Source organism: Ischnura elegans, chromosome 11, assembly GCF_921293095.1.
Source record: "Ischnura elegans chromosome 11, ioIscEleg1.1, whole genome shotgun sequence".
Classification (NCBI taxonomy): domain Eukaryota; kingdom Metazoa; phylum Arthropoda; class Insecta; order Odonata; family Coenagrionidae; genus Ischnura; species Ischnura elegans.
Genome location: NC_060256.1, coordinates 93331720 through 93620077, shown reverse-complemented (window position 1 = coordinate 93620077; position 288358 = coordinate 93331720).

Here is a 288358-nt window from a genome sequence, read left to right as displayed (position 1 = left end):
AAACACAGAAGAGTGTTGGCGACTGAAATCACCACTAGCGGCACTAGCGTCGGCGACGTAATTTTACACGATGGCCGACACATTGGTGATCAAGTATGTCACTAGATTTGATCGCAAAGAGCTTTATATGGAAATTTTGATCCAGTATCTGTTATTCTTTTCCTTGTTATCTATCGAGTGCGTAAGTATCGTATTTTCACTTCACAGTATAATGGATTTTCCGTATATTTTGCACTTTTTCATTCCATATAAATTGTTTTTTGAACCACACTCCATTACATTGGTGCAAATTCCTCTATTCCGTTGGTTCGTTATTTATTTAATATTTGAAATCTATCGTAATGTTGTAAGGGAAAGGAAAGTATACGATGAAAGAATAAGGAACGAAGGCGATTAAATTTTATACTCGAGTCTTATTAAGTTATTAAAGTTAATACCCGAGACGTTCTTATGGAAATTACTTCAGGTGAAGTTTGAATACGTGAGAGGCTGAGCCGCGAGAAAAGAAAATTCAGTTACGTTGCAGTTAAGAGTTACATAAATAATAAAGTTTTAGAGAATCACGGAAATGCGAGGTAAGCGAAAGATCTATTGAAGAGGGATGAATGTCAGGCTAGAAGCCAACAGGCGTCAGGGATTACTTTGGCACAACGCAGCCTGTAATCGGCATATGAATCACTCGTGAATCGTTCTCCGCCCCTTCACCATCGCGCTGCTTACATTTTTCGCCGGTAGCGGGCGTCTTCCGGGCTGGAGTCGCGAGTAGAACGAGGGTAACTTAATGGATATTTCAAATTCCTCCCCCACTTTCAACCGGGTATGGTAAGCGATTACATCAATTTTCATTCACCTTGCCACTCTCCCTCTACGTGTGAGGTCTTCTATCTCGGCGGGAAAGAAATTAAAGATATTAGTTATTTTACTGTAGTATATAACATCTACATCTACATAATACCCTGCGAGCCACCTCTAGGGTGTTTGGCAGGGGGTGATCAATCACCAGCATGCAGCATGCAATTGGACTCCCACATGCACACCACACGGTCCAAAAAACGTTATGCATACTAACAAATTATACTACCATATGCTGTTAGAAATAATAATAAAATTAAGAAACATGCTTTAAGTTTTACATATGTTAGTAGGCTACACTACAAGTCATGCAATCTATTTATCAGTTCTATCGCTGCCGTCATAACCTCTTATTTATCGTGAAAAAAAGACATTCTGAACCTGTCTGTTCTACAATCTATCTCTCTTATTTTATTTATATGATCTGATCTTCCATAGTGTGTTGGCTTCCGTAAGATATGGTTAACTTCGTTATACAAGACACCCCTCTGAACTTATCTAAAAGGTTTAGTCTATTTTTCAATCTACGGTCCGACATAGATTCCCATCCGAGTTTATCTAAGAGGTCAGTTACACTAACAAGGCTATCGTAATGACCTTTCACATACCTGGCAGCTCTTCTTTGCACGCGTTCTAATTATGTTATTAAGCCTTTTTCATGAGGGTCCCAAACACTGGCAGCGTATTCTAAAAGGGGTCTAACGAGGGAAAAGTAGCTAATTTCTTCAGATTTGCAGATTATCGACAAAGTACCATTTCGCTAAAATAGTAGATGATTTTTTACATAGATACATATTATTCTATTATTTTTCTCAGGGATATGAAGAAGAGAGTGTGTTCTCACCAAAATACTGGATTACCATTAAATAATAGAGCGGCTTTGCTTCGCTTTCGAATGTAGCATCAAAAAGTTTTATTACATGTTTAATAAATTTCAAAATGATCTTGCAATTGATGAAAAAGTTAACTGCCTTTTAGTGCCTTAAACAAAAAAGTCATAGTACAATCATTGTTCTTTGAAGGAAGAAATTTACGGAATATTTGTTACCTAGTTCCATTGAGAGTCTTGTAAAGAAAATTTTTAACCTTGCCTGACTAGGGTAGAGAGTTTACGGTGGGCCCCAGGGGGAGCCAAAAGGACTCCCTGCTACACTCCTAGGATTTCAAACGAAACAAAATTAAGAACAGGTATAAAACCAGCAAAACTTAGAGGAAAGAGATTTTGAACTTTCTCTTCCACTTTTTATTGGGTTGCGTAAGCGATTACGTTAATTTGCATACATCTTGCCTCCTTCCTTCCCCCCCCCCCATTCCCTCCCTTTTCAAGTTTAAGGCCTGGGAGCGTCTGTCTCGCGTGGGGAAGAAATTCTGAGGGACGCTGTTAAATCCCCGCGGATCGGTATACAGAAACGCTCTGGGCCCCACCCCCCCTATGCCACATCTAAATATAGACCTCCCTTTGCTCTCACTTGAACCCTTTCCGATATCCCGCTCAGTTACGGGAGGAAAGGAACATTGATAATAAGCTTACAAATGGCTGCTTGAAAAAGTTTTCGGTAATGACGTCACCGGGGGGTATTCGGGGTGGGCGCGGGTGAAGTTGAGTGCGTGGGACTGGGGTTGTGTCAAGAGAAGCTGAGGGTGGCTGAGAAGGGGGAGATTTTTTTAAGGGCAAGGGGTAAGGGTGCAATAAAAATGAGGGCGGGACCTTTTGGCTGAATTTTTGCCCGCGCCCAGGGATTGAGCCCTTAAAGAGACGGGAAGAAGCGGTTTGGGCTGAGGGGCAGGAATTTTCACGGACAGGGAAAGAAGATATCTACCGTATCTAAAGGCCGTTTTACACGGGGCACTGAATTGCGCAGGTTAGAGCTGCATTAATTTCTAAAATGGCGAGGAATTGCGCGGATGCACGGACGAAATTAGAACAGGGGCTATTTTGCCGTCTCGCATCCACGCATTCTCGCATGTGTTCTAGAAATTCACCGTTTCACACGACACACTTTTGATTGCACCTTCGCACGTGCGTCAGAATGCGCAATTCCGCGTACCGTGTAAAACGGCCTTAAGGAGTAAGGACTCCGTGACCGGCAGAGAATTTTTTGCATGTACAATAGGTTTTTTTTCTTTTACCAAACTAATGAATAACATCAGTGTAACCATGACAAAATAGTTTTGTAAAAAGGCAATTTAAATGGGGGTGAATCGGTCTAAAAAGTGGAAAATGGTTGATAAATACAAAATGTCTGTATGGTGTTTGGAGGGAGTGACCGATAGCTTAAGTTGTCATTTGCGCCACGACGGAAAGCTAGAGAAGGCTATCCGGTGTGGGCATTAATCCTTTTACTGCCAGCCCATTTCAAGTGGGATGTGCGAAGACTGCCAAAGCTATTTTCCGGAATTTGCAACATTTCAGGTTTTAAAATTTTTCCGCTATTTAATTTAATAATATGCATCTAGATTTTTTCCCAATACTTAAGATATATTTATAATAACAATACATAGATTATGAGGATTTACAGAACCCTCTCTGACCCAAAGCTGATTCTGGGAGATGTCAAATTTGAAGATTTTTCAATTTGAAAACTTGAACATTTAAACTCAATGAAAATTATCCTGGCAGTTTAACATTTCGTCATTAACATTTACACTACAAAATAGTAGATGGTTAAGATATCTCCTAAATAGAGCTAAAGGTTTAAACGTTTTTGATGTTGCTTGGAAGCAACATTGGGTTATAAAGGGTTAAATAACAGACGTTAAAAAGTCCACAATTACGAAAAAATGTCAAATAAGTCGGCCCCTGGCAGTTTTCGCTCAACCAGCGAGGGCCGATATATCGGCCCGGTGGCAGTAAAAGGATAAACCTGCTCTTAGCGAAAGGCGCCAAGGGGACAACGGCTTAGCGTCCCATCAGACGGACGGATTGTTTTACATGAAGTGCCCTCCACGAGGTCTCAAGCAGGAATCGAGCAACCGCTGAAAATCACTCTAGTCATCAAACCAACGCGATCCCCTCGAAATAGGTGTGAGCGATTTAATAGGGTGAGATTGTGCAATAGGGTGTTTTCTTATTATTTTTTAATTTCCTAAATCGAAAGATTATTACTCCCGGAGTACGGATTTCACGCTTTTAGATTTTTAAATGACGATATTTATTTTTCGCGATCAAATAAAAAGGGAAAATTTTCAAGCGCGCGAAAACGCAACGGCTAAGTATGAATGCTGGTTAAAGCCCGTATGACGTCATTCTGGTTCCCGCTGCCGCCGTGTGAGGTGACCTTGGGGCGATGTTATGTGCTTCGATGCGATGCAGGCTACTAGCAGGTAGCAGAGTACGCTGCTAGCAGGTAGCGCTTGGCTTAAATAGGGATTATTAGTAGCTTATCAAAAGAAGGAAACTTTCCGACCATAGGCAGTTTTAATAAGTGATTATTAAGAGATGTTTCCCTGTGCTCTGTGCCCCGTGCATGCATTGGTAATCTCAGACGATGTAAAACGCCTGACTACTCGTATAGAAACTAGGTCCCTGTGACGTCACGTGGAGTGACATCGCATGGGCACCAATCTGGCCTTTTTCAAATGCGGTTAAAATTGACCATTGCCATTCGTCTAAACTGGGATTTCTAAAACCAAATAATTAGTATATTATGAATACACTAATGGTGGTTAACGAATCGCAATCAATGCCTTTCGTTTTCTTGGATGAAGGAAACTACCCTATTATGAAGTCGCAATCAATTACGGATGTCAAAACACAGCATAAACCACTCCCGGCAAAGCCTAATATTTTTTCATCTCGAATTTCATCCATGAGTGTATATAATTTGCTGCATTCAGTGCTTTGAAATACGCCCGTCCTAAAATTGCGACAAAATATGCTTTATTTATGCGACTCAGTGGCTCAGTAAGCACGGCCTCAAAGGTCAAAGTGTGGACTTGAGAGGTCAGCAAATTTTTTCGGAAAAACCCAGCCTTAGATTTGCCTCGCAATGAGATGGGTTGGCGGTGTCATTTTTATAGCATACATGAACGGAAGTGGTAGATCTATACTCTGTTCATTTTATCTCTGCGGGTGAGCTGGTGTGGCCAAAGCAAGTGGAGACGAGGGAAGGGAAAGTTTCTCGACACGTGATTTTGCCTTTGACAATCAGCAAACAGTAGGTGTGGCCTCAATGAGTCGCTCTCAGACCTCCGCCGAGTGAACATCGTGAATCTGCTCGTGGATCAGTGTTGCCAAACCTCACGTGTTCTCCTTGTTTGTGACCAAGTATGCCTTCCACCAAATGGTGCCTCATTCAGCGCGGTAGCTGACAATGTCATGGGTTTCTGTGAAAGGATAAATCCCTTATGCCTTCCAAATGAGTAGGCATATTGTCTCGGCGGGTATGAATTGTCGGCAACGTTATGTTCGCTCCTCTTTCTCTCGGTACTATCCCTCCCCCATCAGCGAAGCCATCCGAGAGTGTCCGGGCTCTCACGAAAGCTCACCCACAGGCATAAAGTGAATAGACTGTAGGTACGATTCCAGGCTAAGTTAAATATTTTTTCAGGGCGAATTTCATCTTAGATGTATATTCACAAAAGAAAAGACGACTTCATTGACTTCCACTGATTCGTTTTCTTGGTACGATATGTTTCGATCCATAGAGGTCATTTTCAAGTACCCTTTTTAATTAGGTAGGTACTTGAAAATGACCTCTATGGATCGAAACATATCTTACCAATAAAATGAATCAGTGGAAGTCAACGAAGTCTTTTTTTTCATTTGTGAATATCAACTTCCACATAGTTGAGCCTGATACCGTTGAACCTATTAGATGTATATAATCTTAGATATGATTATGGGTGCGGTCCAATGAATGCTACTCACGCTGCCAGACTCTACGGACGGAAGCGCTCGGAGCACAGGTTCATAGGCGCTACGTCCGCTACGAGTATTTCTTTTCGGACGGGTCAGGAGCGAAGTCAAAATGGACGGGAAATGAACGAGGGTGGGCAAACTGGGATTATGCAATCGAAGAGATGGTTTTAATTGCGAATAGAGGCGATTATGGTCATTGAATATTAATAAATATGTTCGAATATCATTAAAATGAATTTTATTTTCCAATATCGAGGTTCCATAAAGTAAAGCAAGAAACTTTGGACCGTGTTTCTCACACCTACCCTCGCCTACCCCTTCTAATTGAAACTCATTAACCTAGAAAAGGAAAAAGTAGGAACTCTACCGTTTTCTCACTCGAAACATATTTACTTATTATGGATAACGACTATTAAAAAACATTAATCCATTCCACGTATATCCAATTTTTCTTCAGATTTTAATTTATGGCATGAGTTGATGTGTCGATATATGTTCTCACAATCCTTTCTTATACTACATGCCCCTTTTAATAATTTTTTTGTTGCCTTTTGAATGTAAAGACTGCTTCCAGAGACTTTTTAGTTCATTTTGGGGGAGATAGGAGGATTTCTATACGGAGAGATAGTGCTTCCTATATATTTATTAAAATCACAATTAATTTTACATCTATTTACCATATGCACTTACTCCGTTACTTCGTAGTCACCTTTTTAGAAAAAAGGCGTCCAGATTCAGCGTCCAACAATTGCAACGTGTGTAATCTCTCCATTGCCTCCCCTTCGAATTTCCGCCAAAAAATTACTCGCTCCTCCGCAGACCCTAGTTTTCACGGGGCCGTCTGGAGCGAGACGGGAAACGGGTGTATGACGTTCGCCGTGACGTCACAGCTTAACCTGTAGCGCTCCGTAGCGAAAAACGGACCGCTTGGGAGCTCGTCGGTGGCACTCCGAAGCATTGGTAGCGTTCAATGGACCGCACCCTATGGTCTGATATCGAATGCAATTTCCAGCCTAATTTCTCTTGATAATAAGTAAATAGAGCTGTATTACCGAATTGACTGCACGCTCACCTGCACAATATTTAGGAGAACCAGATGAGAGTGTAAAGGGAGTAATAAATCGAGGCCAACATTAGAGTACCTCATATAGCTGAATTCTGTAAGCGTCTGAAATAACGATTATAACACTAGGTTTATATTTAAATACCTATCATTATAACATGTAAACATGGTAGCAATAAAGTTATTGATTAAATCTGTTTGCTTCTCCGAAAGCCTACATGTGGAAGTGGAAGACATGATGCATTTTTTAAGTAACGTCCACATTAAATTAGATGAATAAATCTTACCTGTGAGAATCATATGCTGGTGGAATTCTTGAAATCTATGATAAATAATCCCATTTAGAAGTAAGATAAGGATTTTAGTGACGTTATTGCTTGTCTCCGCACTCTGTCGTGGAGCACTCCTTTTGTTGCCTTAATTGAAACCAGCAGTTGAAATAGAATAAGAATTTCGTCTCGGGAAGAGAATTCACAGAATCATGGTGCTGTCCTCTCGCGGGAGAAAGTGGATCTTTTTAAAGAGTCGTTTCGGAGCCCTTCGGCCGGCGGCGGAAATTGCAAATGATGACGAAAAGGAGTTCGAATGGAAATATAGGAATGGGGTGGTTTCCTATTATTTTTTTATTGCCTAAATCGATAGATTATTACCCCTGGAGTACGTATTTCACGCTTTCAGATTTTTAAATTACGATATCTATTTTTTTCGGTTAAACGAAAAATGAAAATATTCAAGCGCACGAAAACGCGACGGCTAAGAATGAAAGCTGGGAAAACCCCGTGTGACGTCATTCTGGTTCCTGCTGTCGCCGTGTGAGGTGACCTTGGGGCGATAAAATGTGCGCCATTGCGATGCAGGCTGCTAGCAGGTAGCAGAGTACTATGCTAGCAGGTTCAAATAAGGATCATTAATACCTTATCAAACGAATGAAACTTTCCGATCATAGGCAGTTTTAATAGGTGATTATTAAGGCATGTTTCCCTGAGCTCTGTGCCTCATGCATGCATTGGTAATCTCAGACGATGTAAAACTCCTATCTCCTCGTAAAATTGACCATTGCCATTCGTCTAAACAGGGATTTCTAAAACCAAATAATTTGTATATTATGAATACACTAATGGTGGGTAACGAATCGCAATCAATGCCTTTCGTTTTCTTTGATGAAGGAAACTACGTTATTGAATTGATTTTGATGTGACCATCAGCATGCATATGATTTGCATCTTCTCCGACATAATTTTCCAATTCTGCTGAAGCATAAATTTGGAAAGAGCTAGTGCAAAATAAGGGGCATCGAAAATTGACAGCTGTGAAATAATCAATAAAATATATATCTTTTAGGTTCATCATCACATTTCTAATTCCACTATCGGAACCGTAAGTCCTCATCCATTGAGGCAAGCATACAAATAAATATATGTTTTCCCTGATAAAATAGTGAAGAGAGAGATTGTCTAACCTTTTGAAAATTACGATTTAGATTGGTGGTGTATTCTTTTCAAGGATATTTCAAAGATTATTAATTTTCAGTCTTCATTATTTAATATACTTCTCTGTCGCGTGAGTACCACCATTCTTCATGAACTACTCTATGAAGGTGATAAAGAAAATTTTGTTCACCAACATACGGAATATTTTTTTCGGTATAACTTATTAACTTCCACATGAATGTAGATTTCATCGGTAAGTTTTTAATCAGAGCATATGTAATATTTCAACGGCCCAAGTTTTAAAGACTTCAAAGCTATTTGGACATAATTTCACCATCGCATGAGTTGCGGTAAATGGCTGATCAAGAGACGTGATCACAAATGGTAATGAAGAATCTGTCTCGCTAAAACTTGGCTCCAATCTTTTCTCCCCACCTCTGATTTCGTTTCTCGGAACTGAATCATTTCGTTTGCCCTTCGCAAATCTTCTAAAAATCTTCCTCAAAACCCTTGTTTTCTGAGATTCCACTGCTTGATCCAAGTTTAAATAGAAGTTTACCCAAAGGTGTCAAGAATACGATTATATTATTCATGAATCGGCAATGGACTATTGAATGAACTCCCTGTCTTTCCCATTTTCCACGGTTCGACACAGAAAAAGAAAATCATTTGAATTCCTTATGATAATGCGATTTCCAAAATTTTCGCAACTGCGATAAGTCATTGAAAAGACGAGAATTTTGCAGTGGTAACAGAACTGAAAACTTTTAGGAAAGAGTGAATAGAAATCAAGATAATTCAAAAGGAAAGACTTGACAGAAGAATGGTATAAAGTTTGGGGTATAATTTATTCTCCCAGAAAGAAAGAGTAAGCATAGGCTGTGATGGAATGTTAGAGGGTAATAAGAATATGAATGAGAATCAATGAGAAGATCAAGTCATGAATGCAGGGCAGTGATGTGAAGATAGATGGTGGAAATCATGTGATCGGACTTCACATTCTGATGACCAGAAATTATACATTCGAAGCCTTCGACAGTACAATTTTGCAACGAGATATCCATAGTACTAAATACATTCCATGGTCCGGTAGCTTAGGAAGAGGCGTGTATTTTGATATCATTTTCAAGAGATTATATACATGTATTTTTGAATTTTCAAGATTCATCACCAAGAGTAGTGGCGCAGCGAGGGGGGGGGGTTTGGAGGATAAACCCCCCGCCCCCAGAGATTAGACAATTTTTTAAGTTTAATCTATTTTATTTGTTTGAATTAATATTACTTATGTAATAGTGCAATATCCCTCAGAAGGCCGCAAAACTCGCCATTTTAAACCGTTTAATTCATTTCTGGCGGAGGGCCCTCGCACCTTCCGCTTACCCTGGCAGGTATGCCATACCCCCAGACACGCCAGTATTAGTTGCACCTGAAACCCCCCCAGCCCCTGACCGAGAACATCATCACTGGTCAACAATCTAAGACTGGTTTAACGCACTCTTATGTGTCAGCTTATCTATTCATGCTTTCGTATATATGTTCTTTCCCATATTCCATGTATGTGTTTTCTTCCAGTTCTACCTTTTCCGTTCTTGCTATCTACTTGTCCCTCAACGATTATATTCATCGGGTCATTTTGACTCACGATATGGATGTTTAATTTGTTCCGCATTATTATTAAGGTTTTCTCTTTTTTCCTATTCTTTTCAGAACGTCCACTTTACTTACTCTACCGATCAATTAGATCCTCATCATTCCTCTTTTTCTAATTCACAACGTTTCGAAAGCTTTCACCCTTGAATTTCTCCGCTTCTACCACTGTCCATGCCACACCTCCGCAGAGAAGAACACTTCAAATGTAAGTTCAGATAAATTGTTTTCTTACGTCTATGTTTAAAATTACAATTGAATATAAATCTTTCTTTTGGTGGAACTGGGTTACGCTGCTGATGAGATAAACCAATATATTTACGCTCAAACTTTTCCTCCTATTTCTTAAACCTATTTCCTCCGTCCTACGGCGCGATTAGAAATGTTCTTGGGAAAACTCGGGGCTTTTTTTTAATACTAGGAAATGAAGTTTGTGATATAATTTTTTGTGTATTTCTCTGAAATTTAAATCAATTTGGAAGCGCTGATGATGAGAACCACTTGGTGATTATCCTCTCCCAGAAATCCTTTCACAGTTGAGCTCGTGTGCCCTTAATCGACTTAGGGTTGCATGCCACGTGATGCACTATAGAGGAGATATGGCCCAACGTTTGAGGATCCGCTCCTATTCACTTACCCATGGGAAATGATGTAACTCGGCTTTGTGGACTTTTTATTGCCTTCGCCGATTACACAGGCCAACAATGAAAAAACGTTTTTACTGAAAATACCTTATTCTTATGTTTTTAAAGTTGCTGAATCCAAATATGATGGTTTTAAAGATGTATCACCCACCATTTATTCACAATTTACAGTTAACTTTATGAAATCAAGCGATATTTTTAGAATTTAACAGCTTTTTTATAGTTATAATAAAATTGAAAAGTAGGTTTAATGAACGAAGATAATGGGGATTACTGTTTGTACTTCACCGAGAAGTTCAGCAAGCGATTCATCGCAGAAAAAGCTACACAAAAGCTTCATGGGAAAAAGGGAAAGAAAATGTTCCAGACCAATTCCAGTTGACAAGTGAACCCTGTATTATCACGCTGTAGTAAATACAAAAATTTTTATCACGATGTAGTGAACAGTAAATACAAGCAATATTATGATGTAACACAGTGTTTCATTGATTTCCCTGTTTACCGTATAAGGGTATTAGACTAAATATTAAATACATATTGCTTGGAAACTATGGGTGATACAAAAAACTAAGGCCAGGTTTGGATTCGGCAAATCAAAATATATAAAGAGCAACTATTAAAATAAATAGTTTTCAAACCAATTTTTTTTGTTGGCCTGTGTTATTCGCTGCTTGAAATTTCCCACCTTAGTTTTAGCTTATTCGGTCACGTGTAATATGGCTTCGTCTTAGATCTCTCTTTCCCTTTGCAACTTTAATGTCTATGACTGCTTTCGATATCTATAAATCCTGTGACATTTAAACGGTAAAAGTGAATGGATATTAGGCCGGCCCTTATTTTTCAGAATTGCGAAAAGTTATGTTTTCCTAGTCTCAAAATGATTCAAATGAGGTTTATATTCACGTGTTAAAATTTGGTTACTTTAAAATAACGGCAACCCGTGCCCCAAGAGCCCTAAGTACTAAGGACCCTCAATTGAGGTTTTTGGGGCTGAAAAAGTGCTTTTCTTATGTAAAACGTGAAAGTAAAGCCCTTTAGGGCCGATATTCTGTTTGTTTTGACCTATCTCTAAGCGTTTAGGAGATATCGTCCGTAGTAATGCAATCCATCAATTGAGGGTCCATAGTACTTAGGGCCCTTGGGGCACGGGTTGCCGTTATTTTAAAGTAATCAAATTTTAACACGTGAATATAAACCTCATTGAGACTAGGAAAGCATAACTTTTCGCAATTCTGAAAAATAAGGGCCGGTCTAATGGATATCCTTTATTTTTTAAACTAAATTACGTTCCAGCATGTTTCACACGCAACACTAACGATTCAGTTTGCCTAGCTCTTCTTTTTGTCAGCCAATATTTCAATCTTTAATCGAATATTTTATGCATTTTGCGGACGTCAGGGAAGCAATTCCGCCTAATGAGGACTCACATTTGTCACTTTAACACTTAATTGCTCTTAAATATTTATCTCCTTAATTTTAGCGTAATTTAACTAGACAAAAACCATAAATATCTTTACCATTTAATGTCTAATGATTGCGTGTTTCCCTTACGTACCTACTTAAGTGCGATTTGTTTCCTTTTCCAAAATAAACCTTTTTATGTAGCATTCTTCGAGTTAGTGTATTTCAATCCCTACTCATCAGGCTTTTTCATTCTGTAGATATTATGTAATCCATCGGCTGGTGAAACCCATTCCGTTGGAATACTAATTAAATTTATCAGGAATCAACAGGAAACTGCATCAGCTTCAAAGATACTTCAATTTAAAATCTTTGGATAAAACATGAATATGATGCTTCTGAGTGGTGAAAGGCTACACAGGGAAACTCGAGGAGTTTCCATGTGTAGCTTAAATATACAAATATATTATTTTACTAGTTTTTGCTCGATGGGAGGGATCTGCCCCCCCCCCCCCCCCCCCCCAGATCTCCCCGAGAAAGGCCTAAAGGCCTGCGGCCTGTTATTGAATATTTTTATTATGCTCTAGGAAAAACCTAGGAGAGTAAAAAATATAAAATACAGGAAATTTTCTACTCTCGATAATAGGCATTATGACAAAAATATGGCATTACTGAGATTATTGCTAGGCTAGCAAGTAGTAGATATTTATTCAATAAATGTAAAATATTCAATACTAAAAACACAAAAATATAAGTTTTAACTTAGACAGTAATGAACACACACATACATATACACTTTTATTTAGAGAGTTTTGACATCACAACTTTAAGATGATAACTCTAATGAGTTGAGGAGACTGAATTAAGATCCAGACATCAAATGGGAGTACAGCCTACTTTTAAACGACTGGAGTGATTGTGACGTCTTTATATTTGGCGGAAGAGAGTCCCAGAATCTGGACGCATTTGGATGAAAAGATTTGAAATGTGTATTGGTGCGGGCTTGAGGAATTTGAAGGTCAGAAACACGGCGGGTGGAAATTCCAGTAACTTTTTTAGGGGGATGAATAATTCGTAGAGGTATGCAGGAGTCTGTTTTTGGAATAAGGAGAATAGAAAAGATCCCATGACATAATCCCTTCGGCTGAGAAGAGGTATCCAATTCAGATCAGTGTAGAATTTGGACAAATGTTCATCTCTACGTAAATCAAACATAATTCTAACACAGGAGTTAACTAACCGTTGCAGACACATTTAAAATACACTAGGTAAGTCATTATAGACTAGTATACAGTAATCAATAATGGGGAAGATAACACATGTGACAAGCATAATTCTCGTGGAAATAGGGAGATTTTTCTTTTTTATATGATCTTAGGTTTTCCCGGCGTATCAGTTGCAGAAAAGTTTCTCGGGTTTTCCACCGGTTGATGTCGTCCATGTCTCCCGACGTTTCGATCCGCGACTTGCTGATCATCCTCAGGGGATCTTCCGAATGATCTTTTTTTTTCTTTTTTAGTTTCAATAAATAAGTAGCTTTATTTAAGATTATTTTTTATATTTTATTATTTAATTTTTATATTTTATTCTATTATTGCTCTTTATAATAGAAATTAAGAGCAATTATATACTTCAAGCACATGCTGATCCCATGATAGATTGCAGGTGAGCGTGAGTCCAAGATATCTTACAGTCTCGGTAACCGGCACAGTAGTGGAAGCGACACTTAAATTTCGGAGGCTGTCGTTAGCAATTGTGTTTAGAAGTCTTTTATTACCAAAAATTATAGCTTGGGTTTTGTTAGGGTTTAACTGAAGGCAGTTCAATTCAGCCCAGCTGCATATTGAGCGAATCTCTGAGTTAATCATGTAGATTTTGTGCGGAAGCTCTTCCACGGTAGAATGAACATATATTTGTAAGTCGTCTGCGTAGAGCATATATTTACAATGAGTGATGCTCTTATAGTCAGATCGATAGTATACAGAGTGAACAAGAGAGGACGAGGTTATGGCCACTAGGGAAGGTCTTAAGCTTTTTGTCTGCCATTTGTTACTTATGGTTCGTTTCCTTTTCAGCTGGCTATATTAGATATATCAAATTTCACGTAAAACGAGCGCATGGTACGTAGGCTAGAATATGAGAATAAATTTTTAGAGAAGAGAAAAATTTTTCTGAGGGACTAAAAAAGTAAAATAAAATTGTTCGAGACTGACAGAGACTAAATTAATCAATTCAAATACATGAAACGTTGAGGCATGTTCCACTCAATTCAAACTTAATATTATGACATAACGACTTTACGTAATACTATGAAACCAATCTCAACCAAATTATTGATATATCAATAAGGTATAACTGCAGTTTCCCTTCGTATAAGCTTAAGAGAGGATGAAACACAAAATAGAATTACATATAAACTGAATATCAATATCTAGTGCAAATGCGCAAAGTGGAGATCCTTAGCATGAATTGGGGCTAGTATGACGAATTTTATCGAAAGATTATTTATGATGACCGCGATTGATACTACTTCAGGAATACCTCTCTTTAAAATTTTATTGAGTCGGCATAGACAAACATCTCAAAACAGCTTTAATATCCAATATAATGCGCAATAAAGTCTTCTAAAATCCATCACAATCGATGGAAATAAAATCTTTTTTACCTATTACCTATATTTATGGAAGAAATTATTTATTATTTGTTTAGAAATCTTTCGACTCCAATCGAGTATCGGCAACAAGAAACAAGACAGGAACTACAGTCAAAAAGAAATACCTATAATTGCACTTATCACCCATATTCTATTATTTACTACCTTTGATGCACCAGCTCACGGATAACGTTGCACATTAAAAAGAACATTAACGGAAAAAAGAACGTAAAAAAATAAAACGTTATCGCTATCACAACCAACGAAAATAAAATCATTTTTACCTACTTACCTATCTTTTAAGGAAGGTTTGTTTTGAAAAATTTTTCGACTGCAATCGTGTATTGGCAACAAGACAGGAACTACAGTCAACAGCACGAATCATCTTTTAAAAATGGCATTATGTGCACCCGTTAACTATTGAATTGATGACAACCACTCTTTAGATTTTGATAGCACCAAAATTTCATACAAAGAATGTAATTTATCAAAAGCAATGAGTAATTTCCTACCAAATATTTCTCCTCTTTCATTTTGAATAAACGTCTTTGATGCAAACAAATTTTTGTTCATATGGAAGAAGCCATTAACAAATTGACTTTTCAAAAATTACTTTTTAAATTTCGTACCTTATCTTCATCATATTTTCATTTAATTCGTGTATCTATCTTTTCGTTTTAAATCCTGTACCTTCTTTTCCAATTTTGCTCCTTTTGTTTGCATAAAAAAATATGTTGCTATGATGTTTTGTTTGTATCTGATCGCATCGCCGCCATTGGATTTTGGTGGCCATTTTTTGAGCTAATCTCCATACTCAATTTTAAGTGAGTAGACGGATATATAATGGGAAATTTAGTGTTTTCATATATTTTTTAAGTGGTCGTAACTGGGCTTTATAGTATATAGATAAAGAGAGCACTACCCAGTCAGAAAAAGTTGCTGCTTACAACACGATTTATTATTTCGTAACTTGGCTATAACATACTAAAGTGTTACAGAATATTATTACGTACACTTCTAAAAATTACCTTTTCGTATGTTAAGACTGGTCAGTAGTTCATTTTTTGTGGTCTTAATTAATTATCTTCAAGAACGTCATTAAAAAGCAATGCAAGCAAATACATACATTCGTTTATTTCATATGTACCATACGTTTATATTCATGAATGTAGATTTTTGTGTTATTTCTCCTCAAATAAGTTCTATGATTCCATATATGGCCATAAAAAAGGCATTCAAACATTTTCCTTTTTTCGTACGCCATCTTGAGTTCTGTATAGCCTCAAGTCAAACTTATTATCATCCTATACTGACGTTATGGGATTAAATGTTAGTGGTGTTTTTTATATTTTAGCCGACGCAGCTCAATTTCTCTACCTAAAAAATATAATGATTTCGTTCCAGTTGACTAACAAGATTTTGAAATGCGGAATGTGGTAATTGATTATTTGCATCCATGATGTTAGCTATAATCTTATCCTACTTGCCTCGCGAAGAATAAAAGTGTTCTTGGAAAATCGGGGCTTTTTGTAATCCTAGGAAACGGAGTTCGTGTTTTCAATTTGTTGCGTATTTCTCAGAAATTTCAATCTGCTGCGAAACAAAGGGGGGCAGCGTCATTTTATGATTATTCAGAATACCTTCCAATGTTCAGCCTGTGTGCCCATTTTTAAATCATCAAATATTGTATCTTAAACATTTCTGTTTCAATTCAATCCATTTGTTTTCTATTACTATGCAATTTTCTCATTAGCTAATGCTTTTGTTTTTGATTTCTCTCATGTTCTCCTTAAAATGAATAGATACATTTAGCATCGGGGAAACTAAAACGTTTTTAACGACCTCCTTGGTCAGTCATGCTAACGTTCACTGTAGCAAATGTAAAATTATATAATTTGAATATATATTCAATTTTTTCCGGCAACATATAAATTTTATATTTTATTACTCCACTATTAGAAAGCAGAATACATTTTAATAAAATTTAGGTAGACTAGATTACGATAAAGACTCTTAAATATGGGTAAAAAATATTCAAAACATTAGAGCAGATTTATTCGGTACCTTCATACAAGGTTACGTTTAATATGATCTGCATGGTTAACTTATTTTATTCATTAACTAGAAATTGTCTTCGCATTTGCCTTAAGTATTTCAAAAACATTTATGTATTTTATTTGCATTTAATTAGATCAGGTTTTTCTTTGTACTCAAACTAAAGTAAATGGGTAATTTTTAGCCTCAGTGAATTACATTTGGTGCGATAAATTTTTCTGTGGTATAGGGCAAAGAGAGAAAATTAAACCTTTTAGGGCAGCTAAGTAAGTTTTATTGAAATTATCTTTGAATGGTTCCTCGCTGAAATTTTAATTGTGGTACTCGGAAATGATTACGGATTCAAAAACATAAACTTGCACTCGTGGGCAATAGTATATAAGCCACCACGCACTTGGCTCGACATGACGTAACAAATAAAAAAATGTCCGTGACGAAAGAAACCAGTTCTTCTACTTTTTCATCCGATATAATTCCCACTACACGGTTGACAGGTTACAGGTAGGACGAACGTAATAGTTCGGGAACCTAAGCATAAATGGTCAGCGTTCACGCAAATGGGACTAACAACCCCTGGGAAGTTCACATTGTCAATGACCGCGGTGGTTCATTCCTTGACTTCTTGGAACAGCGCACTTCAGGGCCTTATATGCGCCTTCGAAATGGCTCCAGGGGTATCCCACCATATTTCATATCAAAAGCTACACTTCACTTCAAATACCCATTTCTTTTTAACTATCACCAGTTTTTTTTGCGGCGTAAAATCAATTAATGATCATATATCTGGTGAATGGATATATTATGGTAATACTTCACACTCATACTCATAACACTCGCTTTATAAAGACGTGTCCTGGTGGAACTGGTAAAGATTTTCAGTGAACAACATTAATGATACAATATTATATGTTTCATCGCATTTTTTTCAGAAATTTTACATTGTTACATTTTAAAATAATATATTTTGGTTGAAAGCCTCATATTTTCTGTTTACGAACAAAGAGCTATGGCAGTTTGATTTTAGGATATGTTTTGGAAATGAAAACGCTACGTTAACTTAGGATAATCGCTGTTATAAGGGTTTTAGAAAGAATATCGGTGTATTTATAAAAAAGGAAACCTAAAAATATGATGCCATTCAGAAAGCCACTGTTACAAACCATTTTTGAAGTGACATTGGGAGCCTAAGCTGAAATGGTAAGCGTTGGCTCGAAGTGGACTGTGGGACCCCTGGGAAGTTCTCTGTACCAATGACCGCGGTGGTCCATTCAATGACTGCTTGGGACCACGCAGTTCAGGGCCTTGTGCGTGTCTCTTCGAAACGGCCCCTGGGGCCCCGACGTTTATGCTCAGCACGACCGGCCGACCGACCCTCGTGTACGTCGGTGAAAGTCCGCTGACTCCCGCGATAACTTATCTTCGTCCCCTTCGCTTTTCCTCGTCTCATTTGGTCGGACGCGGCGCGTTAATGCCCTCCGGGATGTCGGCCGTTATTGCCGCGAATTCGGGCGAATGTGTACCCGTCGAAAGGCCTCCTTTCACTTGATTCTGAAGTCAGGGGCGAAATGGTCAATGTAGGTATGTACGCAGTTTTAAGGAGGTGCATCGGCGCCAAGAAGTTTTGTAAGCCATAATTATTCAGATATTATTTAGCTTTAACGTTTGACGCAGCAGATTTACTCTGCGCTTCTTATATTCTTACGTTTAGGCTCAATTTTACGATCATAAATAAAATATGTGCTCTAGTAAGATTAAGAATAGAAAGAATTTATCCGAATGAAATACACAATGTGAACTGAATAAAATACGAATGATTCGTCAAAAACAACTACGGGTGTACAGAAAGCGTTTCACGATTGTTAAGCGATTTAGGCTGGGAGCCCCAAGAGAGTTGGAGGCTAAGCGTTAGGCTTAGATTACCTACTTGAGCAATCGAGGATGATATCTTTAAGAACGACCCGGAATACATCATCTTAGAGCCCCACTATATTTTCCATGTCCAACAGATGCGATAAATTAAGAACGATATTTTGCCGAACGTACAGAATTCGTTTTTCCCTCGAACCATAAAGAACTTTAATAAATACTAGTCGTAATTTTGTTTAAGCATTTATATGTAAACGGCTGGAGTTTCAATACCACCTGCCACACACCTCTCTAGGCGGCTTGCTGCGTAGTATATAGATGTAGTATAACTTTTCGGATGTACTTCTTCGCGGAAAAAAAATTTCAAATTTTATGAGCTCGTCGTTTCTTTTCTCCTCTTGGGAACGTCTGGAACTAGGAGTCATCATTATTATTACGTAAATTATTGTTCGGACGTCACAAGAGAAACGAATCGTTTACCGTTTAAAAACCATTTTGCGCATCATTAAACCTGAAAATTATTTAAACCAGTTCATCTAATCGCTGCGAAAACTTAGAAACGAAAGCTAAAATATTTCTTAAGAGGACGCATATATCTTGTCCGTCGGTATTATGTGATGACGGATAGCTTCCTAAAATAATGCTAACATCTTGAAATATTTATCATATATAGTATTGGCCCTTGTCCACATTATCAGGTTTCCCAAATTTGCAAACTTTTCCATAGAATAATTACTTAGTTGGATTTTACTTTACCTGAGATACATGAAAATTTTTGAAAAAGATCGGCTCCATTATCTCTGATACTTTCGAGATGTTATGCCTCGTTCAGATTACGATTGTTCCAGCTATCGTTGGAACAATCGTGCATTCACACGACGAATTTTAAAACCTGTGCTGCCCTCTAGTGCTGACATCTAAAGTGAACGAGAAATAGACGGTTAACAAAGCTGTTGAGGTATGCAGGGTCAAGATATTACAGTGTTCAAAGTGTATTTACCGTATAATTTTTCTTCCGACCATATTCTTCCTTCCTTGCACAAATCCATGAAAGAAATTAGAGCTTCACGAACTTTTCGTCTTTCTCTTGTCGCTTCCGTTTCCGGTCTCCTAGTGCATAGCCATCGTAAAGTGGCAACGTTCGGAACTACGTGAAGTATTGCCAGGACATGCATCCACACGGCTAGTTCGGCCAACTATCGTTAGGACGATCGATCGGACAATCGTAATGTGAACGAGGCATTGGGGCTCGTGGTGGAAAAATCGATTTCATTTAAAATCTAAAAGATAGAGATCGAGCCATATTCATCGAGTTTCGATTTTAAATCTATTTTTCATCTTCGATCTTGAACCTTTCGTTTGATTTCAGTGGATCTACTATCGACCTATGATAACATTATCCGTTCTATGTGAAATACAACTCTCTGAGACCGGTACATTGGAAAGGCGCGCCTTCGATCGTTAACAAAACATCTCCATCAGATGATCCTTCCCAAAAATTTTTAGGATGCATGCATTAGTAAATTTTAATCGCTATAAATTCAAGCACGTATTGTGAGCAGAGTTTTGGGCTTTTTTTCTCTACTGCTTAAATGTGTATTTGAAGTTTGCGTGTAGCGTTCAATGGGAATTCTTTCGCTGCTGATTAATTATAAATTACCCATCCATGCTGATTGTTGGCGGAATGCAATTCTTACAGCTGTCAAGACAATACAAAGATAAAAATAAATTTTTACGAACCTACCTAATATCTTGGAAAGAGCAAGGGAAATGTGAGTTGCGTAGCAGAATTGATTTACACTGATACATTTTAAAGCTCTTTTCATGTATCAATATCTTTGAACCTTTCAAAAATATATCATTTAGATGAAGATTGAAATTTTTTTTCCCATCTATTGATTATTTCATGTAAACTACATGGTGATCAATCATGTTACTGAAAGCGTTTTTGTAAGTATGATGGTTTAAGAAGATGATACTGATTCGGAATAAATGTAGAGCACCACTTATGTCAGAATACGTTGAGACATTAGTATAATCGTATAGGGAGGAGGTTGGATGAATGGAATCCCATTGCCAAGACAAGTAAACTGTTTGACAGAAATATTAGCACTCCTGCGAAACATAAACATGCACTTTTACGTGAATTTTCAGTACGCATTGAAGCAATTAATAACAATTTTCCCATTTCGATTGACAATGAAAGTTGGAGTAGTTTGGTGTAACCGTATGTAGTTAACATGAAGTGGAAAATTATTCGTAGTGTTTCGGCAATACCTCGATGCATGTTCGGGGAAATACAACAAATGTCGCAGAGAGAATGAAATCTTAACCTGCATTTATTGATCACTTAACCTGATTTATTGGTCCTGATCAACGTAGCTGTTGAAATTCAGCAAATTACATTTATTGAATGTTATTTGTATGCATATAAGTGTTTCTTGACATGAGCATCAGAATAAAAATTGAGCTACTGCCGAGTCAGAATATATTAATGAAACAGCTGTTGACAGGAAGAGAAGGAAGTTTGCTGAATGCAATTGCATGTAATGTGTAAATAAACATTCGGACTGAAATATAGGTGCCTGCGTTGCACAAAATATTGAACCTGGCCTTTAAAAATAAAAATTTACAAAAGAATCACTGAATAGATTCCTTCTTTCCGATTAGATCAACATTTTCCTATATTCGATTCACAGTGAATTATGACGTATTCAATGTAGCTAAGAGGTTTACACTAAGAGGATAGTCATTTTTTACTTCAGCATAAAATCTCGATACCTGTTCAAGGAAAAAAGGACGATAAGGCCAAAATAAATGAGCAATTATGTTTACAAGATTTTTCCATGTCATTGTTATTTGAAATCATAAAAATATTTTTTCGTACATGCACGCAATTGAAGTAAATTCGTCCTTTGTAAAAAAATAAAAATTGCTCAAAGTATTTTACTGTAAAAATGCTGCATAAAAATGTTGAAAGAGCAAACATTATTTTGTATGTGTAACTGAGAGTTTTTTTTGACTTGGGAATTCTGCGGAGGAAAAAAAACGTTATGTCATAACCGCCTATCATTGATTCCATGCTAATTCTAGGTCAAGGGAATAAGTGAAAGATGTTTATAAACATGCTTCCTGAGATGGAGATGGCTCGGAACACAACTATTTCTCCTGCCATATCTGAATACGTCGAAATCTTAATGAAATTACGGTCGCAAGAGGGAATGGGAGGAAGCTGGTTGAATGCAATTCCGCCGAGAAGGCACATAATCGGTTTGGCCGGAGAGATTACCGCCGGGGTAATAGTATTCCCATGTCCAAAACCCACGAGGGTGTCCGTCCCATATCTGAGCGATAAATCGCCAAGACCGCCGTCAGTCAGTCGGAACAAAGAGACGCGCGCTGGGCCGTGTGTGCCCCGCGGCGGGGGGATTTTTTCGAGACAGCGCAACTCATCTCCCTCTTGACTGACAGCTCCATTATTTCGACCACCATTTCAATCGGTCTGAAAGGCCGCACGGATGAATCTCTCAATTCCATCGTCCCTCCCATACCTCCCTGCTGGTTGCGAAACACGACCAAGATGGGGCTAAGACCCATCCCCTGATACACCCCTCTTATAATCGCCAGTCCTATTACCTCCGTTAATAAAAAATGTAGCCTACAGAACTGCACAAGGGCGAGCTTCCATTCCTCCCGTAGAAAATGGATTTATACCACCACTTATCTTGCTTTCCAAACTTTTTTTTTAATTCTGTGATACTCATTGATACTCGGAGATAAATGCAGAGGTAATATGTCATTTAGTTGAAGATTAAAAAATGTTTTTTCCCATCTATTGATTATTTCATCTAAACTACATGGTAATCAATCACATTACTGAGAGAAATCTATGCATTCAGAATGAATAATATTGAGTAATTATAAATTTAGTAGATAAAATCGTCATTATATTATAATCGCTGGTCCTATTACCCACGTCAATAAAACCTGCAGCCTAGAGAACTACACTATCTTGGGCTTCAATTCTTGCATTGTGATGTATTTAAAGGAGGCGACCGACGGCTGAGGTCATTAGCGATATGAGGGAAGGGTATGGAAGGATGGTTGGAGAGAAACCCGGTGTCGGCATTAGCCTGCTATTAATGAAAAGCGGCAAGGGGACCGCGGCTAGATGTCCCATCCGACGGACGGAGTGTTGCGCTGTAAATATCCTCCACAAAACATTTAAACAGGGATTTATGAAAATCCTATACCAACTCCGGGATTTGAACCCGAGCCCATAGGGTGAGATTCCAATGCTCTACCACCAAAATAATCCGATCCCCTTCAATTCTTCACGTAGAATTTTGATTTATTCCGCTACTCCGCTCTAATTTCAATGTTTTTTCAAAAATCTCCGTGATACTTATCAGTACTCGGCGATACATGCAGATTGCTACTTTTGTTCTCAATACTTACAAAAGATTGCTTGCAATCAGAATGAATTGTATTGAATATGTATAAATTTTATAGATATCATAATCACGAAGATAAAAATCGGACTCATGGTGATTTAATAATCATATATTTCATGAAAAGATTCAATTTTAAGCATATTTATATTGATAGCGAGCTTCGTTGTTTGTGTTAGCAGAATAATTGAAGTAAAGAAACTTCCTTGTGTATAGGTAGTGGTTGATGTTAGCATAAAGGCGACTTACGAAGTAAAGTAGCGATACTTAGCAATAACTATCTGGAAGTAACGATAACTTCGAACCTATCGCACGGAACACACATGAGAAATATTATCGGCAGAGACCTTAAGAACTAAGATCCGTGAAGCGAACCGTGGGAAGATTATCGGATGTATTACTGAACTTTTGACGGTAACAATATCTTACGAACGACAACATACTACGGTAGATCAGATCATGTAAATAAAATAAAAGAGATAGACTGTAGAACAGACAGATTAAGAATGTCTTTTTTTCCACGATCAATATGAGATTATAACGGCAGCGTTTGAACTCTCAAATAGATTAGAAGACTTTGTAGTGTAACCTACTGGCTTATGTATACTTAAATGCATTTTTCTGAATTCTATTATCATTTATAACAGCATGTGGTAGTATAATTTTTAAGCATGCGTAATGTTTTTTGGACCGCGTGTGTGCATGTGGGAATCCAATTGCATGCTGGTGATAATGTATTAGTAAAAGAGAGGTGCTCTTTCGCATTCGTCCCACTACACCTTCAATATGCAGTGAGCGTACGGGATCCGATGCAGAAGGACTTACTGCGTGATTTTAATAAAGTAAGAAGGAAATCTGATAGATTCGTCAAAAACTTCTGCGGAAAGCGTTAGTCAGATGTTATTCATGGGCTGCCTACCTAAACAACACCCCCGCACTCCACCAGATAGGAAGACCGCCACGTGGAAAATTTTGCCAACCCCAAAAAACCCTCTAATTCCCGCGTTTCCTCCCTTCCTAAACCCCACCATCTCATTATCCGGTCTTTCCAGGAATCATCTTCCCCTCTTCTACTCTCCTCCATGCTATAACGTTCCCTCTCTTCTCATGGTTTCCCCATCTCCTTCTCCTCTCTGTGTTTACTTTGCCCCACTACAGTGAAAATAGGGTAGTTTCCTTCAACAGAGAAAACAAAATGCATTGATAGCGATTCGTTACCCACCATTTGTGTATTCATAATACACAAATTATTTGATTTTAGAAATCCCAGTTTAGACGAATGGCAATGGTTAATTTTAACCGCTTTTGAAAAAGGCCAGATTGGCGCCCATGCGATGCCACTCCACGTGACGTCACAGGGACCTAGTTTCTATACGAGTAGATAGGAGTTTTACATCGACCAATGCATGCATGAGGCACAGATCTCAGGGAAACATCTCTTAATAATCACTTATTGAAATTTCCTGTAGACGGAAAGTTTCCTTCGTTTGATATGGTATTAATAATCCTTATTTAAGCCAAGCGCTACCTGCTAGCAGGGTACTCTGCAACCTGCTAGCAGCCTGCGTCGTATCAGCGCTCAAGTCTCGCCCCAAGGTCACCTCACACGCCGACAGCTGGACCCAGAAATAACGTCATACGGACTTTTTCCATCAATCATACTACAGAAACGATAAATGAATAGAGATGTTTTTCCAAGGGGATAGGTATAGGAATTCGTTTTTTCCCCAAGCAATAAAAGACTTAAATTAACACTAGGATTATTTTCGCTGGAGCGTTTTCTAGTTATTTGTAAACGACTTAGCCCTTGCACTCACTCTACACTCCTATTACGGAAGCTTACAGGATAGTATGTAGAAGTAACAAATGAGATTCAGCCACAACCTTTAACTACTCATGCTACAGAAAGATTGAATTCGCATTATGCGAGCGAAGGGCAATATTTTGAATTTAGACCTAAATTACTATTATAAGACACGGTCTCAGGCGTTACTTTGTGGAAATGCTTCATCATAGAATAAAATAAAATACAATAAAATTGCTTTGTTTTATTCCACACTTTATTTTAAATAGCACGACCCGGGTTTCAGCATCTAATGCTATCATCGGATGATAGGATTACCTGATGATAGCATTAGATGCTGAAAATGGGTCGTGCTATTTAAAATAAAGTGTGGAATAAAACAAGGTATTTTTTTTATTTTATTCCATGCTAAATTACTACCTTTGCTTCATTTTACTGATTTTGACAGAATCTTTTGAGAGGCTGACTGTTTTATATCTAAAGTATCTGTAAGGTTTATTTTTCTATAAAAATTCCAAACCTTATTCCAGTGAAAGTCTTCGTTAAACTACTTCCTGGAAATGAACAGGCAAGACAATCATGTGCAAAAAAAGCTTACAGAGAATTAGCTAAATGAAAGTCTTGCCAAAATAACTTCAATGGAGGGGATGCTGCATTTTATTTTGATTTAGTCATGGGCTAAGGGTCAATTTTATCTGGATAGATTTTGCACCAAAAACATGTTTTAAGAGAAAATTCAGCAAATATGTTTAAAATAATTGGTGGGCATTTCCATGAAAATGTCAACTATTTCTCTCAAAGTAAAATTTAAACTGGCAATACTTTATCTTGATAAATCAACATCTGAATGGCTGAATTTTATGAGATTAGTATTTGAAACATTATTCAGAGCCTTATTAAAAGTTTTCAGATTATACTTCGATTCACAGAGTTTTGCAGATGTTTGAAATCATTAAAGTTAGGAGGTTGACGTGGTGGTAATTCCGTCACATGTTAATTGTATGCATACTTAGAAGGTATTTCTTTAGTTAATTTTTTTCTGCATATGAATATCATATAGAATAAAATAAAATAAAATTGCTTTGTTTCATTCCACACTTTGTTTTAAATAGCACGACCCTGTGAAACCTGTGAAAAGATTAGCTGATAGGAGAACTGAGTGGAGAGCTGCGTCAAACCAATCCTTGGATTTTTGACCAGTGATGACGATGATCTACATCTACATCTACATAATACCCTGCGAGCCACCTCTTTGGTGTTTGGCAGGGGTCGATCAATCACCATCATGCAGCATGTAATTGTACTCCCACATGCACACCACACGGTCCAAAAAACGCCACGTACACTAACAAATTATACTACCATTTGCTGTTAGAAACAATAATTGAATTAAGAAACATGCTTTAAGTTTTGCATAGGTTAGTAGGCTACACTACATGTCATTCAATCTATTTCTGAGTTGAATCGCTGCCGTTATAATCTCTTATTGATCGTGGGAAAAATGACATTCGGAATCTGTCTGTTCTACAATCTATCTCTCTTATTTTATTTATATGATCTGATCTTCCGTAGTATGTTGGCGTCCGTAGGATATGGTTAACTTCGTCAGAAAAGACACTGCTCTTGAATTTATCTAAAAGGTTAAGCCTATTTTTCAATCTACGGTCCGACAGAGATTCCCATCCGAGTTTATCTAAGAGGTAAGTTACACTAACAAGACTATTGTAACGACCTTTCAATACCTGGCAGCTCTTCTTTGCACGCGTTCTAACTCTGTTATGAAACCTTTTTCATGAGGGTCCCAAACACTGGCAGCGTATTCCAAATGTGGTCTAACGAGGCAAAAGTAGCTAATTTCTCTCACTTTGTCGTCGCACTTTAATAATATTCTTTTAACAAAACCCATTTTACGATTAGTTTGACCGGTTATATGATGATGATGAATATAACCTCCATATATGTTTTTTGATCATACACCATTATCAGTTTTGCATTTTTTGTATTTTACAATTTTATCGAAATATCCCATCTCATAATTTCCTCTAAAGGTAATTCCGTCACAAATGGAATTGCCCTGGTTTATACATGAATAACGATAATACGCGTTAAAGAATTGTAGGTAATCCACGCTGTTCACAAGAATACGGTCAGCACTTTCTAAGTAGGAACGTTCGCAATATCCCCGGGATATGCTTGTTATTTTACGTTTCCTTTGAGCAGGGTAGGAAATTGAGTCATTTTCCTGGAGAGAGGAAATGAGTCATTGGTCGCAGCGTGAGGAAGTGATGAGGAAAACTGAAGAGACAGACGTCGATGGATGAGAAAATAAGCGACGACGCTCTTTTTTCCGAGAGAGAATGTGGGTCAATTCTCATGTCCGACGAGAGAAGGCCCAGTTCCCAGCACGTGCAACGTTCAAGCTCCACGACACGGCACTGTCCGACCCAAATCATTAACTGTTTCACATCTCATCAGCCTCCTTAAATACTTTTCCATTGAAATTGAATTACGGCAAAACTCGCCTATAACGAATTTCAGGAGTATTTTATTATAAACAGGATTTATTTATATTCATAATAAATGATTTTGCCCCATGCATCACAGAATGGAGTCCTGTGTTTGAAGTTCAGGGATCAAGCATTCAATTTTTTTTCTCGATTAAATGCCGGTTTATGATCCCAGACCCATAACCAGGGAAACCAACACTATAGTCACTACATTAACCTGATCTCCAACCTACTTTTCTACTGTAGGTATGGGTTGAAAATGAATTTTCATATGGTAATTTGAGTTAAAATTGAGTTTACTTAGCGTTTTTTTATCGTAAGAGCCTGTTTGTTTCTGCATTGCCCGATTGAGCGATAATGCGGATCCTAGCTTCACCTGCCAATGGTACGAATTATCCAATCATGAAACCTGTTAGGCGTAGTATGTGTTTCTAACAAGTTTGTTTTCAAGGCTACCTTTAATAGGATTCCCCTGATTCATAAGGAAGATAAGAGTTAATACATGCCAACTAACGTCTCTGTGGGACGAAATAACGGAGTTACATCGTACAAAAGCAGGCTCTGTTCGTATTGGCAGGATGATATACCATTGGATTCCCGCAAGGCATATGCCCGGGCCTTGAATATTTATGCGTTAAAAACTTCATGGCAACAAACATAGCTTGATCACTTGAGTTCATGAATCTCCGATATGTCTCTACAACATATGGAATATGCTAATGGTACCAAGTATAGGCAACAACCATTTCTGAAACCTCTTAGGCTGATACCTAGTAGGTGACCCGTATTTAATAATATTGATAGCTTTTCCATTTTGTCGGGAAATATCAAATTGGAAATTATTCAATATAGTGAAGCGTTTTGTGTTGTCGTTGTATTTACCGTTCATCCTTCAAAATGAATTTTTTTCGGAATATCAGCAAGACGAAGACCATTTTAGTCATCAATTGCATATACTTTATAGCTAGTTTTTTATAGGCCTATGCTAATTTATTCCACAATTTCTTGCGTACAGCATTTCTAACATAAATCCTGTTCTGAAGTTATATATTATCCTTTCTTTGCTAAGTGTAAGGAGCAGTTTTCCTGGTTTGGTTCGAAATATCAAGGTTTCGGGAACACAGCTGGTCACAACGGGCATTGTTGCATTGCATGGGGTTGAGGGTCTGTCCCTAATCCGGTACCAATTCGGCTACCAAGGCCGCATCTCAAAAGGTTCCCTCGATTCGCCGGAAAGATAAAGCGTAATGAAGCGCCGACAAAGGTCTCCATGGAACGGTACAACAGAGGAGCATCATATTGGAGATGGTAGTTAGGGAGACTGGCTACAGGGGGTGTCCATGGGCTTGAGGAAGGGAGGTGGGGGTTATTCGGGGAAGGAATCCGATTCGGGTTTTGCGAGATGGATGGATAGGAAATGATTAAAGGCATTTCGTCCGAAGCGTAGAGCAGGAAAGATAGACGCTGACGGAGGTAGTCGGGTTAATGGGATCAAAGGCCGATTCATAGAAAAATTAGTAAATTATTTTTATCTTCAAGGAACACTTAGCGTGTGACTCTAGAATTTACACGTCAAAGGCGGCGTTCGTAGAAAAAATTATCATGGGCTCTGGTTTAATCAAAGGGAACATTATAGCGGGGTTCTAGTCTATTCGGATCTTACGGACACACAGTGTCGTTCCCGTTTTTTCCAGTGCCATTCATCCGTGTTTTTATATTTCCAAACATGAGTCACAAAAAACGAAATTTTGGGATGAAAAATAACATGTAACTATAGTGGAATTGCCAAAATAGCCCCGAAAAAAAGACACCGATGCGGTTAAGAAACAGGTCGACTCAACTTTGAGTGTTCGGCCGTTTGCCGTTTAAAGGGTGGTTTCCTATTATTTTTTTATTACCTAAATCGAAAGATTATTACTCCTGGAGTTCCCTGCAGTGATGCATAATTATCATCAGGTATTTGATATTATAGTTGTAGCTTTGAAACGAATATATCAGGGGAAAGAATTTCTGTGAAGCTTTTGAAATTGATAATTCATAGAAATAAATTACGCGTGATCGACGCACTTGTTATTCTTCTGCAGAATACGGTAGTTTCCTTCATCAGAGAAAACGAAAGGCATTGACTGCGATTCGTTACCCACCATTAGTGTATTCACAATATACAAATTATTTGGTTCTAGAAATCCCAGTTTAGACGAATGGCAATGGTTAATTTTAACCTCATTCGAAAAAGGCCAGATTGGCGCTCATTCGATGCCACTCCACGTGACGTCACAGGGACCTAGATTCTATACGAGTAGATAGGAGTTTTACAACGTCTGAGACTACCAATGCATGCATGAGGCACAGAGCTCAGGGAAACATGTCATAATAATCACCCATTGAAACAGCCTAAGGTCGGAAAGTTTTATTTTCTTGATAGGGTGTTAATAATCCTTATTTAAGCCAAGCGCTACCTGCTAGCAGCCTGCATCTTATCAGCGCTCAAAGCCTCGCTACAAGGTCACCTCACACGGCAACAGCGGGAACCACAATGACGTCACACGTTGTTTTCCCAGAATTCATACTTAGCCGTCGCGTTTTCGCGTGCTTGAAATTTTTCACTTTTCATTAAATTGCGAAAAATAGTTATCGTCATTAAAAAATCTAAAAGCGTGACATACGAACTCCAGGAGTAATAATCTTTCGATTTAGGTAATAAAAAAATAATAGGAAACCACCCTTTTAACGGCAAACTGCCGAACACTCGAAGTTGAGTCGACCTGTTTCTTAACAGCATCGGTGTCTTTTTTTCTGCTACCTATTTACTATTACCTAATCTTTCGATTTAGGTAATAAAATGATAATAGGAAACCACCCTATTCCGTTCCCCGTGTAGAGCGGCCTTAACAATGGAGTTGTTCCTTAGAACGCAACTATAGTAAAACACCATGATGTTGCAAAAGGACGGAATTGTGCCATGAAGTCCCGCGAATATACTCATTGGGAATAGGCGAAGGTTATGGCGTGTTTGTCTCCACGGTTCTTCAAGTCTTGGGAGCAAATTGCCGCTCGCAGGAGATGAGTCTCCGGTTTCGCGACGGCATGAACCAGCTCCTCGGCCGCAAGTTACGTCAATGCATAAGTGGAGAGAGAATCGTGTTACGCGCACTTTCAGCTCATAGGGCGAATTTGACGAAGTCGCTTATCCTATTTAATCTTCCGTTTTCTTCAAACGAGAAATACCTCGCCGTAATTTTCAGAGAATACCCTAGCTCATCTAGCACAAAGGATGCATCAGAATTTGAAGCAAGCCCCGAATGTGTATCTCTAATCTTTTATTCTCTTCGTGAATGTCATCCCAGCCGCGGTCTCCACGCTTGATCTCGAGCATTCTAAGATACTAGTTCGGATATATCGTGAATATTTTCATTGTGAGACTCGGGTGTTATCCAAGTAATATCTATCACAATTTCATGGCGCTCGGATTTCGAATCACGGAAACTTCCTTACGATACCCGATCTACATACAAAATAAGTATTTGAGTTGGTATCATTGAATTAAGCAATGGATATTATGCGTATAACATCTATCAAACGTAGAGGTTCTCAAACGTTAACAATGCAGTCGCATTATTTCGTGTAGTCGACTTCTATTCATGGGATTAATGAATTGTTCTTTGTTTAGCCCTTCCATTCAGTTTGTTTGATACATGATAATACAAAAAAATACCATTTTATCACTCCATTTTCGGTATCACATTTTCTCACCAACAATGTATTGCTCCATGCAAGCTTACGCAAACCATGCAAAAAATACAAAATTATTTAGTGGATAAATACCCAAACAGCTGCATAAAAATAGTTAGATGCCGGAAAGTAAAATAAGCGCCAACGAACCCAAACTAGGAGGGGGAAAATATACATGCATTTGGTCGACATAGCGAGTGCTGCGATTAATTACATTGATGGGATTAATCACATCGTCCCTGATACCCCGAGGAAAGAACAGCATCCAAAATCTCTATTTTCTGCAGACGTGGATATTCTTCATGAATCGCAAGGCATGGGGGATTAGAAGATAAATTACTTGGATCCCAGACGATAGTCATTCCAGCTTAAAATGCGCCGTACTTTCAAACGATTTGTGTGAATTTTCCCATTTAAGTGCATAAGAGTCGGTGATCGCTTCAGGTCCCGGAGGGACCAAAGCCTAGCTTCAACTACTCTCATGTGCAGCGCATAGCAGCCATAATTCCGTGGCTTTGAGCTCAGTGCATTGTAGTCAACGTCAATATATTTACACGGCTTTAGAAACTTACGCTTTCAGGTCCTAAACCGTCAGCTGCGCAGAGCCTCAAGTAGAGGTGTGACGTAAGAGGGATTTCTGTGGAACTGTTCCACCGGGACCTTTTACGACACGTGAACAGTATCAGGAGACTGTTCCGTAGGTAACATCTGTCCCGGAACAGTTTTCGGGACACCAGACTCGTTTAGGAATCTAAACTGACCCGATTTCAGGCAGTTTACCCTGCTCATCTTCCCATGAATCTCTCATTCGTGCATCACTTGTCATAATCTTGCAGTTAAGACTAAAAAATAGTGTAATACCTAACATTATTATGTACTTGGTGGATATTAAAAATTACAAACACTTTCAGAACTTTGTTTTTTTTATTTACGATTGGCAATAATACAATACTTAGTTATCTTAACACATGCAAGTTAATAACGTAGGTCTCAACTAGGGACAGCTGTCGGAGTCGGAATCACTGGAGTTGTTAGATTCGTGCTATTATTATTATAATTATTATTTTAGCATTCAACCGATTAAGGTAGGTTTCCATGGAGTACTAAAGAAGTGATCTGGGAGCCTGCCTTTCCTGCCAGCGCTGCCTTCTTCAATTTACTGTAAGGCCTACTCCCTTTCAATCTACCTAAAAATGCTATTCTTTTCCTTCCCCTCCCTCGTTCCCCCAACATTCTACCCTCTAACACTATTTTCAATATCCCCTCCCCGCTAAGTACTCGCCAAATCGAAATCTTCTGTCTCCTCCGTATCTCATCTAAAAGTTGCCTCTCCTCACCCACCACATCGTGCACTTCGTCTTTTCTCCTCCTCTCCGTCCATCTCACCCTCTCCATTCTTCTCCATACCCATATCACGAATGCCTCCAGTATTTTCTCGTTTTCTTTCCTCAGTGTCCACGTTTCCGCACCGTAGAGAGCTACACTCCAGATCAAAGTCTTCACTAACCTTTTCTTTAAACCCTTACATAACCATCCTCTCAGAAGCTCCTTCCTGTTCATGGACGACTCCTTTGATAGTGCACTTCGCTTTCCGATGCCCTTGCTGTTCCCCTGTGTCCGTTTTTCTCTAATGTGCTTCCCAAATAATTGAATTGCTCTACATGCCCAAGTTTTTCCCCATATCTTACGACATAGCGATATCTTACGTTGACTGTTCAAAAATTAACACAACACCGTGGTCGGAACTGTCCATTGGGAACGGTTCCCTGTCCTCCAACTTGGGAGCTGAGGCAGAAGATCAACGGTCACATTCGATCGGTGTCACATTGGCTTGACAGAGGTCATTTTTTGGCCATGGCCTGCAGGACGAAGAAATGCCAAACAAGGGAACCCTCGCGCAAGAGTGTGGGAAGTAATGAGGAAGAGATTTTTTTATCTCGGGGGAGGAAATATTGTGCACACAGTCCACGATTTCTGGAACGGCGATAAACTTTTAACGCCCCTGGCGACCTGTGTTTACCCGGGGAGAATATTGTGCTTTAGAGCTAACATAGCAACAACGAATTTATTACTTTGGATAACGATCACAGTGTGTCTTTGCTGTATGCACAACAATCAAAGTGTTGCTCAAGCACATTGAAATAAACTCTGAAGTTTTAACCTCAAATTGAGAATAAAAAATAAAATTTAGAAACTTAATTTTAACCCTACCAGTATCTGAAACATTTACTCTACTAATCTTTCAATAGGGTAGTTTCCTACATCAAAGAAAACGAAATGCATTAGTGGCGATTCCTTACCCACCATTAGTGTATTGATAATATACAAATTATTTGGTTTTATAAATCCCAGTTTAGACGAATGGCAATGGTCAATTTTAACCGCATTTGAAAAAGGCCAGATTGGCGCCCATGCGATTCCACTCCACGTGACGTCACAGGGACCTAGTTTCTATACTAGTAGATAGGAGTTTTACATCGTCTGAGATTACCAATGCATGCATGAGGCACAGAGCTCAGGGAAACATATCACAATAATCACACAAAATAACTAATTTCGGAAAGTTTCCTTCATTTCATAGAGGAATAATAATCCTTATTTAAGCCAAGCGCTACCTGCTAGCAGGGTACTCTGCTACTTACTAGCAGCCTGCGTCGTATCAGCGCTCAAGCCTCGCCCCAAGGTCAACTCACACGCCTACAGCTGGAACCAGAAATACGTCACACGGACTTTTCCCATCATTCCTACCTAGCCATCGCGTTTTCGTGCGCTTGAAATTTTTCACTTTTCATTTAATCGCGAAAAATAGATATCGTCATTCGAAAATCTAAGAGCGTGAAATGCGCACTCCAGGAGTAATAATCTTTCGATTTAGGCAATAAAAAAATAATAGGAAACCACCCTATTGGTGTTCATAATATGGATGATTTTTTCAGTCAGTGTAGCGCCCAGTTCTTGGTAGGTACTTAAAACATCTCTTGATAGAATGGAATCATGAGGCTACTTCTAGCCATAGTAGGCTACCTTCCTTTGACAGAAATCGTAAATTACATTTTTGTTTAAGGATTAATTATGGATGCTTAAACTGACTCTAAAAAGAGATCCAATCAACCCCTGAAGCTTATTATGTAAAATATTTCAGTATTCAGTATTTATTTCTTGAATTTTAATTCCTTTATTCACGTCAATGTACCCAGTGATTCAGGGAGTAATTTTATCTAAAATGGTACTTAAATGTACTACTCTGCAACAACAACATTCTCTTTCACCGAGAAACTCATCTTAAGGGAATCAATTTAGGTTTTAAAATAACTTTTGAACCTGCATGCGTAACTTTATCTAATTTCTTTTTAAGTTTCCTTTTCTAAATCCGCTTAATAAAATACTTTTCTCAATAATAAATGTGATGTTTGAAGATAAAAATTTATATTTTCATTGTTTTCCAGTTTCTCTGGTGTTATTATGAACACATTCATTCACATGCTAAGAAATACTTGGAATATCATGTTCACAGTCCACGGTTTTTGTAGCGGCGATAAAATTTCTCGCCCATACAAACGGTGTTTGCCCTGGGAGAATTTTGTGCCTTGGGCCGGCAAAAAAAATTTTTTTTTCATCCTTTCACCCATTCCAAGACTCCACAAGGTACATTTCCTTACCATGGGGATACAATTAATGTTTCCTCTTGGCCGTTGAAATTCGAGTGTATGCAGGAATATTTATATTGATTCAAGCTGGGATTTGGGATTTGTACGAGCGAAATAATATTGTTTTTTTTTCTCGTGCAAAAAAAATTTGGACGGGATGAACTTTATGGGATCGTCCACTTCTTTATCTATCCATGTTTGTACATTGTGATAAAGAAATCCCAATGTTTAACTAAAAATTTAAATCTCGGCCTGATGGAGTTGGAGAACCTGACCCGGTGGAAATCCCGTGTAACCTTCCACAAGATGAAAGTAGTTAAGTTGTAGCACATTCTTACGAGTTTATTGCTCATGTGTTGACTGTTATTCTAGGGTGAACATATGTGGCTCAAATAATCAGAGGTAATCGCGAAGATATTTAAGTTATATCGTTAGGTGAAGCGATCTGAGGTAGGTATGTATCTCTATGCAGCTTTTTCTCCAGTTAGGTATGAAAGAGAGGAAGTGTATTCGTCCGGTATGTTCCGGTTTTCCTATAAAATATACCTTATTTCCGATGTTGCTGTCGTCCGTCCATCTTTTTATGCAAGAACGTTTCCATTTTGAAATAACTTCTGCCAAATTATGTTGCGAAAATAGAGGTGAGAAATTCCAATCATAGCAGGGTTTTCAAAATCATTTTGATAATGAAGCATGGGATTTTTTTACAAAAAGTATCGTGTTAGAATTTTTGTGAGGTCAGGCACCTTAAAATATTGAATCATCGTTGTTGTGACGTCTGCAAACGTGTGCTTAGACTTGATCTAACTTGCTCACTGATTGCTTGGTTGAAGCTTGGTTCAGCTATGCATGCTCTAACACTCGCTCCGCCTAGTCATAGTAGCGACGGAGTAGCCATAAATATCATGAAATATTTTTTGGCGAAAATAGGGTCACGAGATAAAATATGTAGGAACCTAGAGTTTAGACTGCTGAAAATATTGTAAGGTATTGCACTAAGAATAAGAAAATCTGGCTTTAGAACGACATTCAACTGCGATAGATTGGGAATCATATCTAATATCATGGTTATTAAGTACGGTGAATTAAATAATTAAACTTTTTTGCACCGTCCACTAGGCTATTACCAACATTAGCTACGCGCTAAATACATGTTGCCTTTAAATGCCTATTAAAAATCATCAGTCATTCAGTCAGATGGTTTATATAATTCAGCCGGTGATGATGCTATGCAATTGAAACGCGTAGTCAAATATCACAGTATAAAAAGAGACCTATTCGAAAAAGTTTTATTTGATTCATTTGCCATGATGCTCCACCGCACCCCACTCAATGGCGTTGAACTTATTTAGACGCGGCGATATAAGACTTGCGATTCGCAAAAAATTTCTTGGGCAATATATTTTTATGCATCCTTCCAAATAATGATGAGCGTGCACTGTCTTGGTTTCCGCATAGGCTTCTTCTTACTTCTTTACAGTATCAGATGGCTTCTCAATTAGTAGGTAGGTAACACAAACCGATTATTCCGGAAGCCAACCATAAATATGATGTAATTCGATAAATATGGTGCACGTGATGACAAGGGGAGAGACTAGGCCTTCAGTCTCCGGGATATAATTCGATGCATCACCAAAATCTCCCCCTTCCCTTCCCTTGAAATCCGCACCTGAAACTACTGTCGCCTCCAATTTGCCGCGTGCCAAATGAGTGACTCACATGGGATGGAATACGCTATAACTTGGATATTGCTCTTTTAGTCTTCGAGTATCATATCATTGGTAACGCATAGCATGGTTCTCTCGTAAAACTCCACGGTATATTACACAAGTGCTAATACTTGTCAAATGTCATTAATTACCTGTTTGAGGGTATTTCGGAGAAGAATGTTCATTGACGGATCTATTCTGCTACTTCCTAGAATGCTTCATGTTAATCTGCACTATATCCTGCAAGCCTACCTCAGGTTATTGGTGAGGATAAGGATTGACCAATTACCAGCATCCAGTATGCTATTGCCTTCCCTTATTTTCAAATAGCTGTTTACCGTTGTAGTTCCGTGATATATTTATGTACACTGAGTTGGAACGTTATCTCTGGTTTAATATGATTCTCATAAATTACATGGTAATTAACAAGCTTGTAATCTTAGGAAATTTTTTTAATCATAAAACCAATATTTTAATGCCTGAAGTTCATTTCAGACGTCTTCTGGTGAAATTAGGGTTATTTTTTACTGCCTTGAAATGTAAGTTTTGGCTGTATGAAATGAAAGATGGTGAAATAACTGCTGTTTGCAGTTAAATATCAAATTTTGTTTATCTAGTTCCCAGAAAACCTGAAACCCTGGTCCAAGGCCTGACAGAATCGTTTGAAATGTAATACTTAGAGCATTCATTAGAAGTTCTAATTTAGAACTTCTAAGCGCCTGTTTGGACAGCCTGGCTTGATTGTAACTGAGTGACGGTCGTTGTAAATTCTTTTTTTTTTATTCTCCGAATATAGCTCATATTGGCCATTTTACATCGGGGCATTCAACAAATTTAACAACTAAACTTACACGGACAATCATGCCCTGGACAGGGGAAATCTACCCAGACGGGACTCGAACCCGCGACCTCTTGCTTGGCAGGCGAGGACGTTACCCCGCCGCCACCGAGGCCGGCATTTTTTCGGACCAATTTTTCGACCAAATCGAATGCATAAATTCAACAAGCAAGCTGAAAATCTACGAGATCTCTCATTTTCTAAGCAATAATTGGATCTCTCACTCCCAATTCAGGAGAGCGTGTACGAGGTGAACAGTCCCACAATCAGTCGTCAGATCTCTCATCCCCTTCAGGTGGAAATTTTTAATATCGTAGAATGGAGAATAAATTCTTCCTCCTCCCCCCCATCATACACCCCACCGAAGCACTGTTGAGTCGTCGTCTGTCACTTCCGATTTCCCGCTTGAGAGCTGAGCGGAGTGACTAAGCGGCGAGGACGCGCAATAACTGGGACAATGCGCGCCAGCGAATGAATATCTTCCCATCTCCCCAGCCACCCCTCCAGTTGAGAGTGTTTCCCCATTTTTATAATCCCTGAACCCCCTAACAGCACTCGGGTTCCGGGGATGTCCTGGTGAAAGGACCCTGTACCCTGGCTGGTGGAAGACGGAGGGTGGCCGGTGGCTCTGTGGGGACAATTTCAGCAGAGGGGGAGGGTGCACCCTCACCTTGAGCCCCGTCGTTCATGAGAGAACACACAGAAATTGAACGATTCATTGGGATGGACTGGATTTAGTTCATGATGAAATGTTTGCGTATATGATCGAAATCAAGGTGAGTTATAACAATGGCGATTTTTTTGCATCTACGTCAGTGGCTTGACGCATGTAAAAAAAATTCCCAAATCACGTGATTCTCCATCCCTTTTTCTCTGATGAATATGAGTCCGGAATTATCGCTGAATAGATGATTGAGACTAATTTTTTTGTTCAATATTTGATCGAAAGTTTTTATCATTTTAATGTAAATACCTACTTAAAAGAAGGAAACCTGTTGAAATCTGTTTTTTATCATATGATTTTATTACTTATTCATTTTTTTTCATGTTCGTCTATTTTAACTTCAGTTATTATTTGTTTCATGTCAATACATCGGTTTTTCCAATCGTTTAGTATGAACCCCATTATAGGAAATTCAGTAGATTGAGCCAAATTCACGAATCCTAAAAGATGTTTAGAGTGATAGTGATTCGTTTAATAGTTTACTATTTTTTCACAGATTATAAAAGTATAATAAGGCATTCCCCAGCAACGAAACTTTCAATTGATTATTTTCAGGTTAAATCATCTATACTGATCAGAAATATGTCCGAATATATATACGAGGTCTTGTAATAACCGCTGATAATATGGTTTCTTTTACCTCGAATGAGCTCACTCACATGGCCATTTATACCCCAAATGATATGTAGCCTCGCCAACCGTCTGCCTCCAACTCTTTATTACTTCTGCATCCGCCTCGCTGACTCCCATTTTCCCCATATCAATCAGCACCTCATCCTTCCATCTTTTTCTCGGTCTTCCTGGAGGTCGTCTTCCATCAGGGTTTTCTGCCCAGACATGCTTTACTATGGCCTTTTGCTCTCTTCGCATTACGCGTCCTGCCCATTGCAATTTACGGCTCTTAGCTTCAGCCACTACGTCTGGCGAGTCGAAAAAGTCCCTTATTTCCCTGTTGTATTTTCTTCTTCAGCTTCCACTCTCTCTTTTTGGTCCAGAAATTTTCCTTAACTTTTTATTTTCAAAGACAATTAATTTATTTTCCGGTCTTTTGTTGATAACCCATAACTCAGCTCCATATAGAAGGATAGGTCTTACTGTAGTTTTATGAATTCTAAGTTTGGCTCTGATGGATCAAATATTTGGTGTCAGCAGTTTGTTCTGGGCATACATACCGCTATTGGCTGATTTTATTGTTTTGTATCTCATATGATTCAATATTGTTTGAGCTGATAATGGCACCAAAGTATTTAAATTCATTTACTCTTTCAAAATTGTGATCCTCAATGGTAATGTTACTGGAGTTATCAGGGTTTCGACTAAAGGCATAAATTTCGTCTCATCGTCATTGATTTTCAGTGAGTGTTAACTATTAATTTTTCGTTACACTAGCATTCGGTCACTCTGAAGCTATCGAAAGCGCTCCATTTCTACTTACACTGAAGACAATGATTCTATCCTCGCAGTTAAAAACGAACAATTTGTGTTGGGAATCATATGACTTAATGTCTCCTCTAATGAAAATATTTCACAATAATAATTTCCACTCATGTTTCAGTGAAATTCAAGCGTTTATTCGGGCACTACATCAGAATTATGAGATGATGAATGATGAAGTGAAGTGGATTAGTTGTTGATAGCAACAGTGCTTGGATCGAATGAAATATGAGCCATTCGCTATAGGTTAATCGCAAGTAAATGATATAATTGTTGGCGTTGAAAGAAAAATAAACGTAAATATGTTGCCGCGATGGGGTATGATAGCGAATTCATATTCCCTGAAGGCCTTGCCATGGAAAAAGAGGTCATTTTTACTACAAAATCTATGAGGAATACACTGCAGTTATATATTTGGACATATTTATGATTAGTGTGGATGATTTGACATGAAAACAATTAATGGAAAATGTCTGGGGAATGTGTTTTTTCTGTATGTATAAACTCTGAAGAAACAGTTCATTATTCAACGAATCACTGTGCACTCTTAATATCTGTTAGGATTCGTGAATTTGGTTCATTCTACTGCATCTCAATTTCCCATAATTGGGTTCGTAGTGAACGACTGGAAGAACCGATGTATTGACATGAAACAAATAAAATGTACCGGTTCGTGTACTGAACCAAAATCTTCACCAGCTACCCTCAACCAAAAACAGGTCCCTCAAACCACAATCCAACCTATTGGTGGATATACTCCTCATAGAGGGACCACATATCCATCAGGAATATTGAATCGCTAGCCATTGAAAAAGATATCAATTTTATTTTTACTCTCTATTGTGGACATATAGACCTACTACAGTTATCCATTTCAAAATATTCGAGGCCCTTGGAGACATTATATCCTGGATATATACATGATTTCTTTCATCATACAGATCCAAATTATTTTGCGAAATATCCGTTTTGACACCGGGAAAAACATCGTTCAAAAAATCTCAATGTACTGCATGGATTAATGAATTTGGTTCTATATACTGTGTCATGATGTCCTTACTTACCTCAAAGAACCGAATCACCGCTATGAACCAAAAAACTTGAACCGGATCATCCAAATCAACCGAATATCACACTCGCAATCTTCAACCCCAAAACAGGTCCACCAAACCCTGGGACCCTTTTTTATAATACCCTTCTTTTACCCCCAAGACCCTTAAAGCGCACGTCCTAATTCACTAGGGGAGATAGAAGTAGGCAGGAACATCCCCGAAAAAAGGTAGCAATAGGAAGGGGTGGGGTTTTCACCAGGGGTACAGGGGGGGTGAGCGATGAGAGGAAAACCAAGTAGGCCCACAACAGCGCTTTGGGCTTTGAGCTCGCTATATACATTTTTTTCCCTCCGTTCCCTGTGGTATCCATGGAGACGTCACCATGGTTTTCGACCGGGACGCGTGCCCCTTACAAAGGTTTTTATCTTCCCAAGGCAGCTCCCCAGGTCCCGGATGGAAAGATATTCGGTGAAAAGACTGGTCCTCGGGAGTTATGCGTAGAAATGATAGGGGTGGGTTATTGGCGGAAAAATATGTTGCGCGGGTATCGGGGGAGACAATATCCCCTTGTCATTCTGAGCAAGTTGCCTGCGGACCGTATAGGGGGTAATCGGAGATGTCTCCGAACGATTGGATCCCTTACCTCTGATCGAACACAACGCCAATCAACAGCACTCAATTAGATCCGCTGAATCATCCTTTTCATTTTGTATCCTTTTTTGATCAAGTCCTTTTTCCGGTGCGGTGGTCAGGAGTTATTGCGCGTCGCCTGGTCGTGTTTAATCGGCTGAGGCGGGCTAGACCACGTCTTCCGGGATTGCACCGCGTTATTCAAGGGGATAACCGCTAGGATTCTGCCAACCACGCAGAGGCTAGGATTGGTCAAGCGTGTATGAAAAGATTTTCGAAGCAACGACAAAGTAAAAGAGAGGTGCTATTTCGCACTCGTCCATACCTTGAATATTCACCGAGATCATAATTTTTCTTTAGCATGATCACTATCGGAAACCCAAGGTGAGAAAAACTACAATTTGTACTACATGGGAGATTTATAGCTTCAGCCGAATGTTACTTGATTCGACCCTTAGAAGTATTGATTTTACAAAATATTCATTGTTGCGCATTTTTATTTTTTATGAAAACAACCGACAAACGTAGGTTTACATGGAGAATATTGTGGATAGCCCCTGCTCGACCTCCTTCCTAGCACGTTGTTCCCTATTTCACCCCCTTCCCTTCTATCTAAAAACTCTATTTTATTCGCGCCCCTCCCTTCCCTACCCAACGTTCCACCCTCTCATACTGTTTTCAGCGTCTCCTCCCCGCTTAGTACCTACTCGCTCCATCCATACCTCCTGTCTCCTCTGTATCTCATAACGAAGCCTTCTCTCCATGCCCAGCACTTCGTCATTCCTTCTCCTCTCCATTTAATTTCACCTCCTCCACTCTTCGCCACACCCACATCTCGAACTCCTCCAGCCTTCTCTTGTCCTCTTTCCTAAGCGTCAATGTTTCCGCACCGTAATGCGCTACACTCCGGATAAGACTCTTAACTAGCCTTTTCTTCAAGTTCTTACGTAACGATCCTCTCAAAGTTCCCTAGTGCTCATAAAAACCTCCAATTTCTAACGAATTTCTCCACCTGCGTAAGTTTTTTTCACGTGCTTTTACCTACACCTACACAATAACCAACGAGCCACATCTAGGATGTTTGGCAGGGGGTGATCAATCACCAGCATACACAAGGAATTCCACATGCACACCACACGGTCAAGAAAATGTTACGCATACTAAAAGATTATACTACCACATTCATGCAAAGGCAAAATTCCCAACTAATCATTAAGATAATCCACCTAAAAAGCTTTACTTTTGAGTCTAGTATTCCTAGATCGCGATGCTTCACAAAACTGCATAACTTTGGTCCTCTTGTGATTAATAATCATGCCATACTCCTCGAAAAAACTTATCTGACGCACCCACCAGAGCCTGCAGCCCTCTCGCTGACTGCCTTATCAACGTCTGATCATCAGTGAACCTAATTTATTCAAACATAATTCCTCACCTTAAACTGTTACTTCCAACTTATCCCACGCCTTTCTTGCCATCTCCTCAGTGTACACGTTAAAAATCAGTAGCAATAGTGAACATAGCATTTTTAGCTGTGTAAAAACTAATTATAATAAGTGCCCGACAGTCGATACGAAGGGATGTGTCTTCATAAAATAACCTCCCAACCAGCTGATTTCAACGAAACAATGGTTCGGTATGCCTTTATTGATTTATGAGTTTTTCGTTCGGATGAAAACTAAGTTTCCATTATATTTCGGCATCGTTCGTTAGAAACATTAAGTGATATTCATCAATTGTTTATTTAAGCGATCGTTGACGGACGCGTCAATTGTTTATATTTTATTGTTCACCTAATTATTTTTTAATATCCTCATTATGCTGCCATTTCTGTGGAGTTATTTGGTTTGTACGAGGGCCTACACCTTACGTAACTCACATACACACCTACGTTTTAGCCAGAATCACTAGTTAAAAAATAAAAATTGGCGCTCAATACTTTCCTGTGTTGGAGGTGTTTTCTTGGCGAACAAGCGAATGCAGAGGATCTGACGAAGACATATTCTCTATCAAAGCGATCGACTTCATGCATAACTGCTTCGGTGAAATTGTCATATTATAGATCAGAGATGATTCTCACAATTGGAAATACGTCATGTCTTTTGAATTATTCCATTTAAATAGAATATGATCCGGGAAGTATGCAGGTCAGGATAAAGTCATAGCAGAGAAATCATGGGTGTAGTTATTGGAAGGCGAAAATAGAATCGACCATAGAAAGATATCATTGGAAGTAGTTTATTTTGAAGAAAGAGAGCTCAGTTGTAAAACATACATATATACACATTTTTATAAGGTCGATACACACACATATAGTCATATTCACACAATTTTAATTTCTATTTCTATCTGCAAATACATAGCTGAAACTGTTTAAATTATTTAAATTATTAATGGAGTGGATTAAATATTGAAAATTAATTAGATTTTTACGAACAGTTTTAATTTTAGTTAAGCAATATCATGCTTCATTATTTACTCATTCCAGTGAAGACCATGCACTTCTTTCATTGCATAGCTTTTTTGAAAACTGTATAAGCAGAAATATCCTGCGCCATTGTTGGGGTAATTAGTTCCGTGCTTTTTGAGCTATAATCTCTGATTTTCTTTGTTTCTTTTATAAGGACTTCATTCAAAAACTTGAGTGCGGTCTAGAAGTAGTTTAGTGATACCTAATAGCATTCGAAATTGAAATCAGTTTTAAGTTACTGAAGTCCTTTGCTTGGTTTCAAACAAAGGAACCCGAATTCAACGAAGATCAAAGGAAATGTCATGGTAATAACGTAATAATTCACTTTTTCCTCATGCAGTGATTGATGGGAACGTATTGAAACTGGCCTTAGTTTCAACTATTTACTGTCCTTTTGAAGAAAGAAAATTCCTTAAAAGTGGTTTTATATTTGAGCCGCATTTAAAACCATGTGAAAGGATCACACCTTAAACAATCTGCGAATGTTATTGATCTGAAGTTGTATCCGTTCTGCTGTTTATGCCTATAGCATTAACACTCTTCAACCTTCAGATTTCTGCAATTGATCTCATCCTGTTTTCTTCAAAATTTCTTTAAAGATGTTATCCAACCGCCACAAATATTCCGCAATTAGGGCAAGAGTGTACTCTTTGAATAATTACCATCAAAATAAATATTTATCGATTTAAATGTTTATTCTATAATACTATCGCACAGCATAATATTTTCAGTCAAAAAAGGATTGATTTGTCTTCTTATGAATTTTATATCTCTAAATTTCTGAGGCATAATTTTTTTGGATCCATCCCAGCTGATCTTGGTATTACTACTGTAACTCGCGGTTTATTTAACATAAAACTTGCAATAGGTCCTAGTACGATACCAATGGCACTCATAATTTGCGATGAATCCTGACAAGCATTGTTTCATAAGAGTGTACTGTGGAGTCCAAGATCTTGGGAGTAGGTAAGGAAGGTGATGTTGTAGGCTTTGATTTATATTTTATCCCCTGCAATGTTGATAAGGATGGTCATATGTTGTGGGGGAGCTGGTGGGCAATGATGTGTGCAAAAAATACTTGTCTGAAATAATCGCACGATCTCAGTGCAACAAGCATGAGATGAATCCGAGCGATTATTTAGACATAACCACTCAGCGAGGCGTTTGTTTTTTAAGGCAAAGAATCATACGGATTCATCCCATTTTACCTTGGTCTTACGTTAGTAGCTAACGATTTATTTAATACAAAAGTTGCATTGCTTATGACACTTAGAATTTGCGATAATCCTTCCAAATATTATTTCACAGAAATTGACTGTGGAGGCCAAGATCATGGAAGTAGGTAAGTAAGGTGATGCTGTGGGCTTAGATTTATCTTTTATTCCCTGCGCTGACGGTGAAGGCGGTCATATGTTGCGGGGACGTTTGTAGGCAATGATGGATGCAAGGACATAGCCACTCGGCGAGGCGTGAGGTTCGGGCGCAAGGAGGGTGTACCAAAATCCCTCCTCTAACCGTCTGGCGGGCATCTACCAAGGGGAGGTCGGCGTGGGAATCTTAGGGTCGGGAGGCCGAAGGTGATGTTTGCGGCCGCTTAAGCGGGGCCGGCCCCTACTTGCCCACAATCCCTTGCACATGTGCGGAGAATCCCCACGGCTCCCTGGCCGCCTTGTCCGCGGCTACGCGCGGGCGGGGACCCGCAGAGCGGAGGATATTTCTCCCGGGCGAACCGACCGACCAACTCGGGGTTTGGGAGTGTATGTGTGGACGGCCATAATCTCCAGACTCGTAAAAGGAGCGGTTTGAAGGAGGGAATGTCTCACGTAAACGATTATGAATACAGCTTAAATGCATTTGTTCGACGAACCCTTAACCGGTGACGTGCGGTCTGAGAGACCTCTGTGTTTTTAAAATAACGAATATTTTCAAATTGGCTGTTTTTTTAATATCTAAAATCATTGTAAGCTTCAAATATTTTTATAAAAATGATTAACACTCTTAAAATTAAACGTTTTCACTATTTTATTCTGTAAATTTAAAAATTAATTCGATTAGCGGTCTGAGAGACCACACGTCACACCTGCAGAATTCGTCAAGAAAAGGAATATAAACGATATAAATGCAATTGTTTCCTATTAGTTAGCCATCTCTATTTGACATTTAAGGCGTTAATTTGAAAAAATCGCGAGGTATTGACGCTTAAAAACGATATATATGTTTAAAGTGTGTTTGATTTCAATTTTTGGATCCTGTTTTAAATTACTTTTATTAGCGAAAATTTGATTCGTATTGGTGACGCATGAAATATAAAGTTAGGAATAGTTTAGAACACAACGAAACATAAACACCTAAGCAATAAAAATGGCGCAACAACTTTTCATTAATATTTGATTTATTGCGGTCTCACAGACCGCGCGCCACTGGTAGTGTAACAAATATTTCACGTCAATGGTTGAGAGTTAAATTTTTTAAGAAAGAGTAAACGATTTTTAGTATTATTATGCTCTGTCGAAAGATAGGTACCTGCTGGGAAAATTCCTCCAGAAAGCTATGCTACTAGTTATCTTAAAAATAAATATATTGCGCAGTTGACAGTCAATTTTGGCTACTATATTCGGTGGTTAATGGTCCAAGAGCAAGGTCATGGCACCAGATTGTTGAAAAACCGTGGCCCAAAATGTTAAGTTAGTGAAACTTAATAAATCGAGGTCTCAGGTTGTTTAGTGTCCCTTGATATCCATGATATTTACTTTTAGTGGAAAATGGAAGTCAAAGAGATAGCCAAATATTTTCGGAGATGGAGAAAATGATTTTAAAAATAATTGTATGTATTTCCAAGTAGTTTTCAAAGGATTGGAAACTATGACTGAGAATGGATTACTAAAAAGTCCTTACCTTTGAAATAAATTACTTCGATAAGAAAACCAAATATATTTTGCCATCATAATCCGCAGTGTCCGGCGATATCTTGTGGAAATGTTTTATATCCATGAGAATGAACTAAAATGGTAAACTTCCACACAAATTTATTTACTTAAGTACCGACCCGGTATCGACATTGATAATAACACTACGTGTCGAAACCGGGTCGGTACTTCAGTAAATAAAATTGTGTGGAAGATTACCATTTTAGTTTATTCTTATTGACATTTAGCCATATTGGTAGGAACAAGTTGAAAATCGTTAAAAAAATAATATTTCCAAATAAGATGCAATCGATTATTCCATCGTCTGAAATCGTTTTGCTTTATGCAACGCTATGTCTGACAGCTGTTCGCTTTGATATTTTGGCGACACCTGCACGTTTAACCTTGCAGTGAACTGATAATAGGCCATGCACATTTACATTCTATTCTTGGGTGAAATTCATATTCATAAAAAAAACCTTGAGTCAATTGCAAACATTAACCTGTTATTACTAATGAAGAGAGGCTAAATAATTTCGCTTTGACGGAATGCGTTATCAAAAAGCGCTGAATACTTCGTGCAATATTATCATCATTTTTTACTACGGTTGAAGGAAAGGCTGTACCGCACAGACAAGTTTTTTTTCAAATTAGCTTTCATAACAACACGGAACCAATTATTACACTATGAAAAGTTTCTGTTGCGCCAGAGCATAGCATTTTGATGAGGTTAACCACTAGCATTTCTTCAATTTTTTTGTGAATTTAGAGTCATAATTTTTTAATTTGTATTTACCGCAGTAAATTTACTTATACAGGGTGCGTCTACGGCTACGATTGTTTGGCACTACTGCGTTCATCATCATCATTAGTCAACAATCCTAAGATTTGTTTGACGCAGCTCTCCATTTCTCTCTCCTATCCGCTAATCTCTTCATAGCTACATATTTATTCTCTTTTACATCCTTTATAACCTGTCCTATATAACTCATTCGGGGCCGTCCCTTGCCCTTTTTCCCTTCCACTAGTCCTTCAACGATTGTCTTCATCAGACCATCGTGCCTCAAAATGTGGCCATCTAAGTTGTCCCTTCTTCTGCCCTTTTTAGGAGGTTTCTCTTTTCTCCCACTCTTCTTAGCACTTCCTGGTTACTCACACGGTCAATCCATTTTATCCTCATCATTCTTCGGTAGCACCACATTTCGAATGCTTCCACTCTTGACTTCTCTTCTGCTGTCAACGTCCAAGCCTCGCTTCCATAGAGAAACATACTTCATATGTAGCATGTGATGAATTGTTTCCTTACTTCTCTGCTGGGATTTTCAGCTGTAAGAAGATTCTTCTCTTTGTAGAAAGCCCTCTTCGCCTGCGCTATTCTACTGTGTATTTCTTTCTTGCTCCGTCCATCGCTGGTAATTCGGCTTCCCAGGTAAGAAAACTCGTTCACCTCTTCAAGTTTATGCTTTCCTAGGTTGATGTTTGTTTAAGCCTCCTCTCTTTTGCTGCAAACTAATATCTTAGTCTTCTTTTTGTTGATTTTCAGCTGATGTCTGGCCATTGTCCTTTCCATGTTTGTCAACGTCTTCTTCAAATCCTTCTCTGTCTCGGCTATGACTGCTATGTCGTCAGCAAATCGCAGCATGCTAATTTTTTCTCCGTGGATATTGACACCCGAAGCTTTCTCCTTGATTTCATTGATGGCTTTCTCTATGTAAACATTAAAAATTAAGGGGGAAAGCACACAACCTTGTCTCACCCCTTTTCTTATTCTTGCTTCTGCACCGTTTGGTCCACATTTGATCAAAGCTACTTGGTTTTTATACAAACTATGAATAATTCTACGATCATTATAGAGTACGCCGATTTCTGTCAGAATTCTAAGCATTGAATTCCATTCCACGTTATCAAATGCCTTTTCTAAATCGACGAATGCTATGAAAGTCGGTTTTTTTTCTCCAATCTCTTCTCTATGAGCATCCTAAGTGCCAAAATTGCTTCCCTTGTGCCCCTGCTTTTTCTGAATCCGAATTGGTCCTCATCCAGGAATTCTTCTGCTCTTCGTTCTATTCTCCTGTAAATGATTCTTGTCAGATTCTTCGACACATGTGTCGTCAGGCTTATGGTCCTAAATTCTTCGCACTTCTCAGCTCTCTTCTTTTTGGGTATGGGAATGATGATGTTCTTCTCGAAGTCACTAGGTAAATCTCCTGTTGAGTAAATATCGAAGATAGTTTTATACAGTTCAGTTAAGACCTTTTCTCCTGCATTTTTTATTAGCTCTGCTGGAATGTCATCTATTCCTGGAGCCTTATTCTTTCGCAGGTCTCTTATTGCAGCGTCAAATTCCGATCTTAAGATGCTTGCTCCAATATCATCCTTTTCGACTTCACTTTCCTCTTCGATAACTTTGAGCTAAGTTTGCTTCCGTTGTATAATTCCTCCAGGTATTCCTTTCATCTTTCGGCTTTGTCTTCGTTTTCAATTAGAATGTTTCCATTCTTGTCCCTTATGGTATTACAATTTGTTTCCTTCCTTGAAATGGTTCCTCACTATTCTATAGGCCGTTTCCACTTTCCCTTGTACGAGGTTATTTTGTACGTCCTCACATTTGTTCCTCATCCACGCTTCTCTGGCTTTCCTCGCTTTGCGGCAAATCTCGTTCTTTATTCTCTTGTAGCAAGCCTGTCCTTCCATAGTATTCGTATTTTTATACTTTCTCCGTTCTTCAATGAGGCGTTACTAAATTAATTAAGTACAAGAAAACGCTGCGCGCTTTTAATCGATGCAAATAACACTTTTAGCCGTATGCGTTCTTTGTGGTAAAATCTATATTGTAATCAGGTAATGTTAATGAACTTTAATTATTTCTGCCAAATGGTCTTGATTTTTATTGCCCTATTAAGATTACATTCTGTGTTAATGCTCTCTGCGGCTGGAAATGTTCCTAAGGCTGATAATTGTACTTCTCATTGGCCCATGTTAGAGGCAGGAGACTCCTAATTGATTTTTCTTCCCAGGATTTTCGTTCTTCTTCACCCGAGTTAGTTTGAAATTTTTTTCTAAGCGGTGGATATCTGATAGCCGTGTTCCCTTCAAAAGGGTTGGACCGCGAAAGTCTACACAAGGATTCAAGTACCGTCGCAATAATAAATTACTTCCATGTCTTCTAGTTGTCTATTTATATGAGTATTTTCAACTCTCTTTCTCTCAAAAGTGTAACAGCGACAAATAACAACGGATCAGGCAAGGCCCTCTTGTGGAAGAAAGTAGTAGCTGGAAGGGGTAACTCACTCGACTGGAGTGGTCATCTACTTATCTACTAAAGGGCCTACGCGAGGGATATTCTACCCCAGAATGGTTGGATAACTAGGCGACAATTTAACTTTAATTCATTAATAGTATTGGTATCCTACGATTGGTATACTGCAGCCCACCATTTCTCCCTATCCCATCCGATATTTTTATAAATAATATCTACATTCAAAGACGAACATTTTTGCAACTGAATTTGTGTTGTATCAACGTATGCGACGATTGTTTGACAAATTATAGAAAGTATTAGATGCTTACGAACATTTTTCCCTAGAAGCCTTACCTTAATGAGAGTTCGTCCTGCGGATTATGGATATTTATTCGTGGACGCCAACGACTCCTAAGATGAACGCTGTTGTGGAACATTAAATCGGGCAATGAACAAGATATTCTCTGTGCTGCAAATGTCACTCACGGGAAACATCGCAGCGTAATCTCGAATGGGCCCACAATTCTGTCGACGCCAAACGACCATGTTTCCACGTGACTCGTGCATTTTCTTGCGAGGTGAATTGTGACACCGCACAGTGGGCTGAAATCGAAAAAAGCTGGACAGTACCTCAAAAATTGTTTTTTTTTAAATACGCAATTGGTACCTATGCAAAGTTTTCGTTAATACAACAGTACATGTTTTGAAATAAACAGTTTTTCATAGGTTACTTTTTCAAACAAGCTACTTAACCTCAAAGTTGAACAAATTTCGCAAAAATGGCCCGCATAGATTGTTTTTCGAAATTCAGCATTTTGAAAATAATGCCACACCTTTTGTCGTAATTTAACACTAGAACTACCGATGGAGTCATTTTGACTCCTCGCCATTTTTATTTCTCTGCCCTGACTAAAATTTTCCGAATTCCGGCCTGAAATTCCGTGACTTTTATTCATTTTTGACACAAAAAAAGGATTTGCGATTAAAATAATTCTAGAAAATAAAATAGTGCACGTTTTCCAAAATTTACCTTTGACTACCAAAGGGAGTCAGTTTGACTATCTAATGTATTTTGCTTATCTTTTCACCAAATAGTAATATTTATTCAAGGGTTTATCTCTTCTTATGTTAATAATAATTAATTTAAATCAATCAATGGCTTGAATATACAATTAATTTCCTTTTGGCCCATATTTGCGAGACTTTGAAAGCATTTCTTATTTTACGGGTCTGTGTTTGGATCTACAAACTATGTGAATGCCCTGATATTATTTTACCTTGCGATAAGGTGGTGAATATGCAATTCATAGCATTTTCAAATTCATGTGTTTAGAATCCGTCGTGTGTACCCCTCCTCCCTTACCCTTTACTTCTCGCCGCCCACCTTTGCCGCCGCCCGCTAATACTGTGTATTGCGCTGCAGCACTTTTATTTCAACCTTGACTGCGTGGAAGTTGATTTTCAAATATGAAAAAGTACCCTTGATATAATGATTCCCCAGAAAAATTGACATACTGATTAACCAGGAAAATAAATCAGTAGAATGAAATAAAGTTACTGTCCTAGCACGTTCTGACAGCGCTGGCTGCCGGGTGCCGCACAGGAAAACCATGCGCTGTCCTTCGCATTAGTGAATCCAGTGAACTCTCGAGTGGACTGCAAAACTCCTATGAAGCAAGGATTTCATTTTTCCTGACTGGCAGTATGGCTAGAAGAAGTAGGCGAAAGCGTGAAGAAGTCCTACCTATGTTGCATTCTACAACGGAAGGTGAATCGGAACGCGAAACAAAAGATCATTTCGGCTGTGACGAAGTCGAGGATTTTATTCCTCAAAACGTTTCTAGCGAGTCTGAAGATTCAGAAAAAACGCGTGCAAAATATAAGCAGTAATTTACATTTACTTCCCCTTTCATAGGTAGTTACAAAAAAGGTATTATCTACGATTATTTATCGATTCGTTTATATTGACTCACATAAAGCGGTGTACCATTGTGGAACCACGCAGGCAAAATTACGAAGATTTTACTCTTTCCAATGTGGAGATAGTTGCATGCATAGCCATATTTTATGCCCGTGGAATAGCAGGTACAAATTATCGCTCTATTGAGAGTATTTGGTGAAATGGCTGGGGAATACCATTTTCTACAACGAACGACTAGGTTTGTTAACATTTTGCAATGTCTAAGATTTGATGAGAAATCTAATCGATTCCAGCGGCTCAAAACTGTCAAGTTTGCCCTCTTTTCAATAGTGTGGGATAGTTTCATAGAGAATTACATTGCTTGTTACAAACCTGGTCTGTACATTATAGTTGATGAACAAATTTTTCCCAGTATAATCAGGTATATTTCACTCTGTACATTCCTTCTAATCCGAACAAATACGGCCATGAATATTGGCTACCTGTTGACAAGGATAGCAAATATCTTGCAAACGCCTTCCCTTATGTTGGAAAAGGTAATTCACTTCATGCAGATTGCCGTTTAGCAGTACTGAAGCTATTGCAGCCCTATCTGAAAAAGGTCGAAATGTTACTGTATATAATTACTTGACCTCAGTCAAACTTGCTGAACAGCAAAAAATCCAGGGTACTAGCATTGTGGAAAAGGTAAATAAAAGAGAATAGAAGAACCAAAATTGATGAAATCACAAATATACCGCAAGAACGTCTACTCAGTGATAGCCTATCTACTCGTTGGAAAATACTACCGACTTAGCAGGTATTCATGGATAGTGTGCAATGAGACTACCTAAAACATTTCGCGCAAGACGTTTTAGAAAAAGCTTGCTACAGAGTTGGCTGATCCTCATGTTAGATGTAGATAAAAGCGTTGCGTGTCCAATGCCGCAGATTCTGCAAAAAAAGTATTTCCAGGCAAAACCAAAGTGCAAAAATAATCGATCAGTTGGGAATTGTATGACCTGCCAAAAGTCTTTGTGTGGGCAATGAAAATGAACGACAATGCTTGAACTCTAAAGCACCTTAGACAAATGCTTGGCGTATCAACTGCAATTCTTTTTGCTTTATTTAATTATCTTCCCAACTTCCATGAAACCTAAGTAATATTTTTGATCATTCAAACTGTATTATAAAATGTGCTGAAAAGTCTACCTTTGCTGTTTTATCCAATTCCTCTATTATAATTCTATTAAAACAACATAATATGTAAGAAAAAAGAATTTCAAAGCAACACTGTCGAATTTCGCATTTTTTTAAATATATTTTTTGTTAAAATGACGTCTGAAATATTGCAATAATCAACTAAAATGATAAACTAATGCAATGTATCAATAAAAACAGACATAAACTGCAAAAATAAACAATTATAAGGTAGGAGTCAAAATGACTCCATTCGGTAGTTCTAGGAGGAGTGTCAAGTCCGGTATTCCTAGTGTTAATATCAACAAAACTTTGAAGAATTGTTAAGCGGTTTGATATTGCTAACTCTCATCACCTGCACGACTCAGTTGTAGTATTTATGGCCGATATGATATAATATTATGGATCGTGTTTTTCGTCCTATTTTCTATACATGTAGTATGCATACTGTATATATGTAGTACGTATACTGTATATATGTAGTATGTATAATACCACATACACAAAGCCTGTCGAGTGTGATACGAAAAGATAAATTTCGACGCCGACCCCAAAGATGAATGCTCTTGTTGCAAGATTGAAACCTTAAATCGAGCAATGAACAAGATATTCTCCAGGCTGCGAATGTCACGCGCGGGATGTGTCGCAGAGGAGCCTCGAATGGGCCCCCAATTCCGTCGTCACCAAACGACCATGTTTCCACGTGACTCGTGCATTTTCTTGCAAGGCGCCGGGGGTGGTTGGGGCCAACCAAACCGCCCGAAATCCTCTCGCATTGTAACCGCGGCCCAACACGACCGCACAGCCCCTGGCCTCGGATCCACCGCCCCTGGGATTTCCCCATTCAGGGTCTCCCTCGGGTGCTCTGGCCCCGGTCCTATTTTAGCCGCGGAGGAAGTAGCGACAGACATTGGTGTAGGTGGGTGTTGCTCTCCGAATGTCATAGGATTCTGGAGCGTGGGATATTCGCTGTGATGAGATGTGGGGAATGCTGTCAGCTATGCAAACCTATACCCTCACCTCCATTTCCACCTAAGTCAGCAGTGACATCTTCTTATATTCAAGGAAAAAAATTAACAACATCAACCGCGATCGATATAAAAAATGGTGTTGTAAAACTTCCCTACAGTGAATAAATTCCTCCATTTCTATTCATGTCGACGGTAATATCTTCTGATACTTAAGGGAAGAAATTGACAGCATCAGCAGTCAGATGTATAAAAAAATGGTGTGATAAACTTCCCCGTAATTCTGCTATTAATTAGTAAAAACATTAACACTTTTGATGAATATTTCTCGGGTTCTCAGCCCGGTTAATTCTTTTATATAAGCCGACGTTTCGAGAGACGACTTGTCTCCCATCTTCAAGGTCGTTATCCTCTGCCACGCACAACGTTACTGGGGCCGCATAATTAAGGAAGCAATAGAGATCCGCCTCAATCCCAAAAATTTCAATCGGGACACCGGCTTTCATCTTAGCAATACATGGAGACCTTTAATCAGCTGTATAAAAAACATAAGGGTTGAACGTGAAGAATTTCAAAAGACCTACAGCCAATCGGACGACACCTGAGCCGTATTGTTGTCCTCGGTAAACGGTCGATCCGGTTCAGTGTGAAATTGGACTTCCATAAAATAACACAGCCTTGAGGATGGGATTCAAGTCGTCTATCGAAACGTCGGCTTATATAAAAGCATTAACCTAGTTGAGAACCCGAGAAATATTCATCAGTAGTATTCAGCAGGAGATATTAAAATCGCTTAATACTTTTGATGAATGCATTTTTTCGTGCCAATCTCTCAGGCATTTATAATACTTACTCCTAGTTTTTTTTTTCAGAGAAAATGCTCTTCTCTCACTCACTAAATTATTTAAGCCAAATTTCGGTTTGGATAGACGAGGATTTATCTTTCCCCTAACTATGTCACAGCCGTATGAATTTCACACTTATGCGAAAAGGTCCTTTCCCTTGATTACCTCGCACTTTGAGGAAAATATTTTAAATGCAAATACACCAAAGGATGAAGTTCGCCATGAAAATATATTTGACTTAGCCGGGATTCGACCCCGGATCTCCCGATTGCCGGTCAGGCATATTAACCAGTTGCAGCACCAAGCTATTTTTTCAAAGCGAACTTAGAGATGGGTTGTTTGCTGGTGTAACTGGTTAACACGCCTGACCGGCGAATCGGGAGATCCGGGGTCGAATCCCGGCTAAGTCAAATATTTTTTCATGGCGAAATTCACCCTTAGGTGTATTGAACTTTTCACCCGTGCGCGTGACTGCGTACAAAGTCACTTGTTCTTGCAGTGTTTATTGCATTTAAATTTTTTTTATAATTATTGTTGGAAACGCTAAAATGATACAACTTCCGCTGGAAAAATGTTCCTTATAAAGGAATATGGATCTTACTGTAAATTGAAGGGAGAAGTCCATGAAGGAAGAGGTGACTTCCAGAAAGCTTCTCAAATGCTCCATAGAGGCCTACTTTAATCGTTGAATGCTTTAATGAAACCAATACTTTACTTGTTATAGTCACTATATGTCATCATTAATATATTCAATCGTAAATGAGGAGAGAAACTCTTACATTTCACCCATACCTGAAGATTACGCCGCTGCATCGACATTAGTTGTACCTGAAAATAAATTGGTGGAATATAATATAAATAAATCTAAAATATTATTTGCTCACAGGGTTGAGCCTGAGGTAGCAGAGAAAATCTTCAATATTTTTAATAAAATATGCGGTTATAAATTGTTTTGACTTGCTCTGTTCCGATAAAGGCTCCCTACCCTCGTGACCTTAGTTTTCTCCTACACGCCGATGCAAATAAAGTCACAAATTTCGGGCGGGCAGACGCAGAGAGATGCGTCACTCTCCCAACCCTTTCAATTTCATTTCCACGTCGTCTCTCCATTACGCTGTGCGAATGAGACTGATACAGAGAGAGAGAGGGAATGAAAGAAAGAGAAGATAGCACTGTGGGAAGAAGGGAATCCCATTTCACTCAGTCAACCACTTACGCCTGGCATTCCATTACCGCTCGCGTCCTCAAACCTTGACTCCCGCACTCCAATCATTTCTTGGAGCATCTCCTCCTGCTCCGACTCTTACTTTATTTAGACCGCACCCTTTAAAAAATACCCCAATGTCACCCCCACCCCTGCTTCGTTTCGCCGTCCTATTCTCCAAACCTGGGCCTCAGACTGTCCTCACAGCTAGTCACATCCATCTCGTAGACGGCTGAGCAAATTTTGACAACTGTACTCGAGGTTTCAATAAAGTACATAAATACCCTAATAATTTTTCGATTCGATACTAGTCGATTTTTCTTGGCGAAAGTTTGTGGAATTCGCCTAAATTTGAGAAATAGTGAAAGCGTAAATTTCAACAAATGGCTCAAATATACAATAGTGATTTTCCACGTAGTATGCTCTACTATTGGCACTCTGACCATATATATGCGTAGAGATTAAATGACCTATGCCTACTCTATCGATTTATGCCTACTTTATCGACTATTAATTCTGACTTAACTTTTATTTTTATTTGCTTCATCCCATTCCAAAAATCCTTTTGTCTTCACTAATTTCAATCTTTGATATTACTTGTATGGCGTTGGGTACGATATGGTGGAAGTTCTTAATATTATTAAAATAAGACATTGCAATATTTCCACTGAGTTTTATTATTACACAACGCGTTTCAACGTTACGAAACTTGATAATGTCGTTTGTAACGACATTATCAAGTATTCAACGACGAAACGCGCTGTGTAATAATTAAACTCAGTGGAAATATTGCAATGTCTTATTTTAATAATAATTTGATATTGCATTCTTCCTTCTCTAGCCAGCGTGAGTCATTTTTCGTTTCTTTTGCATTCAATCTGTCCGCAAGTTTTTGTTTTGCCCTAATATCGCGAATTGAATCTTTACTTCTCTCCCGAGAAATTAGGCTTCTTTTGTTACCGAGCGGAAAATCAGTGGTAATCTATGAGGTAGAGGACTTTGCTGGTGATCCACGGGGATGAATGTTCAATGTCTGGGCGAAGAGTTCGTATTCCCCGATATCAAAATGTGCATAAGTGCGTGGTGACCTTGGCAAAGGAATTTTTACCAAGTAAGTAAAATTCAGGCGCCTGTTGCTTAGTCCAGAGTGAATACTACCTTTTTTATCCAATCCAATCTCTGAGTTGAATCACCGAATGAGACATTTTTCCCCTTATTCTCACCAAATAAGTCTTTTCCATGACTACACTTCTCATGTGGGTCTGAAAATGGGTGAAAAAATTATACCATTTTTCACGAATATATTTTTTTAAATTATTTTGAATACTTACAAAATATAAAAACATTCCTTAAGGCAATGATACGATCCTGATAGTAGTTAGCACTACTACGTGAAGGAAAAAATTAGGTTAGCATTGTAGAATTTTAGGTTTGACCGGCGCATAGTTTGATGAAAAAGTTTTCATAGCATTGCTTACCTGCTTGATTTTACCTGATAACACCGCTGCAAAGTTATACTTTTTTCGCTCTCAAATCATTTTATGGCGAAATTAACGAACTGCGCTTTTCAACGAAAACCTTTTCATCGGATCGACAAATAAGAATGATTTCCGTTAGGAAAAAATCTTCGTACATAACAATGAAAATCTTGGAACCTGGGGTGTGTAATGATCTCCTAAATGCCTCAATCGCACGGAATGCCGAAAGTTAGTGGTTCGATTCATGGTCAAGGGAATGCTTAATTATGACAAATAATGGGGTGAAAAGCCTAGGGGTACAAGTAATTTTCTTCTAAACAGAGTTAGGTACAGGTATTACTTGCAGAAAACAAACTACATCAACTTTATACTTAGTAGTTCATTTGATTTTCCACTCTGTGTCAGCACATAACGGAGACTCACTAGTGTCCCTTATCTAACAAGTTTTTGCCTATATCTTACATTGACTCATGAACCTAACTATGTTTAAAAATAAAATCACTTGCACCCCTTGACTTCACACCCCCTCAATTGTCTTAAATTCCACCACCGCTTACGAGGCAGGTGAGAAATACAAGGTGTTTCAAAAAATATTATTTATTATATAGATGAGGAGGAGCAGGTGAGGTAAATTGCGAGGGAGAAACGATATTCGAATTTCAATATCGCATTTCAACGTAAATCCCCCAGTCCTGAGCTAATGCCTCGTTCACATCACGATTGTTACAGCGATTGTCGGAACTATCGTGCATTCACACGACGATGGTTAAAACCTGTGCGGCCCTCTAGCGGTGACATCTAAAGTGAACGAGAAGTTGACTGTTAGCAAAGCTGTTGAGGTATGCAGGGTCAAGATATGACTGTGTTACACGTGTATTTACCGAATAATTTTTCTTCCGCCCATATTCTTCCTTCCTAGGACAAAGCCTTGAAAAAAGCACCTAACCATCGTAAAGTGGCAACGTTCGGAACTACGTGAACTATTGTCAGGAAATGCATTCACACGGCTAGTTCGGCCAACTATTGTTATAACGATTGCTCGGACAATCGTATTGTGAACGTGGCATTAGCTGAGGACTGGGGGATTTACGTTGAAATGCGATGTTGAAATTCGAATATCGTTTCTCCCTCGCAATTTATCTCACCTGCCCCTCCTCTTCCCGTAAGTCCCTCTTTGGGTGCGAACATAATATTTGCTACTAAACATACACTACATATACAAGCTGGTTTTTGAAAAAGTGTCTTCGACGCGAAGATTGGGAAGTCGTCGGACACTAATGTTCCTCTGTTTTAAATTTTTCGAAACCTATGGAGAATAAATCACTAAGTCCAAATAATAGCCCGTTTTGACAATAAAAAGTGATAAATACACCATTAAATGTTATATTGATGAATATTAAAGTGTATCTAAAGAATTTTATGGTTTAACGATGAGTGAGAATGCTCAACAAATGCTGAGCGTATGCAACCCGCGTGCCGCCAAAAAAATGTCTGCCTAGGGTGGGGCGCGCTCACTCTTGGTCATATCTCGAGAACCACTGGTCACAATTGGAAAATATTTTAGGAGCAGCATGCCAAATGTCCAGTGTATCGTTAGTTACCATAGAAAATCAGTTGAAAAATACCAGCGCCTTTTTTATTGCCATCCATATCCGAAAAATAGCCGAAAATACCAAAATTTCTCAACTTTGAGTGCGTTGCGGCACGTTATCCCGTTATCCAATTGCAATAATATTTTACAGGATATGTTTTTACACCGATTGGCATAAAATGAGGGGGCGTCCCTAAAGAAAATCGAAAAATAAGGACCACCCTAGGATATATACATATACATATCCTCTTATTCCTCTCTCCCTTTGTCTCAATTTCCTCTCCTCTGCACGTCCCACTGTGTTTCAGTCTTCGTTTATTCATCCCACGCGCCCCCCTAACAACTTCAACCTTATATTCCCTCTTCAAAGCCCACACTCTCTCCCTCTCCCCGTCTCCACAAACCAAAACCGCCGAGTCTCCCCATTATTTTTCCATTTCACAAAATCCTTCTCGAAGCAAAAGAGCTCCCCCTTGTTTGCCCCCCAAGCCTCGTTTCCATGGTTACTCGCCCCGCGATAAGAGGTGTTTAGGTACATTTCCGAAGCGACGCATATCGCATGATATCTTTGAACCTAATCAGCTATATGAACGCTTCGCAAGGTCCAAAACATCTGCGCAGTGCGCAGTATCTATTTCTCATTACTTAATACAATAAATATTTAATTTGTTGTGTGTGATATCCATTTAAAACATGCCTAGTCAGTGAAAACCTTGAATTCCTGTGCTATATAAGTGCCAACTAGGGCCTGCAGGTATCAACTCTAGTACATGGATAGATATTCGTTTACTATAGTACATATACCTTCAATATAATCTATTGGTAGGAGGACTATGTCCGGAGTTCGAGTTTCAAACGGATACCAGAATTTTTATTAGTATTTTAGTACGTTCCACATGGTTCCACAATCTCATCAGGCTGAACATTTGTTCAGGAAAATGAGTTCTATAATCGAAATGTATTTTCCCGTTTTTCCGAGGACTGCTAATCAGACTTGTATTAAATTCCCTTTTTGCCCATATGGCTTCCTAATGTCACTAAGTAGTCCAATAATTTCTCTTACTAATCAACACATTATGAGTAATTCATGAGAAAATAATTATACGACGCAATATTTAACTTGCACAATGTGCAAATAAAATAATAAATGAAAACCTACCTGATTTCTTGATGGTGAATGGGAAAATCGAAAAATGTCCAAAGAAACGCCCATATAATTGCTTAATTAATAAAACTATACCAAAATTCCTTTATTCCAGGAATGAAATATGAAAATTCAATAAAATGAAAAGATAATTCAATGCAATACCTTTTCAAGATACCTAAATACTCAAAATGCGTCCAGTACAACTGGGTCCTCTTTTAACAAAGGAAACGTATTAAGCGACGCACATGCTTTATGCTTTTGCGTTATACGTTTCCTTTGTTAAAAGAGGACCCAGTTGTACTGGACGCATTCTGAGTATTTAGGTATCTTGAAAAGGTATTGCATTGAAATATCTTTTCATTTTATTGAATTTTCATATTTCATTCCTGGAATAAAGGAATTTTGGTATAGTTTTATTAATTAAGCAATTATATGGGCGTTTCTTTGGACATTTTTCGATTTTCCCATTCACCATCAAGAAATCAGGTAGGTTTTCATTTATTATTTTAAATAATAAGAATTTTACCATTGAGAAATCACGGAGGTGTTAAGGTCATATTTGTGGGGCAGTTAAACAAGGGTATATTCATTGTCAGTCTACATTCTGAAAATTCGCGCAATATAAGCTTGGTTTCAAGTAACTGCAGCATCAATAAAATATAATATCTATTAAAAAATGAAGCTTTCCTTGAATAATGTGCAATGTCATTTAATTTATCGATTTGAGTCTCTGATTGACTATTCATTTTTTCTGCATAAATATATTTTATTATCATTGAAAAATATAATTTGTTTAATTTTTAATTTATATGCATTTTCACATTAAAGTTACGTATTCATGAAGATAGAAAAGTTATTGTTTATTTATTTATTTTTATCCTACCTTCATTACTAATATTATATGAAGCTTCTAAGGAATATTTAATGTAAGGCCCGATGTACCCGGCAGCCCCAGCCATCGTATTCCTACTACAGATGAGGCTAAGCTTATTTTCCTCACTCTACCGGCACACATTTTGTTTTGTTTCCTGTTGTATTGCGTTTTTAATACTAATGCAAACCTCTTTAAGCTTGAAAAAATTAATTCGGTTATAAATAATAAGAATTTTACCATTGAGAAATCACGGAGGTGTTAAGGTCATATTTGTGGGGCAGTTAAACAAGGGTATATTCATTGTCAGTCTACATTCTGAAAATTCGCGCAATATAAGCTTGGTTTCAAGTAACTGCAGCATCAATAAAATATAATATCTATTAAAAAATGAAGATGAGGTATCTTAAAGATTCGGATTAGCTACGTTTATGGGGAAATACAGTTTGGGAAGAAAGATCTGGTGCTTCTCGGCGAATATACTGAATAAGGTTTTCCCGGGCTTACAGACGGGCGAGATTGTCGATTTACTTCAACGTTTTGAGGTCCCTCACGTTCCTCGTCATCATGGAATGATGCTGGTGAGTTTGAGGGTGCGGAGAAAAAGTGGGAATAGCAGCACAGTATTGAATACGTGGTCGAAGCTTTCTTTTAATATTCTTCGCGGTGGGGTGTGAGCCTTCTCGTATCTTAACGCGATCTATAACAAAATGAAAATGGAAATTTAAATGCTTCCCTCGCCTCATCAGAGAAGCTATTGAGATAGCAAAAACGCCGGCGAATATTAACAGGGATAAAGGCTACCACCTCGTCTTCAGAGTGAATGGATTAATCTTCCACGTGAACAGATGGCCAGCATCTTGGCCATCCTTTTCGACTGCTCAGCGTACAGTGGGCTCTTCAGTCGTTGAGTCTTCGAATAGCAATTTCGTGAAAAATCATTCACGGGCTCCGACTTTGGGCCATCACGCCCTTGCGGAGCAGGCTTGAGCGGTGCTCACGTGAGTCGAAGTCACCGCCGCTGCGACGGCGGTGGCGGCTGGTCCTCTTGTCGTCCAGTACCCGCGCGCGGGCGTCGAAATCGATCCCACGGCATGACGTGAAAGTCAGCAATATGCCGGATTTCCCCGTGGGATGAGTATTGTGTCTTCTCGTAGAAATCCTGCGCACGGGACTGGAAGACATCTTCCAGCGGCGGCAACTTCGAGATACAATGATAAATGAAGAGCAAACTTAGTGCATGTCCACAGTAATTTTATTTGGTACGACGCGTTTCAGCGACCTTACTTCGCTATCATCAGGTACAAAACTTCGAGATAGGCGGAAGCATTACGCATGGAAAATGATTCTCCAACCACCAACCAATGGGAGACCAGCAGTGAGACATGGGTAACCACCGACCAATGAGAGAGCAGCAGCGGGATGAAGAGGCCTATATAAGGCGGAAATTTTTCCGAGTTGCTTCACCTTCGACCTGAAGACGCTGACAGCAATGTCAGCGAAACTATTGTCGCCAAAACCCAACCGACGCGGTGAAAACCCGAAGAGAATGCAGTGATCATCTGATCAACGGCGCGAAAATCTTCGAACCTACGACTGTAGAAACCCTCAGAACATTCCGCTCCGTAGGTGGCGTGGTGCTTCGCATCTCGCCGTCCCGAGGGAGGCGTTTCCCGTGAGCGTCTCCGCTAATGCGATTTCTTTTTCGCGGCGCGGCTTCGCTATTGTGGCTGCTACTCGATTAGAGGCGGTTTCCAGAGCGGAGGCTAGGAGCAGAGACGACGCTAATCCCATTGCCCTCGCCTTGACAGTCACCCGCGTTCACCTTGCCGCGTCTCTACGGCAACCGAGACGTCTTTACGGGATGGGTTTCCTTTACTATTACATCTCGGTTGCAGCCAGAGGGTAGCCACTGCATTAAGCAGACGGTGTCGAGAAGTCATCTCATACACGATGCTTGAAGTGATAAAGTCAGTCAGCTGAATTACTGTTATCTGAATGGAGTCATTTCTATCTTAAAAGTGATGATAGCTTAGCATATTATTGATCTATTCGTATGAATATTTACTTCTGCTTTTACTTGACGACCTACAAAGTTTAGGTATAAAATAATCAAAGTGAGTGACACATAATATCTTGTTATCTTTTCACTAAAAGATTTAAGAAAATGATGATATCCTAATGAAGGTGAAATTCCTTTTGCCATTCGATGTGTTTGACTTTTCTTGTATTGTTTTGTGAGCATCTGATGCCCGAATAAAACCACCCCAAGAGCGTATTTGAGGGGAAGAATATTTTGTCAACAAGGCAGCTCAGTTACGAAGGATATGTCATGAAGATTAATCACAAAAATCAAAGTTATGCGGTTTTGTAAAGCATTGCCGTCTATGATTGTAAAACTTGAGGTAAAATTTGGTGGACAAAAACTTGAGCAGGGAGAGATAGCAATTTTTTTATGCAGCGCATTAGAGGAAAACGGATGCAATGGTAAAAACATCAGGAAGAGAACTACGGCAGCAAAGGAGGCTTTCATAGATAAGAAAAAGCTGGTGAGAGAATCGTTACGTAAGTCAGGTGAATAGGATAGTGAAAACTCTTTCCCCAATAGGTGGCACTCGAAATGTGGGTGTGAAGATGAATGAAGAAGGCGAAGTGGGCAGAGAGGGAGAGCGACGACGAAGTGCTGGACAGTGCTAGTTGAAGAAGGCATAGGTGAGGTACGAGAAGAAACAGAACGAGTTGATGGAGTGTGTTCTGAGCTGCGATGGATGTTAAAAACAGTGATAGAGGGAAATCTATTGGATAAACGAGCTTGAGGAAGGCAAGGAATAGGATATTTAGATGGAATGAAAGGGAGTTTGCCTTATTGTGAATCGAAGAGAAAAGTCCATGGAAGCAGCCAGAATACTTCGTAAATGCTTCATGAAAACCTTCCTTAGTCGATAGAATAACTGAATAAGTAAACAAATAAATACAACAGATTTAACAAGCGGTTGTTTCATTATAAATCTATGTCATTAATAATTGATGTTCCAGTTGTACAATTATGCGCTTCTATGTGATAGTTTTTATTGACATTTTATCTCTAGCATGTTTCCTGGTTATCTGTATTCCGTCTTACATATTCAGCCTTAGAGAAACCCTAATTTCATAAAATTATAATATCCATTCGAAATCTTTTGATCAATTTAAATGTTACACATACCTACTCTCTGCTGATATATTCAAAAATTCATGTTACTGAAGCCATTACGTTAATTACCACTGACCTAATTCACAGAAATATCTTGAAACATGAAATCCCCTCATTTGCATTTTTACTCAATCTCTACTTAGGATAGTTGAATAATTAAGAACGTTAGTTACTGCCTACTGGTCTATTTTCTAGTAATTGCCTCAATACTAAATCATGTTTAAAATTTAAAGATGCCATGTGAATGAGAAGAAGCGATGTAGCCAATTATTTCCTTCATCCGATTAAAAAAATTAATATTCTGCCCATGAATTAATGTTATTAGTGTTTACAAATGATTGACTGACTTCACCACTTAGAGTGAAATATGTAATTCTCAAAATCAACTACCTACCTATATATGACTTAAGATAAATAAGTGACAATTGTCTCCGCCTCGTTGAAAGCGATAGAGTAATTAATATCTACTGTCCTCCAGTTAATCATATGGGATATCACTAAATTATATCATTAACAATTATAAATTTCTTTTAACATCAAGACTTTTCAATCGTTCTTTTCTTTAAGAATCCTAACCATTTGGGGTTATCTTTAAAAGCGCCTGAAATTTATAAGTGATTCGTAAATAAATTAGTATAAATAAATATTTGATCAAAAGCCCTAGGGCCAGCTATCAATAAAACCTTATATCCTTCTGCGATATTTTGTTTTTTTTATGGTAGCTCTGTCCATGTTAAATACATTCGCCAAAATTTCGCCTGTTAATTTTCGTTCCTGCGATAGAACAAGAAGTTGATAAGAGTGTTATTATGATTAATTGAAGCTTTCGTGGACCTTTGATTATAAACAAACTTTGTTTCTCACTAAGGTATGCTTACAAATATAGATGTTGATTTCAGTAATTTAAATAAAACTCTAAGTTATTTTCAAATTCGACTTAAAATGGCGTCAAATATATCAGTGAAATTTATTACCGGCTGGTTGAAAGCTAAGTTTATGAATACTTTTATGATCATTATTCAAAAAGTATTTTCAGAGCTATTCCGTCGCAACTAAACCATCTTAATAATTAAAGCTTTTTTCATAGAAAAGGGAAAAGTGTATCCGGATATCAATTCAGGCTACGCCTTACGAGTGGCGACGAAACAGGAGTGCCTACGAATGCAAGCTAAGACGCAAATGGATTAAATATCTTCCGCACCATGCTTGGCCTCCTCTCGACGCCGTCTTCTCCCGAATATCCTCTTCTCACCTTATCTCGCCAACCCTATCAGTTGCCTCAGCCTTGAACCCCTTTTGCAGTATCTCTTTCTCTCTTATGATTCGCTATTCCGCTCCTTTTCAACCCCCTTTCATCCCTTTGCATAAGCCGCGGAAAAGGGGTCGAGATAAAATATCACCCGCCTACACCCCCGCTAATGGTTGCGAGGGGAGAGCCCTCTGTTGATAAGCTGCGAAGCAACTATCTCGCAGAAGGCAACGACGGTTTCTTGAACGAGTCGAATAATCTTATTGGGGTACACATTGCTCTCTACATAGGTACCCCCTTCCCTCCGCTCCACGAGCCCTTAATTAATTCTTTGAGGTTTGTTTACCCGACGTGATAGCGTGTGGGAGGGGTTTTGGTTAGCGTGGTGGCTATAATGTTGGCTTCTCACCCTGTGGGCTTGGGTTTGAGTTCCGCAGATGGCGGAGGTATTTCAAAGATTGATCCCCTCTGGAGTGCTTCGTGTAGGGAACTTGGAGTTCAGCGCTCAGTCCGTTGAATGGGACGTCAAGCCGCTGTCCTCTTGGCGCCTTTCGTAAAGAGCAGGGTAATTCTGACGCCGGGTTTCTCTCCAGCATTCCCTCTTTATCTTTTTCTCATGGTGCCAAGGACCTAAGCTCCTGTTCGCCCCCCCTTAATAACATACCATTTCAAATACATGAAAATATTTAAATTTACATAATATCCGCTAATTTGCTACGAAGAACTGTCGTGGGCCACTGTGGTTGGGGTTAATTATAACTCACTCACAAATTTGAATCAAAATCTGACGCCTTTCTTCTAAATAATCTTTCATCGAATCGATTCAGAACGATCTAAAATCCCGGCGTCTCGCGAGCCCTTAATTAATTCTTTGAGATATGTTCACACGGCGCCGTAGCATGTGAGAGGGATTTTTGTTTGCGTGGTGGCTAGCGTTGGGTTCCTACCCTGTGGGCCTCGCTTCAAATTCCGTCGATGGTAGAATTATTTCATAGATTACTAATCGAGAGCTTGGTGTAGGGCACTTCTTGTCATTTAAGCGCAGGCAACGTAAAAGAAATCGAAAGCGACATTGCCAATCTAAATACTAAATCCACGCCAGTGCCCTCAGAAGCCCACAGATCGCTTGGATTCATTCTATGTCCACGATAGATACGGGCTAAAAATATCAGTTCAATTAATGCTTCAATGCCTGTCTCCGTTTCCTTAAGTTCCTCGGAATAATTACTACTAATTTCATGTATTTTCAACTAATGAATCCACCATTTTGGGAGCGATGAAGTCCCAAAAAGTTACTCGGTGACTTTACAATCAATGCCTTACCTCTCGATGCTTGAATCTATGCCTCGATTAGCTCTTCAGATAGAGCCCCATTCCAGTAATCAAATCGCTTTGCAAAATATTGTCTCAAAACTAAAAAGGAAATCAGTTGACAATTCAAAGTAACTCTTTATGCCTATATCGGCCTTCATATCCAAAACAGAAAACAGATGGCGTGATATGAGCATCACCCGAAGTATATTTATTTTCAGAGCTCAAACATAAACTCTTCGTTACATATGCCACGGTTTAAGTGATTCATATGTACATACAAAATTTCAATATGGGAACGCCACAAAAAGACAAATGGGTAGAGCCATAGCCACCTAGAGAAAAGGCCCCGTCACAAGCGACGGCTGAGGCTCTGACGTCACCACGAGAAGTGCTGTGTTGTTCCGGCTGCCGTTGGAGACCACTTTGTTTACGAGTGTATTTACGTTACGTTTTACCACATTTTAGGGACTTTTGTGGTGTTAGTTGGTGAAAATTTAAGTTTCTGAGGGTAGTGAAGTTTCCTTTATTATTGAATTTCATTCGCTGGACTTCATAAACGTGTATTTGTGAGGCCTTTTTGTTAAAAAGTTCCTTTCACGTGTGCAGTGCCGGCATGCGAAGAAAACTCCACAGGAGTGGACCCGAGGTTCAAGTTTTTAACTTTCCAAAAGATCCTGAGCTGAAGAAGAAGTGTATATGGGGGATAAAAAGAGACAATGTCACCTCGACGGAAAACATTAAGGTATGTACTCTTTCTAGCTGTAATTATTTGGATGTAATTTCTAGCTAGATGTGTCTTGGGGATGTTGACAGTACTAAAAGTGGTGATTTAAATACAGAAGTGGCATTTCAATTGGAAATTCTTGTAGTTTAGCTAAATTTTTTGTATTATTTCGTTCAGTAAACGTGAGGTTGAAGGAGTTTCTTGGGAATTATAATATAGCTGCCAAGTTTATAGCATCGAATATTCTTTATTATCTTGCCCTCTGCTGTGTTATGCGTCTAAAAACTCAGCAAAACAGTGCTTATTTAACTACACTTTTGTTACTCATAGTTGAAAAGCAACTTGAATTATCTACGCGATAATTTATGTGCTTAGGTATTTTCCATGAAACTACCAGTCTTTTATTTTTGGCGTAGTAACTTATATTAGGGGGTAAAGCACATAAATTTCTAGGGTTCTTGGGTTCAAATTAATTTCAGCTTATATATAATTCCGTAAGACCAACGGTATTTACTTGATAAATTGCATGGATAGCATCTAATCATGAGAAATGCATAAGTCGCGTCAGAAACGTATGTTTCTATACTATGCTATACTATGTTATTGGTGTGTCTGAACAACCGTGAATGAAAATTTGCGTTTTTCTCTTACAATTGGTGCGATGAACCGTAATTTATCTATGCCCGGCTTTCATCATCTGAAATTATCTTATGGTCTAGTTTTAAATTTTAAAAAATCTTTAAGGTACATAATGATCTCCTATATTTACTGGCCAAGTCATTAGATATCTCTCATGCAGAAATGCCTAAAATTGGAAATGAAATAACTACTTAGTAATTTTCATGACTTTTTCTTATTTATTAATTTTAGTCGTGTGATCTTCACTTCTCAGAGAGTGACATCAGAAAAGAACCTGTGGCCTTGCGGGAGAGGATGGGGAAGATAACTCGTGGTGAATTAGAAGTGTCATAGGAGGAGGGAGCCATTACTTTATTTGAAACTGTCATCTAGAAGACAGAATGTCATAGTGGTTGAAGTGACATAAAGGACTATGGTGGATTTGTTTTTTATAAGTGGTTCATGTGACAATGGACATTCATCTGAAAAACTATTGAAGATAGTTATTGTGGCTTCTGCCAGTGCTCTTTTAAATGATATTTGTTCAAAAGAAAATACCAGTATTTGTTTCACCAAATTAGTTCATCGTAATAAGAGAAAATTGTAGGTATTATTTTGATTGACGAATGGAAATACAAAATATTTGTATTTTACTTCTGTGTTTTTTTCTTTCCTGCCGCCAAAATTCCTTGTGGTGATTACTTCATGCATGTTAAGTAAGATCTGAGGTGTGATTTAAGAGATGTCGTGTTCTTTATACAAAGGTGAATGCTGGTGATGTGGCAGGACTTCCAAATTTTTCATTAGATTGATACATCTACTGAAGTGGGATTGAAACTTTTGCTCATCCCAAATAATATTTAAAATACTTAAGCTCCTGGGACGGGTACGTTTTATTAGCCGAGGCTGGACTATACGTAAATTTTGGCTTGCATTTAGATGCATTCGAGAGTAATAATGGCAGATGTGTCAACGATACCAAATTTCACAAGTAACTATTATTGAAAATCTTATTTCGTCAGGCTCTACGGTAAGGTTTTCATAGCCCATGGGCATATCTAATTTAATGTCAAAATAAAGAAGAATTCACTCTTAAATAATAGATCCATTTGGGACTTTGTGTGAACACCTTTTACTCTGCCAGAAAGAAATTATTTATCCAAGGGAAGTATATGGAATGCAACCAGGTTTAATCAAATACTTGCCATCACCACTTTATGCTATCGAATTTCGAGACGCTTTTATGTTGAATAATAAATGCTCTTTGGATGCAAAGAGCCTTCTCTACATAGTTATTTCAGATTTTAATATTGTTATGTAGTACTTCTAGTTCACAACGACAATTTATGAATTAGTTATAAATAGTTTTTTCTTGAGAACGGCGAAGTTATATGTTACGTGCCATAAGACGTAATATTAACGAATAACTTTGAGATTGAAAAATATTTTTGTTGATGCGTGTCAGTATTTTCTCGGAACCCGCTGACTATTTTCTTATTGACTGAGTAAATTAGGTATCAATTATCTTTTCACTTCGGCGGCTAAACCACCGTCGCAGACAGCACCACAACTACTTCTGTTCTGCCATGCTCTGGCGGTAGCACTTCAATGAGTGACGTCACACGCCTGTGAACGGGCCTTATCTCTAGGTGGCTGTGGTAGAGCCCAAAAAGTGCGATTTTGTATCGCCATACCATTGTTACTGCGGTGGGGTGTTTGAACACCCCAACAGGAAAGTTTAATTTATTGGCACACAGATCAGAAAAACGGATTAAAGAGAGATTAAACCATAAAATATCAATATAATTAGAAAGGTTCTCAAGATATGAGGTTTCCCAGTGCCACCATAGATAAAATATGAGCAAAAATATAATCTTGGGTTGTTCAGACACCCCTCCGGACTAACGCGGGGTTAAGGAATTTATTATACATTTGAGGCACGCAGTACAATCGTTTCGACCTACAAACTTAACGCATTTATACGAATTTTACTGAATAAATATTTTGTTAGACAATTCTTCTATGTAGAAATCTTCGATGTAGAAATCACTTAATCAATAAGGCTATCACCTGGTGGTAACATTAGAATTGAAATAAATGACTTAAAAGCCTACCTATGAGTAAAGTAAAGGAACATAAAATACGCCCATAGGATACAAAATATTCACTAATAAGTTTACCCCTATTAACAAATGATAAATGAACCAAGTAACCCAATTTCAAAGGCTCCATTATGAACCATGACGATATCAACCAAGAATCGAGGCATAGCTGTTTCTAAATATATAAATATTTGCGGGTATGATCTTACAAATTTCTTTTGGTAGATAATTCCACACCTTTATACTTTTCCTTGCACATTTCTTCCTATCCCTTCAAAATGTCCGTTTTTTTCTTCTTGAACTTTAATTCGACTTTGATATCGTTTCTGCGGGTAAGAGTCCAGCTTTCGGCCTCTTTCCTTTCATGCCCGCCCTTTTATAAACGGTTTTATTGACAAAATTCGCTAATTCTTAAATTAACCTTTATGCCTTAAATTCTTTAACCTTTTATGTTAAAATTTACATATTTATGAATTATATCTAAATATAGTTGCTTTATGCTGAATATTGTTTTATTTCCATTTTCTTTTATACATCGTTGCAAACCTGCATGTATCTGATGTATGGCAAGTAAGAATATTTCAATGACTTTGTTGATATACGTTTTTAAAAAAGTTGCCACTACTCACTTCTAATTATTTTATCTTTCATTTTTTACCTCGGACAAGACTCGAACAAATTTTGTTCGGTTATTCTTTCTCCGCTGATTAATGTAATATGCCGTTCGGTTGCTTTGGAAATTTCAACTCCAAACTTCTTACACACCCTTATTCTCTGCTGCGCATAGACGGCTGGTGACGGGACCAGGCTTTACGGTTGGCTGAGCACGATCAAGAAGGAAGGAGCCTGCGAGCAAGTGCCTTTCCGATGTTTGCCTCCGGTCCGCGAGGCCATTAATTCAGCCGCGGGGCCTGACTCTGACGCGTTTAACGGTCGTCGCGGGAGATGTCGCGGCAGTCGTACAATATCTTCGCCCGTCTTCGTCTTCCCCAGCCGATCTTGGTCGCGAAGTTCACCCGCCTAATCAACTCTCTTCCCGGAAGGTGGCGCGTCGATATACCCACGGTAAGAAGGCATGTTTGCAATGACGATTTCCATTAAATCCTAGAATTACGTGTGATGTTATACATGTTTTAAGGATTAAAAGAAAACTGAGATGGCACTTTTCCACAGGTTTATTTAAGGTTCAACGCGTTTCAACCGTTCTACAACTACACAATACCCTGCAAGCCGCCTAAAAGGCGTGTGGCAGTGGATGTTAGGACACCAGACGCTTATAGCTAAAAAAAAAAAAGAAAGCGCTTATACGAAGTTGGGACAAGCGTTTATTAAAGTCCTTTATGGTTCGGGGGAAAAACGAATTCCCATATCTATCCGTTCGGCAAAACATCTCTTTTAATTTATCGCTTCTATCGCACCTGGAAATATAGTGTGGTTCCAATATTATGTTCTCTGTGTCGCTTCTAAAGATATCCATTCTCAATTGTTCAAGCAATCTAAGCCTAGCGCGCAGCCTTCGAGTCTCCAGCGGCTCCCAGCCTAATTTGCTTAACATCAGGGTAACACTGTCTGTGCGCCCGTAGCAGTTTTTGACGAAATGCGCAACCTTCCTTTGTATTTTATTGTTCGACCGTTAGGTCATTATCAAGTACAACTGTTCTTTATAATGACCTAACGGTTGAAACGCGTCGTACTTTAAACAAACCTGTGGAAAAGTGCCATCTCTATTTTCTTTCAATACTTACAGGATGTCATTCCACAACATTTCGCCTGCTTCTGTTAATTTCATGTTTTAAGGATATGAAATAGGTTGGAATTTTTATATCTCGTTATTAGTTGGATGATACACTCTCAGGCTTTTTACCGGGTTAGAGCTGGCTATTCAGCAGCTAAATTTGATTTCCTTCTTGGAGAATTAGTGTCGCGACTAATTCTTGGTCGTACTAATGCATATGAAGCTCCAAAGTCGAACTTTGCTCCTTATATCTCAGTTAGACATGAAACACTTGTTAACACTCAATTTCCCTGAGGATCACTATAGACTCTGCTATTGAAGCGTTTGAATGAAGTCAACCATAACCCGATTCAATGTTCGAGTCTTTCTTCCAACTCACCATCCGAGAAAAATCTTAAGTCATCAATCATGCCTTTGGTAATTATTATCACAGCTTGTATTTTCTACAGCAAGATCATTTTTTGTTTTTGAGTGATTTTTTAAAGTTCCGCTAAACATTTGATGATATAAGATTTAACAACATAAAATTTTAACTTTGATTATATTATTTGAAAAACCTTTTACAGCTATTGCCACTACCATCATTTGCCAGCAGGATTTACATCGTAATTTGGAAAGGTGTGGTTTATACCTGCCTTATTTTGAAATGATTCTAACTGCCAAGATACATAACAATTTATTTACTTGCTAGCTATTTTATTTCCACGATTAGCTTGCAGTGGTTTAAATCACATTCGGAACAATACGTTGTGGTAAACTGTAAAATTTCAGGAATTATAGAAATTACGAACATTTTGAAATTTCTTTTTTAGCTGCCGCCATTTCCATCATTTTTTATGTAGATTTCCATCGTATTCGTTGCTATATTCTATTCTAAACTCAATATTAGCTAAAAGTTTAGTTCAATCATTCTTATTCTTATTAGGATTTTCATGAGCAATAAAGAATGGCAGGGAAGGGACGTGAGGGTAGGATTAGCAGCGGATAAAATAGTTACATAACTCATTTTCTTCCAGTTTAAACCTTCAATCAAGTTAACAGCCGATGTGTTGCTATAGAAGTTCCACAAAAATAGGTATCGTTCCAGCATACGTAGATTCATATCCAAGAATATTCAAGTTTATCAGGACCTGACGCGTGGTTTGTTTAGGTCAGATATAATCCAAAGAGCCCCACATGGCTTTACATAGAGCATGTGATAATTGCCGCGCAGAAATTTCATATCAAGTAAATTAAAATCTAACATTATGACAAACGAATATTCTGATACTCGAATATTATGACAATCGGACATTAATATCGTTAGGCAGTAAATAAAAGTAGCTAAAAATAATTTCACACAAAGCAAGAATTTTTTTAATGATTTTTTATGACATTTTGATATCTGAAATTCATAACCCATAACCCATGCAACCAATCAATATATGATGCAAGATCGAGGTAGCGTTGTGAGAAGAGCTCTTGGCTAGTTATCTTGTTCTAATCCCAAGTGATGGAAGCTTTCGGACGCCTCTACAAATGAACCATAGAAATGGAAGGTGGCCCATGGTGAGGTGCCGGCCCTGAGTGTGTACAATGCGTCTGTTTCCTAGTCTGGCCTGAGCTCCATTCTCGCCAGTGTAAATCAGCATTGGGGCTGAAAATCTTTTTTTAGCTAGACACTGTACCCCCTGCAAAAGGTTGGAATCAAAAGGTGAGGGTAGAGCTCTCACCCAAGAATTTTACAAAGACTTTTTTTTGTGGAAGTTACAAAGTGTCTGTTATTGATAATATGGGGCCACGCACCAGCTTCAACTTTCCATTCTTAAAAAGACGTTTTAATGTCACCAATTGTCCGAAATCTGCGTTAATTTTCAAGTGAGTCTTAGACGGCTGAATGGCGAAATTCATACGCCAGTGCCATTGTCTGGAGTGCGTTCTCTCCTCAACTATTTTACGAACCTTAGGGTTGAAGTTCTCTTTTAGGCAAATCTATATATATAAAAGAAAGTCGAAAATCGTGTTAGTTAGAACACTTATAACTCGAGAACGGCTGCACCGATTTCAATGAGATTTGGTTCTTTGGATTCGTCTCAGGCGGGGTTAACATATAGGCTATTAAAAAAAGGATAATTTCACAAAAAAAAATCATCTCTTTCCTATGGATATGCTTTTAGGAGTTATAGTAACGCAACAATTGATAAGTCGGACAAACCTACAAATTAAATAATTTGTTTTGTTTTTACCACTTAAATAACTGAATTTAGTAACAATATAAAATTTTAATTACTAAATACATTCAAAATATTAATTAAATTGAAATTACATTTTTTAAATTTAATTCGAGCTGATTGTAAGCCCAGCCGTGGCCCAGCTCGAGTTGACACTTCACTACCGTGTTTGTAAACAAATCTCCAAGCAATTGTTGACAAACGGTAATGTCCGTGTTCCTGTCGAGGAATCGAGTAGTTTCAACTCATTTCCTTGGAATGATTGCAAATTAGTTTCAGTGAGCTCATCAACAAAGAGTTCCAGAATATGATTGATCACCAAAAGAATCAAAGATGGTTGATTTAGCGAGCAAGAACGAAGATGTGGATGACTAAAACGAGGTAAATTCAAATAGTTCGTACTCTGCATGGATTCGAATCTTTTAAATGTGTAACAAACGAAGACGAAATCACCAACTATCTATCTGAATATTTTAAGTCCTTGGACGTACCTGGCTTACCAAGGCAAAATTTACAGAAAAATGTAGTTTCTGTGCTCATGATCTTTCTAAGCCTAAACCAACCATAACTATCCAATGGAACGTGTTTGATCATTAAAAAAATTGGTGATGAATGTGATTCACGCAACTTTACTCAAAGGAAAATTCAAAGGTTAGGAAGTCCTCATTCCGTAGATTCCATGATCTCAACTCATATGCCCTTTTGAGCTTAAACGTATTAAATTTACAATTCGTGTTGCATTCGTGATAACGATTAAAAAATCGCATGGTCATTCTTTCAGTTTTTGTGTTGTTTGTGCTCATGTGCTAATGAAAACCCATGATTTTCTCATGGTCAATTTAGCGTGCTATGTTCATGAGTCGATAAACCATCCTCTGTATTTCTTCCTTCGCTTCAAGTGCGTAGCTAGGATAGGGGGTTTTGGGCGCAGCTAATACCACGGGTCTGTAGGGTATAGAAAACTCGCTAAGGTAAGCGGGAAGTGTGGGGGCACTTCCCCCAGACATTTTTTAAGATAAATGGTTCAAAATAGTGGGTTTTGTGGCTGTGTGAATAGTTAAATATGTTTTGTTTGTTAGTCATCCGTCCCCCTAATATTAATTACAAAATCTTTCATAAAAAATTCTCTAAGCTCTTAAGGGGGGGGGGGTTTATCCCCCAAAACCTCCCCTCGCTACGTCACTGCTTTGCTTCGCTATATTTATTTAGCTTCATCCGCTTCATCTTGCGCCTGATAACAAAACAAAAACTGTTGTTTCTCAGAAGGTGCTTGACGCAAGACATTAAACCCGAATGTGTAGGGCTAACCGTGGTGCGTTTACGCATGCAGTACGTTTACGCAGTGCATTCTTTCGAAACAGAGATACTAAAACTGGCGCGCCTTAAGTCATTTAATGCGAATGCTGCTTCATAGGGGCTTTTCTTGCACGATTTTGAGCATCAGTCAAGCGTCGGTCTGGGGTCGTGTCAACCTGCCCCCTGAATGGGCCAAGTGTATGCAACAGACTTGGACCTAAAAACATTTTTTTACAGCTAATAACGCAAATAGCCAACAACTGAATGCGTATAATTTTTATTTCATGAACTGCTTTATTAAACCACAATGCCCAAAATTTCTTAAGCTAAAACGTAAGAAAATTTGTTGAAAAAAATCCGGGTAAACGTGCTCCGATTCACCCTATGTAGATTCAATAAAGAAAATGTCATTCTGACAAGCAATTTTGGTACTCATTTACTTAGTTTTATTGAATTTGTATCCTTTTTTTATTATAATAAATTAAACATGATTAAAAACGATACAGCCGCTCTTGATTTATAAATGGTGTAAGTGAACTGTAAGTTCATTGATTGTTAGGCGGTACGAAGTTCGCCGGGTCAGCTAGTAATATATAAATACAACAACGTTAGACATATGTATACACAAACATTTGGAAGTAACTCTCGCGAGAATAGGGTGGTTTCCTATTATTTTTTGATTGCCTAAATTGAAAGGTTATTACTCCTGGAGTACGCATTTCACGCTCTTACACTTTCGAATGAAGATATCTATTTTTCGCGATTAAACAAGAAGTGAAAATTTTCAAGCGCGCGAAAACGCGACGGCTATGTAGGAATGATGGGAAAAGTCCGTGTGACGTATTTCTGGTTCTCGCTGCCGCCCTGTGAGGTGACCTTGAGGCGATGCTTGAGCGCTGATACGAAGCAGGCTGCTAGCACGTAGCAGGGTACCCTACTAGCAAGCAGCGCTTGGCTTAAATAAGGATTATTAATACCTTATCAAACGAAGGAAACTTTCCGAACATAGACAATGTTAATGGGTGATTATTAGGAGATGTTTCCCTGAGCTCTGTGCCTCATGCATGCATTAGTAATCTCAGACAATGATAAACTCCTATCTACTCGTATAGAAACTAGGTCCCTGTGACGTCACGTGGAGTGGAACCGCAAGGGCGCCTTTTTCAAATGAGGTTAAAATTGACCGCTGCCATTCGTCTAAACTGGGATTTCTAAAACCAAATAATTTGTAAATTATGAATACACAAATGGTGGGTAACGAATCGCAATCAATGCCTTTCGTTTTCTTTGATAAAGGAAGCTACCCTATTTTCAATAAAATTTCTTCTCAACCTTGGGCGGGGGCACAAAAACACTTAATTAGGCAGTAAAAAAATTAAAATAAGGAGCTTTCGAGGGAAAGTTTGCTCTTATTTTCCATGGGACGCAGCCCATCATTCTGGAGGGAGAAGAGGCATGGGAATAAGTGGCGGAAAAGCAAATATTTGAAGTAGGGGAACGTAGGAAGAGTGTGTGGAAAGATGGAGGGAGGGGAGGAATTGGCGGGGATCATTGGTGTCTCACTGGGCTGGACTCGAAATTCTTTTCCACTGAATTTCCCACGAACCCATGGCCCATTCCACGTGGGTTTTCAATGGGCAATCACGTGACTGCCCATTTGCGGTTGATCCCTGGTGCAGATAACGCACGAAAAGCCCAAATTCACGCCTGACGCAGGCGAGTATTTGGAATTTTTGGACGATTCGCTAAATTTCGTCGAAGTTGGTGACCCAATGGCCAAAGATCTGATTGAATTTGGCTGCTATGACCCACCGATATCGGTTTAAAAATGAAGAATAAGGAGGTTGGTTTGAGTCTCGAAAGACAGCAAAACGGGCACTTCACATGTTGATCAATTTCTGAAAAGACTTATTTCAGCAATCATAGATGGCCTTAAAATTCCCCAGAGCATTCATCGCCGATTCTCCATGGAGTGTCTAGGGGGTGCTGCGAGTGAGATTGAGAAATACGTAACATGAGCGCAATGACTTCGTTCGTCAATTGGGAGGAAAGAAAACCCTTCACTCAGTCACACATAATTTTAAACCAGCACTCAAGCATTCAGTCCCTGTTATACTAATAACCTAAAATGTTTAATTAATTATGAAATATCGTACCAATATTTATCACTTCTTACTAGTGGAGTATGATCATCACATACAAAAAAGGTTTAAGCTATGTTATAGAAATTTATTTATTCTGTTTTAGTCATGCGCCTTGCACCTTCCTCTTTATCTTAGAACGCTCAAAACTTGTGTTTCGCCCGGAGAACTTCATTTATGCAATTCACTGTGATAGTACAAAACCATGCATTCCTTTCTTCTTCATTACCATAATACATGTAACATTTGTACGTAAGAATATGGATGAATAATAATAGTTGATCGGATTTCCTACATCATTTCGAACCATTCTCAAGGACAAGAAAATAATTTAAATGAAACATGTTGATTTATTTACAGAATATGTTAGGAACCGTGAAAAAATCATCAATTATCCTTAACTTATACGGCATTTAAGGTGAAACACGAACACGAATTGGACAGTACAACAGTTGAAAGTAAAGTCTTTAGTTACTTTTAGGTGAAATACTTCTGCCTAACTTTGGAATCACATTGTTTGTAAAAAAAAACACACGTTTATGAGAAAATAATCGACATTTTAAAAGGATTACTTGTAAGACAGGTGAATTGTTGCATATTAAATCTATCATGAATATTGAGAAAAAAATATAAGATCACAAGTTTTAACGAAACATTTAGTCATCTTTGCTCAAGAGCAAATAGACTTCTGGTGGATATTATTCATGGAATCACTGCTCAATAAATCAAACGGTTAAAAATTCTTGTGATTGAATGCATAAGGTTGGCCTTATCTGCACCATGAGGGGTGTACACAATTGATTAGAAGTGATCAATTTAAATAATCATACCTCATCTTATCTTCCTATTTATTCGACAGCCTTTTCTAATATTCTTAATGGTGCCCATAATAATTCCTTACCTGTCTCTTTTAACTAGATACCATTGATAATACTTTCCTCATACCGTCAACTCATATCATGAAAAAATTTTTGGCACTCTTCCTTCGATTCAGTAAAGAAAAAGAATTTCAGACAAGTTATTTGACACGGTAACTGTTTGAGACTAACCTTAGTAGCGAGTGTGTTCCTTGTCGAGAAGCAAAAGGAGGATTGAAGGTGTGTGTAAGCGCACATGAACCAACGGCGACGGCTGATCAAATTTGCCTCAGTCAAACCCCGCGAGCATCCTCTGCCGGAAGCGCTGTGCGATAGATTAGTCTGTGACGACTTGAGGTGCGAGGGTATACAGGAATAGTTCATACGCGTCTATCGCAGGGTTGCCAAACCATTTAGCTTTTTACATTATCATCTTTCACTGTTCTTACATTCTGATGTGGAAAAATTCAACGCCATAAACATAACTTCTTACGATCGCTCGGATAGTAAACTGCCTTTTTTAAAAGCGCCCTCAGTTTCTGATAATTCAACTATAAGTTCTTATCATTTTGTGCATAGGCGTATGTATGATGTCATCGCGTAGGTTCCTAGGGATTTTTTTCTAAGAGGCCCTCTTTATTAAAGTAGTCTCTTATGTGACTTATTTAGCGTTTTTTTCCTCTTGTAGATTTGGAATTACAGCCATTAAAAAGTGTAGATTTTGAGGGATTGAAGGTATTATAGTTCACTGTCTATGATTAAGGGATAAAACTTTTGTCTATTCCTTTTCTGAGATTTTATGGATACAGATTCACATTTTACGCCACATGTCTTTGTTTTTCTTTGGGATACTTTTGCGCTCCTTGGATATTACATGTGTGTCCATCGGTATCCACTGTGAAAAAGCTTATGAATTGAGCTGAATTTGAAATTCTATTCCATTGAATTTCCTACGAACCCATGGCCCGGTCTTCGCAGTGACGGATACAAATGGGGGGGGCGCCCCCCCCCCACCCCTTGCATGACCGCCCGTAATGCCGAATATTGAAAAACCACAATTGTAACTTTTCATATCATAAGATGGCATCGCCTTTTACAAGTGTATAATCACTTTAAATAAAATTTTCTTATACTCTGCTTGTGTCTTGATCATTTTCTATTACGATAAAAGTAAAGACAACTCAAGGTATATTTTGCGCCCCCCCCCCCTTGAGTTTCTCTTCTGTATACGCTGTAACCACGCGGGTTTTCAATGGGAAATCACGTGATAGCCCATTGTATAGCTTTCCGTATTTTGTCGCTCAATTAAGAGCCAATCTCGGCTTACAATCTCTTTTTGCTGAAAGGCGGCACCAGTGACGGTTTCAGCGAAAGGGGAAACGGTAGGAACGGAAAAGGGAAGTGCCGAGTGATCGAATAAGGGATGGCACATCCATCCCTGGAGCCATCGCTGAAATTGATTGCGCGAAACGGTCATTTCTCCTTCGTGATCGGATCGATAGCTATAACTCGGAAGGGACGGAAAAAATGATGGAATTAATAAGGCTTTTTACATCACAATATTGCCTCATTCAGTCATGAACAGGAAGGAGCTTCTGAGATGTTCGCTATGCAAGAATAAACAAAAAGGTTTATTGAAGAGTCTGATCTGGAGTCAACGCTTTAAGGTGCAGAAACGTGGACACTTAGGAAGGAAGACTAGAAGTGTTCGTGATGTGGGTGTGGAGAAGAATGGAGAAAGTGAAGAGGACGGAGAGGAGGAGGAACGACGAAGTGCTAGACATGGTGGGTGAGGAGAGGCAGCTTTTAGATACCGTAGTAGACAGAAGGTATGGATGGAGCGAGTACTTAGCGGGGAGGGGATGTTGAAAACAGTATTAGAGGGTAAAATGTTTGGCAAACGAGGGAAAGGAAGGAAAAGAATAGGATTTTAAGATAGAATGAAAGGCAGTAGGTCTAATCGTGAATTGAAGAGGGAATTTTATTGGCTGCTTTTGGGTTCCCTCCCGCGTCTGTCCATCTCAGGCGACGACATGTTTCGCAAACGCTGCAGTTTGCTTCTTTAGGTCCGACGGTGGGAAGGGTGAAGACGGAAGTGCTTGTTGGGAAGGGAGGCTCCCGTAATTCCTCTCAGTACTTCATGGAAACCGACCTTAATCGGTGGAACACTTTAAAAATAATAAATGCCTTATTAGATACAATAATTAGTGAAACCGTGATCAGTTAAGGTGCTGTAATATGTGTTTGGATAATGTACAACTGCTTGACTTCGACATGACTACAAGCACTATGAGATGCAAGCTAGCGTATGGCTCCTCGATACGGTGAGAGCAATGTTTTAAAATCCTTCTCAATTCCGGTAGAGTTGGCAACATTGCTCTTTGAGAGTGGGTTGGGTGGGGAGTGGAGACGGATAGCCCTGAGGGTGAAGTCGACGTGCGCCTTGGGATATGGCGAAGACTGATGATAGTCTAACCCGGATAATGGTACGCGTCTAGTCGAGGCGAGATCTCACATGCCTGGCGGATCGGTGATGTGTGCCGAAGCGCCCTTGGGTAATTGAGACGCGCAAGACAAACCGTTCCTCCCCCTTACCGTCCGCGCGCTATCCTACCGTGCCTACTACTACCTACGTATCGTTGAATGGGAATAGGAGCTGTTTGTATTGCCCTGGGACAACAGGTTCCCCCTTGCATTGAAGCTCGGAAATATACTTAAGCCTCGTTCTAAGCCACGACTAAGCTGTCAGTGTCTAAGCAAAAAATAAAAATTGACTTCTTTTTTCGTCGCCAAGTTTTATAGATTTTCCATCGTATACGGAAAAAATTCTAGTTCCAATGAATAAGGTCAATACGGATTGTAGTAAAGGATGAACTAACTAGATTATTACTGCATCGTGCATTGTAATGTAATCCAGTTATGTTTACTACACCCTGTAATAATTGATATTTTCATAAATAAATTTACGTAAAAAAATGATTGGCTACTAAGCCGTTGCCTGGTGAAATTACCTAGGCAGCATCTTGCGAGCTTCTGACTCATAATACTGGTCACAGTAGGGCTCACGAGCTAGTAGTCCGGTAATTATTACCATTATTCCCGTTATGGCTCTCAAGAGGATTTTAACCGGTGTAGGTTTCATAGTTTCCACTGTACTTTTCTCTGCAATTGCATGATAAATTTGTTTCGCGGTCTAAAACTAAAGATTATCCGTTGGTGATGCTAGGGACCCCTTTCTCCCTTTTGCATTGAATTTGGGCATGCGTAATCCTCAATGTAGGTGTTCAGAGAATATACGTTACAAATGATAAAACTTCGACGCTTAAATTTATTAATTGCATCGTTCAAATTGTGGATCTTCCAATTTCGTTCCTCTTGCATACAGTTTTGCTATTTAAACAGCTAAAATAGCTAAACCTTTATTCCAGTTCATAATTTTTCTGATGAGATCAGGGTCGTAATAAATTGTTTAGATGAAAAAGGATATCAATTTTTGAATCTGGTTACCCGTAAGCCATTTTAGGGTTTCCATTAGTATTGTCCTGGACAACAGGGCACTCCAGGATTCAAACTGAGAATTGTATAGCCCTCATTCCAGGTAACCTGGGAGTTGGATGGTTTTGTTCAAGAATGATACTTAATCACCAAATATAAAAATTACTATATTGCTCATTTAACTTTATCGTAAAAGCTTCAGACATTCTCTTTTGGTACCTCCAGGAAACCAATATATTATATTCATATATTTATGACATTTGAATTAAAGCGTTGAAATACTTATCACTATTTCTATTTTTCAACTTTTCTTGAAAATCCTGTCCGAATCACAAAATGTTTTAAGGATAAAATTTACTTTTTGAGTAATTTTAAGATGAATTTAGTCAAAGAACATTATGCTCTCATACTTTTAAGCTACATAACAGAGTTACTTAGCCCTTGTTCTATGCTACATGCGTGCAGTATGCGGAGAAGTTAAAATAATGCTGGTATACTGTGCATTTTTCTTGAAGTCGGTATTAATTCAGGACCTCAAGTTTCGTCAATAATTCCTAGTTATTAAAATGATCGTCGGTTGTTTCTGTTTTCTTTTAATTATGGTTTAAGGTTTCTATCTTTAAACTTTTCTAGAGAGAGTGATATAAGAATTCAATTGAAATGAACCATTTCAGACTTTCCATTTGCAAGTATTTCTCTGAACACCTGGTTCCTCACAAAGTCACGCTGTGAAAATACTTATTCTTTGTTGTAAGGCAACAGCTCGTTGGTTGGTTCTACTTTAAATAAAATTAAAGTATAATCGTAGGCCGACTTATAATTTTCTTCAACTTTTAACATTTTACACTTGCCATTTGTTTTTCCAAGGTGTGACACATTCTCTTTCGAATCCTCAGTGGATTCAATTCATCTTCATTCCTTGTTGCTAATTTTCTGGCATTGATATACTGAATCAATCATCCAATAGTTCAGTAATAGTTGTTTCTTTGAATATGGATTTATAGAAAGAAATATCTACTTACAACCAGAAATTTTTCAACTCACATTCGGTTTGAACTCTGTATCTAAACAGTTCTTTAAAATTCCTGCGGTCGATTATGTTGTAAAGGAACTGATTTAAGAATTTAAATGGAATTGAATTTTCTTCTGAATAACGCGTCATGTGTTAATTATTTGTGCGTGTAGTACAACCATAAGGAATGAGTTTCATATGCATTAAATGGTTTACTATTGTCGGTTTACGTATTTTATGACGATGGGAACAACTTTGCACATTAATTGCTATTACTGCTTAGTTATTTTTGCAAGAAAAACTAATGCATAACTGCATTAATGAAAATGAATACACTTTGTGAAATATAGGTTAGAACCCTTGTACCCAGTTTTTTCAATAACGTTGTTGGCAATTTATTGGCAAAAAAATCGAAAAATGCTTTAAATCTAGGAGAATACTTGTTCAATTCCATTATATTCATTATTGTGACTTGAAATTAATTAATACGGTAAAAACAGTTTAAACAAAGTAAAGGGACCAGCACCTGCTATCTATTTACCTCTGATGTAGGGAGCTCCCATAAGCCCTGGGTGGCAATGGGAGTTCATATGTTCCTACTATTTATCTCAGGCCTGGTACACAGGAACGATGGATGTATTGAATTTTGCGTGGAAGAAATAGTATCATGTTTCTAAAAGTGCTCATTTTTCCAAAGGAGCACGTAATAATGGCAGCTGTTGTTTTTTTCGTCGGATGAAACCGGTGCGCGGTGTTTTTACACATTGGCGTTGCAGTAAAGAGCCTTATTCATCACTTGGAAATGTAACCCCATTTCTATTTCCGCCGCATAACCTCCGATGATGAATGTGCGAGTAAAGATTGCGCGAACGGCAAACAAAACCAAATGGGGTGTGTGCAGTCGCTACCGGTTCAATCCCATGGATATGCATCGCTTTCAGCGGGGAGTTTTCTTTGTTCCATTGCTTGAGAGACGGATTCATCAAAATAATTCTTGCCTAAAATTATAAATTGTAAACGTTGTGTTATCCCAGTTTTTATACTCTTGATTGTGATTATTTTCACATGAGTGCTATTGTAGAAGATGGCTTGCAAAAAGAAGCGAGCTCTTTTAACACTAATACTTTATCATGTGTGAAAGGTTTAGAAGCCAAGGGGTACAAGTGATTTTTTTCTAAACAGAGTTAGGTATTGTTAATTGTTGAAAGAAATATACAAAAAGGTGGTTGCCAGTGGATACGAGACTCTTTTCTGTGATGATACCGAGTGGAAAATCAAATGCACTGCTAAACATCTAATTGATCTCGTTTGTTTTATTTAGTACCTGATTTCTGTACCTAATTATGTTTAGAATGAAGAAATCACTTGTACCCCTTAGCTTCTCAACCACTCATATGATATATTTACTGATTATTCATTGATCAATACTTATAACTCATAGTTTTATTGATTTACGGCTGTTTTATAATAAACGGGAGAGTATCTAATATTTCTACTTTTAGTTTTTAGAATGAAATTATATTTTTTCACGGAATTCCATGTTTACGAGGAAATAACATTTTGTTTCCCTGAGAACATACATCATATATTTTTGTTGATTGAGTTTTACTTCAGAAAGTAAATAGTCCCGCATATTTCCGTTTATCGATCCTTTCCAAATATCTCGAGCTATTCACGGCGAAAAATCAACGGCCTTATAGCCTTCGAAGATAATATGATGACGTCACGAACTCTTTCCAAGCGGGTCATCACTTCTTCTACTCCTCAACGTTACTCATTGGCCACACGTTTTTCGTTGTTGCATGCAATCATCATAGTGATTTATTCCCTCAACGAGCGCTTCTCCCTGACCGACTAAATTTAACTGGATCTTTAATGACGTCACCATTTCATGAAAAGTGGGTGGCAACTTTAGCGTAATGTTTATCTTAACTCATGTTATAAGGGCTGTATGAGAAACATTATTTCCGTCGTAAGTTGCAATCTCTTCCGTCTCGCGAGCTCTTCCATAGGATTGGCATAAGATTGTGTTTATTAACACAATCTTATTATTTACTCATACTTTGATTTTCTAAACCTACCACTCATAGTTTTTATTTTTTCTCAGCTATATTTTAAAGAATCAACGAGAGTATCTATTAATTATAATTAAACTTTTAATGATATTTTTAAGGTTATTATAACAAATTTTCACAGGGGGACTGACGCCTCGGTAGCTAAACTGGCTAAGATACTCGACCGGAAATTGGGGGACCCGGGTTCGTATCCCGGTCGTGGCGAATGACATTTTATCAGCAGAATTTTTATAAATATGTGCATTTCGGGGAACTCCGTAAATTTGTCATTGCGGCTAGTCCTGATTCACTAAAATTAGAAAATAACAATTTGTATCCCTTTAAACATTCAGTTTTATTCCTGTTTTAGCCTTCTAATTTAATGCTCTTAGGTAATCTTACCGCATATTTAATTCTAAGAGGGTTATGTTATTTGCGTAATTAATTAATCAGAGTCGTAATTAAGTTTCCCGCAGGGTGTTAAATTTAGCTTGTAATTTCGGTAGGCCTCTCCTGGCACGTGTGCCTCATTCCGAGAGAAATCAGATAGGTATTCGAATGAGTGAAATTCGACCCCAAACGATGCAAACAAAGGCAGCAAAATTCACTCGCGGTGCCGCGGGAAAACTTCATTTACCTCAATTCAGGGCCCCAGGGCTCATTACATATTTTCAATTTCACGGCATTAACTGTAATTGAAAGGATAATTGATATTGCTTTGGCCGATTCAATTTTCACTCCTCTTTGAACCAGAATTTTCCCACCATGCGTTACCGCGCCGAAAAACTAAGGGAACAAGGGGAAAAAAAGATATCGGTGTGCCCGCTTCACAAACAGAAGCCAGAGCTTCACGCAAGGTGCTGGAATTTTTTCGGCGCCTCATCGTTCACCTTATTGAATCGTATTTTTAGCCTCTATCACGCCCGAATTTTCATCCACGCAGCTTTTGATCGGAATTTTCCCGAATGGATTCATTCATCTCTCCTTTCGTAATTTTAATTGAACATCCAAATGACGCATTCATTGGCTTGAACTTTACGCAGTTAGGTTCTTCGGCCATGGCCGTTGTCTGGGGTCGATCCAAATAGCCACAGCGTCGCGTTTGGAGAAAATTTTCTTCTTTTCTTTTTCTTTTCCTTACTCTTCTCCTACCTTTGGTGTATAATTAACGGATATTTATTCTGATTTGTCCTCTTTCCACCAAATAACAGATATCTTTAAATACCTTGTACTTAGTGGGCATTGGCAATACAAATAACCCATTCATGACACGTCCCTACAAAGAAAAATAACGCGGAATGAGCAAGTGATATTTAATATGTTACACTCAGTACCTTGGTGATTTTAATATAAATTGTACCACACAAATATTTTTTAAGGTGGACATTATGAGCAATTTAAGTGTGTTTTTCAAGCAAAATAGTGAATGTAATAGATATTTCAAGAGTCTACAAATAGCTGTTGCAATTTCCTACAATAGGGTAGTTTCCTATAATTTTTATTGCCTAAATCGAAAGATTATTACTCCAGCAGTACCTACGCATTTCACGCTCTTAGATTTTTGAATGGCGATATCTATTTTTCGCGATTAAACGAATAGTGAAAATTTTCATGCGTGCCTTTATAACGTGAGAAGATGTATGCTTTAAAGTGGCGCGAATTCGATCGCAATTATTTAGTCTTAGTTGGCAAGAGTTTTTTCTCAAGGGATGACTTTATTTGTCAGGCCAGGAATTATGAGTCATGTTTAAAGAAACATATATTGACTCTTCCCGCACCTTTTTAGCTTTAACTCCGATGACTTTAGGGAAATATGAAACTATGGGAGCTACTCCCCTTCCCTAAAAAGAGATTATTTAGAATGATGATTCGTCCTATTTTGTGAACTAATTGTGCAGCCATTTTCGCAGAGTGATGGGACCTTTTAACGCGAGGGGAAAGGCATGCAAACTCACCGAGGTAATGGTAGACTTAACCTATCTAAATTCCCGAAACCCTTTGGTGAAATCATTTACCACGTAAAGCGGAAGTTTAAGGGCTAGTACTCATGCGTCAGGCGTTATCTTTCAATTTCTCTGAAGCTCCACAGTCTTTCTTTAACTCGAGAAAGATACTCAAATACTTGTATGAAATCCATTTTACACTACCTCCAAGTTTATTGAATTTACAATTCAGGGCCGGTGGAGGACTTTTCCTTTGTAATGTTAAGGATAACAATGGGTGGATACTGTTAATCTTGTATTTTACCCTTCTTACCTTCAATAAACATCTTGAAATGTTATTTCTTTCATACGGATAATTATGGTATCTACCTTTGGAAATTTAGTTAGATTACAAATTAATGCGTGAGAATGAGCGGAGGATACGGTTCGTAATTAATACAAAGATAAAACTGAGAACATAATGAAGGATATGGAAGGATTCATCTTCATTTTGTGGTGTTCTGCCCGTTGGCAGGTCCCCCGCGCCAATGCTGTCTCCATTTTCTCCTGTCTCTTGCCATCTCCTTGAAGTCTCCATATCTTCGAATTTTTACATTGTCAATGAACTTCAGCCTTCTCCTTCCCCTCCTTCTGACCCCTTCCACCGTTCCCTACAAAGCTACCTTCAAAATGCCATTCCCTCTCATCAAATGTCCCAGCCAGTTACCCTTCCTTTGATTTATTCTGTCCATCAAATTTCTTTTCTCATCCATCCTATTTAACACTCGCTCATTCCTAACTCGATCCGTCCACCGTATTCCCTCCATCTTCCTCCAACCCCACATCTCAAATTCCCCAATCCTGTCCCTGTCTCTCTTCCCCATCGTCCAAGTCTCACATCCATACATGGATGTGAGACATGGATGTGAGACTTGGACGATGGAGAGATTATGGGAGGATTATGATAGGATTAAATGGGGAAAATCGATTGGCTGGCGACACTGCCAAATATGTACCTACCTTTTTGAAAATTTGAATTTGTATTTTGTTCTATCATTTATTTAAAAATTTCCTAGGTTTCCATGTTACAGCATCATTCTCAAGGCAAAAAAATTATAAGTAATGCACTAGCTGTTGACTCTTTGTTAATTTTTGCTTGTAACCCAAACATTAAATACTATATATAATTTTTACTTTTTATCCACTCCAAAGTTCATGCGAGCAGTCTTCCTCTTTAGTACACTTGTTTGGCATTTGTAATTTTTAATTCGTAATTTGTTAGACACTTGTAAAATAATGTATTGATTATCTTCCTTAACTTAAGGCCTTTTTATAGGGACTTGCATGTATTTTCATCTTCACTTTTATTGAAGATAAGACTCTGACACCGCTGCGGCAGGGGGCCAGAGTTACACTTCAACTCTGGAATATTTTTCTTTCTTCACCTCAGTGTAACACTGGTCTGAGCCAGATATTTCGGGAATTTTCGGAATAACTATCAGAATTTTGTAATTAAGTGCAATTATAATGAATATTTATATATTCAATGATGGTTCACGAAAATTTTGAAGGAGTGCACGCGAAATAATAGTTCATCGAACGACTAACAGAGAGGCTTTTGGGGTCTTTGCCATCAGTAATGTCAACATCGCTTAATGAGATGAGAGTAGTTGGATCTGAGTAACGCGAACGCGGCACAGTTTACAGGAAATGGATGTTGGTAAACGAAAGAGGACTTGAAGGAATAGAGCGGACAAGTTGAAATGGGTTTTGGAAGGGATGAGGTGAGGTCAGGTATTTGTTGGACGTTGGAGGGTCTGGGAAGTCAATGGAACGTGAAAGGAACGTCGATGAAATATTTTTTTGAACTGGTTGAACATTTTTCGGCGTGAGTATGCGGGAAAAATAATTGCTAATAGCTGAATGCAAAACAAAATGACTTTGACCTTTATCTCTATAACAGCAGCCATTTAGAATTAACTTTAAGAATTGAAATTTCCTCCATTTTTGCGGCTTATAATTTAATTGCACACGTATGAAGGCCAGTTAAATACTTATCTAATTGTGAAATACTGGACCGAGCTTGATATGTCTGGAATTTTCGAATGAATAACAGAATTCATTAATTTAGTGCAACTGTAATCAATAGTTATACAGTGAATGAAGTCTGACGATAAATATTTAAAGAGCCTAAACGAAGTAATAGTGTATCGAAGAACTAATAGAAAAAAAATTGACAAATTTCATCGTCATTAATGTCAATAGAGCTTCATGGGACGCAGAACAGAAGTAGTAGAAGCTGAGTAATGCCAGCAGGCCACAGCGTGCCGGGAGCGGATGGTGGCAAACGAAAGAGGACTTGAAGGAGTAGCGAGGACAATGTAAAAGGGGTTTTGGAAGGGATTTCGGTGTGGTCAGGTGAGTGTTGGAGGGACGTCAATGGTACGTGGCAGGGACGTAGATGAGACGTTGTTCTGTTGGGGGCGGAAGAGGAGGACCGACTTAGGGTGGTGGGGGAAAAAAGCGTGGAGTTTAACGGGTCCCAAACGACTTAGCGATTCACTCCACGAACGTTCCGTTCTAGCGTGCGATGCGGCGCTTGACTGGCTGTGGATTGAGTGGAGTGATGTTGGGGTGGACGTCGTCGTCTGCGAATGGGGAAACGAAGGGTTTTCGAATATATGGAGGGAATGGAGGGATTACAGGGAAGAAGATGGGGACAACGGCGACATTCGAGGGAAAATGACAAAAGTTTCAATTTCAAACGACAGTGTAATTTCCAGTGGTGTGATATTACGAAGTAAGTAATGGTATTGAAATAACCACTTGCAATTTCCCACGATTACAAAATTTATTCCATTTATTATTACATTATTTATTTAAAAAATTTCTAGGTTTCCATGTTTCAGCATTATCCTCAAGGTACAAAATATATAAGTAATGGACTTACTGTTAACAAGTACATGTTTGTTAATTTTTGCTTGTAACCCAAACGTTAAATACTATATATAATATTTCCTTTTTATACACTCCAAAGTTCATGCGAGCAATCTTTGCACTTGAGTAAACTTTATATTTTAGAATTCGAAGGTGAAAATTTGAAATCCACGCCCGCGGATCCCACAGCAGTTCAACTACATTAGCATAATCCCTTGGTGAAGGTTTTCGGTAGAACGTTATTATTAATGCCTAAACTCAAGCATTTTGATTATTATTTTATGCATTGACAAATAATGGTAATAATGCAATGGTTAAATTTAAGTAAAATTTATATTTTATAAATCTTGGCGAATATTTTAAATCCACGCACGCTGATCGAAAGGCAGTAAAATTCATTTCAATTCTTCCACAGGTGAACAGTTTGCGTAAAAAATATTTATTAATGACTAAATCTAGCATTTTTTATAATTATTTCATGCAATGGCTAAGAATGGTAATAATGCTGGTGCACCTTGTTTGTGAAAATATTGAAAGCCATTGCGTCGTGTAATTGAGAAAAATTAAAAGTAATCGTAATTCTTATCATACTGTTTACTTTTTGAAGAAGTAATTTGTAATTATTATTTATTACAAATTCAGCATTTTAATTGCAATTGAGATCAATTATATTTTTTCAATACTTTTACTAACACTGGCAATTTCCGACTCCAAATTTTAATCACATCCCTTTATTCTCTAAATCGCATGTAATCACTCTACAATATCATACCGTGTAAATGACCACGGACGCGGACCACGAAAGCCATATCAGCTGAATACCTTCTTTGAACTATTCCTGACGTATTTATGCAGAAAAAGAAATCAATATGTAATCGATTTATTCACGTTTATCATCGACTATTTTCCATATCCTATACTTTTATGCATTTTCCGCCTCTGGAATTGATAACGTAATAGTTTAACTATTCAATTAGAATACTAATTGAAGAAAATTTTCCTGTTGGTTTACTAGAAAACTATAATAAATATTATTTTTCTGACTTAAATAGCACAAAAAACATGCTATGCGCCATCTTGCTCAGGATCTCTGCTGGTTCATTTTTTTTGTGTCAACCAAGATCAAAACTCGAGTGCCCATACGCGAATATAGAAAGTAACATTTTCTTGTATTTTTCGAAAGCTGCCAATAAAACATCGCATTAAATTATAAACCGGGGACGTATTGATTATGCGGAGTTGACAACTGAAATAACTTATGAAACGAACATGCTAGCTGACACTTCGGTGGATGAATTCACAGCGCTGCTAGGTATGAATCACACGTTCATTTTGCCGGCCCTATCGAGCCATTGCACCAATTATGGCGATCACAAAAATGACTTTTTCACGGGATCATTTCGCACGATGGCTTCACAGATGGTCTCCTCCATTATTTCCATCGCTTGGCTCGTCCTTCTTTCCTTCGCTGAAACCAACGCTGGCATCGTCTTTCAGCTAATTAGAACGCACCGCCACTTACTACGATTGTTGCGCCACGTTCGCCTTTTAATGGACCTTCATTGATTTTAATGATATTAAGTATAGAATACGACGGAATAAGCGATAGAAAAAAGGACTGTGGAAATGACCGTCATAATCAGAAAATGATGAGACGAGCTATCGCTGTTTTGGTTCCAGAAACTGGAGCTATAAATCTGAAGGGTCGCTGTTTTGATAGCTGAACTTATAGCTTTAAATCTGCGGGATGGAAAAAAAAACGATTGAGTGATCCAGGGCTTATTTATACATTTGTCATCGCATATTACGCGATATTTGTAGTTTAATTGTGTTTCATAGAACTTAGAATAGAGGATTATTTTTAAGACTAGAGGAGGAAGTGTGAGTTTCTCAGAATATTGCCTCATTATCTGCATAATTACTTGAACTTGGAAAGTGAAAGTCATACAATCGTGGAATTTACACGGAAAAGCTCACAAGAAAATTACAAATGTTGTGCTGAATATGAAAGGGATTATTCCCTGAGCCACCTTCTCACTCATCTCGATCTTTTCCGGGAAGTTTGCGGACAGAAATCTGTGCTGGTGGGAGTTTGATGCCAAGGAAATGGCGTAGGTGTGCCTCACGACCTTTTGTGAGGAGTTTGCTGGTGGAAGAGTGAGAAGTGATTAGGTGGGCGTTAAAAGGAAATAAAGCAAAAGAGGAAGATGATGGAAAAACTCGAGGAAGTGTGTTGACCTCAAGAGGGGCAGAGAAAAAAAATTCCTTCCGGGCATCATTATCGCAAATTGCCGAGGATTTCGTTATTTCATGAGAAATGACCACCTCCAATACTATCACGATGGTTAAGACCAAAAGATTAGTCTCTCCCAACAAGGAAACTGCTTTTTTTTGTCTGGAAAGCACCCATTAACAGGACTCATACTTCCTGCTCATACACTCACTTTTCTTCATTTCATAACACATTACTCGTTTAAAGCGAACGCTAACGTCTTTCTACCATTTTGAATAGAAAATAGTACCTAAAATATTACAATTCACTTCAGCGTCTTCACTGAGGTAAAATTTTTATGCTCGGCACGATGTTAACTACTTGAGATATAGATGATCTATTGCTAATTACTTCATTGTTTGCGACAAGGAAAAGGCAATCGTGAAAAAATCGTTCAGGAGGAAGTTTTTTTCGCTAAACCATTTCCAATTACTGAAATTAAACTGTAATATCAGTGAGAAATGCCGATCTTGAGCTAAATATTTTATAGGTATACAGATTGTCAGGTAAAATTCATATATCAAGCGTGCAGGTTATTTTCAACATAGGTCTATTTCATACACCCCGATAATCTCAGTGCAGTAGAGGAGGTAATCAATAAAAGAGCATAATATATTTCTCCAGGAAATCAAGATGAAATATCATCGATTGAACTGTAAATGCCCTTTAGATATGAATGCATTGAAATTCCTTCTGCACACAAAATCAATTGTTGCAAATGCTGAAAGAGGAAATTTTTCCTGACTGGTGTTAAATCCTCGGCAAAAAAGAGTTATTTATAGAGGTTTTTAGAGATAGTGGACACAATTTTTCATTGATTCAAAAGAAAAGTAGTTAAATAAGTAATTATAATTGAAATAAACAATAGATAAGTACGAAATCCCATCGAAGAGGCTCGGATAACGTCTAACGCTCTCTGAAGATGCACTTCTATTACGTTAATTTGTATTAAAATCATTTTTTGGACCCCTGAGAAGAGATATGCGATGATTCTCTTGAAATATCGGGCACATGAGCAATTATATGCGTAAAATATATAGCTTCTGATGAAATTAAAATTTTCTAGTAATTAACACTTTAGCTTATAACTGCAGAAAATAAATATTGGAGGATGACCCTGACAACGAATGTGATTAAAAGAATATTTTACCACCTTCTTTTTCTATTCTTCGCAAATTTTATTTCATCTTAGAGGTATTTCCAGAAACATTAACATATGAGGATCCCGTCAATTGAAATATCCACTCCTATAAGGATGGTTGTTAAGAATTAATTCCACCAAATTTACCTAGCTAATTAATCCACAGCCACTGACATATAGGTCTTTCATTGTTATACGGGTATTATTTCCGTAGTTATTTGGTGACAAAGGCCTTGTATTCCAAAAATACATTCTCTTTCATTGCTTTCTCATTTCGAAGCAGTACTGGTAATATTTTTTTCAGTTCAGTGTGGAGTTCACACGGTTGTGGGTTGATCTTGGGCTTTGAGCTCAACGCTTGTCTATTCCAGCCAACTTTCCTATTGAAGTGCTGACTGAGTTTAAATGCTCGCAAGAACTTTGTGTGAACAACAAATTTGGATGTTGAGTAGGTTGAGGAAGTTGGTTTGAGAAGGAAAATTGGAGCATGGAGAATATTTGTTTCGTGGCCAATAGGTGGCATTTCCTTCGCAGTGCTTTCCTGTTTCGTGGGTTGTGTTAGCCTCCACCTTGCTTAAATTCCTTGTGCCTTCTCCTCTGCGTCATAAAATATTTACGAGACTCGAGACGTATGAGAAGAAGGTATGAGCTGCAAGAATGCAATGGTGGAGGCTGAGTGGGACTCCGAATCCCATCGTCAAGAAATTAGGTTACTGTTCCAGCTTAATCCACTCTCCTACCTTCTGCCCTCTTCACTCCTCACAACTCCACCATCCAAATACGGAGTCATTCGAAAGGATTTCCTTCACAATACGGTAGTTTTCTTCATCAAAGAAAACGTAAGGCATAGATTGCGATTCATTATCCACCATTAGTCTGTTAATAATTTGGTTATAGAAATCCCAGTTTAGACGAATGGCAATGGTCAATTTTATCCTCATTTGAAAAAGGCCAGATTGGTGCCCATACGATGCCACTCCACGTGACGTCACAGGCACCTAGATGCTATACGAATAGTCAGGAGTTTAACATAGTCTGAGATTACCAATGCATGCATGTGCCACAGAGGCCAGGGAAACATCTCTTAATAATCACCCATTAACATTGCCTGTGGTCGGAAAGTTTCCTTTGTTTGATAGGGTATTAATAATCCTTATTCGAGACAAGCGCTACCCTCTAGCAGGGTACACTGCTACCTTATAGCAGCCTGCATCGTAGCGGCACTCATATCCTCGCACCGAGGGGGCCTCACACGGTGGAAGCCGGAACCAGAATGACGTCTCACGGGCTTTTCCCAGCATTCATGATTATCCGTCGCGTTTGCGCGCGCTTGAAAATTTTCACTTTTCATTTATTCGCGAAAAATATATATCGTCATTGGAAAATCTAAAAGCGTGAAATACGCACTCCGGGAGTAAAGATCTTACGATTTAGGCAAAAGAAAATAATTGGAAAGCACCCTATTCTCAATTCGGTGATCCTACCATTTGTTTCACAGTGCCTAGCACATGAGCCTTCATTCTCTTCGAGGTAAAGGAAATACTTACATTTTAATGAATGATCAATTTTTAATAGTATTTCAAAAATATTTCATATGCTTAATCTTTACTATGGCATTTGCTTCAAAATTTTCAGCAGAGTTAGACCACAAATACGTGTTTTAGCCATCAACTATCAAACTCACCTCAAGCAGAGCGGTTTAATGGCATATAAAGGAACTTAATCTAATGTTTCCAACAATACCGACAAGATAGTGTGCGTTGTATGACCAGGTATATAGGGGGCTCATAAAACCTACTGTCTGTAGATAAAAGCAAGGCACCTGAGTTTGAGGAGCTCCGTCGTCTAAAGGAGGCAATCAATTTCAATGCAACAAAAAACATACGAAAGAAAATTCATTTCTACGCTGGATCATTTACTTTTTAAAAAATTCCGCACCATATTAATAATGAAATACACTTTGTTACTTCCACAAAATTCACAGAGGTTCTATTTATTACCGATCTATTATATTATTTAAATAGAAACTCTGTGAATTTTGTGGAAGTAACAAAGTGTATTTCATTATTAATATGGAGCCCTTCCACCACGTAAAAGCTTCAAGTTTCGATTTAATTCCGCACCATAGTATTTCCTGTACTTAATTTTTCCTAAAAATAAATACCAGTTTTTTTGCGCGTAAAATCAAGTTGCCCAACTTTGAGCGCTTGGTATTCCCGTAGTTTTTCTTCCAGTAACTTACAACTTTGATACTAGAAAGCCAGATCTATTATTGACAATTTGCAGAAAACAAATGTCTTTCGTTTGTTTTTTGTTGCACTGATATTGATTTCCTCGTTTAGACGATAGAGCCCCTCAAACTCAGGAGTCTTGCTTTTCTTTTACAGACTAAATTGCTCATAATACCACCCTCACCTCTATAAGTGGCACTGGGTACTATCACCAAGTTACGTGCAGCAATTTCTTTAAACATGATCGGAAAGCCTCGAGACCGCTAGCATCGTTTATATCCAACTAAGACTTGGCCAGTAGTTCTCTGTTGCTAGATTTACGCGAAATCCTTATAATTTGAAAACTTTGACTGCGTAATATTTGATAACGACAAATGAAACCGTGAAAAATGTTAGTCCCTCACTTGTCAACCATATTGTCGTATTTTCTAGGGGTACATATTACTCGCATGCAATGTAATATGCTTATATCACTCACTTACATTGAGCCCGAATATTGGCTCGTGATGGTAGACTTCACCTCGAAATAAGCCACAGACGCGTGACTTTCACACATTCAGAGTACACGCATTCAGAGTTCACGTACTCACAGGGGCACATTTTTATCTAAGTATCTAAATTATATGCTGACAAAACCACTGCCCATGAAATATCTCACATTGCTCACAAAAACCAGCTTGGTCAATTGCACGAAGAAAAACTCTTAAGTGCAGACGACACTCTTTGGAACATCATATTATGACCTTTTAGGCATGAGACACATAAATTAATTGCTTGGTTCTCGGAAAAAAATCGTCTAAAATGTTTCATTATTCACTTCTTTGTGTCTTGAATAGAGAAGGCGAATTTTGGTGGATCGCTGACGTGGTAAAAGACGAAAACCATTTTTTAAGGCGGCCATGAAAATATATCCCACTGATTTTGAAACTTACAAAAAACATTGTTTCATCGTCACTGTTACGTTGTCAATGTTTTACTCTAAAAATGTCAATCACTTTTTTTATTGTTTTCAATCTATTTGTTCGCCGCCACAATAGAGCTCTTTTGTAGTGGAATTTATTCCCGGAACTACAAAGAAAAGAGTTGCAAAGGATGAAAAAATGCCTCAAATTACTTTACTGCATAGTTCGTCCGGGGTTTCCCAGTTGAGAAGACGCGGATTCATGAGCGAATGTTTTATCGTGCCATTTTGAGGAGGATGTGTCGCTCCACAGCGCATCTTATCCTCAAAACGATGATTTCTCCTCTTCCACTTGGGGTTATCGCGACTCCGTTGAAGGCCGGTAAAAAACATCTTGGCACGAAATAGCTTCCTCTACATTCGCCTCAATCCATGCTCTGAAAGGCGAAATGAGTTTCCTTTACAATTATGACGACTACCCGTGAACCGAGACCGTATACCATGCCGTACAATCCTTCGCCAACGAGCCTTAATAAATATTGACACACCGATAGTGAGACCAAAAGACGTGCGACAAATCTTGGAGTCTCTACAAATATGCTCGTGCTTTGCTATTTGCCGTACTCATGTTTATGCTTTAGTGTACATTTTTTCGAATAAAAAGATAAGAAATGACAAATAACACAGGCCAACAAAAAAATTTTGTTTGATAACTTTTTTTATTTTAATAGCTGATCTTCATAGATTTTGATGTGCCGAATCCAAACCTGGCTTTAGTTTTTCTGTATCGCTCATAGTTTCCAAGTAGTATGCATTTTATATTTAGTTTAATACCCCTTTACGGTATTTAGGGAAATCAATGAAAGACTGTGTTATATCAGAAAATTGTTTGTATTTACTACAGCGTGATAATACAGGGTTCACTTGTCAACTGGAATTGGTCTACATTTTCTTTCACTTTTTTCCTTGAAGCTTCTTGTGTATCTTTTTCTGCGATGAATCGCTTGCTGAACTTCTTGGTGAAATACCAACAGTAATCCCCATTATCTTCGTTCATTAGAACTACTTTTTCAATTTTATTATAGCTATAAAAAAGCTGTTAAATTCTAAAAATATTGCTTGATTTCATAAATGTCACTGTAAAATGTGAATAAATGGTGGGTGATACAGCTTAAAAACCATCACATTTGGATTCATCAACTTAAAAAACCTGAAAATAAGGTATTTACAGTAAATGTTTTTAATAGGCCATGTAAATGGAATGGACGGCATGATCCAAACTAAACAAAAACCTTCTAACCTTCCAAACTTATCAATACGGTGATTTCCTCTTATTTTTTTTATTGCCAAAATCGAAAGATTGCTCCTGGAGTACGTATTTCACGCTTTTACATTTTTTAATTACGATATCTATTTTTCGCGACCAAATGAAAAATGAAAATTTTCGAGCGCGCGAAAACGCGACGGCAAAGTATGAATTCCGGGAAAACACCATGTGACGTCATTCTGGTTCCCGCTGTCACCGCGTGAGGTGACCTTCGGGAGAGGCTTTGAGCGCTGATACGATGCAGGCTGCTAACAGGTAGCATAGTACCCTGCTAGCAGGTAGCACTTGGCTGAAATAAGGATTATTCACACCCTATAAAACGAAGGAAACTTTCCGACCATAGGCAATTTTAATAAGTGATTATTAAGAGATGTTTCCCTGAGCTCTGCGCCTCATCTAGGCATTGGTAATCTCAGACGATGTAAAACTCCTATCTACTCGTATAGAAACTAGGTCCCTGTGACGTCACGTGGAGTGGCATCGCATGGGCGCCAATCTGGCGTCTTTCAAATGCGGTTAAAATTGACCAGTGCCATTCGCCTAAACCGGGATTTCTAAAACCAAATGATTTTTATATTATGAATACACTAATGGTGAGTAACGAATCGCAATCAATGCCTTTCGTTTTCTTTGATGAAGGAAACTTCCCTATCTTCCTTTACCGGATTAACTTTCGCTGGAGAAAGGTATTTGTGTTTTAAATTGGTTGAAATGAACTTCCACAAAGTTGAATTGAATTCTCAATATATCTGATGGCTTCGGGCTTAACTACATGAAATATTTCAGGATGGGAAATCAAAGAATTAACTTAATGATAAACCTTGATTAATAGTGTACCTGGCTGAACTAGTAAAGGTAATTATTTCATTTTCCATAGTTGAATTCAGCAGCATATAATCCAGGAAAACACTATTTGATTTTTATCGCAAAGACTGATTCTTACTTCATTTTTATTCTTTTAAACTCAAAGACCGGGATAGATATTTCACGATAAAATAGATCGAATGAATAACCGATGTCGCTCTAATACTACTATCGGAATTACATATTTTTCTCTTGACGCATCAGTCTGTCATTGCCATTGCCATCCCTCAATTGCAGAATCTCATATTTTACGCTCTTTCTCTGCTAAACCCAGCCTTAGAAATATACCTTATAAAGTATTTTTCCGTCTACTCTTACCATTCATCATTACCATAATAAGTCAACGATCCTTTGATTGATTTGACGCAGCTATTTATTCCGCTCTCCTATCTGCGAGCCTCTTCATAGTGGCATTTTTCTTATCTTTAACATCCTTTATAACTCTCTCTGACCATTGGAAACTTAAAAATAATCTCTTTGTTAAAAACAAAGGTAAATGCATCCTGATATGAAAAAACCCTAATATATGATAAGTAAGAGTAAAAGATCTCAATGCCTAGAACTTCATCTATTGGAAATCTTTGAATTCTTTGTTCAACGGTATCAGGCTCAACTATGCTGAAGTTGATATTCACAAATGAAAAGACGACTTCACTGACTTCCACTGATTAATTTTTTTGGTACGACACTTTCCCATCCATAGAGGTCATTTTGGAGTACCTTTTACAGTACCTTGTTCAAGTATCTTGATAAGGTACTTGAGAATGACCTCTATGGATCGAAACATGTGGTACGAAGAAAATAAATCAGTGGAAATCAACGAAGTCATCTTTTCATTTGTGTTTAACCTATTTGTTGTACTGTTCCATTCAATCCTTTATGCTAGGACTATTGACTATAAATATCTTTGGCGGTGTAAAATACTTTCTCATTTTTTTAGTAAATTTTATGGGGTCTAATTAGGTAATATTTATTCCACGATTTAGAGACACTTCCTAGGTGAAGTTATAGAAAAATACCTTCATTGCAGATGGCGGAGTTTGCATTTTCACCTGACTGTTCCGTTTTTAAGGACTCAATTCGTCTTTTCCTTAGTCCTTCTCCTGCAAGGTTCTTCATAATTATCATTTTTCCGAATTTAGAGATATAATTTAAAAAGTTATTACAATGTGTGCGGCATGAAATATTAAAATTAAATGGAGTAAACGAAGTCTCCCATTAAAAAACTGCGTTAAAATTCGTGTGAATGAAGTAAACGCGACTATATTACGGTTGACTGCTTATACAGATGAATTGAATAACGATGAATTTCTTTTATGTAACTGCAACATTTCGTGGTGTCATGATGGGATAACTGATAATTTTTTATCCAGTATCTTATGTCGTTAGTATCAGTGCAGTGGCATGACTTCTACACCCGGTACCAACATTTTCAACTTGTTATGAACCAACGACAATAGTTATTTTTTAGGCAAAGCCTTATTCTATGGAATACGGATTCAAAATACACCTCGCTTGTTCTTCTCCTGGTACTAAGTTCTTCATTTTGTGTATAACTCTCTCTTTTCCAAGCATTAATGAAATTCTACAAACTTAATGATAGGTACCACTTTTATGATATTTATTATTTCCTGAATTATTGAAACATGGGAAATATTTATAGTTCTCTTTATTGGTATGTGGTAGCTCGTCATATGGAGAGAATTAAGGGCCGCTTTGCCAGTATTTTAAGAAATGATACGAGGATGTAAATTAGCGCTTAATGATGTGGCATATTCTTGGAATTTACACGTAGGTTTCAAGCACGCATACATTTAGGTTCGCGAAGATAACTATATTAGGGATACCATTGAATCGACGTGTGAACTAATTTATTGATACTTCGTGTACTCGACGTATCGTCCAAAAAACATCGAGCGGTTCGATAGATCGATATGGTGGGCATCACCCCTACTTCCTGGATCCTTTTTGGCATTCCGGACGGAATTCAGGGCGTGTTTCGCGTGGGAATCCTGGGAGGAACAGGGTGGGATGGTTTCGGCCAAGTCCAGGGTTTTTGGGGATACGTAGGCTTTTGTCCAAGAAAAACATCCCGCACATGCCCGTCGGTACTGCCCCTTTTGCCCCGGGGGAGAAGGCATTCTCTTTTCGGCCAATACCCTTCGTCCCCAGCGGCGTCCCCGAAAGATCTGTTTTAACGGACTAATGCCTTTCCTTTCCCCTACCATTGGGATGGGAGGTCATTCATTGCCAAGGATTTTGAAGGATGTATACGAAAACACACAACGGAGGAATCCAAAATGGCGGAAGTTGATGAATTGTTCTTCCGTGATTTTAATCCCTCTCGCCGCCGCCGGACAAATATCTCTGCTCTTGTGGATTTTGAAGGCGCGCGAGTGGTGTTGTAATGTCTCGGATGTTTACCGGAGCAAGCAGGGGGATTTACTCGCTCTTTCCGCTTGCCATATTTCTCTCGGCACAGTCAACCGAATCGGCGCTGAGCATTTGAGATGTGAGAGTGTTCCGTCGCGGCGAAGTGAATTCGGAATGGGATTCAATTTGTTGACATTGTCCTCACTAAGTACGGCTTCACGAGTACTCCATACTCACTCACCTTCTTGGGTTTCTTTTAACTGTATTATTATTAAGATTATATCCCTTACGCTGCTGCATTACATGCTTTACTATTAGTCGGTATTTTGGTTTCGAGTTTCTTTGCTATAGTCTATTCACTTTATGTCTGCGGGTGAGCTTTCGTGAGAACCCGGACACTATCGGATGGCTTCGCTGATAGGGGAGGTGTAGTACCTAGAGAGAGAGGAGGAGCGAACATAAGGTTGCAATATGTACATAGCCGCCCTATTTTGTCACTGAAAACGTGTGAGTCGTAGGTGGCCACAGGTATTTTGCCCCCAGAGCCGAGACAATATACCTACTCATTTGGAAGGCATTGGGGATAATCCTTTCACAGAAGCCCATTACATTGTCATCTACCGCGCTGAATGAGGCACCGTTGGTGGAAGGCATACTTAACCACATACAAGGAGAACGCGTGAGCTTTGGCAACACTGCTCCACGAGCAGATTCACGATGTTCACTCGGCGGAAGTCTAAGAGCGACTCACTGAGGCCATGCCTACTGTTTGCTGATTGGCCAAGGGAAAGTCACACGTCGAGAAACTTTCCCTCCCCTCTCCACAATTGCTTTGGCCACACCAGCTCACCCGCAGAAATAAAATGAACAGAGTATAAGTACGGCTCCACGATTACTCCATACTCACCTTCTTGCGTTTCTTTTAATGATATTATTATTAAGATTATATCTCTTACGCTGCTGCGTTATATGCTTTGCGATTAGTAGGTATTTTGGTTTCGAGTTTCTTTGCTGGTCATACCCGATATCCCCAATTATGCCACAGAGAATCATGGAAAAACCTAAAAAGAGACGGATGAGAATGTAGGCATTATTTTTACCATTAAAACAATGATTAATTGATAGCAGAACGGATGTTATTCTTTGTTAATGTTACTATTTGCGCTGTTTGAGAAATTCAAGATATTTTCGCATTATTTGAGGATTTTTCCAATCAAGTTGTTACTTATGTGTTTTACCGATTAAGGCAGGTTTGCATAGAGTATGTAGTAAGCATTCTGACAGTCTCCCCTCCCTGCATGAACCTCCTTGTTAACTACACAATGAGGCATATTCTCTTTTGGTATATCTAAAAATGACATCCTCTTCCTTCCTCTCCCTCATTTATTCAGCATTCTATCCTCAACACTGTTTTTAAGATCCCCTCTCCGTATCCATAGGTCCTCGCGTATGGCGGGATCATTCATATGCACCTTTGCCCGCTATTATTAAACGCTCTGTCGGATGACCAGAGACGCGACTGGTCAAGGACGAAGGTGATCCGACAGCTGGCAAAAAAATACAGCGTGGCCTAGCTACATAATAATATAAGTTATTAGGATGGTCGGATGGGATACCTCGAATCCAAATATCCGCGGATATTGCCCTTCATCGGATACATCGGATCCAAAGTCGCGGAACACATCGGATCTGGATCCGAAATTTTGAATAATGGCTTCTGTGAATGCAACGCCACATAAGCGTGGAAAGAGTTCTCTTCGAATCCGATTCTCTCTTCGAATGTGCCGTCGCATGCGACTCTTGTTCAACGCCACTGGTGGCTGTGGTTTATCCGAAGATTTTTTCTATTTTCATTTCCAAACCAAAGCGTAACAGTTTAGGTACTGAGCATGTAAAAATGTTTTTAAAAAACAACTTGAAAGCCTATAAAAATTATTTTTAATTTATAAAAATATTAAAATGTGTATGAAAATCTAAAAAGCACTCCTTCGATTGTACGCACCCAGAATAAACTTGAATAATTACTTCGTGTAATAGCGGGAATTTGAAAATGCATTTGGATCCGAAAATAACCGATCCGAAAGATCCGGCTCCGAAAATCAAGGATCCGATCCGAATCCGGATCCGAAAAAAATCCTGGATCCGTCCATCCCTATTAATTATCTATCATCATATTAACACTAGAAGGACGGCAGGGGTCATTTGACCCATTTTCAGAATTCAAATTTATTTTTCTCTTATTAAAATATTTTTTTAAATTTTGAAACTTTTTGACTTTGTTCACTTTGGTCTATATTTTGATAAATTAGTGAAAATTCAACAACAATGTTTTGTTTTCAATTTTTATGACGTGTTATACCTAGAAGGACAGCTAGGGGTCATTTGACCCACAATTGGTTTTCGCGCTATTTTCATGCTCGTGGGCACTTAAGTGCCATGTATATCATATTATCAGCAAGAGGCTAGTGTGGTAGATGATTTGCTTCATTTTGAATCTGGAAGTACCCGGTTCAATGCCAGTTTCGTCCCAAGGGCTCCTATCTGTATTCGAAAACCTAGGCATAGCGACTTGTTGTGCACAATCTTTCGATATTTTTTGGGCAGCAAAGGGAAATAAAACCTTTTCAATCCTTGATCTGCGTACATTCGTGTAATTATGATATTTTAATTTTGTTTTATTTATTGTTCAATGATTATTGTATTACCCACACCAGAAAATCGTCAGGTATCCCAAGAATTGTTTTCCGTCATCCAAGATTCAGAGCTCTTAGAGACATCATTTTTAATATCGACTCATCAGGTTTATGAATAACTTACATTTTTCTGGCCTGACGACACTATCACTTGACCTAGTCCCTTTGCCGTGCGTCCATAATTAGTGCCACCTGACCCCGTCGGGGTTTGGGGCGGGTTGACTGCACGCTGCGTCCTGGGGAAAAATCCTGTCTCTTTTTGAGAGAGCGGAAGAATTGGGTGGACTGTAAAATTCTACTGTAAATCCTACCCTTGGAATCCCTACGTAGGTCGGAGAAGAAGCATTACTGCAAGTTCCTGGAAGATACGAATCAGGATACGGTTGGCGGTTGAGTCCCTGCCTTTCGAACGGCAGTTAGCGTTACTTCTGAAAATTTTGTCCTTTTGTATGAATTTCTAATGCTCTCCAGCTCTCTATATCTCCAATGCAACTAGAGAAGATTCTACCATAATGCGCTTTCGTTTGTAAATTTTTTTGTATGCATATCAGTAGCGGGTTGAGGAAGAAAGTAAGAAGTCGAGAAATATATCAAGAGAAGAGAATCGTCGCGATTCAAATAGCTGAAGGTAATATTGAAGATCAGTCTGGAAGTGAATCGTAAACATCAGTTCAAGGACATTCTGACCAATCCATCAACATCTGCATGTGATGGAAGCGACGAAGCCCAAGATAGTGAATCCGATGGCGACTTTGGCGTGATCGCAAATGCACAGCTGTATCCAACAAAATGCAGCTGTCCTTTTATGAGGTAAATTCCAAATAAACCAGATAAATTGGAGTCGAGTACTGGGTTTTGACAGATGTGAAATGAAAATACAGCCTAAATGAATTTTCATATTGTGGCAAAGATGATGATTGGCCATCAAATCAAGCGTTGGGGAAATAAATGCATAGTTACTAAAGTGACCGTAACATACAAGAATTCAGGAATAAATGTAACTTGTAACAATTATTTTCCATCCATCCAGCTGGCAGGAAGTCATAAAAAATGGAAAACCTCTCTTGCATGGACGATCTGAAAAAAACAAGGCGTGACGCACAAATATCCAGGACCCCTAAAATAGCCATGTAATCCATTCAACGCGAGTGTTAAAAAATACCTTAGGCCATACTCATACGTAGAATCAGGCAAACTAAAACAATAATGTACTTTCACTCAGCAGCATGATCTCAGACGACACTATTTCCGAAACGAATAAAAGAATGCCAGAGACCATCCTATTTCATAATAAAACAAAGCGGGAGTAGATATCATGGATACCATGTATCAATTTATTTACACGTCTCCAAATCCAACAGCCATATCTCCACGGGCACAAAAAAGAAAAAGGTGTCAAATACCATCAAATTGAATCATTGCACCAATTTCCTTTCCATTTTCCAAATTTCTTTTTCATGTGCAAATGGCTGGTGTCTTAACACCCCCTGCCACACGCTTTTAAGCGGCTTGCGGGTTAGTGTGTAGATTTAGATGTAGATGAATAAATAGTCCAATAAACGCATTCAGCGCAAAAAAATATTTTGTGGAAACGGCGCTGAAAAAATACTGTCTGTCTGAGATTTACAACAAATTAATAAGTTTTAAAAATTTTAATGCAAATTTTGTAAGCCCAGTACCCCTATTGTTTAAACATGTAACACAACTTTTGTATTGAGTGTATGTATTCTCGTTATTTGATTTGCAATCGACTACTACATACGGTTTAATTCATGATTCTTTAAATAATTGTTATTAACTTTTGACGATGGAAATAATATTTAATAATGTTAAATAGTGTTTTTAATGAACTGATTCAACAATTAATACGATTAAACTGAATATTGGTTGAAAATTAGGCGTTTTATTCCAAAATACATTTTAGGGGTCAAATGACCCCTAGCCGTCCTTCTAGGTAGCGCGAAACTCCCGTCCTCCTAGTGTTAATTTTTTTACTGATGGCTGTGTTCCTTCATTTCCGTATCTATAACCTTGTAAAGAGTGGCGTGATCCAGAGGAAGAGGGGGCCGGATTGTGTCCTCATCTGGGTCAGGTAAAAGAAATAAATAAAATCAAATCAAATCCGTTCAACACTCGCTTCATCCATACCTTTTTTATCTACCAATTAGAAGTTGCTATCCTCACCCACCATGTCGAGCACTTCTTTTTTCCTCTTCATTTCCAGCCAATTCACCTTCTTCATCTTCCCCACACCCATATCTCCAATGCCTTCAGTTGGGGAAAAGAATTTCTGAATATAATCCGTGCAGGAAGCCCTTGTTTCCTCACCTGTCCAAAACAACCTGATTACGTTAGTGATTGCAGACAAGAATTATCAACCGTTTGTTATTATTACTATCGAATTATGAAATATATAGTTTGCTCACAAATTTAAAAAAAGTATACCCTCACTTCTACTCCACCGATAAGTTTCCAAAATATTGGAATAGCAATAATACGTTGTTTTGTAGCCCATTAATTTCTATCAGAAATTTTTCTCACCTACTCTATACAGAATGCTCGATAATCACAATACAAATATCTCAAGGCAATTTAGGCTTACATACGTGCAAATTTACGGGTTATTAATCATAAATTCCTTCTTATAAATAATTCTTAAATATATTGGTCTCCATTATGTCCTTTGGAAAATTGACAAGCAAGTAAGAATTCCGCATAATTTTAATTGTTTTTGGAAATACTAAAATTGAATCGTTTATGTTTATCGCTATCTTAAATTGCAACTTGTAGTATTATGTATCCGTATTTAAGTAGTTTGTAAAAAAAATATGCTTATTTTTTGAAAATTATCTGACATTTACGGACCGAGGGTTGCACCAATCCATTTTAGCAATTACGAATCGCTCCGAATTATCATTTGGATGTGGGTGAATGCCTCAGAGGAAAAATCACGTGACCTCATATCACTTTTTTGTGGCTGTGTAAAGATACGATGCTACTTATTCCGCGCATTTTTTTCTTGAAAAATCATCATTTCTACACGAAAAGCTCTTTCGGTTTTTTATAATGATGAAAATTATTCGAGCATTTGGGTAGGTTTACAACGGGAAGGATAGTGATAGTTGCGTTCCAGTAGTCAGTGGTTAAAAAATAAATAAAATCCCAAAGCAAATCCCTGTTTTCGTTAATAGATGACCTAGAGTCACAAGAGAAAATGGATGAGACCCTTGTACTGCTGGATGGAATGGAGCTGGAGAATTCTGGAAAAATCGCTGATAGAAAGGAAAAGGAGATTTACTTGGGAAAAAACAGCGTAACCGGAATCACCACAGTGGAGGAAGAAAAAATGCCATTTACTCTCATTCTATACCTTTCTCTCTCTACAATAAACCTTTCTTCCAACTCCTTTTCATTCAGCTACCATCCCATCTAGTCTTTTATTTCCCAGCCCACACTCCTAACTCAAGGAAAAAATAAAATAATGTCCCCTTTCCGAATTCCTCCGTCACAAGAGAGCCTTATCTTTCATTATTATTTCTCTTCCCTTTCAATCACTCCCCTCCTACCTGTATTCTCCATTTGCTTTGACTCCTTCGCTTATCTTCCCCTCCATCAATTCATCTTATTCTCCGTCTCTACCTCTCTACTCCTTCCTTGAAAAACCTTTTCCATCGCTTCTTTTTTGGAAATTTCGTCGGAATCCCATTTTTTAATGTCACCCGTCGTAGTGAAAGGATTGATTTGTTCTGTCGTTCTTCTCCATCAGCTTACTGTGTCTTCCCTAGGCTAATACCTTCGCATATGCCCACATATTACGTAATGGAATTCACGGAATTGAAGGAGATTACACGAAGTATATTTTTAAAAATAACGGTATATTTTTACGTTTTCCAAGGATATAATGTGCCTTGAGAGATTTGTATTGTGATTATTGAGCATTCTGTATAGAGTAGGTGAGAAAATTTTCTGATAATAATGAATGGGCTTCAAAACAACGCATTATTGCTATCCCAATATTGTGGAAACTTATCGGTGGAGTAGAAGTGAGGGTATACTTTTTTTAATTTGTAAGCAAACTATATATTTGATAATTCGATAGTGATAATAGCAAACGATTGATAGTTCTTGTCTGCAATCACTCACGAATTCAGGTTGTTTTGGACAGGTGGGGATAGAGATCAACCGGTAGCAAACCAATGGAATGTGAATTTCAAAAATGTCGCTGAAGGTTTTCAGCTTCATCTCCTCCCACTTCGAGGATGATAGGAGTGTCTAAGTCCTCATCCGGATTGAAATCGTAAAATCCATCAGTAGACATAAGCAAACTCTGAACTGAGCAGCCCTTCATAAACCCATAAATACGAAGGCTGGCGAATACATAAGATCAAAGATAACATAGAAGTATTCATATCACAGAAAATTTAAAAAAAACTGGCCTCTTGTACGGATTTAACCGCACGTTGTTTCGTACGGCGCCCTAGTCTTTTTTTAGCCAACTGAGCCATTGCGGAAATGTTAAATACAAATTATGCTTGCAACAAGCCTGCTCTATATTTGCGCAGGTTTGGGGCTATCATCCAGTTGTTGCTTCATGGAAGTCCTTTGCGTTTTCATTTGGATGGAGCGGTAGGGCTAAAAATCTATTATCATCAGCTTCGTTGCGATTTTCACTGGAAATCAGGCATTGCGTAGTGATCTGCTCACTAGCCCGGATATCCCAAGATCCTTAGTTGGATTTCCGGCCCAAGGTAATTTTTTCTAACGGCAATTCATTTAAATTGTTAGGTAAATTTAATTATTTCCCTTACTTTTCATTTCAATGATAATAATAATAATGATAATAACTATGCCCGTAATGATCACAGATTTTCCAATTGCTATCATTTTTATATAATTTAACAACAAATTGAAAATTTATTCATTTATTTATTATCAAATTCCCCGTAAACAGCATATGACGGCCTTTTACAACGAGGGTTTCCAATATTAACAGAATACAACACAAACATCCATGCCCTGGATAGGGATCACCTATCCAGGCGGGATTCGAACCCACGACCTACGGTTTAGCAGGCGAGGACTTCACCCCACCGCCACTGAGGCCGGCAAGTATATTGTATTCCCTCCTACGGCAATAATAACGCTTAAAATTATTTTAAAGCCAGTTCGCAAATATACTTGAAGAAATTATACCAGTAGGTAGTACATTTTCTTTATATGCGGTGTGAAAAATTGACTGCTCCACATCATTTGCCGTCGACTTGGTTTCAATCGCTCAATTTGCCGTCTTTTTGGAGGAGGAAAATTGTTTCACGATTCGATCTAAGAATGCCTCCCCTTTCACGCGTGAGTCAATTCCCACGGAAGTGTCCCACCTACGCGGACCTCTATCAGTCGCCAGAGAGAAGACGGAATACTCCGGTGGACGGGATTTCATTTCGAGGACGCATCTCGCTTGGAGGCGCCCTTTCTCGCCATTCCGGTGACAAGTGAAGTCAGACCCTAATCTCCCTCTTGGGGCGTAGTCCAGTACACGCTCCCAATGCTCCCAAGTGCTCCCGCTACAGACGCTACAGATTCGTGGTCCACTTTCGCTCCTATCGCTCCCAGTGCTACCCTACTGGATCATGGCTGGAGCGATTGTAGCATTTGTTAGTCGTTTGTTTTACTAGTATCGTCTGCTCGGATATTAGATCGTCTGAATTAGGGATTGTTATAGCCCCTTGTACTTTACTTAGCTTGTTAGAGAGGTCAGTAATATAAATGACAAAAAGAATATGACCATGGGGTACACCACAAGAAATCTATTTAATATTAGATCTTCATTGGATACCATGATCGGGCACCACAGCAGACCGATGCTTGTCCTGAAGATTTTACCCACCCAAATCCTCTAACAACAAGGTGATAAACTTAAACTATAAAGAGCAGATCATATGATACATATGAAAGAAGATAAGACTGATTAAATACCTTATTAGAGAAATTTCAATTAAACGAAAAATAAGCCTAATTAACTTAACTCATCTAATAGCCTGCGTTTAAACGATACAGGTACAAGTTAATGCCTATTTGCGTGAATTATTTTTGTGGACCGAAACGGAACATGTACGAATGTTTGAACCTAGCTAAAATAGGTTAAATTTGTCGATCATGCATTTGCACAAGTTGAGTGGTTACACGTGAAACCACTTAACGTGCAACAACGCAACCGTACGGTACATTTCGTGTTCTTCCTCGCGTTCATACATTTAGACTTGTACGGATTTATGTAGGTGTAAAAAGGCCTTAAGTGGAGTGTCCTTTATACGATTTATCAATTGCACTCATGACATTGTATGACAGTCTCAAAAGCAGTCCTACACTTGAACCAATCTCGTCAACAACGAGCCTTAAGCATAAATGCAATGCGTGTCAACCTGACCTTAAGAAAATTACATAAGTAAAATACAACCGAACATCAATAATTGATTAAACTTCAGTTGAAGATTAGAGGAAGATATCATCATTTAACAGAGAATACAATCTTCATGGGGAAAGCTTGAAGAAAACCTAGGTTGGCCGCCAAAAAGCAACAAACGGAATGCTTTAACTAGAAGTTCACGTACCCTAACCTAAGAAGTCATATTCTATCTCAATTTCACGCAATATCAAGTTCAATTAACTAATAATTGATCTAAATAACAAATAAATCAATATAACTTACAAAATTAACATAATTCTTATATGTAACGGACGGAATGCTTCGACCGGAAAGTTCACTCACTATACATGTCTTATTAATTTCGAATAGCCATTTTCTATCTCCCCTTCTCGCTAGCTCAAGCTTAAACCACTAATAATTAAATAATATTATATATAATTAATTATCACAACAAATTTTATAAGATATCTTGGTCTTGCCGCTCAATTTCTTCCCCGATCTGGCCCGTGGCGACTCTGAATTGTGAAACCATTGAGTTACAGCCATTTGCCTCACCGTAATATTCCCCGAATAGTTCTTTAACCATTTGTTTTTAGCATTTACTATCCAGGCTCTCTTAGCGACTTCTTCCATCAACTCCAAATGGTCATATTATTGCCGGCCAGGTCCACAATTGTTATGAACACCATTTTCTTTTGCCTTCCTTCCCGTTCAAATTCGCGCTGAAAACCGGTTCGCTCCAGCCGCCCTACCTATTTCTTGGGAGCGTTTGTAGCGAGAGAGAAGCGAATATAGTGACGTCATGCGTGACGTACGAGAGCGCCACGGGAGCTTTTGTAGCTTCTACTGGACCACGAAAAGACTCGCTTCCAGTGCTTCGGAGCACTGGGAGCTTGTACTGGACTACGCCCTTGGCTGGACTGCGAGCGAAATGTGGGGAGGGAGAAAGAGGCGCCTCTTCTTCTCAGGAATACATTTCCTCGACCTGTCACCTGTCATAGGACGGTCAAGGGACTTCGCCTTCCGCCTCGGACCCCACACAGCGCCGTTCGCTCCGGCTTGTCTCATCCCCACCCCCACACCGCTACCTACCCTCACACATACTGCACCCGCGGGATGGCTTCCAGGAGTTGCTACCGGTAATGGCGAATGTTCGGCTTGTTGCAAGCATAATTTGTATTTTATATTTCCCCAATGGCTCGGCGAGCTCGAAAATAAACTAGGGCACCCCGCGAAACAACGCCAACTTCCGAGTTTTTCGATGACATTGTGTTCTCAAGTTTCTTTCACGTATCTACTCTTTTATTTTACATTTCTACATGTGAGCGTTTCACCGCAGTCGGTGTCTGTATTCGCGCTAATAGAAATCTCTCCTGAGGATAAAGAAACAGATTTTGAAACTCACATCCCGACATATTCTCCAATAGTTCACGATCTATAAAGTTTTTTTGCTGCGACACCACCTTACGCTTGAAGTGAGCCAGATGGAACGCGAGTGCATAATTACTAACATGAATGGCACCTTGCGAAAAGTTATGAATGTTATTATGCTTCAAATTGTGCTATTGATATACATATGCGCCTTAAAATTTAGGCTTAAAACTATCCATATTAGGATGACGTAAGGGATTTTCTTGGAGAAAATATTTACGCGGAGATAAAAAAAGGTTTTTTTTCTCATAGCAATTCCAGTAAAAAGAACTACAACGGAACGGTTTGGCTGGCAAGGCCGCCGCTACCGAGGCCGGCAATTCTATCCTTCGTTCAATTATACGGGAAAACAGCAAAAAATTTATTCCATGTCGATATCGCGTTCAAAATATCGTGTATCGAAATATTGAAAATTCCGAATATCAAAAGTAAAAATAACGATGATCGCCTTGAAAATATAGATATTTTTCGATATTGTAAGTTGCCGGGCGCTCTCGTCCTCGTCATCCGCAGGAGTGTAAGGAAATAAATGTCGTGTTCTCAAGTTTCTTTCACATAATCTTTTTTCTTTTATTCTACCTTTTTACATGTGATATTTATATTTATGGGCTCTGCTTTAAAAATCGCATGTATATAACTGGAAACTCTGACAAGATAACGCTACCCTTGAGGTAAATCCCTGTGTTGGTGAAGTCGCTGTTCGAATTATTCGGAGATCGATTGAAGAAAAACGGGTGAATGAATGGCCAAAACAATATTTCCGACTACTATAGATAGATTCTATTATGAATATGTGATTATATTTGTGTGTATAGATACAATTAGCTTAGCGATTAGCAAAAACAGATATTAGAAACTTTTTTTCATTATCACCTCTCTTCCTCATCAATTCACATTAGTTTCAAGAAAAAAAGGTAAAAAAGCTTCCTTTCCCATAAATTTTATCCTAACAATTGATATATTTTTTATCTCAGGCGTCTTTACAGAAATGGATCCCAATAATGAGTAGATTTATTAATGCAGAGCTGTCAATAGGGATTATACCAGCCGGAGAAGCTAGGTTCACATGATGGTGATGACGTATTCTTCCTTGGTAAAAAATACTTTCACAGTTATGTCTTCTACCTATATAACATCTGGAGCAGAAGGAACCGTATAGAGTTGTGCTGCCAAAGGTATGTCATTGTGAGCATTCAACAAATACTTAACTTACCTTACAGAGTTCATAATATTTGTAATTAATTTTAACACTTAGGAACATGCGCTGTCGTAATAAAAATGTTTGTGTCTGATTATCAGTCAAATTTTAAAAATTCTGTCTTAAAAGCCTAAAAATTGGCATTTTTAACCATTTGTTTTCTAGTTCTTTCGTAGCTTGGCTTACTGAGTAAAAATTAAATAATTACCTACCCACAAGTTGTCGATCTATTTATCAAAAACTACAGTGTTTTATGATATCCGCAATGAATAATCACAACTGCTTTTCCCAAATAACTGTTGTACACTCATCATCAAATATGATTTTTCTTACCTTGCTGCTTATTCATTTATTTACTCACATGACATATTTTAGAAAGTTTGTACGCAAGTCTCTATGCCTTTATAAGCTAAAGACACATAATGATCTCATCACCGTGAAATTTTGTGTCACACCCATGTTTACAGAGAGACAATTAAAGTTCCGAATTTTAAGTTATTCCGATGTTAATTCCGTATTTAGGGCCTCCTAGTCTCTTATTAGTTGTGACGAATTCAACAGCTTTAAATTAATTTGTATCGGCGAACAAAATATATTATTTAATCTTTGAAAAAAACCTTCTCAAATTTCGTCTATCTTTGAGAATATTGCCGGCTTCAGTGCCAACGGGGAAAAGTCCTAGTCACCAAACAAGAGGTCACTGTTGATGAAGCCTTCACGGGAAATCAGCCGGGTCAGGATGGACATTGCCTGTCAATGTCCATCCTGACCCGGATGATTTCCCGTAAAGACTTCATCAACAAGAATCGCCGGGAAAGCATCAAATCCTTCACCAAGGGGTCGCTGATTCGAGTCCTGCCTCGGTAGGTTGTCCCATTCTAGGGCATGATTTTTCCTCCACGTGTAATTATTGAATTTGTTGAAAACCGCAATATAAAAGACGAATATTTGCTGTTTTCGGTGGCATTGGAATGTATTAAAAAATAAAATAAATAAAAGAATCGACCTATGAAGGGTACCGAAAGTATTTTTCATACCAGTGTTATGAGAACTCATTGTATTGCGTCTAGATCTATTGTTAAAGATTTGCACCCGCAATACCTACCGCGGGCCGCTTTGACCCATGCGGAGTTTGACGCGTATTCACAAACTCTGCTCGGCGGGTAGTCCTCCCAGCAGGGATAGGGCGTTCGCATTTCCTCGAGAACATCCGTGAGACGTGCACTGGATATCACCGAGGAAGAAGGGAGATATCTCCGATGCATGCTTCCGCGATCCGTTTTGATAAAACGGAAGAAAAAAATCGGGAAATTCAATAAAAAAATCTCGCCGATGCAGTTCGAGGTCTTCCGGGGTTCTTGGAATGCTTCTCATCGCATATGCAACGCTTCCAACGCTCCCCGGGATATGTTTAACAGTCGGAGGGGATCTTGGGCGAGAAATGTGCGGTGGCGGATGAGAGATCCGCGATAAGATTTCGCCAGGACTGATGGAAGCCACGCACCGGTGCATGGCGAGAAAATGTTATCTCCTCCGAGATGTGCTTCTCCGCTCCCACAAATATCTCCGTGGGTAAACAACTCGTGGATGCATTTCAAATACATCGTATACATTTCGCAAATATACACATCCTATCGCAATATTTTGTTCTTTACACTAGTTTTGCGTGTGCGAATTTGGTCAGTCACTCTGATCCGAAGTGGAAACGCGTTAAAATAATTCGGTACCTAAAGGAGGAAAACATTATTATTAAATTATTGAATTAAATAGCTGAAAATTTCCTTTTTTAATGTCATATCTAGTAATTATTATCGCTACTAATCCTATGACTCAATAGCTTGTGATCCTATAATAGCCTATGATCAAATTAAGCATTTATCGTTTCTACGAATCAATTCAATGCATCATCATCATCAGTGGTCCTAGGATTGGTTTGACGCAGCTCTCCACTCAATTCTCCTTTCAGCTAATCTTTCCGAGCATACGGATTTCTTATCTTTTTCATCATTTTTTTCAGCTCCTTCTGCTGTATATTATTCGAGGTCCTTCTTATCCATTCTTGTCACCCGCTTCTCATTCAACGATTGATTTTGAGATACCATTTAATACATAGGAGATATTTTGTAGAAGTTGTTGAGATATTACAGTTAAATGGCCAGTATGAGAAGGTTTAAGCCAGGTTGCAAGGTTCATGAGCTGGGTGGCTGGTGGGTTATAAGCAATAGCATTAAAAAATCTTTTACACATTCAGAAGGTCTCTCGTTAGATTAGTGCATGAGAAAACATAAGTTTCTCCTCAGTTTTCATGAGTTGTTGTCATCGTTAGAGTTCTGGCTCATTTTCTCGTTCAGGGAAAAAGTTTCACTAACGAAAAAAATCACCCAGAAGATTATAAATAACAAAAAATGCGTGAGGCTCATGTACTAGGCCAAGAAGAAGCTGAGAAATGTATCCCTGCTCCCCATGCTTTGGCAGTGTAAAGAAAAAAGTAAACCTTCTAAAACGGTGTAGAGTATAATCACAAGACTCAATTGTGTGACCAAGGCTGAGAATGGCTTTCCAAGGTCAAATCACGCATTTCCATACGATCTTCAAGAGTTTGTCTGTAGCTCCCTAAATTTGTGTGGGTAAGACTATATGAGAGATAGACGCAGATCCATGAGATTTTGCCTCCAGAGCCACGAAAAAATAAACGATTTCAACTATCTAACATGTGAGTGAACCTGGACACAAAAGTTTAGCTGACCGAACAACAGTAGTTGCTGAGGATAAGAGATATCATCCAAGGTAAATCAAGGAAGCGAAAGAAAAAATCGAGACGCCGAACAACATGAACAGAGAGGACGGATACCGTCAACACAACTCGTGGAAGAGGGTCACATGAGAAAGAAGAGAGCCGACCAATGATATTCTAGCGTGGAGGAACTGGAGCCAATATTTGCCCTATAAAATCGAAGAAAAAACCTCATCCTAAAACTAGATCTGAATACGCCGGTTGGAATACTGGCGAAACTGTCATGGAGACATCTGCGAGTCAACACAGCGAAAAATCACGAGTCACCTTGGTGGAGTCATAAAATAATGATGTGTTTAGTAGGGTGGGCCGAAAAGAGGTTTTTTTTCCTGATCAAAATTGCCCTGTGCGGGAAAGCTGCGAAATGATGTACATAATGATCTCGCGCACAAAATTGTTTTCAAATCGGATAATATCAACCACTGCCGCACGAGCTCTTAAGTTTAAAATTTTGCGAAAAATCAGGCTGATTTTAGAATCAAATGGTTATGAGGTCTAATTTTATTCAAATATGGGAAAATGGATAATATTAAAGAGTGGATACATATTTATTGATTGCAAAAATGAAATTTGAAGTTTTTTTCACAAAATCTATGGTTCAAACAGTGTATATGAATAAACAACAAAATTATAGTATAGACCACCCGCACAACACAACTGATTTTTGCCTACGTAGAGCATCGTATCGAAAATTCCATTGTGGGGGCTAAATTGCAGGTAAAATAATATTTAGTTCGATTTAATTTCATTTTTTACTAAATAAGTCATCATTTGGTAGTAAATAATCCCGCAAAATGTAATAATAAGGTAAATTATTTTAAATTAACATCAATGAAATGACGAATAACGTATCCGTAGAGCTATTTTCAACAAGAAATTCAGCCAAGGCTTAGAAAGAGCAGAACCTGAACACCAAGCATTTCAATTGGTAGCTGTCCGTTAGCTTCGTGAATAAACCTCGAGGAAGTGGCTTATCACGAGGAAGTGCCACAAAAATCTCCGAGTAGTAACTGACTTATATTATATGAAATGAAAAACTCAAATGGCCGCATAATATATAAGTAATAATTTGAGTTTTTCTTTCAATATTGCATCTTTTTGACTGTAGAGCTTAATTTCCCAACCCCCACTTCTGAACTGATGGATACATTTTAAGTCTATGCAACATTTCTCGCAAACTTTTACCCATATCCTTTTGCTAGATATTACTATGGTATTTTACCCACGTGTAACTTGTGCTTGGCTGGCTTTTTGAGTAGCCGATTGATATGATTCTAAAAACTTAGAAATGGAGTCTACAACATTAGGAGGCTTCACCCTCGTAATAAGGCAAAGTTGGTTTTGCATAAAAAATTAATGATTCTTTGAGAATTCATTAATTAATGGCTTGGTGTCCTTTTTGTCTTTCTTTTGTATCAGTATTTGTTGAAATTGTTGAAAATTCAAAGTTGAAATGTCATATTTAGCAACTATTATCGTTTTTAATACTAGAATGTAATAGATAAGGAGTCTATAATACATTGTCACCAATTCTAAGATTGTTTTGACACAGCTCTCAACCCGATTCACCTGTCAGCTCATCTTTGCACTCCTACGAATTCCTTCTCTTTCACATATTTGTTTTACTGCTCCATGTATTTTATTCCAGACCTTCCTTTACTATTCCTGTCACCCATTTGTCCTTCCACAGTAAATTTTATATTATTATTTGAATGCAATTTAGATGATATTTTATAGAAATTTTGAGAATATCGCGTGCTAAGTGGGCTATATTTGAAGGTTTCAGCCAGGTTGCGTTACGTTCACAAGCTTTATGGTTGAACTCGCTCGTTAAGAATGAAGCAAATACCTCTTGCTAATACATCAGGTCCCTCATAAGTTTAGAATATGAAAAAACATAAGTTTCTGCCCACTTATCATAAGTTGTTGTCATCATTATTTCTGGCTCATTTACCTACTCTTTAACGGAAAATGTCTCATTAAGGAAAGGAATCGCCCAGAAGGATATAACAACTACGAGCAATTAATTTTAAAATTTGGTTTTAAAATATTATTTGGATATATTTAAGACATTATTAGATATTTTGAGAATACTTGTTGCTAAATGGGTATATATGAGAAGGCTTAGCCGGATTGCGTTACGTTCTGGGTGGTTGAACTCGCTTCGTGTATATACGTAGGCTTGATTGAAGAGGCTACGTCGCTGACCACGAAATCCTCGCGCAAAATTCCCTTCATCATGTTCGCTTGACTCTTTATTTCTCGCCCACGCTCACATGCAGCACAAGGGACTATTCATCATCTGCCGCGAGTAATATCTTCAGGCATGAAAAACGGGGCACTATAAGTATTCGTTATGAGGTGGTCTTCCAGAGACTGTCTCGATTTATCAACTTTTTTCCCCGTAAACCTTTACCTGCAGTTTACGACGGAAACTGCTCTGTGATGGAACTAAATATATTAGGAGAAAAAGCGAGATAAAAGGATTATCCGTAGCTGTAATTGTTAGACTTGGTATATCAAGCATTATTTAATTCTACGCTTCAGATCTATTGTTAACGAGTTCACTTTGTGAAAATTCATTGTAATAAGATGCATGAAGCCACAGTGTGTTTATTGCATCATCGTACATAGTATTTTCCACACTAATTTATTCACTTAACCGGTACGTCATCATCAAGTGCTGTCTCTTTTTAGCAGTCATACGTCAAGAGCCGTCTTGCACAAGTAGGGCACAGCCCATGAAATTGACGCGTAAACGTTTAAACCGGTTGAGCGAATAAAATGTGCGTAAAATTACTAAATCTGTATATCTCTTATGAATTCCACGCCCTTTATTAGACGCGCGTTGTTTTCTCGTCATATTCTGAAATATTATTGATACATTCCGTATCTGTACAGGTAGAGCAATAACGGAGATAAAATTGATGGATAATGAGTCATGTGGAAATTGTAAGACGAGAAGGAGAGAAGTCCTTTCCAAGAACTCAGAGTAGAAGACGGGAAAAATGTAAACAGCCACATTGTAAGGCACGGTAGTGTAATGAAAGAACGGCAGAGGTAGACGACGGTAGAGATATGTTGAACAGGTGATGACGTGCGTAAAACTGAAGAATTACACAGGTGTTAATAGGTTTTCCGAGAGGAGAATTGGGTGGATAGCTAATTCAATAGCTAGCTAGCCATAGCATCAATATGGATAGCTAGCCATAAAATAGGCCATAGCATCAATTGCATTGATGGAATGGAATAATGTAAGGTGTATTCTTGCGTTATGCAAAAGATTATATGGTAAATAGTTCTTCCTAGTGTGAAAATAATCCACTTAAATTAACTTTATTACATAAGATACTTGCCTAGCTTTAAAGAAGCTCAATGTAACATTATTATTACATATAATGATGATATTCACATAGATATATATATTCATGAGAAATTTATTACTTTCGGTGCAACAACAAATGAACAAAAATGGCTTTCCAGAGAAAAAGGCAATTCGCTTAACCACCTCGAAAAAAATCATTTAAAAGGTTGCCCTTCGTTGCATTTTTTGAATGTAGCTTTTATGCATTGAGGACACACTTTTCTTAGCATAGTGCGTGGTACTTTTTCCTGTCTAAATCGAGCTATTTTTCGATCCGAGGAAGAGAGTTCTCCCCGCATCAGAAGATAATTTAGGATTCTACTCACGGCAGCTTTGTATTCTCCGAAGGGATGGACTGGGTCGAGCCCAAGAGATGCGGACTGGAGGCGTTGAAGAGGGTTGAAAAGGGTTGCGCGAGTTTTACGAGGCCTCTCCGATAAGGGTGGCTGAAAGGGTCAAGGTGGACACGCTCTCAAATTCTCTTTCTGAGAATTAAAAATGCACCTTTACTCGTTAAAAAAAGCTCCAATGTAACGCATCAATCAGTTGAATAACATTTTATACGGAAAATTACCTGAAAATTATCACCATGAGCTTTTCTTAGTTTTTCCACTGCGTTTAATAGATACATTTTCACCAAAATTTGGGGTTGGGAAGTCAAACAGATCCACTACGTTGGAATAACTATTTCATTCTGGATTTTTATAGCAATTATTCATAAAGCGTCGCTTGCTTTGATGAGTGGGAATAGGGCTCACAAAAAAAATACATCGGAGTATTGATGTTACGGATTAATATTATGTACGAAAGCGCATCCATTCACCAGGTCAGATGCAATAGGGTGGTTTCCAATTATTTTTTTATTGCCTAAATCGAAATATTATTACTCCTGGAGTGCGCATTTCACGCCCTTAGATTTTCGAATGACCACTTCTATTTTTCTCGATTAAACGAATAGTGAAAATTTTCAAGCGCTCGAAAACGCAACAGTTACGTAAGAATGATGGGAAAAGTCCGTGTGACGTATTTCTGGTTCCCCCTGCGCCGAGTGAGGTGACCTTGGGGAGAGCCTTAGCGCTGATACGACGCAGGCTGCTAGCAGGTAGCTGAATACCCTCCTAGCAGGTAGCGCTTGGCTTAAATAAGGATTATTATTCCCCTATCAAACGAAGGAAACTTTCCGACCTTAGGCAGTGTTAATAGGTGATTATTAAGGGATGTTTCCCTGAGCTCTGTGCCTCATGCATGCATTGGTATTCGTAGACGATGTAAAACTCCTATCTACTCGTATAGAAACTAGGTCCTTGTGACGTCACGTGGAGTGGAATCGCATGGGCGCCAATCTGGCCTTTTTCAAATGAGGTTAAAATTGACCGTTGCCATTCGTCTAAACAGGGATTTCTAATACCAAATAATTTGTATATTATGAATACACTAAGGAATCGCAATCAATGCATTTCGTTTTCTTTGATGAAGGAAACTATCCTAATGGGCTCACCCAAAACTAAGACATCGGAGTATTGATGATGCGGATTAATATTATGTATTAAAGTGCATCCATTCACCAGGTCAGATGCAATTCATCACTCAAGTCAGGAAAACAGAAATAGCACCACGAGGATTTATAACCTAGGCGGTGCAAGTCTTTACTCAGATTTGAACCCTGGGCCTTGAAATCGTCTAGCCTAAAACCCTTTGCCCTTTGGAGTGATATCGTCCCCTTTTAAAAGTCATACGAACGAAAATATTGGTCCTCTTCTGCGTTTAGATATAAATGGCATGGTTTAAAAGAGAGCCTGCTATGTGTGAAAATATACGCAGTGGGACACATTCGTGCATCCACGTCAAGGGGGATGGACTGTAGCCAGTCTTTTGAGGTGGGAGCTGGGGAGTATGGCAGGGGGTGAGGGTACACGGAAGGTCGGACGCGGCGGGTAATTTATTTTGCTTTGAATCTCCTGGGCGCGTGACGGTGTGAGTTGCTTGTATGCCGCGGTCGGCAGGGGCAGAAATAAATGTATAAAAAAAGAAGGAGGAAAGGGGAGTTGAAAAAAAATCCTCCCTCGTTTGTTTTAAAGCACTCCTCCCGCTTTGCTTCGTGCAAAGTTAGCCTCATCCTCCCCACGATTGTCGCCTCTTTCTCTTTCTACCCAACTGCCCTCTGTGTTTGGCCCCGAAAATACTTCTCCTCCGCCACAGCTAGAAGCTATTTTGTATTTCCTCGTCCAGTAAAAATAAAAGGATGGTTTGGCCCGTGACCATCTCCTTTTGGTCTTACACCTTTGCGTCACCTTCTGCAGCAATACAGTGAAATTTGTTGGGTATACGATCTCAATTACTTTTATTTTCCATACTTATACGGTTTGTAATTATTTGTGTACGGGTTTTGATTATGTTTTGTTTTAGTAACGAATAAAGTGATTCGTTTTTGTTTTTTGGAGCTCAACCGGAAGCGATTTAAAATGGTGTGGTTTATTTTATCCCTCGCAACCGATATTTTGTGAGTTTTGGAGTGAATATCCAACAACATTCAGGTTCATACGAACACTTTTCTTTAATAATTATGCACTATTATGGTACAATAATTATGTTTTTTATTATTATTATGCAGATTAGTTTCATGGATTGTAGGTCTTTAAGATTTGAATGATAATTATTTTTGGACAAGTTTCGGCATATTTTTATGCCTCCTGAATGAATATGATTACATTAATTTGACAAAAACTATGACGCTAATCAACGTTAAAAATTAAGGTCAAGAGAGAGAAGATGAATAAAATTTATTCTTTTTACCTATAAATGCTTTAACTCACGAACTATTTCTTTCTTATTATATAAGGTCGTGATTCCCAGACTTGGTAAATATTGCGTAATGATGACAAAATGTATGCAGTCTGTGGAAACTATCAATGAGAACTTCAGTTTCCAATTATAAAATATATTTATCCTCAATATGGTATTATTTAAATCTATATCTAAAGAAAACTTTTGGAAAAAATGCGTCTCACATTCTTCTGGGTCATAGTCACAAGGATATTTCTGGCATTAAGAGCTTTACCGTGGAAGAATAAAGATAGCATAAATTTTGGTATAAATCCGGCGGTGGCGGCGGTGACTTTGGTACCATATATGAACGCATAAAAAGGATTACAAATCTATGAACAGCAACGGTAGGTAACAAGTTTATCGACAAAATAAAAACTTTCATTAATCTCAATCGTTTACAGGAGACAGGGAGACTAGGTACTACCAATTTATTTTTCTCTTCCTAAACATTATAGTACGATTTTTTTGCTTTCATATGAGTAATTGAAGATCTGTTGCCATTTCAACTAAATTATTAGGTTCATTAATACGTATGATCATTATAATATTTACTATCATTTTTCATGATTAAAAAGTTAGTCTTTCCCATACTTTGCAAAACGTTCCGTATTTAAAGTAGTGGTGATGCATGTACTTTTTATTTATGCTCCCATAATATGTACCTGAGAATTTCAAGTTTATTAATGCTTTAGGATGAGTTTTTTTCACAGCAAAAATAATATCGGGCATGAGGAACACCTTTATAAATGCATACCTATTTACTCAAGCTTACATATATACCTGAGAACACCTTGGTAGGTACTTGTTTTGGTACCCAGTTACACGTATTTATTTATTCACATGCATCCATCGCCCTCTTCTTCATCTCACCGTGGGCCCCAATTAGTCCGGGACGTCGCCGAATCAAGGTCCGGGTAAGAGTTAATTACCACCATCTTCCCTCACTTTTCAGCCGCCACCGCTGTCTCAAAATCCCTTACTCATATACGTCCCAATTTCTCCCTTACCCTTTCACCCTCCGTGTGCCCTTTTCCTGAATAAGCCCTGCCGTTAAAGGGGTCCGAAAACCTCGTTCTCCAGAACCCCCGCTCGGATTAAAACTAACGCTGAATTTTCGAGCCGTTTTTCCCCTTATCTACCGACGCTACGAAACGTGTTTAGATTTTCGCATGCTTTCCCACTACTACCACTCTGCAAGCATTAATCCCACCTTTCCCTACAATTACTCCGGCCGGTTTTCACTCTTTACCTCTTCCGTAAATATGGAGAGTAGAATTCCGATTACTTTTACTCTTAAGGAGATTTCTGTGCGGGAGTGTTCAGTCAGAAAAGAGCCAAGGGGGCATTTCGTCGTCTCAACTGATTTGCTCAAAAAGAACAAAATCACATAAGATTTACCCAGATATTGATTAAAAAAAGATATTTTTTGGATATTTGATTACCAGTTGCTTTTTCTTAGAGCCTCTTTCCGACCTTATGTGCATATGAAAGTGTTGAATTCAGGCTTATTGATATTATGACACCGAAATTGTATTTGCTAGCATATTCTTCGAGATAAAATTCACAAACACCCAATTATGCTGTCACTACTAAAAAAAGTTCTCGGAATAAATGGGTTAAAAGCTCGTTAGAGTTTTATGCATTTCATATCGTTTTTTAAAAATTATAAATATTTCGAATCTTATCTACACAAATTCTTTTATTTAGAACATAATTCCTACACAGTTTTATTTGGAAAATAGAAATATGCTGTATTTTATTAATTTTACTTCAACAAAGAATTGATCCCACTGGATCCTATTCTGAAGTTTATAAATAGATATGCTACCTTATCTTACTTCCTATTGATAAGGTATTTCATGTTCTCATTGCGGTGTGTACTCATATTTACAGAAATTTGACGATGTCTTCTAATTCAGCCTTATACTTTTCCAGTAATTGTTCTTGTCGTTTCGTGATAGAAAAAAACTCTCATTTATTGACATTAAAATTGAAAATGACACCACCAACTAGGGATTGGCCATTCCTGCAACACTCTTTCACGAAGTACCTTATCTTTTGAAAATGCAATTAATGCATTTCGGAGTATGCGTCCCTGTTTTGAGACATAAGTGACGCTTATAATCTAATTCAAAACTGCTAATAATTTTCCTGTTTCTATTTTGATTTTTGAGTATTTTTTCTCATTTCTGGTTACATAAATAGTGTGTAGTCAAGGAGAAAATAAATTCTTAAAGTCTTAATGCATACCTTTTCTTAGTAGGAACCCCTTGGTATCACCCAAAATGATGGATGACTCTGAAAAACTGCGAGTGAATAGAGTGTCTTTTCCCAGGTGTTAATTCGTCTGAGAGTGGTATGAAATATTTCTTAACGATGAATTATAATTCTGACAATGAACTTAATCCTTTTATAAGCCCCAATTTTTTCTCTGGTTAAATACCTTCTCAATTGTTTAGAGATCTTTGTGAGTATTAGGGGGAAAATCAAAGTGTATGTTATCTTAATAAAATGTTTATAATGTTGCAAGGTAACGAAAACACACCAGATTCAATTCATGAATTAAGCAGTGTTAAGGATAAGTCTTTCTCTCAAGTTACATCAACTTCATCAATATTTATCTCACAAAACTGCTCATGCATATTAAAAATGTATCATAAATATTAAAAATTCAAGGTGGAATATAACGTTTTTGGCTGCCTTCATCTGCGTGATTCATTAGCGCTATGAGTGAATTATGACTATCAGCCATTATTTTGTATGATTTCTCTAATTTTTTTAATCAAATTTAAATATATATTAATCAATCGAAAAATGAGAAGTTTTCTAACTAAATTTCTATACATTTTGTACATATCAGATTTCTAATCTAAGGAATAATCTAAGCTAATCTAAGGAATGTCATCAGGAAATTCTCTCTCTCCAGAAATTATTCATATTCATAGTGAAACACGCTTTTAAACTCCTCACTGAATTTAACGGTGACCAATTCGGGTTTCGGCAGCTCAGCACCATTTTATAGGAAATGACACTATCTGCCGAAATGCTAGTCGACGAATGCCAAATTAAGGGAGGAGTTAACTATCAATTGTAATAAAATCTTTATAAATAGGAGTATATTTTCTGTAAATTTAGGTTTCCGATTCCACGGCAGCCAATGAAACTACCCATTTTTCTAAGCATTTAAGAAATTTCAATCCTAAATTTACCAAAGATTTAATATTGACATCCCTTTCGTCAAAAAGTAGATACCTACAGGAAAATTGAAATGCATTATAAGGGTTTAATTGATAATTCGTAGCCATTCAACTCGCCTAGTTCTCTTTTACCTTTCCATAACATTTCTCTGCCCAATACCAAAAGGTGCAGAACTTCCTCTCTACCTTGCGTCTTCATTAACTTCCTGAATCCATCCTCCCCACCTCTCATTCCCTACTTGCTAATTCTTGCTGCGATTTCGGCCGGAGGGATTTTTTTGTTTCCATACACCTTCTACGGTTTCATCCCTCTCCCCCAATCTGTCGTTAGCTTCTTCCCCTTTCGGAAGTCTCAACCGCTCCCATTTATCTTTGACGGCATCTCCGTCTTTTGATGTGCGCTATGGAATATAATGAGATTAGTCGGGGAGATTTTCGTTCTTTCTCCTTTTAATTTTCAATGGCGTGTGCAAATATTTTCCCGAAATTTATTTTGATGTTGTTGGGGGTTTTGTGGCTGTATATATTAGTAGATAATATTTAATGAAGTTATGAAACGCCTTCTTTTGTCCATTTATGTTTATTTTTGTATGCTTTGAAAATATTTGGCATCACACGGCTCTCTTAAAATGCAAATTCATTTTAAGATTAGAGTGGCGTATAATTCCGTAACAGATTACATAGATTATTGAAAACAAGTCTTCTCTGTGTATATATTGATACACAATTTTTACCTCTCTGTTTATTCGTACTGAGAAGGCATATGCTATTTAGATCTTTATTATAGAATGGGTTCCTAGATGATTGGTAAGGAGGGGGATCGGGTTGGTGTGGTGGCTAGAGTGCTGGCTTCCCACCCGGCGGGCTCGGGTTCAAATCCCGGCAGTGGCAAAGAATTTTCAGAGAACGCCCGATCCCTGCTTGAGTGTTGTGTGGAGGACATTTCAAGCGCAACACTCCGTCCGTCGGATGGGACGTTAAGCCGTGGTCCCCTTGGCGCCTTTCGTTAAGAGCAGGCTAATGCCGACGCCGGGTTTCTCTCCACCCTTCCTTCAATACCCTACCCTCATGGCGCAAATGACCTCAGCTGTCGGTCGCCTCCTCCAAATAACATACCATACTGATTGGTAAAGGTGAATAAACCAATAATGTCGCTAATGAACTATATTTTGTTGAGCTTAGGCGGCTACCATTTATCCACGGCTGTCTTCCTACCCTCAGAGAGTTCAATTATGCTCTACCTATTTGCTTACACTCCAGTCCATTTCCGAAAATTACCTGTGCCTCAACTCTTCTGCCGTTCTATATCGTAGTTCTAAGTTACTCATTATGGAAACCACGTTATTTCCTATCCTGTGATCATTAATTTGTAATTTAGCATTTGATTGCCTTCAATACTTCTCGCCGTATGTTTACACTGACACTTGCCTCTAAATGACACTTGCTATTTAGTTTTTTAGAGGCATGTAGTATTAGTATGATGCACTCATTTATTGGATATGATAGAAATGATGACCATTGATTCTAAAATAAAGATCGTAAAGAGTGTACATTATTATAAACATATTAGATTCATCAAAAACCGTGGGTGAGACAATTTTGTTTCATATGGCTAATGCTTGAAAGTTAATTGTGCTTTACGGTATACTGATTTCTAGTCGTAAAATTGGTTCCTATTGGCTTCATTCAAACCTTCCAGTTCAATCAGGTTGTTTTTTTTTAAGAAATCCGTCTCTATTGATACCTCAGGGGGTTATAAAGCTTTGGTTTTTACCATTAACGCAGATTCATCATAGTGTAACTCTGGAATTGAAAACTCACAAAGAGTCATAGCCGACTCAAATCAAGTTTACAAAGCGTAACTCAGCGATTTGCTTAATTTTGGACAGTCATATGGCGAGAAAAGCTCAAATTTATCCTTTGAGTAACCATCAACAAGGAAGATAGTATTGCCAATCAGGAGACGAGAATATCGAAAATATTCTTAAATCGGATAAGGGATACTATGTCCGGCGTAATTTGGTGGAAATGTTTTAGATTTAATTCAATGAAAAGTACCTTTCTATTTCCACACATATTTATTCCAACCGAAACTCCTAACCAAACACTTAATCGTTCCACTTGAAAATGTCAATTTGTGCCTGAACTTGGGTCGGTTGGGATGAGATAAGTGCGGAAATATGCAAGTACTTTTTATTATGTAAAACGTCAGTAATCGACTTAACGATTGAGGTGCAGTTTCTGCTGAAATGGGATCATGTCATAAATTGGTATGATTGATAGCGTAAGTTACCAACTCGATGCTTAGTTTTAGCGAATGAGATTCGAGTCCGAGGCTATCTACAATTCTTCCGGCTGTTCATTTATCTTCTCCCCCCTCTCCGTTACCGCAAATACCCCCAGGCTTAACCCTTTCTGAGAACCCTGGAATCCTTCCCCGAAGTCGTCCCAACCCTTTTCCCCAAATGAGGTAACAGACCACCAAGACCCCTTTAAAAGAATCCGACGAGAGGCCAGTGCACCACAAACAGAAATGATGATGTAAAGAAAACCTTTCCTTTACGTGCTCCCCAGATTTCCTCCGGGGACTTCCTTCATCCAATCCGATCATCCCGAGGCCCTCTTGCCCCCCCTGGCCCTTCTGGGGCCCCCTCTCAATTTTGCGCTGATTCCTCGGTTAAACACCCAGCCCGATATCCATCCCTCGCCTCTCTTGCTCTTTCACGTGACCGAGATTGCATCCGACCCAGCAAGGGTGTTCCTTTCTCGGGGAATCTCGGATTGATTTGGTTTACGCGAGAGGTCAAGATCGGGTGATTTGGTCAAGCGCTCACGCAAATCAGTTCATGGAAAAGTAGTGTCCTTAGCCTTTTGAGAGCCAACCGATTTTCTAGGCACTATGCCAAAAGTACCGAGGCATTTTTGCTGATTTTGCAATAGGTTAGGGAAAAGAATTAGATCTCAAAAACAAGTAAAGGTATATGTTCAAAAACTTTAGGAAATACTTATTGTATGTGATTTAACCTTTTTATTATATTATTTGACGAATTTTTGGTAACATGAGTTAATTTTTAAAATTTGAAGAAAATAGTTAATGTTAAAATAAAATGAATATTGACAATTGTATGATTAGTTAATTAGTAGCATCTAAGTGTGACATTGCATGAGGCACTTTTCGCGAGAGATAGGAGGAGCGTGATAGCGCTCCCCGGCACTCTAAGGGTTAAAACTAGAAGGACCAGAACGGTCAATTTGACATGTAACCTCTACTAATTCATTATCATATTAATCATATTGCCAAGAACTTTTTTTTCTGCCGTCTCCATTTTTCTGACTTGTAATTATCTTTTATGGTACGTTTTCTATCAGAATATAATTCAATTTTTTTCTCAAAGAAATAGAGCTATAATTTTGTAGAGCGTTTATATTTTAATCGTAACAGTAACGCGTGTTTTATCCATGGAATCACTGCACTATAATACGACTGGTCATTTCTGTTGGCATATTTATGTATCACACATTTCTAATTACATTTTATAGGGAAATAACCAGTATATCTGCCATTCCCAGTGACGTGTGATAGGCTAGGGCAGAGGAAGCTGGAGCCACGTGACCTTTTCCATGCGTAAAAGCTAGAGTTAAAGAAAGTGGGATTAACGAAAGATCTGGCAAGATAACAACTTTCGCAGATGATGTGGCCTTAAATTATGTGTATTCTACTTGGGATGAAGTTGTTAATGCCATGCAGCATGACTTATCCTGTCTACGACACTGGTTTCAATATAATGGCTTGGAATTAAGTGAAAGAAAAACACAATGTATGTTTTATGATATTTGTGACAGTTATAATCTTGATGTAAAATTACAGCATCACACCTTAGACTATTCAATGCATTCTTGCACTTGCCTGTCATTAAAATAACAAAAGAAGTGAAGTATTTGGGAGTAACATTAGATTATCGCCTGAAATGGGATAAGCAAATTGCAAATAGAAGTGCTGTTTTAAAGCGCAGTCTCACCAAATTTTATTTTACCCGTAATAAATATCTTCCGTTTGCCCGAAAAATGATTTACCATGCATTGGTGCACTCCAAGTTTGATTACGGGCTCACGTGTTGGGGATGAGCATATTTTTACACTTCAACACTAGAACCGCTGAACTTTCCAACCCCACCAAAACCGTGGCATGGGACTTTTTTGTCCCATTGACAAAATACGTTGATCCTCTCATGTTTAAGTATAATTGACGTTTTTTTGTGGTTTGTGTGAACAAAACACGTGTTTAGGTAATGTTTAAATGTTTTATTAAGTATAACTAGGAATACAGTAAACTTATTTTGAAGCGTGTTGGTTGCAAGCTCAGACCTGCAGACGCGCCGGGTAGAGGTGACGCGGCCGGCGCGGCGTGAGTAGGCGGCCGGCGCAGTGCACAGATTATGCCTTTCTGCGCTTCTAACTGGCAGAATAACGGTATCTGTGCATCGATCTCCCTCCTAATAAACTGTTATTATGCTAAATACAAAATAAGTGTACAAAAAAAATGAAATTGTATGTTTTCCCCATATGGGACAAAAAAGTCCCATCCCACGGTTCTAGGTAAATCGTCGTTTATCTCGCGAACAAAACATTGTACAATATTTTCAATATGCCTATTCGAAAGATCATAAAAAATGAGTGAAAGTTAGCAAATTTCAAAGGGATCAAACCTCTAGTACATGAATGGCAAACATTTGCAAAGGGCGATGGGACAAAAAAGTCCCGTCCGCGGTTCTAGTGTTAAAATCAGTCTACTTCGTGCAGAAAAAAATTGTTAGAGTATTATTACTTAAAAAGCGTTACGAAAATTCCCGTCCTTTATTCATTGAACATAACATGCTCCCGTTAAGATATATGTATTGATATAAATTTTATTTTTTTTGCGTAGTGGATACAGCCCAAAAATATATGGGAGTACGTGTTGTTTAATTTTCGTAGAGGTTTCTTGATCCCTATGCACAAGACTAATTTAACGATGTACAAAAGGAATTTTTGTATGTGGGACCAAAATTGTTTAATATGCTACTACATATAATTATATAAACAAATTTTTTCGTTAAATACAAAAGGTTGATAAAGAAATGAATTATGGCTTTTGATGACATCGAAAAGTTATTGTAAAGGGTCGGTATATTGTATTAAACACACTTGGAATCATAAGTGTTTTACATTACACGTTGTAATTCACCTTACGGTCAGTTCAGTTACAATATTATTACGCACAAAATGTTTTTTTTTTCTCAAGGTATTGCGTATTTTGATTCTATGTGTTTTCATTTCCGCAGTTTATGAAATCTGAAGTTAGCCAAAACATAGGCTTATTGCTGTGATGTCGCAACCCCTTTTTTTAATCTCTAACAATAATAGACCTCTATACACTCTGGAGCTTTATTCTCTCTCCAGCCTCCAATATGGTTTTCTTCATAACAATCCATTATTTACACTCCGATCACCATAGCGCCCTCAACTCCCAAAACAGCAATATAAACATAAACATGCATGCAAACAAAGATACAATTCAAAAATAAATGCATAAAACTCAAAAACAGTAGGATCATCATCCTACATCAAGGACGCGACGTTACATTGCCTTAAAGGCTTCCTGACTTACTTGAATGGATATAATAATCTGTAAAAAATAAGTATGCATGGAAGTATAATAAATTATATTATTGTTATATATATTATTATCTAGGTTGGAAAGTAACGACATTACACACAGATCCACATGGAGATATGTTCTTTACCTGGGGAAGCTGGAATCTTTCAACGCTTTATTTTGAGCTCGAGGTCAAGATTAAGTCTTTCCAGCGACTGAAAAAATTAGCTATTCATTAATTAATGTCTTTAAATCTCGTCAACTGATAGGTAGGCGTGACATATCGACGCAATAAATATCAAAGTAGATTGATTTACACTTCATAAGGGTATGCGTGGGATAATTTTCGGTTACCAGCCTGTGCGTGAATACAAAAAAAGCTAATCAAGCTTGCGTGATTTGACGCTCTGAATTCTATTCAACATAAGCTTAATGTAAATTGACTAATAAACAATTTATTAAAGACGTGTAGTTTTCAGGGAAATTCCTATGCCAAAATTTTCGGAAAATTTATCTTCTTTTGTAGCTACTTTCGGACCTAGAAACATTTTGTAAAATATAGGTGGTAACCAATTCCTCGCCCAACAGCTAAGTAGGGTTATGTCCAAATGTGAGTAAAATTTTAATATGCGGTATTGTTTCCGAGTCACATTTAGACAGGTCATCAATGCTAGAACCCTCAAAGGATTACATACAACCAAGTATCGGCTCAGGCTTTTCGCCGAATCAGAGGAAAATATTCTGTTCTGTTATTATTTTTATATATGCGTTGTGGAAAGTTGCTGAAAGACGCATACGATGCATTGTATTCGTAATGTGTATCAGTTTTATTTTAACCGAAGAGTGACCTGTCTGAATGCCAAGTACCTAAAAGATACATTTCTTTATTCTTATTTTGATGATCCATTCCATGTTTTCAGCTCAGGTTTGATGCTTTTAATGCAACATCTTATTCAGAACGACGAGCTTGACTTTAGCTAATAGAGTCAGAATATTACACGTTTCATGTCATTCCATAAATAACTTATTTACGATATCCAAATTTGTACATGTACATACTGGTTAAATATAATCGGGTGTTTTCCCGGCGTAGGTGTTGGATGAAAAGTTCTCGGGCTTTCCACCGGGTAATAAAATCCTTCTCCGCCGACGTTTCGATGTCCATCAGGGGCATCATCCTCAGGGCAACTGAGTGTCGAGACAAAAATTCGAGCTTCATTTATAGGGACGGCCAGGTGGTCACCTATAAATGAAGCTCGAATGTTTGTCTCGACACTCAGTTACCCGGAGGATGATGCCCCTGATGGACATCGAAACGTCGGTGGAGAAGGATTTTATTACCCGGTGGAAAGCCCGAGAACTTTTCATCCTACATACTGGTTCATTTTAAGGAGGAATATTTAACGCCGATGTTCAAATTAAACCATATATGTAGCGCGCCTTTTCAAGATTGGGTACTTAGTGTGGTGGTAGCATCGTTGTTCATCACCCATGGGGTCCTGGGTTTGGGGCTTCGTCACGGAAAAATATTTTCAAGTCTTCATTTTGATTATACCGCGACAATTATTACATTAATTTTAATTGCAGCAATGATAGGCATGAGAAATTTCTTTAATCATCATAATAGTATTTAGGTATTTAAGCAGTGCCGTTTCAAACGCGGAGTTATGGAGACTACACTACGGAAATATTAAAGTGGAGCAGCGGCGAGCACAACATACATTTGGCGTGACTGTTGATTGAAAATAATCAAGTTTTATTTCATACTATTTGGTAATTGAAATAATATTTCGGAATGATTGTTTAAGGACATAGGTACTTTGTAATTAAACTTCATTTAGATTAGTGTGAATAACAAGTGTTCGAGATATATGGCAATTCATATTCGTTTTGTGTCTTATTTATTTGTGTTCTGCTCGCATATTGCTGCTGGATTTTATCCTGTAGGTATGCTTCCCCCCGTAAGCTTGTGTCGTGAGGATGGATTTAATCAGGCACAACGCAACAACGGAAATGGGAGGGTTCCAGTTACCCCGCTTTGTTTAATAATTCGACACTATAATTACAGCTAACTTTCTTGAGATAGGGTATCATTTTGGACGAACGAGGTAGTGTAATGATGCAGAGGTGCAGATTCATCTTTTTAAAGATATGCAGAATATTCTGTGACCACACATCACTTATTGATGCTGTATTCACTCTTGAGGACACGACGCACAAAACCAAGCGAGTTCTTGAATGTGCGCTTGTTGGATTCAGACTGCCTGGAGCATGTACAAATGGATGGACGAAATTTCAGTAGGTTCTATATTTCTGTCCATGTATGCGTACTGCCGTTGGGTGGTAACTTGATGAATTTTCGCGTTCATTCTCTCATTCCTAAATTTAACCATGAACTTGTCCGTGTTAATGTAGACATCACATAACCAGACCTCAATAGCATTTGAAAAACCCATTATTAGGAGAAGCTCACAAGTCTTCATATTCCAACTAACCCCGAAACACTTTACTGGTGATTTTTTAAACTTAGCTATACTGGCTCAATTGTTAGTGCTTCATTAGGTGTAGTTCCGTTTGAAAGTGAATTTAAACATGATAACTCGTTCAAATCTATTCTAAGCTCATGAACGTCAACTCAAATCTGACTTACACGTGCATATTCGTTTAACATCTGTATGACGAGTAGGAAAATGAAAGTCTTCATTAAAAAGTAACCATTGAGTACAATTAGCGAGGAGAGATAGAAAAAGATGCATTGGAATTATACACTAGGTGATGTAAAAGTCTTTGAAATAAACTGAAACGCTTTGGTATGAATTGATCATGACATTTTTTTAATCTAAAATAGCCATGTGTCTTTCGACGCATGAGATATCAAATTAGAATTTACGCTGTGATGTAAGATTTATCAGTTATTTATAATTAAGTTATCCGCAAACTGATTATACGATTTCCCTACTATCTTTTTAGTCGCATTTGTTCTTCTCTGTAATGCTCTCTGTTCTATTCTTCTCTCTCTGATGCTTAATTTGTTTTTACGAAAAATTCGAAGGTCAAAGTTGAAGTTTAGAGGAGAAACCGTTTAGTAATTCTATAACAAGTTAATGATATTCAACTCAAATAAGTCATGGTGCCATTACTATTCGCTTTTATTTTCATTCGGCCGTAATTTTTCAAATTTGAATGATTTTTTGCATTTATGAATATTTAATAATACACTGAAAGCTCTTTCTAAGCAAATTCGTCTCAATGTTTTTCCAAATTCACCGAATATCTGAACTGGCTTTGTGCATTGGACGAGGGAGTTGATTAAGGAAACTGAAATTTGAATGAAACACACACATACGGTCTAGCAAAACCTTCCCGCGATCCATTCAAAGGAAAACCACGTCTGCCTTGGGAGTCCTACACTTCCCACACCTTCCCAAGTGAAAGCTATAATCCCAAATTCTCCCGTGTGTCTACGAGGTGGGGGTCAGATCTTGGAGGCGATAGTACGGGATGAACATGAAGAGAAGATCTCAAAAGCCATCTCTCGATCGACCCTTGCATTATAACGATCCGTCTAATGCGGTTCATCAGGGAGCGTCAAATAGGGCATTCACCGCAGTCTACCTAGGAGTTTCCCGCATTTTCCCTGCCCCATTCTACAATCCCCCACACCCCTATACCTCCTACTTCCCACTGTAAATCCCTTAAGTTCAACCGCATCGTTCTACAGGTACCTTCCTCCTAATACGGGAAGAGAGTTTGTCAGTGAATAGAGGGGGCGGTGTTGTAAACCCGCGTTTGGTCTGGAGGGCTTTCCAAAGATTCCTAGGAGAGAGAGAGAGGGGGGGGGAGGTCGTCCTCCCCCGCAAGCCCCCGCCGACGCCTATACCCTCAAGGTCTTTAGCAGTACGTGTCCTGAGGATCCTCCCGGGACACGCTGCGAAACAATGGCGCGGGTGGGTCTTGGGCCAATTTCGCTGAACAAACATCGCTAAGGAGGAGATGTTCTCCCGACGGTTAGGTGTGGTGAAGACGTAAGGTCGGTGTACGAGGAGATGTGGTGTGGATGGCGCGCATAACGGCGGAATGGAGAGGCTCTTGTGGGTGTATGTGTTTGTTTCCACACGTGACTGTTTGTGTGTGCTGGTGGCGCCAAGGTTTTCTCTCGAGTGGGTGTTTCGAGTGGGAATGGGTGAGGGAAGATGGCGAACAGGTTGGTACCACCACCACTGCTTCCGAATAGAGGGGATGTAAGACTTTGGGTGCAAGGCAGGTGATCCAGACTTAGTCATCGCAAGGGATTTGAGTCGAACGTATCTCGGTGCAAAAGGATAATGGAATTGGGTCAATTAGCGGGTGCAAAAGCGATTACAAGTTTGACGAAGCAGGTGATTTTTATGAACAAATCCGACGATCATTTCAAAGTACAAGTAAAATTGAGTATGCTAATGTTATATTTAAATAAAGAAGGTTCATTTTCACTTATTATTTTATCTACAGTTATTTTTATCTACAATTTTATTTACAATTATTATCTAGTGATAATTATTGTGTTTTTTTTTTATTTTCTGACACGAGAGCAATCATTGGTCACTGGTGTGACAAAGAGGAAGATTTTATGAACAAATCTGACGATCATGTCAAAGTGCATGTAAAACTGTGTATTAGAACAGAGATTTCCTTTGTGTGCGTTGAGGTGCTCCATTTGCGGCTACTATTGCGGTTGCTGTGGCGATGTCAACAGTTTCTTTGACTTGAAGACGCTGGCAGTAGCGCCAGCAGAACATTCGTCATCAGCAGCCAACGCGGTAGTAATGGGAAATGAAGAAGTTCACTATGTCATATTTAAATAGGCTAATGGTCATTTATCAATATCTTGTGGTTTTACTTCTGTTCGTTTAATTTTCTGACGCAAGAGCAGTTATTGGTTCATGTTGAATATTTTCAGCTCCTAAAGCTGGCTTTGAAAAGTGTTTATGGTATTTTGTACCGATTTGTTACACAGAGATGACTGTCGATCTCATCTTAGTGTTTTCCCTCGAATTTTGTTATTCTTTCAAATATGGGCTTTAGGGACTCATACACGAGTCAATAGCAGTAAAATCAAGTCTGCCTTTGATTTATTATTGCTTGGCCACACGTCACCCTACTACTTTCGTCCAAATTGTGAAAAGGTCAGCTATTATCTTAGAATTTTCAGGGCGTTTAGGGAATAGATCATCAATTGTACCTCAAGAGTGAATATTTTACCTAATTACATGTGTTTGCAGAGTGGAGGTCAAACGTTAATATTTAATACATGACTGAAAAGGGTCTTTTCTTTGACGATTGACACTGCACTACCAAAATTGTGCAAGTGTACCATTACAAAATTCAGGTTTAAGGTGCAAAAGTTTAAAATAAGTAAACCACAGATAATTCAATCGATATAGTATGATGTGTCCAATTAACTGATTATGAATAAATTTTTTTTTTCAATGATTCGTTGATCAAATGGTCCTCAATGTATGGCTAAGAAATAAAATTTTGTTTTATATGTAAAAATATTTCTAGGAGTGTAGGTCAACGTATGTTATTCCAAAAAAAGTAATGACCAACGTTTCTGTTTATTTAAAAGCATCATAATGGCTATGAAAGAAAAAACATATACTATATTTTTACATGACTAAATGTTACGATAGCGTTTTTTTACAATAATATCATTTACAATTTTAAGAACAGAATACACAAAAAATTTTAACATACCTTAACTTTGAACATATTTATTGATATTATGTTATTAACATGTATCAAACAATAAACAACATCTAAATTTATTTAGTACTAGCTGACCCGGCGAACTTCGTACCGCCTAACAATCAATGAACTTACAGTTTACTTACACCATTTACAAATCAAGAGCGGCTGTATCGTTTTTAATCATGTTTAATTTATTATAATAAAATAAGGATACAAATTCAATAAAACTACGTAAATGAGTACCAAAATTGCTTGTCAGAAAGACCTTTTCTTTATTGAATCTAGATAGGGTGGATCGAAGCACGTTTACGCGGATTTTTTTCAATAAATTTTCTTACGTTTTAGCTTAAGAAATTTTGGGCATTGTGGTTTAATGAAGCAGTTCATGAAATAAAAATTATACGCATTCAGTTGTTGGCTATTAGCGTTATTAGCTGTAAAAAATGTTTTTAGGTCCAAGTCTGTTGCATACACTTGGCACATTCAGGGGGCAGGTTGACACAACCCCAGACCGACGCTTAACTGATGCTCAAAATCGTGAAAGAAAAGCCCCTATGAAGCAGCATTCGCATTAAATGACTTAAGGCGCGCCAGTTTTAGTATCTCTGTTTGGAAAAAATGCAATGCGTAAACGCACCACGGTGAGCCCTACACATTCGGGTTTAATGTCTTGCGTCAAGCACCTTCTGATAAACAACACTTTTGGCTTTGTTATCAGGCGCAAGATGAAGCGGATGAAGCTAAATAAATATAGCGAAGCAAAGCAGTGACGCAGCGAGGGGAGGTTTTGGGGGATAAACCCCCCCCCCCCAAGAGCTTAAGAGAGTTTTTTATGAAAGATTTTGTTATTAATATTAGGGGGACGGATGACTAACAAACAAAACATATTAAACTATTCACACAGCCGCAAAACCCACTATTTTGAACCATTTATCTTAAAAAATGTCTGGGGGAAGTGCCCCCACACTTCCCGCTTACCTTAGCGAGTTTTCTATACCCTACAGACCCGTAGTATTAGCTGCACCCAAAACCCCATATCCCAGCTACGCACTTGAAGCGAAGGAGGAAATACAGAGGATGGTTTATCGACTCGTGAACATAGCACGTTAAATTGACCATGAGAAAATCATGGGTTTTCATTAGCACATGAGCACAAACAACACAAAAACTGAAAGACTGACCATGCGATTTTTAATCGTTATCACGAATGCAACACGAATTGGAAATTGAATAGGTTTAAGCTCATAAGGGCATATGAATTGAGATCATGGAATCTTCGGAATGAGGACTTCCTCACCTTTGAATTTCCTTTGAGTAAAGTTACGTGAATCACATTCATTACCAATTTTTTTAATCACCAAACACGTTCCGTTGGATAGCTATGGTTGGTTTATGCTTCAAAAGATCATGAACACAGAAACTACATTTTTTCTGTAAATTGTGCCTTGGTAAGCCAGGTACGTCCAAGGACTTAAAATATTCAGATAGATAGTTGGTGATTTCGTCTTCGTTTGTAACACATTTAAAAGATTCGAACCCATGCAGAGTACGAACTATTTGAATTTACCTCGTTTTAGTCATCCACATCTTCGTTCTTGCTCGCTAAATAAACCATCTTTGAATCTTTTGGTGATCAATCATATTCTGGAACTCTTTGTTGATGAGCTCACCTTCCGCTGAAAATAATTTGCAATAATTCCAAGGAAATGAGTTAAAACTACTCGATTCCTCGACAGGAACACGGACATTACCGTTTGTCAACAATTGCTTGGAGATTTGATTACAAACACGGTAGTGAAGTGTCAACTCGAGCTGGGCCACGGCTGGGCTTACGATTAGCTCGAATTAATTTTTTTAAATTTAATTTCAATTTAATTAATATTTTGAATATATGTAGTAATTAAAATGTTATTTTGTTACGAAATTCAGTTATTAAAGTGGTAAAAACAAAACTAATTATTTTATTTGTAGTTTTGACCGACTTATCAATTGTTGTGTTACTATAACTCCTAAAAGCATGTCCATATGAAAGAGATGAATTTTTTTGTGAAATTATCCTTTTTTAATGGCCTATATGTTAACCCCGCCTGAGACGAATCCAAAGAACCAAATCTCATTGACATCGGTGCAGCCGTTCTCGAGTTATAAGTGTTCTAACTAACACGATTTTCGACTTTCTTTTATTTTAGATTAGAAAACGTTTGTATGTGAAAAAGCAAAGGGCTGTTTTTAGGGTTTTCCCGGCAATTATTCGATTTTTTCTCGCCGTAAGAACCATCCTTGGACTTCAACGAACATTTTAAAAAAAGAATTGGCCAAATTGGTCCAGGCGTTGTTGAGTTATGCGCTTACCAACACATTTTGCGATTCATTTTTATATATAAGATGAAATGTCACCTTGACAACGAGCTTAAATTTGAAATCGTCCGATCTATACTTTACGAGATATCGATCCCTAGAGCCCAACCCAACTTAATATGTTAGTTTTAATTATCTTTCATGAAATTCAGTGCATAAAATTAAATTTTGCCGCAGGCCTGAACCAACATTTTGGATTAAACCCAAGTATTTCATTACACTCGAAATCCCCTTCAGCTATTCCAACAGACACGTTCTCTAAAAAAATCTTAGTGTAACAGCTGAATAACTAACCCACTTCATGAAATCATGTTTTAGCAATCACTTTAAATTTTATTCGTCAAATACGGGCCCAGTCACCACTCATTTTAACTTAAATTATTATTGCGGACGCCTCAGGTTTACTGTGCCTTCTCAACGGGCCTTCGGTTTAGAAATGACTTCTTTAGAGCTAGGGCTCTTTACAAATCCCATAGTTGTAAGATATGCTACTATATTTTCCTTAGTAATGATTTGAATTTATAATCAGGGTGCTAGAAAATCACATGATCGCTCGGTCACGGGGAAATTCGGTCAAAGTAAATTCTTGGTCGTTTTTTTTTTTTAATGTACAGGAATTGGCTTCTAAGGAAATGAGGACATGGGTCTTATTGAGTTCTTGAGACCAACTATTTATCTTTGTTAAAGCAGACAATGCTAGGATTATCTTAGAAATTCCAAGGATATCTAAGAACCATAGTACATAAGTAGATACTCGGCATGGAGTTATAAGATCTCCCAGCAAACTGCGCGGCGGCGCCTCTTATCTCAATGAACATTAGCAACTTCTCTGATGCTCTATTGTTCTTTATAAAACGATAGATGTTTAAAATTGTGGTTCACAGGAGAAACTACCATGTAAATCTATCAAAAAAGTTTGATATTCAACTAAAAAAATAAATCATCGTCACAGTTCTAATTATTTTTATTTTCCCTGGCAAATCTTACTCAAAGATCTTATTCACAATTAATATTCTATCCCATCCTTTGTTCGTTAATTCGTTCGTCGCTTAATCATACGTTCTAATCGTGTCTTTTTTTATGTATTAGATTTATGAATGCCCTGCTAATCTTTTCTAAGGATTCTGTCTCGCGTTTCAGTCCCTATTTTTCAGAATAAACAGTTTGAACGTTTTCTAATTATTTGAATAATATTTGATTAAATACGTTACTTGTTTCTTGAAAGAAAATCCATCAGCCTCTTTTGACTGCTTCCTGGTTTATTAATTCTTACACGGACTAGCCATTTTCAATTCAATTCAATTAATTTACTATCGTGGGCCATTTGGCCCATGAGATAATTTACAAGTGCACAACAATTACATAAAAATCATTAAAAAAAACACTACAGCAAGACTCAGTAAATGCAAAAAATAGAGAAAAAAAACAAAATATAAATCTCTACAAGCATACCTATACGTACCATTGCATTCCGAATGCGGATACCAGGGTATCTAGCCACACAACATTTTCAGATAGATTAAATACATTTGAAGCACTATCACTATTTATTCAAAGAAAAATATTCAAGTGTGACATAAAAACATAGGACTAATCGAAAATTATGTCATGAATACAGAATATATTCTCCCCTCATCCACATCAGTACTCAAACACGTCAGCATGGTTTGTTACACTGGGAATTTCCATGAACTATCATTAAACAACTTATATACTTTATTCTTAAATACATCTATAGATGGCAAATTTCTTATTTCTATCGGAAGAGAGTTCCATATTCTGACAGCTGTAATCATGAATGATTCATTGAGGTGAGATGTTCTATGGTGGGGGATATGAATGTCAAAGTTGTGGTTTCTAGTGGGTATGAAATGAATATTTCTTTCCCAAATAAATCTTTCGTACAGATACGGCAGGTTACCAGAACAATTTTGATTTCATCAAATACCGTTCAAAACAATATTGTGAAATTTTTCAGTTTGTGTTGGTTAAACGTGCTTATATTACCTACTTCTTATTTTCCTCCCATCATCAACAGTAGTCAACATTTTTCTCTCCTATCCGCAAACCTTTTCATAGCTACATATTTCTTCTCTTTTACATCCTTTATAACCTGTCCAACGTAACTCATTCGGGACCCAAACATCAATAATACCTACTCATTATCAATCGTAGATCATGGGTTCATTTTTTCAAGAAACAAGCATTCGGAATCTCAGGCCTCACGAATTTAATTTCGCAACTAAGTATCGGTGTAAATGTGTCCCGAAGAAGCCTTTATTCTGCTTATTCAAAGTATTAATTTGTCCCGATAATGACCTTTTGCATCAAAATTCGTTGTCGCTATCTTATATTCGCCATTAATCAGAGGGAAAAGTACAAAATTTAAAAATCCAATTCACTATGAAATTCCGCCCTGTTGGCCCTCATAAAATTCAATTTAGTTGCGGCATAAATGCAATTTTTCATGGGCCAGTAAATATATCACTAACTTTTATAAAGTAGTTCTTTAAATTATGATGCATCACGGTCACTTCGTCTAGATTTTAATGGTACTTTTTGCTTGTGATTTTTTTCGTATGGGAGAGAGAAATTTTGGAGATGATGAAGTATTCAAATTTCGATGCCGGTCAAGTTGGTGGAGCAAGTTGTAAGTTCTCGGAGGAGACGGTGGAGTGGCAATTGGTCTTTGGACGGACGATATGAAGGATTTCGGGACGGGCGATGGGATTTGCTTCGCGTCGCTGCCGTTGATCATGCAAGGCAGTCACGTCGCCCTGCGCGCCACCTCTGCCCAATGAGATGGCACCGCCTCAAACCCTACCCACCTACTTTGACCGCGCTTGCTTGTTTGTGATTGCTTCGGCTCGAGTGAGCGGAATATGGTCCCCTTCATAATTCCCGCCCGCAAGTGTTAGGCGTTGTCGGGGTTTCTGAACACATTCTCCTGATGTTTAACAACGATTGGCACCATGACTGCTGGCCTAGGCAGTGCATCTACCGATTTACCTATATCATTGGCAAACGTATGTTTCATGGATACTCTTTTCTCAATTATAAATAGATATCTAATGAGCTTGATAATATAAAAATCTATTGATCTGTAGTGAGTTATACTTCCCTGCATTGGTGGATAAAAAATCGGAATATACTGCCACAGGGTGCTTTTTGAGCATATCAGAATAAAAACACTCGCAATTCTCCATGGTTTTAAAGTAAAAGTCAATATCAATTAACATAGCAACACAAAAAAGTAACACTCACACGGGAAAATAAACTCGGAAGCTTTCTAGGTACTAACTTCTTTCTCAACCTCCGTAAGAATGGGGAGGAAAGGAGAGTGTTGGAAAAAGGAAAGTGTTGGAAAAGGGTGCTGTGATAGATGGAAAAAAGCCAGAAATCAGAGGGTAAAAATGCGGCCTATTTATATATATATATATAATAACCGTGAAAAATTGAAAGTGGTAATTGCAATACTTATGGAAAAATTCCACTCCATCACGCTTGGTTATTCGGAATTAATTTGTTTAAGCCTTGCCAGAACACATTATTACGTTCATGAGAAGCATGAATAGAATTAAACTGAAACTCTTTATTTTCATTTTTATGCTGCTTTTGGTTTCGGGTACCTAAAGTTTCCTACTATTTGTTTGTATTGCTGATCCTACTGTGTGTTTATATTTATTTCTAGTTTCTATTAACTTGGGTGAAAGCAGTTGACGAAGAACCCGAATTAATCCAGGCGTTTGCTTTTGTTAAATTCCTAATGAGTTTACAGCTGTGTAAGGTTTTCCATTTTTACCAACCTGATGTTTCGATGTTCGATTCGTCATCGCCCTCATGCTTGTAAAAGCCACAGCCATAAATTTTCATCAGAGAGCTAGCAGCTGCACATTTAATCCATGAATGTATGAGAAGTTAGTGAAATTTTCTCTTCTGACCTATTTTTTAATAATTTGAAAATTGATTTCAAACAAATTTAATTCGTAATCACTTTCGGAAAATTATATTTCGCTCGACTTCCCTTATTCGCTGAAATCTCTTCCGGCAAAAATAGCCATTTTTCTTCCTTTTCACTTGTGTAAACGGAAATATCTTGCTCCCATCTCAATTTTCTTTGAAAAATATAGCTCCTACTTTGAGTATACAGAATTAATTAATCGCAAATTGTGGTATGGATGCTTAAATATATTCTAAAAATGTTGTTAATAATCCATAATTCATGTAATCGCTTCAATCTAAAATAAATTCTTGCGCAAATGATCAAAAATACAACTATACGAAACATTGAATGTGAAGCTTACCGGTGGAAGATACTGGAAAATCCCTAGGTGATGACAAAGTCCCTTCAGTAATGTAATTGAATATCTTTAAACATAAATTTATATCTATAACATTTAGCATTTTATTTGGATCATTTCAGTAGTTTTTTGCTTGAAGGGTTACTGGTATTTGGTAATTTTCATGTATTTTTACATTGATAGTGAATCGAGAATTCAATTGGGGAAAGGCTTTATACGCGTAGGCATCAATTGAAAACTAGTTTAACAAGAAACATGAGGCTGTTATTCAGAGATATAGGAATTTACTACGATAGGAAGTAGAGCAAGAAGGTTTGGCAAGTTGGAAGATGCTATCGACATATTGATCGAAATCAATAGTACACTCCAACGCATCGAGGATTCCAAAGCGTATGCCCTTTACGAATCTCAGTTGCAGCGGCACGGTTTGTGATCGCCCAAACATCTGTGGCTCCGCGCTGTTTCGAAACGTAAGGATGGGGAGATTACAGGAGGGCCTGAACCTCAAGAGCAAGTTTTCTTGCAGCGATTGGCCTTAAAGAATAATACTCCACATAATAGATATAAAAATGGGTCTCAGACTAATGAATTAGGATAAGAAAATATTTGGTGACCGATCCTTTTCAATAATACGTTTTTTCTCAAATCAGCATTCACATATGAAAATGACGTAAATGTATGCTTAGTTTTAAAGACTCCTTTTCTAATGCTAGGACATATATCTTTCATTTCGGATTTATGGACTCTTCTGTATCGTCCTAAATATTTCCAAAACAGATATCCAGCTTCTTCCTAAGGTAGTGGTCCTATTCAGGGGCGGATCCAGGATTTTTTTCTGTGGGGGCACAGTGGTCTAACAGGCAAACGATCTTCTCATACTTAAGATTTAAAACAAGATATGTGCAACAATTACTGTACGAAATACTCTCTCCATTTTAATGTGAATGTTAATATTATGAAATTTAATGATTGAGGCTCCGTAATACAAAAAACGAAACGAACGTTATGGTAACCGTATTAATTTTTTTTTCCATTTCTTAAGCGTCTAGGGGGGCGGGCACATGCCTCCGTCCCCCCCCCTAAATCCACCTATCGTTATAAGTGCTGGTGTGACCTTCCTCTTCCTGTTTTTTTGTGAGCTTCCCGTATTACTGGTTACCGTCAACTGGAGCGGCCTGCCGCTTCGCCACTTTGGTGCGGAGACAACCTGAAATCGGTCACATCTGGAAAAAATATTGAAGTGAATGGTATTCAATATGAGGGCTGTTGTAACCTCTCATACGTTATGAATAGAAGAAAATTGTGACGAATATTTCTCGGGTTTTCAGCCAGGTAAATGCTTTTATTTTAGCCGACGTTTCGGTAGACGACTTGTCACCCATCCTCAAGGCTGTGTTACTTTATGGAAGTCCAATTTCACACTGAACCGGATCGACCGTTGACCGAGGACAACAATGCGGCTCAGGTGTCGTCCGATTGGCTGTAGGTCTTTTGAAATTCTTCACGCTCAAACCTTATATTTTTTATACAGCAGATTACAGGTCTCCATGTATTGCTAAGATGAAAGCCGGTGTCCCGATTGACATTTTTGGGATTTAGGTGGATCTCTATTGCTTTCTCAATTAAAATCGTATTTAAATTAAATTGATTTAAAGTTATTTCCTTGCCAAATATTAATTACTTTTTAGGTCACATTTCGGCATGTTATTTTAAGTGACTGTGGTCTTGGTTGTCTGATGCTGATCTCTGGACCGATTACTTCTCATTACACTGTTGACAACAACGTCAAAATAAACAAATTATTACCTACCGAGAAAGAGGTCAAAGATATTCGCTGTAGTACTGATTAAATTTTCTCTGTCTTCCCCTTTGTCCCAAATGTTCCAAAAAGAGATATCCAATCTGTACTACTTCCAAAGGTTGTAGGCAAATAAATTATATACAAAAATTGAACATTAGTTTTATATTAACATTGGCTTTTTTCAACCCAATTCGTGCGTAGTTGAATAACATGTTATGGGTACAATTCGAGAGATTCCGACCATAAGAGGAGTTGGAAAATATCTTCTCTTAGTTTAATTGAAAGAAAAACTTAACACAATTTCCAAATGCATATTTTTTCAATTATATTATTACATTACGAAAAATTATTAATATATTAAAATGATGCAACTGTTTTATTCAACTATCAAATTGTATTTCCACAAAATATAGGCATCAACCATCAATTTTATTATTATGTGTTAACTGATTCTTCGCTAGCCTTCGTCCTAAACATTCCAAAAACAGGTTTCCAATCCATTCCTCTACTTGAAGTAGTGGACAAATGAGAGCTAGTGCCTTCATTCCTTCTTCCTCCTGTTTGTCTATCCGTGCCCGGTTACCAAGCACTGGACCGTGCTGCCAACTGGCCACTGCGACCCGGAATCAATCTGGAATTGCTCTTGGGTCAACTCCTTTGAGAATGTGTGCGGAGAGAGAGGCAGATTGGCTCCGCCCGCCTTCGTCTTTCCCCTGGTCCAGTGACGCATCTTCCCAGCGCGTGGGGAGGGAGGGAGTCGTTGCCTAGGAAAACGCTTCGATGCTCCGCGGAAAAGCTGGAGACGTCCACACGGCGAATAGGGTAGTTACCTTCATCAAAGTAAACTAAAGGCATTGATTGCGATTCGTTGCCCACCATTAGTGTATTCATAACATACAAATTATTTGGTTTTAGAAATCCCAGTTTAGACGAATGGCAATAGTCAATTTTATCCTCATTTGAATAAGGCCACATTGGCGCCCATGCGATGCCACTCCGCGTGACGTCACAGGGACCTAGTTTCTATACGACCAGATAGGAGTTTGACATCGTCTGAGATTACCAATGCATGCATGAGGCACAGAGCTCAGGGAAACATCTCTTAATAATCACCTATTAAAACTGCCAAAGGTCGGAAAGTTTCCTTCGTTTGATAAGGGAATAATAATCCTTTTTTAAGCCAAGCGCTACCAGCTATCAGGGTACTCTGCTACCTGCTAGCAGCCTGCATATCAGTGGCGCATACATCCTCGCCCCAAAGTCACCTCACTTTGCGGCAGAGGGAGCCAGAATGACGTCACACGGGCTTTTCCCAGCATTCATACTTAGCCGTCGCGTTTTTGCGCGCTTGATAATTTTCACTTAACATTTAATGGGAAAAAATATGCATCGTCATTTAAAAATCTAAAAGTGTGAAATTCGTACTCCAGGAGTAATAATATTTGATTTAGGCAAGAAAAAAATAATAGGAAACCACCCTGTTGTACGCCCAAAGGTACCTGCTTCCTTTTTTGAGACTTTGAGACATGAGGACTTTCCTCGGATTGCGAAGGCAAGGCTTTTCTCAACTGAAATCTAGCTCTGAGAATGCCGAATTACGCACCGTTTAAAATTCCTTAAATAGTTTATTTCGCCCACGAAAGCTAATTAGAGTTAATGTATGGGTGGTGTTTTGAGGAAGGCAGGGGGAGACCCCCCCTCATATTAAGCGGTAATTTTTCCGGAAAAAGTACGTAACCTGTGCATTCAAGTATAATGAAGACGAAAACAGCCAAAGTTCAAATAAATTTGTCTTCAATAGTTGTCAAGTAGTTGACAGTAGTTGACAGTAGTTGTTTTCAGGGGCTAATTAAATCTAATTTTCCAGGAAAAATCGCGGGCTATGGAGTATCCCCTGTTTCACTGGGGGGTAGCATTGCACCAAAACCGCCGGCAGGATTGCTGGCCTCCGCAACATAAAACTTTAAACTTCGCCCATGAGTCGAAGATAAGGATAGATGCATGCTCTTATGATGATTATAAGAGGACTGTTTTTGCGATGCATTGAGACAACGCGGTCTAAATTCAAGCCGATTATCCATTTGCGTGCCAAAATATTGCTATTCAGCTTTGACACAAAATTATGCATTCTCTCGCCAACCACCTCCAACTCAGAATGTACGATAATGTCGTTGATAAAAATAATAAAAATTTTCGGGTCATACCGAGTTATTCAGATGTTATCCCGACGTTTCCCAACCTCTGCTTGTCTCTTCTTCTGATGTGATTGGGCTGCTCTCGGTGTGGGTTTGAAATATATAGCCTTCAAGTTGTTGGGTTAGGTGCGGGAGGCCAAGCCAAAAATAAGGTTTTATATATACTCTGAGGGTGAAATACGCCATAAAAATCATTTGGCTCAGTTGGAATTTGAACCAAGATCTTCCATTGTCGGTAAGGGTTCCTAACAATTACACCACCAAGGAAAGATGGTGTAACTGCTAGCATGCTTGGCCGAGAATCTGGAGATAAGGGTTCGAATCCTGACCAAGACATAAAATTTTTCATGGTAAACGTTATCCATGGTGTGCATTGATTATCAGAGCGTGACTTGAATTGTGCTTATATTGCAGCCCATGCACCTCAAAAGTACTGGGGCTTTTCGACATGATAGCCGCGGTTAAGAGGCATCTATACGATGCCTTTTTTATAAACGTTGCCATCAATGGCTTTCATTGAATTTTACCGTTGTCCTGGAGCAAGAAAAATACTAGATAGGCCACAAGAAAAGGGAAGAAGTTTTATTTTTTCTTGAATAGGAATGCATGTGGTCACTCGATACCTTTGTGTTTTCTGCCTATTTGTGGCGGTAGAGGTTAACTGAGTCTCTTAAAAAGAGGACGGAGCTAAAAATAAGAATAACAAGCTACTCGAATCCTTTCTGCGGTGCTTTTTAACGTGCCCGAAGAATTCTCTCGATTGCTTCTCGGGGAAGTCCCTTAGAATTTCATCAAACCGCGAGACCCCTTCAGAGGGGAGGAGAGACCGCTGCGAGGGTGGGTGGGGGATGAAGGTGGGGTGAGGGAAAAAGGGTCTGCTTGTTGATTCGGTTCTCGGAGAGTGACCCAATTACGCGGGGGTGCCACTCGAAGGGACGCGACGGCAAAATGAGTTCCACGATTCCGAATTTGGTGGCGCTGCCGATGTCGGTGGGGAAAACGGCTGAAGCGGGGACCGGAGACACGGGAGGGAGGCAAAAGGGATCGCTACACTAGGTACCCTGTGTATGTGACTCACTGGAAGGAAGGAAAGACGGAGATGATTAGGTTTCTCAAGGTCCCCACAATCCTAGGAATGTGTTGATAGCGAGAAAAAATGTCGTTTTTTCCGGAAGATCTCCAAGCGATCCCAGTTAATCTCCCTTTTTAATGTAATGTATTTTAATATTCCAAATGATACTTAGGATTTGGAGACGACTTTGACCAATATTTAAATGAAATTTTCCAAATATCACATCTAAATCTAAGACTAAGTTATTAGTATGTAGCAAATGATTGGAGGCTGGGACAATCATTAAACTAGGGGAAAATAAACTTGAAGATGTGGCATAGTTTCGATACTTATAGGAATCCGAATTACCAACGATGGACGAAGCAAGGAAGAAATAGTCAGTAGAATATCCCAGGCGAAAAGAATAATCTGTTTAGACTTGGCTGAAAACACAAGAATGGAAATGAGGAGACAATTCATCAGGTGCTACGCAGGGAGCATGTTTATCTATGGGAGCAAAGCTTGGACGTGGACAGGTGTGGAGGGGCCGAGAATGGAAGCATTCTAACTGTGTTTCAACCGAATAATGATGAAGAAAAAATAGATCGACATAGTAAGTAATGAGGAAGTGCTAAGAACAGATGTAGGAAAGAGAAATCTCGTAAAAATCTTAAGGAGAAGACGGGAAAACTTAGTTGGCCATAGGATACATGATGGCCTGATGAAAGCATTCGTAGAAGGACAGGTTGAAGGGATGAAGGGGAAGGGAATACCTTCAATGAGTTACATAGGGCAGACAGGTTACGAAAGATGTAAAAGAAAATAAATACGCCGCTAGAAAAAGGCTAGTAGATAGGAGAGCGGAATGAGTTACTATACCGTACTTGAAAGTCGCTATACTGTCTATGTGACTTACTAAAAGGAAGGCGACGGAGATGATTAGATTTGCTAAGATCTCCGAAATTATATGAATAGTAGTTAGCAGTAAAAGAGAAGAAAATTACATTTTCCATAATAACTAATACAGCGGATGGATTCTACTGTGGCCGAAACTCTGCAGAGGATCAAATTACTCATTGAGTAAACCAAAATCAGGATGTGTGAGACAATACTACAACTTATTATACTCTACGGCTGCTAAGTTTGGTGAATTGTAATGTCTCAAGAAAGAAAGCTTAAAACATTAAAAACATATTATGTACTAAAGAAATAATATGGACGAATTTATGAGGCAGGAGACGGAGATACAGAACAAATAGAGCACTGAGAGAGATTTATAGTGAGCCTAATATAATTGCGACAATAATAAGCAAACGTTTAAGATTTTTGGGATACATATTGAGAAGGGCCAACACTAGCATTACAAAACATGTTTTTAATGGTAGATCCAATGGCAAAAGACTCCAAGAAAGTCCAAGAAAGCGTTGGAGAGACATAGTACCTACTGAAGGATGTGATGAGACTAAGGTGAGAAGAACTATGTTGTAATTACATGGCCACAGGATTATGTAAGTACCTACGTATAATATAAGGTCCTCAAGATGCTTTAATGTGGTAGGGAGAAAAATATGGCTTGAGTTTGGGAGAAATGGATGGATACAGCATATCAATCTTGCCATTTTAATAATATATATTCCAAATATAAGGTCATGATGGAAGGTTCCTAAAATAGATTTATGGGTACACATAGGATATTCCCTGGTTCAGTTCTCATATGAAGCACCATTGAAATATTTTACACTGCGAGGTGACTCAGGGAACAAATCCGGCCCTCTCTCTCCAGGATGTGTGATATTTACGCGCCCACAGCTAGTCTAGGATGAGACATACCTTCACATTCCCAAAATAACCTTCAAGTTTACCCTAAAATGTTCCCACTAATGACCATACTGCTTCATTGTAAGGGTTTATTTGGATGTATGAGAATAGAAGTCACTCAGGAGGAAATGAGAATAGGTGTTTGAAATTCAGACAACAGTTGTAATGGGGACAGTTTAACCTATCCTTAACCTACCTCAAAAATCAAGAATTTTATTTGTACAGTCATGGGAAAAGTTTTGAGCTAACTTAATTGGGATCAATAAACACGATCATTACAATTTCGCTGTACATTTGTATGTTATTAAAACTGCAAATTAATATTTGGAAAATTGATCGTAAGGTTACAATTACGATTAAAATTACTTTTAATTTTGTTCCTCTGAATTATGCAATCGTTGTCAATATATTCTTAAATATGGAATACTTACATGCAAACCGGCTTTTTAATTATTATTTAATACTTTTGCATGGAGTAATAATTTGAATGTTTAAATGACACTTGTGGCATTTACAAATATTTTTGTCACAAAAATTTACAACTGTGGGTGATGTTATTGTAGCTGGACGTGCCTTCGATTAGCGCGCTTGTAACTTAAATTTTCACTTTTGATTGATAAAATATAACGGTAATTCAAATATAACGATAGTTCGTCGGTTCTTTTAAGTGGACAAGTAAAAGTTATTATTATTTTAATATATCGATTACATGTAACCTTTGCAAATTTTTAATGGTTAAAAGCATCTAAGTTACTCCTTGTTCTTTACATAACGTTGTTGGTCAACAAACTTTACCGTCTTCTCCGTTCATAGATATTTTTCCTTGGTGGGCGGGGTCGTTAGTTAGTAAATGTGGCTTGTAGGAAGGAAAGAACCCACTGACCTCTGAAGGTCCCGTCGTTTCTGAGAATTCGATAATAGAGACCAAAACGTCGTCTTCAGCAGAATTTTTGATTGTTCCCAGAATGGGTTCGTGTTTTATGCATTATATTTCCCATACTTATGTATGATATTTCTACCTCAAATAAAAATATTTTCAACCAGAGCTCCAGCCAACCAAGATCGCGAATTGATATAGAATATTTTTCTCTCGGTAACATCTTTTACTGCATACACCTTCAATGAGCCAATTCAATGACAAAAATGATGAAATTATCATCGTTGGCGTCTTTTATAAATCGTTTCATGATCCGCACCCGCCTCCGAAACTTTTTGGGTGCTTCTAAAATAGCACAGACATAAAATGCGCTTCATTTGATACACCATTCATACTTGCTCTCGACGGTATTTTTTGTGCAGTTGATGGCCAAGGATCATATACTAAGTCATCGATGCGTGAATTTGTCATATTCCTGATGAGGGGAATAACGTCTTTTCTTATGCCATCTTGCACTTCAAAGACATACCTTGTAGCAGCTCACGCAGTCTTCGCGAAACCATTGTTTTTTCCAATTACAAAGATGTCACTTTTAAGTAGAGATGGGCCGCTCAAAAAAAAAACTAAAAGTTTTAAACGTTAAAGGCGTTTGAAAATAAAGTATTTTTCATTCGGCTTGAAAGGAACCGGAAAAATTGTTATCTTTTCAGTAGAAGTTATTATCACACGTTTTACATATGACAGTTCCTTCCTTCTTTTCTTCATTAGTTCCTTGACGACGCGTTCCAAAAATTCAATTCCTCTGACAATGAATGTCCACCTGTGATTTAACAGAAGCTATAAATCTCGTTGACGTTTTTTTCTTGGTGAAATGTCCCTTTCGTATAAATGTCACATTTTATATTTCAATACTTCCATGCATTAACTAATACCTTAGGTACTCGGAAATGATATCGTATCAATGTTTATTTCTCGGAAGCTATATAAACTAAATTTTCAGGTGAGATGGCCAGGTAAAAATTTAATATAAGAAGAGAAAAGAATGTGGATAGAACGTGTTTTTAATTCGACATTATATTACTTCCTACGGTGAAATATATTTTTTCTAATAGATACTTGTCGGTGATTCATTCGAATGAAGGGCGAATGAAAATCGACAGACCAAGAAGGATACGGCGCAGAATAGCCTCGGGGAGGTCAAAGAACTGGCGTGGGATAGTGACAAATGAAGAACTGTTGTATACCGTAAACTGGTTTCTCAGGGTCCCTATGAATCTGGAAAAGCCGTTTTTCCGATACCTAAAAGCCGTTTTTCCGAGTTTATAAGAAGAGAATTTGAATAATAGAATAATAGAAGCTACAATTTTCCCAGGATAGGATTGTTTGTCACCGACATTAAAGTATGATATTTATGGCCTGGCCTACTTATTTATTTCCTCCAGATAATTGGTTAATTTTTGTGAGTGTAAAGATCACTCCCGTCAAAGCTAAAGGGATTTCACGTATTTATGACAAAGGGCCAGATCGAGGAGGAATTTCGCTTCACAGCAACCTTCAAAATTAACGGAACATGAGGTGGTATCTTGCTGACTTCGAATAACCCATTAAGTAAACTCTCCGAGAGTCAAATTAAATTACCATAGGCCAAAATTACTTTGCTGGACTTCACAGTGATGATTTATTTGTGTACATTAATTGCTTGGGAGATGTGACTGTTTAAGCCATTCTAGAAGTATCAAATATATTACAAATGAAATGGTGATTTTAACAGGTTTCATAATATAACTGAGTCAGACATTGACTTGTACACGGTCATCAACGATTTTCTGAATTCCTTGTCTTGTCCATGATAAAAACAAGAACACAATGGTAATTTCCACACTTTTAATGTCACAACTCAGCAACCCCCTCACCTAATTCCATATGCCCCCACCTCCTACCTTGGCCTGGGTATATATACCGAGAGAGTACTGGATTTTTCACCTCGAAAATGACACTTACGTGTTGAAACCATGGTTGGTTGCTGAGTTGTGACATTAAAAGTGTGGAAATTAACATTGTGTTCTTCTTTTTATCATGGATATAAAGAACTTCCACAAAATCGAGCCGGATACGATTTTATACGTTCCTTGTCTCGATTTACGTTTAAATTCTGGCGTAAAGGCTGTAGGTTTTCATTTTATTTTAATTTCCTCTTCCATAAATATCGTTTAAATACCCATTTCCACTTAAAATACGTGTATTTATCTGCTTTTTTAGGCATCATAATTCCTTCCACTCTATGTCATACAACATGGATAGCATAATTTGTTTGATTTCTCTAATCAATTGGAACAAATTCTGCAACAAAATATGCAAAGGTCTGCAATTTTCCACGATTATAAAATTGACTAATTGAGAGTACATTTTACTCCATCGTCTTCATAGTAAAAACGGCGTGTAGTGTATTAAATTTATGACATTTTTATTATTTTAGTATATTAATTTATGATGGAGGCTTTTCAGCACTTTGCACGCACTTTGAGATATAATGCACTAGGGTAATCGTGGAAAATTGCAAATATTTATTTCAGCATGGATGACTTCCATTCTATCACGCCTGAATATTCGGAAATTTAGTCTAACGGCTGTACAAACGAAACTATATGTCAGAGTCAGTGGCAAAGTGCCGAATAGCCTCCATCAATATAAATTGAATGGACTACACACCATTTGAGCCTTCAAGATGAGGTAATGTAATTGAAGCCAAGTACGTATCAATTTTTTATATCGTGTTCAACATAAGGATTTATTTCAATAGTGAGTAAAGCGCTGTGCTGTGCTGAGTCCCGGTGGCAAATCTCGGATGAATCCTTCCAGTGGCGCAGCGAGGGGGGGGGTTGGGGGATAAACCCCCCCCCCCAGAACTCAGAAAAATTTTTAAGTTTAAAAGTTTGGATTGATATTATTAATAGAATAGTGTAAGAATTAATTTAAAAAATATCCCTCAGAAAGGCGTAAAACTCACCATTTTGAACCATTTGTCTTAAAATTCCGCAATTTATTAATCTCGCTCATACCGCTTATCCTAGTAGTTATTCCATACCCCACAGACCCCGGTATTAGTTGCACCTAAACCCCCCCAGCAATAATTCCTAGCTACGCCCCTGCATCCTTCTAGGATCCAAAAATTAATTCCTCAAATAGCGAGGTGGCACATAGAAGGGAACCCTCACTCTGAATATGTGTTATTTACACGCAAACCTGTGGGTTATTCTGTGGTGAGCTCTACCATCACCTATCAAAACCAACCTTCTGGTTGAATCACTGTGTAAGTGTGAGTGTAAAGAGCCGGAGTGTAAATGTCTTCCAGAGCCGGAAGTAGGGGTTATGTCAGCAGCTCTTTTTTTGAGATTCGATAGTTGAAATTAAACACCTTATGCTTGTTACTAAGAAGTGCTATTTATTGCATGGTTTCACAATTTATGAATCGATAATTATTGTCGAACGATTTAACTAGAAAAATTAAATAAACTTTTCAAATTTTTTCGCCCCCTGAAATTTTCCGCACGGGGCACGTGACCCCTCTGCCCCCTCATGCCCCGGGCCTTTTACATGCTGTGTGTTACCTCAAATACATTAAATTCGTGTACATAAGCCATTTTAACCACATGAACGTCATCGCATTTAGGCATCTCTCAGCCTCGGATGATAAACGCGCAATTGCAAGGTTCTTTGCGCAATTCCGTCATCGCTGACTGAGACACGTATTCAAGACGAGTAATATTAATGGCAACTTTGGATTAATGGAATCTTCGTCCTCTGTGACACCCGATGTTAAGGAATTTTAAATCTCTTCGTGGCGGCGTCATCCCTCCTCGACCACGTGACGCGTTCGCGACGCATTAATTTTAATGGAGGTCTGGAGGTAGGGAAAGGGGTGAGGTAGTTTTCCTTGTAATTTCAGCTCATCCCTCGCAAAGCATGGCGACAAAACTTCTTTAGGTGAACCCAACAAAAGCTAATTTGTTCTCCGACACAGTGCGGCAGTGTGCTCGATATCCCACGCCCCGGAAAATGACAACTCAAAAGTTCGCGTGAAGATGATATTTTAATTTAATTCCGCTTCTCCACCCCGCCGTTTGAGTCGCTTTGAATGCTTCTCTCTTTCTCCGCTCCCAGCCCGCGGCGCTGATGCTGTTTCTCCACGCACCGAGCTGATCCCCTTCCAAGATACCATTTCCCATTACGTCTAATTACTCTTTCCATCTCCTCTTCTCCTCCATCGCCTCTATTCATTCCTTTATCACAGCCATTGTTCCATCCAATCTTGGTCTCGGCTACTCGTTGCGATGTAATTTAATAAATCTGAATGATATTATGTACCGTGTACGCCCTTGATTTTTAATGTTCCATAAGGGACGTCAAAATCATGTCTTTAACTTTCATGTAACGTGCAGTTAAGTTCAGAAATGTTCTTTCTTCGTTACATATGTTTCTAAAACTAGGCATTAAAAATTAATAATTCATATCACACTGCAATAATAAGAGTGAAGATTGAGTTGTTAGTTTAGTATTACCCATTCCATTTAGCAAATACTTTTAATTATAGTTATAAGCTTACATTTAACGTCCATTTAAGCACTTTAATGTTTTTTCTCGGCTGAATAATGAATATGTTGGTAAAAGTATAAGAAATTTAGAATTCAAATCCCACGACAAACAGTAATTAAAGTGTTTTTAGTATCGTTTAACGCATTCATTTAATTAATATATTAGTAAATTATGGTTGAAATCTCAGCCTAATTAAAGATCAAATAACCATTCTTTCATTTAATAGCATGAGCGTTCATGAGAGGTTTTCGGAGAAATTTAAGAAACCTTACTGTGTTGTTAGCATTGTTTCAGGCATTCTTTTCCAGTCATATTAATACGTTTATCACGTTAATCATCGTTTAATGTTAATCACGTTTAAAAGTTGGGCCTGATGAAATAACAAATTATCACTCTTTCATTTATTAGCATATGCATTTACTAGAGGTTTCAGGAAATTCAAGAGGCCTTATCCGTTTATAATGCCCGATGTATCCGTAATTGTATAGGGAGATATTTAATCTAGCAATGAAAATAGTTGCGGAATATTTTACTAAGATATATTCGGTTTTACATAAAAATATATATTTACCATAAAGCACTGCATGAAACAAGTGACTTAGTACGCAGTCACGCACAGGGGTGCCAACACCATGGATGAATTTCTCCATGGAAAAAGATTTGACTTAGCCGTGATTCGAACCAGGATAAGACAAATAAAATGGAAAATGGCTAAGCGGTGTAACTGGCTAACACATTTGACCAGAAATTGGCAGATTCATGTTCGAATCCCGGATAAGTCAAATATTTTTGATGGCGAACTTCGTCCATGATGTATTTATATTTACCTTAAATTACGATTAGCGATAATGAACAAAATGAAGTATAGACACCAGAATGTATAACCGAATATAGCTGAGTAAAATATTCCGTAACTATTTTCATTGCTTGATTAAATATCTTCCTTGACAACTTACCTTAAATTAAAATTATTCTGAACCGAGATCCTAAAATCAACTGGAATCATACCCTCCACTGTCATAAGTTTACGTAATCGTGGTCCCACAAGGATTCACCCTTATTTCATATAATCCCCTTTTTTACAAATGAAAGTTAATGCTGGCTAAAGTTTGAGGTTTTCATTCGTACAAAATGCCTTAATTTTTTGTATTTCCACCCATAGAGCTAACAGAAGTGTACCTTTCCTTTTTAACCATATGTAGGCTTTTGAACGAGAAGCAACCTCATAGGACTAACTGAAGAAAGAATGCTGCCCGTTGTTGACGTGATTATCTCAGCATAATGTAAGTGTCTAAATATTTCTATATTTATACATGTTAGTATTGCTGTGAGTTAAAACATAAGATACAAATTTTCATCTTTTGTTGTAGAATATCTCGCCATCATTTACATAACATTCTATTTTGAAGTTCTAATTTTCGATGCATTTTGTGAAGGAAAGTTGATTTTGGGTATCTTAGGCAATTAAGCATCGTCATTCAATATTAATATTCTTAATGGTTAAAGAGTTTTCCTTTATGCAAGCACTTCGACCATTTTCTTAGTATATACAGCTTTTTGTAGTCTTAATTTTCCTAGCTATTGGACTATTTTTCGCAACAATTAGTACTATGCATTTCATAAAAATTTGATCACTAAAAACTGATGAATATTCAGGGATTGGGATATTTATCTCGGGATCTATGGTAGATAGTTATTCTTGTAGCTACGAGTTACCGGCACTCATTGTTAAATGCCTTATGCGTAATTTGACTCTAAGGATTGGCCAAACTAGGGACAATTTTCGAGAAATTAATCTGCTCGTTCAATCGTTTTTCACTGAGGCATTCAAGTACACAGCCACTATCATGTTGATTTGGTATCAGATTTTAGTTTTAACTCAAGATAATTGCGTTTTTCTTCTGCCGACGGTTTTTAGCTATTTTTATTTTCAATCTTGAGTGGTAAAATTCAATGAAAGTGTGAATTTTTCAAACAATGTTTGGTTATTTGTTTAATAATATCCACCGTGGCTTTCAAAATCCCTCACACACTTTCAGTATCGACACTACACTAGAGTAAGAGGTAAAGGAAAGTATGTTTTTTTCTTTTAATTTGTTTGGCGCTTTTTTAAAGCTGTTGCAACGCGACTATCTCGATTTGCACAACAGCGGTGGGACCGGAATATTTTATCTATCACAACCCCAAGTAATTATCGAATTTTGATTGCCGTATTTGACAAGGAAAAAATGATTTTTTTCTCAATAAAACTCTGTAATGATCTAAAGCATTTATGAACTTCCTTCTCTTTCTCGGCTTCTTAATTCCTGTCATGGTTCATAATTAGTCGCCTCCAAGTCATTCGACTGTGGGCACTCATCGCTTTCAGTCAAACCGTTTCTCCCTCAAATCATTCCCGACAGAATCCCTACAGCTTCTCTTCGGTCTTCCCCTCGTTGTCTTCCCTTCTGATGGAGAATCTTGAATTGATCCCACAAACTCCATATTCGTTCTTGATATATGTCCAAACCATTGCGTGGCAATTTTTAGTTTTTTATGTGGAAGTTGATTCCGGATATTTTATTGGAACTCTCACCAATAGAGTCTTAATTACTATGTGCAGGAGGAAAGGATGCAATGGTGGCGTTACGTCTTTAAATATTCCAGATTCTGAACGTAAGCCCTAGACACAGGGAACTCCGATCATCTGTCACTTGCTGGATGAGGGAAAAACTCTACAAACAAGAATAATCAGCACCCAAAGAAACAATTGTCACAAAATTACGAGTCATTTTCAATCAATATCTATTGCAAGTAGAAATATTCACAATCAAAATTATTACAGAAAACAACGATGATGACTATTAATCTCATAGGAAACATTACCAAGACTAAGTACAAGATGCATGATTTTTAAGAAATCACCCTCTCAGCCGAGCAATCTGTCCACCGCCAGCGCCGAAGCAAAAAAAGGCATAGCCGACCTCCGAACCGCGTCGGGGTGGAGGGGAGGGGATTTGCAAAGGAGTGGAGGGGTAATAGGGCGATGTCCAAGTTAGCTTCATCGGTGTAAATCTCCCGATAGGCGCCCGTGTTGACTGGGGCCACTGCAAAACGTCCGTCATCCAAGCCGGGGTTGGGGGAGAACCGCGTACTGCCGGGTTTTCTCTCCTCTATCTCCTGGGTTGGAGACATTGCCAAGTCGTGTGATAGCTGGTAGAGGCAAGTCATTGGAATACAAGGAGGGGAAATACTAGTGGGGTAAGGGAGAGACAGTTGTGATAGGACAAAGTGAAGTACTTCCCACTCAAAACTGCATTCTTATGCCTCAGCACCCACTTTCTTTTGGTTGCCAGGAATAGGTATTCCTCCGCCATACTAGCTATATAAGTCTTGATCTCCAGGTATGGCTTGTTCGGTTGGCTGGTTCGGTTGGCTGGTTCGGATGGCAGAGTTCGGAAACAAGACTTCCGAGACTTAGTCTCCGAACCTTTGAGTCGAGGGGACTTTGCGCGAAAAACCTTCTGTTCTGCGGATAAGTTCGAAGGAATTCGGAGGAATTTCTGGGGGGGGTGGGGTACCAGGAATTTTTTGGGGGGAAATTTTTTCCTATGAGATTATTGGTTATCATCGTTGTTTTCTGTAATAATTTTGATTGTGAATATTTCTACTTGTAATAGATATTGATTGAAAATGACTCGTAGTTTTGTGACAATTGTTTCTTTGAGTGCTGATTATTCTTGTTTGTGGAGTGTTTCCCCCATGCAGCTAGTGACAGACGATCGGAGTTCCCTGCGTCTGGGGCTTACGTTCAGAATCTGGAAGATTTAAAGACGTAACGCCACAATTGCATCCTTTCCTCCTGCACGTAGTAATTAAGACTCTATTGATGTGAGTTCAAACCAAACATCCGGAATCAACTTCTGCATCCGAATTCAAGAAACAGTTCCGGCCCTTTTCATTTCCCAAAATACTTGAATTATCAGGTATTTTGAGCACCAACTTTGTAAGTTCATCTTGCGAGATGGGGAAACTGCCAATTTGAGGAATCCAGGCGCTTGATTTGTGATTTCAGTCTTTGAAGGATGCGCCGGAATGCCTTACCATAAGAGCTTGTTGAGTACGTTAAAATAAACAGTGACTCTAATTGCTATTAATGAAGGTAATTTGTGAACGAGTGCGCTCAAAGTGTCTATTTTTGCATTGGATATTTTTTTCACGTTTTTTGCTTAATAATGGTAACGCGGATATCAATTAAAAAAATCGATGTCAATAGAAAGAAACTGATAATCAAAAGATAGTGATATCAATAACTAATTATCATAATCAATATCATTGAACAAATCCAATTCATTACAAAAAAAGGTATGTCAAAATTCTGGTCACTTCTTATCAATTTATAATGAATTCTCTTTGTTTTTTATTTTACTACTGTAAGAAAAGCCTGCAATATCATTTTATGCCTTTGTGTATCAAATTTATACATGCATATTCATTCATAACCATAATGAGGGTATGTAAATATGCTGAAATGAAATTATTACGGAGGCTTACTAATATACTGAAATGTTTTCAAAAATTTGCGTCTAAATTCTCCAAGGCATGCACTCCAAGACACTAATCAATGTTAGCCATAGAGGTCAAGAGAAAGAAAAAAAACTCAAAAACACGAATATTAAAGAAATCAAATATCACTAATTACTTATTGAGTTTATTATTTAAATTTTAAAATGTTTTATTGGATATTTTCTCCGCCAACGTCAAAACAGAACTATTATCTCTCCTAAACTACACTGCAGAATGTGTAATATTAATCCTGCGCGCAAACAATTCATTCACATTGGTCTATTTCACTGTTCATAGGAACGTATCATGGAAGGCATGGCATATCAAACAGTTTGAGCGCCAACTCAAATAATAAGTTAACGTCTGGCGAGAACGTGGAGCTGGCGGTGTGAGGCGCTTTAAGTTTGATCGCCAGCCATTGAAGGACGTCTGACCCCAAGGGCTCATTGCTCCAGCGACCTTTCATCTTCAGCGCACGAATTGAAGCTTTGATTAATCGACGTGGAGATGTTTCTCCTTTCTCCTGTCGTGAGAATCTTCTTAAATTACCCCTGAACGTATCGGAGGTGTGGACGGGGATTCTGCATTTGATCGAAGGGTCTGGCTAAGACAGGTCGATTGGAATGGGAAGGAATGCTTGAAACACGAGGAAGCGGTTGACTAGTTAATTACCCGAACTTAGGCCCATTGTGCGGGATGTGTGTGGGAAATATACGGCCGTATATTCTCTCTACGCGAGCTCAAGATATGTGCACTAGCCATATATTTTTATGCATGGTGATTGAATGAAAATTAGAATAATTTATTTAACAATATGTTTACCAAACAATCTCGAGGAATTATAGTTCGTAACATTTTTTTTAACAAATGCATTCTCTATGCATGTAATGTGGCTTGTTTATAGGTTAAAACAATCATAAAAAAACTAGAATTTTTGCCACATTTTCTGAATTGCATTTGATAAGCAGAATTTCACAATGCTTCTTTGGGAGACACTGGAGAATAATAGGAATATCTATAAACGAATAGAATTTTAATGCCGTAGGCGCAAAAATTTGAACAACGTTCCTTAAATTGTAAGACTTTTGTGCAAGTATTATCCAAATACTTTTAAATGCCTATCACTAACGGAGTTTTTGGTTGGGTTACTAGCAAATAAATTCCATATTTGAAGCCATAAAAATTAGAATAAAAATTAGAATAAATTCCATATTTGTTGTGCTAAATAAATTTTGCGCTGATATTAAAACCGCTATTTTTAATAAAGCTCAAAAAAATTATTTTTTTAAATATGAGAATAACGGTAACATATTCAATCCAAACTGGGAGTTAGTAATTCTACGGCAAAACAGGGACCCGTCACTCGTACTGGGCTAGTTTTTTTTCCGGCATCGTCTAATACTAGTCATTTGAAGAAAGTAAGAGTTATTTTCTGTTGACCTCTCGCGCCGTGGGATTTTTTTCAATAGTTGGCAGCACTGAGTGATAGTGAGGGTAGTCTCTGAACACAACGGACACGGGTGATCATCGTTAGTACCAAAACTTATGTCGTAGTGGCCGCTTCTGTGAAATACGTCGACAAGAAATTCCTCCAAGTACGCGCTGTCATAAGGTTCATTGTCGCGGAAGGAATTTTTAAAAATTGGTTTGGTAGGGACATTTTAACCCATTAGAGAATAAAGGTATTTTTTATCAAATATTCATTCAACAAAGTAATTATTCTGGCTAATGAGGTCCATTTCAACTTATTTTTGCCATTATTAAACTTTTATAATCGAAAGTTTAAAAAATACAGCCCGTCCGATATATCGGACGCCATGCTTAGGGAGCAGTAGTGTGGGTTTCCTATGGAAATTTCGCTAAAATTATTTCATAAATGACACAATCATCGTGTCAGTGATTTGCTATTAAAATGCAATAAATAACCACCCTGTATAATCCCATAACTTGACGTCTCTAGGCTGTCATCTTTTCATCTCCCTGAAGACTAACATGGGTAAAAAAAACTTTCAACCAGTGACGAGGGGAAACAGGAGAGGTATTTAAGCGGACGAAATAGATGGCGCTAGAGTACTGGGAGGCGGTTATCAAAATATAATTGCCGCGGCTTAAAATCTGCATAGAATGGGAAAGCGACTATGTGGGAAAAAAGTCACATATATACCTTGATATCATGCTATTTTTATTATAAACTTGTATTTTATAAAGCAGAAAAAAATCAGTATTCTTATTTTCTGGGTACCCCTCAATCCCAAGCTTTTATCTACATAGAATTAGATATACTGGTATCAACCTGTTCTTGAATCTATAATTTTAAATTTCATCACCATCCCTTCTAAGATGGAACACATTTTTCATACATTCCTGCTTTCTCGTAACAGACAAAGGAATAGAACACAAGTTTACTTATACCAATGGCCGAGGTACAACATTATAAAATCTTCATGTTACAGAAAAATTTCGAAATTTTTCAACTAAGTGTGTGGTAAATTTTTCCCTAATAATTTCGAGTTACTCCAATTAGACGAAATACTACTCGTAAAGTGGCAGGGTGATACGACCGTTTACATGAAATAATTCATGTAGTCTGTTGAGTGGCCATACTTTTCCTCGTATTGCCATTTCCCTTCCCACAATTTCCTCAAATAACCGCATCAGAGGTGTTAATTGGGGTTTCTGCAATTGAGAGAAACGTCTAACTATGAAAGGACGAGAGGTGCCCGAAGGAATTTTGGAAGCGGGAGGAAACAGCTGACTGGTTAATTAAGCAGTTTTTATTGCGGCATTAATGAGTTTCGGAAGACCATCTTGGGACAGGGAATGTATCGGGAATGAATATTGGGAAAATTAGAATTCACAACGCCTTTCTTTCCAAGAATTTCCTCGCGCTCGTCACCTTAGGGAGTGTATGACAAAAAAACATTGAAATATATCTTTCTCGGGAAATATCTCCTATTATTCCGAAGCTGAATGGCGTTTAATGGGAAAAATTTCAATTCGCTGTCAAGGATGATATGGAGTTACATCAATGGATAAATGATTTTTTTTAATATTCATATTTCCATACGGAATGCTTTAACTGATGAATGGGCCTCCTTATTGCGCTGAACTAAGGTAGGAGTTTCGTTAACTCTGCCGTTCACGGCTGAAAGAGGGTGGAAAAACATTAAAAATATTGTAGAATGAACATTACTTACTTTATAATGACGCAGGTGACGCTTCTCGAACGTATTCTTATATGGGAGTCACGAGTAAAGTAAATTGTTTGAAGGTTTTTCTATTGAAAAGTTTTTACATTATATTTAAACGCAGAAAGTAAGGTGTACAATAATATTTCAAAACCACGAATTTACAAGCAAATCCGAGAATTTAATCACCTATTATATTCCCAGCACCGAACTTTGGTCAAAATGAAATGCGAATGCCTAATACTGGTTGGCCGTAATACTTTTACTATAAAATTTTCCATTTAAGCAAAACTAAAATTTTCAGTGCCGAGGCAGGCTTAGTTAAAAGAGAGCCCGAGTCATATTGGAATAACAGTTCTCGACATTCGGCTCCTTGGGTTATCACCTTATCAGATGGATATACCGTTACCTTATAAGTTAAACTTAATTTGAATTAGCGACCTATGGTCTGGCAGGTGACTTTACCCTGCCGCCACCGAACTATTTTTCTGTGAAACCGGACCAGCATGCCTATTTCATTGCGTTTTTATAAACTCGATTTGTTGTTTCTCATCTTGCCCGGGTCAAATCTTGCAACTCAATTTTAACCCACTTCCCGACTAGCTATCGAGCTGATATTTTCAAGATAACTCAGAACCAGATGACAATGAAATATTCTTACACTTTTATTATGAAATTGACAGTATCTCCATTTTTTTCAGAATTCAAAATTAAATACAGAGATTTGTTAAAAAAATGAGGGCCACCACAATCCAACGGCGGCGTTGTGATCCTTTAAAGTAGCGAGAAGGATTGAGAGTCATAGCAACAAATTTGTTTACATCAAAGTTCATCGAAATATTGGTTGAGCGAAAATTGAATTGTATCCTTTTAAGTTCGTGAGAAAAAAGTTTTTTTATTGACTTTAATTTTGCATCATTTATATTGCTGCAAAAAACCGAAGCCTTGTCTTGGATTCTCTTCCTGTTTTTCGCTACCCTGTTTCCTATCTTTCTTGTTCCATCCCTCCTGGCTCTCCTTCGCCCTTCTGGTCCTACTAATGGCGAGTTCCATTAAGAGCCTATCCCTCTTCGCCCCTCCTCCTCCTCCTGTCCTTTTCCTCCACCTTTTACCTCCAGTCTTCGCTCCGAAAACACCGCCAACACAACTCGGAACCTCTTTCTCTTCCCTCCGCGCGATAATGTACGAATGACAGATGTGCAAATGAGCATATCCCGGCGGCAGCGGGCATGTTTATTCGCTTTATCGTATTGCGCGATGAGGCCCGGAGCCCGGTTTTAGAAACGAACTACATTTGTACGGGATGTTTCAGGGAGATACATCCACTTTTCAAGAGGAGGAAGTGAAGATAATTTTAAGTGGTTTGGTAGGGGCAAGGAAATGTTTATTTTCTTGAAAATTTCAAAATGCACTCTTACTTATGTGCATCAGGTAATTAAGGTAATGAACTCCTTTTACAAACATACGTATCAATTTACAAAAACCTGGTAACTTTTCCGCTCGAAATATTCAACAACTTAGCCGTTCAGAGCATCTGCAACACTCATATCAAAGCAACTTTTTAACATGAGAAAGCTTTCTTAAATGCCGTTACCATTCCGCACTATACAATGTAAAACCAGCTGTTTAGGTAAAACAGTAAGGTGGTAAATTCTCTTCTCGATACTAAAAACTACGAGGGTGGATCGATAAGTAACGCACAAATTTTTTTTTAAACAGAAAGTTTGATCAGTTAGGCAATATAAATTTTATAGCATTGAATATACATATTTTACCTATTTTTCAACATTATATCCAAGTCTCTGGACACATTTCTCCCATCGTGACACTAGTTTGGAAATATCCTGTTCGCAGAGGTCCGTTTTTTTGAGAATACAACCCTCTCCGCACAGTCGATTTCACTTCTTCATCAGCATCGAAACGTTGCCCCCCCAGGAATTTCTTCAAATGACCAAACAAATGAAAGTCCGAAGGTGCAAGGTGTGGACTGAAGGGTGGGTGTTGGAGTACCTCCCAGCCAAAGTTCTTAATTTTTTCACGAACAGAAGCAGCAATATGGGGACAAGCATGTCGTGGAGCAGTATCACATTTGGCCTGTTGCGTTTATCGCAAAAGGCACAGTGTAACTTTGGCAATGTCTTTCCATATTTTTCAGCAGCGTATGTCACTCGAGTTTAGTCCTTCAACCCCTCAAAAAACGAACTACACTTCGTTGCTCTTCGCGGGTGGACGATGCTAATACGCGCGCCATCTTAGCTCAGTAGTTCACGCTCCTGCCGCAAGAGCTATACCTTATGGCTGCTCTGGCGCAAACCTTCAAACTAATTCAATGCAAATTTTCAAATCCTCAGTCATAATAACATGGTGGAAAAAATATGCTGTGTGTTACTTATCGATCCATCCTCGTAGATTTATTTTTTCGAGGCTAAATTCATTACTTCCATCAAAAGTTATGCCGAAGAGATTTAACCTGTAGGGGAGGCTGCACAATCTCTGTGAAGGAATAGAGTCTAGTTCTATGGAAATCGAAAGATAAACCCAGATGTAAATATAAATGAAAGAGTGAATTTGTGCTTCTGCTCATGTGACCAAGATTGAAATAACAAAAACCTTGATCACGTGATGGATAAGATGGGGCCGACTTAGTCGGTAGCGTTTGTGTTGAAATTTTTATTTCTAATAAATTCAATGCTCACGTATAAAGAAAGCTATCATGAGATTAGGTATATTTTAAATTACCTATTTAATTTGTCAAATTTTTCCATTTTTCTTTACACAAATGAAATACTTGCACGCAATCATGAAAGAAAATATTTTTATCATCGCTAATGATTTAATACTAGAACCGCGGACGGGACTTTTTTGTCCCATCGCCCATTGCAAATGTTTGCCATTCATGTACTAGTGGTTTGATTCCTTTGAAATTTACTGACTTTTATCTATTTTTTATGCTCTTTCGAATGGTTATATTGAACGTATTTTACAATGTTTGGTTCGCGAGAAAAACGACGATTTACCTAGAACCGCGGGATGGGACTTTTTTGTCCCATATGGGGAAAATATAGAATTTCAGTTTTTTTACGCTTATTTTGTATTTAGCATAATAGCAGTTTACTACGAATAGGATCGATGCACAGATACCGTTATTCTGCCAGTTAGAAGCGCAGAAGGGAATAATTTGTGCACTGCGCCGGCCGCCTACTCACGCCGCGCCGGCCGCGTCACCTCTGCCCGGCGCGTCTGCAGGTCTGAGCTTGCAACCAACACACTTAAAAATAAGTTTATTGTATTTCTAGCTATACTTAATAAAACGTTTTAAACATTACCTAAACATGTGTTTTGTTCACACAAACCACAAAAAACGCCAATTATACTTAAGCATGACAGGATCAACGTAATGAAAATGAAAAAGCAGGAGCAATTTCCACAATTTTACATTTATTGATACGACCGGTTTCGCTTTTCAGCATCATCAGGTCACCTGATGATGGTGATCACCTGATGATGCTGAAAAGCGAAACCGGTCGTATCAATAAATGTAAAATTGTGGAAATTGCTCCTGCTTTTTCATTTTCATTATGTCACGTTTCCACTCCATCTCGCCTGAAACCTCAGACTATATAGGATCAACGTATTTTGTCAATGGGACAAAAAAGTCCCATGCCGCGGTTTTCGTGGGGTTGGAAAGTTCAGCGGTTCTAGTTTTAAACAAGCCATGATATATGTTCTAATAGTTATAACTTGGCCGCAGAATAAACACCGTTTCAATATAAAAAGTTTCCTTGGATTAGGTCACATCAGTTGAAAATTACAGCTCACATAATTCAGATAGATAGTAATTTAGATATGGGTTTTTACGTTCTGTGCTCCGTCCGTTGGTTTAGATGTCAAAAATTGAAGTGCTATCCTTTAACGAATACTATTATGGAAAAAAGTGAAATTTCCTCTTGTCATTCTCTTCTTTTTTTGTGAAAAGCAATATAAAAACCTTTAACTTTTACCCAACCTCGCAAGTGCTCCGGTCTTATGCTCCGTGCAAACGCACCGCGTATCCTTCCGTGTTTATTTGGAAGTAAAAATATGGAAGTGTTTTCATCAGTTTGTTTACGGGGTGGCAGGATTCGAGGTTAAAGTCCCTTTGAAAGGGCCAATTATCCTAAAACCTGAATCACACGATCATTTTTTTCGTCGCGAAAAGTGATCACTATCGCGATCATTTCTCCCGTCGCGAAAAGCGATCGCTCCAGTGATCATTTTTCTGAATCACGCGGTCCCTCCCGCCGTAGGCTTTCACATCACTTTCAATATCACAGCTCGTTGTCATGGGACCCGTATAACGAAAATATATACAGCGTTGTTTGTTTATCTATGTCGTTCCCACGATTGTCAAACGTTGCGCTGCAATCGCTCCATACGGGCATGCGTTCTGATTGGCTGATATGGAGTTTTAGGGACGGCTTCAGCGACGGAAAAAGCGGCCGGACGAGTGATGAAAAATAGTGATGGGAATCCTCATCGCGATCGCGAAAAACAATTGCCGGCGACGATCATTTGCGAGTGATCACTCTAGTGATCACTTTTCGTGCGAAAAATATGATCGTGTGATTCAGGCTTAATATATAGGCATAAATATAGATACTGAAGGTTGATCAGGAAGGGCACAAGGAAAAAGAACATCAGGTAACTAAAATAATTAGAGGGAGATAAGGAGATATGGACTTAATTAGGGCTGCCGCATACCAATCTCAGGATTGCAATGCTGTGGATGAATTAATTTTTCGTAGGGCAATAGGTTGGATTTCCTCCCATCAATTTCCTATTTTTTCCCTTCCGCTGTGAGGCAACCTTGTCACAATAGTTCGTCAGAAAACGTAATCATGCATGTAGGATTGCACGTCGGTACAAAAACGGTCCCATTCTACACTAACTTCAGTCTAGCGAACTCTAACCCTTACCGCATCGTTATTTAACAACCAAGTACATTTTTATTCATTCCATATCCCTTTTTTCTGAATATTCTCTTGTTATTTGGGTCATCATTGTCTAGTCTGAAGCCATCACTGAAGTTTTGAAACAGGCGGAACGGTCTCGGCTTGTTGATTAGGCCACGTGGATCGCTTTCACGGACGCAATAACAACACAGGGCCAATTAAGATCATGTTTTAAAACTTTCAGCCTTTAACGAAATTCTACCTCGCTTAAATAACAAACGGACGCGGCAGTTTATGCGGGCGGGTGGGTCGGGTTACTGCCCCACGGTTTTGAGTTATTTTCTGCACTAGTTGGACCATCTGTGAGGCGAGGGAGCGGTATAAACGAGCACAAAATTGCCACCACCCACCCTTCCCACGGCACGAAAGTGGTCCGTTTTTAATGGATGTTGTTTAAGGGAGGCTCCCCCTTGGATTGATGGAGAATGGAATATGATTAAAGAAGCATGGGAAGTGAAAGTTTTGGCGGAGGAGGAGCGGCTGCGGCGGGCAGTGGCAGAGGTAAAGTGTGGAAGGGAAGAAAATTGGTCCTCAAAAGGGTTGTCCTTCGGACGACTCGTGTAGTCTGGGAAAGCGAGGCTATTTGGAAGACGTTGGCACTTGTGAAGGCAGTTTTTTTAAGAGAATACCTGATATTTTTATTTCAGCCAACGGAGAACTTTTGATGGTATATATATTCAAATACCTCTTACTCTTTAGGAAAGAAAGGGATAGGAACATACAATAGAAAAAGGACGAGGACAACGGTGCTGTGGTAGATGGAAAAAGTCAGAAATCAGAGGGTAAAAATGCTACCTACTGGGACTCGAGCCCAGAACCTTTCATTTACAGACTCTTAAGGCCGTTTTACACGGGGCATGGAGTTGCGCAGGTTAGAACTGCATTAATTTCTAGAATGGCGTGGAATTGCGCGAATGCATGAACGAAATTAGAGCAGGGGCTATTTTGCCATATCACGTCCACGCATTCTCGCATGTGTTCTAGCAATTCACCGTTTTACACGAAGCAATTTTGACCACGCCTTCGTACACACGTCAGATTTTGCAAGTACGTGCCCCGTGTAAAACGGCCTTTATGGCCCTCGACAATGTGTCCTTAAGTGAGAGGTGTCCGTAAGTCGGAGGTGGCCTTAATTAAACCTCATTTTTACGCTTTATACTACTCCGCAAGTATTATTGTTAGGAATTCAAGCCATACGAATGAACTCCTTTTGTTTAAAAAAACTCTCAACCCATTGTGTCCGTAAAAGACTAAAATAGTGTGTACCTAGGGGTCCGTGTCTGTAAGTAGGTTGGTACGTATACTAGATGTTCTATCCTTTCATGGGGGAATTGACTCTTGTCCTTAAGTCATAGGTGTCCGAGAACACAGGCTTTACCATATATCTACGTCAACTTAATACCGTGCGAGCCACCTCTAGGGTGTTTGGCAAGGGGTGATCAATCATCTGCAATTGGACGCCCACATGCATACCACACGGTCAAGAAAGTTTTATGCATTCTAGCAAATTATAATTTCACATCCATGCAAAGGCTAAACTTACCAACTACTCATGAAGACAATCTACCTTTTAAGCTAGAAAACCCAAAAGATGCCGTTAGAAATACTTAGAAAATTAAGAATACATGAGTTAATAGTCCTTACTCTGCCGGAATAAGCTTCGCGGCTTAGGCGCGGCCATACTGTGAAATTCATCCAGGTTCTCTGTCCTTCGTAACGATGAATTAAAATTTTCTTCACTATTTTTAAACTATATGATCCTACGTGAAAATAAGTTTTTTTTTCTCTTTTCGCTTTGATGTTCGTTGCTTCGTTCTGACGGTAGAGCTTCTAAAACTCGGGAGTTTTCATCTACATCAACATGTTATCCTGCGAGCCACCTCTAGGGTGTTTGGCAAAAGGCGATCAATCAACTGCATGCAGTAGGATTCCCACATGCTCACCACACGGACCAAAAAACGCTACGCATACTAACGAATTATTCCACCGCATTCATTCAAAGGCAAAACTCGCCTGCTACTCTTTAAAGCTTTGTGCCAATAAAGCTAGAACACACAAGAAGTGCTGTTAGAAGTAATAAGAAAATTAAGAAACGTGTATTACGGTGTACGTAAGTTAGTGGGCTACAATACATCTACATCTACATAATACCCTGCGAGCCACCTCTAGGGTGTTTGGACTCCCACATGCACACCACACCGTCCAAAAAACGTCCCGTATACTAACAAACTAAGCTACTATATGCTGTTAGAAATAATAATTGAATTAAGAAACATGCATTAATTTTTACATAGGTTAGTAGGCTACATTACAAGTCATGCAATCTATTTACGAGTTTTATTGCTGCCGTTATAATCTCTTATTGATCGTGGAAAAAATGACATTCGGAATCTGTCTGTTCTACAATCTATCTCTCTTATTTTACTTATATGATCTGATCTTCCGTAGTATGTTGGCGTCCGTAAGATATGGTTAACTTCGTCAGAAAAGACACTGCTCTTGAATTTATCTAAAAAGTTTAGTCCATTTTTCAATCTACGGTCCGAGAGAGATTCCCAAGTCATCTAATCTATTTGTTAGTTCTAACGCTGCCGTTAAAATATCTTTATGATCTAAAATAAACTAATATGGAATTTACATTATAGGCTTAGTCTGGTTTTCAGTCTACTGCCTGACTGTGATTTACTAAGAGGTCATTAACACTAAGAGGACTATGGCAACAAGAGTAACGTTTCTACGTCCAACCCGTTAGGACACCAGTCGTCTACAAATGAAAAGAAAATGATCAAACGAAGTTCCAACCAGCATTAACTAATGTCCCTCATTGGTCGGGGGAAAAACGAATTCTCAAACCTTACAGTTCGGTAAAATATCTCTCTTAATGTATCGTTTCTGTCTGACCTGATAATAGTGGGATAATAATGTGATGTCCTACGTATCGTTCTGAATGATACCTCTTCTCAATTTCTCAAGCAATCCAAGCCGAGATCGCAGCCGCCGAGAGTCGAGTGGCTCCCGTCCTATTTCGTTTAACATTTGTGTAACGCTTTCTGCATACCTACCATTAGCAGTTTTTAACGAATCACGCGGCAATTTATGTAATACGCAGGAAATAAACCTGTCAATGCATTGAAAAATTCACATAAACTAGAATTGAACGAAGTTTATTATTGGGTCAATACCAATTCGTTTGCAAATATAATGACAATGATTTTCTCATTGTATTTTTACAAAGCGCTTTATACAGTGCATAGAAAACCGCTTCGACCATTACATGCGTAGCGAATGTCATGCGACTCACTTTCTCAATAAATAATCATGTAAGAAAGGATTTGTCGGAGGAGAGAGCTGCGATAGAATGTGGCAGAGCAGATTTTGTGAAATCTGCGACTTAGTTACTACCTTACGGCGTTGAGCTTCTCCCGATGGTAGTCCCATCTCTTGGGGCAGGTTAGCACTATGTGCCTGTTATATTTAGCCTTAATGAAAGTTGTCCTGGAGAGGTTGACTGCTGTAGGCAGTGGCAGCATGGTAAGATACCTCGGGGGAAAGGGAATTGGTCTGTTAAGGGGCGAAAACGGTGACTCCAGAGCACGTTGATGGGGAAAGTGAGGCTATTTGGGTGAAGCAGTCACTCGTTTAGGGCAGTTTTTTGGTATTGGGTACGATTGTAGGTGCGCCAAGCGATTTCTCCGCTAAGCAAGTGAATTAACTTGCGATACACATGAAAATCGTGACTTTGATAACTTTAATGAAGGCAAGCTTGGGGGAATGTGGTAGCGAGTAGGTAGTGGTTAGGGCTCTTGACTGCTGATCCAAAGGTACCAGGTTCATAACCCTGAGAGAGACCTCCCATACCCTCACAATGGTCTCCTCAAAGTGAGAAGTGGGCCAGGGGAAGGAAAAAAATCTATTATCCAGGAATGGGCTTCGTTTGGGGCGAGCTATAGCCTCAAATTCCCTAACCAACCTTCGGATTGCACCACTGAGTGAGTGAGTGAAACAATTTTTAAAATGTAAAATATTCAAGTTTCACTTTTCACACTAACTAGAATAAAATAGATTCGCCTTCTGTGTTATACTATTTGTTACTCCATGCAACTTGATTAATCCTTTCTAACCGGAAACCGCTACCGGGAGATCAAATTTCAATATTTTTCAGTTTGAAAATTTGATGATTTTGCACTCAATAATAATAATAATAATAATCGTGGGAGCTAAATATTTTGTTATTATAATTTACACCACAAAATAACTCGTAGTTTACATATTTCCTGAATAGAGCAGATGCAATTTAGCCATTTTTGATGTTGCTTAGAAGCAACATTGGGTTGTAATGGGTTTATTTCGAAACATTAAGCGAAACCTTTCGTAAGATACTTAGCCCTCTTTTGGTGCGTATATAATCAACTCACTAAAAGTTGTTATCACAATTTTAAATCAAATCTGCGGTTGCAGGGACAGTAATTTAACATGAATTGGCAAACGAGAAAGTTAACCTGACCTTTCGGTCGATTTCTACGAAAAACTACTTCAACCTAATGGCCAGGAATTAAAAAAAGAAATAATTTTATAGCCAACTAGTTCACTTCCATACTGATTTTCACCGCTGGTCTGAGCTTGAAGAGTTGGAATATAGCGCTGGAGAGAATGAGGGAAGGGCTGCTTGAATATTATCTTCATGGACCGAAAGGGGGATGCCGAGGTAAGGGGAAGATAATGCTCTGGGCCTGAAACTCATTCCGGCCGCCATTGTTGGCGTTTAATTAGCCCTGCCTCTAAATGGGAGTGGACGCGGTACCAATTTACCCCAAGAGGAGTCTGAACTCCACCCCTCCAACACTGCTTTTTCATAAAAAAAATAATTACACAAAGGTGCATGACAACAGAATATAGCCGCAACCAAGAGTTTTCACACCTTTTCTTCCATATTCCTTTTCCATTCTCTTACCATGGCAGCAATTTTTAGACGTAATCCATCCATCCAATTTCATATTTTCCTCTTTCATCACGTACAAGAGTGGTATTCAATGGTTATTTGTCCGTCAAGGCAGTCATTCTTGCGTAATTAAATGGTGTCCAATTTTTAAAAACACGAGTCAGTCGCAGTTTTCCTTTTTACTCCTTGTTTATATAATTCATTTCTCATGCACTTCTTATCTTGTGCATTAAAAACGCGGAATTATTTTCACAGGATCGTATAGTGGTATGACGTAATAAGAGTCGCTCAAATCCATGCCAAAATTAGCCTCCTACCTTTTTTCAAGGGGGAGAGAACCACCAGTTACGGTTAGCTAATACCTTAAGACAGTAGTAAGTTAAATTACCAATTGCTTGCAATACCTGCCACTCCACGAATGTTTTACCCGGAATATAATTCATCCACTGATTTGTATTTTACATCTGATGGAAAATATCTAGAACAATGTCTCACCAGACAGTACTTTGGTGTAATCATAGTGCCTCAAATTCTTTTACAAAATGGTCTCCAATTTCTTAGCACTGGAAAACAAGCATGCTTCCTTTCCACAATGACATTTTCATCTGAAAATTGACTACATAAGCCCTGATAGAAGTTTAACATACCTGGTTTAGAAAGAAATGTCATTGATATCCTTTGAACTAAGGCAACTCCTACTTCATAATCCTCGCAGTAGCAATAGCGTAAAATTTTTATCTATAGGACAAACACGTGCATTTAAATAAAATAGAGAGAGAAACTCTTTCAATATTTATCGCTCTAATCAGGAACGTTTAACAAAAATGCCAAGAATTAAGAAATCGAATGACGAGTATAGGTGCAGAATTACTGTTGTCATCAAAGAATGTGAAAACGACAAGGAACCAAATACTAATAATTTTTCTTTGTAAATATATTCCGGAAAGGAGTCGATTTCCTCGTAAGTTGGTCGCAAATTTTGATTTCTTAATATCTCAATGTGTTCTAACATAAACTCCCATGAACTGCGCTTATTAATATTCTAACCAAATAAATCGACAGATGTGGTGACAGACTGATATGCTTTAAACAAACTGTGGCTCTTGTAAACTAATCTTTCATCTTTGCTTCTCGTTACTCATGAGAGTGGAAAGCTGGTCAACAACAGTACTATTCTACCAAAAATTTCATTAAAATATTGACCATATTTACAAAATGTTGTGCTCAAAAATTGTTTTGCTTTCTTGAGGTGGTGCTTACAATTTGGGGAAAGAAACAGCCTCGACGACTAATTACAGAAATGGAAACCAAATAGGCAAGGGCAGCTTTTGAGAACGGTTTTAATAGCCGTGGGGCAGTTTCTACTTTACGAATCATCCTCGTTTGGATTAGCTGAGGCAACATTTCTTCTCTTCCGAAAACCTCAGGTTTAATGAGTGCAGCGTTAATTAGCGTGGAGGCGGTATCAGGCAGATGAGAAAAAATGTTGATATTTCAAACTCATTCGCGGATGATCCCTATAAAAGAAACAGCCATTCACGAAAATGAAAAGTTAGAATGGCGTTAATAATAGGCATCATCTTACACTAACCTTCCTTCCTCAATGCTTAAGCTTGGGTGCATTTCGTTTTTGATTCTCCACCACATGCAGGATCTATCCCTTAAAAATTCCGCAAAAGTTGACTGCAGTTTTTATATCCCGTGTGCGGGGCTCAATTAAATAAGTTCCTGCGCAGCTGCGATTTCGACAAAAGTTCTATTGCATGCAGCAAAAACATTCTAAACGCTTTTTCTTCACAATGGGCGTGGTCTTTTATTTTTTCGTAAGGGTCAAGGTCTCCTTCCCTCTCAAAATAATACCCATTTCACTTTTCCGCGTCGCGTAATTGAAAAGGAGCATGACTTTCCCACCGGTAAATTCGCACTTAACCTCCCTTGCCGTCCTTAATTTGCAGATTTTCCCACCAGGGGTCATGCTTATCCTGTTCGCCGAGTCCCATCCAGTAGCACACGTCCAGCGGCACATGTTCAGTGGCTGTAGGTCAAAGTTTTTGAATGCGGGTAAACCCTTTCCGCCGTTAAAAAGAGGCACCGGGGAAAAGCAGAGGGTCGCAAGATTACGTGGCTGGGTCCTACTTTCTTGATTGCAGTCTCGTTCCAACCTTCTGCGAACGTAATGGCCGCTATCATCCTGTTTCCACTATCTCTATACCCTGAAATAGAATTTAAGGTCTTTATTTTTCCGCAAAAAATCGACAATTTGCGCAAAGTTATTGTATGAATCAAACTTCTAATGAATTTTAATACCGGAGCGTATCGATCATAATGATCATTTCTGTGTGCTCGTTATTGTTATACGTAAGATCAAATGTCATGGAAGTAATGAAGACAAAATAGTGCTAATGTTAAAGATGCTATTTTGAAGATGCTAAAGTGCTATTTTCCCAAATGAAATTGAAAGTGAAAAAAACAAAAAATTTGAAAAATAAAACATCATGTATAGCAAATAAACTGTAATATTTTCTGTCAAAACATTTTCTCTCTTTGTAATTTTAGTTTTTAATGCAATTTCTAAAATTATGATACGGTGAATAATAACTATAAGTATAAATTGCGTATGACGCTTCTCTGTTTACTGCTAATCTAATTTGATTCGCTCAGATGGCAATAATTTGTGAAGTATACTTCGCATCGACTTCTTAATACAGTAGGGCATGCCATTAGAGCCAAAAACACTTTTCAAATATGTTATTAAGGAGCTTCATTCAGCTGTTTTGAATACCGTCAGTATATAACTTTTTCTTTGATTAACCACCACTTCCGTTTCTACTAAAATGGCGTAATGTGTTTCACTTTCATAATGTACTAACTTTTGTTTTACGTTTCAATGCTGGTCCTTGCCTTTTGCCTAGAAGGCAGTGTTTGGCTCTAATATGGGAAATTCTTTACATAACGCATTCAAAATAAAACTTTGACTATTTTTCTTAGCTAACACGGAGCATGTAAGCACATTAAAAATGTGCAATTTTTTTAGGGAAATATATTGCTTGACCGTGAAAAAATGCACGATATGAACTCTATATGCAAGGTTGAAGTTTTTTCATATCTTGTTGATTTTTTTGTCAAGAATATGTCACAGCAGACGCTGATGATACCTACTTGTGCAGAGATGAAAATTTCGAACACGATTAATATTCAAAATCTAATATAGATTAATCTAAACCTATTGTGCTCGATAAGTGCGTTTTCATTATTCGGAAAGTTGATATGAGGTTAATATCCGCTGTTACATGTAAAAATCACTCGTAAATTCATACATTGGAATTACGTGCTAGTTCCCCCTGTATCAGATTTTTGAGGTATTCGTCCTTTTTTTAAATGCATAAATTAGTAAATTTAAATGAAGGATATCTATAGGAATTTCACCGTGATCGACCTAGCTAACCCAATAAATTATAAACCCTTGCATTTGCCTCTCCTCGGTTAGGAACTAATACCCTAACAAGCAGTTCACGTAGGTTTTAGAAAATATAATAAAGCTTTTATAATAATCATTTATAATAAAGCTTTTGATGGATTTTTTCTGTCGTAAACCGGAAGTATTAAAAATAGGTCAGTTCTAAGGGCTCAGTTGAATTCCAATAGAGAAAAGTTTGGCATTGTTTAAAATCAGAAAACGAATATTGCAAAGCTTAAACAATTATTTGTTATTTATCGCATTTTTTGCTTTGATATTAATTTTTATCCCATTTATTTTGATAAACCATTTCAATCTACCAGTCTGTAATACGATATGAAAGATTATTTTGATTCAGGAGATGAATTTATTTATTTATCATTTCTCCGTAAAGAGATCATTGTGGCCTTTACAACGGATTTTTCAACACCAATAACGCGCAATACCATCCATGCCGCGGCCACCGAGGCCAGCATTTATTGAGGCGTAGGTATAGAAATATACTACTTTAGTTTACCGCTATCGTAGAGTTCGCAATGTGAGACCTAAATCGTATCGCACCTCTCATTGTCTAAGGATCCCTGTGTTAGAGAATCAGCTCTCGGAGACGGAGAGCAAAGAAAGTATCCCATACGCCTGCCATTATATATTTGTGATATGTAGCTTATATCCGAAAAATGAACATATACCATTACATTTAGCGTGTTTGCTGCCATCTATTTTCATTTGACGTTTCCATTCGTCTTTTAAAGTAACCATTTGTTATCAATAAAGTCGTTTGAAGCAGTACCATACAAAGGATTCATCCATTAGCTTCATGAAAACTGGATTGGGAATAATATTAACACCAGAGAATTTTCAATATTGGCTATAAAATAGGTTACTCACAAAGAATTCATCAATAAACTTCTAACAAACTGCATTGTGACTAATATAACACAGAATTTATCAAAATTTGGCATCGAATGGTTTGTGAACATAAGAATGAAGGTTGCCTTTCATGAAGACTGTGCGTGTCAGTGTCATCATTAACCAATGGTCCACTTATTACATTGACATCTCATGGAGAAACTTAAGATGGTTCAAACACTTCCTTTGCAAATGAAACTATCCCTTTCAAAGTATTCTACGCAGACTTGCACAAAAGCAATTGGAGTCTCTTGGTCTTCATCGGGAAATATATTCTTTTCTGCGTCTGGTTGTTCAGCAGTGAAAATTTTCTTGTAGTGGGGAGGTTCATACCGTAGGCCATGTTGTGACTTAAAGGCCTTTTTTTTTCGACAATTTTTTTCCCACATGCATGTGCAGCACGAAAAAATCTTTGAGCGTCCTCCATACATATTTGCCGATTCCCTTACATAAGTTTTCATTCGTGATTTCAGGTTCAGCAAATAATTACGTGCTTTTAGTAAAATTACTAGATGCTGGACCACTATTCACCCCTCTGGGAAAATAATTTTTATTTATTCATATTTCTTTATTCCCTCGTTAGAAATAAATAATAATAATAATATATAATTTATTCCATTTACAATAAAATATTACATTTTAGAACATACTTAAATATTTTGGAATATATAGGTACCCCTTTTAGTAGTTTTGGGGCTACCATCTTAAACTTTTTACATAGGTCTGGTGCTAGCACACATGAGAAGTAAAATTTCTTTGTATTCAGTTATTTGTTCTATTGCCGATTGCATTCATTATTACAAAGCGTATTTCAAATATTTGGACAAGGATAACTATTTTTCTTATTTTTCTTATATAAACGCAAAATTACATACATAGAATACACTTTCTCAACTCCAATTTGCTTCCAATTTTTTTCTTTTACCCATCTTTATTTCTCTGTCCGTCCGAAATTGGATTTTTAAATTTCCTACTAACTGAGTTTTACCATGATTGATCATACTTAGTACGTTTACAGGCATTTTTCTGTCGTATATTTTCATGCAATATTTCAATTCGACAGTTTGAGGAATGACTTAATATTTTTCATAGCCATGCGTTTCTGCTCTTATAGCGTCTCTTGGCATTTATGCAAAATTCGTCTAGCAATGTTTTCGATCGTAATTTCAGGATAAATTAATAACTATTCGTCTTTATCGAATAGATGAGAGATAAGAGGACACGTTAGCTCCCTCTGGAAAAAAACGCTTGTTTAAAGCTCTATTTTTTCTATCGCTAACTTTCTGCATGAAAATCGACGCCCTAGTCTCACACGCCATTGGGAAGTGGGAAGTTTGCATTGAAAGGAGCCCTTACGCTATTAACTAAATAAATGTGTGTAATGTTTTTGTTCATAAACGAAAAATGGTCATAATATATCATATTTATTATGTTAACATGCATTTTGCTGCCATTAATTTTTCTACAAATATTTCAATCTGCCACCTTGAGGTATCATTTGTGATTTTTCATTAGCTTTTACGATTGACATCACGTATACGTGTGATATGTTGTTCTTAATGAACGGAGAATACCGTCCCTTTTTCCGTGTTTGAAAACATTCTGCTGCAACTTTTTTTCATTTCACGGTTCATTTTGCTAGTTTGATGTGAGTTTCGATATCTTTATGCACATGAGTCTCCGTGCGAAAAATCCACAGAGGAAAATAATCATTCGCTTTGACAGCGACTCGAACTCTGTGAAAATTTGAGGACTATGCTGAACCAGCCGAAGAGAAGAATCACACATCGATGGCTTTACTGGCTAAAGCACTTGACCGGAAATCTGGAGATCCTGGTTCGAATTCCGGTCAAGGCTAATGATATTTTTTCTATGGATTTTTCACACAATTTGTGTATTGCGGGTGACTCCGTAAAACTTATCGCCGTGGTTAATCCCGGTATAATTCAATTACATGGGCCTCTGTTCTTTTTACGTCCCCTTAGCATTTTTCGCAGGTTCATCTACTTTTTTTAGTCAATCTTAATTTCAATTTTAATTTATAACTAATTGTTTTTGGCCATATTGATTATAAATTTCGCACCTAATTCTCCCTGTGGGAATAATTACTCCCATTAAAATATTGAATTGCAGATACGCATGTGTGATATTCTTCACTTTTCCGAGTATCTATCTCTCTCTGTTTCACCATGTTCGCTATTCCATTCGTTTTCCTTTTTTTGCATCTCAGTCCGAGGAGGCCAAAGCCCTATCGCTGTCGTCCGCGCAACCCCGTGTAACAGAATCAACGCCATAGTCCCTCTGCACAGCGGGAGAGGGCAGGCAGCGAAGGAGGAGGCCCTCATGCCCTAATCCCGTCCAAATGCAAAGCGCCGCCCTCTCGTGGACCGACACGGCGTCCTTAATCCCCGATCTCGAAACAGGCATAATTGCACGTCCCCCCAAAACCCTCCTGCGTTTCGTTAAATTGTTTCTTCGCAAGAACGATCGCCTCTCTCTCTCTCTCTCTCTCTCTCTCTCTCTCGTTTGCTGCTGTTTATTTTTTTTACTCCCGCTCGAATCCTCGAGCTTAGAGCGTTTGGACTGAGCAAGAAAGTTACGTTCGGTTTAATTTCCCGTCCTCCTGGGATTTTGTACTCTGTCGAATGGAAATATACTGTATCGCTAACGCGAGTGGTGAAAAGGGCGAGTATTTGGGTATTTTTACCATTCATTCATACCATTTGGGTATTTTGCTATTTATCATTCCTTATTCATAAAAACTGAATCCACACTGTATTTGTCTCCCAAATCCATTTCTTCGTAACAAGATTTGGTAAAATTCCCTAAATTGGTTGCGTAGAGATATCATGATGTTTCAGGGTAGTTGAATCTTCACTTAAACGATAGGTTTACGAACCAAATATTTTTTTACTCGGAATATACCAAATACACATTCTACGCCAAAATTCATGTGTATTTTGAATTTTACGATATCTAGGCAGCATTTTTGGCATTATTACCTTCTAATAGGTCAAAGAGACAAAGTCAAAAGAAACATCATATGGAAAATTCCGTAATTTATCGCATATTTGACTTTCAAAAGGCAAAATGTGAAATGATGCCACAAGTAAACAGGCATTAGGGTGGCATGCGGGTTGCCTTTAGAGCAAATTCGTTTATTTATTTTATTTATTTATTCCTGTACCACCAAAAACACCGCCATCGGCCTTTAACATCAGGGTTTTTTAATTAGCATGTACACGAACATCCATGCCATGTGTAGGGGCAACATACCGATGTGGGCTTCAAACCCGCGACCTCTTGAGTGACAGGCAAGGACTCTAACCTACCGCCACCGTGGCCAGATCATTCTCATGGATCGCCAAGCCTTATATTGATTTCACTACACTTTAACTTCGCAAATATTATTCTGAGAGTCATAGTCATCACTGGTTATTACCGAAATGGCATGGTTGTAGTGATTAATTGCAGTCGCAGTTTTGTCGCACGAAGCGTTTTTTTGCGAGGTCGAATTTCTATAGCCCTCTTTGTTTTTCTGTCACTCGTCCCTCCCCAAGGGTTGTCATATTTTTTCACTCAATAGGCCTCGTCCTACTCATTTGTTTTCGTAATTACGGTAATGAGAGTTTCTCCTTTACAATGCATTGGTATTTTACTTTTGATCAGTGAGCTATCCGTTTGGCTAAATGTCTCCCTTTATCGTTTTTTTCAGACCTAGAAATATATTGTGATTCTTAGATTATGTGCTCCACTTGGCTCTAAAGGATATCTGTTTCTCGTTAATTCAAGCTTGCACCTACCTTGCGGCTCCCAGCCTAATTTATGTTAAATATCCGTTAGCCACACGTGTACTAGTCGGACTTCATTTTACAAATAGCAGAATTTATATCATAGAGTGTAAGATTGATGTGATTTTGGCAAGGTGCATTGGGATTTTGGTCTTCGGAACATGTGGCGACGATTGGAGGACTCTTAAGTCACATGATAAGTATATACTCATCCTGCCTTATCTTAACCTACGTCTGTTTGGTTATCTTTGCGAGCTATCGGCGATTGACTCAATACTTTCTTAAATTCATTCAACTTTTACCCAGTAGCTGCTGTCTGTGGACCAAAATACTGCCTACATAGCGAAAAGTTTTGAAATGTTAAATATTCTTTTGCCGCCTGTCAAGAGGTTAAGTAAAATTGTATTCATCACTGAATGCAAAGAAATAAATTTACTTTTCATGTATGTTAGCACCAGACCTGTACAAAAAGTGTAAGCTGGTAGCCCCAAAACTATTCAATAAGGGGTACCTATATATTCCACAATTATTTAAGTGTTTTCTAATGTAATATATTTGAATGTAAATGGAATAAAGTTATATTATTATTATTACATTTGTTCATCCCCACATCAAAAACTTTCCGGGAAATTGTAAGTAATCACCTTGAATATTCAATTTTATTTGAGGATATATGTAACTGAAGACACGTTTTTGTCTGCCACCTGATATTTATGGCAGATATAATCGAGGAAATTTATTGAAAGCGCTTAAATTTGAAGCATATGCTGCAGTGCGTATTCACGACTGCGTGTGCAACTTGAAATCCCATCACGAAGGAAATGTGGCGAAAATTGACGTCGATATAAATATGCGAGTAACGCGTGCGGAGCTGAACTGATTCCCAAAATAGAATATTGCATTTTTAATTCGGCCCGATGTAAAGTTATTCTTTCGTTCGTTGCGCGGATACGGTCGAGGGGGGAGATCAGCACGGCTGTGAAATTAAAAGAGGGAGAGAGGGAATGTTATGACTTTTTTTGTTAACCGCTCGTGAACTTGGCTTCTCAATTATTTGCAACGAAAGAGTAAGGCGGTTGAAATTGATATTAATGGCTTCCGTGATTAGTTTTGTTGATTTCCTGCGCAGAGAGCAATCATTGCTGACCTTTTATCTTCCGCAAGGGTTATTCCACACACTGATCCAGTATCTCTCTCTCACTCTAGAAAATCGTATTTCACATCTCAAATTCGCTCTGTTAAATTACACACAACAACTTCCCACACTCCACTTTTGCACTCTGAAACCCGTGGAAAGTTGGGGAAAACCCACCCTGGTGGAAATTTCAAAACAAATAATCCCTTTCCCTAGCTCATCCCAAGGCTAATTAGTTTTCTCTATCACTTAACTGCGGGGTTTCGATTTCAAACCTAAAATGTTTCCTGTTCATCTGCATCACCAACAAGAATCAATGCTAAGATTGGTTTGACGTACCACACCACACAATTCCCCTATCGTCTAACCTTTCAATTCCTACGTAATAGGGTGGTTTACCATTATTTTTTATTGCTTAAATCGAAAGATTATTAATCTTGGAGTACGTTTTTCACGCTTTTAGATTTTTACATGACGATACCTATTTTTCGGGATTAAATGCAAAGTGAAAACATTCAAGCGCGCGAAAACGCGATGACTAATACTCGATGACTAATACTATTCATGAAACATGTTTTATAGAATTTTTTCCCATTGTTATGGCTAGGTTCAACAATAAATGCTAGGTTCAACATTCGTTGGAGCATTTCCTTTTTATAAGTAAACGGCTGGCGTCCTAACCGCCCCCACCACACGCCTTGCTAGGTAATATGCAGACGCTTAAGTCGGAAACAGATAATCCACACATTGCATACACCGAATGCGATCGCGTTGTTCATCCGGATGAGGGCGCGTCGAACAATTTAAATATAAAGCCTTAGAAACTTTCCATTTAACTCTCCTCACGAAAATTCCCCCAATTTTTCCTTTCCACCCTTTCTTCATGGGAAGCATTTAATATAACAAACCGGCAAGGTCCAACAATTCCCAGAGAGTCCACCTCCGCCTCCATGTTAGAAAAACGATGCTATGTGCTTGGTATTTCCTCGTCAAATTATGGCAAAAGATTACCATAGGATCAGAATGGGACTTGATTCCCTCGCATACCGACAGTGCCGTCACAAAATTTGCACAATATCTTCCAATATAAGTTCATTTATGAAAGCTCTTTTACCAATTGTTTGTGATTTCGAGTCCGAGTGAAGGATTACATAGTTGTAAAAATATCAGGAAACATTTTATGTCGGAAATCGAAACCAAGAATATCATCCCGCATTTGAGTGATCGAGGAAACTAATTAGCCTCGGGGTGAGCTCGTGAAAGGGATTTGAATGGAAAATTCCGCCAGCGACAAAACTTTCTAAGGGTTCGCGATCACAAAAGTGGGCTATGGGAAGTCTTAGTCTCATATTTATCAGAGCGAAGGCAAAATGAGAAATACGGTTGTCTATACTGAGAGAAATACTGGATCAGTATGTTGAATAAAAATTAAAGATAATAGGCCAAAAGCGAAAATGAAGATAAATTGATTTACCATTGATAACTGTCGTTGGTGATAAAGTTTTGAAAATGAAGAGACTGCATTGTTTTCAAGTTTCGATCCGTTGCGTGATTCTCGAGTTGTTTACACTCTCTAGAGCAATTCATTCCATCAGTGAGCCGTTTTCCTCGAACTTTTTAACTGACCAGAACTCCACCAACTTCAAAACATTATGCGGCTCCTATGGCGATTTTATTAATTTTAAAATCACGAGTGTAGCTGTATCCCTTGCATCAAGAAAATTTTTTCAATAAAATTCTCTTTTGGATCTCCTGTGGCTGAATGAAGTTATTATTTAATATACGAATTTAATTTTCCTGGTGAATACTTGCGACGAATATTTCTCGGGTTTTCTGCCAGGTTAACGCTTTTATGTAAGTTGACGTTTCGGGAGACGACTTGTCTCCCATCCTCAAGGCTGTGTTACTTTATGGAAGTCCAGTTTCAAATGTGACATTGGACTTCCATAAAGTAACACAGCCTTGAGGACGGGAGACAAGTCGTCTCCCGAAACGTCGGATTACATAAAAGCGTTAACCTGGCTGAAAACCCGAGAAATATTCGTCACAAGTTATTATTTGCTTGATATCAGGAACTATGGAAATCATAAGCTAGAGGAGGTGAAGGAGGTCTGCTACTGGGGTAGCCGAGAGACCAGCTATGGACGAAGCAAGAAGAAATAAAGTAATAAAGTATATAGTAAAGTAAGTCAGTAGAATAGCAAAAGCGAAGAGGGCAATCATCAAAAAGTGGCGTAGAGTTTCCATGCAGCTGAAAATATTAGCGTTGAAGTCAGGATCCAATGTATGATTTTGTTTTTTCCCCGCGTATGATCCTGGTAAAATCTTCAGGGGTTTTACACCGGGTGATTTGCTTGTAAGCTGACGTTTCGACGGCTGCCTCTACTATCATCCGCAGGACGCGAGGACGACGGCAGAGGTAAGGCACGCCCTCAGGATGATGGCAGAGGTAGCTATTTATTTATTTCCATACCACCGAAAACAGCTTTAAACGGCCTTTTACATCGCAATTATCAACAATTCAACGTACACTTAAAGCCATGCTCTGGATAGGGGTAACTTACCCAGGCGGGACTCGAACCCGCGGTCTCCTGTATGGCAGGCGAGGACTTTATCCCGCCCCCACCGTGGCCGGCTATCGAAACGTTGCCCTACAAATACTCACCCGGTGGAAAACTTGAGAAGATTTCACAAGGATCCAATGTGTTATGATTTAAATTTGGAGCATGATTCTTTGAAGCAGTTATGGATGGAAGATGACAGTAGCTGAGAAATAAAGCTTGAAAGCTTTCGAAATGGGATTCTAGAGGAGAACATTGGCGCCGACTTCATGGGGCCTTAGGGGGCCCGAGCCCCCACAAAAATTCATTATGGGCGTGAGGAAAAATGTGTTAGGCTTGTCGATTTTCCCCGGAGTGTCCAGATATCGAGATTCGAGTTATCAGGGTTATAATGTTGATCATATGACTCTTCTAAAATGCTTAAAAAACTTTCAAATCACTACTTATAAAATTTCTCGGGGCAAGATCCCCGGTTTGGGCCCCCCAATGTTTTTTTGTAAGTCGGTAACAATTGGGTTTTCCCTGGATGAGAATGATAGATCGTGTGAGTAGTGCAGAAGTTCTAAGAAGAGTAGGAGAGAATTCTTTTGAAAGTGTGCGTAGAAGAATGGGCTATTTAATCGGCCGCATTATGAGGGTCTAATGAAATTGATAGCTGAGTCATCTCGCTTTGACCGCGATTCGAACTCTGTGAGAATTTGAACATTCCCATAGTGTGTTGCCATTTTTCATGAATGTACACCTGATCAAAAACTGATCTTGTGATAGAAACATCCAACAAATCGTCACCTTACAGCTTGTTAGAGTTCGTCTACATCATAGGGAATCTCAACGGTAGCGTCGGGATGGGGTTACAAAGGTCCACATTGCACCATACTGTCCCTCCGCAGACCTTCATTTTGCCCATAAAGTTAAGGATTTGATGACGAGGCAGAAGGTTCAGATCATCTTCAGAGGTATGTGATTTCAGTGTTCATCCTCATAAGTCCCCCATTTGAGTCAATAGAAATTTAAAATTGGAAACCAAATGCATCAGTCCATTTAGTTGTGATATTTTTGTTTGTTGTTTGATCGGAAAGCGGTAAGTATTATTCAAATTTTCTCTAAACAAAACTTGTGAACCTTATAGATGCAGAATGCAAAAAAAGAAACGTGACAAGAAATATTTTGGCGTTAGCACTTGTATTTTCGTCTAATACGTAAGGACTATGCGATTTATGGAATCTTTCGCAATTTAAATATACCTACATGAAGAAATAAGTTTTTCACTCTACAGAAACCGATGTGAAGTCTATGCGATAGAAAATCCCTGAGATCTTGCTCTTCAGAAATAGGAAATTTTGAGGTTTTTCCCCAATGATCGTGTTAGGGGGTTAATATCTATGTTATGCTACCTTAAAATAAAATCAATTCTTAATGAATGCGGAGGAAATTTTGTTATTTTGCTAATAATCGGTTAATAGCCATAACAATTTTAATACATATGGAACAAAATATTATAGACACTATCAAAAAGATGAGCAGTCCTCCGTTACCCGCGATAGCTTACTAAATTGTTCACGCATCGTTTGTTAGCTGTCATTTCGATCAGGTTCTCACTGACATACACATTTGCACATCAGGACCTTTTTTAGCAAATGGGCACATTATGAGTTAATATTTAATAAGTAAGCAAGATAACTAGTGGAGGGAGGAGCAAGAAATAAATAATAAGTAGAATAGCCCAGGCGAAGAGAACATTCCCCCAAAAGAGAGACCTGCTTACAGCGGGAAACTTAAATGTGGCAGTAAAGAAACAATGTACAAGAACCTACATTTACAGTATGCTTCTAAACTGAGGTGAGGCATGGACAATGACAGCAGCGGAAAGAGCACAAATACAGGCCTTCGAAATGCGGTGCTACAGAAGAATGATGAGGATGAAATGGATTAATCGAGTTAAGAGGAAGTCCTAAGAAGAATAGGAGAGAGGAGAAGCCTATGAAAACATGAACAAGAAGACGGAACAACCTTATAGGCCACATCTTGAGACATGATGGCCTGATGAAGACAAGCGTCGAGGGACAAGTGAATGGCAAGAACGGAAAAGGGAGACCTCGAATAAAATATATGGAACAAGTAAAGAAGGATGTGAAAGAGAAGAAATACGTAGGTGTGAAAAGATTAGCTGATAGGAGAATTGAGTGGAGAGCTGCTCATACCGATCCTAGGATTGTTGACCAGTGATAATGATGAACCTTACAAATTTTTATTTCTTTATTTCCAATTTTCATTTCACATTTTGGAGGTTTCACAAAGTAAAGGCTGAAGTTATCTGTTATATCTTGCATTTGAATGCCTTTTTTTTAGCAGGCACAGTTCCGCAATCATCGACGTATTGAAGCCAATATCTGCCAATTAAAAAAATAGAAGTTAAAAATCTATGTTGGCACTAATACTGTCACTATGGTCAATGATCTTAAAAATAAATCCTTAAATTTGTGATATGAATAAAATAAAGAGGAATATAAATGAATACTTCTGCTGCATCTGTAAAGTTTCCAAAAGAACTGCAAATTTGAATCATTTAATTTCTTTTAATAATTTTAATAATCTTGAGATATGATGGCTTGATAAAAACAATCGTCGAGGGACAAGTGGAAGGCAGGAACGAAAAAGGAAGACCTCGACCGAAATATATAGAACAGAATATATGAAAGAGAAAAAAACGTGGGAGTAAAAGGATTAGCTGATAGGAGAATTTAGTGGAGAGTGGCGTCAAACTAATCTTAGGATTGTTGACCAGTGATGATTTAATAAATCGATTAAAAACTTGAAAAACGACGATCATTAGCTAAAGAGCGAATACATATTTCTAGGCACACGTAATCGTTCGAATAACTTTAAGAATGTTTATTATTTTCCCCAGGAGCATGTTGAGCAATTGAACTATTTGGGCAGCACATTAGAGGAAAACGGACACAGTAGCAAGGACATCAGAAAGCGAATTACACTAGCAAAGGAGGCGTTCATGAACAGGAAGGAGCTTCTGAGAGTATCGTTATGTAAGAGTTTAAAGAAAAGGTTAGTGAAGAGTTTGATTTGGAGTGTAGCTCTCTACGGTGCGGAAACGTGGACACTGAGGAAAGAAGACGAGAGAAGATTGGAGGCATTCGAGATGTGGGTATGGAGGAGAATGGAGAGGGTGAAATGGACGGAGAGGAAAAGGAATGACGAAGTGCTGGACATAGTGGGTGAGGAGAGGCAGCTTTTAGATGAGATACAGAGGAGACAGAAGGTATGGTTGGAGTTAGTACTTAGCGGGGAGGGGATGTTGAAAATGGTGTTAGAGGGTAGAATGTTAGGGAAACGAGGGAGGGGAAGGAAAATAATAGGATTTTTAGATAGATTGAAAGGGCCTTACCGTGAATTGAAAAAGGCAGTGCTGTAAGGAAAGGGAGGCACCCAGATCACTTCGTTAGTACTCCATGGAAACCTACCTTAATCGGTAGAATGCTATAATAATAATTATTTTCCCCAACGTGGGAAGGACAACTCGGAATAGTGAAGTAATAAGAGCCGGGCGATGAAGATGAAAACATTGAGCGAGTTGTAACGCTGCTAAGCTGTTTAAGTTTGATTCTTAACATCAACGCAAATGATTCAGTTGACTCAAGAAAATTGTCAGTGTATACCTGTCGCATTTGGTGATTTAAATGCATGGGATGTTTGATGCCTCATTTTCCTTCTTTCCAAGTTTTTACCGACCCGGCCCAATCAGTTAAATGAGTCACGAGGGTGTTCTCAAATAATTGAAAACGAAAGAATGGTAGCGCGTGTCGAAAGCGCGGTGAAGGTCAGTGGGTGGGGGAACCGTCATTAACTTCATTCTGATAGAGCCACCAGCATTGGCTGCCCTGGTTTTGATTTTCATTGGCTTTGCTTCTATAACTTCCAAATGAGCCTCTCCTATTGGCTGAAGATGAATCGGCGGCACGAACATTTCTAGGAAATTCTTTCTTACACAGTAAACTCGATTGTTTCAGACTTTACTTTGTGAAAATCCATTGTACACAATAAGTAGTTATGGTACTTTTTCACACGATTTATTTAGCACGACCAGTTTCGTCGCAGAGGCGACATCAGGTACAGAAATCGTTATTTTTATAGTTATTTTGTTGTTTATTTGGATGCTATAACGCGTAGGTAGGGGAGGGTTGCAATGGGGTTGGAGCGTTATTCAACTTCATGGGAATTTCCAAGAGGGGGGAATAGTTGACAAAAATATTTTCATTTGCTAAAATTCCATTCCTGATGTGTTTCCTAATCTCCAACTCCTCCAGGCAGCCCATCCTACTCCCCTTTTCCTCAAGGTGGAGAATTTCCGGAACAAAATCGCTCCTGTGGTCACTCTCCCATAGGTGTTTCGCGAAATACGATTTGTCTTTCTCCCCGTTTCTTAAATGCCTTCGGTGTTCCTCTGTTCTTACTCGGAAATTCTTTCTTCTCAGTCTTCGTGCGTCGTGTTCTCAGTTCGGTCCTCGAAGTGCGTTCTTCTTTTGTTTCGGGAGGATTTCGCGCAAGCTATCGTCATCTATCGTAAGCTCACATTTTCGGTCTAAGCCGAGAAAAGTCCTTTCACTATGGCAATAATACGGCAACGAGAAAATCGATTGTGAATGCTGCCAAAAATTCTTCGAGGGAATATTTCTTTCGTCAGCCTGGCCGCCCGGATAATGGTGCCAAAATGACCTTCTGCTTCTTCGTGCGATCCTGGCCCTTCGACTTCACTTAAGGTAAGTGCTGTAACAAGTGCATTGGTGGACATAGGAAAATATTATTGTGATTGATATCTACAGGGTGTCCCATTTATCGTGACCACCAGAAATAACTTTTTGTCCAGATGTAAATTCAAAAATGTGTCAAGCAAATGCCCATTAGTCGTCAGGGGGACATAAATCAGCATGATTGCTTTCCTTGTAGCTTTGTTATTCACAAAGATATGAACAGCGGTATGTCATTTTTAAATGGCACCCTATATTTTTTATCCGGCAATTCATTTCCTCTCTTAAAGACCTATTCAAAAATGTAGCACAGTGGACCATTAACATAAACACAGTGTTATGAAAAATAACTGACTCACTAGCGCTTAGTGCAGGTACGCGGGTATTAAAACTACAACACTTGCTGACGTTAACAGTGAACAAATGAAAACATAGTAAAATGCATACCAGTCATTCAGTCAACCATCATCCGTTGAATTGCCGAATAAAAAATATAGGGTGCCATTTAAAAAGACATACCGCTGTTCATATCTTGGTAAATAACAAAGCTACAAGGAAGTCAGACATGTTGATTAATGTCCCCGTGACGGCTATTGAACATATGCTTGACACATACTTCGGGTGGTCAAGATAAATGGGACACCCTGTATAATCATACGAGGAAATATTTCTCGCGGCCACCTGGCCAGGCGATTGACGGCGACATGACCACCTTCATCCTCGAACGATCCCATCTTTTCGCATATAGCCAAGATAAGTGTTATAACAAGAGCATTATTGAAGGCACGATGAATCTTTTTTGTGCATACGCTGCCGTAAAAACTCCTTTCAAGATATACTTATCTCGTCTATCCGCGCGAAGAGTGATTCATGTGAGAAGGGGATTTGGATGAAATGGCGTCGGACGATCGTGGATTGGAAGGAAGACGTGCGAACGTTCAGGAAATGCTCTGGAGTCACATCATCTAGTTAGTTGATGTTTTGCTAGTAACAATTCTTGTTTTCGATGTTTATTTATAACCTAGAGGCGTGTGCAAATCCACTTTTCGGGAAGGGGCTCCTACATCTACATAATACCCTGCGAGCCACCTCTAGGGTGTTTGGCAACGGGTGATCAATCACCAGCATGCAGCATGCAATTGGACTCCCACATGCACACCACACGGTCCAAAAAACAATACGCATACTTAAAAATTATAGCACCTCATGCTGTTAGAAATAATAATAAAATTCGGAAACATGCATCAAGGTATGCATAAGTTAGTAGGCTGCCCTACAAAGTCGTCTAATCTATTTGTGAGTTCTAACGCTGCTGTTATAATCTCTTATTGATCGGTGACTTAAGTGACCATCATTACCAACTCTTATTCTTTCAGAGGTATTCGTTTTGGCCCACTTTAGAGCTTAACCTAAGTGACGAGAGGTGATCGCGTCTTCCTGACACTTTCTTTTAACCCAGTTCCCCAGTAATATATTAAGAACTGTGATAGTAATCAGAGGCGTGACTATGTCAGGGGATATAACGGATAAGACCCCCTCCCATAACCCTAAAATATATCAATTATATTCGTATTTCAGATATCCTACTTGCTTAAATTAGAGTAAGTAAATGTTTTGATTTGATTTTGCCTCAATCATTTTTCACATTTGCAGTTTATTTGTACAATTAACGAATTCAAACAGGCTTCTTGAATGTCTTGCATTATTACCCGGCGTAGTGTGCTGACAATGACATATTGTTTTTTGTTGAATGGTCCATAGTATGATGTGAATTCCAAAACTTCAATGTATGAGTTCGATTTTTTGAGTTGCTGTTTTTCACTCTTCGAACCCATACGTCTTCGCTTGCTTGAAGCTGGATTCTGTTTTTAGCGTGGGCTTTTTCAAGGGCCTTGACAGGATGCAAGGATTGGAGAGACGTATTTTGACCCCGAAAACGGATTTAACGAATATGTTTCTTTCTATTTCCAACCATCGTGACCGCTCACTCTCATGGTGAACTCATTCTTCAACTAAATGTTAATGCTTTCCCCTCTTACATTTCGATCAAATCTCCATTTTCATGAGCAAAACTACATCAACGATGTAGCGTGCAAGCCACCACAAGGGTGTGTGGCAGGGAGTGAATCCACACCTGGCATGCAGCACTCATCCTAGCCACCAATCAGACACGCACTCGTTCGCCGGTCACCGTCAAAGCACGCAGGACGACACGCGGTCGGATCACAAACAGGGAGAGTACTTAGGACACGAACACGTTACCATGCAAAATAACACTACCAGTCAATGCGAGTAAGACGAAAATAAATTTGGCTAAGTAATTGATTCATGCATGATAAAAATATAAGACATATCTCGCTCAACGGTATTTATTTCAAATTATAAATTCGGTTGTATGCCACATGATGCACTAGGAAATTTGGCCCAACTTTTTGTGATCCACTGAGCTTACGTATTCATGGGAAATGATACAACTTGCCGGCATGGGCGGATCTAGGGGGGGGGGAGTAGGGGCACGTGCCCCCCCAGTCCCTTAAAAAATAAGCAAGATTTTTAATACGGTCCCATTATCATTGCGTTCATTTTGTGTTACGAGGTATCCTTGTGCACCCCCAGGACAAAATCCTGGATACGGCCTTGCTTGTGCCCCCCCTCCTTAGAAAGAAATCTTGAATCCTGCCCCTGCTTGTCGATATGGCTGTTATTTATTTAGAGGTAAAAGAAGGGGATTCTAAGTAGAAATGGACAGGGGAGGTGGAGAAAAATAGCGGATGACGAGTTGCCTTGTGTTTCTTATCTTCACTCCGATTTTCCCGTTGAAATTCTGTTTTGTTTTTCTCGGCAACTTTGCGACGACTTCCCCGATGGGTCGGGGATCGACATTTTCCACCGCAGTGATGACTCAAGATTTATCGAAGTCCATCGCCACTACTGTGGCTTCGTGTTCCACTGCAACCGTCTTCGATCTGTATCCTGTTCGGAGCCACAAGGGACTCAGGAGGCACCGCGCAAGGATTAGATTGCTTGAGAAATTGGGAATAGAGATCTTTAAAAGCGACATGGAGAGCATCATATTAGAGCCCCACTATATTTCCAGGTCCGACAAAAGCGATCAATTATGAGTGATGTTTTGCCGAAAGGATAGGTTTTGGAATTCGTTTTTCCCTCGAACCATAAAGGCCTTCAATAAATCCTAGTCGGAATTTCGTTTGAGCATTTGGTTCTCATGTGCTAACGGCTGGTGTTCTAACACCCGCCGCCAAACGCCTTTTTACGCGGGTGCGATTTAGCATGTAGATGGTCCGTTTGTATTCCAGCGGTCGAGTTTTGACTGTTCGTCCTGTTTCGACATTGAATTTCTTTCCGCGAGTTCCATAGGGATTTCGTCAATTCATCCGATTTATGGCCATTTCTCCTCACATTCGCATTTCTCAAGAAGTGTTTGACCTGGACTTCGGGTTTCAAAATCACATCATGCGTTGCTTTCACGAGGAATCATTCTCGACTACGCCTTGTTATGATGGCACACATGTACAAGGTTACCAGCTGAGGCTGAATCTCGTATTAAATCTCCGCCGGGTACACTACGCGAGACACCTCAGTGGTGTTTTGCAATTGGTGATCGATCGCCGACAAGAACCTTGAAATACACCGTATGGGCAGTTATTGGCAATCGAATAATATATTTTTATAATAAAAATAATGCTCTTACACTTTTTCAGGTTGTGCGAGCTCCAACCAAAAATTGCAGCGCCCCCTGCAATACATGACTAGCAAAAACGCACCCACCTTACCTAATGTGCCACTCAAACTTCTGAAGATTTTTTGGCCTATCCAACAACTCCTCGAGCGCTCTTTCGATTTTCTATCCACTCATTTTCTTCTCCCATTATTATCAGGTGTTTTCTGATCTTTCTTTAAGTCCAATCTGGGGTGTTAAATTGTTCTTCCAGCGTAGTCATGGTCTTCCAAAAAGGTCACTTTGCTCTTGTTAGCTCTTATTGCACCGATATAATTACAAAATTTCCATTCTTTCCCACACGTATACTTCCAAAATAAGTCTGTCGCTTTTGGCCTATGCAATTATATCGGGATTCTTACGAATATATATATTGTCATGCATTTATTTTTTAAAGATCGAAGCAAGGCTCTCAACCTCTCAATAAAAGCATCAATCCATGCGAGGTTACGATAAAACAAAGGATTTGATGCTGTTTCGGAGGGTCTAGGACGGAAGTATTGCTGTTGCTATGCGAAGATTCACGTTCCATACCATTAATGAATATTATGGGGCGTTCACTCTCCACGAAATCACATTTTCGGTCTCTTTGACCCCTTATCATTACTTCTATTTATGCGTTTACCCGAACATACATATGCGTTTACCTGAACCCTCCCCTTGTTCACTTGCGTACGTTTATTTCTTGATTTTTCGTGGATGTGTTACAAAACCAAATATCTATTAGTTAAATAAGAAATTGCAATAATTATAGCGCATTTATTTTTGCACATCGCGTTTAGTTGATATTAATAATTTCCACCACACAATTCAACACATTATTCCCAGTACAAATATTAATAACTATTTTTGAAGATTTCCTTTGGAAATGTTACATGGGGTCCATTCGCATGTGTGATGTGAATTACTGAAGCAGCATTTACTCGAAAATTATTTTTTATGAATATATTTATGTTATTAATAGCACGCGTAACGTTTAAGGCTACCTGCGCGATCTGAATATCGTAGAATAATTTACTGAGAGGCTTTATTTAACTGAACGCTATTGTCGGCAACTATTTTTCAGTGTATATTAAGATCTTCCTGTATTGCGTAGGCAATGCTATCTTTCCCCCTTGACAGTTGAAAGCATAAGTTAGCAATCTCGTATTCCCTCTCCCTGCCTATTGCTTGTCTAATATGTGGCGTAATTGAACTTAATTGTTTCAATTTTGATTTGTACAGTCATTGAGAAATAATGATACAAGCAACTATGGTTTAGTAGGAATAGTATTCATTCGATTCTAATAGTATCGTTATCATCAGCTATGCAGTGATGTCGATACTAGTAGTGCAGAATAAAGCTCTGTGGATAAAGACATGTCATTAATTTGTAGCAATCTCCCTCAACGTATCACCTGAAAATATTTAATTTACTGTTACTTGGCCAGAAGTAGTTTCTCAGTTTGCTATACGTCAATTTACACCTGAAAAAATCGAAGTAATATTTTTGCTTTAATATTGGTGTTTGTGGAGGAATACATACGAGGTGTAAGGGGTTGGAATCTAAAAAAAAGCGCTTGAAGTAATTTTAATCTTCGACGGGCATTCATGGTAGAAAATTTTAACGGTTGAGACTTTTTGAGCGAAGATATATATTGAGGGACACGCATAGATAGCAGGTAATGAATGAATCCAATTTTCATGCAACCTTTACCATTATTATTATGCACATGTACGAGTTACTGATTTCTTTTCAAATACGAGATAAGAGGTTACGTTTTGCCTTCGAGTGCGGAAGAAATAGTTTGTTTCCAAAATAATGTTTCAGGAATTACTTTTAAATTTTATGAAAACATTTAATTTCGAAATATCAGTGAATGCGGTGTCACAGGTATGAATAGGAAACATAAGTAGGCTACGCTATACCGGCGGAACCGTTGAAAACCTGCATATTTATCCGAATATGGCACTTCTCCTATATCGGGTGATTTATTGGACCGTTATTTGTAGGCATGGCAACCCTTCGGTAGTCCTGATCCGGGATTATAGGCGTAAGGCAAGACTGCCAGTCATAAAGCGTCCATTGGTCCATAAACCTTGGGTCCTTAGCAGGTATTTACTACTTCGGGGCTCCGGTTCTAAGATATGCAAGCTATGCATTAGAAGATGGATTAGTACTTCGAAGCCGGGCAAAGAGGGCCATTACGACGGGAAAACCATGGGATGCTGTGCCTGTAAATTATGAGAGCCCGTAAAATGGCGTTGATATATTTCATCCCAGGAGAGTGGGATATCCGGGGAAATTATCCGCTCGTAGCAACGCACGTACAAATAATCTTTGTCCTTAATAATTTTGATTCATTGAAATGTAGCCCCTACTCGATCCTAGGCGCTCATCTCATGCGACATGGAACAATGACCGGTGTCGTTCTATATTCATTTAGCCCCAATAAAAACGGTCGCGTGATATCGGAAGAAATGGGTTTGTTTTTATTAACCCTTTAGCGCCTAGCGTGTTCATATGATCACAGCAAACATTTCTTGCTCCACGTAACCCTCCCTTCCGCATTTCTCCAAACTTCGTTGTGGGTTTTTGGTAACAATATTTCGATACATTTGTTGTCCAAATGACAAAATATTAAGTCCTTTCAACTGAATGTTTTTGATACAGAGTTTTCTTAAAGTGGTGGTCTACCCTTCACTGCTCCGCGTGAATGCATGACTTCAGTTAACTACATAGTACAAGAACATTTTTCTTTTAATTCTGATACATTCTGGTTCATGAGCTTAGAATACTTCAATGTACTCTACATAATAATATTTTTATAAAATGTTTGTAAATAATAATATTATTTAGAAGAAATTGTACCCGTGATCGTACGATACGATTAATTTAATATGCGCGATTTTTTTTTCATTTATTCCCAAAGCCCGTATGACAGTTTCCAATTTATCGGCCAATAGATAGGCGCGCAATATTGTTTAACACATTGGGCGTTACGTGCAGTAGCACACGTATCTATATTTACACCAATATTGGCCGAAGTAGTGTTCTAATGTCCCGCTAGAGAACGCCATTGTGTTTCGATGATTTTACGTAGCATAAGCAGTCGTGTGATTTGTACGCTTTAATCAGTATTGAAACAACTTCTTTCGTCCACATTTTAGAAACTTAAAGCGAATTTTCGGAACAAATGCAATGTTTTACAGCCAAGCAGGATGCTTTGCGAAGAGCTTCTTGTTTTGGCCACTAGGAGTCAACATAACTGACTTCTGATTGGAGATTGGCCGCGAGACAATAGAACCTGTTCTAAATTACAAATCGGGCAATTAATTTTGTCCAATATTGTGAAAATGGTATTGGACTAGAAATTGGTGTAGGTAAGTTGGACCACAATCCAATATTCAATGCATTGGTCAATTAATTGGGAAACGCCATACGGGCTTAAGAGTTAAATTTCAATTAAAAATTAAAAAATGATAGCGTGGCATGGACAATTGTACGGTATGACATTTGGAGGATACGTCCGACAGCAGAGGTCATTTGAGCCATGAGGGAAGGGTATGGAAGGAAGGGTGGAGAGAAACCCGGCGTCATAATTAGCCTGCTATTAAAGAAAGGCGCCAAGGGGACCACGGCTGAACGTCCTATTCGACGGATGGTGTGTTGCGCTCGAAATGTCCTCCGCACAACATTCAAACAGGGATCGGGCAGTCTCCGAAAAGTCTCTGCCACCGCCGGGATTTGAACCCGAGCCCAAGGGGTGGGAAGCCAACACTCTAGCAAACTCACCAACCCGTTCCCCTGATCAAACAAAATATTTTAATTTTTTCTCCTTTCACATTCCCAGAATTTATTTGGATCGATGTTTTCAACAGTACGAACGTGTAGTGACGAAGGGCACTCCAAAACTAGTGCAAAAATATTTCCTTACACCACAATTGTTACTCTTGGTACTTTTATTAATATAATGCTAAGAATCACCCTTCATGCTTCCATTCAGATATATTTGAACGCAATACCGATTGTAGTGTGGTAGAAGCAGTTCTTTAATATTGCAAATGCACCTATGTTCGTCAAAAGCAACGCGCTGTAATGAGCTCCTTTGTTTTGAGAATGAGACGTTCGGATACATTCGCGAAAGGTTGAAGAGGTTGTATAGATATGATGGTGTCGATCGCTGCACAGTTAGTTAGTGGGCACAACCAGTAACTGGCGAGAACGGGCACGCCAATATTGAAGATCGTGGATGCAGCGGTTGACCCCATACTGCACAAACACCTCTAATTATTCAGCGCGCCGAGTCAGAGTTTTACCGAACTGGAATACACGCTTTAGTTCCAGGGTGGCGTAAGGCTATTGAATAGGACGGAGATTATAAACGGAGAGGCTAAAAAGTGACATGGTGTCCCTAAAGGATGTGTAAATACACTGGAACCATTCGAAGTGCTAAGAATAAAGGTTATGGTATGAAAAATTTGGGTACATTAGTGATTGAGTGATCCTCCAGTATTCTTGTTGGCATTATGGCTCTGGCATTGATGGTATTGGCCACACACCCCGGTATTCGTTGCACCTAAACCCCCCCATACTTAATTCCTAGCTGCGCCCCTGTCAGCAATTAGAGCTTAACATTTTTCAACATACTATGCATTTTTTATAATAATTAGTGTCAGAAATCAGTGACGCAGCGAGGGGGGTTTTGAGGGATAACCCCCCGCCCCAGAGCTCAGAGTACCTTATCTAAAAGTACTTTGCACTAGAATGTAATTTCTCACTATCTATGATGGTGATTCTTTAAAATCTAAATAGTTGTTTATTATCTAACAGCAAAGTTTTATTCACTTTTTTGCGAGGGTATAATTACTTGATTTGAAGGAAAGTACTATTACGAATTTGATTTGGAAGAGTTAATTCTGATAATGCTTTTACATAACACCGTTGTTATTATGAAAAAATCAATCGCTTGAGTTCCATTATAAACGTATATAAGCTAGAATTGTTATGAGAATAGTCAGTCATTATATTTCGAAAATAGTCGTATTCCTTATTAATTTTAATGGGAGAAGTGAGTATTATGTGTTTAAGCGTTTTCTTGGAGATTTTACTGTAAAAATAAGTTGATGGCGAAGGGTCCTTATTATTCTCTTATGATATTGTCAAGGCTTCATCGACTGACGAAAAATATTAGGTTATGCTAGCTTAATTTCTGTGAAACTGCATCATAAAATCAAATATTTACTAGTAATCTTAAAGATAAACTCTTCTCATAAGAAAAATTCCATTGCATTTACAATATAGATATCCTATGGACACAATTCGACATTTATTCCGTTATCCTACAAGTATCGTGGCAAAAATGCAACGTGCGCACTCAGCCATACTGCATTTATTAGCAAACGAATGGTTTAAATGACGTTTTATCACGTGAGTTATAATAAATGGCCTTTTGTTCAGCTGATAAAGCTGATTGGTATAATTATATTAGAATTACACTGCCCATGTGTAGCCTTATTTTTTATAATAATTAGTGCCAGAAATCAGTGACGCAGCGAGGGGGGGTTTTGGGGGATCCCCCCCCCCAGAGCTCAGAGAAATTTTAAAGTTTAATCCATTTTAATTCATTGGATTGATATTACTAATAGAATAGAATAGTAATAAAATAGTAATAAATAATTAATAAAACATCCCTCAGAAAGCCATAAAACTCACCATTTTTTAACCGTTTATCTTAAAATTTCGCAATTTAGTATTCTCTCGCCTACCGCTTACCCTGGTGGGTATTCCATACCCCCACACACCCCGGTATTCGTTGCACCTAAACCCCCCAAACTTAATTCCTAGCTGCGCCCCTGTCAGCAATTAGAGCTTCACATTTTTCAACATACTATGCATGAAGTATTAGCATAGAGTAAGTTGTACTTACTCTATGGCATTATTATAGTTTTGCCCATCCATCGGGGTATGGCTCCCATGTAATGTGCTTAAAGCAATGATTATTTTATGTACCTACTTCAACGAACAAGTGAAAATTTGCACAGCAGTCCGAGGGGGTGGGAGCGGGCAACACAGTGCTTAGCGTTGAAATACGAATCTGCACCGCCAAGATTGGGATTATGCTGCCTCAGCCGCATTCGACGGTCAGACAGAGGGGGTTAAGGTACTTTGGGTGGGAATAATTGGTGCTGAAGTCAGCGAAAGCGCCACCGCCATGGAATGCATCACATTGTCCAGCGACCAGAGCAATTTAAAGCCTTTCGGAGCTCATCAGAAGACTTGGATTTAGAGCCGCCGCTGAAAAGGAAGTAAAAAAAAACTCGATTCAAATCTTCTACCAATTTCGGTTTCCGGAAATGCAAATAAAACTAGGTGCCTGCCTGGCGGAAGTATTTACCGCAATTAGGAACCCTTGTGATATGCTCAAAATGCAATTTTGCAGCAATTGGGTTTCTTTCTGATCCTGTGGCTATTCTTTAATTAATTTTTCAAATGCCAGCAAAAGCTTGAATTCCAAAGAGTAGATTTAGTATTGGTGTCCACGTTGAATTTAGAGTCATTTAACATTTTTGGGAAAATTTTACTCGAAATAACTTCATTGCACTTTTGTTTCGTCATTATAAAAATGGTTGAAGATTTTATTAGAACTTTAAACAATGAAAGTTTCAAATTCTAGTTTCACTATAGGGAAAATAACATCGTCTTATATAAAAGGATACATTACTTTAAATTTTACTTTTTATAGCTGTCTTACAAAAATGTGCTGCGTACTGTTTTTTAATTCATAACATTTTACAGCTCACTTTCATCTCATTGTATGTGTTATTGATATCAGGGTTACATTATTCTATGAATTATTTGTTCATGTTTATAGTAGCATTATGAGAGAATAATGTCTCCCATCATACGAGGTATTACGAAATATTAGGTTACAAAAATACGTACACTCCACTATTTACACTTCCTCATAATGCTCAAAATTAGATATATTTTCCGAAGATTTTTTCCTCCATAGTTCATTTTCGTTTGTGAAGTGTGGGTGCACAAATGTTTCGAAATTTGTTCACCATTATTTTATATGTGACAAAATATCAGAGCCTAATCAACGCTGAGGTAACTATTTTCAGGAAAATAAACTACTAGGTTACTAGTCCACCGGCAACCTACAATCTAACGGTCAACCCACAAACAGGGTGAAATAATGAAATGTTATCCTATTAGCCCTGATTGGGAATATTTTTTAGGTGTGATCAAATAATTGAATCCCTCTCGGCCCACATGTTTAACCCATTTATGCCCAGAAATTTATTTTCGCATTTGCTATTGAATTTTTCACAAGAGTTGTTGCAAATGGTCTCAGGAACACTAGAAAAATGCTTTTAAAAAATTCCTTAGCACTTCAGATCGCAGTAATGCCCTGAGTCGAAAACGACCCACTGGGCACGAAGTGGCAAATATGGTGAAATTTGACAGAGATATTTTGATTATTTATAATTTAATTTAAATCGTTAAAAAACAACATTTACAACTTTTTTTAAGTTTCTTTGACTTCATACTGCATTATAAATGTTAAAACAATTAAAAAATACATTTGTTTTCGCAAGTACATTTTTGTTCATTCAGAATTAATCGTTCTTTCAGTATCTTGCGACAACTCAAGCTAACACATTTAAATGTAAATAAATACACTTTGTAAATTTTAGTTTTGTATAAAACATTAGCTATGATTTTTACAATAGTAAATGCAATAAAACCAAATAAAGGGGAATGCAAGTCATTAGTCTCCCACCTTTCCTTTTTGTTTAGCTCCAGATTTTAGGCGTCAATGGAGTCCCTTTTCCCCGGCGTCAATATTCGCAAGGTCATTTCATAAACGATGGACCGCCCTCCCGGGCTTTGCTAAATGTTTGAGCGGCGCGACTTAAATAATGCGAATGCACTCCGCGAATAAGTAATAGAGCGACCTCCATTACCCCGTCCGACTCTGTGCCCGGAATCCAAAATTAACGCGCCATTCCGTGCTATGGTATTTTCCCTCCTCCGAAAGCATTGCACGACTACCTACTCCCTCTCTGTATCCCTCCAAGAACAAACCGTTTTAAACCTTGCGAATCGTTCGCCAGCGTTACGCCCGGCGGATCCGACATAAAGAGACCAACAATGGAGCCGGAGGTGTGAAACAATGCGGAGCGTTGGCCCGGCATTTTGCGGCGTCCAGCCAGCCCTCTCCGCGCATGCGCAGTTCAACCAGTCTGCTCTCTTCCTACGTTTTCACTTGGGTCTCCGGAGGCCACTACTATTGGACCCGCTTCGCCGTAAAACCCTGGACAGAGCTCCGTCTCTTACTGCTATCCTTTTCCATCGTGTTCTCACTGGTGAAACGTACGTTAGGATTTCCCCTTTGAGTATTGTTGAGCAGTTGAGTATTGGTTGTTCAAACGTAACATGCTGTACAAGTATTCTATGCTTTAATGTATAGATGGAAACATTGTTGCAATGAGTGTAAGAGATAAAAAAACATTAAAATTATAAATAAGGTATGCAAATGCAAGAGAACGACAGGTCAAGTAAAAATTCTCGACGTTGCATTTTCTAAAAATCACATTGTAAGCATCGAATCTTTATACGGGCTCCTACGAAGATATTTTACTAGACGTTGGGAGCTCTTATATTTTGCTAGGAGTGGGAAAATTTTATTTAAGGCCGGAATTTATTTAGTTTTCCCTAGTAAATGGAGTACTTTCAGATGTGTCATAATAGTAATTATTAAAAATATAACTTAGCTCTTCATCTTACATTTGAGTTTATAGCACATCTTTGGAAGAAATTATCATCACGTTAGTAACAGAAAAAGTGCGCCATATTTGGCCGAAGAGATGAAAATCTATGTAAGAACGTTAAAAATAAGGATTGAATTGATTTTGTTTTTAACCTAAAGTGATATTTATGAATAAAAACTTTTTTCGATTCAGTATGTGAAAATATTTGTTTTCGAGTTTTTCTGTCAAAATAAAAGCATTATATACGTGAGGATATTTGTTTAAAATTCCTTCCTACCTTTTTCCTCCGTTTACCCTTCACCCACGAACCGCGTTACTCATTTATTCCCTGATACGATTAGATGCACAATTAATATCGCATTGAACTCCAGAGATCTTCCTGCGGTGGTCAAACCTTCGTTCTTCATTTGTCTCCAACAATGTCCTCGTCTCAATTTCTCGATACGCGCCGCCCATTTCGATTTCCCCTAGTCCATCCACGTGGAGGTTTATTTATTCTTTTGGGAGTGGAATTCTGGGATAGATTTACGCTTGTTTACGTTGCACGTTCCAATTTCGACTTCACCGAGCCTAACCTATAAAAAAAAAAGAAAGAGGAAAACCACCGGTACGCGATCTTGTCTCGTTTCGCTCCTTTTTTTCGAGTTTCATTTGTTTCTTTTTTGTTTCCTACCCACCTTGATACACCGGTTTGTGTGCGAGTGCTTTGGAATATATTGTATCCACGTCAGGTGGGTGGTTGTTCCCCTTTATTTCGCTTCCAACTCTTTTTTTTTAAGCCTTATCATGTCTTTCTCCTGCTTTCTAACCTTCCCCTTTTATCCCAAACATCTCTTTCGTCAGAATAAAAAGGGCTAATATTCATTCATAATTCAAGCGTCATGAATATTTCAAAGTATAAAGAGAGAGTTTGTGCTATTAGACGCAGAATGATGTTGACATGAAGGTACGAAAGTTCCATCATGATATTACCTAATTCTATTGACCCTTCCTCGTAGTCAATCTACTTTCTAACATAACTCTCCATCAATCCTGAGTGAATATTTAATGTATAGTTTGGGCGTATTTGATATTATCATAATTTTTAATGTGCTAAAATATCATATTGAGCTTAATCCCTATCGTTTGTATTTTGTCCGTTTATTATGGTGGTGATCGGATTTTTATTCATGCACGCACAGGAATTGCCAGAAAGAGTCAGTCAGCGTAATATCAAGTGGAAACACCATGGCTTTATCTGGTAGTCATTAGTGGTCACTACATCAAGTTTTCGAATAAATTAGTGACACTCTCTGCGATTGTTGAATTATTTTATTGTGACTTGATGATTAGCTTATCTTAATTTCCAAGTAGTACGGTTAAATGGTTCTGAATTCGGGTCGTAGCAACAGAAACAACAATTAACATTTGAGAACAGAGTGTTGAGAAGGATATTCGAACCCATTAAAAGGGATAGGCTCGAAAAATAATGAACAATAAAGGGTTGAGGGAGCTGTACTAAAAATCAGCTATAGTGAGTATAGCCAATGGCTTACTTTTGGATCATGAGCGTATATTAATTATGAGCGGAGAATAAACTGAACGTAAGTATAAAATTCGAGGAATCAAGCGAGATGGAGTGGAATTGATTCATAATGTGTTTCATTATGAGCGTAAGTAAATGGAAAAACTGTACTTCATTTCATTCACATAATTCGACTTTTGTCAGCTTTGGCACTTACGAGGGTGGTTTGAAAAGTTCTCGGAATCACCACGAGTTGTCAGCACTAGCGCAACGAGCTTTTCACGTGATATTCATAGGACTGTTCGCTGTAAACACATCCCACATCAATGCTCGTGGAAAAGAACTGTGGCGGTGGCGTGGCTTTTTTGTTGTTCTCGCATAGTGATTTGCAAAGATGGAAAAAATCGAGATTCGTGCAGTGATTAAGTACTTCGTAAAAATAGGTATGAAAGCAAAGGACATTCATGCCGATTTCCAGAATACACTAGGGGACTCTGCTCCTTCATAGTCAACTGTTGCCAATGGTCCGCGCAATAGTCGGCCAAGAAGTGTCACTACTCCAGAAATCATTGCATAAGTGCACAATATGGTCATGGTGGATCGCCGATTGAAAGTGAATGAAACTGCTCTTGCCTGCCATATGCCATCTAAAAGGATGTATTATATTTTAACTGAAAAATTATAAATGAAAAAATTATCTGCAAGATGAGTGCCGCGACTCTTGACGCTGGATCAAAAACGAATGAAAATGGACATATCGGAACAATTTTTGACCCGTTTTAGGGGAAACGAACAAGTTTTTTTGCGCCAGTTTGTGACCAAAGATGAAAATTGGGTGCATCACTATTCCTCAGGAAAAAAAAACACAGCCAAAGTTGCGGAAACATAATGATTATCCACCAACAAAGAAAGCAAAGGCAATTCTTTCGACTGAAAAGGTCATGGCATTAGTGTTCTGGGATGTGAAGGGGACTTTGTTTGTAGAATGTCACCCCAATAGGCAAACAATTACTAGGGAATACTATGCTAACCTCTTGGACTAATGGCAACAAAATATACGCGAAAAAAGGCCAGGTTTAGTAAGGAAGAAAGTCGACTTCCATCAATACAAGGCGAGCCTGTACACATGTACTGTCGCCATGGCAAAATAACAATAATTATGGTATTAACTGTTGCCACTTCCGCTTTATTCACCTGATGTGCCTCTGTCAAACTTCCATCTCTTCCCAAAACTGAAATTTTTTCATGGTAGACTTGGTGGTTATAATGATTCACTTCAAATGAAGAACTGATAGGCGGAGTTGACAACTATTTTGCAGGCCTAAAGAAATCTCATTTTCTAGATGGGATCAAGGCACTAGAACATCGTAGGACCAAATGTAGTAATCTACAAAGAGACTATATTGAAAAATAAAATAAGTTTCAGTGATGTAAGAACATTTTTTCTATTCCATTCCTAGAACTTTTCAAACCACCCTCGTACATCGCCATGGGTTAGCGACTTTGGAGGCAGCAAGCATTACCTTATGAAACCTTATATATTTCAGCTGATTGAATCGACATACAGGAAAACGGAATTAGCTAAAAAAAAATGTCAGATCTTGATTTAAACTAGGAAATTTTAAATGTATTTTACAAAGCTAAAAAATTGGAATTTTTGTAGAAAATTTTGAAATGGGAGTGTATTCTAAGTACTTTGGAGAAAGCCTGGTTAATGGGGTGATGCGGACGATGAACTGACATTTCCATAAGGTGAGAATCCCTCCTCTCCCCTTAAAAACCTTGTCCGATTTCCCTGACCAGACCTCTGTCACCCAAATAAACCCCCCATTCCTACTTCTATATTTAACCCCACCTACACCTCCGTGCAATATATACACCGGGCAGTCTACTCTTCAGTTAGACAGCTCTTAATGATGGTATGAAAACTTTGAAACCGGTTGAGTAAATAAAGTATCGTGGAAAATTACTACAGCTATCATTATCATTACTATAGATGAACTCACATTTCCATTAGGTGAGAGTCCCTCCTCTCCCCTTAAAAACCTTGTCCGATTTCCCTGACCAGACCTCTGTCACCCATAAAACTTCCTACTTCTATATTTTACCCCACATACACCTCCGTGCAATATATATACCAGGCTATCTACTCTCAGTTAGTCAGCTCTTAATGATGGTATGAAAACTTTGAAACCGGTTGAGTAAATAAAGTATCGTGGAAAATTACTACAGCTATCATTATCATTACTATAGATGAACTCACATTTCCATTAGGTGAGAGTCCCTCCTCTCCCCTTAAAAACCTTGTCCAATGACCCTAACCAGGCCTCTGTCACCCAAATAAACCCCCTATTCCTACTTCTATATTTTATCCCAGCTACACCTCCGTGCAATATATATACCGGGCTATCTTCTCTTCAGTTAGACAGCTCTTAATGATGGCATTAAAATATTGAAACCGGTTGAGTAAATAAAATATCATGGAAAATTACTACAGCTATCATTATCATTACTATCGATGACTTTCCCTCGAAATGTACTCAGAGAAAATTAATCTTAGATAAACACAATTTTTCTTCCGGGTGGGAAACGTGGACAAAGAAAAATAATCGAAGGATATCAGTAAATACTAGCAGTATTTTCCAGAGTCATTAACGTAACTTAGCTAAATTTAGTAACTTTTATGTAATTTCATACGTTTTAATTTTTTTGGTAGCATATTATATGTTTTTGGTAGCATGGAAACAAATGATCTCTTGAAGGGGGAGGCCTAACCCTGGATCACTAAACTTTCGTAATGTTTACGAGGCGCTAAATTAATGTGGCGTATAATAATAATAAAACTACAGCCAAAAAATAGACCAGATGTAATATTTTTTGATGAGAAATGTAGAACTTGTTACATGGCTGATATTGCTATACCACTGTCCCATTACATCGAAAAGACAATAGCAGGAAAAATAAATAAGTACCAAGAATTGCCAATAGAAATAAAAAGGATATGGAGTATTGAACAGGTTTTTTTAGCTCCAATTGTCATCTCTGCTATCAGTATCACCCCAAAACATATACAAAATAGTTTCAAAATACTCAATCTTCATCCAAAAACGTTCATCAAATTGCAAAGGCTGTAATAATTTCAATCTGCCATAACGCGAGAAAATTTCTCAACGCATTAGAAAAGTAAAGAGCCTTGGTGAGTAGTACCTTGGTGAGAACCCGTGCTCTTTAGTGTAAAACAAATCAGTGACAACTGAAGAAAATTTAAAGAAAAAGATGATGATGATGATAATAATACTATAATAATAAAAATTGCACATTTTTGGCAGGTATTTTAAATATTTTTTCCAGCACTTTACATAAAATTTTTTTGCTATAAGTCTAGTATAAAGAATTATTCAAAAAATATTTTCAATGAAAAACTTTAAAATATACATAAAACTTTAAGTTTATTTGTTTAGAGCACAAAATAACCTGATTTGAAGGTAAAAAAATAACGTCATCAAAATGGCGAAGGTTTAGGGACCACGTGACTCTGAGCCATGCTTAATAATCTGGATATATATTTAAATAAATAAAAGATCGTAGCACTTTTCCACAAGATAACTCTTGTGGAAAAATGATACGATTAAGGGAGAGGCGGGGTAAATCTTGTGGGAAAGTGCTACGATCTTTTATTTATTTAAATATGTCTAACTTCCAACAATTGAAGCCTTAATCTGTTGAACTTAATCTGGAGATAATCAAATGAGAGAACACCCTTTCTTAATATAAACTTTTTAGCACCACAGGATGCAGTTGTTCTATTTCCTCTCATTATTTTTGGGACGGATATGGATGCATAGATGGGAAGCTTGCGTAACAGCTTCCGTAGCAACTCTCGTAAACGGATCGGTTTTGACGCTGATATCACGGGGATACTCATCAACGCGGTAGGGAGGCCGACGTGAACAGGCGACGGGGATATGGTGGAGTTTGGAAGGGACGCTGATCTTGTATTTTATCCTTTTTCGGATCATGTTATTTTTCTAGGTGTAGCTAGGGACAAGATGTTTAATGGGGGAATGTGATGTATGTCGGAAGATAAATTGGTCCCACGTAATACAGGCGGAGGCCAGTCGATAAAATTCAAGGTGGCACACAACCGGGAATTTTGGGGAAAACGGGAAAGAAATCGGGAATTAAAAAATCATGAGGAGAAACCGGGATATTCAAGTAGACAGGAAAAATAAGGAGGAAGCCCAGAAATCACTTCTTCTGTTCTTTTTAAGAAAGGAAAATTTTATAAGCTAGTAACATTGACCAATCCACCTAAGGCCATTTGCGCCATGACATAATGATACAGAATGAAGGGCGGAGAGAAACCCTGTGTGGTCATTAGCCCGCTCCGAAAGTGGTCACGGGGATCACCGTTTGACGTCCCATCCGACAGACGGAATTTTTGACTTGAATTACGCGTCATAAATTATTAAAATAGGGAACGGGGAACGTCTGCAAATAAACCATGCTATCATCGGGACTATAACTAGAGCACGGTGTAGGACGCCTGAAAAATAAGCGACCTCATCAACTCGAACCTCAGTATACATTCCAATCATGTACAAGAGTAGCTGACATCAGTATTAAGATTAGTATTTAGTGGTCGATTTTTTAATAAACAAAAGTTATTGGCTTATCTGGGAGATATTTCCATACTGATTGGGCGTTTTACCGTAATTCAGAATTGAAATTTAGCTCAATGAACGCACAAGAGCACGTAGCGGGATAAAATGTTAAAAAAAAACTTAAATACACTCGGGAAATCGGGAAAAATAGGAGACTTCATTTTTTGCCTGAGTAGCCACGACGACATGGTGGCAAAGAGCACCTTGGATGTGTAGTTGTACAAGCCTGCAGGGAAGAGGGTGTTACGATGTAAAACTGCGCTTCTTTTTTTTCATATTTTCCTCGAGGATACGGGGGATTTAGCGAAAATGCCTGATGGCACATGCGGCTAGTAGAAGGACGTGGGAGGCGGCATGATTGGCTGCTTAAGTGTGCTAGAATTTTGACGCCAGGTCACGCTAGCTTCTAGAGCGCTAGCATGTTCCGGGTCACACATCGTACCGAGCAAAAATTGACCAAGCAGCCAGGCAGGTAGAAATTGTAGCAGGGAGGGGGTAGCCAATGGTGTGTTGTCGGATCCGAAGCGGATTTTATTCCAGGTTATATCGCTCTAGTTCGCCTCCATGCATACGTATATCAAAGGAGATATTGTTAGCCGGTTTTAACGCCACTCATGAAGTTGCCATCGAAACGCGTTTTGATCACGTATCAACGGTCCAATGCGCTGCAATAAAATCACTCACAAGTTCCCTGATTGACTAGCCGAGAGGAAGGCGTGTTGGAGCAGCGGAGAGCAAAATACATCATTTAGAGGAGGCAACGCATCCCGACCGGCTGCGTCATTTCGGGGACGTGTTACTCGCTGCATATTATTCTTATTTAGTCTTCCCCAATGTCTTAGTTTTAAAAATTAGGTCAAAAGACGGCTGACCAAACCAAACCAAAGAAGGCTGACCATTAGAGCAAAGAAGGCTGTACTCCTATTTGAAGTCTGGGGCTTAATTCAGTCTCCTCAACTCATTGAAGTTATCATCTTAAAGTTGTGATGTTATCAAAACTCTCTACATAAATGTGCATATGCATGTATGTGTTCATTACTGTCAAAGTTAAAACTTATATTTTTGTGTTATTAGTATTGAATATTTTACATTTTTTGTATAAATATCTATTCCTGGTTAGCCTAGCAATAATCTCCATAATGCCATATTTTAGTCAGAATGCCTTTTATTAAGAGTAGAATATTTCCAGTATTTTCTTTTTTTTGCTCTCATAGATTTTACCTGGAGCATAATAAAAATATTCAAATTCAAAAAGTATGGCTTTAAGGTGTTTTAGTGAAAACATATAAGGGATTATTAAATGTATGCTATGTTATTTCGGAATATGTGGGTGATATGAACAACAGTTTACTAAGCAAGACACAGAAAACAAGAAAACAATGTGTTGATGTGTTCGGTTAACCGTTCTTAAATATAATTACGAAATGTAGGAACAAAATTATAAATATTCCTAAATGTAAGTGCGATCTTTGCTACCCGACCGGCCGCTCCATTTTGGTATATATGTATTCACTGTATATATCATTATAATATATATATAGCGTTCAGCAATACATTTGCTTCAAAATTGGGTAATATACATATTATAATATTTTTTTTACGTTTCAAATATCCAGGCTTATTGACAATTGAGTAAGTAGTTATGGATTTATGAGGTGGTGACCGACGCTTGCAAACTATATATTAATTTATTGATTAAGTGAGGAAAAAATAAATTATAATAAAACTTTTAACGTTTAAATATCCAGGGTTAGAAATAATTGACTGAGTATTTGTAGGATGCTATCGGCAGCTAAGAAATTTGCGCTTTGTGGGATGTGTAAGTAAGGAACGGTACCTGGCGTCGGCATTTTCCTTTTCTAAGCAAAAGAGGTGTTAATAATCTTGGTTTATGCCTCAAGCTATGTTTTAAGTTTCCTTCACTTCACGCGCTAGCCATTGTTGACCTATATCGCATATACATATTTGAATAAAATTTTTCATTATTGTGATATTATTTATACATATTTTACCGGTTTTACATTTGAAATGAATGTTAGTCATCCTGATCTTATTCATTTTAGGCGATAAATCACACATTGGTAAATTTTTAAATTATATAATTTTGTTTTTTGTTCATCCCCTATAACAGCTAATAGCATTCTCCACTGAAAGGTGAAATCAAGTAAATTATGCTATTTTTCTTGGCTTGCTTAATTGAATAACTGTGCATTTAATTGAATAACTAAATACTGCAGTAAAAATGTGAAATACTAGTAAAAAATTAAGAAAACAACGATCTTACGTAAGAAAACAGTTTTGTTTCCCATCAGTGAAGAAGTCAATACCTAAATTACATGATGTAAAGTCTATGCTAATATTCGTATGTCATGTCTTAGCTTATGCGTCAGATACATTCTCTGCTTTACAAGCTGTGTGGGGCTAAACCTCTTTTTTTACACCACCACATTTGGTTTACCCTCTGAAGCACGGCGTGGTCATTTTTTTACGTCCATGTGTTCGCTCTCTGAAAACTGTGAGCGTTGTGAGGCTCGAAGGATTTATGCCTTACTTCGTGATGTTTTTAACCCGTTCGGAGGAAAATAAAAAAAAAACAGACGAGGAGAATGTTACATCGTCGATTTGACCGGCCCGAAATTTATGATTCTGACTGGGATGAGTTGGGTTATAACGCGGATTGTCGGGCCATGGCGAGACTAACTTGATGCGGTGAATCGTTGCGCGGAATGTATCGAGTTTGTTCTATGCGTCCACTGATATCTTCAGGGTTTTATACGTGTTTTGCGGAACGATACTGGGGACACCGGAATGTGTTGAATAGAGCAGCAGGAAGCCACCAGTATGGTGATGTGAACGATACGGAAAAAAATATAGATTTGAAGTTCTTTTTTTTGTTGAAAATTTTTAAAAGCTGCCAACATGTTCGGGAGAATCACGACCCAAATAAAAACGGTTCTATTGCGTCGTTAAAACAGCCATCTTTCGAATCGATATGGATTCGGCAATTGGTATGGCCTTGCTGGTTGGGCACCACCGGGCGACAAGCTATAATGGACACGGTGGAGTAATTAATGGCCTTAAAGAGATTCTCTTTTTTTCGTCCCATAGGAATGAATTGTCGAGGTCGAGTTTTTAAGGGAGGGGGTGGCAAATTTATTTCCACAGCCATAAGGTTTACGATGGGTGCGAGGAGCGTAAAAGCTTAAGTCTGATTGAGAAATGAAGGCACAGATTCGCTTATATCCGTGAATTATCCATCTGCGACGACGTATGTGCTTATTTCTTCAACAAACGGTCTTCACCGCTGTGTCGTATATTTTTTTCTTCCATTACGCGTCACAATAATACTGATTTCGCTGATTTATATTCTGTCCCAGTGAACTGTCGCGATGAACGATCTATAGAATTAAAAAATATACCTTACCCTTAACGTTCCCGTTTTTGCTATCAATTTATTTGTATGAATTGTATAATTATTATCAATATTTATTAATGCAATTTATTAATACTTTCTAATTTCGCTGATATACCTTTTTGAGAGTCAGGCACTAAAATGTTTAGACGAATGATTTATATGGTAGGTTTTATGTCCATTTAAGTAATGCCTATGAAAAGTTATATGCATATAAATCTGACCTAGTAAATAAGTTTTATGGCGTAAAATTCGTCTGCTAATATTTTAGCACTTAAATTGAGATACAAATTTAATATTCATGTTAATCGAAGACAATTGAGGATGTATAAGCATATCTTCTAAGGCGCTGCAAGGGGTGCCAAGTTGAAACAAATGTTAGACCTAATAAATCGAAAACATTAAACACCAGATTCCATTGAATATATTTACATCTAGGGTAAATTCTTTTATATTTTGTTAATTTATTAGGCTCTTTGCCCAGGATCATATCCAAACTGCTACCGTGATATTGTACGAATCCTGCTAATACATTGGTTTTGTTTATCATAATGTTTTCCCTGGTTCCAGTAAAAAAAATGGCAAGTTAGTCATTTTTTTCATTGTGTACTTCTAAAAAAGTAATTGCTATACACAACAAAGATGAGAAATTTACAGACAATTGTTCATAATTAATATAAATAATGATAAATAACGTCGCTTAACTAATGAGAACCAACGAAGTAGATTAAATTATTATGTGATCCTTTCACTTCATTTTAAATTTAATCATATTTGACAGATTGGAAATTAAAATCTAATGTACGCCAAAATCGAGAGAAAATGTTAGTTTCGGTATTGGCCATATACTTTTGGGATTATTTTCATTAATTTCGAAAGATGTACCACACATAAATTTTTTGCCCCTTACTCAGCAGGTATGCGAGGCAACATTACAGTTTTCGAGTGTTTATTTAACTCATTATTGTGTAAACTCGATTTTTTCATGCTTAACTTTGTAAAAATTCATTGTAAACAATTAACAAGGTATGGTATTTTTTCACACAATTTATGTAAGCTTAAAATAAAATTAATAATAATTAATTAATTAATATAATTTTATTAAAATAGTAATAGTATTATTTTAATAAAATTATATCATTATTATTGTGTCTTCTTTTAATTTTGTCTTAATTAAATTGTGTGAAAACGTACCATACGTTTTTAAATGTTTATTTACTGTGCACTTGGAAGTGATATGATCCTCGTTAATATTCCCTCTGGCATTGAAATTATCCGATGCATGAATTACGTGGTTTAATTTTCTTTCATTTTTCAGATATTATGCGATGTAAAACAGTTTAAAAGAGTTAATAGAGATGCTTTCTCTCAGACAATGATTCATCCCGAAGGCTGGTGATTAAATTGAGGGTAGAGCTCACCTTGAACTAAGCCACATAACTGATATTTGCATATTGCCAGGTTATAAGAGCCAGTTCCTTTCCTGGGGCCATCTCGCACTTTGAGGATTTGGTTTGGTGGTGTCTGAAGGCTTCATCCGGTGTTCGAACCCGGCACAGTTCGATAAGCAGTCAAACGCTCTGCCCACTAGACCACAACGGTCCAGTAAAGTTACTAATAAATATTAAATGTTCGTGGTTTTTGTAAGGATGATAATTTTTATCACTGGTACACGCAGAAGAATTAAAGAAACGCCATAGTTGGAAAAAATTAAACCTTATATGACAAGTAGGAATGGTCGGAACGGATACCTCGAATCCAAATATCCGCTGATAATGTCCTTCATTCGATACATTGGATCCAAAGTCGCAGAAGACGTTGGATCTCGATCCGAAATTTTAAATAATAGCTTCATTGAATGCAATATTTTGTTTCCTTTTATGAAGGGAATAATTGTGTTTTTATATTTAGGGGGTTCGGAACCCCGGACTCCCTCTCGCTATGCCGCCGGTCAGTGGTTTATCGGAAGATTTTTCCTATTTTCATTTCCAAACCCAAGCGTAAGAGCTTAGGTCCTGAGCATGTAAAGGCGTTTTTACAAAACAACTTGAAAGCCTATAAAATGATTTTTAATTTATAAAATTATAAAAATGTGTATGAAAATCTAAAAAGCATTCCTTTGATTGTATGTACCCAGAATAAATTTTAATAATTACTTCGTTTAATAGCAGGAACTTGAAATTGCATTTGTATCCGATAATATTCGATCCGAAAGATCCGGCTCCGAAAATCAAGGATCCGATCTGAATCCGGATCAGAAAAAAATCCTGGTTCCGACCATCCCTAATGTCAAGAATACACATGATCACCGTTCGACTTTCTCTTTTGTGTATCCAGTAAGGGAATCGGGAGTAATGTTTGAATCCTCATTTAAACTATCAAGAGGTCTCTTTAATCATTTACATGATCAATATACGGTCTGAGGAGCAGAGATGGGAGGCGCAGTTCACTTAATAGTCTCGGTCATAATAAATTATGTTTCGTAAAGTTTAATTGTTATGATCTGGGCTTTAAAGTAAGGTTGGGTTGATAATGAGGTTTTAATAAGAGTATTGTAAGGGGGTTCTATATCACGGGAGAAAACGTCACTGCAGTCAACCATATGCCTAGGGATACGGAATGCGGGGTGGTTTTACGTAGACTTGTACGTTTACTTACGTACGTTTACTTACGTTTTACTATAGACGTGAAAAAGATGTATAACGCTCTCTGTTTGCTGGTAGAATTTGAAAAAATATGTATTATATACATCATGCTTTTTTATCTTCCCAATTTTTTTTATTTTGTCCTCTTCTTCCTCCCGAAAATAGTATCAAAAAAATAATTTAGGGTGCTGCGGAAAAAAATCGATGTTTCGGTTAACAGGGATTCATTCAGTAGCCGCAGTGGAATCTCGATTGAAAAACAGTCACTTCCACTTTCGTTTGTTTATTGAAAACCTTACTCGGATGAGAATGGTTAAACGCGCAGTGTGTCAACAATGCGAGACCGCAAATCTCCTTTCGCCACCGCACACAACGGCGGCGTTCCTATCGACAATCGGGCTTATCAAATGAAACGTGATGGCCGCCGCTGAAAAAATAAAAACCCCGACGAGCTGTCCGATGCATATCCGAATCATGCCGCACCCCCCTGGAGACTCGTGCCGCACCGCGATAATTCGCCCATGAAATTCGCACAGCTGAGCGCACCCGGTGAAGTGCAAACGTTGCCGAATAAAACGTTCCAACAGGCGGCGCCGGCCTGAACGTACAACGACGCCTATTGGTTCGCTACCAGCCCGTGAAATTTCCTGTGTGTTTGTTGCCTCATTGAGCGTTTTGATCGACCTTCAAATTTTTATCGGAATGAATGCGTCCTGTTAATCAAGCACGGGATGGCCGCAAGTTCGCGGAATAACACCGGTGCATTCCCGACTTTTTTCATCATCTCGACTTATCAATCATTGATTCACAAGTGTTCATGTGTACATGGAGGAGCATGTTGCTAACGCATAACGGTAATGCATCTCGTATTTTGATGGGACCATTTGCCTGTGCAAGACGATTGTCACGGACAAAATTTATCCATTATTCTCCTCTATTTCTAAATTCCAATATTAAGCATCCTCACGGAGAATGAAAGCCTTCAAAATTAATGTATGGTATGGCATTTTAAGGACTCAACCGACAGCTTAGGTAATTTGCGAAATGAAGAAAGGAAGGGTAGAGAGAAACCCGGCGTCACTCAGTAATGACTGGCTACGCTAGCACTTAAGACCCCAACAGGCAAGGCACACAGTTGTACAGTGACGCCGATTCCATGGGGCCTGAGGGGGCCCGTGCCCCCTCAAAATTTCGTTATGGGCGTGAAGAAAAAATGTGTCAGGCTTGTCGATTTTCCCCGTAGTGTCCAGATATCGACATTCGACTTATCAGGGCTCTAATGTTGATCTTATGACTCTTCTAAAATGTTAAAAAAAACTTAAAACTCACTACTTATAAAATTTCCCGGGGCAAGATCCCCGGTTTGGGCCCCCCCAATATTTTTTGCAAGTCGGCGTCCCTGCAGTTGTATAAATTGCGACATACCGGGTTTCCTCTGCAGTTCTAATACCGCAAGAGGGGCCTTATCCGCCGACATGTTGGAAGGCTGGTCTTTGAGAAATGTTACCTGGAATTCAGATATCGATTGCTAAGTTCTAACAACACGTATCTCGAATTCGGCCAGTTTGATTTTATTAGCCACATATGGGACTAAATGTTTATTAACAATTTTAGTATATCATTCTTTACTCAAGATATTTTAAACTAGGAATTGCATTTAGTATGCAAGGATCATATCAGATTTTTAAGTAATAACATTATAGCAAGTGTAATAACATTAAAAAAATAAAATACAAGCAAAAAAAAACTCTTTGTTTGGAAATGAATGCTTTTTTTTTTGTTTTATGAACTTTTAGTTTTTAATTTTAGTGTATGAGTAAAAAAAATAATGTTTTCTTTTTTTTGCTCTCCTGAAAAATTACTGTTTTTGAGGTACGTGTTGTTTGAACTTAGCCATCGCCATGAATTTAAAATGTCCGTCCAGCAAATACAATGGGGAACGTGCGCAATTTTTTTAGAGTACTAGAATAAGAACGTCCCAAAATGAAATGTACCCGCCGATAATTTCGCGGATGAATAATATTTTTTACCTGAGTTATTAGACTTTAAAAATTAATCTTCATCGGCTGCTTGAAAACACGACGTCAACAGACTGTGAGCGTGACGTCACTGCAGGGTATCCATTAGTGACAATCTGAGGGAGTGGATAGAAAATCTGTCAATGTAGGGGCTCAAATGCATATTTGGCGGAAATAATTGCGGTTTTCGCTTCAAACTGCAGATTGTGAATATTTTTGGTTGCCATGGCGTTGTTGATATAAATATAGAGATAAAAGGATTAAAATGAAGTGATATTGTTTGGGGACAATCGGTAAGATTAAATGAAAATAATTTGATTGCAGATTGTGATCCAGATTACACCCCTAAATCATTTTTTTAATGCAGAAAGGGTATTGAAGCAGGCTTCTTGAATAGAAAAACGTGTGAAAACCATATAAATATCGTAAAGTGCCCCGTCGATCAAGTACCTCTATTTCCTTGAACGAGCTTTTCTCTCAAAGGACAAAAATAAGAGAAAAAAGGGGTCGGCCCTTCAGAATGGACTTTAACACTTAATCTATATTAACGGGATATTCCCATAGTTAGTACACTCTTGAATCAGGGTTACCGTGGGGTTTTATCGAGTCGCCAGTTTTTCTCGGATGGCCACCAATTTTAGGATGTATTACTTATTTCACTTCGCAAACAATCCTAGAAATGTACCTATTAGTCTGCCCGTTGTGGGATAAAATATAAAGGGAAATCGCTATTCACGAGGATAAATACTGATAACGATTAAACCACGGGGAAAAACAAGGAATATACGTGGTCTATGAGGCTTTTGGCAAGGTAAACTCATTATTTATTACTTAGATGCCTATAACGTTCGTGCATGTCAACGCAAAACCTAAAATTTCGACTCGTTTTTGCAGTGGATCGTGGTTCACAAACAGGAACTCGAGTAAATACGGCGTAAATAGTAGGTACTTGAAACTTATTTCTATGTCTATCAAATTCCTTTTTATTACCTTTAACGATCGTTTGGCTCCCAACTCCGGCCGATTGGTAAAAATTATCTAAGTTCCGGTTTGTGGGTTACTAAGTAAATACATAAAAAAGATGTTCAGCCAGCAAGAGATCTATTAAATTTTGGGTAGTAATTAAATAAATAATTAAAAACGTTTGTCATACAATTTTATTAATCTATTTTCAATCAATTATTTACCTGCTTGCTTATATACCACGAATCGCGGAAGTGACTAAGCAATCACCGTTTCTGCGGAAATCAGCCGCCATAAGGGAATCATCCTGAGGTTAATACTCTCGTGTTGTGCTTTTTTAAACTCCTCTCAAGTCAACTTGTCCGTAGAAGAACTACTAAAAGCTCGACGATGATTATTTACTTCGATCCTTTCAATTCTTCCGACCCTTTCAATCCAGACTCCAATCCCTTAGCGAAGTGTGCCGTGCGATGACGTCAGAAGGCATCTGAGGCCACGTGACTTCAAGCGACATTTCAGGACTTTTAATCAGCAATTCATGACGTTTGTGTAGTACTAGGAGAGTTTTGGCTTATATATTTGGACTCATGAGAAAATTGTCTCTTCTATGAGACTAAGTGGCATGATGAACAAACTTCATGCATGTTTCGAATACATAAGTTACTTTGCAACGTACAGACACTTACGAACTTTTAAGAGCATCAATAGTATGGATAGTAAACAGGGGCGCCGACTCATAAAATATATTGGGGGGGCCCATATCGGAGGTCTTGCCCCGGGAAGAGGTTAAATTGAAAGTGTGTCGCAGCACCGAAACTATCATGATTCACACCACTTGATTCAGTTACTCTGCTTAACATTATAATTATTTGTTTTAAAAAATTGTTGAATTTATTTTAAAAGGTAACTATCGTCAACATGGGAAATAAAAATCAACAATATTTTTTGTGATTTCACAAAGCATAATATAACTTAATTATTTCTTGAATTATTGAGGGGGCTCCGCCCCCCCAAACGAATATTTGAGGGGGCTCGGGCCCCCTCAGGCCCCATGGAGTCGGCGCCACTGATAGTAAACAAACAACGTAAAGAACAGGCAAACCATTTAATGCTACCGGAATCTACTAGCAAGTTATCTATGTATTTTTATCTCTATCGTTGATCAGCCAATAATATTTAGAAGACAGATATTTCTTACAACCTGGCTAAATATTTCAGGTGTGACAGAATTTCTTAACGTATCTATTATTATCCACTTAAAACTCTTTGCCCAGGGAAGCAGGGCTTAAGGTTCTACCGGACGCTTATGTTCTATTATCGCCGGGATTTGAACTCGGGCACGCTGGGTGTGAAGCCATCCCAGTAGCCAACACACCATCCCGATTATCCAAAATGTATTTTCTCATTAATCTTATTGTTTGCGAGATTAATTGGTGGAACCTAGAAGTCATGGCTAAATAAATAGGTTGTGATTTTTTTATTTCTAACAATTTTTTTATTTGTCATGGAGATTTAATTTTCAACTCCCTGTAATGCAGACCATTAGAATGGCAGCGATAAACTCGCTCAGTGGTTACATAATAAAAAGCCGTTAAAGTTTTCCAATCTATTAATTTTCCTTTGCATGTGACAAACTGTAGATTGTATGTGACAAGAATTTAAGATACTGAAATATTTTTTATTAACAGTGACAGATTCTGGTTTAGAAAAAATGGCCACAATTTCACGTTGACTTCATTGGAGGCATTGGAATTGAAGCATATTGTACACAAGTCTTGTTTTCTTTACAGTTATGCACGTCTAAAGCCATGCAATATTCAGGAGAGAGCTCCTAGTGGCGACAAATTTCACCAGATGGTGTAGGCCATGAAGATAGTGTCTGAGAGAAAATATATGCAAAAGTGTTTTCGGATTCTACGCAAGATTGAAATGGCACAATTCATTTAGATATATTGAACGTTGGCATTTGTTTGCGCATTGGAAAGTTAATTTCATTTTAATTACTAAGATCCGGTGATATTGCTGAAGGCAATAGGTTTTTTATGCGTGCTGTGTTTGCGTGACCTCGAGGTCATCGAGTCGATACGGCAGGACAATCCGATGACGGCTCTAATGAGAGTGTTTCTCGGTCGTATTCTCCACATCCTGGTCTGTTGCTAAGCAAGCTAACTCCGAAATTCCAAATTTGCACGCTGAATCAACGTTCAGTCATTTGATATCTTAAAATTTATTCCATTGCCTTGCTATGTCAGATTTGATTTTCCTACATAAGAGCTTGTGTGCATCTCCATGAGCCAATGCGATTCTCCTCCACCTTTCTTTAATATCATCATTCTCGCCCCTTGCGCAATAAATATCAAATTCACATTCCCAGACTCTTTCGTTCCATATCCCAACGTTCCCTCTCCTAACAATTACCTTCCTTTTTTTACTCACTTGTCTCAAAATATCCTTCCCTGGACCTCATTTCACATGCCTCTATGTTTCAAATAATCTCCACAGCTGCTCCTGAAAAAATCGGCGCTCCCCTACCCGCGACTGTCTCACTTTATAACTAGACTTATTATGAGTTATCCTTTGTAAGTAATTACATATTGAGGTCTGCCTGTGCTAAACCCTTTCTGCTGGTTTTGCTGGTGAAAAAGAATGTAAGAGTACGACACATTCCTATTGAATGCTTCTGAAACAGTGAGTGGCATTTTCTCAGTTTCAATCTATTTAATGAAATAATGAAACTACATCCGCATACTTACACGCAAGTCATCTCAATGGGCGTGTGGCGGGGGATGTTAGGACACCAGCCGTTTAATAATAAAAATCATGTATATAATGGGTTTGCTTATTTGGGTGATTTAACCACCTGAATTCTACGAAGTACATATTTATAAAAGTTGTTAATCGGTCAGGGGGAATAAGAATCCCTATGCCTAACCGTTGGGCATAATATCTCCCTTTTTATAGGCATATTTATTATTATATATTGTATATTATGTATATTTTCTTAATGTAAATAAATTATTAACCCAGAAATAAAACGGTTAAGGTTCGAAGACCCGTTTTCTCGTCACACACTATACTTTAACCCGTAATACCTCGACGCCACGACAATACCTCTCCGCCGTCACAGTGAGCGAGTATCCCCACTGAAATCTTCAAAATGGTCTCAATAGAGGGATTTTTTGCAGCCTGTCCCCTAGCAGGGTATCTTTCAACAGGGTGGTTTCCAATTATTTTTTTATTTCCTAAGTCGAAAGTTTTTTACTCCTGGAGTACGTATTTCACGCTTTTAGATTTTTAAATGACGATATCTATTTTTCGCGATTAAATAAAAAGTGAAAATTTTCATGCGCGCGAAAACGCGACGGCTAAATATGAATGTTGGGAAAACTCCGTGTGACGTCCTTCTGGTTCCCGCAGCCGCATGTGATGAGACCTGGGGCGAGAATTTGTGCGCCGCAGCGAAGCAGGCTGCTAGCAGGTAGCAGAGTACCCTACTAACTGGTAGCGCTTGGCTTAAATAAGAATTATTAATACCTTATCAAACGCAGGAAACTTTCCGACCATAGGCAGTTTTAATAGGTGATTATTAAGTGATGTTTCCCTGAGCTCTGTGCCTCATGCATACATTGGTAACCTCAGACGATGTAAAACTCCAATCTACTCGAATAGAAACTAGGTCCCTCTGACGTCACGTGGAGTGGCATCGCATGGGCGCCAATGTGGCCTTTTTCAAATGAGGTTAAAATTGACCATTCGTCGGAACTTGGATTTCTAAAACCAAATAATTAGTATATTATGAATACCCTAATGGTGGGAAACGCCTTTCGATTTTTTTCGCCTCAAAGGCGGGAAACGCCTCAATGCCTTTCGTTTTCTTTGATGAAGGAAACTACCCTGTTAGTGTTAAATACTATGAATTTATCGTTTATTTCGGGCCTGGGATATAAGTAAAATATTGGAATAAAGCACACCTAATCCTTGTGGTCTTTCCCTTCGCACGATTTACACTTCCTTTCTCCTTCAATCCAAGTGAGGGCAGCACATTCGTTCCCTATGCTGCTGTGTAGCGCCATCCACTGGGCGGGTCCGAGGTATAACCTTAGCGCGGCCGTGTCAGGGCCGGCAGGGCGGTGGACAGGGGCGTTTGTGAGTGGGTGCTGTGGAGGGGTGATTTTCCATGGCCCGAGAGGCGCCGGAGCGCAGGACGGCTCATTAATCTCATTTGCTAATGAGCGCCCTCTCCCGGAGCCATTTCCAAACTCCGGTGGTCTCCCCGGAAACGCCCCCTCCCCCCCTCGTCCGGTGACCCACCTATCTTTCGCTGACACCTCAACATCCCCCCCTCCCTCTCACGCCTTCCACTTGCTCCGGTCATCCCTTTCCCCCCCCTCGACGCTATTCCTTCGGCCAGTGCTCTGAAGCTGTGTTCGCATGTGCTCACATGAATAATAAGAACCAAAGGAGCTCCACTACTAGACTCATAAAGGCAACCAACATAGGGTGTTATATTTAAATACCGATCTTTCTATGATTATTTTGATGGAAGAAATTCGGTTAAGTAGCAATTTTCCACGCTATTGGGAAAACTGGGACGGAACATATTTTTAAGGCCGTTTTACACGGGGCACGGATTTGCGCAGGTTAGAGCTGCATTAATTTCTAAAATGGCGTGGAATTGCGCGATTGCATGAACGAAATTAGAACAGGGGCTATTTTGCCGTCTCGCATCCACGCATTCTCGCATGTGTTCTAGCAATTCACCGCTGTACACGGCGAAATTTTTATTGCCCCTTCGCACGTACGTCAGATTGCGCAATTTCGTGTACCTTGTAAAACGGCCCATGTTCAAGAGTGAACGATGACTAATGAAATTTTTCTCTCCTATCTTCTTGAATGAATCATTCCACAGTATACAAACCTGACTCAATTAGTCCAACGATATTTCCTCGGCCTGTGCTGAAGCTGTATTTTGATGCGTTCACATGAATAGCAAGGGCCTACATAGCTCCACTTTTGTCAGAGGTTTTAATAGCATCCAGCACTGGGTATTGTATTCAACACTTACCCTGCTTGTCTGTGCTGTACTGTAGATCTGTACCCGAATACTGCCCATTATCAATACTTTTTTGTTATTTCTTTACTGCCTACCTTCGATGCGAGGAATGTGTGCTTGGTATCATTTTAAACAATTAATTGTGCTTATGCTTTTATTTTATCATTTAGGGGTTAAATTGAAATAATTACCACTTTGTTAAAAAATGAAAAATTACGAATTTTCAAAAGACGAATGGCGTAATATTAAGCCCGCAGCAAAAATCGAAGGATTTCACGAGGCGTAATACGTATTACGATAAATATCGATATTTTTGTGATGATGATAATAATAATAATAATAGAAGAAAGTCACTTTTTTTAGTAATTTTCCGCGCAGTGAAGAAATATGGGTGCATATTTCATTGAAGTGTGAGCAATCACTGAAGAATTAGAAGTACTGTGTTTATTTTCCGTCGACATGAATGAAAAATTCAACACCAGAATGTATTACTCTTTAATACGGTTCTTTTTTCGTTGATCACTTAATTTTTCATATTCCTAAACGAGAATGGTTTATAAATTAAGCAATACGTTGGGTTGCATGGTTCGTAGATTATTTTTACCGAACCGTCGATGACGTTGACAATTTGTTTTTTCATGTAATGCAACATTATTGTTTCGATGAAATTTCATAGTTATCTACACCAAAAATGTGTAACGTACTTGAGCTAGATCTTAGGTTATTAATCTTTTATGTAGGAATTGAGTATACTGAGAGGATTTTAAGGTCGGGAAGATTTTCTATTTTATTGCTGCGAGTGTTCAATCGATTATAAGTTATATTTTACATGATTGTCAAATTAACAGTTACTAACTACTAGGTTTCAACCAGGGATAGTAACAAAAAATAACGAAGGTCAAACAAGAAAAATTTCAATAGTTTCGTTCCCGGGAGCGAAACGCAGATACGAAACGGGTTTAAAGCCGGGGAAGTAAACTCGAAATCGGAGTCAAAACTACTTCGGGTAGGAACTAAACTAAAACTCTGGGACGAAACGAAACGCAGACAATGTTTCGCACCGAAGGGACCACGCGCTTCACCTTCGAACGGTTTAGTTTCGACCTGTACACCGATCACGAAATATGATCGAATGAAGTAGAGGTTCGGCCTACCACCATTAGATGCATGGGGCACTCATATTTTTACCGCTAACGGGAAAACGGTGAACGCAAACTAGCCATTGGATTTTTAAGCAGAATATTTAGACCTTTCTACGCGTATGTCGAACGTAATGGTCGAAAATATTCTCTCTTATCCTCCTCAACTCAACTTTTGGAAACTAAACTTAACTAACATTTTCGTTTCGTTTCTTCTGCCATCCCTGGTTTAACCCCATTCGTATTTGCGTAAGTCGACTCATTTCTCACTGCGTCCATGTTTCTCATTTTAAATGCATTTGGTCCACAGGATATTAAAAGTTGTTACGAGTAAACGATAAATAATTTTGATTTTTTTAAACTTAATGTTCTAAGAGTTAAAAAGTTAAAGTTCTAAGATGCGTGTCGTCTGCATTGTTGTGCTCAACGAAATAAGTCTCAATTGTGTAAGGGTGCGGCCCGCCACCTTAAAAAGTCGCGGGACGCACCTTTTGAATTGCGTGTGGGTTCTTGCCCTTGGTGTCGGGAAGCGAATAATCACACACGAGTATTTTAAGTTTTTATCCCAAAGTTTATTGCCATTCAAAAACCCAATTTCCAAATCAATTCAAGCAAAAGGCATGAAATAATGACGAATTTGTGCGTCCAGAATAGCTAAAATTTAGAATATTACCAAACGTCTCGGGAAGGAGAGGAGCTGCTGGTGATGGCACGGGTGGTTAGCGAGGCGCTTAGGTCGCACGGGACATACGGCTCCAACTTCGACTCCAACCGACGGCTACATTGCTGACTGGCCACTGACGAGTGACCAGTGACTGAGTATGAGTTACGGAGTGAGTCCCTGAGTGCCAATAGCATCTCCACCGTGTCATTATATAGGAAAGAGGAACCAGGATGTTTTCGTTCAAGAGGAAGGGGATAGGAAGGGGAAGAGGAAGGTTAGGCGTTCTTGAAAGTGAAAAGGTACCAATCCCGAGGCATAGTTTGTCGTAGCTGGCTATTCTGAGAAGTCACACAACAACATATTTATGCATATTTTGGAAATGGAAATTTTCCATTTCCGGGTCACTTCAATTGTATGGAACACGTTTACAGTCCAATAGCTGAAAATATGAACACTGCACAAACAAAAATTCGTGAATTTCCAGACCGCTCTTGCTAAGAAATTACCGTGAATGTGTAACTGGCCGGCCTGAGCTCTCGGTTTCTTCAGTTCGAATAAACCTTCGTTTTGAAGCGATTGAGGTAGTGATATATATACGGAAACCTCAACCGTGTGTGCCTATTCATCTAGCTAAATCCTTTATGCGCGATTTCCTGAAAGGATCTTGAACTTGGGAAAACTGAGTACTGCGATGGACTTTTTTAATGCACCGTAATTTTATCGAAAGGAAACTATGGTTCCAAACCAAATTCCGAATTCGAGTCTCTCACTTGATTGGTAATTGAAGGCTCTATTGATGCATTCATTACGCTCATCAAAAGATGCCAGCATCATCGTTATACGTGGAAGGGTTTCCGTTCTATTCGATCGAAGGCACTGCTGTTCCCAGAATCATGGCACACTCCATTAATAATCCAATTTAGGTCAGTCCACGAAAACGTATTAACCCGTCTGACGGTTGAATAGACTCACCCGGTGCTCAGCCTTACGGCGCAATTCCTAGAGGCAGAGATGTGGTTCCTGACATTTGCGTGACCCGGTTGAGTACCCAAACGCATTCTGTACGATCAGTCGTATATAATTAGGTGTCATAGTGATAAGGTAAATTCAATCATTTACAATTTACCAATAATTCTTCGTTATTGCCAATTGTCTTTCGAATTCGGCCATAAGTGTATTTACCAATCCAGTGGCGCAGCGAGGGGGGTTTTATGGGGATGAACCCCCCCCCCAGAGCTCAGAGAAATTTTTAAGTTCAATCCATTTTACTTACTTGGATTAATATTACTAATAGAATAGTGTAAGAGTTAATAAAATATCCCTCAGAAAGCCATAAAACTCACCGTTTTGAACCATTTGTCTTAAAATTCTGCAATTTATTGATCTCGCACCTACCACTTATCCTGTTGGGTATTTCATACCCCCACACACCCCGGAATTAGTTGCACCTAAACCCCCCAACCTTAATTCCTAGCTGCGCCCCTGTACCAATCTGTTTCCTCACTTTTATACTTAGCGGATTAACGTCTTCTTTAATAGCAATCGCGTCAAAAATTGAAATCAGTGTATAATTTAATATTGATAAGGATTAGCTATTATTTTTGTATTTTGAAGTCTTTTTCTGTCCGGATTTAGTTTTGCTCTCAAGCTTAAGGATTAAGTAGTTCCCTCAATCATTCACACCGACAACAACAAGAAATATTAATGAGAAATAGGAAAAGATATGGCTGTGGTAATATCTATTTCCCTTATAAGTAAGCTTTATCAATAATTATTACCAATATTAATTTAAGGATAGAATATAACAAGATTCTGCTTTTATTTTTATTTGCGCAACAGATTATATTTTTTTAATGCTCACATCTAACCGTTCACTGAATATAATATTTTATCGAAGAAAATTGATGAATACATAAGTTCTTTAAATAATTGGCCTTTCATTTACTGGCTTGAACACTAAACATCTAAAGTAGCGATTATTTAAAATTCGAATTAATAATCCACTCTCAATAATTGAAAGAGAAGTTTAAGACTCCATTGAATTTAATTTGAGTTGGCTTGATCCAGTTTCCAAATTTCCATAATATTGAGGTTATCCACAATGCATCACATATTTTTGTGATATAAGGGCATAATTACAGTGTATAATGATATTTTTCCATTGAATTTTCTTTATTTTTTCTCGCTTAATTTCCCTGCTTTCAAAATACATTAAAATACATGTTTTTTTTTGCATATTAACAACAAAGAATTTAAGAGTTCTTTGGATGTCGGAGGGAAAGATTTGAAAAGGCTAAATAACAAATATTTGAATATAGTTTCAGTAACAATCGTTTCTGCCTTCTATCCAAAATACCCTCTATAATTAGTTGTTATTAAAACTTATTTGATTAAATCATATGATTCATTTAGATAGAAATATTGTTAATTTGTCGACGGATTTTTATTCATGATATCAACCTAATACATTACAATGATTTGGAATTTTAATCATTACATGGCGATAAATACAAAGTGTATTTATAAGAAATAGCTATACTTGATTTCACGAAACACGTATAAATATCCGAAGCCATTGTAATGTGCACTTTTAAAGTTGTGTAACTGCATATAAAGTTTATATTTACATAAAATATAACCCAATAATTACATCAAACTTATAATATTCTTAATTCATCATGGATAAGAGGACTTGCAAGATACCTGAGGTGGTTTAATAACAGATAAACTGTGCGGCAAGAGGGTGCAATTTTATACAAAATTCATTATTCTTACTTACATCACCCACATTGGATAAAATACCAGCATCTTTGCAATCCAAGGAAATTCCAATACTCTTCCCTTTATGGAAAGTTTCTACTGTTTTCAGTTATGATTTCTGTCAAGGGCTGAAATGAAAGCTATAATTTATTACTTCCAACATGACGGGAAATACCATAGTATTACTAGCTCGTCGTACTTATCGGACAAAAAAGTGGAAAAGTAACGTGATTTGCCTTGACATTAAATACACCTCCTCCAAGTGTAACCCATCAAAAAGAGGTCTTAAAAGCTAGCGTCTATTCGTTTTCAATGCTCATTTAACCGTGAAAACAGTTTCCTCTTAGGTTTCGCATTTTCTGAAATGCCCGACTCTTTAAGAATTGAATGTGAACCAGAATTAAAAGCTAACAAAGGCCCGAGTCTATTCTTTCGAGGCCGTTCTCGTCGTGTAGATGGAAGCGTGATTATGCAAACTCGAGTCATGATAGCGGAAATTTTGCATCTCTCCCGAGTAAGCGCGACCTTTTGACATTTAAGCGAAGAGAAAGCAAATGTGGAAAACACAGTAGCGAAAGAAATACCCGAACGGAATTGAAATCGGCGGGGTTAATCTGAAATTATAAGGAAGAGCCCCTCTCTCATTTGGCCAGCATCCGAGCGGAATTAGATATGCATCTTTCTCGAGGACCATCACGTCCAACAAAGGCAAGGAACGTGACGGCTCGGATCTCTTTATCCCTACCAACCGATGCGCCATCCGCGGCGGTGGGCTCTCAGCGCACTAATTGGCTCGATGTTTTTATTTTTTATTCCGTCCGATGACGCGTTTCCCATTCGCTCGAGGAAGATTTTCTGCTCCGTTTTAACCCTTGCGTCCCCCCCCCCCCCCCAGCAATCCTCCCCATTCTACGGTCAACCCCCGAATCAATTCCCTCGCCGGTTTTTGAGAGGGAAGTGCAAAAAACCGTGCATATACCTGTGCTGGTTTTAGGCTCTGGTGACAGTTGGTAGTCACGGTGATGGTTATGTATCGAGGATATCACCTTACATGGTGATGTAATCCATAGAACGTAAATGAAAAAATCACGTAGTGCTCCGAGGAATCCAAGTCGAATTGCCGCTTTGGTGATTAAAAAAAAAATTATAATAATATTTCGAAATTTGCATGATAAGTTTTCGTTGAAAATTCCGATCCTATAAATTATTTTCGCTGAATTTTTTCTGCCAAAATCTGCTTCTAATATATTAATTTACTACGTATTTGGAGAGAAAAAATAATTATTTAATTCAGAACTAAATGTTTGATGCGTCAATAGTTTTTTCGATGAAAAGGAAATAATGCCGTCTGAATCACTGATTGCACCAAGCACTACCAGTAGTGTTAAACAATTATTAGGATAGGTGCTTTAGTGAAAATTTTAACACGTGACTTGAGTAATGAGCACTACATATTTGCGGTTCAAAAAATCATGGTTTAATGGACGATAAATGTTAATCTTAAGTTGGAAGCATAATGGCTCGTACAACGTGAGGTGAAAGTGTACTGTACAAATGAATATAGCATTTCAACCCACGTGTAGTGTTGAAGAACGAAACAGGTGCGCGAAAAGTTTAGACTTGAATAACTATTTTGTGTGTGAAATCGATGGACCGGATGTATTCTACATATACTGTTATTTAGAGTCAATTTAGGTTGTTTTGATCTATTTTTAACTACACCGAGACTGAGGCTGTGGATAAGTCCATATGGGAATCCTAACTTATTTAATTTCTGCAAAAATTCTATTTTAATTCGAAGATTTGGAAAGCTCTAATGCCGCAAGATCCTTTTAGTCAGGATAAGTTTGTGAGCGTAGGTCGGACGTTCATGAGGCGACATTGTCGACGTTAACAAGATAAGGAGCGGAGGAATTAAAGTCTCCGCCTCCGCACCCTAAAGCAGCCAGCCCTCTTCCTCCCTCCTGCGGACCCCGACTCGACCCTCCACCAATGAGAGCGCGGCGTTCGGGGTCACGAAGTGAGGGCAGGAATCGTTGGCTCGTGCAACGGGCTCCGCAAGTGAAAAGGGCGGTTGTCAGTCCGGCGCGGATGGGGAAGAAGATCTTGAGCGAGAGAGAGAGATGTTGAAAGCTCTCTCGGCGGTTTCGGATTGCTTTTTATGTCCCGCACGGGAGTGAGAGAGAGAGAAAAAAAATGGTTTAACGTCAAGTATTGTGATGATCACGAGGGTCTTCCGTGAAGGTGCTTTTCAGACGCCCATCCCGAGGCAGATAGGGTCCTCCCGTGGGGCTTAGGAAAATGAGTCCGTTGATGGATCAGATCTCGTGGGCGTCAAAAGGTTAAAAGGATTTGGGCAGTCATTGTCTCGGCCGACCCTTTCCCGGAGGAAATGCCTATGCTTCGCGTTGATGTGTTCGTCTTTTAGCCTGTTTGTGTGTGCATTTAGTGCCGGCACCACTTGCGTTTGTGAGTATGTGTGTGCGATTCTCAGCAGTGTTTCCAAGCGACCCTTTGCTGTTTTAGGTGCGACTGATTACAGAAGGCCGCAAGTCAAGCTTCAATCAAGGGATTTAAGGGGAGAAAGGATTTTGCCTTATCTCCCACAAATGTGTTTTCTCTGCCTCTCTGAATTGGATGTCGAGTTTGGTATTGAGAGGAATACACATTGTGTTACAACTATCAAATTTTTCCCGTCCAATCTGTTTAGATGACCAAATGCCTTAATATCTGTTCAAATGATGCAATTCCATATTGTGTGGAAGCAAGGGAAATATTTAGAGGTTTCGAAGAAAAATGCGCTGAAAATGGGTAGCCATTTGGTTCAGCTCAAGGTTAATTATATTTTGAGATATCGTATTTTATTAACATAAAATGATATTGCACTTTTACAGAATTATTGTAGTTCGCACTACGCATTTCGGATCACAGAGCCATCATTTTTATTTTTATTTATTTTTTTCAATAAAGTGGTACACATACAGCAATACTGCCAATTTAAAGTGCACTTATAACAACAAATATTAAGTATTTAAACAAATAATTATTTATTACAAATTTAAATAAAATAAAAAAGAAAACCACAAACATTTATCCCGCTTTCTAGTCATTTTTGCGATAAATACGTTGAAGCGACGTGAGTAAATTTTTAAGTGTCAGAGCAAACGGATCAATATCACGGGAAAGAGAATTTATTAGAAAAGAAAGTCTATGGAAAAGATAGCGCTTAGGCGTAAAAGATATGTACCAGATGATACCTCTTTGATCCTAAACGCGTCGTGCGAATCAAAATAATTTTGGAAAAGTGCAATTTCATTTTATTTTAACATGTCGAACTTCCACTATATATCGACTGAATCGGTTGAATTTATCATATCTAAATTTAAATTTTAAGTGTCGGAGTCAACGTAACTAATTACAGTTCGAATATTCCATTGTTGCATAGTGTTCTTTTGTCAAACATTCATGAAAAACTAATTAATCTGGCTAATAGGGTTAATTTTAACTTATTTATACAATTAAATATTTAAATCAATAGTTTTAATAATACAGCCCTTACGATATATCGGACGCCATACACGGAGAGGAGTAGTGTGGGTTAATTTGGTGCATTCCTATGGACATTTTGCTGAAATTATTCTGTTAACATATATACCATAATCATGACAGTGATTAGGTAGGGTTAATTTCGTGGCTGACGTCACAAGAAGAGGCGAAGTGATTACCGAATGGCCCCTTGCAGTACCGTGGTCAAGTCCCATGAAAAGGCAAATTCCTACCTTAAAAAAAGTGAAAGAAAACATTTGCTTGAGCATTTTCTAATGCTTCCACCTAAGCAGTTTAATGTAGAATTTATATTAACAGTGTTATCTCTTCTGATGCCCTAAGTCAGCATATCCACAATTGTTATTTTGTCTACGTTAAAAGCTATCAGACTTCCGATACGTACATTTTTCTCTAAGTTTTCTTCATCTATGCAACCCGAGGTTTCCATCTTGAATGTAAAGAGACTCGATCTAATGTAATACATGGATGAATTTTTGCAGCAAATGCGAAACGTCCTTCATTTTAGTGCTGAAATTAAGAAGCAAACTCAAAGTTAATATTTCTTCCAAGTTATATCAGATAATATTCATGACACCACAAATTATCGAAAAAATTGCGAATATAATACATTTGTCGTCGATTTTAAATAGCATGGATGACTTCATTTATGGTGGAAATTTAGCTAATTTAAAATACGGATACTTTGAGATGTTTCACTGGTGTTTACACGTCTGTATCAACAAAACAAAAAATATAGGTTATCATCGAATTCGGGGAATGAGTTTTACGGCTAATAATGTAATTAAGACACAAGAATGCTCCTAAGGCCATAAAAATTGAATATATGTATTTTATTATATGTCTATTTCTTTCGCCGCTGCCATAAACTTTTCTCGGCTACCCAACCAATAGGGTGGTTTCCTATTATTTTTTGATTGCCTAAATCGAAAGATTATTATTCCTGGAGTCCGAATTTCACGCTTTTAGATTTTTAAATGACGATATCTATTTTTTGCGGTGAAATGATAAGTGAAAATATTCAAGCGCGCGTAAACGCGACGGCTAAGTATGAATGCTGGAAAAAGCCGTTGTGACGTCATCCTGTTTTCTGCTGCCGAAGAGTGAGATGACCTTGGGGCGAGGATGTGTGTGTTATTGTAGCGCTTGGCTTAAATAAGGATTATTAATACCTTATCAAACGAAGGAAACTTTCTGACCATACGCAGTTTTAATAGGTGATTATGAACACATGTTTCCCTTAGCTCTCTGCCTCATGCATGCATTGTTAATCTCAGACGATGTAAAACTCCTATCTACTCGTGTAGAAACTAGGTCCCTGTGACGTCCCGTGGAGTGGCATCGCATGGGCGCCAATCTGTCCTTTTTCAAATGCGGTTAAAATTGACCATTGCCATTCGTCTAAACTGGGATATCTAAAATCAAATAATTTGTATATTATGAATACACGAATAGTGGGTAAGGAATCGCAATCAATGCCTTTCGTTTTATCCGATGAAGGAAACTACCCTATTCTATTCCACTTCCTGTGTGGACTCCTTCCCCTCCTTATCCCGTTCGTGGTTTTCTCTTCCCTGGCAGCCGCGAGCAACGAGGAGAATTGTGACAGAGAGACTACAATATTCGTACGTCTCCCAAAGTATTGAACGCATAAATTCTCTTTAATCTCTTTAATAAGAAATCTGTAATGAAATCTATAATTTCACTTATGTTTGTTTCATTGCTAATTCATCAAAATATTTGGAATTTTTAAGTTATTAACATGCATGGGATTTAATGGGCTATATGTGTGCTGTTTTGTGAATTTATCCAAATTGCACTTAGTTTATTCTCACTCCTAACTTATATCGTCATTTTTTTATCGCGGCTGTTTGCGTCGCACTTTCTTATCGCAGGATTCTTATATTCCAACGCACGGAAGTATATTCAGCATTGTACACTTTGGCTATAGATTGCAGTGTTGCGTAGAGTAATCATGCAGTAATAGAGGCTTATCACTACTATTTCTTTTCTAACGTTATGTACTACGCTTTCCATCGAGACAGTTACTCCCCTTAATCGATATGTGTGCAGTATTGCACAGCAATTACAAGCCGAGAACGCGGCGGTATTTTTATGCGGCTCCATTTATCTCCGCAGCCCCGGATAAACTCCGCCTTTGAATATATATACTTAAGTTTGCACAACGTCAGTATTGCAACCCTGTTGACATAGTTGATGAGATGTTCACGACTGGTCGTTGCTACGCAACTAACAATTTGTGCGCCGAAATACGCTCTGCTTCATACTTCATATTTGTCGTGGAATATCCCGAGTCTATATTCCCTCTTTTCTCTTTCTCGCCGTTTTCCTCGATTCCTTTGATGTTGCGTGCCGCTAAAATACACATTGATCGCTCATCGCGGCTTTCCGCTTCCAGAATGACCTCTGAAATGTCGTCTCCTTTTTTATTATCTTTTTTGTGCACTAAAGTCTCTTCTCGCCCACAAATAGCGTAATTTCTTTTTTTTATGAGCTTCACCGCGCGTGTATGTGAGATTTTTTCATTTTATATATATTTGTTTTATATTCTCCGTTTGCTTTGGCTAGCGCTGTTTATCGTTTAAATAATCCTCGTTCGCTCGGCTTCGCATAAGTTTTACGTATCCACTGAGCCTTTTTTTATTTACGCTCCTCACTTGTTTCAGGACGTAAAGTATTTCGTTAGACAGAAAGGGGTGGGAGGGTTTAAGTTTTTGGTTGCTTTGGCGGGAAAGTTGGAGCGGGGTGTCACCCTGTAGCTTACGAAGGGCAGGGCAGGTCTCACACTTTATTGAGGAAAGGGTAAATGGTCGAGTAGACCCTTCAGTTATTCTTACGCTCAAAATAAAGCTTTTTTTACTACGTGAAGTACGCCTATATAGTAATCCTTGCGTAGGTTTTCGTGGTGTGTCGAAGATTCATCGGAAAGGTTTACGAGATATCCACCGCATGTGTCCATTTTTGTAGACGGAAGTTTCTTCGGCATTGCGGCAGGCTTCTTCAGGTCGATGAAAGGCAGAGAAATGGCTTCGACCGTTCTTTATACAAATACGTCAGGATAAGACGCCTGACTTGAAAACTCTCAGCAGAGATGGACACATGTGGAGCATATTCCGTAAACCTATCCGCTGAACGCCTACATATTATAATCGTTTGGTATATAAGTTATAGTAGGTACGATAAATTTATTTACTCATAAATACTAACATAATTCACAGTGTCCGGCGATAAAGCAAATGTTTTATATCTGGTGGATATGTTTTATATCCATGGTAATAAAGTAAAATGTTAAACGTGGTGTCATCATCAAGGTCGAAACCGGGTCGGTAATTAAGAAAATAAAATTGTGTGGACGTTTACATTTTAGTTTATTCTCATGGTCATAAATACTACTAAATCACATGGTTAGTACGCTTTTGATGGCACTCATGTGGAATTGCTTGGGAATTTCTCCATAAACAATAAAAGTATTTGCTTTTCTTCACATCAAACAATGCATAAAGTAGAAATAATTTACGTAAGCATGTGGTTAGGTTAGAGCAAATGTTTGATTATGCTCGCGTTGGGGGGAGGGTCAAACTAGGGGTTCCATCGCCCAATCCCCCTGCGTCACTTTCAACGTATCTAAATAGCGGAGACAGGAGCGCCACCGCTTTTGTGTGTCCGTTGGAGCTGTATAAAAAAGGCGTGGTGGAGGGAGGAGGAGGGTGACGTTAGGAGGGCATTCATCACCCGGTGTAAAATGGACGAGGGCTGTTTGGGATGTGTGTCCTCGACGAATTGGACGGAAGGAACACGGAGGGCGATTAAAGAAGAGTGGAAAAGCGCAAAAGGACATAAGGGTATGAGGGAGAGCGGATCGGATCTCGAAGGGATGGGGCGAATTCATACACTTTGAAAGACGAAGTGGCGAAATTTTTTTACATTTAGAAATAGAAGGTAGCTGTGCTTCTCCACAATAATTTTATGCGTGTGACGCGAATCGGCTCACAGAGCCACCACCACGAGTATTACAAATGAGTAGAGATACGTGAAAAACGCACTTTCATTTTTATTTTATCGCACTTTCAATAACAGTTTATCGCATTTTATAGCGTCTATTTTTTATTTTCATGAGGTAGATAGAGATTCATAGGTAGATGACAATAAAATGTATTGAAACACAGTTATATGACAAAATACGGATTATTTTTAATAATTATTTTGTAGAACAATAATAAATTAAGGAATAAGCTATATAGTGGCGGAGGTGTAGCTTGCCCGCGCCCACTTGTAGTTCGCGGCCACGTAGATTCCCAGCCAACTAGCAGCTGGCCAGTCGCTCGCATCATTTAGCGGTGAGTGACGGCGGAGCATTTAAACTGCGCTCGGCACAAAATTTACGAATTTGCCGTCGAAAAGGCAAATTTGCGTAAAAATATCATAAAAGTCCAGTCATCGCATCTATGTCGCATTTATTTGCGCACATCGCATTTGCGATTTTCACGCATCTCTACAAATGAGTATTGATGAGCGATACATCGCCAACTGTGATTGAATCACCGTTATTGAAAATTAGCAAACACCGTCGGTGACTGAATACTCGAAATCACTGTGACTGCGATTCGGTGAAGATAGCCCTGCTGGTGATAGGCTGCTTCCTAGTGATCAGCGATGTATCGCTACCTGTGATTGAAGAGAAGTAGCCGATCACTGCCGGTGACAAAATCACTAAATACTTGAAATCACTTCGACTGTGAATGCGTTGAAGATAGCTTCGGCTGCTACCACTGCTACCAACAGTATTATATAAGAATTTCTTATTCATCTTTTACGATGAATAAGATATTCTTTACGAAATATATAGCTAACGGTTTGAATCGTGATGATTTGAATATATAATGTGTTAAAAAAATGCCGACGGGATTTTAATGATTGCCTCTTATCAATTCCTTTACCATATCAAATTTACTTAATTATCGTAATATAAACTCAGAATCAGACATTTTACCGAAACGTGTCGTACGCATTAAAATTTTGTGGATAAGTGCGACTACCTTTCATTTCAAATATGTCGAACTTAAACTTTATCACGCCTGAATAAATTCAGCTAATTTTATTGCATTGTTTGATTGTTAACCAAGGACTGACAAGTCAATCGATCTAATTAAAGGAGGATAGGAAATGAAATCGGAGGATATACATGTACAATGGACACTTTATTATATAGTTTATAGTATATTTTACCATTTTTCTGTTTTGTAACCTATTAAAATCGTGAGCGATTAAAAATAGATAATTAGGGATAGTAGTGTGAAGAATATTAAAGAGCTCGCAAAAAAATCGTGGCCTAAGTTCTTTAATTGCTAAAACTTATTTCAAAGTGACCCCACCGTACTTGATATCATCATGTACATTTTATGGAGTTCTGCCCGTCGACAGGTCCCCCGCGCCAATGCTGTCTCTATTCCCTCCTGTCTCCGGCCTTGAAGTCTCCATATCTTCCAATTTTTACATTGTCAATAAACTTCAGCCTTCTCCTTCCCCTTCTTCTGACCCCTTCCACCGTTCCCTCCAAAGCTACTCTCCAAATTCCATTCCCTCTCATCAAATGTCCCAGCCAGTTACCCTTCCTTTGATTTATTTTTTCCATCACTGTTCTTTTCTCATCTATCCTATTTATCACTCGCTCATTCCTAACTCAATCCGTCCACCGTATTCCCTCAATCTTCCTCCAGACCCACATCTCAAACGCCCCAATCCTGTACCTGTATCTCTTCCCCATCGTCCAAGTCTCACTCCATAAATAAACGCACTCCACACATAGCATTTCACCAATCTCTTCCTCAATTTTAATTCCAGTTCTTTGTTACAAAAGGCTCTTTTCTTCTTCTTGAAAACTTCTTTCGCCATTCCTATCCTTCTTTTTATTTCTCCTATACTTTTCCAGTCTTCAGTTATCAAAGTCCCCATTACTTGATATGGTCAAAGCTAAAACCATGTGGGCTATGATGAAGGGGTGATACGGGAAATACATATGGAAATTGGACGTAAAATAACTCAAATGGAAAATTTAGTACTAAGTATTTGTTTAAATTGCACTGCAATGTTGAAATTGGATGATTAATTTCAGAGCTAGGACAGGGTTTGTTGACAAAGAAGGGATGAGTAATTAACCATGAAGTAGGTAGAGTAGAGAAGCGTGACCGGAAAAGTGGTCTAATAACTTGTGATGCAATCATGGAGAGAGTGATAAAACAGAGGAAGAAAGTTGAACTAAGAGATTTAATGAGAACTCACCACTCCGACTCGATCGGTGTGTTATTACGCGACGAATAGCTGGATTGATTTGTGCTATCATAATGGTGAATGCTAACCTGTTCTGTACGGTATACGCATTCTAATATTTGTCAGGCTTTCAAATTTAAGATTAATTCTCGGTATTTTCTTTGTATTAAAATTTCTGTATCGTGATAGATGCAACGCCCGGCTTCCCCAAAATCTGAATTCTGAACATACACACCGAAAATTTCAAGGTGAGAGCTCAAGTTTCTTACAAGCGGCGCATCAGGAAAGAATATAGGGCACGAGGCAAAGAATTATTCGAAAAGACATAGTGGTAGATGTTGCTCCGTAAAACTATGCGAAGTATCCTTAAATTAAATGCATCAATTAATATTCTCATACATAATTTTAACTCTGAGCCACACATTTCATTACATGTCTTTATCGCTTTCAGCGATCGTAAATACGTTTTAAAGAGTAACTTATAAGCGACGAAACATTAAATAACCTTTTGATCACTATGGAGATCACATTTAGCTTTTAATACAGCTGATGAATGTATCTCCGACGATCGAGTTGTCTCATAATTTATTTTATTTTGTAGCGCGGCAAACCAATACTTATTGGAAAAATTATTGTGTTCTAAACTCTATAAAAACTGAATTCCCGGCACTAAAGAAGGGAAGAATTGGCCTACCCCAAAGGAAGAATGAGAAGAGAAAGCGCCTGATTAAAATCTGTGGACAAATATATGGAAGAAGAAGAAAGGATAACATTTATTTAAAAGCTAAAGTGCGTAATAACATCTTCCGTTGTTTTACATTCATGACACCATAAAATATACTTATCAACTCATGATGTGTCCAATTAAGTGGTTCAGTCTCTTTTCTAGGATGTTCATAAGATTTCTCATCCACATATCTTAGGAGTACTTATGGCTGGAGTAGTGGATCATCTCCACTTAAGTGTTAAGTTAGGGTGTGGCAGTGTTTCAATGCATTAATGAAGTTAGATGATAGCGGAGAGGATGGAAGGAAGACATTTTATTTAAAGTGCGGGAATCTTTTCATGGACAGCACCCATCTATAGAGGCGAATGGAAAGAAGAGGCAATGGAGAAAAACCAAAGCGGAATAAAGCGCGTCCCCGCACATGGAGCAAAGTGACCGCCTATCTTTCGACTAGATTTTTTTTCTCTCTTGATTCCCGTCCATGCCGTCGGCGCTACCGTCTGTCTCATCCCTCGCCACACCTTCCCCTGACCAACACCACGCCTCCACGTCACGCCGACTCTTCTCTCGGCGCCGAATCTCGTGAATTACGAGAGGGTGTCCCGCCAGCGACGAGTCTTCATTATAAACGTCCATCGCTCGCCCTTGATGGAGTGCCCAGTCCGTCTTTTTTTATATTTATTCCCTCGTCCTCTCCAGTTAAAGCTTAGGCACTCTTTGCAACCTTTCCTGGCCATTCTCCATCTTTCAACCTTTCCGCTGATTAACGCAGAATTGGACGGGAGGGATTAAAAGAATCCTGCAGACGTGGTGTCGGAGTGCATATAGATGCGATACGCGTACCCCCCATGTGTCCACGAGTAAATGAAGAGACTACAACCTGATATTCCTGCAGCTAGTCTTTCTTCCCTATAATTTGCTTGGAGGCCTTTTCTCTTCTGCATTAGCATTACTTACCGAATTTATTTTTTGCTTTGATTGAAATACAAAGAATAAATGGACATTTTAACTCTCTCCATTAACTTGTACACTATACTTTGATTATTCTCTGGTCAAAAATATTTTACCTTGATGAATATATTATAATAAAATTTGTTTACTCTAATTTACGAAGTCATTTTCCTGAGTTAAAATTGCCCAAAGCTACCGCAAAGTGACCAATGAGGTTTTAAAAAGGTCTGCACGTTTTATGCGAAAGCACGGCTTGTAATGGATTTCTGAGGAATATTATTTTTGATTAATAAAGTCAACTGATGTTGTTATATTTAAAATCGTTTTCAAATTGATTAGGTACACAATTGAAGAGGATATTCTCTTCCCAAAAATGAGAGGCCAAACTCAACGCATGCTGTGCACGTTCACAATTTTCATGTAGAGCACTACGTAAATCAGTGTAACATGTCAGAAAACAGCGGAGCAAATTAATGTATGAAGTACTCTGAATTGATTTTATCTGAACTTTTATCACTCAGAACAACAAATTTTACGGCTCTCAGTCAATATCAGTGATCATGATTATATCTCCGAGAATAGTCGGAAATGGCCTTAAAATAGTTGTGAATCTTTAAACAACTCTCAGAATTATGTTGTTATGTTTTATTACTTTTCATCAAAGTTTGTGTCTTTTCACATTGATAGAGTTTATTTTTAATTCATTTTATTTTATGGATACCGGAAAAGATTAAATATCCATTGTTAGCATTGGTATTCCTTAAGGGGATAGGATACTTCGGGAGAACTCCGCTGCAACGGTCGCTGGCATTTAGTTCCGAAAGCGACCGCTGCGTTTGAATTGGAGGGGAAGTTGACTGGGTGGAAGGGGAACTCGAGAGCGAAGAAAAATTCATGGTTGGGGAGAGGGACTGAACTCCCCTTCTGCGGTGTCAGATTTCGGTCCGCTGGCGGTCGGGATCTCAGATAACCTATGCAGACCCCACGGAGTTGTTTGTGTTGCAAAAAAACTCTTGAGGCCCAAAAAACTCTTTTTGTGTTCTTTGTGTTACTTTAGTTGATCAGCCCTTCCGTCGGTCTCTTTTTCTCTGGATAGTTCCCGCATTGAATTCCGCTCGCTTTCTTCACGGTGTCCCATTTCTATTCATCCTGTACCTCAATGAATGCATCGTAAATAAGATTGCAGTTTATAATTTATAATATAAAAATAAAATAGACCGTATGACTTGACTTATTTCACGCTGGTAACCAATATTGCACCATATAATTAATCGAAACGAGAACGCGAGAAATCGTGTATCACTTTCGTTAATTGCAGTTTCATTTTTCTCTCTACCGTTTGTTGTTGCAATCCTTCACAAAATCCACGTTTATATTACTTCAATACTCCGTTTTATTGCGCACTTCAATTATAATTTTTTCCTATGATGGCAACGACAGCATAATTTTTAGTACAGCTGGGAGGAATCCTAAATTACCTCTATTTCGAAAGCTTCAACTCCAAGTATGAAAGGTGAAAGTATGTCTTAAAATTCGAAAACTTTTACAAGTGGTCTATTTCATATGATACATATACGTGTTTATGATTACATTTATAAACATTCATACACAGTTATTAAATCTCAACTCCCCTGGGATCATGCAAAATTAATTTTTTCTTAACTTTGAAGTCTGTAGCGCTGTAATCGGCACTGAAGCTGAGGAGTCATGATATCCTCATTTTTTTATCTTACTCGTTTGAAAATGCCCGGAGAAAATTAATGTCGCGCCGCAGCACGAAACATTTCGACTCGGTTCACAATTGGTAAAGGGTATTCAGAGGTGGAATTAGTAACTTCATGTATTGCGATCTCATTACCCTGTAAGAATCCCATCTCTAAAGGCCGTTTTACACGGTACACGGAATTGCGCAATCTGACGTACGTGCGAAGGCGCAATCAAAATTGCGTCGTGTAAAGCGGTGAATTGCTAGAACACATGCGAGAATGCGTGGATGCGAGACGGCAAAATAGCCACTTTTTTAATTTCGTTCATGCATTCGCGCAATTCCGCGCCATTTTAGAAATTAATGCAGCTCTAACCTGCGCAATTCCGTACCTCGTGTAAAACGGCCTTAAGGCTGAAGCCGGAAACTTTTGATGCGCGCGTGACTCGATAAACAATGCGGTTCGCGCGGCTGAAAGCTATTAATTATTTCGATGTATGTATAGCATATTGTAAGCACTAATGGAAGTCGCACTTAAATTTGTTACAATATTAATTAATTTATAAAATTGGTCGAGAAAAGAAAAATGCGTCTTACTCAGCCATGCCATAATATATATGCGATAATCCAGGAAAAACCAGTGGCCGGGGCAGAAGGCTGCTGTTGGCCACACCGCGATATACAGGGATAAAATATTACCATATTTAGTCTCCAGGAGGCCGGTGTGCAAAGAGAAATGAAGGGTAAAAAGTTGAGGGAAAGTATTGATTAAAAAACATCAACTCCGGTACAATTATTTATTGTAACCAGGTGTATTCTGGCATATTTTAGGCAACATAAAGTTCAGGTAAAACTCTTTTAATTTATCCACCATTGCTGTGGCCCAAAACTGCTTTCCCTTTGAATTCTGTCAATTATAATCCCATGAGGAGACCACACAATAAAATCGCAATATTGTTTATCCCATATTTCCAGCTGTCCCTGTACTTGATAAAAATATCTGTTTCTCCTGCGTAACTTATATTTTCCTTCTTTCACTTCCACTCTTTTATTTTTAACTCCTTCCTCAGGAGTAATATCCCTACAATTATAGGGGCACTTGATTTCAACCAAGCCTTCACCATCAGATATTACCCCATCAGGACTAGCAGCCAAAAAAGGTAATTTGTCATCAACAAAGAGACCTGCGGGTAAAACTTTATATTTGATTGAAGACTCATATTCCCTGATGGCAGATTTTTCGTTAGCATTTCCCCAATCTGTAGCCTTGTTTCCTCTGAAGGAAGGAAACAAAATATCGTCTGCCACTTTCTCCCGAGATGTTGTGGGCCTTAAATTGCAAATACGGCCAAAGAAAGAGGCCGTCAACCTTTTCCACATTTCCGCCTGCCACGTCGCATTGAGCATTTGCTCTCGTGTTTCCCTCTCCAACTTTTCCCTTGAGGTTTTATCCATTTTTAGTGATGATAGGAAATTATTCATGGAATCTTGGCTGGCCAATGCGATGTCACTTTGTACATCAGGAACAAGCCCATAATGTTTGTCTGGTCCCTCAATTCGCAGACGTTTCTTTTTTGAAGTTTCAGAGAATTCCAGTCGTCGCTTTCTTATGTACTCCCTATTCCTTTTGGAGGAAACAGAATTTTTTTGGGCATTCTCCTGGGCTCTTGCTCGTCAGTCCTTTATGAATTATGCCATGTACATCATCTTTCACATTGAAGGCTACCGATGCAATGGCACACCTAGTTTCATAGGCCCCCCTTAAACATAAATTTAACCTTTTCCCTCCTACGTACTTAGCTACATAAGAGTTGTAGGACTCCGCAAGATTGTTTGTCACGTTATATATCAAACTAGCGGAGTTACGAGATAATAGACTGTTGGCATAGGTGATATCCTCCCATATGCCGCAACTAATGAAATGAGGGACCAAGTTCTCCTCTCCTTCTTTGGGCCCTTTGCAATAATATTTGTCACATTTATTATGGTCACCAAAAACATGATTCGATCGTTGCTCTATGTCCTTCTGTAGGAGTTTGACCCTTTCCGACCCGGCCATTTTCACTCTGAAGGAGATTGCCCCACTCACAGCTACCCTCAATCTTTGCAAGTTATTGTTTATTGTTCTCCTGTACCCAACGGGCACTGCCCCTTTTGAATTTCTTGGCCGTCGTGCAATATCTTGCAGTCTACTGCTGTAATTTCTAAGTAGGTGGTTGACGCATTCTACTTTTTGCACTGGTAACTTCTGCCCATATGGCATTTCCCTAGACAGCCTTTGCATTATGCTACTATCACCATCACCTGTAATAAAGAGGACTTCATTACTTGAGAGCGATGTTGTTTGATCGTGAATGATTTCATGATAAAAATATATTAAATATTCAAGTTTTAAAATTAACTTCCAACTAAAGTATTGAAAGAAAATGAATGCATATAGCTTCTAATGAACAAATATTTTATGCACATTAGCTACGTAAGAGTTGTATGACTCTACAGGATTGTTGGTGACATTATATATTAAACTAGGGGCGTACAAAATAGGAGACGGTGAACTACATTAAAATGCGTTTTTCAATTCTGTGAGTTTGCGTATTCAAAATTATGTTCCGAGTAATTCAACCTAACCGAATCAACAAATCCACCAAAGTCTTATTGCAATTACCTATCCGTTTTTTTCCAAATGATCCTCAACTCTGAGAAGGCAATCGTCTACGTCTGATTGCTCAGCTCGTCGATATTCATCCTGTTCCTTAGGGTCCATTTCTCCACCATGCCAATTGCTGCATCCAGGCTGAGGTGATGATGGCCTAAGGGGAAAAAACTAATTTTGAGAAAACGAATTTGCTGACGGTGATGTAATTTACACGTTAATTATAATTAGCAATTAGAGCTCCATTGAATATTTCTGAACTATTATCAACTAAATCGTAGGTATAAGATATAATGTAATTATTTTGCAGCAATATTTACCTTTCCACTACACCTGTTCCGGAACCCAATGGCGATGATTCTTCGGAATGAACGCTTCCGGTTTCAACTGCTACAAAATAAATTTGTAATAAGGCTTCAGGCAAAGGAGGGAATTTTTATTCTCGTTATTTTTCTTGAAGCTTAAATAATTGGTACACTATTAATACAAGAGAGTCATTTTTTAAACGCAAAATGAATTGAATTTCATTGTGAAATTACCTGCTTCCTTAGGTTTTGGAGGGTGATATTTCCTCTTCTTTGGCTGATAACACTTACGATATCTCCACTTCAGGTAAGGAGTTTGTTTTTCCATAATCTGCTGTCCACAATCAATCTCGACACTGACCCGTCGAAAAACACAGGTCTATCTTGCTCTCGTAGAACGCTTGAACTCTCCAGCCTCCCAAATATTTTTTTTTCTCCTAATATGACGCCCGACGTAGTGGAGCAGTGTGAGGGGAAGGAAGGCAAGGGATTGGTGGTGGGGGAGAGAGAGGGGAAGGAGAGAGACCGCCAAAGAGAGGGGAAGTGGAGGTGGGGAATCCTTCTCTGGAAGACGACAGCGCCAGGTCCCCGCCAGCGCTGGGATACACGTTGAGCCGTAGAAAGGCCAAAACATCCATCACGCTCAAGAACATAACGCGATTCTGGTTGCATGCACGCTCTACCGGTATATATATTTGAAATTATGAAAGACGCAGCCTTGACTCAAATGTTTGATCATCTCTGAGTCTCAATTTGGAGCGGAGTAATTCTCACGAGAAAAAAGCGATTTTTTTGGGAAGTTTACAATTTTTTTCTCCCAATAGGTTTTTACGTGTGCAACTGTGAAGACATACAAACCAAGGCTACATATATCCTATATTTTTTAGTGGAAACAGTTCCTCGTTACATGCAAAAATGGCCCCCTAGCGACCTAAATGGTAGGTTGCTGCAACGGCACATTTCTGGCGTGGTATCCAGTCCCCTTAATCTTCTATTCATTATTCTAATAAAGTGTCTGTTTTCTATCGTTGCATATGAAATGTTTTTTTAAATTGCCTTTCCATGATTAACTTCATGACATCGAGTAGTTATAGAAACACCTTGTGTTAATTCAATATGATGAGGTGTTGTTAAATAATCGCTTTTATTAGTATGAACACTTTTTCCAACCAAATGATGTAATGTGGCGCCATTCACACTGGCATTTGACTTCAACTGAGAGAAGTCTCTTCGCCCTAACCCAGTTGGGTCGCCCAATTATATGGTCATTTGGCTCTATAAAGCGATTATCGTCTTTTAATAATTTGGCTGATAATGTTTCAATTTTCTGATGGTCAAGTCTTTTCTACAATTAATTACACATACAATTATTTATTTTGTTACTTAACCCTTAGATTGCCGGGGAGCGCTATCGCGCTCCTCCTATCTCTCGCGAAAAGTGCCACTGCAACGTCACTCTTACATGCTGATAATTAACTAATCATACAATTGTCAGTATTTAATTTATTTTAACATTAAGTAACTATTTTCTTCAAATTATCTCATTATTAAGTCACATTATCAAAAATACGTCAAATAATATTAAAAAAGGTGAAACCACATATAATAAAGATTTCCTAAAGTTTTTGAACATATACCTTTACTTGTTTTTGAGACCTAATTTTTTCTCTAACCTACTGCAAAATCAGCAAAAATGCCTCGGCACTTTTGGCATAAGAGTACCTAGAAAATCGGTTGTCACTCAAAGGGTTAATTTTAAACTTCAAATTCAGCCAGTATGAGTAAAAAATGAGGAAGTACATATGGAAGAAGCAATTCCGTCGTATTAGGATAGAAATAACAGTTTTAAATGCTCCCATCTGTTAAAAAGACTTTTCCCTTAAGCGCGTTTATTATGAATTTGTGTCATTTTAAATCTCCAATTCTTTGGTGCGATCGCACCACATGGCATTCCAGGCATTGACTTATTATGCTTTGCACCCCTTCAGTCTTATCAGTAATAAACAATAAAGCCAACAACATTTATTCTTCCATAAAAACAGTGATACTTTCATTATTTTAAGTATGTTGGCCAATACGACAAAGGGCATGGAAATAGGCCAACTTAATGGTATTAATATGAGACAATGAATCACATGTGACCAATAATTGGATACAAAAATGTAAACATAAGAAAGGGAATGCATAAAGAATAAAATTTATCACTATTTTAGCCTGAAAACACGACTTTGGACTTACAAATTTCAGCGCTATCAAAAGTCATTAACCAATCATGAATCAATCATGGATATTCGGAAGAACAGGAAGATTCTTTGATTGAATCTTGTAGGATATTGTACAATATTGCTCCTACGTCAAAACATCTTTAATGCATCGATGCATAGATTTTATAAGTCCTTGTGTTCATTTCACCATTGTTGCAGTCGGTCTCAACGTAAATCACTGAAGTCACACAGTCCATATTTATTACTTGAGCAGACTATTCATCGCGCTGTTTTCTGCTGGTTGTTTCGATATACGAAGCGCGACTCATGAGCCGCGGCGTAACTAGAAATAGGCTTTCAGAAGGATAGATCAGATTGAGTAACACACTACGCTGGGGAATGATAACCGGAAAGTGTGAGGCGTATGTATATTAAGTAAAGAAATCTGTTAGTATTCGTTCATTATGCAAATTACTTACTATTTTGAGTTAAGTATTGACGGCAAACTAAAACTGATATTTAAATTATTTTAAACATTTAATTACTGCTGTTCATAAAATATTGTACAATTTTGGTCCAACGTATGATCACAAAACAACTTTTATGCAATTTCTGTGATACAATGATTGATATTTATTTTTAGAGATTTAGAATCTAATCCACCAATGTGAATTACTATTGCTAGTTACACCATTGGATGAGGCATGTGGCAGTAGTAATCAAGAGGAAACTCACCCAAAAACATATTTGATGTTGCGACCAATATTTCGTCCAAAAACCGCATCTGCTGTTTAAATAATCGGAATTCGATCATAATCTTTGAGTGTCTGGCGATAAATGTACCTACTATTCCTTCTTTTTGGACTCATCACCTTGTCGCCCATTGTTGTCAAAGTTGAAAAGGATTTCAATCGAGATGGTAGCATCCATTGAGGATATGAGATCCCGTTGATGAATCAAGCGTTTGCGGAAAAAGCAACCGTTTGGCTATTGATTGGACAGAAGTAATGGGCGCAGGAGGACGGCGGCACGTCCAATAAAGAGGAATTTATGTAGGCCGAGTCGTGCATTGAGATGCTAAACAGTGCTGCGTTGATTGTCTGTACATCGAATACCAGCTGAGCGAAGAACCGCTCGCCATTAATTCAGTGAACTGAGCCCAGCTGTGTCCTCTGCGATAAAATATGCTCGGATGCACGAAACTGCATGTAACGCATCTCGAAGGATGCCTTGATGCCCTGAATAACCCTTCTAGCTGAGATAAATTAACTGAAGTCGTCGAGTAAAGAGGTTTATCCATAGTAAAAGATGAGGTTCGGGCGGTGGACGGAGAAATTGAACGTTGGGTGTAAGGTATTGTTTTTTTAATTCATAAATTGCTATTTTCACGCATTTTTACGTAACACTCGCAGTAATAAGAGTTGAAAACATGAACAAAACATAAATTACGCGAAACCATTCGATACAAGAGTCAAGCAGTTAAAAACCTAAATTTTCCGCTGAACCAGGCTGACATCTACGGTCAAGTAAACCCGAAACAACCCTACAAAGTAAGAAGATGCCTTGTTGGTTAACCCTTGAGAAATCGCGTCAGGTCATATTGACCCAGACCGTTTGAATATTGACCGTTAGAATAATTATGGAAAAATGGGTTTTAGCAATAAGAGCAACTTAAGGATATATTTGGTGAAACTTGGTGACAGGAAACACAATAAATATATCTACACTGTTGTTTGTTCCACAGAAGTTTGAACAACCAACCCAGGTTTCGACATACAGCCATTTTCAAGGTAACCTTGAAAATGACATAGTGTATTGTCGAAACCTGGGTCGGTTGTTCAAACTTCTGTGGAACAGACAAAGGCGTATCTTTATTATGCTTCCTTAGCAATAAGAAACTGAAACTATTTAAAGAACTTTATACGGTACGTCCATAATATAATAAATAATATCGATTGACGTGAAAAAAAAATCTTTTGCTTGTGCTTGAACACGGAAATCGAACTGTTTCGGTGACAGTTTCAACATTCTCGTGATAACCTGTATTCTGGAATCATTTCAAATCACCAATCATCTTAGCACTAACCTTCTGATTCATACTGAATACAATAATATTGCACGATAAATCTATGAAAATAATTCTTGCGTACGCTTTAAAATTAACCATTTCATCGAATCCTACCCATTGATAAAGCTCATATTTGGCTTTTAATTGAGTTTTATGATTACATTTGTTCATTTCCTTTGTCATATTTTTTCACCCGATGAATATTTCAGCCATTATCATAGGCATTAATAATAATAAATTTGTTTATTCCGTGAGCCTTGTGGCCCATGAGAAAATTATTGTACAACTTTTACAAGTTCAGCATGACATTACATTCGTAAAAGAAAAGAAAAAAATGAAAAGAAATACAAAAGATTCACTCGTTGCAAACCGCCGTTAACATGCAGACAATTCGGCAAAACAATATTAACGCAAGCAAAAATATCATACTGCGGAATAACTGACTAATTATTACAAGAATGTAAGGTGACAATTTATTATGACAATAGTGTCAAACAAACTGTATTTTTCAAGAAAAAAATAAATAACGAATTAGTATAACACTCTAATTTAATCTCAATTTTCTGAAACCATATTATGTAGCTTTTAACGCCCATATAATAAAAATAATGTTTATTTGCTTGGATGATTCATGACGATCCATTTTATACTTCTATTTCATTTAATACACAGTTGAGGGAAGTCTAAGAAAAGCCAGAGCCTAAAGTAGCAGGATAATCAAACGTCGGCTCGTGTTTTTACGATGAAATGCCTTGGGAGATGCCGAGTTATCCAATCGAACATTTCTCCACGGCGTCGGCGTTTTCTCTGAGAGTAGGAGATCCATCGAGAGGTCTCTGTTTGTCTTACATTTCACACTCATCCTCCGGTATTTACCTTTAATTATTCTAGAGAGAGCTCAAGAAAATATTTTTAAAAAATTAATTATTAAATGTCTCCGTTGGGACCATCACGCTATTTAATATGAATGCCAAATGTCTAAAGAAAATACGTCTATTAATTGTATCCTGTTGTTTCATCAAATTCATAGCAACAAATTGCTCTGGTCCGAGAACATTTCAATTTACATCCCTCTTTTATTTATTATTCTATGGTGTTCAATAGTTCACATGCTGTTGCTGCCTATGGACATGGGAGCAACGCGATGTTTTTCCCCGTGTCTGAGGCTACAGAGAAAATAGACCCAATCCATCAAAAACGGGCATTATATTTCTGCCGTTAATGTTGGACTGAAGTTATTTGCGATTTGACTTCTATGGATTATTTACTCTCGTGCTCAAAACATTTTTATCGTGAATTGCTGAAACTGCGATCCATGTTTTCAGTTTTTCTTATCTGCCACTTCATTGCGCCTCCATATCCAGTAGTTCATGTTTTGTTTTGGACACAGTTGATTGCCCAACTAGGCGAGATATTGTTTGGATTATTCGTGATTATTGGGATTAAAGCAGGTGGTAGAATAGAAATTATGTCTAAATGTGGAATATCATAATTTTTATTTGATGAAGTTTTGTGCAGGAATAAACTTTGAAAAATGTTCTGCGGCCAATTAATTTTACTTCTAATTTATGGCAATTGTATGCGAAAAATCGTGTTGAAGTTATCAGCGTAGTGATCCAGCGGGGAAATAATTTGGTGAAAAACTTGATTCTTCCACGTTCGATTTTACAAAAAACCTCTTGGCCAACCTAATCCAAATACCGTGGTGCTATTTATTGATGAGTATAATTTAGGACATATATCGTCTATGAACAAGGATTAGGATTAATGGATTAATAAATGGATCTCCAATCTGAATCTGGTATTCTATCTCTTCAGTTTATTTACCACATATTTACTCAGAGTAGAAAGACGTCTCGGTGGCTTAACAGGATAAAGCACTCGACGGGTAATAATTGGGAGATTGGGGTTTAATTCCCGGGTTGGGGTTTAAACGATTTTTTTCTCTGTGGATTTATCGCACAATTTGTGCATTGTGGGTGACTCCCGTTAAAGTTTTCACTGTGGTTGGTCCCGGTATACTTAAATTATTAGAGAGAGTGCCTAGCATCCTCTGAGGTGGAAATTTATGAAAGTAATAATGAGCTTGAATACTTTGTAACACTCGAATAATTCGTCTCGTCTAAATCTAAAAAGCGTGAGATACGTTCTCCCGGAGTAATAATCTTTCGATTTAGGAAATAAAAAAGAATAGGAAACCACCCTATTCGCGCCGTGTAGCCTGAAAGTACCGTTACATTCTCTCCCCAACCATAAAACAAAACATTATAGGAATAAACTTTGTGTTTACCAATTCGTTAGTTTACTTATAATTCACAGTTGAAGCTGCCTTGGTAACATGAAATTATAATTTGTTAAAAAATTATTATTCGGTGCCGTGTGCAGTTCGATCTGATTCATTCTCCCCCAAAGCCAAGTCCTATAGTTGTACGCCACCGTATCGCTTCCTCTCTTCCCTACTTCCCACTCTTCCGTACCGCTTCGTAGCACTCTCTTTGTTTCCATGCATAACTCATGTTCTCCCCTTTGCGCCTCTTAAAGTGGCCGCGGTCGAGAAGCGCCCATGTTTCAAAGGGTTAGCGAGGGAGCCGGAGTCGTCCGCATTAGCACCTCGTATCATTTACCGCCACCCCCATCCGCTAGAGTCCGCCACCGCGCGCCACTAAACTGCGCCGGGCAAAGCAGGCAGCCTTGAGGTACCCCTCCAACTCTCGCCTAAAGCGGAAGGAAGTTGGAGAAGTGAGAATAAGCAAGTGATAATGAGACAACGATAATGTATTCGTAGCAATTTTTACTTGGCTTCGTATTATTTTAAAATTTAGCGATAATTTGCAATCTGCGATTTGCGATTTGCAATTTGCAATCTAATCAATACGCCAATTCCTTACCAGTTAAACTCAAATGTTATAAATGAATTTTTATTTGTTAAAACGATTTCTATGTATCGTTTCAACTCGTCAACCATTTGGTGTCCATTAGGGTATCAAATTTCGATGAAAATGTCGGTATGTCAATGTGGTCTACCTGAAAGCAAACACTTTAAGACCATTTAGCAGTTGCAAACGCATAATTCTACCCCTGTGATCTACACAAATGTACCTACTGCTTCAAATACAAAATGCAAACATAAAAATAACAGGAAAGAGCATTTAATGAAATAAACGCATTCAGTGTCTTACGATAAGTCTTAGCTTTTAATAAACCATAAATCAATGCTTTACGAAAATTTGGTGTTGAAATAAAAGAAAATCAATGATTTAAGGCACGTTTTTACGGGAAAAAAGCGAAAAAAAATTAAATAAGCATGATGCAAACAAAAATTTCTTTTTTTTTCAAAACCGCACGGGGAATTTGGTTGATATGCTTATACACCCATAACATATTTTAATCAAAATTTGAGACTCCTTTGGAAACATTTTTCCTCAAATTAAAGTGGAAAGAAAAATATGCTACAGTCTTTACTCACAAATAATTCTCGATATTCTCTGGTTCACAAAATTCTTAGGAAAATTTGTAATGTTGATCAAATGTTACTGTAACTGTTAATTAGAGCCCTTTTAAATTTTAATTGGTTACTTTCGGTTCTTAAAAAAATCACAAAGGGATTGAAGGCAAGCACAATAACGCATAACTGTTTATTTCCACATTCCTCATCGTGGTATGCTTCTCCACCCGTTTCCTCTGCTGCCACAGTCCCGACCAGCCCTCGGTCAGAACTTGAAGTTTTACGGTCGCCCTCCTTGAAGCTGCTAAATAGGCAACACCCGACAAACCTGCCCACTCAAGACTTTCATCCCTCTCGCTCTGAAACCCTTCCCTTCAACACTACCCACAATTTCGCCCCGGCGCTAAATAAAGCGAGTTGAAGAGGCGAGGCCGGTGGGAAGTTAGTTTCGAGGGTGTGGGATCAGAAATATGTGCGGTAGTACGTTCACACATATAGTGAGTGTACTTCGCTTATATAGGGTGGTTTCCTATTAATTTTTTATTGCCCTAACCGAAAGATTATTATTCCTGGAGTACGTATCTCGCGCTTTCAGATTTTTAAATGACGATATCTATTTTTCGCGACTAAATGAAAAGTGAAAATTGTCATGCGCGCGAAAACGCGACGGCAAAGTTTGAATGCTAGGAAAACCCCGTGTGACGTCGTTCTGGTTCCCGCTGCCGCAAGTGAGGTGAGCTTGGGGCAGGGCTTTGAGTGCTGATACGATTCAGGCTGTTAGCAGGTAGCAGAGTACCCTGCTAGCAGGTAGCGCTTGGCTTAAATAAGTATTGTTAATATCTTATCAAACGAAGGAAACTACGACTATAGGCAGTTTTAATAGGTGATTATTGAGAGATGTTTCCCTGATCTCTGGGCCTCATGCATTGGTAATCTCAGACGATGTAAAACTCCTATCTACTCGTATAGAAACTAGGTCTCTGTTACGTCACGTGGAGTGGAATCGCATGGGCACCAATCTGGCCTTTTTCAAATGCGGTTAAAATTGACCGTTGCCATTCGTCTAACCTGGGGTTTCTAAAACCAAATAATTTTTATAATATGAATACACTAATGGTGGGTAAGGAATCGCAATCAATGCCATTCGTTTTCTTTGATGAAGGAAACTACCCTATTATCATTAACGCTAGAATGAACGGGGGCGGTCCACTTACCGTTCGCGTTTTTAATTTCGTTATTTTCCGATCGATAACGCAGAGATATTTTGAATTTTTATATTTAGGAATGTATAACGTGAAAAAGGAGATTTTTGGGGGGGGTTGTGATGTCATATTTTACCTAGAATGACCCTCATCGTTTAATAGGGTAGATTCCTTCATCAAATAAAACGAAAGGCATAATAATCACCAATTAAAACTGGAAAGTTTTCTTCGTTTGATAGGGTATTAATAAGCCTTACTTAAGCCCTGCGCTACCTGCTAGCAGGTAGCAGAGTGCTCTGCTACCTGCTAGCATGCATCTGCTACCTGCTGATCCTGCATCGTATCAGCGCTCTAAGTCTCGCCGCAAGGTCCACACGGCGACAGGGGGAACCAGAACGACGTCACACGGGGCTCCCCTAGCATTCATATTTAGCCGTCGCGTTTTCGCGCGCTTGAAAATTTTCAATTTTCATTTGATCGCGAAAAATAGATATCGTCATTTAAAATCTAAAAGCGTTAAATACGTACTCCAGGAGTAATAATCTTTCGATTTAGGCAATAAAAAATAAAAGGAAACCACCCTATTGACCTTTTTTGTACTTTGTACCGTCCTTCAGCTCTCTTTGTCGATTTTTGGTGATCCAATTTCGTCATATATCATAGCGCTCACCTTACCACTCACTAATACCACTCACGTTTGACTCTCATGTCTTTAAAACAGTTTTTACGTGTGATTTTACAGCTTATGCGAAGGAGGAGATGTAGAATGAGGGGACGCAAAAGCAAAACCAATATATATTGCGTCGTAAAGAGTTGCTACTAAGCCTACTAAATATTCTATGGGCAGAGAGAATGAGGGCTCATGGGGAGCTCTTCGAGGATGCAACACACCGGGGCCGGGAACCAAGTCAGAGACTTATATGCCTGATCACCCGGGGAGGGGCTGGAGAGGATTGAAAAAGGAAAGAGGCGCCGCCGCGATAGGAGCCCGTCGACGCCTCTGGGGTAGGATAGGTTCGGAAGGGATGGGGCGGGGAAAAACACCTTAACGCTATAGAAGCGAAAAGGGCCCAACTAAATAGCGAATCCAGGCAAAACCATTAGCGATTTTGGAGGATCATTCTATGAGGAAGAATAATCCAACGATCAAATCGTTATATATTTGATATTCTATGGTCAAATGGGACGAAACCCTAAGGTGGGCTCGCGAGGATACACTCCCGGGGCAGGGTCTATAAGCGCGAGCATTTTACCTCTGCACTCAGAAGGGAGAGGACAGGAAGGAGAAAGGAAGGAGGCGCCGCCGCGATAGGAGCCCGACGACGCCTCTTGGGAGGGGATAGGGAAGGAAGGGATGGGACGAGGAATCCCGCACCGTCACAAAGGCGGGCGGGTCCTACCACCAGCGAAACCAGGCATCAGCCATTGCTATTCTAACGACTTTGGAGGATTACCCTATGAGGAAGAATAATATTCTATGGGCAGTGATTAACATTCATTTAGCTGAAATTCATTGTGGAGTTCGGGCGAAGCTGCTGCCAACCAAGCCAGACGGCGCGGCGCACCACGCCGCCGCACCCCCGCTTCTCCTGCGCGCCGCGTAGCTTGCGGGGCTTCCCGTAAGCGCCCGGGAAATACCCTTCCGGCGACGTGTTACAACTTGCATGCCGGTCACTGTCTCGTCGTAGATGCTGCAGTCATCCAGTCCCTTACCCTGTAGACCATGTATGATGCCACAGCTTTGCAGCAACGTGTCACTGAAACCTACTGGGAGTTGCTGCAACGTAATGACAACGTCTTAAAAGCCTCCAAACATCCTCCTTAGCACGTTTTGACAGCGTTATTGCAACGTGACACACAATATTATTGCAACAATCTTGCAACCTGTAATTAATTATACTCATAATTTTTCCGTTTCAATTTTTTTTAATTTAAAACGGCAAGTTTCAAATGAAAACAGTTCCAAAACGGTTTCAAGTAACTAGCGGGAAGATATTTAATATTTCAGAACTTTAGGTCGTAAACATTAACTCAGGCTTTTAAGACGTTGTCATTACGTTGCACCAACTCCCAGCAGGTTGTAGTGAGATACTGAAGCAACGCTGTGGCATGGTTTACAGGGATGGAAAGCGAAGGAGTTCCAAGGAAGAGTAGTGCTACCCTTGCTATGTGGGGAATTAAAAATATATCCTTCAGGTAATTGTTTATTCACTTCATATGAAAAAGAATCGCGCATAAAACAACATTTTCTTAGTCACATTCTGCCTCAGCTATTTCGAAATTTAAAAAATTCTAGGTCTTCGAAACTTTGGCCCCAATTACGGCTCCTTCTTTCCCCATATTTCAGAATATTAATTTTTTACCCTGGAGGCACTTAAACGTCTGTAAGGTTTTAAGAATATTCTATAACCGTGGAGGAGAAAAAGTAAAACCCAGAATTTATAATCTAAGATCAATTTCAAAACATTACATTCCAAAACCAAATAACGAAATATTTAGAAGGTCATTTATTTATTTAGGCCCAAAATTATTTACTTCCTTGCCTCATCATATATCTTGTGTAACAAAGGAGAGAATTTTCCTAAAATGTGTTAAAGATTGGTTATTCAAAAACAAGGAGGTGGAGTACTTGATTAAAAAGTTTAAGTAAAGGTTATTCTCTGTTATATTGTTGTTGTATCGAGTTTTTTTGTGTTCCAGCAAATCTGTTTTTTTTTCTTTCTGATTTACTAATGTTTAGATTTTAAATTTACTTTCTTGCCTCATCACACATCTTGTAAAACAAAGAGAGATGTTTCCTTAAAATGTAATAGATTGGTCATTTGAAATTAAGAAAATTATGTTTTAGTGTTTATTTTGTGATTCAGCAAAACTGCAGCGTGTTCTGTAGTACTTTGTGTTAAGTGTAGCTAATATCTTAAAAGAGCGACTTGATAAGAGTCGGTTATCCCCAAACAGGAATTATCCTAAGGATGACCTAATGATCCTTGTTTTATGTAAAAAAATTGTATTACTCAAGCTCTGTATATTATACAAGGAATAAATTTCATTTTCAACAATTGGAGACGTAATTATTACGTTGCAGTGACGTTGCGAAGCGACCTGAATAATGCTGCAACCTTGCACGTTGCACAACCTATCTGCAATGTTGCTGTAGCATTCTGTGTTTACTGGGTGTTTAAGTCCACATAATGGTCATTCGGTAACTAAGTCTCTTTTTCTTACGCTAGTTACAGGAGAATAATTGTCAGACTTCGAGTATACTCTATTTTTAAGGATTTAATTATGTTCATAGTGTCTAGAAGAGTAGGTCTTTAACAATTAAATGCAATTATTTTCCCTACATTTCGGTATATTTATATACATTCATTTATATTTTTATACCTAAGGCTATGAATATGATTTGTGAAGTTATAAAAATATGCCGAAACGTTGACAAAATATTTGCTTTTAATGCTGAAAGAATACGCTCCAAGAAACTAATCAACGCTAAAAATTGAGGTCAAGAGAAAGAAAAAAATATTTTATTTCCTTGTCTTTTTCCGTTTTCAAGGAAGCGTTACAGAGAAATTTAATGGTTTCTACGTTTTCCATCGGTACATGGCCATTGAATCCCATGTCATTTTTTCCTGATCTCATCTTCCACGCCTGAGCGTTCAAAAATTACGATGGTACATTTCCTTTATTCGATAAGTCAAACGATTTCATTGCCTTCACCGTAGAGCTTCATTGACTGCTCTGTATTTAGTTACGAAAAGTCATCTGATGCGAGGCACACTCACAATCAGAAGATGGACGCTGATGTTAGTCGTCGTAGAAGACTATGTACGATTTCGCTGTTTTTATTTTCAGTGGAGTTAAATTTTCCTTTATTCGATGTTCAAGTATTTCCTAGGTTCAACAATTTTTTATTTCCAGGCAACTCTTTCATTCGAACAATAGGGTAGTTTCCTTCATCAAAGAAAACCAAATGCTTTTCATTGCTATTCATTACCCACCATTAGGGTTTTCATAATATACAAATTATTTTGTTTTAGAAATCCCAGTTCCGACGAATGGCAATGGTCAATCTTAACCTCATTTGAAAAAGGCCAGATTGGCGCCCATGCGATTCCACTTCACTTGACGTCACAAGGACCTAGTTTCTATGCGAGTAGATAGGAGTTTTACATCGTCTGAGATTACCAATGCATGCATGAGGCACAGAGCTCAGGGAAACATCTCTCAATATTCACCTATTAAAACTGGCTATAGTCGTAAAGTTTCCTTCGTTTGATAAGATATTAACAATCCTTATTTAAGCCAAGCGCTACCTGCTAGCAGGGTACTCTGCTACCTGCAAACAGCCGGAATCGTATCAGCGCTCAAAGCCTCGCCCCAAGGTCACCTCATTCGGCGACAGCGGGAACCAGAATGACGTCACACGGGGTTTTCCCAGCATTCATTCTTAGCCGTCGCATTTTCGCGCGCTTGAAAATTTTCACTTTTCGTTTAATCGCGAAAAATAGATATCGTCATTCGAAAATCTAAGAGCGTGAGATACATACTCCAGGAGTAATAAATTTTCGATTTAGGCAATAAAAAAATAATAGGAAACCACCACTATTTAATTCGCATTTCAATTCGATTCATGCAATTCAAGTCCTCACGTTTGCTGAAAGTGATAGTTTCCCTAAATATATCATCATTTCTGCCATTAGTTTTGTAGCCTTTCACCAAAATACACCTCGTGGGCCAATGGCGTAGCCAGGAATTTTGTTCGGGGCGGGGGGGAGTGGGTCCAAAACCAATTTTTTTTTAAACATGGTACTAAGTAATTCGTTTCAAACTAATTTTAACATTATTATTAAAATAAGACATTGCAATATTTCCAATGAGTTTTATTAAGGCACTACGTGTTACAAACAACATTATCAAATTATACAAGTCTTAAAGAGTTCCTCTTTATATATGTCTTGGTGCTTGATGGGAGGGGGTAAGGTGGAGGATAGGGTTTGGGTAACGAGAAGTGAGGACATTGAAGGCTGCAGGGGAGAAGGGTCGTTTTTTAGGGTCTCGGAAGAGGAGCAGAAAAGAAAGGGTGAGGGAGGAAAGAAAGGTTACACTTTTCATAATAAAAAACTTCATCTGTTAAATTTTTTTTTTATTCATGGTTTTTTAATATTTTTTTTTCTTTTATGAAGGTAAATAATTGTGTTTTTATATTTTGGGTGGGGGTCCGGACCCCCCACCTGGCGACGCCACTGTAGTGGGCACAAAACCATGTTTTCTCACGACTACCAACATTTGGCATCTGTCTGGGTCCCCAATGCATTTATATTTTCGTATGCATGGCAATGTTTCCATATACAATTCAACACTCCGTACAGTGTTGAAAGTGGATCCTAATTGGTCTCTGGAACGCTATGTTGTAGACAACTTACGGGTTCAATTTATATTCTTGTTTCAATCTTTATCAAAAACGAAATTTTAAATATCTTTTAGAAAATGAGGAATTAGAAAGCATTGTAGGATATCGATGAGTAAATAACAGTAGAGATGATAGAGATATCCTGGAATCATTACGAAAACATAGTTATATTTCTTTCGCCGCTAGAGTAGTACGTCTTCAATCACTTGAACAGCGTAATGAGGACAGCCACAACAGTTAATCATCTTTACGACTCTAGATTAGCAGAATTTTTATTCCACAGAATTTAAATGGCTAAATACCTATGATAATGTTTTACCCAATAGCAAGGTAAAACTATGATATACTGTGCAGTCTAAGTAATTTTATGGAGAAAAAACCGAATCATTTGTAATTCTTCGTTAAAACTTTCGCGGGTGCTCGTCATGTTGAATTAAAACTTTTGGGCTATGTCGCCGCGTCAGATTTTGGATGGCCCCAACGTTTCCCGACCGATGCTGGTCGCTTTCTTTTCTAATCGCGAAAGCGGCGAAAGAAATATAACTATGTTTTCGTAATGATTCCAGGATATCTCTATCATCTCTACTGTTATTTACTCATCGATATCCTACAATGCTTTCTAATTCCTCATTTTCTAAAAGCGATTCAGATTCCCTTGAGAAAGCGACCAGCATCGGTCGGGAAACGTTGGGGCCACCCAAAATCTGACGCGGCGACTTAGCCCAAAAGTTTTAATTCAACACGAATCATTTGTGTCCAGGTATCCCTCTACGACCCAAAAATATATTTTCTTCAGCACTTCTCGTTCCTTCATAATTATCTAGTGAAAAAATTGGCAATTGATATTTATTTTTTTTATTATTTTATCACCGTTGTCTGAGCCAAAGCGTGTACCGCTGATCACCCTATTTTACCCTTCCAATATTATTATTGTGAATTGTACTCGATATTTATCCATCATTTACTTAGGCAACGTGACGTTTTAATTCCCTCTATTATGAGATCAAAATGCTAGTAACGTATTTGGTATTCAGTCAATGGAGTTTATCCCATAAAATATTTCTCTCTCTAACTCATCAAAGCTATTCGAACTTGCACAGTGATGGGTAGGGACATAGAAATTTTCGCCATATATTTTTTAGCGTAGATTCATACCTGTCTGTTCGATATTTAATGACGAAGCTACAGTCTATTACAGTTTTAACCTTCTTTAATGTCAGTGCTCACATACAGACGGAAAAATGATGACGTAATCTATCTGAAAGCCGTTGTAATGGACGTGCACTGCGTATCAGTATCGAAATTCTCCTCGCAAACGTATTCCAAAAATTCGCAATTGACATCCGGTGAGAGCAAAAAACTTCATCGAAGCGAATATATTTTAGGGTTAACCTCAATGGTATGAGTCATATTATATTAGCGAGAGCACTATATATTATGTATTATTCTATGCACTACATTCTATTTTTAATGGATAACTTGAGAGAATATCTTTTTGCCCCTGTTTGAGTTTTTCGTACTTATTCCTTAATTGAAGTTCTATAAAAGTATAGATAAATAGCTAAAAAAACAATGGAGGTAAATATGTACAAAGGAATGGCGAAGACATAGAATGAATATTTTCAGCTATAACCCGATACGTATTGGGGATAAATTCGATGAAAGCGTTTTGTGACGAAGAAATTACGTGCATGTTTTGCGTGGGTCGTCTGCTTAATATTTAAAATCTTCGTGTTGGCAAACGCGTTTAGTTCCGCCTCGGAAAATGTTGTTGTGTGATGAAGTTTGCAAAATAAGGGAGAACGTTATGTAATTTTCCTTGAGCGCGAAATGGGTTAATCTTGGTCCGTCGTAGGGATTTGCAGGTGCTCATAATTCAGCGAACACCGGATGCTCTTGCCTCCGCCTTTGACGAAGGTGATGTCCTCATCCCATAAAATATTCATTCGGGCTTGGCACAGGCGATTATGCTTCCTTTTTCGTTCGCCAGCCGCTGTCCTTGGACGTCATCAAACAAGAAGCGGGTAAACACATTCGTGTGATGACGAAGGTGTTCAGTCACTGGAGCCTGGCAAAATATATTGTGTCATAAGCGCAGAGTGGTTTCATGCTTGTCACTTCTGGTCCTCGCATTATATTTCTCCATTTTAATTCCCTACTATCAAGAGGAAAGCGCCTTTGCCTGCTGCAAAATTCAAGGAAATCTTAGACCTCTAGAGATGCTGATACTTTGAAAGTTTTGTACTATAATGATATTCTCGCCTCAATTACAATAATTTTGGCATGTAAACTATCATATTTTTTTTAGTATGCTTACAATCAAGTAAAGGAAAAAAATCGGCTACACGTTGTAGTAGGAATTATAGCACGCAATTACGTCTTCAGCGTTACTGTGGTGATGGAATATGCAAATACTTAGATCGGATTCTAATAAATAGAGCGTCTAAATTATACTCAACTCACTCACAAGGGGAGACCACGTACCTTGCTCCGTACCTTGCTTTTTTCAATGCCGTATTTTTATGGCCATCGGAATTGAGAACTAGTAGTGGTTCCGTTGAATGGGTTTGGCTGTAATTAATTAATTTTCAGTCGGTACTTTTCTTAAGCCGTATATATTTTCTAAAAATCCCACCCCTCGGTAGATGGGTCAGGTAGGGTAGTGGCAGCGTATGTGACACCCAACGAGGGGGCCAGGGTTCGGGGCTTCGTCATGGCAGTATATTTTGCTGTCTTCATTGTGATCCTACGGCGTCAAGTTTTACATTAATTTTAATTGCAGCAAGCATAGACATGGGATAATTCTGAAGAATGATGAGGATAAAATGGATGAGAATAAAAGGAATGGATGGAATGGTGGGATGGAAATAATTGAATGGGAAGTTCCGAATGAGGCAACATTCTTTAAGGATTTAAAAGAGAAAAAAATACGTCGCTGAGAAAAGGCTAGAGGATAGGAAAGTGAAATGGAGAGCTGTGTCCAACAACCAGTGACACGATTGTTTACTTAATAATGACGTCAAAGTTTATGCTTCGATATTTTTCTAGTATTCGGAACCTTGAAAAAAGCGGCCATCCGTTGAAACATGGATCGGCGTGGGTTTAATTAAAATGGAAGATCATTAAGAGACAAGTGTTGTTTTTTATTTCTATGACAGAAAAAATTCGTCAAAGCAATAGCGAGTCTATTATTTTTACGTAACCTTTTATGTGACTCCCTATACCTGATATGATGATAATTTTGTTTCTTTTAATTTCATGTTGATATGCACATGTAACCCTGATGAGATGAGACTAAAACCTGTGGAATGTAGGCTATATGAGAATGTCGTTCTAGGATGATGGGTAATCCAAAACTATCAAGTCGTTGTGTGATACCTCGGTAATGCGTACGAAAATAAATAACTCCTTCAAATTCTCACTCTGATGATGAAATTGCGTGTAGGAATTCCTCTCGAGAATTTCCATAGTACTATTTCTTCAACAAAGTAGAAGCTTCAAATGGAAGTAAATAGAAACATTTATTGATTTTATAGTTACATTCTCATTATTGTGAAATTTTGAATGAAGCCCATCAATAAAGACAATATTTAAGGTAGGATTTCTAAAAGTCGTTCAGCTTCAGTGTTAAACAGTGTCATCTTTTAATTTTTTTCCATCCATTCATTCTACCCTTTAATCAATGGAGTGGAGTTACCATAAAGCGATGCATTGAAAATTATTTCAAATATCATTAATGGCAGGAATCCAATCGAACATGAAGCGATTCTATATCGTATTGCATTTGACTGCTTATCAATCTTTTTAGTGTTTAAAAAATCTTTCAAAGGTATGTGAGTAGGCGTCTCTATTTTCCATGAATGCATTCATACCATGGTTTACTTTTTTCAAGTAATCGATTTCATCCAGGAACGAAATATGTGTAGCTTCAAGTAAAATTATCTCGACCTAATCCAGTGGTAGTAATAAATGAAAAAAATTATAAACAGGTTATTTCAAGTATTACCTCGCCAAAAATAATATCACAAGTACAGTTTTGTGTAAGAAATAATAGAAAAAAATATTTTTTCACGATTTATTCCAGTAGATAGGCGAATACCATTATCTTCGAGTATTTCTAACTTCGAATCTAAATGTCACGGGAAATTGCCCTGCGGCCGTACTCCGGATAAGTTGAATTGGACAGTTGTACAATTTGTCGGCGTCTTATGGGGGGAAACAATATGGCGATTCCGACCTCAAGTTTTCCGTTCGGGTTCTGGGAAACTGCGCGAGATATGAAGTTAGACGAGTAAAAGGTTTGGGGTCGGGGTAGAGGAAGGGAAGCGGCTGGAATTCAGGGGGGGGGGAGTCTGAGTGTTCTGAAGGTTAGCCGCGGAGGAGCTAGGGGTCGTGCATTGGTGGGGGGGTTTTCAATTTCGGTTTGTCGTAAAAATGTGCGCTCCGATTGATTTTTTTCTCCTAGAAAGTCTATTCCATACGCTCACACTCACACTTCAAGGCGGGTGCATTGTGGGAAGGGAGAAGTGGAGTATATCTGTCGCGGAGTGGTTTGGGGAAGGAGAGAGTAACTACTTCTCTCCACACGAGCGCCACGGACGGGAGTTCGGGGAATTTGGAGGCGGGGACGAATATTGCCATAGGCTTTCTACTTTTCGGAATCTTTGCACGTTGAAATAAATACTTAAGTGTGGGGAGGAACGGAGGTTATAGGCTGATATTGATGCGATCAATAAGCATCATCTTTATAGAATTAGTTAAATTACTACCGACATTAACTTTTTCTGGTGATTTTTTGTCCAAATAACTGTATTGAAAGAGCTAAAATGTTATAAATATTCGCGATATATACTTGAAATAAATATTTTATTGACTCATCGGGATTGATTAAAAAAATTTGGCTTTAAAATATCAACATAATAAGTAAATAGATATGTCTCCCGTAAATTGCTCAACAGTCAGTTTTATAATGTCTGTTTAGTTACGAATATAAGATGATACAGTCTTCAACTTTACCTGGCGGTGGCAGAATGTACTGGTTAGCTTGAAGTCTGATCGTATACAAAAGCTAACCAGGACTTTCAATCACTTTTAGGTAAAGTTAAAGGGTGTATCATCTTATGGTTAGCGTGAACCAGGCATTTTAAAATCTGGTCCTAAGCATAGTAATATAAAATTATTAACTCAAAGTCAACAAATATTTTGTGTGCATAATATTTTGACTAAGTGGTATGATAGCGCCCTTAGTAATTGTTGTGGTTCGTTAGCGGCCGACCTATTCCGAAAATAAAACATTATTATAAATAAGAGCGAAACAAGAATCAAATCACCTATTACCTTAACTGTCTGGAGAGATTTCAGTGGTTTGAGCTGAGGAGCAGGCTTCAAAGGAAGCGCTTGAGGGATGAAAGCCCGGGAGAAATATTTCTATTAGGTACATTATGAAATTTTTTTGTGCGGGATGAAAGGAGTTTCAGTGGTGATATTGATGCAATAGAGCAATTCAGTGAGCACTATACCACTATCACTTTATTCATTACGAGAATGTGTTTCTCTTGGCTCGATGAAGTCTTAATATGGTCACAGTACAAAAATGTGAGTAGGCTCGAAGCATTCCAATGATCTGTCGCTACATAAACGTACTTGAAATGATCAAAAGGTGCAATATAATTTAGTCATTACTTTGACGAATTATAATTGAATCATGTAGTTTAATGAAAGAAATTAGCGTTTTAATTGGGACTTGATTTGTCGAAAAATACTTTTCATTATTTTGCTTCGTAATTAAGCATTGATGAAGGAATGACTGTTTTTTTCAGTCTATTTGGATGTATTCAATCGCTTCGTATTAGCCCTGCTAATTCAGGTGCGCTTCCATGAGTTGAAGGCACAGCGTGATGCCTGATACTATCTATATCTGATACTATAACCCTTGTTACCCGGATACCAAATACGTAGAAAATTGAAAAATGCTTCATTTTCTAATAAAAACTTAACCTTTAGCCCCTCGATCCCCGCAATTTATCGTTTAGGTGCATAAAAACTCTCCAATGGTTAACTAAAGCATAAAAGGACAATTCAATAGTTGTTGAGTATAATGGTCATCGCAGACACACTTGGGTGGGATTTTCGTCTCCGTCTTGAACGACGCAGTTTGCCCATCAATCAGTTCACCAGGTTTACGATTCATCTCCAATATTTTATTCGTGCTTCATGTAGCTATTTAATTGTTACCAGTAATATATTAATAATGTCTACTACCGAACGAAGCGTAGCATTTATGGAACTGTTTCATTATATTCCTCTAGATAACTGACCAATCAAAAGGTTTAACCGCTTTCGTTTCATCATCATCAGCAGTCAAAAATCCTGAGATTTGTTTGACGCAGCTCTCCATTCCTCTCCCCTATTCGCTAGCCTTTTCATAGCTGCGTATCTCATCTATTTTTACCTCCATCGTAACCTGTCCTAAGTAACTCATTCGGGGCCGTCCCTTGCCATCCACTTGTCCTTCTATGACTGTTTTCATCGGGCCATCGTACCTCATAATGTGGCCATAAGTTGTCTTAGTTGTCCCGTCTGCTCAAGGTTTTTAGGAGGCTTCTCCTTTCTACCCATCTTCTTAGCACTTCCATGTTACTTACCCGGTCGATCCATTTCATCTTCATCTTTCTTCGGTAGCACCACATTTCGAAAGCTTTCACTTTTGACTTCACTGCTGCTGTCAATGTTCAAGCCTCGCTTCCATAGAGAAACATACTCCATATGTAGCAGTATATATATATATAATAAGTAGTCCATATGGAGAGGGAGTAAAGGTGGATCCAATTATGTCTTATCGTTGAGAGATAGCAGTGCATACATAAGTGTTCCGTTAGCCGTCTCAGCAAATGTATGGCAAGGGAGGTTAGGTACAGCAGTCAACCACAAATAGAATACATAAAAGGGTAGTTTCCTTCATCAAAGAAAACGACAGGCATTGATTGCGATTCGTTACCCACTATTAGTGTATTCATAATATACAAATTATTTGGTTCTAGAAATCCCAGTTCAGACGAATGGCAATGGTCAATTTTAACCGCTTTTGAAAAAGGCTACATTGGCGCCCATGCGATTACACTCCACGTGACGTCACAACGACCTAGTTTCTATACGAGTAGATAGGAGTTTTAAATCGTCTGAGATTACTAATGCATGCATGAGGCACAGAGCTCAGGGAAACATCTCTTAATAATCACACATTAAAAATACCTATGTTCGGAAAGTTTCCTTCGTTTGATAGGGGAATAATAATCCCCATTTAAGCCAAGCGCTATCTACTAGCAGGGTACTCTGCTACCTGTCAACAGCCTGCATCGTATCAGCGCTCAAAGCTTCGCTCCAAGGTCACCTCATACGGTGACAGCGGGAACCAGAATGACGTCACACGGGGTTTTCCCAGCATTCATTCTTAGCCGTCGCGTTTTCGCGCGCTTGAAAATTTTCATTTTTCATTTAATCACGAAAAATAGATGTCGTCATTAAAAAATCTACAAGCGTGAAATACGGACTCCAGGAGTAATATTCTTTCGATTTAGGTAGTAAAAAAATAATAGGAAACCACCCTATTTTGAACGCATTACCCGAATATAATTACAAACTTATATTTCTTGGGGGAAGATTGGGAATAAAATTGGGGCATGGAAGAAGGAATTGCTTAAATATATTGAATTGGCCCGAAGGATGGAGAGCGAAATTGCCTCTCGGCAATATTGCCAAGAAGGAATGGAATTCACATGTGTGTCTGAGAACTGGTATTCGCAATTCTTTCCCCCTCATTTTCCTACTGCTAAGAGTTTTTGATTGGATTTAGCTCATGTTGACCTTTATGCTTGCTTCGGAAGTTTTTCACGGAATTTACAGTAAGGCGATCTTTTCGCAGTCGATACAATTTGCAACTGAGGCAGTTTTATTGGCAGTGTGCAATTTCCTTGGATTGCTTAAGAATTGAGCTAAGGCATTGCTTGGGAATCCGTGAATTAGCTATATACAATAGATAAAGTAAGTAGAGGTACTGCACTCTGTAAGTAAATCCATTCCAGGTTTTTCTATTTCCAGCGATACTATAACTGCTTTTGCAGAGCTAAAACAAGAGCGAAATATCGACTGAGGAAACATCAATCTCCCTGCGCAGGACGATCCGAATTTGTGCCAAGTTCTCCAACACTTAATTTGCCATGCCACAAACCAGTTCTGAAATAAATAATAACACTGAAAAAAAGCATAGATTTCCTCACACGCTTTCATAATAATATTCTGAAGGAATTGTTAGTGACACACTTAATTTTTTTTCAGCTTGAAAAGCGATTCGTAGCTCTATATCTCTGAATAGAACGGTCTTGGAGGAATTTTTTACAAGCGATGGCACGGTACGATTTGCCCGACGACTTGAGGGGCAACTACATGAGAGGCTGAATGGTGCCTCATATTTAGTTTTCATTATTGTATAATTCTGTATTTATATTACATAAAATTGTGAATATTCAGTATCTTATCTTCTTATGGTCTATTCACTAAATGTCTGCGGGTGAGCTTTCGTAGGAGATCGGACACTATCGGATGGCTTCGCTGATAGGGGAGGGGTAGTACCGAGAGAGAGAGGAGGAGCGAACATAACGTTGCCAAATGTACATAGCCGCCTTATTTTGTCACTGAAAACGTGTGAGTCATAGGTGGCCACAGGTATTTTGCCCCCGGAGCCGAGGCAATATACCTAATCATTTGGAATGCATTGGGGATAATCCTTTCACCGAAGCCCATGACATTGTCAGCTACCGCGCTAAATGAGGCACAGTTGGTGGAAGGCATACTTAGTCACATACAAGGAGAACGCGTGAGGTTTGGCAACACTGCTCCACAAGCAGATTCACGGTGTTCACTCGGCGGAGGTCTGCGAGCGACTGACTGAGGCCACGCCTACTGTTTACTGATTGGCCAAGGGAAAGTCACATGTCGAGAAACTTTCCCTTCCCTCATATCCACTTGCTTTGGCCACACCAGCTCACCCGCAGAGAAATGAACAGAGTATAACAATGTAGTACAGTCTGTAAGTCTTTCAGATACACCTACAAAAAGTAAAACATTACTTTTAAAATTGTTACACATTGCCATAGAAGAACATTAAAATAAAATTTAGCACATTTACAAAGACAATTAAGTATATTTACCACGATTATCTGTATTCGTCATTTCGAGTCGAAACACTTTCTATGGTAAAAATAGAAACATTACTTATTCATTATCGAATCTCCGAATTTTGCAGAGTTGCAAAAATTACTGGACTTGAAGCAGTGCACTTAAAGCGTAGGTATAATTACCTGACTTTTCCATATTCTCAGTATTATCGTCTCTATCTGAATACGATTCACATGCTCAGTTTCTGTAAGTTCCTTTAGCGTTCATAGGAGTCTTTTTCTTCAGTCATTACTTTGTTCCTCCATTCATAGCTGGTGAAGTGATCGATTGAGCGATTTGCTTTCCTGGCCTATTCACATTCACTTTCATCTTTTTTTTCCGGTGAAATTATGAAAAGACCTCGCCAAGGTGTTTGATGATTCATCTGCTGTTGAAGTCGAGGTTTGGCTTTTCTCATAGGGACTGTCTATTAACTTTTGGTCGTAGGATGGACTAGTCGACAAAGGGGTGATTCTTTTTCTGTAACGCGTTAGCTCCCGATATAAGAGAGATTAAGATCTAAGTCCGTCAGGATACCCGGATTAAGAAGAAATATTCTCGCTGATCTGAATCCACTTCCAGTACTGCTGATTGTTGCGGATTCGATCCATTCATTTTGGCAAAGCCTTCTAAAATTAAATTTGATGAAATTTCTGTCCCCCTTACTGGCTGTCATGATCACATCGGTTTACATATGGTACATTTTGATGCCTTCAACGGTTTAAAATAGACCAACTTAATGTCTGCAACCTTTGTATAGTGTAGCTGGGCAGAGATAAGAGCGTGACTCCGTTGCTATCACAGGATATTTGAACAGGAAGTGACTGGTGTGATGCCGTCGAGGATTAAAATACGCTGGACATGATCTCTGTTCACGTTAAAGTGATCATTCCACCCTGAATCGAACATATATATTTTAGATCCTATCGGAAATCCATCCTCCGCTTCTTAGTGGAATCGTTCCCCTTAAAAATTTCTGAAGGTGGCGTACAGTATACATCTGCGTAGCAGCACGAAACAACTGTCACAAATTGCCCCTTTTCCACTGACTTATTTATCACTAGGTACATTACATCCAGTTTTTTCGACAATATTTTGGGTTTTGCTATTCTTTAGGGCACAGCACTTTAGTGAAAGTTGAAGACGAGGTGAAGCTTATCCATAACTCCAGCCTCAGCCATCGAAAAGATAACTTAAAAAACAAGGTCCACATCTACCTTATTGAAACTCGCAGCCCGAGCCATTGACAAACCCTCCGATTTTAGAAGATATAAATATGTCAAGATATAAACATTCCAGAACCATCCATGCTCATTTTCTTTAACACACAGAAGTAGTTTTTTATGTTTTTTTCAATATCAAATTCATATGTCAACTTCATGAAATTATCCTTTATAATGTTGAACCATATTTTATAGGACCTAAGAATTCTTATCATCAAGAAATAAATTTTTCTCTGACATCGCAAATGTTACCCTTGCATTAATTTCAACTGAAAGGACTTCATTAAAGCAGCGACTAAACCATACCGCGGTACATCACCGCAATCATTACTCATTAATGCGTAGTATTTGCTTTGATGTACAGGTATTACCCAAGCACCCTTGGGATAATTTCGCCTTTTCTACAAGGGCTGAACGCACGTCTAAATCTGCGGACACGGATCAAAGCCAGCCTGCCCGAAAACTTCCTCGTGTTGAATCGGATTGACGCAAAACCGGTTAATTTGACGTAATCGCTGCAGCGTGGAATGGGAGTGCGGGGGATTCGAGGGAATAATACAGTCGTCCGTCCAGATTGAGCGATGGCCGAGCATACGTGCGTACTTCATTAAGCGAAGTTACCTGCTTTTTAGCGGCCGCCCGAATCGCGAGCGCGGCAGAGAGAAATTGAATGGGCTTGAGCGCGAAAGACAAGCAGTTTGTCACGATCTCCTGCCACTATAGAACCAACGCCAAAAACCCAGCGCGAACCACGAACCGCGCCGCGTTACCGTGGTAGCAATGAGACACGCAGCGTTGCAGGAGAATTTGTCCAACGTGCTGAGATCCGAAGCAGAGATTCAATGGCTGAAAAGGAGTTTAATTCGACTGCTCAAAACGGTGCTCGACGTATGGCGAGCTGTTTTCGCTTTAATTGGTTATGGCAGATGATCTGAATCCTAATCTCCCTCTCTGGATTCGGGAGGAAATGGATGCCCGGGTATAGAATTGACAGTTATTACATTCATGGACCAGGAAATCCCCATATCCGCATATTTGACTGGAATGAATGATTTAACGACTTTGGTGGTACTGAAGCAAATTCGGACGGCAAATACTGCTCTTTATGCTTTCCACGACACATACTATTCTGCTTTTACACTTCTCTAGAGTGGCGTAACTAGAATTTGACGTTGGGGGAATGGATCAGATTGAATAGTACACCAGGCAGGTAATTTTAGTTCATGAATATACGCAGCAAAAGCGAAAATCGGAAAAAGAGCAAAAATTCACTCCTAAAAAACTTTATAACTTTCAAAATTTCGTTCAAACTGTTTATTGATTGTGTACGCTGGCGAAATTTACCTAAAACATGTCTGATTGCCAGAAATAAAGTTTTGATGAATGACTTCTATGAAGAACTTGTCAGCAAATAATATTTTAGTTAAAATAATAGGGTGGTTTCCTATTATTTTTTTATTGCTTTAATCGAAAGATTATTACTCCTGGAGTACGTATTTCACGCTTTTAGATTTTTAAATGACAACATGTATTTTTCGCGATTAAATGAAAAGTGAAAATTTTCAAGCGCGCGAAAACGCGACGCTTAAGTATGAATGCCGGGAAATATCTCCGTACGTCGTATTTCTGGTACCCCCTCCCGCCCGGTGAGGTGACCTTGAGGCGAGGCTTAGCGCTGATACGTCGCAGGATGCTAGCGGATAGCTGAGTACCTTGCTGGATGGTAGCGCTTGGCTTAAAAAAGGTTTATTAATACCTTATCAAACGAAGAAAACTTTCCGAACTTAGCCAGTTTTAATAGGTGATTATTAAGACATGTTTCCCTGAGCTCTGTGCCTCATGCATGCATTGGTAACCTCAGACGATGTATAACTCCTATCCTCTCGTGTAGAAACTAGGTCCCTGTGACGTCATGCGGAGTGGAATCGCATGGGCGCCAATCTGGCCTTTTTCAAATGAGGATAAAATTTGACCCTTGCCATTCGTCTAAACCGGTATTTCAAAAACCAAATAATTTGTGTATTATGAATACACTAATGGTGGGTAACGAATCGCAATCAATTCTTTTCGTTTTCTTTGATGAAGGAAACTACCCTATTAGCATAATAAACTAATAGTATCGTGAAATAAATTCTGTAATGCATTTCAATATCTTTGAAAAATACTTATATAGCATTATTTACCAGTAGTTCATACTTATGCTATCGTAAATGATTATAAATAGCATGAATTATGTTCAAGTAAATTTCATATCAATTACATTGACGTATATCGTTTATTCATGTTGTAATAAATGCACAGCATAAATGATCATCAGTTTCACTTGTGCATTTCACACATCAATATGGTGGTGAGATAAATTTTACTGCTATCATTTCCAAGTTAATGCCTGTACTACTAATTTTATCCTCGATATTTATCGTATTTCTTATAAATGTCGCATTTAATCACAATATGATAATTTAAGATTCTTGATAAATTTTATTATTTCCCTGTAAAATTCTATCATGTCCCGGAGGACTGGTATTTTGAAATATTTCCCTTTAATTTTATGGTCTTCCCGTAAGAGCCCGTAACGTTAATGGATGATGAAATTTGTTCATAGTAGTAGACAATTCATTCCAGTTGAAATCCATACTAACCAAATCGCTTGGGTTTCATGTTTTTTCTGGTTTACATACTCATCATATGACGTGTTTACCGAAACTGGGTTATTATTCAAAGTCGTATTAGGCGCGTTTATTAGTCATTGCATTCTAAGCATTTATTGCAGGACACCATAAGTATAATCAGCTATAGATCGATATCAAGTTCTCTAAGTGTAACTAAAATTATCACTACTATCGTTTTATTAAACCCAGTTTGTTCATTAGTGGGACTTGGCTTTCGTTCCACGGTTGGCACGGTGGTACGTTTGGGCACCTCTAGTGAAAATTTTCGTGTATAATTTTTACCCTTCCAATATTCACATGGAATTTCTTACACGAGCTATCCCACCCTCATTAACAGTGTTTTAGCTTTTTACTTCCTGTTTACATTTAAAATTTTAAGGAAATTATTTCAAATATTATTTGCACAATTTTTAGTTTTCGAAAAACAGCATCGGTCTTTGATTGTAATTTCAACGTAATGTGTTTTTCTTAAGATGGGAAAAGTACCAAAATCCAAACAAAGGTATAGGAAAAAATTCATGAGAAGAAGTTGAAAATTCCAAGTTTTCGAGAGAGGAAAAATCTTCGAGGAATCCTGCGTGCATGGGGATTAAAAATACATCATCCCGAAGAAAAAGTCAGCGTGGTAGAGGCGAGCGTATATATCATTCAGATTCGGTCCTCTAGAGATCATTAACCGCAACTATAAACTTGAGAAGCAAAGTGGAAACGGGAATGTCAGGACGGAGCGAGGAAGTTTACGCAGGAGGAAGAGAGGGAATTCCAAATGGGAGGCGTGTTCGCGTCGCACCTGTAGCCTTCTCGGAGAAGTCGAAACAAGACTCTCTCTCGGTCCTTATGGAGTGGGAACGCCGCCCATAGTGGAGAGGGGATCGGTTCATCCTGATGATTCGGATCGTGTTTTACAGTTCTTGGAAATGATTCGGTTCTCACACTTGTGTGGAATATAGGGATGGACGGATCCAGGATTTCTTTCGGAACAAAATGCGTTTTCAAATTCCTGCTATTAAACGAAGTAATTATTCAAGTCTATTCTGGGTACGTACAATCGAAGGAATGCTTTTTAGATTTTCATAGACATTTTAATATTTTTACAAATTAAAAATCATTTTTATAGGCTTTCAAGTTGTTTTTCAAAAACATCTTTACATGCTCAGGACCTGAACTGTTACGCTTGGGTTTGGAAATGGAAATAGGAAAAATCTTCGGAATAACCACTGACCAATATCGTAGGACAAGAATCGCATGCAACAGCACTTTCGAAGATAGAATCGGAACTCTTTCCACCCTTATGGGGCATTCATTGAAGCTATTATTTAAAATTTCGGATCCAGATCCGATGTCTTCCGCGACTTTGGATCAGATGTATCTGATGAAGGGCAATATCCGCGGATATTTGGATCCGAGGTATCCTATCCGACCATCCTTAGTGGAATGTATAAACTTCTCTCGGTTGTGCGAAAATTTCACAGCGAAAAAATTCATTTGCCTTGACTGGGATTCGATCCCGGACCCCCTGATATCCAGTCTATTGCCTAATCCAGTGAAGCTATTGTGCAGCTTTTATTTAGTGGAAATTTCTCGCTTCACTGGTTAAATCACTCTGCCGTAAATCGGGGGATCCGGGATCGAATCCCGGTCAAGGCGAACGATTTTTTTCTCTGTTGAATTCTAGGTCAATTTGTGCCTTCCGTGTAACTCCGTGAAGTTATAACCGTGGCTGGTCACGGTATACTTATATTAACTCCTCTAGGGTTTGCGCGCGGGAAAGGAAATCTAATTCAGCAGACGTTTCGGGTTCCGTCTCTTTACCCATTCTCAAGGCTACTATTCTGTAGTATATACAGACTTGAATTATGTATATTTAGTAGTAGTAAATACAATGTTTTGGAAAAATGAAATGCACGTAGCACGTAATATAAATAGTTAAAGTCAATATCAATACACATAGAGACACAGAAAAAGAAACACACGGGAAAATAAACTCGGAAGCTTTCGAAGAACTAATTTCTTTCACAACCTCTGTTAGAATCTTACTGAGGTTGAGATAGCAATTAGAACTTCGAAAGCTTCCGAGTTAATTTTCCCGTGTGAGTGTTTCTTTTTCTGTGTCTCTATGTGTATTAGTAGTATTATATTATGTATATATCCTTGAGAAATGGTAACGAGATGGAAACCGAATCGTCGGCTGCCTTAGATCTTCTTACCCGCACGCAAACCATTTATTCATTCTATTCGCCGGGAAAGTGTTAAAAAAATACGCGTGGAACGTGTCTTGGAGGGGGCGACAGACATATGCGCCATGAGAGAAGGGTATGGGAGGATGAGAGGAGAGAAACCCGGCGTCGACGGTAACCTGCTCACGGCCCAAGGTGCCAAGGGGACCACGGCTTGACGTCCCACCCGACGGACGAAGTGTTGCGCTTGAAATGTCTTCCACACAACACTCAAGCAGGGATCGATTAGATTCTTAACATTCTCATCCACAGCCGGGATCTCAATCCGGGCACACAGGGTGTGAAGTCAACCTTCGATTATTTTCTTCCAGTAGTCTTTCACCCTTGCGTGACTGGGGGGGTCACTCAGGTACCCCAAATTATGTACATGTTATATATTTTTTTTATTTTCCCCCTTTTATATTTTTTCTATTTGAGCTCTACTACTTTGTCGTTATTTAGGTGGCGAAACATTTAAATTGTTTTTGAAAACTTCAATTTTTATTAGTGGGGTAACTGAGCTACTCCGCACAGCTGTAGGGGGAAGAACAAGAATACTTGTTTGTTATATGAGTGCAGGGATAAATGCTGAATGATATAAATTACATTTTACAGTAGTATAACTTCTATAACGCCAAAATTCTACATGATGGCGCCTTTTTTACTTGCTTTTTTATAGTATGTTAGTCAATGTACTGACGCAATAGCAAAATATGAAAGATTCCTGCCATTTTGCGCAGAATCCATGTAAAAATATAATTGTAGCCGATAATGTAATTATTAATACAAAACAAGATATCATATCGTTAACAACAGGACCATGGGGTTGAATTGCAGTAAAGATAAAATGCAACGCATAATTTATGAATTATGAATGGGGTACTTGAGATGCCCCGCTTAGTCGCTGGCGTGGGTTTTCTAGGCATAATCACGGGAGGGTTGCAAAAGGATAGGTTGGTTCCGCTTATATTTTGGATTCCCGTTATCAGTCCCCGGTACCGATTGTTATGACGATGCCGTGAATTGAACCAAATCCAAGAATTCGGATGTATGTGTTAAGTGCGACGTAGTTCTTCGGCTGATGAACTGTATCTTCAGCATAAATACCGATATCTCACTCTCGTAACCAATTGATATGAACATGGATTTTTTTTAACCGAAAATTCAATGAGGGTATATTTCCAGCCGCCGTAAACCCCAAAATGTTCTTTCGTTGTAACCTAAATTTAACGCATTGAATGTCTGATTATTCGAATAAATTACAAACCAATTTTTACGGATCCAGTCTGAAATTTTTACCGTTATGTCTTGCCATTTCTTCATCCCTCGTGTACCTGTTTACAAGAAGTAGGATCCCAACATTTTCGCTCTAACTGTATGAGGAACTTGGTGATCCCTGTTTGCAATAAACATACGGTTTCCGCAACTCTCAAATATGAGGCAAAACAAAAGATAATAAACAGGAAAACACACCGGTTAAAGCAATACATACATTACAGCACCTAAAAATAATTAATAGCCAATTAATAATTGGTAAAATAAAATTGACCAAGAAGAAAGAAAACTTGATTTTGAAAGAGCACTAGTTTGATTTGGTAAATAGAGATTCGATAGATGGATTGGGATCACTTCAATTTACAATGATGTGCCAACGTTTTATTCACAAATAACGTTACAGAAGCCTACAGTCAATCTTAGGGAATCGTCTTCTTCTAGTGATTTGATTCTCCGAATCCGAATCGTTTAAAATGGACATGAAATAATATCAAAACGTTAGAGTCTACATGTAAACGAAATGAATGCGAAACTAAGATTCAACTCATTCGGATCAAGATAATGAGTCGTTCGTTTTGAACGGTTCGTCCATGAACGACTCATCTCTGGTGTGGGGAGATGCCTTGGAATGTCGTGGTGCGTGGTGCTCTTCTCTCGAGAGGAGTTTGTGCCATGCTGTCTCGCTGAGAGAGGGAGAGAAATAAAAAAGAAGGAAGAGAGTTGGGCAGGGACATAAATAAGAAATCACGCAGGGTTAGTAAGAGGGAAAGGGATGGTCGTAGCGAGTTGGGGATGAAGGATGGCGCAACTTGAAAGAATATGAAGCGTGGAAAGGTGCAAAGACGTCCACCGTAGTGCGGAGTCCGCATATTTTGAGTTGAAGGTGCGGAATAACATGAAGGAAAAGGCGGGGTTGGAAATCAATTTGAGTTGTCGCAAATTTTTCGTTCAACACATAACGTTACTGCGATAAATAAAAATATTTAGGTATAATTATTTAGCATTTTCAGTTTTTTAATCAATGAGGTGCTTTTTTTTATAGTTTACCCCTCTATTTTCATTTTTTGTCGATTTACTTTTGTCCCAGGTGTTTGACAATGTAGGATAGAGAAAATTATTGCGATCAAAAGCTTGGGAATGTGTGGAGGAGTACACCATTGAGGGAGTTATTATTTCATATTTCATGCGCAAAATGGGGGTGTAGAGCTGCTAAGAGGAAGCCAAAGTATTCTTTATAAAAAAAGCATTTTTAAATTATCTATTAAATATTACTAAACTCCCATTAAAAATACTCCTTTATGTTTTTTAAATGTTTCCTATTGATTTTTAAATTCACATGATATAAAGCTAAGAGGAAACGGTAGGATTCTTTAAGATGTACCTATTCATTTTTTTAATAAAATGAATTCAAAAAGTTTAAAATGTGACTACTCTCCCCTTAAATAATATCCCTGTATGTTTTTAAACGTTTGGTAGTGATTCATACATTCTCATAAAAATTGATCAAGACTGCTCAGATTTAGTTGTAATTTCCAAACTATTGCAGTAAAAATATAAACGATCATTTTAACTCCTAGTAATACAATCATGCATGAAATAAAAATAAACAAAGACTTGGAATTTGGCCCTTTTGAGACTTTCGTTTCGCAATGGTATTGCCGACTCGCTCATTGATAAATAATCCCAAATTTTGAATTTTAATTTGGCTGGTGCTAATAAAGCTATGTAGCCGGCAGGGGGCGCAGCTAGGAATTAAGGTTAGAGGGGATTTTAGGCACGAATAACTCTGAAGGGTCTGAGAGGTATGGAATATACGCCAGGATAATCGCGAGGTGCAAGGCCATTCCCCCGTACAATTTTTGAGATGAGTGGTTCAAAATTTTGATTTGTACGATTGTATTTTGATATGATGTATGTGAGTCATCCGTACCCATAATGTTAGTTGATATATTTGTCAAATTAAAATGATTTTATTAAAAACATTTCTCTGAGCCCTTTGGGGGGTTTTATCCCCTAAGATCTCCGAATTTCTGCGCCCCCAGTCGCTTGTGTTTATAGTCATGGTTCTTTCCTAAACCTCAGTGTGTATGATATCAGAAGATTGCACGAAGTTTTTTATGTTTAATTTCCGATGTACCTATTTATGCCGAAATAGTATTGTAATTAAATGACGTAATTGTGCCTACGGTTTTGAAATGAGAATTAATTTATTATATCCGTGGTAAATAAAAAATATCATTGGAAAAGGTTTTTGAAAAATGTTGATTAATTACCCATGGGTAGATATCAATGCGTATCGTATTTCCCCATTCCAAAGGAATTATTTTCCAGCACGCTGGCATGCATTTTGAATTTTTTTAGGCATTCCGATGATTTTTTCTTCGCAAGGCCCCGTAAAAATATGGGCATGGAATGAGCCTCCGGCAAATTCGTCGAATTCCTAAAATATTCCAAATTCTGACGTGCATGGAAGTCATTCTGGAATGAAAAAAGACGAATCTGAGGCAAATCAGAAATGGATGCTAAGTATATAAATTAGTCTATATATTGGGTCTTCTTAATTTTGTGAGTTTTTAAAAACTCACAAAATGAAGAAGTTCTGATTTCTTTCACAGAAACCCTACATTTCTCAAAACTCAAGCACGCTGTCAAATTTTATCTTCGAGGAAAAGTATCTATGCTAAAAGTTTCTTGCGAAAAAGTAGAACTTCGAGTCCTCTACCAAGATACCGATATTGTGCCACGAATTAAATGCAGAAATCTAGTAGTTGATCCCGAGCTGTCCACCGGGCGAGAGTCTCCGTTGCTACGAGGGACAAGGCGAGAATAGGGTAGTTTCCTTCATCAAAAAAAACGTAAGGCATTGATTGCGATTCGTTACCCACCATTAGTGTATTCATAATATAGATTATTTGGTTATATTATAAACGGTATTTCTAAAACCAAATAATTTGGTTTTAGAAATACCGGTTTAGACGAATGGCAATGGTCAATTTTATCCTCATTTGAAAAAGGCCAGATTGGCGCCCATGCGATGCCACTCCACGTGACGTCACTGGGACCTAGATGATATACGAGTAGTCAGGAGTCTGAGATTACCAATGCATGCATGAGGCACAGACCTCAGGGAAACATGTCTTAATAATCACCTATTAAAACTGCCTATGGTCGGAATGTCCCCTTCGTTTGATAGAGTATTAATTATCCTTATTTAAGCCAAGCGCTACCTGCTAGCAGGGTACTCTGCTACCTACTAGCATCCTGCGTCGTATCAGCGCTCAGAGCCTCGCCCCAAGGTCACCTTACTTGCGGCAGCGGGAACCAGAGCGACGTCACACGGAGTTTTCTCGGCATTCATACTTAGCCTTCGCGTTTTCGCGCGCTTGAAAATGTTCGCTTTTTATTTAATCGCGAATAATAGATATCGTCATTTAAAAATCTAAAAGTGTGAAATACGTACTCCAGGAGTAATGATCTTTCGATTTAGGCAATAAAAAAATAATAGGAAACCACCCTATTCTGTGCCGCACTAATCATTACTGAGAATGACTCAAAAGGGAAACCATCGAGATAAGGCAGGAAAAAATATCAATCGCAACAACGGCTAAAACGTGAGTATCACCTGGATTCCTATTTCGCTCTTCATCAATCAGGGAAGAGAAAAGAAAAAGGCGGACCAAACTGCAGCAACCAGGCATTCACCTTCGGCCACTTTGCAATTGATAGTATGAGTGGGTTGGAAGCCAAGGGGTACCTACATGTGATATCTCTTTTCTATACTGAGTTAGGTACATAAATTAGCTACAGAAAGCAAACGAGATCATTTAGGTATTTAGTAGTGCATTTGATTTTCCACTCGATGTCAGCACAGAACAGAGACTCACTCGTTTCCCTTGGCAACCAGATTTTTGTGTATTTACTCTGACAATTAACTTTACCTAACTCTGTTGAGAAAAAAATCACTTGTACCCCTTGGCTTCCAACCTAGTCGTATAAAAATCATTCCATTATTTAAAATTTTGGATCTAAAAAATAGCGCAGCTTTTTTCATTAAGGTTGATGATTTTCTTAATTTTTTTTTAAGTTCCATGTCTTACTTAATGATTGAGAAGTGATAACCCTTCACGTTTCTCTTGACCAATATGTTGCTATTATTCATTCTTTCTCCATTCCACGTATTACTTACCTCTTGTTTATTTATCAATGCGTCACCAATTCAAATCACTCTTCTGATATAACTTTGGATGGGATTGGATATAAATTTGGATTGATGGAATGCCTTTGAATTGGTTGATGAAATTTCCAAAGCATGAAGTATGGCATGAGGATTAATCACAAGGAGACTAAGGCAATGCGGTTTTGTAAAGCATTGCGAGCGAGGAATGTGAGACTCAAGATAAAATTAGGTGGGGAAAAACTTGATCAGGTACAGCAATTCAACTATTTGGGCAGCACATTAGAGGAAAATGGACACAGTAGTAAGGACATCAGGAAGAGAATAGCATTAGCGAAGGAGGCGTTCATGAACAGGAAGGAGCTTCTGAGAGGATCGTTGTGTAAGAGTTTAAAGAAAAGGTTGGTGAAGAGTTTGATCTGGAGTGTAGCTCTCTACGGTGCGGAAACGTGGACACTGAGGAAAGAAGACGAGAGAAGATTGGAGGCGTTCGAGATGTGGGTATGGAGAAGAATGGAGAGGGTGAAATTGACGGAGAGGAAAAGGAACGACGAAGTGCTGGATATGGTTGGCGAGGAGAGGCAGCTTTTAGATGAGATACGGAGGAGACAGAAGGTATGGATGGAGTTAGTGCTTAGCGGTGAGGGGATGTTGAAAATGGTGTTAGAAGGTAGAATGTTAGGGAAACGAGGGAGGGGAAGGAAAAGAATAGGATTTTTAGATAGATTGAAAGAGCGTAGGCCTTGCAGTGAATTGAAGAAGGCAGTGCTGGAAGGAAAGGGGGCTCCCAGATCACTTCTTGAATACTCCATGGAAACCTACCTTAATCGGTGGAATACTACAATAATAATAATAAACTCATTGCCGTCCTTAAGTTTCCATTTCTTTCTCCTTTGCTCCACCATATTGAACGCAAAATCCTCATTTGCATCGAGAGGCGCTCACTTGTTTCAGGAGTACGATTTAGTTCTTAAATATATGTCCAGAATATTATCTTAATTAAATTACAGTAAGTTAAAAACAGTGAATTTTTAAACTCACCGATTGATATTTTTCGGAAACATGTAGATTTAGTCATTCATGGCATGGTAGAAGTGATTAGATGCGCATGTGATTGGGAAATATATCTCTTGAAGTTTAGTCTCTTTGGAAAGGCTCAATTTCTTCCTTACTTCTAGTCTTGCATTTCCAAATAGCTGAATATATTATTACATTAATTGATGATCCTTTCAATAGCCTGGAGATCAATGCATCAAATGGGTATGATATAGCATGAAGGTATTATTGTCTCGTGACAATTCGTCTTTCAGAACGGCAAGAATGAATATCCTTATTTATTTCTACACCTGTATTCCCAATTTGCTGTGTAGTTAAATAATAATTTTAAAATGCTCTCATTATTGATATATATATATGACTATTGGCACCCTAAAAATAAAGCCACCCACACGTATGCAAGGACAGTTAGAAGCATCGATGATATGCGTGGATATTGTTTACTTGTTGCTGCTTTCTCTTTGAGATACAGAAACTACCTCTTCCTTACTTCTACGCCTTCTATTCCCAAAATAACGAGGAGTTGAATAATATCGGAAAAGTGTCGTCATTTTAGTAGAATAAACCTATCCATTAATGTATCGATGGCTTCGTCATATTCCTTATCTAATCAGTCTTCGGACTAGACGCAACTGATGTCCTCAAAAACACTCGGTTCATAATATATTTTTTAAATTTTCTCTAAGTAAGTACAGCCATTTTTTTCTGTCATTCGAATATTCCCATTCTTTCTCTTCCCATTCATCGCTTTGCTTCTATTTTTCATTCTGTAATATGATCAATTTCTAATTTTTCTCCATTGATAATTGTGATAGACATTGAAAAAATAAGTCGACCCGCATTTTTCGTATTTCCATCCGTCACCTATTCACTTCGAAAAACCTACGGCATTAACCCTTTTGCCGATAAGGTGATGACGTCACGTACTCTTTCAAACCGGGTCACCGTATCTCTGTAAACCCTAACTTCCTTTCTGCAGACTTGCAGGGTTCATTGTAGACTACACTCTGGTGAGTGACTCAAATCCTCAATGATCGGTTCTATCTGAACCAAAGAATGTGCAGAAACTCTAATGACGTCACTAATAATGAATAGCTGGCGGTTATTATTTTTTACATTATTTAAAAAAAATTAATGAGAATGGCTGAATGAAGAATTTTTTTCCGGGTTTCAGCCTTCACTTTATGGATCCTTTCAGGGAAATATTATAATATTCACCTTATGTTTATACATTCAAAATTTAATATTTAGCACCAACCATATTTCGGATACTGTCATTTCATTACAGTATAATCAATATTTCAAATTTGGAACGCACAAAATGAATTTTATAGTACAGTAGATTCCGGTTAATTGGGACATATCGAGACTTGTGCACTTTGCCCCAATTAGGCGAACTCTCTTGTTTATGGGTATAAAAATCTTTGAAATGGAAGAAAGAAGGCTAAAGAAGGTTTATAATGCAACATAAGTTTATTAAATTATTAATTTGATTAGTAAATCAGCAAGTTTAGTTAATTTGTTGTCATTTTTAAGAATTATAACACTTTTGTTAAAAATATTTCTCACACCCTCGGGCGAGATGTATTTTGCTTAGTCATATTGAAGAAAATTCCTATCCTCTTGCGGATAGTATAACAAGAGCTTTCAAAATAGGGCAAGAATAGAGACATTTAAGAAAAATAAGTGTAAATCAAAGGAGGAATATATAAAAAAATAGTATTATGAAAACAAAAAATTTTAATTTCGTCGTGAGTATAGACTCAATGTCGCCGACTCATGGCCAATTAAAGCGGCCTGCTGTCCAAATTAAGCGGAGAATCCTCTGGGATATTCCTCTATTGGGTTCTATTCTTCAAGATCTATCCCAATGAAGCGGCTGCCCCAAGTAACCGATGGACCCATGAAACCGAATCTACTGCATTTATAATGGTATACCAGGATGTAAATCTTTGCTGATATTAATAAACATTCAATTTTGAATATGCTAACAGAATCTATTTCCCTATTTTATTGGGGTTTCGGCTTCGAGTAAATGTCCCTGATGCCATGCCTCTCACCCGTGCCTTTGTAGAAAAGACTAGAGGCACAAGAGATGCGTGCGTGGGTATTATTAACTCGTGATGGATGTTCTCTTCCAGGGACATGGGGATGATACGTCCTGAAGAGATACGTGCTCTGCAGGGACAGAGGACTTGGTGGCGGGGGAAACGGAGGCCCAGTGTCATCCCATTGGATTCATTCCTTTTCATTACAACACAGGTATGTCGCAGGTGCTGTAAGCACACACCCCTATCCGCGAAAAAGTTTCCCTTCTCCCGCATTTATTTTCTCCCGTTTATTTTTTTTTCCTCTCCATTTCCTCGACTCCAGAAGAAACTTCCAACGCTTCCAACTCTGCAACTGTTCCCATTCTCCCATGTGATTTGATATTGCTTATTTAGATACACTCCCCTCTCCGTATGCCTTCTCTAGAAAGCACTTCTCGGGCACTGCCGGATGGTACTACGGTTCAAGGTCGCGGCGAGATAGGGGAGGAGGGGTCAAGATGTTCATATCCCCCCTAAACATTTAATGGCATGGTTCATGAATATTACTTTAGAGAATTCTCAATTCAGCCGCTATGATAGAGTAGTTTCCTTCATCAAAGAAAACGAAAGGCATGGATTGCGATTCGTTACCTACCATTAGTTTATTCATAATATACAAATTATTTGGTTTTAGAAATCCCGGTTTAGACGAATGGCAATGGTCAATTTAACCGCATTTGAAAAAGGCCAGATTGACGCCCATGCGATGCCACTCCACGTGACGTCACAGGGACCTAGTTCCTATACGAGTAGATAAGAGTTTTACATTGTCTGAGATTACCAATGCATACATGAGGCACAGAGCTCGGGGAAACATGTCTTAATAATCACCTATTAAAACTGCCTATGGTTGGAAAGTTTCCTTCGTTTTATAAGGTATTAATAATCTTTTTTTAAGAAAAGCGCCACCTGCTAGCAGCCTGCATGGCAGCGGCGCACACATCCTCGTCTCCATGTCACCTCAAACGGTGACAGCGGGAACCAGAATGACGTCACACGGGATTTTCGCAGCATTCATACTTAGCCGTCGCGTTTTCGTGCGCTTGAAATTTTTCACTTTTCAGTTAATAGCGAAAAATAGCTATCGTCATTTAAAAATTTAAAAGGCGTGAAATCCGTACTCCAGGAATAATAATCTTAAGATTTGAGCAATAAAAAATAATAGTAAACCACCCTATTGTTGCAGCTGCGCGCGCATTAAAGTCAGATTCCAAAATCGTCACTCGCAGCAATACAAGTCAATCATATCCGTCTTTCACGAAGAAATACACGGCGCTAATGCGTAAGTAACTCAGCATATAAATCATATATACCACACATTTTACCCATACAACTAAAAAGGACCACTTCCAGAACGGTTAATGGCAAGAGTCACCTCGAACGAGATACCGCTGCTTAGTGGCGCCGCCGCCGATGGAGGAGGTGATCAATAGCTTAAGCCATTGGCGCCATAGGGAAAAAAGGTCGGAGGGAAACCCAGCATTGGAACAAGCCTGCTATTAGCAGAAAGAGCCAAGGAAACCAGGGCTTAACGTCCCGTCCGACGGACAGATTGCTGCACTTGAAGGATCCTCCATACAGCACTCAAGCAGGGATTCGGTAACCTCTAAAGAGTCTTTGCCATTACCGGCATATGAAATCGATCCCACGAAGTGAGAAGACAACACTCCAGCAACCACAACAACCCTATTCCCCCGCCAAATGTTTTGGAGATGAAGTGATGCTCGCACCTGTTCTAAATGAACCCCTCCGAGATGTATTCTCGTCTTTCCAAGCAACCAACTGGGAAGTGTTTCTTGCTATGGCATTGCCAAATTTAAAAAAATTAAATAGCCTAAAATCCTATCCGTGAAGGGGATGCGAAGCTTTATAAGGATCCTAAGTTCTTGTTATTTCTTCGGATATCGTGTAAACCTAGAGGGAAGAGAGCCTTAGCTGCCGATGTAAGTGTCCAGGGTTCAAATCCGGGTTTAGCTTTCGCAAGCAGCCAACATAAATTTCTCGTAATCAAGGCTTGGCCCAGGAAAGGCTATCGGTCCATTTACTGTGGATTTTATGTTATTAAAAGCATCTGGTTCTATTTGGGGTGGAATCTACCTTAATTTATCCAAACCATCTTTATTTGGGGCGAATCCCTGAGTGATTCGTTACCTTCCTTTCCTTTTAAGCACCATTGGTAATCATTGAACACACGAGAGCTATATAGCGTTATAAAATTTGGCTTTTATTAAAAGCTGTTCATTGAGGATAAAACTTCCTTAATTCGATTTTGCGCATCTAAACAGAGTCGTGAATTCGCAAATGGAAAACTTCACACTGTTAGTATCATGAGCTCTCACCTCACTTCGCAGGTCTTTTATCCGCGACCCCTCACTGCGTTTTGCAACCTCTAAAGCTCTTGGAAAAGGCGACAAAGGGAAGCACGACGTTTGGGAGCAATAAGCCCTTATTACCCGCCGTTATTCAAGTCCTCGTTTGCGAAAGATCATTCCGCGTCGCTGCAATTACGCGAGCCGTCCGTGTTCGTACACGGATCAAAAACGCGCGATTCGTTTTGGGACTCGGAGGCTACTTCAAAAGGCTGGCTGACTTACTACTTGTTGTCATCCGATAATGCATTTGCCTCCTCTGACGGCTACCGGCAGGGTGATGCTAAAAAGCCCGCGAGGTAGCTACATGTTTGGTCCCATTCTCTGCGGTCGCCGGCTTCTACTCCTCTCCAAAAATTGATAGCTCTTCCACATCCAAGCCACCGACTTTTAGAAGCAGATAAAATTAACTTCAAGGCTAAATTACAAAATAAATAATTTGCAGTATAACAGCGAAGGAAACTATTCTGCTATTGGTCGGAGTGAGGAAATTTCGAGTGCAGGTGGGCTGCTGTATTTTAGCGTCATTTATCAATTAATGTAGAACGAGAAGAGGTTTCATGGATAGAAGGAAATTGAGAAGAATGGGTTCCGCCTTAACCGGTTTATATTTTAATTTCGTATAATGCTTTGATATAATTATATCAATAATATAGGCGCGGTAAATATTCTATTTCAGTAAGTACGTAGTTATAGTGTACTTTGGTGTTACCTATACGATGTATGGCCGCATATATAATTCAAACAACCTGTGTCAGTAAAAATCCCGTAATTTCTATTCAAATCTATATTTACCTTTTTCATTGACCTGAAATAAAGTGATTTTGGGTTATGTTGTAATGTCATGCATATTCAGCCGTAAATTATACATCTTACTCTATTGCTCATTCGTCCGTCATGGAAAGAAAAAAATATTCAAACGTTTTTAGCGATGTGTTTTTGTTGAAACTCAGTCATGTAATCATAACTACGTCGCAAACTTCAATGCACTTAAGGGGAATATTACTAGGAAATATGCTCTTTGAGAGAGTTCGGCATTGTTTCTGTGTTGAATTACTAGAGTGGATTAATATCTTCCTCGATTCACTTTAGTTACCCACTGAAGCCAACGTGAGAGTTAAAGTGGATATTATCGATCCTGGGCTATAAGTAGTTGTCTGTTTCAGTGAGTTATTAGCCGATGTTACCATATGCTTGACTGGAAGATCGTCATGGGAACGCCATACAGTGCACTACATAATCCGAAAGCTTTTATTTCTCTAGTTAACATAAATTAATCAGTTCAAAGTGTAAAACTCCTGATAATTAAAATGTATGTTCATTCGGCTTCACGTTTCCAAATTGTTTACACAAGCATGGGAATATCATTGACTGAGTTGATTGGCTTAACTTTTGGTTAATTGAATTTATTTTTAATGAAGTTTTGAAGGATTGTAGAGAAAACATATTATACAGATGCATGTGATTAGGATAAAAAATTTGTAGTTTTCGATGATAAATTGTGGCATTCGTATTAATAAGCAAGGTAAATTTACTTCCTTAATGTTTGCGACGTAATTTTATGATATTGTCCGAATATTTGTTGACGTTTGCACTTGTTTTGTGTTTCATAAAACGTAATGTTCATTAACCCATCATATAATTGCATACAACATAAAATTTACGTGGATCTGAAACAGCTGTACATTAATAATTGAAGTAAATAAGGTGATGAATTAAACAGAAGAGTTATTCCTTTTCACTGTTGATTCTCAGCGATTATCTTGCCAGAGAAGTATTAGTAGCATGAGAACTAGCAACGACTTGCTAAGTATTTTTAGTTCTGTAACTTATTCATAGCGTTACGACTTTGAGTTGAAAATTTTATTTAGCCAATTTTTCATATCCTAGCTAGAACTCTAATACAATACTTCGTATGAGATATGTATAGATCAATGTATTAAATGACAAGAAATACGTAAACATTTACATGTTAGTAGATGGTAGGAATGAATGGAGAGCAGCTTCCGGCCTATGTAAACGAATTATGATATTAATGAGCAAATGATGGCGTAGTCACTAAAAATACGTCACGTGATGCCATAGATACTACAAATTAACAATATATATCACGTGCTCAGGCTTCATTTGGTGGAACTACGTATCTAAGGTGCTCAACGAATCACGAATGTTCCACAAAAACGTTTACTGTTCCGACCCAGGTTTTCGACTTTTTATGCGTAGTATAATAGACGAGTGTATAGTCATTACCTTGATAAGAACTATGTGTAGTGGCGGAAAAAATTAAAGCAAAGGTCATTGGCGTCTGAGAGCGGCCAGTTCAGGAACTACTTATCTTCCAGAATTTTGCCCTCGTGATGCTCACATACAACCGGGAGTTTTAAAAGCAATATATCCCTTATAACGGGGAGATAATCATGCCCGTAGCATCATGACAGGGCGCAAAAGATCCAGCAACGAATTCTTCGTCATGTTCTCCGAAGTATGCTTCGCCCTCGACTCACCTAGAATGGAATCTACTCCCGTCGGGACATCAGTGAACGCAGCCGACATATTGGGCATTGAGACTTCCTAAGAAATCAATCGCTCCGGTGTAGTAGTGGGTAAAGTATCATGCTACGAATCAGAGGTTCTATGGATCAAGTTCCAGTGACGGATGACTTGATGCTACATACACACACTGTAAACATTTTTCTGGTCTTAAAACTTTCCAATACTTATCACAAGGTCCATAGGATGTTGCATGGCTATTGAATTCTTACGCGCTTATTTATTTGTTGAAATTTAACTACTATACTGCATAACCATTTGGGTAGTTGACTGTGAAGTGAATTTTGACCACTTTTTCCAAGTCGTCCTGCCCAGCTTCAATGCCCTTAACCATTAGCTGCATGTGCGATGTGTCACGGCCTACTACTCCTCCCTCATTTCAAGGGAAAATTTTTCGGAAGTTCTGCAGTGCTGGGCGAAGGCAGAACATCGAGCCGCCCAAACTCAGTATTTTTCAATCGGGAAATTTTGGGTTATCAACGTGGCTAGTCCCGGTATACTTAAATAAGGAAAATTACGAGGGTGGTTTGAAAAATTCTCGGAATCACCACGAAATGTCAGCGCTAGCGCAACGATTTTTTCACGTGACATCTATAGGACTGTTCGCTGTAAACACATGACACGTCAATGCTCGCGGAAGAGAACTGTAGCGGTAACGCGGCTCTGTTGATGTTCCCGCATTGTGATTTGCGAAGATGGAAAAAATCGAGATTCGTGCCGTGATTAAGTATTTCGTAAAAATAGTTACGAAAGCAAAGGACATTCATGACGCTTTCCAGAATGCACTGGGGGACTCTGCTCCTTCATAGTAAACTGTTGCCAAGTGGACAAATGAATTTAAATTTGGTCGGGCGAGCTTAGATGATAGTCCGTGCAATGGTCGGCCAAGAAGTGTCGGATAGAAAAGGTTCAGAAGAGTGTCCTTCGCCTCGTACAATCGCAGCTCACCATGTGGATAGCGGCGATGGAGTCTCCTTCTTGTTGGCGTGCATTTGGTGGGCGATTTTGACGCGTCAAGGTAGGTACCTGGCGACACGTGGCGTCTGCGGCGAACCAATTTCAACATATCAATTATTTGGCGGCGGGCGGGCGGGAGTCGGTTTTGGCCCGTGGGCGCATGAAGGGGAGGAGGCGAAGAGAGTGAATATGAGAGGCGAAGCAATGGCTTTGTGTGCTCCTCGTATGACTGCGCCCCCTCAAGAGCATCACCGTTGGCAACGCTTAATTACAGGGAGGAGGATGAGATTGGCTTCACTGTGTGAGCGCATTTAATATGCCATGAAGCATGATAAAGTGGATATTAGGAATAGAGAGACGTTTAAGGATAGAAGGTATAGAGATATCTATAGCTGCGTGTTCCGGGAAATGCATAAGATTAAGGCGTAAAGGCCGTTTTACACGGGGCACGGAATCGCGCAGGTTAGAGCTGGATTAATTTCTAAAATGGCGTGGAATTACGCGAATGCATGAACGAAATTAGAACAGGGGCTATTTTGCCGTCTCGCATCCACGCATTCTCGCATGTGTTCTAGCAATTCACCGCTTTACATGACGCAATTTTGATTGCGCCTTCGCACGTACGTCAGATTGCGCAATTCCGTGTACCGTGTAAAACGGCCTTAATGATTGGCGGTATTGCATGAGAAAATGTTGTCATCAGACTTGAAGCAACGCAGTGGAATCTCCGAAAACCATGACGATATTTACAACTCACGTTCGCAAATTCTTTCACTTCCTTAATGCTCTTCTTTCTTGTTTCATCCTGTGTCTACCCCAAGTACTTTTTTCCTTCCCTTCCTCTGGGGAAGACTTCTCTGTCATGTAGTGCTCCACGGGTATCTTCCTCCGGCAAGATGACCTAATTTTCCTTATTTCCGAAATAATTTATCAATGGAGTAGGCAAATGAGGATTTGAAAGAGACGAAATACGTAGGTGTGTTGGCAGAATTGAGCGGAGGCTATGTTCAACCAATCTTAGGATTGTTGGCCGATGATGATGAACTTATGTATGGCCATAACTGTTGATAGGTCTGGATAGATTAGAAAGTAATTAGTAACTAATCATTCGGATTTGAAGCTACAATATACAACGGAGCGGGTTCTGAAAAGAAGACAATTAATACGCTCGATTTTCTCGATACATTTATTTGGCCAATTAAGGCATGCTATGGCATAATATTTGGAATAGGAGCTAAAGGATGTAAATGAGAAGAAGTTCAGAAAAGTGAGAAGATGAGCTCATAAAATAATAACTTGCAATCCACATAGTGCAATAATAACTTCCTATGCATAAATCCTAATAAATCCCAAGCAATACTAATTG